The sequence below is a fragment of the Oreochromis aureus genome, linkage group 5 (assembly GCF_013358895.1).
Source record: "Oreochromis aureus strain Israel breed Guangdong linkage group 5, ZZ_aureus, whole genome shotgun sequence".
In the NCBI taxonomy this organism is placed as follows: Eukaryota; Metazoa; Chordata; class Actinopteri; order Cichliformes; family Cichlidae; genus Oreochromis; species Oreochromis aureus.
Genome location: NC_052946.1, coordinates 23144087 through 23432444, shown reverse-complemented (window position 1 = coordinate 23432444; position 288358 = coordinate 23144087). Strand labels below are relative to the sequence as shown.

The following is a 288358-nucleotide window of genomic DNA, read 5'->3' as shown; positions in this document are numbered from 1 at the left end:
AACGTGACTGTGGAAGGCGAACTAGAGGAAGTCTCTGAAGTTGTCTCAAAACAGTTGTTGTGGAATGGTCCATGTTGGTAGTTAGAGTAATTTCATTGGTGGTGACTGGTGGGACCGACTCTGTAGATTGTGTTGTTCCTGTTTGTGCCATTGTTGTAATAGAAGTAGTTGGTGATTCAGGGTGTGCGGATGTCATTGTCTCAGAAGTCTCAGGAGTTGTTGCTTTGTTCTCTGTTGTACTAGTGCCTGTTACAGCTGTTTCAGTACTTTGTTCTGGGGATGTTGGAGTAAAACTAGAGCCTTCTGAAGTGACTGTGGAAGGCGAACTGGAGGAAGTCTCTGAAGTTGTTGTGGAATGGTCAATGGTGGTAGTTAGAGTAATTTCATTGGTGGTGACTGGTGGGACAGACTCTGTAGATTGTGTTGTTCCTGTTTGTGCCATTGTTGTAATAGAAGTAGTTGGTGATTCAGGGTGTGCGGATGTCATTGTCTCAGAAGTCTCAGGAGTTGTTGCTTTCTTCTCTGTTGTACCAGTGCCTGTTACAGCTGTTTCAGTACTTTGTTCTGGAGATGATGGAGCAAAACTAGTGCTTTCTAAAGTGAGTGTGGAAGGCGAACTGGAGGAAGTCTCTGAAGTTGTCTCAAAAACAGTTGTTGTGGAATGGTCCATGTTGGTAGTTAGAGTAATTTCATTGGTGGTGACTGGTGGGACAGACTCTGTAGATTGTGTTGTTCCTGTTTGTGCCATTGTTGTAATAGAGGTAGTTGGTGATTCTGGACGTGCAGATGTCATTGTCTCAGAAGTCTCAGGAGTTGTTGCTTTGTTCTCTGTTGTACCAGTGACTGTTACAGCTGTTTCAGTACTTTGTTCTGGGGATGTTGGAGTAAAACTAGAGCCTTCTGAAGTGACTGAGGAAGGCGAACTGGAGGAAGTCTCTGAAGTTGTTGTGGAATGGTCAATGGTGGTAGTTAGAGTAATTTCATTGGTGGTGACTGGTGGGACAGACTCTGTAGATTGTGTTGTTCCTGTTTGTGCCATTGTTGTAATAGAAGTAGTTGGTGATTCAGGGTGTGCGGATGTCATTGTCTCAGAAGTCTCAGGAGTTGTTGCTTTGTTCTCTGTTGTACCAGTGCCTGTTACAGCTGTTTCAGTACTTTGTTCTGGGGATGATGGAGCAAAACTAGTGCTTTCTAAAATGACTGTGGAAGGCGAACTGGAGGAAGTCTCTGAAGTTGTCTCAAAAACAGTTGTTGTGGAATGGTCCATGTTGGTACTTACAGTAATTTCATTGGTGGTGACTGGTGGGACAGACTCTGTAGATTGTGTTGTTCCTGTTTGTGCCATTGTTGTAATATAAGTAGTTGGTGATTCAGGGTGTGCGGATGTCATTGTCTCAGAAGTCTCAAGAGTTGTTGCTTTCTTCTCTGTTGTACCAGTGCCTGTTACAGCTGTTTCAGTACTTTGTTCTGGGGATGTTGGAGTAAAACTAGAGCCTTCTGAAGTGACTGTGGAAGGTGAACTGGAGGAAGTCTCTGAAGTTGTTGTGGAATGGTCAATGGTGGTAGTTAGAGTAATTTCATTGGTGGTGACTGGTGGGACAGACTCTGTAGATTGTGTTGTTCCTGTTTGTGCCATTGTTGTAATAGAAGTAGTTGGTGATTCAGGGTGTGCGGATGTCATTGTCTCAGAAGTCTCAGGAGTTGTTGCTTTCTTCTCTGTTGTACCAGTGCCTGTTACAGCTGTTTCAGTACTTTGTTCTGGGGATGTTGGAGTAAAACTAGAGCCTTCTGAAGTGACTGAGGAAGGCGAACTGGAGGAAGTGTCTGAAGATGTTGTGGAATGGTCAATGGTGGTAGTTACAGTAATTTCATTGGTGGTGACTGGTGGGACAGACTCTGTAGATTGTGTTGTTCCTGTTTGTGCCATTGTTGTAATATAAGTAGTTGGTGATTCAGGGTGTGCGGATGTCATTGTCTCAGAAGTCTCAAGAGTTGTTGCTTTCTTCTCTGTTGTACCAGTGCCTGTTACAGCTGTTTCAGTACTTTGTTCTGGGGATGATGGAGCAAAACTAGTGCTTTCTAAAGTGACTGTGGAAGGCGAACTGGAGGAAGTCTCTGAAGTTGTCTCAAAAACAGTTGTTGTGGAATGGTCCATGTTGGTAGTTAGAGTAATTTCATTGGTGGTGACTGGTGGGACCGACTCTGTAGATTGTGTTGTTCCTGTTTGTGCCATTGTTGTAATAGAAGTAGTTGGTGATTCAGGGTGTGCGGATGTCATTGTCTCAGAAGTCTCAGGAGTTGTTGCTTTCTTCTCTGTTGTACCAGTGCCTGTTACAGCTGTTTCAGTACTTTGTTCTGGGGATGATGGAGCAAAACTAGTGCTTTCTAAAGTGACTGTGGAAGGCGAACTGGAGGAAGTCTCTGAAGTTGTTGTGGAGTGGTCAATGTTGGTAGTTAGAGTAATTTCATTGGTGGTGACTGGTGGGACAGACTCTCTAGATTGTGTTGTTCCTGTTTGTGCCATTGTTGTAATAGAGGTAGTTGGTGATTCTGGACGTGCAGATGTCATTGTCTCAGAAGTCTCAGGAGTTGTTGCTTTCTTCTCTGTTGTACCAGTGCCTGTTACAGCTGTTTCAGTACTTTGTTCTGGGGATGTTGAAGTAAAACTAGAGCCTTCTGAAGTGACTGAGGAAGGCGAACTGGAGGAAGTCTCTGAAGTTGTTGTGGAATGGTCAATGGTGGTAGTTAGAGTAATTTCATTGGTGGTGACTGGTGGGACAGACTCTGTAGATTGTGTTGTTCCTGTTTGTGCCATTGTTATAATAGAAGTAGTTGGTGATTCAGGGTGTGCGGATGTCATTGTCTCAGAAGTCTCAGGAGTTGTTGCTTTGTTCTCTGTTGTACCAGTGCCTGTTAGAGCTGTTTCAGTACTTTGTTCTGGGGATGATGGAGCAAAACTAGTGCTTTCTAAAGTGACTGTGGAAGGCGAACTGGAGGAAGTCTCTGAAGTTGTCTCAAAAACAGTTGTTGTGGAATGGTCAATGTTGGTAGTTAGAGTAATTTCATTGGTGGTGACTGGTGGGACAGACTCTGTAGATTGTGTTGTTCCTGTTTGTGCCATTGTTGTAATAGAAGTAGTTGGTGATTCAGGGTGTGCGGATGTCATTGTCTCAGAAGTCTCAAGAGTTGTTGCTTTCTTCTCTGTTGTACCAGTGCCTGTTACAGCTGTTTCAGTACTTTGTTCTGGGGATGTTGGAGTAAAACTAGAGCCTTCTGAAGTGACTGTGGAAGGTGAACTGGAGGAAGTCTCTGAAGTTGTTGTGGAATGGTCAATGGTGGTAGTTAGAGTAATTTCATTGGTGGTGACTGGTGGGACAGACTCTGTAGATTGTGTTGTTCCTGTTTGTGCCATTGTTGTAATAGAAGTAGTTGGTGATTCAGGGTGTGCGGATGTCATTGTCTCAGAAGTCTCAGGAGTTGTTGCTTTCTTCTCTGTTGTACCAGTGCCTGTTACAGCTGTTTCAGTACTTTGTTCTGGGGATGTTGGAGCAAAACTAGTGCTTTCTAACGTGACTGTGGAAGGCGAACTGTAGGAAGTCTCTGAAGTTGTCTCAAAAACAGTTGTTGTGGAATGGTCCATGTTGGTAGTTAGAGTAATTTCATTGGTGGTGACTGGTGGGACAGACTCTGTAGATTGTGTTGTTCCTGTTTGTGCCATTGTTATAATAGAAGTAGTTGGTGATTCAGGGTGTGCGGATGTCATTGTCTCAGAAGTCTCAGGAGTTGTTGCTTTCTTCTCTGTTGTACCAGTGCCTGTTACAGCTGTTTCAGTACTTTGTTCTGGGGATGATGGAGCAAAACTAGTGCTTTCTAAAGTGACTGTGGAAGGCGAACTGGAGGAAGTCTCTGAAGTTGTCTCAAAAACAGTTGTTGTGGAATGGTCAATGTTGGTAGTTAGAGTAATTTCATTGGTGGTGACTGGTGGGACCGACTCTGTAGATTGTGTTGTTCCTGTTTGTGCCATTGTTGTAATAGAGGTAGTTGGTGATTCTGGACGTGCAGATGTCATTGTCTCAGAAGTCTCAGGAGTTGTTGCTTTGTTCTCTGTTGTACCAGTGCCTGTTACAGCTGTTTCAGTACTTTGTTCTGGGGATGTTGGAGCAAAACTAGAGCCTTCTGAAGTGACTGTGGAAGGCGAACTGGAGGAAGTCTCTGAAGTTGTTGTGGAATGGTCAATGTTGGTAGTTAGAGTAATTTCATTGGTGGTGACTGGTGGGACAGACTCTGTAGATTGTGTTGTTCCTGTTTGTGCCATTGTTGTAATAGAAGTAGTTGGTGGTTCAGGGTGTGCGGATGTCATTGTCTCAGAAGTCTCAGGAGTTGTTGCTTTCTTCTCTGTTGTACCAGTGCCTGTTACAGCTGTTTCAGTACTTTGTTCTGGGGATGATGGAGCAAAACTAGTGCTTTCTAACGTGACTGTGGAAGGCGAACTAGAGGAAGTCTCTGAAGTTGTCTCAAAAACAGTTGTTGTGGAATGGTCCATGTTGGTAGTTAGAGTAATTTCATTGGTGGTGACTGGTGGGACCGACTCTGTAGATTGTGTTGTTCCTGTTTGTGCCATTGTTGTAATAGAAGTAGTTGGTGATTCAGGGTGTGCGGATGTCATTGTCTCAGAAGTCTCAGGAGTTGTTGCTTTGTTCTCTGTTGTACTAGTGTCTGTTACAGCTGTTTCAGTACTTTGTTCTGGGGATGTTGGAGTAAAACTAGAGCCTTCTGAAGTGACTGTGGAAGGCGAACTGGAGGAAGTCTCTGAAGTTGTTGTGGAATGGTCCATGTTGGTAGTTAGAGTAATTTCATTGGTGGTGACTGGTGGGACAGACTCTGTAGATTGTGTTGTTCCTGTTTGTGCCATTGTTATAATAGAAGTAGTTGGTGATTCAGGGTGTGCGGATGTCATTGTCTCAGAAGTCTCAGGAGTTGTTGCTTTCTTCTCTGTTGTACCAGTGCCTGTTACAGCTGTTTCAGTACTTTGTTCTGGGGATGATGGAGCAAAACTAGTGCTTTCTAAAGTGACTGTGGAAGGCGAACTGGAGGAAGTCTCTGAAGTTGTCTCAAAACAGTTGTTGTGGAATGGTCAATGTTGGTAGTTAGAGTAATTTCATTGGTGGTGACTGGTGGGACCGACTCTGTAGATTGTGTTGTTCCTGTTTGTGCCATTGTTGTAATAGAGGTAGTTGGTGATTCTGGACGTGCAGATGTCATTGTCTCAGAAGTCTCAGGAGTTGTTGCTTTGTTCTCTGTTGTACCAGTGCCTGTTACAGCTGTTTCAGTACTTTGTTCTGGGGATGTTGGAGCAAAACTAGAGCCTTCTGAAGTGACTGTGGAAGGCGAACTGGAGGAAGTCTCTGAAGTTGTTGTGGAATGGTCAATGTTGGTAGTTAGAGTAATTTCATTGGTGGTGACTGGTGGGACAGACTCTGTAGATTGTGTTGTTCCTGTTTGTGCCATTGTTGTAATAGAAGTAGTTGGTGGTTCAGGGTGTGCGGATGTCATTGTCTCAGAAGTCTCAGGAGTTGTTGCTTTGTTCTCTGTTGTACCAGTGCCTGTTACAGCTGTTTCAGTACTTTGTTCTGGGGATGATGGAGCAAAACTAGTGCTTTCTAACGTGACTGTGGAAGGCGAACTAGAGGAAGTCTCTGAAGTTGTCTCAAAAACAGTTGTTGTGGAATGGTCCATGTTGGTAGTTAGAGTAATTTCATTGGTGGTGACTGGTGGGACCGACTCTGTAGATTGTGTTGTTCCTGTTTGTGCCATTGTTGTAATAGAAGTAGTTGGTGATTCAGGGTGTGCGGATGTCATTGTCTCAGAAGTCTCAGGAGTTGTTGCTTTGTTCTCTGTTGTACTAGTGTCTGTTACAGCTGTTTCAGTACTTTGTTCTGGGGATGTTGGAGCAAAACTAGTGCTTTCTAACGTGACTGTGGAAGGCGAACTGTAGGAAGTCTCTGAAGTTGTCTCAAAAACAGTTGTTGTGGAATGGTCCATGTTGGTAGTTAGAGTAATTTCATTGGTGGTGACTGGTGGGACAGACTCTGTAGATTGTGTTGTTCCTGTTTGTGCCATTGTTATAATAGAAGTAGTTGGTGATTCAGGGTGTGCGGATGTCATTGTCTCAGAAGTCTCAGGAGTTGTTGCTTTCTTCTCTGTTGTACCAGTGCCTGTTACAGCTGTTTCAGTACTTTGTTCTGGGGATGATGGAGCAAAACTAGTGCTTTCTAAAGTGACTGTGGAAGGCGAACTGGAGGAAGTCTCTGAAGTTGTCTCAAAAACAGTTGTTGTGGAATGGTCAATGTTGGTAGTTAGAGTAATTTCATTGGTGGTGACTGGTGGGACCGACTCTGTAGATTGTGTTGTTCCTGTTTGTGCCATTGTTGTAATAGAGGTAGTTGGTGATTCTGGACGTGCAGATGTCATTGTCTCAGAAGTCTCAGGAGTTGTTGCTTTGTTCTCTGTTGTACCAGTGCCTGTTACAGCTGTTTCAGTACTTTGTTCTGGGGATGTTGGAGCAAAACTAGAGCCTTCTGAAGTGACTGTGGAAGGCGAACTGGAGGAAGTCTCTGAAGTTGTTGTGGAATGGTCAATGTTGGTAGTTAGAGTAATTTCATTGGTGGTGACTGGTGGGACAGACTCTGTAGATTGTGTTGTTCCTGTTTGTGCCATTGTTGTAATAGAAGTAGTTGGTGGTTCAGGGTGTGCGGATGTCATTGTCTCAGAAGTCTCAGGAGTTGTTGCTTTGTTCTCTGTTGTACCAGTGCCTGTTACAGCTGTTTCAGTACTTTGTTCTGGGGATGATGGAGCAAAACTAGTGCTTTCTAACGTGACTGTGGAAGGCGAACTAGAGGAAGTCTCTGAAGTTGTCTCAAAAAAACAGTTGTTGTGGAATGGTCCATGTTGGTAGTTAGAGTAATTTCATTGGTGGTGACTGGTGGGACCGACTCTGTAGATTGTGTTGTTCCTGTTTGTGCCATTGTTGTAATAGAAGTAGTTGGTGATTCAGGGTGTGCGGATGTCATTGTCTCAGAAGTCTCAGGAGTTGTTGCTTTGTTCTCTGTTGTACTAGTGTCTGTTACAGCTGTTTCAGTACTTTGTTCTGGGGATGTTGGAGTAAAACTAGAGCCTTCTGAAGTGACTGTGGAAGGCGAACTGGAGGAAGTCTCTGAAGTTGTTGTGGAATGGTCAATGGTGGTAGTTAGAGTAATTTCATTGGTGGTGACTGGTGGGACAGACTCTGTAGATTGTGTTGTTCCTGTTTGTGCCATTGTTGTAATAGAAGTAGTTGGTGATTCAGGGTGTGCGGATGTCATTGTCTCAGAAGTCTCAGGAGTTGTTGCTTTCTTCTCTGTTGTACCAGTGCCTGTTACAGCTGTTTCAGTACTTTGTTCTGGGGATGATGGAGCAAAACTAGTGCTTTCTAAAGTGACTGTGGAAGGCGAACTAGAGGAAGTCTCTGAAGTTGTCTCAAAAACAGTTGTTGTGGAATGGTCCATGTTGGTAGTTAGAGTAATTTCATTGGTGGTGACTGGTGGGACCGACTCTGTAGATTGTGTTGTTCCTGTTTGTGCCATTGTTGTAATAGAAGTAGTTGGTGATTCAGGGTGTGCGGATGTCATTGTCTCAGAAGTCTCAGGAGTTGTTGCTTTCTTCTCTGTTGTACCAGTGCCTGTTACAGCTGTTTCAGTACTTTGTTCTGGGGATGATGGAGCAAAACTAGTGCTTTCTAAAGTGACTGTGGAAGGCGAACTGGAGGAAGTCTCTGAAGTTGTCTCAAAAACAGTTGTTGTGGAATGGTCAATGTTGGTAGTTAGAGTAATTTCATTGGTGGTGACTGGTGGGACCGACTCTGTAGATTGTGTTGTTCCTGTTTGTGCCATTGTTGTAATAGAGGTAGTTGGTGATTCTGGACGTGCAGATGTCATTGTCTCAGAAGTCTCAGGAGTTGTTGCTTTGTTCTCTGTTGTACCAGTGCCTGTTACAGCTGTTTCAGTACTTTGTTCTGGGGATGTTGGAGCAAAACTAGAGCCTTCTGAAGTGACTGTGGAAGGCGAACTGGAGGAAGTCTCTGAAGTTGTTGTGGAATGGTCAATGTTGGTAGTTAGAGTAATTTCATTGGTGGTGACTGGTGGGACAGACTCTGTAGATTGTGTTGTTCCTGTTTGTGCCATTGTTGTAATAGAAGTAGTTGGTGGTTCAGGGTGTGCGGATGTCATTGTCTCAGAAGTCTCAGGAGTTGTTGCTTTGTTCTCTGTTGTACCAGTGCCTGTTACAGCTGTTTCAGTACTTTGTTCTGGGGATGATGGAGCAAAACTAGTGCTTTCTAAAGTGACTGTGGAAGGCGAACTAGAGGAAGTCTCTGAAGTTGTCTCAAAAACAGTTGTTGTGGAATGGTCCATGTTGGTAGTTAGAGTAATTTCATTGGTGGTGACTGGTGGGACCGACTCTGTAGATTGTGTTGTTCCTGTTTGTGCCATTGTTGTAATAGAAGTAGTTGGTGATTCAGGGTATGCGGATGTCATTGTCTCAGAAGTCTCAAGAGTTGTTGCTTTGTTCTCTGTTGTACCAGTGCCTGTTACAGCTGTTTCAGTACTTTGTTCTGGGGATGATGGAGCAAAACTAGTGCTTTCTAAAGTGACTGTGGAAGGCGAACTGGAGGAAGTCTCTGAAGTTGTCTCAAAAACAGTTGTTGTGGAATGGTCCATGTTGGTAGTTAGAGTAATTTCATTGGTGGTGACTGGTGGGACAGACTCTGTAGATTGTGTTGTTCCTGTTTGTGCCATTGTTGTAATAGAGGTAGTTGGTGATTCTGGACGTGCAGATGTCATTGTCTCAGAAGTCTCAGGTGTTGTTGCTTTGTTCTCTGTTGTAGCAGTGACTGTTACAGCTGTTTCAGTACTTTGTTCTGGGGATGTTGGAGTAAAACTAGAGCCTTCTGAAGTGACTGAGGAAGGCGAACTGGAGGAAGTCTCTGAAGTTGTTGTGGAATGGTCAATGGTGGTAGTTACAGTAATTTCATTGGTGGTGACTGGTGGGACAGACTCTGTAGATTGTGTTGTTCCTGTTTGTGCCATTGTTGTAATATAAGTAGTTGGTGATTCAGGGTGTGCGGATGTCATTGTGTCAGAAGTCTCAAGAGTTGTTGCTTTGTTCTCTGTTGTACCAGTGCCTGTTACAGCTGTTTCAGTACTTTGTTCTGGGGATGTTGGAGTAAAACTAGAGCCTTCTGAAGTGACTGTGGAAGGTGAACTGGAGGAAGTCTCTGAAGTTGTTGTGGAATGGTCAATGGTGGTAGTTAGAGTAATTTCATTGGTGGTGACTGGTGGGACAGACTCTGTAGATTGTGTTGTTCCTGTTTGTGCCATTGTTGTAATAGAAGTAGTTGGTGATTCAGGGTGTGCGGATGTCATTGTCTCAGAAGTCTCAGGAGTTGTTGCTTTCTTCTCTGTTGTACCAGTGCCTGTTACAGCTGTTTCAGTACTTTGTTCTGGGGATGATGGAGCAAAACTAGTGCTTTCTAAAGTGACTGTGGAAGGCGAACTGGAGGAAGTCTCTGAAGTTCTCTCAAAAACAGTTGTTGTGGAATGGTCAATGTTGGTAGTTAGAGTAATTTGATTGCTGGTGACTGGTGGGACAGACTCTGTAGATTGTGTTGTTCCTGTTTGTGCCATTGTTGTAATAGAAGTAGTTGGTGATTCAGGGTGTGCGGATGTCATTGTGTCAGAAGTCTCAAGAGTTGTTGCTTTGTTCTCTGTTGTACCAGTGCCTGTTACAGCTGTTTCAGTACTTTGTTCTGGGGATGTTGGAGTAAAACTAGAGCCTTCTGAAGTGACTGTGGAAGGTGAACTGGAGGAAGTCTCTGAAGTTGTTGTGGAATGGTCAATGGTGGTAGTTAGAGTAATTTCATTGGTGGTGACTGGTGGGACAGACTCTGTAGATTGTGTTGTTCCTGTTTGTGCCATTGTTGTAATAGAAGTAGTTGGTGATTCAGGGTGTGCGGATGTCATTGTCTCAGAAGTCTCAGGAGTTGTTGCTTTGTTCTCTGTTGTACCAGTGCCTGTTACAGCTGTTTCAGTACTTTGTTCTGGGGATGTTGGAGTAAAACTAGAGCCTTCTGAAGTGACTGAGGAAGGCGAACTGGAGGAAGTCTCTGAAGTTGTTGTGGAATGGTCAATGGTGGTAGTTAGAGTAATTTCATTGGTGGTGACTGGTGGGACAGACTCTGTAGATTGTGTTGTTCCTGTTTGTGCCATTGTTGTAATAGAAGCAGTTGGTGATTCAGGGTGTGCGGATGTCATTGTCTCAGAAGTCTCAGGAGTTGTTGCTTTGTTCTCTGTTGTACTAGTGCCTGTTACAGCTGTTTCAGTACTTTGTTCTGGAGATGATGGAGCAAAACTAGTGCTTTCTAAAGTGACTGTGGAAGGCGAACTGGAGGAAGTCTCTGAAGTTGTCTCAAAAACAGTTGTTGTGGAATGGTCCATGTTGGTAGTTAGAGTAATTTCATTGGTGGTGACTGGTGGGACCGACTCTGTAGATTGTGTTGTTCCTGTTTGTGCCATTGTTGTAATAGAAGTAGTTGGTGATTCAGGGTGTGCGGATGTCATTGTCTCAGAAGTCTCAGGAGTTGTTGCTTTGTTCTCTGTTGTACCAGTGCCTGTTACAGCTGTTTCAGTACTTTGTTCTGGGGATGATGGAGCAAAACTAGTGCTTTCTAAAGTGACTGTGGAAGGCGAACTGGAGGAAGTCTCTGAAGTTGTCTCAAAACAGTTGTTGTGGAATGGTCCATGTTGGTAGTTACAGTAATTTCATTGGTGGTGACTGGTGGGACAGACTCTGTAGATTGTGTTGTTCCTGTTTGTGCCATTGTTGTAATATAACTAGTTGGTGATTCAGGGTGTGCGGATGTCATTGTGTCAGAAGTCTCAAGAGTTGTTGCTTTGTTCTCTGTTGTACCAGTGCCTGTTACAGCTGTTTCAGTACTTTGTTCTGGGGATGTTGGAGTAAAACTAGAGCCTTCTGAAGTGACTGTGGAAGGTGAACTGGAGGAAGTCTCTGAAGTTGTTGTGGAATGGTCAATGGTGGTAGTTAGAGTAATTTCATTGGTGGTGACTGGTGGGACAGACTCTGTAGATTGTGTTGTTCCTGTTTGTGCCATTGTTGTAATAGAAGTAGTTGGTGATTCAGGGTGTGCGGATGTCATTGTCTCAGAAGTCTCAGGAGTTGTTGCTTTCTTCTCTGTTGTACCAGTGCCTGTTACAGCTGTTTCAGTACTTTGTTCTGGGGATGATGGAGCAAAACTAGTGCTTTCTAAAGTGACTGTGGAAGGCGAACTGGAGGAAGTCTCTGAAGTTCTCTCAAAAACAGTTGTTGTGGAATGGTCCATGTTGGTAGTTAGAGTAATTTCATTGGTGGTGACTGGTGGGACAGACTCTGTAGATTGTGTTGTTCCTGTTTGTGCCATTGTTGTAATAGAAGTAGTTGGTGATTCAGGGTGTGCGGATGTCATTGTCTCAGAAGTCTCAAGAGTTGTTGCTTTGTTCTCTGTTGTACCAGTGCCTGTTACAGCTGTTTCAGTACTTTGTTCTGGGGATGTTGGAGTAAAACTAGAGCCTTCTGAAGTGACTGTGGAAGGTGAACTGGAGGAAGTCTCTGAAGTTGTTGTGGAATGGTCAATGGTGGTAGTTAGAGTAATTTCATTGGTGGTGACTGGTGGGACAGACTCTGTAGATTGTGTTGTTCCTGTTTGTGCCATTGTTGTAATAGAAGTAGTTGGTGATTCAGGGTGTGCGGATGTCATTGTCTCAGAAGTCTCAGGAGTTGTTGCTTTCTTCTCTGTTGTACCAGTGCCTGTTACAGCTGTTTCAGTACTTTGTTCTGGGGATGTTGGAGTAAAACTAGAGCCTTCTGAAGTGACTGAGGAAGGCGAACTGGAGGAAGTCTCTGAAGTTGTTGTGGAATGGTCAATGGTGGTAGTTAGAGTAATTTCATTGGTGGTGACTGGTGGGACAGACTCTGTAGATTGTGTTGTTCCTGTTTGTGCCATTGTTGTAATAGAAGTAGTTGGTGATTCAGGGTGTGCGGATGTCATTGTCTCAGAAGTCTCAGGAGTTGTTGCTTTCTTCTCTGTTGTACCAGTGCCTGTTACAGCTGTTTCAGTACTTTGTTCTGGGGATGATGGAGCAAAACTAGTGCTTTCTAAAGTGACTGTGGAAGGCGAACTGGAGGAAGTCTCTGAAGTTGTCTCAAAAACAGTTGTTGTGGAATGGTCCATGTTGGTAGTTAGAGTAATTTCATTGGTGGTGACTGGTGGGACCGACTCTGTAGATTGTGTTGTTCCTGTTTGTGCCATTGTTGTAATAGAGGTAGCTGGTGATTCTGGACGTGCAGATGTCATTGTCTCAGAAGTCTCAGGAGTTGTTGCTTTGTTCTCTGTTGTACCAGTGCCTGTTACAGCTGTTTCAGTACTTTGTTCTGGGGATGATGGAGTAAAACTAGAGCCTTCTGAAGTGACTGAGGAAGGCGAACTGGAGGAAGTCTCTGAAGTTGTTGTGGAATGGTCAATGGTGGTAGTTAGAGTAATTTCATTGGTGGTGACTGGTGGGACAGACTCTGTAGATTGTGTTGTTCCTGTTTGTGCCATTGTTGTAATAGAAGTAGTTGGTGATTCAGGGTGTGTGGATGTCATTGTCTCAGAAGTCTCAGGAGTTGTTGCTTTCTTCTCTGTTGTACCAGTGCCTGTTACAGCTGTTTCAGTACTTTGTTCTGGGGATGTTGGAGCAAAACTAGTGCTTTCTAACGTGACTGTGGAAGGCGAACTGGAGGAAGTCTCTGAAGTTGTCTCAAAAACAGTTGTTGTGGAATGGTCCATGTTGGTAGTTAGAGTAATTTCATTGGTGGTGACTGGTGGGACCGACTCTGTAGATTGTGTTGTTCCTGTTTGTGCCATTGTTGTAATAGAAGTAGTTGGTGATTCTTGACGTGCAGATGTCATTGTCTCAGAAGTCTCAGGAGTTGTTGCTTTCTTCTCTGTTGTACCAGTGCCTGTTACAGCTGTTTCAGTACTTTGTTCTGGGGATGATGGAGCAAAACTAGTGCTTTCTAAAGTGACTGTGGAAGGCGAACTGGAGGAAGTCTCTGAAGTTGTCTCAAAAACAGTTGTTGTGGAATGGTCCATGTTGGTAGTTAGAGTAATTTCATTGGTGGTGACTGGTGGGACCGACTCTGTAGATTGTGTTGTTCCTGTTTGTGCCATTGTTGTAATAGAGGTAGTTGGTGATTCTGGACGTGCAGATGTCATTGTCTCAGAAGTGTCAGGAGTTGTTGCTTTGTTCTCTGTTGTACCAGTGCCTGTTACAGCTGTTTCAGTACTTTGTTCTGGGGATGTTGGAGTAAAACTAGAGCCTTCTGAAGTGACTGAGGAAGGCGAACTGGAGGAAGTCTCTGAAGTTGTTGTGGAATGGTCAATGGTGGTAGTTAGAGTAATTTCATTGGTGGTGACTGGTGGGACAGACTCTCTAGATTGTGTTGTTCCTGTTTGTGCCATTGTTGTAATAGAAGTAGTTGGTGATTCAGGGTGTGCGGATGTCATTGTCTCAGAAGTCTCAGGAGTTGTTGCTTTGTTCTCTGTTGTACCAGTGCCTGTTACAACTGTTTCAGTACTTTGTTCTGGGGATGTTGGAGTAAAACTAGCGCCTTCTGAAGTGACTGTGGAAGGCGAACTGGAGGAAGTCTCTGAAGTTGTCTCAAAAACAGTTGTTGTGGAATGGTCCATGTTGGTAGTTAGAGTAATTTCATTGGTGGTGACTGGTGGGACAGACTCTGTAGATTGTGTTGTTCCTGTTTGTGCCATTGTTGTAATAGAAGTAGTTGGTGATTCTGGACGTGCAGATGTCATTGTCTCAGAAGTCTCAGGAGTTGTTGCTTTGTTCTCTGTTGTACCAGTGCCTGTTACAGCTGTTTCAGTACTTTGTTCTGGGGATGATGCAGCAAAACTAGAGCTTTCTAAAGTGACTGTGGAAGGCGAACTGGAGGAAGTCTCTGAAGTTGTTGTGGAATGGTCAATGGTGGTAGTTAGAGTAATTTCATTGGTGGTGACTGGTGGGACAGACTCTGTAGATTGTGTTGTTCCTGTTTGTGCCATTGTTGTAATAGAAGTAGTTGGTGATTCAGGGTGTGCGGATGTCATTGTCTCAGAAGTCTCAGGAGTTGTTGCTTTCTTCTCTGTTGTACCAGTGCCTGTTACAGCTGTTTCAGTACTTTGTTCTGGGGATGATGGAGCAAAATTAGTGCTTTCTAAAGTGACTGTGGAAGGCGAACTAGAGGAAGTCTCTGAAGTTGTCTCAAAAACAGTTGTTGTGGAATGGTCCATGTTGGTAGTTAGAGTAATTTCATTGGTGGTGACTGGTGGGACAGACTCTGTAGATTGTGTTGTTCCTGTTTGTGCCATTGTTGTAATAGAAGTAGTTGGTGATTCAGGGTGTGCGGATGTCATTGTCTCAGAAGTCTCAGGAGTTGTTGCTTTCTTCTCTGTTGTACCAGTGCCTGTTACAGCTGTTTCAGTACTTTGTTCTGGGGATGATGGAGCAAAACTAGTGCTTTCTAAAGTGACTGTGGAAGGCGAACTGGAGGAAGTCTCTGAAGTTGTTGTGGAATGGTCATTGTTGGTAATTAGAGTAATTTCATTGGTGGTGACTGGTGGGACAGACTCTGTAGATTGTGTTGTTCCTGTTTGTGCCATTGTTGTAATAGAAGTAGTTGGTGATTCAGGGTGTGCGGATGTCATTGTGTCAGAAGTCTCAGGAGTTGTTGCTTTGTTCTCTGTTGTACCAGTGCCTGTTACAGCTGTTTCAGTACTTTGTTCTGGGGATGATGGAGCAAAACTAGTGCTTTCTAAAGTGACTGTGGAAGGCGAACTAGAGGAAGTCTCTGAAGTTGTCTCAAAAACAGTTGTTGTGGAATGGTCCATGTTGGTAGTTAGAGTAATTTCATTGGTGGTGACTGGTGGGACAGACTCTGTAGATTGTGTTGTTCCTGTTTGTGCCATTGTTGTAATAGAAGTAGTTGGTGATTCAGGGTGTGCGGATGTCATTGTCTCAGAAGTCTCAGGAGTTGTTGCTTTCTTCTCTGTTGTACCAGTGCCTGTTACAGCTGTTTCAGTACTTTGTTCTGGGGATGATGGAGCAAAACTAGTGCTTTCTAAAGTGACTGTGGAAGGCGAACTGGAGGAAGTCTCTGAAGTTGTTGTGGAATGGTCAATGTTGGTAATTAGAGTAATTTCATTGGTGGTGACTGGTGGGACAGACTCTGTAGATTGTGTTGTTCCTGTTTGTGCCATTGTTGTAATAGAAGTAGTTGGTGATTCAGGGTGTGCGGATGTCATTGTCTCAGAAGTCTCAGGAGTTGTTGCTTTCTTCTCTGTTGTACCAGTGCCTGTTACAGCTGTTTCAGTACTTTGTTCTGGGGATGATGGAGCAAAACTAGTGCTTTCTAAAGTGACTGTGGAAGGCGAACTGGAGGAAGTCTCTGAAGTTGTCTCAAAACAGTTGTTGTGGAATGGTCCATGTTGGTAGTTAGAGTAATTTCATTGGTGGTGACTGGTGGGACCGACTCTGTAGATTGTGTTGTTCCTGTTTGTGCCATTGTTGTAATAGAAGTAGTTGGTGATTCTTGATGTGCAGATGTCATTTTCTCAGAAGTGTCAGGAGTTGTTGCTTTGTTCTCTGTTGTACCAGTGCCTGTTACAGCTGTTTCAGTACTTTGTTCTGGGGATGTTGAGTAAAACTAGAGCCTTCTGAAGTGACTGTGGAAGGCGAACTGGAGGAAGTCTCTGAAGTTGTTGTGGAATGGTCCATGTTGGTAGTTAGAGTAATTTCATTGGTGGTGACTGGTGGGACAGACTCTGTAGATTGTGTTGTTCCTGTTTGTGCCATTGTTGTAATAGAAGTAGTTGGTGATTCAGGGTGTGCGGATGTCATTGTCTCAGAAGTCTCAGGAGTTGTTGCTTTCTTTCTCTCTGTTGTACCAGTGCCTGTTACAGCTGTTTCAGTACTTTGTTCTGGGGATGTTGGAGCAAAACTAGTGCTTTCTAAAGTGACTGTGGAAGGCGAACTGGAGGAAGTCTCTGAAGTTGTCTCAAAAACAGTTGTTGTGGAATGGTCCATGTTGGTAGTTACAGTAATTTCATTGGTGGTGACTGGTGGGACCGACTCTGTAGATTGTGTTGTTCCTGTTTGTGCCATTGTTGTAATAGAAGTAGTTGGTGATTCTGGACGTGCAGATGTCATTGTCTCAGAAGTCTCAGGAGTTGTTGCTTTGTTCTCTGTTGTACCAGTGCCTGTTACAGCTGTTTCAGTACTTTGTTCTGGGGATGATGGAGTAAAACTAGTTCTTTCTAACGTGACTGTGGAAGGCGAACTGGAGGAAGTCTCTGAAGTTGTCTCAAAAACAGTTGTTGTGGAATGGTCCATGTTGGTACTTACAGTAATTTCATTGGTGGTGACTGGTGGGACAGACTCTGTAGATTGTTTTGTTCCTGTTTGTGCCATTGTTGTAATAGAAGTAGTTGGTGATTCAGGGTGTGCGGATGTCATTGTCTGAGAAGTCTCAGGAGTTGTTGCTTTGTTCTCTGTTCTACCAGTGCCTGTTACAGCTGTTTCAGTACTTTGTTCTGGGGATGTTGGAGTAAAACTAGAGCCTTCTGAAGTGACTGTGGAATGTGAACTGGAGGAAGTCTCTGAAGTTGTTGTGGAATGGTCCATGTTGGTAGTTAGAGTAATTTCATTGGTGGTGACTGGTGGGACAGACTCTGTAGATTGTGTTGTTCCTGTTTGTGCCATTGTTGTAATAGAAGTAGTTGGTGATTCAGGGTGTGCGGATGTCATTGTCTCAGAAGTCTCAGGAGTTGTTGCTTTCTTCTCTGTTGTACCAGTGCCTGTTACAGCTGTTTCAGTACTTTGTTCTGGGGATGTTGGAGCAAAACTAGTGCTTTCTAAAGTGACTGTGGAAGGCGAACTGGAGGAAGTCTCTGAAGTTGTCTCAAAAACAGTTGTTGTGGAATGGTCCATGTTGGTAGTTAGAGTAATTTCATTGGTGGTGACTGGTGGGACAGACTCTGTAGATTGTGTTGTTCCTGTTTGTGCCATTGTTGTAATAGAAGTAGTTGGTGATTCAGGGTGTGCGGATGTCATTGTCTCAGAAGTCTCAGGAGTTGTTGCTTTCTTCTCTGTTGTACCAGTGCCTGTTACAGCTGTTTCAGTACTTTGTTCTGGGGATGATGGAGCAAAACTAGTGCTTTCTAAAGTGACTGTGGAAGGCGAACTGGAGGAAGTCTCTGAAGTTGTTGTGGAATGGTCATTGTTGGTAATTAGAGTAATTTCATTGGTGGTGACTGGTGGGACAGACTCTGTAGATTGTGTTGTTCCTGTTTGTGCCATTGTTGTAATAGAAGTAGTTGGTGATTCAGGGTGTGCGGATGTCATTGTCTCAGAAGTCTCAGGAGTTGTTGCTTTGTTCTCTGTTGTACCAGTGCCTGTTACAGCTGTTTCAGTACTTTGTTCTGGGGATGATGGAGCAAAACTAGTGCTTTCTAAAGTGACTGTGGAAGGTGAACTAGAGGAAGTCTCTGAAGTTGTCTCAAAAACAGTTGTTGTGGAATGGTCCATGTTGGTAGTTAGAGTAATTTCATTGGTGGTGACTGGTGGGACAGACTCTGTAGATTGTGTTGTTCCTGTTTGTGCCATTGTTGTAATAGAAGTAGTTGGTGATTCAGGGTGTGCGGATGTCATTGTCTCAGAAGTCTCAGGAGTTGTTGCTTTCTTCTCTGTTGTACCAGTGCCTGTTACAGCTGTTTCAGTACTTTGTTCTGGGGATGATGGAGCAAAACTAGTGCTTTCTAAAGTGACTGTGGAAGGCGAACTGGAGGAAGTCTCTGAAGTTGTTGTGGAATGGTCAATGTTGGTAATTAGAGTAATTTCATTGGTGGTGACTGGTGGGACAGACTCTGTAGATTGTGTTGTTCCTGTTTGTGCCATTGTTGTAATAGAAGTAGTTGGTGATTCAGGGTGTGCGGATGTCATTGTCTCAGAAGTCTCAGGAGTTGTTGCTTTCTTCTCTGTTGTACCAGTGCCTGTTACAGCTGTTTCAGTACTTTGTTCTGGGGATGATGGAGCAAAACTAGTGCTTTCTAAAGTGACTGTGGAAGGCGAACTGGAGGAAGTCTCTGAAGTTGTCTCAAAAACAGTTGTTGTGGAATGGTCCATGTTGGTAGTTAGAGTAATTTCATTGGTGGTGACTGGTGGGACCGACTCTGTAGATTGTGTTGTTCCTGTTTGTGCCATTGTTGTAATAGAAGTAGTTGGTGATTCTTGATGTGCAGATGTCATTTTCTCAGAAGTGTCAGGAGTTGTTGCTTTGTTCTCTGTTGTACCAGTGCCTGTTACAGCTGTTTCAGTACTTTGTTCTGGGGATGTTGGAGTAAAACTAGAGCCTTCTGAAGTGACTGTGGAAGGCGAACTGGAGGAAGTCTCTGAAGTTGTTGTGGAATGGTCCATGTTGGTAGTTAGAGTAATTTCATTGGTGGTGACTGGTGGGACAGACTCTGTAGATTGTGTTGTTCCTGTTTGTGCCATTGTTGTAATAGAAGTAGTTGGTGATTCAGGGTGTGCGGATGTCATTGTCTCAGAAGTCTCAGGAGTTGTTGCTTTCTTCTCTGTTGTACCAGTGCCTGTTACAGCTGTTTCAGTACTTTGTTCTGGGGATGTTGGAGCAAAACTAGTGCTTTCTAAAGTGACTGTGGAAGGCGAACTGGAGGAAGTCTCTGAAGTTGTCTCAAAAACAGTTGTTGTGGAATGGTCCATGTTGGTAGTTAGAGTAATTTCATTGGTGGTGACTGGTGGGACCGACTCTGTAGATTGTGTTGTTCCTGTTTGTGCCATTGTTGTAATAGAAGTAGTTGGTGATTCTGGACGTGCAGATGTCATTGTCTCAGAAGTCTCAGGAGTTGTTGCTTTGTTCTCTGTTGTACCAGTGCCTGTTACAGCTGTTTCAGTACTTTGTTCTGGGGATGATGGAGTAAAACTAGTTCTTTCTAACGTGACTGTGGAAGGCGAACTGGAGGAAGTCTCTGAAGTTGTCTCAAAAACAGTTGTTGTGGAATGGTCCATGTTGGTACTTACAGTAATTTCATTGGTGGTGACTGGTGGGACAGACTCTGTAGATTGTTTTGTTCCTGTTTGTGCCATTGTTGTAATAGAAGTAGTTGGTGATTCAGGGTGTGCGGATGTCATTGTCTGAGAAGTCTCAGGAGTTGTTGCTTTCTTCTCTGTTGTACCAGTGCCTGTTACAGCTGTTTCAGTACTTTGTTCTGGGGATGTTGGAGTAAAACTAGAGCCTTCTGAAGTGACTGTGGAAGGCGAACTGGAGGAAGTCTCTGAAGTTGTTGTGGAATGGTCAATGGTGGTAGTTAGAGTAATTTCATTGGTGGTGACTGGTGGGACAGACTCTGTAGATTGTGTTGTTCCTGTTTGTGCCATTGTTATAACAGAAGTAGTTGGTGATTCAGGGTGTGCGGATGTCATTGTCTCAGAAGTCTCAGGAGTTGTTGCTTTGTTCTCTGTTGTACCAGTGCCTGTTACAGCTGTTTCAGTACTTTGTTCTGGGGATGTTGGAGCAAAACTAGTGCTTTCTAAAGTGACTGTGGAAGGCGAACTGGAGGAAGTCTCTGAAGTTGTCTCAACAACAGTTGTTGTGGAATGGTCCATATTGGTAGTTAGAGTAATTTCATTGGTGGTGACTGGTGGGACAGACTCTGTAGATTGTGTTGTTCCTGTTTGTGCCATTGTTGTAATAGAAGTAGTTGGTGATTCTGGACGTGCAGATGTCATTGTCTCAGAAGTCTCAGGAGTTGTTGCTGTGTTCTCTGTTGTACCAGTGCCTGTTACAGCTGTTTCAGTACTTTGTTCTGGGGATGTTGGAGTAAAACTAGAGCTTTGTGAAGGGACTGTGGAAGGCGAACTGGAGGAAGTCTCTGAAGTTGTTGTGGAATGGTCCATGTTGGTAGTTAGAGTAATTTCATTGGTGGTGACTGGTGGGACAGACTCTGTAGATTGTGTTGTTCCTGTTTGTGCCATTGTTATAATAGAAGTAGTTGGTGATTCAGGGTTTGTGGATGTCATTGTCTCAGAAGTCTCAGGAGTTGTTGCTTTGTTCTCTGTTGTACTAGTGCCTGTTACAGCTGTTTCAGTACTTTGTTCTGGGGATGTTGGAGTAAAACTAGAGCTTTCTGAATTGACTGTGGAAGGCGAACTGGAGGAAGTCTCTGAAGTTATTGTGGAATGGTCCATGTTGGTAGTTAGAGTAATTTCATTGGTGGTGACTGGTGGGACAGACTCTGTAGATTGTGTTGTTCCTGTTTGTGCCATTGTTGTAATAGAAGTAGTTGGTGATTCAGGGTGTGCAGATGTCATTGTCTCAGAAGTCTCAGGAGTTGTTGCTGTGTTCTCTGTTGTACCAGTGCCTGTTACAGCTGTTTCAGTACTTTGTTCTGGGGATGTTGGAGTAAAACTAGAGCTTTGTGAAGGGACTGTGGAAGGCGAACTGGAGGAAGTCTCTGAAGTTGTTGTGGAATGGTCCATGTTGGTAGTTAGAGTAATTTCATTGGTGGTGACTGGTGGGACAGACTCTGTAGATTGTGTTGTTCCTGTTTGTGCCATTGTTATAATAGAAGTAGTTGGTGATTCAGGGTTTGCGGATGTCATTGTCTCAGAAGTCTCAGGAGTTGTTGCTTTGTCCTCTGTTGTACTAGTGCCTGGTACAGCTGTTTCAGTACTTTGTTCTGGGGATGTTGGAGTAAAACTAGAGCTTTCTGAAGTGACTGTGGAAGGCGAACTGGAGGAAGTCTCTGAAGTTATTGTGGAATGGTCCATGTTGGTAGTTAGAGTAATTTCATTGGTGGTGACTGGTGGGACAGACTCTGTAGATTGTGTTGTTCCTGTTTGTGCCATTGTTGTAATAGAAGTAGTTGGGGATTCAGGGCGTGCGGATGTCATTGTCTCAGAAGTCTCAAGAGTTGTTGCTTTGTTCTCTGTTGTACCAGTGCCTGGTACAGCTGTTTCAGTACTTTGTTCTGGGGATGATGGAGCAAAACTAGTGCTTTCTAAAGTGACTGTGGAAGGCGAACTGGAGGAAGTCTCTGAAGTTGTCTCAAAAACAGTTGTTGTGGAATGGTCCATGTTGGTAGTTAGAGTAATTTCATTGGTAGTGACCGTCCGGACAGACTCTGTAGATTGTGTCGTTCCTGTTTGTGCCATTGTTGTAATAGATGTAGTTGGGGATTCAGCCAATCTGAATGGCACTGAAGACACTGAGCTTGAATTTTGTTGACTCACATTCATGCTATTAAGTTGAATATCTGGAACAATGCTTTTATTCCTTGCAAACGTAATGTTTAAGAGACTCTTCCTCTCATAGTTGTCCAGAATTTGTGGATGTGGCATTGTTTTATTTTCTTGATCTTTTTTATTTTGATATCCTGTTGAAGGAGATAGTGTTTAAAAAATATTTGTCAATGCACTTTAAAACAAATCCCACCACATTTGGAAATTCATGTCAACATTTATGACAACTGAGACAGCCATTGCTCAAATTGTGAGAAAGTTGTCCTATGATTGTATACTTGACAATTTAATCTTCTGGCCCACAATGTAGCTATAAAGTTTAAATTCCAGTTAGTTTTGATGGTAGAGTGGCATCCAACATATCAACTCTGTTTTCTTTATCATTGGTGTCTGAATGTGTGAAGTTGAAACAACTTCTGAAGCACTTTTCAGATTCTAGCTGAGGTTAAAAACGTGATTCTTGAAGACAGACCATTTAGAATTCTAAAGAATATAGATATTGTTTTGTCATACATGTGAACCTTGCAATAGACTATAACCTATCCTGCTTCTTGTCCTATGACCACTGAAATTGGTTCCCCCATTGCAACCTTTCATTTGGTTAAGTGGATGGATAAGGTCATTCCACCATTAGACAAATTTTAAATAGGGGCAAATTCATGGCTACACCCAATTATATGAAACCTCACGGTAGTTGCCCATCAACTGATCATCAGCTAGCAATGCAGCAACACAAAAAATAAAGTAAACCTACTACAGAAGAGACGCAGACAGTGGAATTCTGCTGTTTACAGTGGCTGAGTCAGCCGTCATGTGGAACGACACATAATTCTTTAAAAAGAATTATGTGTACAGAATTATGTGTACACACTCCAACGTTCTGCAGGTCTATTAAAAAGTAGCTTATATAACAAGGAAACATCGCTTATTTTTAGACATAGGGCTGCTAATGGCTAAGAGAGTGATTGCCATTACTTGGAAAGAGGTAAATAGACCGAGAAGAAGTAAATGGATTTCAGAGTTAACATCTACCCTGCCCTTGGAAAAGATCACCTACGCAATCAGGGGTAAGCGGCGATGCTTTGATAGCATCTGGGGCCCCTTCAAAAACTTCCTTGCTAATAAAGACTTGCCCCACTTGGTGGAAATTTTTAGGGAGGATTCATAGGTGGCCTTCTGCAGTCCATTTGGGAATATGTTTATTGCTTGACATTAAACAACTACTTTGTAATTTATATTTAACATATACCTGTGAGGGTGCATAATTTATGGGAGATGCACACAGTTATTCCCCCCTTTTCCTTTTTTATTTTTATTTTTTTCCTTGTTTGTTTGTTTTGCTTTTGTGTGTTGTTTTTGTTGTTTTGTCGTTGCTGGGGGGTTTTTTTCATCCTCTCCTACATGGTGTTATGTGTATAAAGGCAGTATGTGTAGCTTGTAGTTTCTGTAAGTTTAGCTACTTGTTTTGTTACGCTTCATAGATGTGTACACTGCTATGTTCAAAATAAATAAAGACACTGTTGGAAAAATAAAAAAGTAGCTTGAAATTTTCTTGAAGGAAGTTCAACCAATTGGTGAATTCCATGATTTAATTTGTTTTTTCCATCATGATTACAACTGTTTATTGTGGTACAAATGAATAACTATTCTTCCAACACTGATTTGCGCAGAAATTACTTATCTCTGGTACATAATGTCCATACAATGCTTATATTCTCATCAGACATTTTCTTCAGTATTTAACTGAATATGCCAATCACTCTCTGGTCTGTTTCACTTGCTACCTTTTCTTTATTATATGAAATTTAAGTTTAACCCATGAAACCATACATTCCAGTCTGATTGATTTACAGTTATGCATCTGTAAATCTGTAAGTGTGGCATGGATTTTTTTTAAATAATAGCTTCATCAAATGTATTTAATAAAATATTCATTCAAATGACTTGAAATTTAAAGAAAAACACAAAAAACACAGAAATTATATTTTGGCTGTATTTCTTTCTTTAAAAATAAGAAATCAATTTATCTCATATTAGCTTTAACCACCATGAAAGGAGTAAAATATATGCTCACACCAAGAAGCAGTCATTCTATTTGCAGCTGTTTTAAATTATATTTACAGTTATTCCCGAGGAACTACCAATACTAAGATTAATTGTCACAAAATTTCAGTGGCAAATATGTATTTCCCATAAGCATGCCTAACAAGTAGTAAGTAATAGTAGTAAAGAACCAGGATTTGCAGTAATATAAATATATCTTTTTTAAAAAAAGTCACACTTACCTTTGTTTTGTGCAAAAAACACACATAATGCAATGAGCACTATGACCACCAAAATAAATACTATAAGAAAGGTGGAATCCCTCCTCCGGTCATAGAATTGCAGCTGAGTCCACCTTGTCATTTTCCTGTGCATTCAGATGATAATTCCAAAAACGAAAATATGAGATATTTCAAGCTCTATAATGTCTTTTACTCCATAAATGCATGTAGGCAGACTGTTTTTACGTGCTGTGTAATTTTCAGATTGGCAGTATACTTCTTACAATATCCTGTCTAAATTGTCTATTATTTTATAGCTATGTTCCTGTCTGCACTTGCAAGCCCCATAAACACTTACCTGTTAGTACCGGATCCACTGTATGTCTCATCAGTGATCAACTGGTCAGCTTAGGCTGTTACTGATTGTCCCCTCCCTAAGCAAACTTTTTTATGTACTGTGGTATGGCATTACAATCATTTATGAAGTTCCTTGGAACTCACACCCTGTATATGATACTTACAAAAGTCCAGAAAAGTGACTCAAGTGAGGTCAACAAGGTGTAGGTGGGTGAGGCTGGGTTTGGATAGATGTGATTTTCTTTTCTTTTTTTTAAACCAGCATTGGGTATGTAGCCAATGCTACACTGCTAACCACTGTTTAGTGTCATTGAATATACATTTATTGTTTTCAAATGAATGTTCCTATGTACTGTCAAAGGACAGAAAAATATTTAACAAGATAAATTCTTTTAAATTTGCTTTAAAAACCCACTTGTTTCGAGTTATGTGTTATGTACATAACACTATATCAGTGCATATACTGTATGTGTTCACATTTATTTAGCACCTTTATAGACTCACTGATCACTAAAAGCTTTAGACTTCTGTATGTTTAGTGTCTTCTAGAATAGCAAGTTTATATTCCCGCTGTTTATCCATCATGATTAAGGATTTTACAGAAAATCAACTGGTGGTAGTTACATCATGTAAATTTAAGTTATGAAGTGATTATTAAGAGAAATGGACTGTTGTATTAGAACAGCTATTAAAATTAGCTGTTTTTTTTACTGCATTTGGCAACTAGTCTTATATAGTCCTTGTTTTTAAGATTTACTTTAACTCTCTTTTGACACTCAGCACATGATGGTGAGCATGACTAACTCTTTACTCTTTAGAAATGTGATAAATGAGACTTATAGATAGGATGTTTAAATGAAGGAATAAAGCCTTTTTAAAAATAGAAAGGTAAACATGATACCTCGATTAAAAATGGATCTCAATAGCAGCAAGAATAAAAGAACTGCGATGAGATTGAACACAATAGTTTCTGAGTTTAACGCCATAAGACATTTAGTCCACACCTCTGTTTGCTTTTAGAAAATCATTTCTGAAACACTACTCAATAACAAATATTTTTGTTTGATATGTCATGGAAGACTGCACTTTTTGTTTCAACTGTTTTAATTAAGAACAATAATTCATCGTTACACAGGTTGCCCTGTGGCTCAACCAGGTCACTTTTATTCCGCAGTCCCGAAGGAAGTCAAGCAATATCAAAAACCGCAATACTTTAAGTTGTGGAATTGTTTATGCTGTATTTTCAAATGGTCACCTGGGCGTTGTCAAGTGGGTATTAACTCGCATCAGTATTCTTATCACTGCCTGACTGACGCATGCCATAGTGGTGGTGCGGTATTGACCTATCCCAGATAAGAAAAACATTAAAGTCTTAGCATGCGACACGCAGAATAAGCAGCTGTTTAAACATCCTGGTAAAAAAGTCACTGGCTTATTATGAACTGTATTTAAATTTGGTCCGGTTACATCATTAATGGCGGTCCTTTGATTTTTTTTTAAAACAAAGAATAGCGACTATATCTACAAATTGTAGTGTTTATGTCACAAAAGATGATGAGCGTGGGCTTTGCTGTGCTCTGTAAGTAATAATACAAGTCAGTGTTGCACGTATAAATCCAATGATATCTGAATTTGATCTGTAAATATTGAGTAAGAAACTGTTGCTATGCTGTTTAATTTAAAACAGAAAAAGGACTGCTGCAAAGTGGTTCCAAAAACAGAGCGTGGTTTTACGTGACATGTGTTCCAAACCATAAAGTGTCATGACACAGTCGGCAAACACAGGGGTGGGAACTCTGGCAGCAATCATGCTAACAAACGCACCCAATTTTTTATTACTTTCTATTTGACACAACTGATTGTGTGCATATTCAAATACACAAAGGATGAGAAAAGAAGAATGAACACTGACCAAAGAAGGAAGGAATGATTTCAATATTTATGAATCCATTTCAAAGTAAACAAAACAAACTGATTTTCATTAAAAATGCTTTGTTAGCGTGAATAAGCTATAAAGGTCTTTGTTAAGACACAGGATAATAAATACAATCTGTAACTAAACCCCAAACAGATGCAGTTATATTGAAATACTTTAATTAGTTCTCATAAAACACCATATGCAAACTGCTGCTGTCTAAAATAATATGACTGTATTAAAGAAAAAGATGCAATTTTATGAAGCATCTGATCAAAAATTAATCACATGAAGAAGCTACTGACAGAGTCAAAGCTACAATATGACATATTTTGAGTTTCCATGAACAGTTCACACAGCAAGTCAAATCAGTGAGTTATTTTTCTAAATAATTGTGGCAACAATTGGAACTGGATGGTCACGCAAAGTCCACAGCTTTAACTCTCAGCTTCAGCCTGCTTCTGTCCCTCTTTCGGAGATTCCTCTGTTTCTGTCTCCATTTGGGCTCTTTGACGCTCTGCCTCTGTTATTGTCATGGGGTGAAGAGGGAAAAATCCAGCCAACCCTACAGAAGATAGGTGAAGACGTCAACATTCACAATAAGCATTTCAAACAATACAGAGCAGACAGGTAAATGTCCTAACATCTTTTTTAACTTAAGGATAATGATTTTAAAAAAAGGATAATAAAAAAGGGATAGTATTATCTAAATACTGACAATTTTCACTTGGTGTTTTCAGTAGGAATTTACTTTAGTCGAGTCGACATTTGATGTTTCTTCTAACCACAATATACCCTTGATGTGTGCAATCTGTGTTTCTACAATCTATTGATGCCAATGTCATCTGAGGGCACAGCAAACACATCACAGTGCAAAAGTCGTAATTTACAGTGTGTGCAAAGCAATTAAAGATTACAAATCCCTGTGAAGAAAAAGAAATAAAATGCTAAATAAATATTGCCGAATAGGTGTAGATGCCTTCAAAAAAAAAAAATCAGGAGTAAACCAGTTCTCAGGAACAGAATGACAATAAAAATTTCCCAGTGATTTTCAAAGACCTCAAAAGAACACGTTTATGCAGCAAATACACACCCAGGAGTTTGGCAACCGGCTTTGTAGGGTGTGCTCCACATCCAATCCAATACTTGATTCGGTCGAAATTGAAACTGACAAGTTTCTCGTTGTAGATGTTCGGAAGCGGGTCGTAGGAACCCAGCTGCTCGATATATTTACCATCTCTTGCCCTTTTGTTGTAAGCTGCCACAATGCGATAGAAGGGTCTGTTAGCCTGTTTGTGGCCCGCAAGAGCCAATCGAATCACAACGTGACCTCCATGGTACTTCTTTAGTAGGAGTGATGCTAAAGAAGAAAATAAGCATCAAAAGCATTGTCAAAGACAGGAAAATATGACTTTCTTTATTGTTACATAGCCACATATGTAAGTATATGTTATACTATTACAGGCGTTCACCCACCAAATGCAGAAACAAATTTAAATCTTACTTAGCACCCACTGTTGTCAACGCCTTTGCTGCCTTAAACAAAATTACTTTATTAAACAATCTGAAGCAATGGGAAGACTAAATTTGAAAAGTTCTCTTGCACTTTATTTTTGCTATGTATTCAGGTTTTGTTGAATCCATTGCTTTTCCCCTTTTTCGTGAAACAATCTCTGCTCCTGCCCTGCACATAAACTCTACTTATACTAAATGTTCTAACTAAGATTAACCTGTTTTAGAGGCAAATATAGCCCAGTACTGCTTCTTATGTGAAAGGATTTAGTTCTTTATGCATTTTACGTTCATTTTAATTGGATAATTTCTGATTGTTCGAAGGAAAAAGAAGAAGAATTGAACAGTAAACCACGATTTCTTTTCTTAGTATTATTCATATTAATAAGCTTTGCATGACTTTGCTTGCATTTAATCAACCCCACTAAGTGCATGTCTTTGGACTGTGGGAGGAAGTCGGCGTACCCACTCAAACATGTGGAGAACATAGAAAGGCTCTGGTCAAACTTAGGACATTCTTGCTGTGAGACAACAGTGCTAACCACCACGACAGCATGCTGCCAACTAAAAAGTGTAATGTTCTCATATACTCTGACAATAAGAGTGATATTTAAAAAACAAACAAAAAAAGATACATACTGGTATGCTGTCAAAATAATTTTGAACATAAGCAATTGTGTTACACTAATTGCACTACTCAGTTTTGCAGTTGTAGTTTGTATAGTTTTTTAAGACTTTGTGTAACTTTTTCTTTCGTTACTTTTTATCTTTATTGCAGCTGATAAAACTGCAATCTATGACGCAAATCGCAAATTGCGCAAATTTGACTACAGTGAACTCATTGTCATGCTCAAGAAACTAGTTTGAGAGGATCTGAGCTTTGCCCCAAAGTGAGTCTGAGCAATCAGAAGATGGGTACACTGTGGTCTTAAAGGGATGGGCACGATCAACAACAATATTCAGGTACACTGGCATTTAAATGATGCTCACTTGGTACAAAGGGGCCTGAAAGTGAGCTGAGAAAATGTCTCCCACACAATTCCACCATCACCAAAAGCCATTGATACAAGGCAGGATGGATCAGTGTTTTCATGTTGTTTACAACAAATTCTAAACCCAAATCTTATATTTTCCAATTTTGGTGAGTCCGTGTGAAGTGTAGCTTCAGATTCCTGTTTTTAGCTAAGAGTAAATGGGAATCAGTGTGATCTGCTGCTGCTCTGGCCCATCTGCTTCAAGGTTCAATGTGTTTTACATTACACACATTCTTCTACACATTTTGGTTGTCGTGAGTGGTTGTTTGAGTTACTGTTGCCTTCCTACCAGCTCAAAGAAGTGTGGCCATTCTCCTCTGAATGCCATTCACTGGATATTTTCTCTTTCTCTGTAAACCCTGTGGATGGCTGTGTAGGAAAATCCCCCCCAAAATACTCAGAACAGCCCGTCTGGCACCAACACCCATGCCACATTCTTCCACATTCTGATGCTTGGTTTGAACAGGTCTATATGCCCACATGGATACAGTTTCTGCCACGTGACTGGCATATTAGAGATTTGCATTAATAAGCTGTATACCTAAAAAAAAAAAAAGGTATGAGGGTGAGAATTATAGGGTCGATTTCCTACTGACCACAACAATGGGGGGAAAAAGCCTGTTAAGACTTGGATACTCACATAAATGTACCATGGTGTCTGCGGAAATATCCTGCAATAGACAAAGAGTCACATTTAAAACAAAGTGTAAATAGCTATATTTTATAAATAACACATGAGCTGTTATTAATCCTGAAAAAATCATTAAACGTACATCCGAAGATAACCTGACTTTGCACAGGCTCTCCCGTTTTAAGAGCGATGGGTTTGAAAAATAAAAATAAGCAAAACTTACCTCAGAGGATGCTGTAGGATGTAAAGACAAATCTTTTCAGATCCCGCCGCTTTTTAACTCCTTGCACAGATGATGTATTAAACGATAAGAAGCGTATGTTTTTCCCCGGAGAAACAGTGTGACTTTCCTTTAGGGCGCCGCCATGTTTTAACAGGAAGTTACGTACGGCGGCGTAATTTCATCCCCGGGACGCTAGATGGCGGAGTTGCATTGCTGTCTGCTGAACCACCGTCTACAGAAGGCCCGCACAAGCTGTGCAAGAAAACTAAAGATAGTAGGTGAGTTCATGTATCAGACTGCAGTTTTTCCTGAGTCTTCTGGGGAAACGACAGCCTGTAAAGTGCCTCTAGAACGGCAATGTAAGTAATTATACATCCATGAATGTTTTTAATGCAAGTCATTTACGACCGGTCACTTAAGGGAGAGGCAGAAGTCGTAATAATCTTTATGACAGTAAAAGTCGACATCAGACATAAAACATCATACATACATGCATCACATTGCTTATTCAAGCTAATATATATTTATTTTTTAACAATTACTTTCTAAACATTGTCCATTTTGCATCTTACAACTTTCAAACAGTATGCAATATTACTCTCACAGGATATTAAATACCACCTTGCTCGTTAATTGCAGTAGATGGTATTGTGTTAATTATTTTATGTATATTTTTTACCTTTTTTCTCTTCCTTATAGTCATATTCATTTTTTGTCTATTTTTTTTTTGTTTGTTTGTTCTTTTCAATGCCGCAGGACTGGCACATAATTTCTACAATAAAGATATTATGATTCTGATTCTAAATTATAGGCACTACAAATGTAAAGTGTAATTCAATGGAACCAAAAAATGACCACAAAATTGTACTCAGGGAAAGTACTCAAATTCTCAATGCTTTTGCTGCTTTTATCAATAAATAAAACACAGATTTTAGAGCTTCGTGCTCTGTATTAATTATATTCATTCTATTCAGGGGATGAATAGGCCTACATCAACTGTGAATACACCTAAATGAATAGCCAATTGAACCTGAATGAATATTGACAATACCAGCCATTTCATTTATGATTATGAGTTGGTAAATATTACCATCTATCACTCAAAGTAACGCTCTCTGGGTGCAACGTCATTGCGAGTCATGTAATTCTTCTCATCCTGCCTGTAATTTCCACTTAACACGTCTTGCATGAGCAGCACTTTGAGTTTCAAATGAGTTTTGTACTGCTGACCTCATGGCAGAGTTCCTGAGAGTGATCATGAATTTGGGGGGGTCATTGCTTTGCCTGACGTGTCCCAAGTTTTCTGGCTACCCGTCGCCCAACTGCTCCCCCGCCACTGCTGGTCTCGGAACATGGTGATTTCACACTCCTGTTGTGTAAGGCTTGTTTTTCTGCGAGTGTGTGTGACACACATGTGAGGAGAGGTCACCGAAGACACACAAAAAGAGATGGGCCCTTGTTTGTAATTCTGCAAATGTCCAACTATCGCTGCAACACTCAGAGCCCGCAATCGGTTAAAAGAGACGTTACTCAAGAATATGTTTTTCGTTTGCTTGTTTTTTAAATTTTTTATATGCCACATTTTGCTCTCAAAAATCCTACGTACAAGAATGAATCAAACTAGGTATCATTCATGCATGAAGCATTACATCTGTGTATGCTGCAAAATATTTTACAAGTAAATGAAGACAATGCTCTCCAGAGTTCCAAAAATGAAAACCATTTAATGGTATACTGTGTTGAAAACGTATATAACTATCTAACTGACTTAATTTATCATCATCATCATAACCCCTAATTCTTTAATTTGACAGAATAACAATATTACAAGCATATTAGTTTAAAAAGATTTGAAAGTTTTGTGATTTTGGTTTGTCACAGAAATAATTTCAACACTTAAAACCCTTTCTCGTCAACACCCATCATTGGAATTTGTATCATTACTGAATGACCATGTTTTTTTCCTTCTGTGTAAAAATCTGAAAATGAATAGAGGCTTTACACAGTTAGGCAGCAAACAAAATGCATCTTACATGGTGAATCGGCAATGCATGATTATCTGAACGGTGACATTGATTCTAGTTGTGGCTCACTCTCTCGTGAGGACCCCATGCTCTTTGGGATACCAAGACGAGTTGTTCGTCCTCTAATCATCTGTGACAGTTCAGTTAGAGACGCTCAGATGACCAGATATTTTACTAGGAAGAAAGCAAGAGGAGTCTGCTTTAAATGAAAGAGGCTGCTCCAGTTGTTTAAGCCATACATGTCTGGATTTAATTTGATTATAAAGAAGACCCTACTAGTGTACTCAAAACTTAGCTTTCACGTTGAGCCCTTACAAAAGCGCCTGCCTTTATGTACAATGTATAGGCAATATTTACATTAGAATTGCAAAAAGAAAAAAAACATGCTTTTTCTATGCAATATAACCATAAGTTGAGTTAAAATTCATATTATTTGCATCAAGAACAGGATACATCTTTTGGCATAATTGTTTACATGAGTAGAAAAATTAGAAAAATCGATCTTAATTCATAACCTCAGACTAGAATGTTTTTGACTATTTGAAACACTACAGTACTAGATGATTTTTACATTTCAACTTTATTCACTAAATGTCTCACACTCAAAGACAAATTTCCAGTATTGGACTGGATAGACACTCACCCACCACTGAAATAGACACACTTGTTCAATTGCTTGTTAATGCAAATAGCCAGTCCCATGGCAGAAAACCCTGCTGAAATTCAAATTGAGTTGGAAGAAAGGTGATTTAAGTGACTTTGAACATGATGGCATTTGTCAATGCCAGATGGGCTGGTCTGAGTATTCCATAAATTACTGATCTGCTGGGATTTTCCCACACAAACAATCTTTAGGGTTTACAGAGAACTGTCCTTAAAAAGAGAAATTATCCAGTGATGGCTGGTGAGTTTTCTTGAACATGACATTGAGTTCACTGCACTCAAATGGCCTCCACAGTCACCAGATCTCAGTCTAATAGAGCACCTTTGGGATGTGGTAGAATGGGAGATTCACATGATGGAGCAACTGTGTGATGTTATCATTTCAATATTAAGGTTGTTTGATATAGCGATATAAAAATGTCATATCATGACATCATTGCTATATCTGATATATACCATCCCTAACTTAAACAAATATTGCATGTTAATAGAAAGAAAAATATTTTTTAGAACAAAATATAGCTGGATAGACATGTTTTAATCAATAAGCATGACTTAATCCTACCGTCTAGGATACCTCATAGGTCCTTTATTTTCCTGACTTTGTGTCAGGTTTCTTTTTAAGACTACTAATGTGCTGGAGGGACATTCAAAGACACTTAGTTCCCTCTTTGTTCCCTAGTTGGTGTTTGACATAGTTCGTAATTTAAAGTAGGGAGTATTATCTTGAGGTGGAGGTATTTTGAAGGAGACAGATGGAGATGCAGCAGTTTCTCGTGTTAAAGCAAATTAATAGTGTGCATGTTATGCTGTCCCTACTGAGCATTAAAGAAAATGTGCATGTAACTTAAGATTAAGAATGATATTTTAAACTTGGCAGCTTTACGTTCATATTCATAAGATTGATCAGTGTGGTTAGTCAGAATAATGGACCTTTTGAATCACATGCACCGTGTGACTTCTAGACTGTCAGCTCTTTGTGATTTCCTCTGCTTTTTTAAGCATCTGTGTCCTTCTTGAGCGGAGATAGATGTTATGGTTGCAGAGAGCACCTAATGGAAAGACATGATTTTGTCACAGATGGGGGGTCAAGTGATCTCCTTTTTCCAGAAGGATCTTTCAGATGGTTGTACTGAGACTAATTGTGATTGCATGCAAAAAGGACGCATTGCTTATATCTTCACTAACAAAGAGACCTTTTCATTTTCTGTTTCTTTTTTCTAATATTTGTCAACTCTCACAGCCACAGATTAAAGAAAAGATGTTCTGTGTTCTTTGAAATCGGGGGGAATGTGTTTGTCTGCCTAAGTCAATAAAATATTGAATGCTCTAACTTGTTTCTTGTGAAAAATAGGGTGTTACCCTAATTCTTGCATTTATCGTTCATTTTTGTTCTCACTAAATGTTTTCTATTACAATTACATTCGCTCCAAAATAATGCCCTGGTCTTTTTCAAGCAAAGCAAAGAAGAGTGTAAAACATATTTTGACTTGGACTTTATTGCAGTCATTTTGATTTGGCCCAACACAAGCGCAGCACTTTAAAACTATTATGTAGATTAAGTTATGTAAATGTTAAAAATTGTACTAGCCAGAACGTTTTGAGATTCTGGCTCTTTCCTGTTTTGGATGATTTTTTTTTTTTATTGTTATTTTAACATACGTTGTCACTGCATAAATTTCTTATGCTTTATGATTGGTTTCCATCTGATATCCATACTATAAAATGAAATAGACTGCTGGCTTATTTGTGGTTTATAGGGTTTCTAAAGTAAAATGGGAGGCAGAGCTTTCAACTATAAGGCCTCTCTTCTATGGAACCAGTTCCCATTTTGAATTTGGGAGACAGAGACTCTCTTTACTTTTAAGATTAGGCTTAAATCTTTCCTTTTTGATAAAGCTTATACTTTGGGCTGGATCAGGTGACCCTGAATCATCCCTTAGTTACACTGCAATAGCCTAGGCTGCTGGGAGCTTCCCATGATGTACTCTTTCTTCTGCACTCATCTCTTTTTGCTCTCTGTGTTTAAACACCACTACTGTATTTAATCATTAGCAGTTATTAAACTCCAACTCTCTCTGCTGCAATTTGTTTTTTGTCTTGTTTCTCTCTGCACTCTTCTGTTTCCTCTCACCCCCGGCCAGTCACAACAGATGGCTGCTTCTCCCTAAGTCAGGTTCTGCTGGAGGTTTCTTCCTGAAAAAAGGGAGTTTTTCCTTCCGAATGAGAAGCTTTTTCAGTTTTAATGCTAAAGATGCTTCTCGGGTGAGAGGTGAAACATTTCCAAGAAACTTAAAGAAGTCCAATCGCTTTCTTTTCAAGATCCTGAAATTAAAGAGTTTATATGAGGAGAGTCAAGCACCTGATGGTGTAGTACTTGTCTGTAGGTGCTACGTAGAGCGTTGTAGACCCACCTGTGCATGTTGGATGTGTGTGTTGTCAAACACGGGCTATTCTGTTTGGTTTGGTGTTGCAGGCATTTTTGGTGCTTCTTGTCTGTCACTTTTATCTTAGTTTTTATTGCTACCTACTCTTTGTGGGGACCAACCAATCAGCATTCCATCTACGTGTAGCATCAGCAGTGTCAGCGCTTTGTGCTGGGTCACACAAGTGCATCTCTGTCATTGGTTGTTGTTCATTGCTCATTTAGAATGAATTTACGCAATCCCCTTCTCTGAATAGGCAAATAGCTAAGCAAACCGACACTAAGATTCGACCATAAATCCCCAATCAGGCTCAGGAGACAGTTACAAGTTGGTCATAGAAAATCCGAGGATGGGGATGATAGCCAACAACTGATTGTTTGCTATTTTGTTCAGTTGTCTGTTACTATTGCAACAAGCTTGGTGGACGTATCCGTGAGATTTGAAGTTTCTGGGAGAAAACTATATGAACATTAGCTGAAATATGATGTGTATTTCCTCAGACTGAGAGTTCTTGGTGCAGTTGTTCAGTTTGTGTTTCATTTACGTTTATGTAAATCTGCAACAAACCTGTGACAAGCCTGTGACACTATGAGTGCAGTGGGTTGCGTGTAGTCTATGTTCACATAGGCATACAGATGGAGAGAAAACTTTGGTTGGAAATTCAAGCTAATAACATTAATTTATTCACTATAGAGGTTTAGCACAAGGTAAAAGACAAAGTTTTTTTTTAAATCAGTAATTGTACTACTGAATTTGTGAAGGTAACTAGTTGCTTGTTACAACCTAAAATGGCAGCGTGACACTATACTTATAAATGTAATTTTAAAAAATAAATAATGTGCAATAAGAAGACACTAACGCTGATTCGGAGTTCAGTTAACATATTGCATGTTTATGTAATTTTCTTTAGAAGTGAATTAATGTTTAACTGATACAGCGTGAGTAGAATTATTACCACTTTAATACCACCTTAACTGAAATCAAAAGGGACATGTAGCATTATTTCTCATATTTAAAGTCTAAAAACCTCTAAAGAAATCTGACATTTTGTTACATGAACTAATAAAAATGGGGCAGCAATGGGGCGTCTGTCTTTGTTGAGTTTTCATGTTTTCCCTGTGTTTCTCACTGGGTTCTCTCTCACTTCCTCCCAAAGTCCAAAAACATGCAGTCAGGGTAACTGGTGATTCTAAAAGATTTTGTCTCCCTAACAGACTGACTGGCGACCTGTCCAGCATGTATCCCGCCTCTTACCCTATAGTAGCTATAGACTCCATCCCCTCTGTGACCCTTAATTGGATAATGTGGAAAGAAAGTGGGTAGATGGACTAAAAAAAATCATGTAAAATAAGGTGATATGTTAACTCATTTGGGCACTGATAACACCAGTTTCGATCAATAAGCTACAGATTGAGACTTCGAGATTTAACACATTTTTATTTCCTATTTATTCTTTTAAAAAAACAGAATTGAAGACATTTTACAAACAGAAAAATCGCAGGATAATCATATACCATCCAGTGTATGCCTGCATGATCAGCTCATTGTAAACATCCGCTTTCACCAAGACAATTTCTCAAAGATTATTTCTCATAGGCAGTCTTGTGCAAAATAAAAATAAACTTTGGCCTTGTGGCCATGTAGAAGAAATATGAATAGACAAAAACATTTTCAGTTTCCAGTAAGAAAATTGCTTTTTGATGGCCTTAACAACATATTTAGACCAAGTGGCTCTGTCAGAGTAAACACTGATTGTAGAAAAGTAGCGCATAAGATATTGTTTGTTTTACCCTATAACAAATATAGTTGCAGTAGAGAATCGGATTATGTATATATACTGCATATGAGGGATTGTTACAGACTAAACATTCGGTATGCATTATATATTTTATAATTAGATTCATCTTAAATTGCTATAATACTAAAACATTTTATTTATGAAAGTGTGATGACTACAAACTAATTCGATATCACATAATATATTTTCCTAACAGTTTTACTGTTAAGAATTTTTACATTTACATTATATGGTTTTATTTCAGTAAAGAAAGTGAATAATCCTGCAGCACAGACCTGATCCAGCAATCACATCTGGAGCATACATCCCCAAATCTCTGAGAGTTGTTTAATTAACATTTTTGCTTCCTTTTTTTAAACTTTCTGTGGTCATATCTTGGAAAGACACACATATTTTTGGCTACTTGTCTTTTGTAGAGTTCTATTGTGCATGCACCTTGGCATCAGGGTAAAAACTGTGAACATTTACTTTAATAGATATGCTTTAGCTTATTAAGAAACAAAAAGACGACTTAATCAACTGTTATAGTTACATTATAAAAAAGCCACTAGAAATGGATACGGCTGATTGAAGATAATATTACATATTCAGTCAGCGCATCACATTGTGATTTCTGCTATAACAGGTCATGACCTGCTTCCTGTGCTGCTGCTCTCCCCGGACCTCTGTTGGCAGAGCTGAAACGGCAGAGCCACACTGGTAGGTTGTGTGAGAGGACAAGTGGATTTGGCATGCACATCAGAGCGTGATACCCAAGCTTTTTGGTCCTATCACATGCCACACACACACACACTCACACACACACACACACACAGAAGTACAACACACACAGAGCATTTCTGGTCGTGTAAAATGGATTGTAACACTGGCCACTGTAATGAAATGATGCCAGCAACCCACAGTATTCCTTTACAGCAAACTCACTGAAGGTTTAAGACTACTTTTCCTGTCCAGTGTTGTTATTACAACATGAAAAGAGAGCTGTAGCACCTTTTTAGTGTCTGCATTTCTTGTTTTTACATTTTTAACCATCTGTCTGTTGAGATCGGTCGAACAGTAGTTCTTATGAGATTTCCCTTACATTTAATGTGCTGGACAGATCACAAATTAATTTAGTTTCAGCTCAAAAAAGTGAATTTTAGTTTAATTAGATCAATAAACAACTTTCTAATCAATAGAAAAGCCCCTCTGGATGTGTTCTAGTCAAACCTTTGAAGGGATTTTGAGGCAAGTGACGAATATCATCAAGGACAAATTCTTCCAAAATGCCAGTTGACTGATTTAGTAGCAGACATGTTCACGCATGCTTCAGGGAAATCTGTTCGTCTGTGATCTTCCACATTTAGGTGTTTGTGTAACCTGTTTATTGAACACCCAGTAGCAACGCAGAGATTTCTCAGTGTGCAACTGTAAAAATGCCCTTCTCCGAGGATACTGACACTAAACCAAGAGCAGCCTTATCTTAGGGACATCGTAGGCGGCCATGACAAGTTATACACCATTTAAAATGTTGCATTATCTCAATGCGTTTGTGCAGGTCTGAGGCAAATGATCAAAGACATGAGATCAGCGGTTGGCTATGACATGGTACCTTGTTTATGCAAAACTCAGAGTAGCAGGCATCGCATTAAACTCTCACAACATCCTTACATAAACAGATGTTAAAGAAACGGGTGTATTCGAAATGGAAGTGTGATTTCGTTTGACAGTAAAACAGAGAGGACTCCTTTATTGGTTGTCTGTTGCGTTAAACAGAAGAGGGCAGGTGGGCTCTGCTGTGGGGCGATAAGAGCCTCGGGATATGAAGACAACAGGTCTCCTAACATATTGTTTAAGGGGGATAAAGGAGCACTGTTGAACTTTCTGAGGGTTTGAGGAGACAACAGTCATCATCAGCGCTTCATCATGTGCCTTGTATTTTATGCTTATTTGTCTCCAGTTGCTTCCTGGTTGTGAGATTCCTCTTATTTCATCACTTTGTATTGTGTGTCTTTGTGCACCATCTCCACCCATCAGACTAGTTTTGGACTCATTTCTCTCTATTCCAGACCTCTATCTACTGTGTCACATCACTAGATTTGCTGTTGGTGCCAAGTGAAGGTGTTACTGAAGATAAACAGAATTCACACTATAATGAGCAGTGACAGGATGTCACCCACTCTGCCACAGATCAAACCCCAGCCCGCTGCTTCTACCCTTGCACCCACCTGCACCCATCCAGCTGAGACCGCCCGTTTGTGTGATGTCACCTGCAAACCTCACTAATTTCCGCAGAACCAATCAGCCGGCTGATTCTGCTGCAACAAGACGGCAACACGCACTTTCAGTTCTTCAAAACTTGGTCAAATCTGATTGCGTTGCCTCATTTTTACCAAGGGTGGACCGTCTTTTGTTTCTCACTTGCCAAGTCCTCTGATCTCTGTAAATCCACAGAGTTGCCCCCTCTAAGTGGCCTTTAGCCGTGTTTGATCATCAGTTGAGTTATAGATTTCTCCATGACTCATAATTCAGGCGCCAGACTTAGATGTCAACGTAACACATGTTGTTTTTCCTCTGGCCCTGCCACACATTGTGTGTGAGCGCTGAGTGAGTGCATGGGGAGGAACAAGGAAGGGAAAGGATGTTGTTTGATATCTTTTTGCTCTAAAGCAGCACATAGCAACTTCTTTTGGCTTGCCCCAAAAGGAGGCTGGTTATTGGAACAGATAAGAGACAGATCAACTAAAGACTGATTTTGTAGAGAAGCGAAGCAAAATTTTTCAGCTTTAACAGATTTTTTTCCCTTGTTCTCATCACTAAAATCTTCTTAACCTCCAAAGATGGGAGTCAGTTTTTCTTTAAAAGACTATTTCCAAAAGACAAAAGGCTTCTGCACACTATAGCTATTTCATGATTGTACATTTATTTCTGTTTTTCTTTTGCAAGTTTGTTTTTCCAAACTCACTGGATTACTTTTTACCTTTCACTATTTCACCATGTCTCTGTATTTTTTATACACACTATGTACTGTTTGCATCGAGCCAGGATGAGACCGAGTTCACATGTTAGCTAATTTGTTCTGAATGAGTTTAAAGAATCGCTGCCTCCTTGCTCTCCTTATTAACCAAATGTCACCTTGTCAGACCCTACATGCCTTTTCACAGCTCCTCCCTGTGCCACACATAATGAGATGCATATCTCACATCAGCTGTCTTTAATTACAGTTACAACACATCGTAAGCTTTTCACCAGTCTCCTCCTTAGAAGGCATTTTATACTCTCTCTATCCTGATAAAATAATTCCCATAAGGAAGTGATTACACATTTGGATAACTCTGCTGTGAAAATGTTTCAAGTTAACAAGGCAGTAGTGGAAGTGTAGCTCTCTCAAAGCAGCACGCTGTTTCATTAGGAACCCCCCCCCACCCCCAGAGCCTTGAGCCTCACAGTGGAAGTGAACCATGAATTGAAGACATGGTGGTAGTAAAAATATTCAATATTAATGCAATGAACAACTTCCTTTTTGTATGTTATGGGTTGCAGTTTATTTAATATTCAGGAAGATTTTGCATGAAATACATTAAAGTGGAATGCAAGTGAGACAAGTGAGTTCATGTACTGACTATTTGTACAGATGTAAGGTTATTAAAAAAAAAAAAAAGAACAAAATATAAGGAAGCTTGTTCACGCCACTAAAAACATTTTTTTGTTAGGCATCAAAGGTTTGGGTTATTATCTCAAAATTTTGACTTTCAATTTACCAGATGTCTGAGAACAATCATTCAATATTGAGAAAATATTGTGAAAATGTATATTACTAAGTAAAAATTATGAGATAATGACCCAAATTTTATATTTATGAATGGCAACAAATGTTTTTTTTTTAAATAAGTGGATATTTGATTTATCTTACTATATATATATTTTATTAAAAATTCAGATTACTTTTCTAAAACTTTATGTTTTGTGTGTGAAATGTAAATCTATGAATCGTTACTTATTTAGTTTCCAAATTTTGAGTCTTAAGTTTCTTTTGTTCCTTATAAACAGGGACATAATTTTAAAAAAACAAAAGAATGAGCAGCAGATATTGAAAAAAACATCTAAATCTAAATATATTCAGCACACCGTTTGCTGTGTTCAGCACACTCCACACTCACCTAATGGAAGATAAAAGAACTGTTAAAATCTAAATAACAATAATGTTTATATCGACTTTGTTCAGCTCAGGAACAGATAAAGCCTAAATTGGCGATGCCTCTCATCAAAGGTGTTTTCTCTTTTGTGTGCCTCAATGTGAAACCTAAATGCCGTGTGTTGAGAGAATACATGTAGATAGGAGAGGGGGAGGGGGGGGGAGTCTTCACCTACAAGCAAAAAAGAAACTTTGGTAATTGCCATAACACAAATAATGAGAGGCTATGTAGGAAAGTGTTTGAAGAGTGGTCCTGATCAAGATAAGATTGGAGACGATATCATGAGAGAGAGGAAGTGTTTTTCTGTCTGCTGCCGCTGAAAGGAAACTTAAGTGACAGAGTTACTTATATGAGCTGTGCTAAACCCTGCAGAAACAACCAGGCTAAATGAAGTTTAGGGTGTGACAAGGACAAGCATGAGTCAGACTCCACTTGTGCTCAGACACATAATGCATGCATGCATTAGGGCTACAAAATTGTTGTTTGGAGCAACGTGATGCTCTCAGGAAATTGCTTTTGTCCCTTTTTTGATCATAAATCATTTGTTAGAAATAGTGAAGCGGCAGTCGCCCACTAGTGGACATGCTACCGCCATATTTATGGCAGCTGATAATAATTTTAAACTAATATGAAAATCAGTATTAAAAATACTCAAAAGAGTGTGACAGAGTTTCTGTATCACCAGAGGTCAAATTAAATCAAAGCTGCCATAAACATATATATGTATATATGTGTATATATAATAAATAAATATAAATCAGTATCTTTCTTCAACACCTCTGATTCTGTTCATATGATTCACAGCTCTTCTTGTGCAATACAGAATTAAACCTGCTTCTTTCACTTTTTTATTCACCTCTAAAGTTGTGTGTTATTTTTCAAGCTTGTCGTGTTCCTTTTGCACAAATAAACCTGGCAAGCTATCAATGCATAAGGCAGTGTAACTTTTAACTGGGTGGAAATTGTAACTGTGAGCCTGCAAATTGTGACATTAAAAAAAATGTGAGGATATAACCCAGAGGGGGAAAAAAACACCTGTATAGTTAAAAATAAATAAACAAATAAAACCTGAACATCATCTCACATAAATGCATGATAATGTAAATTTTTCTGCACACTGCTACAGCTTTTCTTTTGGGTGTAATTATAAACAGTTGCATAGCAAATTATTATCAGGCTTGTAATAATTATCATAACAGAGGCAAGACTTGGTGGTGGTGAACCAATGATATTTGGAATGCGGGATTATTAGCTTTATTCGCGTGTCTGTGTGATTTCAGAAACACAGTGAAGCCTACCTGTTGTGGCTTCGGAGAGAGAAACGGAGAGGTGGAAATGTTTGTGAAAGAGCACGCTTTCCGTAGCAGAAATGTGCTGTTGTTTGGATTTCACATGATTGATGCTTGACTTAATCCAGTGCTCTTTGCGACTTCCCAGGAGGGTGAGGCGGTCTCTTTGTGCTTTTCTGTCCCATGTGAAGCAAACCAAAGCGGGAGAGTGAGGGTCATAGCTATTCGGCATGATACCAGATCCCTTCCCACCGGCACATCTGCATGTGAAATCGCCATTTCACCCCTCCACACTCCCTAATTGTTGCTAAAATTATTTGTGAAATTGCCTTCCACCAGGAGTGTTTTCCACGGCAATTGTCACACAATTTTATATGCACGGTGGGCCCACAGAGTTGACACATGCACCTCTTCTTTCCTGCCATATGTGCTCTTTCTATTCCACTTTAATAGTCATAGCCCATTATTTTTTAAACAATTACCTTTTGAGCAATTACGCTTGTGCGTACTCCAGCGGGTCAAGTCAACCTGTTGTCGTCAATAGCGGGTCGATCCAAATGTTGTAATTACCACAAAGGCTATATAGGAGCGTTTTAGATGTTCATGTTGCGCACATTTACTTAATTGAAAGGTTAACAAGCCAAAAGCATCTCACACTCAAACCCTCGCTAAGCTGTAGCGCACTTTGTCCATTCAGAAAACACACCTTCAGTCCTTAACTCCGTTATTTTGGGCCCGACTTTTTTTCCTGTCTTTTTTTTTTTTTTAATTCAAACCAGCGCATTAATAGAAGACTAACTTTTGCATATGGATACCTCTATCGAACACATGGTTTTACTAAATTCATTTAGATATTTTTAATGATGATTTGATGTGATTTTCCATATTTTTTATTTGTAATATGTAATAATAGCCGATTGTTTACAGGTAAATATTATGATAACATGGTAAATATTTCAAAGGCTTCAATTTATTTTATTCACGTAACAATCGTAATTTTTCTATGTGGGAAATTCTATCTTTGCCTTCCGTGTGTTTTAAAATGTATATATATTTTATATATGGAAAGAAAGAAAGAAGGAAAGAAAGAAAGAAGGAAGGAAAGTTGTAATTTAAAAAAAAATAATATTCCACAGGGTTAGACAGCTGGGTGTGATGGAGGCAGCCCCACACTTTGAAAAGATGGCTTTACAATAACATTTAGATATATTAACATTTTGAACTGGTTTGGGTGTACGGGCTCTTATGAGAGAGGCAGCAGTGGATTAAAAGTGGAATGTGTTGTTCTGATTGGTCGGCCGGCTCCTGGCTAAACCCACTCTCTTTCATCCATAAAAGAAAGGACAGTGAGCCTATGGGAGCGCTCGGCTGTCTCCTCCTACGACATGCACGAAAGTTGGCCACTTAAACTACTTCCAACCAGCCAGCAGACATTACACTGAATCCAAACTACACCAAGGGAAAAAGAATAACACTGCATTTTATCTACTGCAGATACTTTGGGTGCAAATCATCCATTTTTGCAAACTTTCTTTTGTAGAGATTTTTTAAATTTTATTTGATGCTGTCTTTATTCTCTCTCTCTCTCTCTTTGGCATATCTATCGCAGCAGAGGAAAGCATCACTTTTATTTTTTCCCCCGGTGGAAGAAGGGCTAGTCCAGTTTCTCCGCCTGGGATTGGGATTTGACAGCAGCAGAGCATCTTGTTTTCAGCATTTTGATTACATTCCGGGTTTTTATTTTATTTTATTTTATTTTTTATTTTTTTGGCTTGGACTTTCTAAGAGTAGCAGTTTCGAGCAGACCCAGGTTTTGTGTTTGTCTGTGTAGCTACAGGATGGCTACTTTACCAGGAACAGTGCCTCGGATGGTGCGCCCTGCGCCAGGCCAGAACTACCCCCGAACCGGCTTCCCCCTGGAAGGTAAGAAAAATGACCAAACCTGTAAAACATCTGAACTCGAGCTGATAAAGATCGTCGGCTCTTCGCTCTGTCAGCTTTCACCGTGGTAGTGACACAGAGCACAGTTTGTTATCGGCGGCATGCTGGGAATAAAAAGATGGGTGGACAAATACGAGCTTCCAGTCCGTGCTGATGAAAGTTAACCCGAAGTCATGGTCAACGGTACTCCAACCTCATGTTCCTGCGTCGAGTCACACTGAATTGTGTGTTTTGTATGACACTATATTTATTCTATATTGAATGTATTTTCAAACGTATTATATTTCTTGCTAATATTGTTTATGGTGGATGTTATAATGACAAATGCATCCGTTTTTCTTTTGTTTTATTTTTTTCACTTACATTAAAATAAAAAATATTCTAAATTTACTATTAAATGTAGAGTTTCTTTTTAATTAAAGCTACTTTATGGGGTTTTTTTTGGGGGGGGGGTAGCATTTATAGTGCTCTAACTTTTATGGCTGCACACACACGTACACACACACACACACACACACACACACACACACACACACACACACACAAAAGCAATCTAATTGGTAATTTATTTATTTTTTTTAACTTCGATGCCCAGCACACTCAAGTCGTCTGAACATACGGCGGGGGAAAGGGAGGGAAGAAACAAAAAAGGAGATCATTTTGTATTTGCATGCATTTATGGAAACAGTTTTCCCCTTACAACCAGTTCGTGCTCAAGTGCTCTGGACTGAAATGTACAAAAACCACGTAGCTCGCAAGTTACTCGAGCTCCGGGATTTGTTCAAGTGTCTGGCTGCTGGAAATGGCAATAATACACACAGCAAAGAGATGGCTCAAAGGATCACATCAATATTTGTACAGCATGACTAGGAATAATCAAGGTGAGAAGTGTCACCCTCTTTAGTGTCTCTTGAATGTGAAATTGGATCCTGAAGTGGCCTTGCAAACATCCTGTCAGCCAGACTGAGGCTGGACGAATCTGGCACGATGCTCTCTTGAAAATGTATAATATGATAATGTGTGTAAACTGCGTCCCATTAAAAGTCAGGAACATGACAAATATGCAGCTTTTTGACTATAGTAAAATTTTAGCCTGGTCTACTCTGAAGACAGCAAAAGCTCCACAGGAAACGTGATGTGTTGTTTGTGCTGTTTGTTGAGACTTTTATTGTTTATTGTTGTGGCGCAGTATCCACGCCTCTGGGCCAGGGTAGGGTGAACCAGCTTGGCGGAGTGTTCATCAACGGGAGGCCCCTGCCAAATCACATCCGACACAAGATAGTGGAGATGGCCCACCACGGCATCCGACCTTGCGTAATCTCGCGACAACTGCGAGTTTCTCACGGTTGTGTCTCCAAGATCCTCTGCCGGTACCAAGAGACCGGCTCGATCCGTCCCGGGGCCATAGGAGGCAGCAAGCCCAGGGTGAGTGGGGGTTCACGGTCCAGGAAATGGGTCACAGTAGCACGAGGATAGGAGAAGGGTGGGGAGGGGTGGTGAGGTAGAGTGGCAAAAGGCGCGTGACACCTGAGTGAACTCAAATCTGATGTTTGTGTTGTTATTGCAGATGAAGTGCAATATTATAATAATAATTTTCTTCAAGGTGGGTAACACACCTGTAACATGTTTCTGGGGTTCATGAAGATCTAAAATAAATACAAATATTAATTTTAAAAAGACACAAAATAAAAGCTAAAAAAATTTACTTTTTTATAATGATATAATTATATTATATTGATTAACCACAATATATTTGTGGTATATTTTATACCTTTTTCTTTTCTTATATTTGGTTATTAGCTTTATAAAATTGTGAATAGGGTGACGTAAAAATGTCTCACTGATTAGCCAGTTTTCTGTTTCTTAGCCTACATGAGCCTATATCCCGACTAAAAAAATAATAATACATTTTAAAACGCATAATTTAGAGTTTCGTTTGCCATATTTCGTTCGTATTATCTTTTCGTTGATCTTTCGGGGACTAAAACAAAAATACCATCACATCTCGGTTAAAACTGAAATTCCTTCTTTTTCCCTCTTTTGTCTTCCCCCTCTCCTTTTTACACCTTTTCAAACCTAAAGCAGGTGGCAACGCCTGACGTGGAGAAGCGGATCGAAGAGTACAAGAGAGAAAACCCGGGCATGTTCAGCTGGGAGATCCGGGATAAGCTGCTGAAGGACGGGGTGTGCGACAGAAGCACAGTTCCTTCAGGTGAGGCTTCATCTGGTAAGCTGCACTTTTTTTTCCCTACTACCAGCGAACACTGCAGCATCACTTCTGAATGAACATCACTTTGAATCCCACATGTTTTAAGCCTCAGTTACTGATAATAAAGGGCATACCTTCAGCTGTTTGACCCAGAAAAAAAACTCATCCCGCTGAAATGTGGCTTCAGTGCTCCATAGTGAATTCCCATCATTGTATTACAGTGTAATTTTACTTACCTTTAATACAGAAAAACACATTTAAAATATTTTCCTAGCGCTTCTGCTGCTTCATGTAAAACTTTTTTTTCTTTTTTTTTTTGCTGTGCTATTTTTGTGTGGTATAGCCTTCTAAAAATGTATGATAGGATTACTATGGTTCTTTTATGGGTTTTAGGGCTAATCACCCGTTTACCTTTTTGTTGCCATTAGTGAGCTCCATCAGCCGCGTTTTGAGGGCCCGATTTGGCAAAAAAGATGACGAGGATGACTGTGATAAGAAGGATGAAGATGGAGAAAAGAAAACAAAGCATAGCATCGATGGCATCCTCGGTGATAAATGTAAGTTAACAGCAGAAAATATATGGCCCTTTTGTATATGTCTGAAATAAGAAATCATTATTATTATTATTATTATTATTATTATTATTATTATTATTATTATTTAGAGTAGATTTCAACCTTGTAATCAGGAAGCAAGTGTTTTAAATAGACTTCCTACTTCACGTCCTCTTGGGAAATTGTCCCACACCCGAGCTGCAGCTAAACGGAGTGAATTTATTCCTGCTTTTAACTCCGAGCCAGCAGTTGTTCATTCACTCAATTATTTATGAGAGCCTTGGCAGAAGGTATTTAACTGCAGAAAATTAATTTGTGTAGCAAATTCCTCCTCATTCATTCACTCATTTAACGACCTCTAAACGACAGCTGACAGTTGACCCATTTCACAATCGATGTCAGTTCACCGACATTTCACCACTTGTCAGTTAAAGTGGAAATCAGTGTTCATATTATTATTTGCTCTGATGCTGCTAGGAGGGGAAATAAAGCGATGCAGGTATTTGCTGTCAGCGTCTTCCGTATTTATGAGGCACTTTGAAGGGTTTTTGGTATATCCTGTTATATAGGATACATTCGTTTTTGTAGCTTGCTTTATGTATATCATTTATGAAATTGTTAGACCGTGGAATCATGGGGAAATTTATTTTAATTTCAGGTATTTTTTAACACGATCTTCTGATTTTATCACCATATTTGATTTTTTTTTTCTATTATTTCTTTGCGCTTGGCTATGATAGGGGGAGAAATGCGGTCTCCAAACCTTATTTAGATGATCAAACGTCTGAATGGGTTTAAATAGATTTTTTTTTATCACAAAAGAAAAAGAAAAAAAGGCACGGCCAAGAAGAATTTTTCAAACTTGAAGATGAACTTTACGAGCAAAAAAACCCCTCCCCTCTATTGATGCGGTTTATAAAGTGAAGGGTCCGATGTACAAAAGCAAATCCTGGAAAGCAGGGCAGCGAAAAGGAGAGTATGGGTCCGTCCATTCTTATTCAAAAACCTGGTTTAAAAAAAAGAGAGAGAGAGAGAAAACTTTGGACAAAGGGCAAGAAGAGACATAAAAGGAGATGAATTATTCAGTACGCCCCGCTGGTAGATAGTTTTGTAATTTTATATAATGGTCCGTTGGAGAAGAATCAAGTGATAGCGTGAAAACGGTCTCTTTTTCTTTCACACCACGCGCTAATGTTAGAAAAAAAAAAAAACGACCGTTTTCTTGCAAAAATGTCCAATGTCCATATAGATGAGCCGCAAACCGTGCAGTCTCAAAATGACCATAATAATAATTTTTATTATCAATATAACGATAATAAAAATTTGCGCACAACTGATGCACACGTTTGCATTTTGAAGTTCTTACCTGCAGAATCCTCGCGTGATTATTGGCTGGTTTTTTTTTTTTGTTTTGTTTTGTTTTTTTGATGGTGCAGAATATAGACATAATTCTCCTGCTTCTATTTTTTTCTCCTTACCGCTGCTCGTGTTTTAAATTGGGGTTGATTTACGTTGCTATAAAAAGAGACGCACCCTCTGCGTAATGCAGTTTAGACTACCAGCAACCGGATGGCATTTAATAATGTTAATACTTATTAGAGTAAGCACTGGAAACGATGGTTGCTGAATAGGTGGCTGTGTTCGTGCCGGGTGTAATAGCTCGCAGGCATGGTAAGAAATGTATTTATCCCCAATCAGCCCCTCACTCTCCGAGTTTGAAGCACAGCCCTTATGTGGAGAGGGGTTTTAAAGCAGATTAAATAGAGCCTTTTATTTCTTTTCACTTTCATCTCAGAGCGGAGCTCACAGTGGCTCGCCCTGGGCACAAAATTCATGAGATTTTTTTTTATTCGTTTACTTATCCAGATTTTAAGACTTTATTTATTTATCTATTTGTTTATTAGGTCTGCGCATTTGATTTTCTCAGAGGTTACATCACGGATTTATCCCAGCTTTAATCTAGCTTTATTAAACGTGTATTTAAAGTCCTAACCATATTACAATAATGTAGATTTTATTTGCTGCATGAAGACAGCTGTTTGTTTGTTTTCACAAGGTTGTAGTGGAAAATAAACCAAACAAAACTCAGCGTATAACCACCGGAACAGTCTCACTTTTAGGGCCTTTCTTCGTTGATAGCTGTTTGGAGTGGTGATCCTGCTCCATCCCACAATTTGTGCAGAAACAAGTTTCCAATCCAAGATGCGCACTTCAGTTGTCACGCACGGCTATTAAAATCAGTCCCATGGTTTTAATTGCGCGCAAGAAGGTGCTTAAAGACCGCTGTGCGCAAACGTGGGCATCGTTATGTTTTGCGCCACCCTGGTCAGAAGCAGAAGGCGAATCAGCTGCCTGGCGTCAATCTGCCACACTGATGCATCCAAACTGACCGTTAGATGCGCTGCAGACACGCGATGGACATTTCAGCAAATCGCAGGATTACCTGAGGTCCTCGGTGTAATTAAACAGATGTCAGGAGGGATTATTTCAAGGCAGTGGGGAGGGAAAGTGACAGAGCAGAGGAGAGGTGTGAGGAAGCCAGACCAGCCCAAACAGCCAGGTGGGACTGGGAAAAAGGAGGCTCTATATAACTGTTACTGTAGATCCATATTCAGTGAAATACAATTTGGAATCCAGTGAATGTGAGCCGCATACTGCATTACTTCAAAAGTATCTGGATTTTATTGTCTCTTTTCCATTTCAGTTCCACTTCAGTTATCAGTCGGCATGTTTCATTAATTACGACGGAAACATGTTTTCTTCCGGTTTACCCCTCAGTGCCAGGTACCCTGCATGTGATCTGCTACAGAAACAAACAAACAACAAGGGAAAAAAAGAATAGTTTCTGCCTGCATGGTGATGAAAATGTGAAAAGCTGCCCTCTCTGCGCTTTCCACATCACAAACGCACGTGTGTGCGCGCGGACACGGAAGCGCGCCCTCGTGCACGCACACCCAGTCTCTAAGTGTATGGTAATATAATGTAGCTATATTTCGGGTCTAAAGCCGTGCTGAATGAGAAGGACAGGGGAATGAAGCGAGAGACCACTTCAAACAAATCCATCTGGAACAGTGTGTGAGAGAGATTCAGTGAAAGTATGGGGAAGTTATTTAGCTATTAATAACGTTTTTTCCTCAGGCATTGAGAGTGACTCCATCTGCACTTTCTCGCAGCTATTTGGCTGGGTGGAAATTGAGGGAGACCCAAATGTTGGGCAGAGATAACATACCCATCATAGCCCAGACCCTGCGCTGTGCTTCACTGCATTAAACTCGGATTAACCTCCCCTGTCCCCGCAGCCACTCAAGCCACATTTCACTGGAATTTACATCGGTAGGCCTACATCTCTTATAAAGGGGGCAGGAGCTGAAAGACATGACATCGTCGATATTATTATTATTATTATTATTATTATTATTATTATTATTATTATTTCCAGTACAAAAATAAAAGCAATGATATATTAAAATGTCAATTTCATTTTTCCCTTTTTTTTAGCTTGATAAAAGAAAAGGGAAGAAAACAAATATCATAAAGAGTAATTATTTTGATAATAAGTAACACACGCTGTATCAGTTTTATTGGGTAATTTTAACATTTCTTTAGAAAATATACATTGTGAATTGTTTTTAAGATGTCCGGACACCCGAACATCTCTGATTTTTTGTTTTGTTTTGTTTTGGGGGGGGGGGGTTTGCAAAAAAAAGAAAATTCAAAAATACACATAAGTACCTTTTTAACCTTTCTTTCGAGACTGCAGTAGTCCAAATAGTGGTAGGTTAACAAGTCTCGTTGACTGTTTATAAACTGTAATAATAATAATAATGATAATAATAATAATAATAATGATATCGACACCTTAGATAGATGAACGATGAGCACATTTAGCCCATAGCTTGGTCATGAGGTAAATCCATTATTGTTAACGATGTCTCGCCGTCATTTTGTCATTAGTGTGACAAATTTCCATTTCGGTATCAGCAATGTGCTAAAATTGTAGATTTAGAAATTAAAATTAACAGCGTACAAAAAAGAGAAACATTTCCGCATTTCCGCCACTATTTCAGTGCACTCCCCACCCCTCCCTTCTTTTTTTTTAAATTCAGCCTTTTTTCATTCAAAGATTATGGTGTAATTTGTTATTTAATGACATATCGCGAGACTTGATGACAGGCGCTACAAACACTGTTACAAATTGGTCTATTGGTTCCAGCGAGGTAACGTGAGCAAACCGTGCAACATAATAACAGCAAACTGCGCTGCGTATGAGCGGATATTTGAGCGCTGCATCATTTTTTTTTTATTTTTTTTTTTAGGGGAGTTCAGTTTAAGCTTGTAGGCCTACCAAACCAGCGAGACATTTCGGTGTCAGGAGCTTTAAGTGTCCAAAGCATTAGGCTGCAAATAAGAAAAAAAAATCGAGTAGGCTTAAATTCATTCTCTGCTGACATTTGACTTTGATCACATGAGAAATATTCATGGAAGCACAAACACTAGCTCTGTCACCATTATCCAAGCTGACAGTGATACCTCTCAAGGCTGTCTATTAATTAAAGTGGCGCTTACCATGTGGGACGACTTCCTATCTGGGTACAAAAATGGTTTTTCCATCTCTTGTGGGGCTCTTGAAAAGGGGCAATCTTTCCTCTCCAGCTTCTTGTGGGAAATTTAAAAGTGTACAGAGGAAGACATGGGGATTTCTAGCTCATTTATAAAGACGAGTTTATAATCCTTTCCTGCTTAATAACTTAAAAGGATTCAATTTCTCCCCTCATTTATGGGGTTATGATCACACATTGTTAGGCGCAGATAGCAGCATTTCAAGGTTAACATTTCCTGCTCGAAAATATCAGAATATAAGCTGTAAGCCCATAGGTGCCCTTTGTTTAGCCCGCAATTTCCCCCGCAAATGCTGATAGGCCCATTTTAGATGTTGTTACTATTAATGTGATAACAACGAGGAAGCCGAGGAAGACCAATTCGATAAGATGCCTCTATGCCACAGAGCATTTTTTTTTTAAATGATATGATATTTAATTATAGCATATAATTTCACCATCGAGAATTAAATTCAGTAGGCTTACGCTGACTCTGAGGATTGAATGTCTGGTTGGGGGTCTCGAGCCATACGAGACAAATTAAAGAGGAAGCGTTGCCCTCCAGGTATCCTGTCACAACAGTAGGGTGCTTCAGCGTGTCTCTCATTTCTGTCTGTGTTTTATTCCGCCAATTTTCACTATGGGGCTCCGAGAACCTGCGCAGTGCCCGCGGGGCTGTGGTCCAAAATAAATAGAGTCTCAATTTTTCATCATCTCCTTTTGCTCAAGTTTGCCTCCTTTCTCTTCCTCTCTCTTGTCCTCATTTCCTTTCCTCTCCCCCCCACCCCCCTTCTCTCTGTCGCTCTCACACACGTATGCACGTGCATCACACGGTCACGTCAACAGGTGGAGGTGTTTAAAAACTCCGAGGAAGAATTTTCATTCATTCATTCCTTCATTCCTACAGCTTCGGGGTTTCTTTTTGATGCACTTGACTTCATCTTTTGATTGTGGTTTAATAATTTTTCTTAGCTCGAACTGATGTAGGTTTAGAGCAGATTTTAAACAACTGTCGTCGTTTTAAAATGTCAATTTGCCCGAAATTTATATAATAATAATGCAGGAGTGATGAATTTCATGACATTTGAGGCGCTTTAGGGTTATGTTGTGGTATTTTCACGGAAACAACTGCAAAAAAGCGCACTTTTTAGAATGTGACAAATTTCACCGACTAGTTATTATTATTATTATTATTATTATTATTATTATTATTATTATTATTATGACATTGAAAGTATCGTTGCTGTCAGCAGCAGCCCGCCTGACATCGCCTCAAAAACATTTACATTTCCACTTTAGGGGCTTGACGTATTCTCCAAATTGCCAGCGCTTTGTTAGCATTAATGTTTAATTGGCTGGAAGAAGATGAATGAGGCTGACAGGAATCAGCTGTCCGCAGAGTCCCCTGTGAGTCTGACTCGGAAATCATAACCTGACCAGCTTTTCCTTCTCTGAAACCAGCTCGTTGAACTTGTCACATCTAATTAGGGTGTTAAAACGCACCGAGATCATCGGTGGGAAACAGTAGGTGGTTGGTCCGGGGCAGCCAATAAGGCCTTTTTGGGTCAGATGGTGGGAGGGGGAGGAGGGGTGGGCAGCGTGGTTGGATGGTGATGTTGCTGAATTGGACCGCTGCGGGCTTTTATTTCTAAGCAGCACCCCCTTTTTTCCGCTATTACTTCAATTATGGCCATCCAGCGGGCTAAACAGGCCAGCGTGCATGGACTCTAGCCTTGTTTTAATTAGGTATGAAATTAATTAGAGCAGACATCTATTAAAGACTTTTAAGTTTGGCTAATTTTTTTTCGACAGAGTTTAAAGGTATAACAGTGGATTAATGGCTTACACCCAAAATTACATTTTATTGCATCCCATAATTTCTGTGCTGGCTGTCTAACAGGTGTCAGGCAAATTTAGAGATACTGAAAGTTAATTAATATTTTTTTGATGGAGTTAAATGCGCTGTTTGTAGAAATACGGACGTGCATTTAAAGCTTAAATCGGAGTTTCTCATTTCTTTAAAAAAAAATGTAGCACAATGTTTGCCCTTTCAAGAGCGCACACACATAAACTCTTTACATATAACATTTTATCTTATTGTGTTGTTGGAGCTGACTGGCCTCTAGCTCTGTGCAAATGTAAAAATGCAATTGTCTTCCATCTCCATAAGAGACTGCATTTTCTTTCTTTTTTTTAAAAAAAAAAATCTTTTTTTTCTTGTATTGGTTAAAAAAAGCTCTGTGATGTCTGACAGCCTACTCTCACCATTGTTAAATGAACAGCCACTAGAAAAGGAAGAGAGAAAGAAGAGGGAGGAGAAAAGGCCCGTCTGTTATTTTCTGTCTTGAGACTTGCTGCATAGGCCATTCAGCCAAGTTGATGAACTCCTCCAAAAAGTTTATTAAGGGGGTGAAAACAATAAGAACTAAAGCCTTTGGGTGCCTGGGCAGACAGTTTATAAACTAGCTGCTATTGTGCCTCAAAGGCAGATGCATGAATACTTTTGAATAGGGGCCTTCAAACTGACACGATCAGGCTGGACAGCAGCAGTTTTAAAGGGAGACAGGGTGCTTCTGCTGCAGCTCAGATCTCTGCCTTTTTTTGCATTAATGTACATCTGCAAAGGAAGGGGGGAGGAGGAGGAGCTGGGCACTGTCTGTCATAGCCAATGGTTTTCTCTGTGTCTTTGTATAATATGTGTGTGTGTGGGGTTTTTAAGAACACACACACACACACACACACATATATATATATATATATATATATATATATATATATATATATATATATATATATATATATATATATATATATATATATATATATATATATATATATATATATATATATATATATATATATATATATATATATATATATATATATATATGTGTGTATATATATATATATATATATATATATATATATATATATATATATATATATATATATATATATATATATATATATATATATATATGTGTGTGTATATATATATATATATATATGGAAATACCTATTAACATATTCTTAGATTCCCTGAATCCAATTGCAATAGGAACAAAAGTATATTACAAAGCATACCATGTGTATTTATGTTCAAAGAATACATTTTTTCTGTTACTACTAATGCTGTATTTTTTGTGCAGAAAATGCATGAACTGAGACAATTTCAGACAAAAAGCTTCTGACCAACAATGCACTGCAAAAAAAAGGGCACAAAAACGCAAGGCAGAAATCTGTTCAGTGTCTTAGCAGGCTGACGTGGATTCACCGTTGATATATATTTTTTTTGAATGGGGCACAGTGGTTACGCACACTCAAGAAGATACATTATTCCCTTCCTTTTCAGTAAACAATAGACTGTCACTCTTTATCCTTCTTCCCTCCTCTGTCCCTCCCTCCCCAGCTTTCTCTTTTAGCCCTCTTAGTCTCTGGCTCTGTGCCTCACAACATCAGAGGGAGTCCAGTGATTTGTGACCCCAGCAACCCACACTTAATCTCGCTAAAGAGGGGGAGCATCCAGTTTACAGCTTGGCGGGCCCCAAATAGACCAAGCCTGCTCTGGCAGGTGTCAACATTAGCAAACAATTGGTCCCCAGTCCCATGCCCCATACCCCAGTGCAACACTGAACCTAAACTATTTGGGGCTCTCTGAAAGGAGCCACATAATAGCGAATGTGGAGGGGAGGAGAGGAGGGGGAGGACAAGGGAGAGATTACACTCTCAGACAGCTATTAGCAGGGATGAGGCTTTTCTAAACAAACAAACAAAAAAAGAAGACGATCAATACTGTGTTAGTTTACCAAGTGGAGTCATCTTTGTGGCTTTGGAGTATTTATTTTCTGCTCCATTGTTTTTCTCGACTTCTCAAACGTCTGTGGGCCATATTGGCAATCCAATTAAGTTTGGCAGGGGGTCCCTAGGAGGACTATTTCTTCTCGCGGGCAGTTGTGTGTTTGCAGTGGGCAGCTCATTCAGAGATTTGGTGTTGTAATGAATCCTGAATGGTGAGTATTGCCTTCCATAGTGGACAATGACTGGGCTGTCCAGAGGGAAAACAACACTCAGGGATGACAGAGCTGTGTTTAGCCCTGTGGGATTGCAGTCCCTCTACTTCATTAGACAGGAGTGTCTTTGCGAGGAGAGCAGAGGAAATGGGAAGGGAATGAGTTGACATGTGGACTGCTGCTAGTGTCGAGTGGGTATGTGTCCTGACAAGAGGGCCAATGTTTTTTTTATAAAGGCTATTTATTTATCTTTCAGTGCTGATTCGTAGCCATGCCACAAGGAGAGACAAGTGTTCTCAGCAGGGGAGATTAGTTTCAAAGGTTTTAATGGGAAAACCTATGGTATTTGTTATGGGAGAGAAATCTCATTTAATTGCTTTGAGATGTCCTGTTGGTGTCTTTCCACCTTGCTTCCAGAAAAAAAAAAAAAGAAGGAAAAAGAATAAAAACACTGGTTGATGCAGTTGTTTTTTCTACACATCGCTGGAGAAGCTGGTGTCATTTCAGTACCATAAACAAGGGTAGTGAACAGTAAAGTCACCGTGAGCGTTAATGGCATCTGGACATCACGCCACTTACAGGACAAAAAAAAGCTCCGAACGTCACAAACAAACACCGATGTGACTGTAAATTTCTCCTGCAGGTAAAAAAATGTGTTTTTGTTTTGTCTCGGCAGGGTGACTGCCAAAGGGGACAGATAGTTTATTGTCATTCCAGCTCTAGGCACTATATAATTAACCATGTAATTTCATAAATTGTAGTCAGTTTGCTTAATAAGTTATCTACCAGACAACATAAATGTTGTCGCTGGCTCACAGATAATGTCGCAAAATGACAAAAGCCTTTGAAATGGTGGAAGTTTCACCGGTAATTGTGCATTACACTTACGCAGGAAATATCAGTCAGCAGATGGAATGCTTTGCTTAGAGTTTCCTCTTAGATTTGAGCCACTTTAAAAATGAAACTGTTGCCGTTTCTTTTGTGTTAGCTTTTCAAGCCTGAGAAAGCCATTTTCTGTAGCGTTTTTACAGGTGTTAGACACACACTACAATTATAGTGACATTTTTACATAGCTTTACCTTTATTTTGCCCATTGTGTTTTAGAAAAATTAATTATAACAACTGAATATAATTTAGAAAGCTTAAAAAAATCGTGTTTCCGCAGTATTTGAATTTTATGTTAAGCCCACTTTTCTGTGAGGAACCCAAAACAAAAAACTCTGTTGTCCGCTTGAATTTTCTGCCTGTCTGAAGTAGAAATTTTAAGATGAACGGTGCAATAATAAGCAGGACCTTTGGCAGAAATAGATCTTTGTCCGGGTGATTAAGCCATTGTCATTGTGCTAAACAATGAAGGATCGCAAACATGAGTGTTCAGTACATCAGGACATCTCTGACTTTATTATATCCATGTAAAATTGTGCACTGGATGAGCAGGTCGGAGCCACATAATTTACTGAAAGAAATGTAGTTTCCTCCAATTCACCTTGCCAGCTAAGGTTGTCAAACTCTGACAGCTGGCACGGATCGGGGACAGTGTTTCGCATTATGGCCATCCACTGGTTACCATGGAGCTGCATTAGAAAAGACAAAAAGCATTTCTGGCTAATTTTATTACAATGCAGGAATAGCCCACATAATGTGCAACAGTAATTATGTTTAGCACAGTGCACCCGCGCTCTCCCTCAGTGATGAATGAGAAGCATTGACCATGGTCTGCTAGTTTAAAAATCGCCATTAGCCTATGCTACTTAGGGCCAGAACATTTCACATTTTATGCTCTTGATGTGCTTCGCCACTGAAATATTCATTTGTTTTAATTGTGCATGTTTTTTTTTCTCATAACCACACAGACAATAAACATGTTCCCTAAGTGTTGCAAATCAGAAATGTGTTTTTTTCCCCTACTAAGTTAAACTGTGAAAGCAGTTGTCCAAACAGTGGGGTGGAGCTCCTGTCCTAGCCGTCAAAATAACAACTTCAAATGTTGTCCCCTATTTTCAACTAATGGGCTTATTTCTGCATCGTCAGTCATTCTCTCCTTGGGGAATATGTAGTCTCAGTATAAAAAGCTTTTCTACTGTGCACATTACAACCCCTCAATATGGCGGGCTCTCGGAAATTAATGCCAAGCACTGTAATGCTTTACTGTGGCCAGAGAATAAGCTCTCTACAGGAAATATTCATTTAGTTCTTGTATATAACGGAGCTCTTTGGTAATGGTTCGTTTATTTGCAGCCCGCTAAATGTTAGTGGACTATAAAAACAGAACAGCACGACTGCCTTTTTAATAATATATTCTCCAAGGTTTTTGGATCAAACAGCTTTTTATTAGTTTTCACTCTAAAATAATATTTAAATTCTACATCAGCAGCCAGACAGGCATCATAAAGCACAACACAGACATTTGAAATGTAGATGTTCCTGTGGCAATATAACAACTTTTATTTTCTTTTTGAAATATTCTTTGAGCTTTTGTTAAAGTTTCCATCCTCCTCTCTTTCACCAACTCTTCTTTCCTTCCTCATGTCCTCTGTGCCACACAAACTTTTCCGCAATATTTGCTGCCCATCCTTGTCCAGAAAATTAGGAAACTTCCCTTGGGCGCATAAAAATGTCCGCTGTGCATTCCTATACTGTGCCCAGTAATCTCTCTTTGGCTTTGTTGAGAAAATGATTTGTTCCTCCAGGAGACCTCGGCTCATAGCCCTGAGACGTAACTGTTTGATTTCGTGCGTAGGTTTTTTTTCGAGCTTTTTGCTGGGGGAACGGGGCTCTGGCTCTAGTGCCATTTGGCCGAGACCCCCATGGGCTCCTCTTTTTTTACTTTCTTGTGCTCTCGTTTAATTTCATTACTTTCGCTGTGACCTCAATTAGTAAAGACTTGAGATCAGGCGGTGACATTCTGCTCGACAGAAAAGAAAATCTGGTGCAAAGCTCAGTTTTAGTGGGCTAGGGAGAGGTGACAGGAGCCCGGGTTCACATTTTGTCTGCTTAAAGTCTTTAAGGGTCCACGTGGCTCTGTAATCTGACTTTGTTACTTAAAAGTGACACAGGAGGAAAAATAATGAAAATTTTGAAAATAAGCAAATGCATTTGGATGTGTGAATAAGGAAAACTTACTGTTCGCAGTGTTTAAAGCACAATTTCCCCAAAAACTACACATTAAAAGGGTTACTAAAGAAGAATTTATCTGTTATAAGACATATAGTACTTTTCTGTTGAGGAAACAGAATGTCTTAAAGTCATAAGCAAACATTTATATTGTAGCTAATATCCAAGTTTTAGTCAGCAGTATATTAAAGAAAAAGAATCCCACCCTTCAAGCCCTTCACGCTTTCACACTCAGGCAGCGCAGAGGCATGGGGAGTCAATATGTCAGCGTTTATGGATGCCCTGCAGAGCTGCACAAGGCTGTCAGGCCCCTATTCATGCTCTAATGGCCCCCTGAGGAGCTCGTCTCTCCGGGCTGAAAAGGCCGGGAGGCCCAGTGGACGCCCTGTTGTTGAAGGTGAGCATGCGCTCTCATGGACGCGCTGCGCCTTCATCCATATGACAACAGCCATAAAAGAGCATCGCTCTCGCTGCTTCTCCCTCTCTGTCTCCTCTGCTTTCTCTTTTGCCCCCTCCCCCCCCCTCTCTGCCCACCTCTAAAAGAGAGAAGGGGGCTAATTGTTTGTTGTGGGAGCCAAAGATTATAGAGCCTCCATCTTTCTTCCTCCTTTGCCTTTTTCTCCTCTTCTTTTTTTCAAGCGCCTCCTAAAGAGCGTGATTCTGTCAGAGAGACAAGAGGAGAAAGTTTGGGAATTTTCCTGAGGAATGCTGACGTAAGAGAGCCTAAATCTCCTGACAGTGACAGGAGGAGATTTTGCGTTTGGCAGCAACAACGGGACAGTCTTCGGGTTCACTTGAAGTTTTTATAAAGTAATAGATAACTTTATGGAACGTTATAGATCTTAGAGCTCTGTTTCCGGTCTCACTTTGCTATCTTACCACTTGAAAATAGATTTTGGGGCAAGTGCCAATGGGCCTCAGCCACTTGCTGAAAATTGATATGCATGAGACAAAACAGAAACCGCTGATATCTGTCCATAAAGGTGATCTGAGAATGATTTTCTTTTAGATATCTGGTGGATTTTCATGTCCTTATGTATACTTACACATCTTATCCAGATTCAGTTTTACCTAAATGTCAAAATACTGCCCAGAGATGGTCCTTGCCAACAAGGAGGAAAGTGATAAAGCTTTCTGGCCTATTACCAGACCAAGTGAGCAGTTAACTTAATTTTGCCACACATGCAGCCTTTTGATAAATTATTTGGTGTGTTGATCTGACTATTTTATCCCCTTACAAACGAGTAAACTCGAGCTGTTCCGAGGTTATGCGTTGCTTTCAGAGTTTTGAATTTGTTTTTCACATGCAAGGAGATAACTACAGGGGAAAAAAAAGATTATTCATAGAGCGTCTGTCTATAAACCATTCTGGTTATCGCTGTCGTCTATCTTGTATTCACACGAGGTTCCTATCTCAGATACATCCTGGGGTAAATGCCTTGAATCATATGCCTCCTTTAACTTGGCAACCCCTTTAGGATGAACAGGCAAGTGCATTAAGCAGAGATGCCGCACCATTCTCCAAAAAATGCAAATTGGGAAGTTGTTAGTTATTTGATGTTGCTGCACGATCCACCCCCCGCCCCCGAAACATCCCTCCACTCCAGTGTTGGTGGTTGAATCGCATGCAGTCCTGAGGACAGGCAGGGCTGTTTATATGCAGGCCTGGAGCAGCAAAGACAGCACAGAGACAGATGCATGTCAGAGATAGCAGATCCCATCTCAGGCAGATGCCTCTTATCACAGGCCTGTTTGCATAATTAGGCCTTTTGATATTCACCCCCTCTGACTGACAAAAAGTATAATTGCAGTATCAAGTACGACAAAAGGTAGGCACAAAATAAACAAGTCAACATAAATAGGGAGAAAAGATGCGGTGTTATTTTTGTCCTGTGGGAAAAAAGAGGGAGGAAAAAACACCATTTTTAACTAAATCTGCTGTCAGTCACAGTCAACTGGTGTGACTCGGTGCTCACAGGCTGGTCCTGTGAATGCCTGCAAAACAGAGAGCGTGAGGCCTGATTGTAATTATGCTGGAACTAATATGCTTTTCAAAATGAGCCATTATGAGCTAATGCTGCACTGCCAAAGCCCTGTCTGTTTTTGTCCCTCTGTCTTGGATAGTTTGCAAAGGTATGGCTGATATTGAGGCCATGGGTTATGATATCAGAGACAGCCTGACTAGGATGAGTGCCACTTTACTTGATGCTAATACTGCTGACAGGTGAGATAGGGGATAAAGCACCTGCACTGCTGCAAAACCATGATTTTTATTTTCCTTTTTTTATGATTCTGAAAGTAAAGTTTTAATCTTCTGGTAAAATGGTCTTTTGTGTTTGCATTGTAATTCCTTCCCCAAAGTATTATTTTATTTATATATTTTACTTCTAAATAAAAGCTCTAAAATAGTTTTATTTATTAGTATCGAGTTATCTTTTTCTTGTGCTTTTTAGCACCAACTAAACGTATCAGATGCACAAATTTGGCCAGGATTTTCAAATGCCGGGCGGGCGTGAAGTTTATTGGTAAGATGATGTATCGTAAACCTGTAACCCTGCAGATCATGTGGTTAATTGTGCGGATTGATTGGACAGCTGTCCGTTTAATCAGGATTACTTCAGTGTCTCGGGGGTAAAGGTGGAGGACCGGAGGAGTCCGAGGGTTTGGAGGGAAAATGCGAGGAGCCCTGGAGGAGTAGGTGGGGAGGGGGTCGACATGAGGACGAGTTTTGAGGAAACGGGGTGATGAGGATCCCATCTGCCTGCGTTCTGTCTGCAAGGTCATCAGAGGAGCATCAAGCAAGAGAGCAGGCTTTAAACCTCACAGTAACCTTAAAACTATTAACTAGCAGCTCAAGTCCTTCAAGACCAAGAGGAATGTGCTATCTAAAAGGTCTGCTCAGAATTAAAGCATCGCTGACGCAAAGTCACGCTGAGGTGAAAGGATGTGGTTCTTCACATCTGTGAGGTTCACGTGTACTATAGACCCCACCCCCACCCGTCACCAACCTTATTTCACTATACCAACAATAGTTCATATAATAACAGCAAAACTCTACAAAGCAACAAACCCACATTAAAGAGAGAGAAATTAAAGAAAAATTGCTAAATACTAAATATAATAAATATATAATAAATAAGAAAAAAATACATGATAAAATATGTGTTTTTTGATGGATTTTCAAAATAATATCTTAAATAAAATCTGATTAATTTCCTCAGTTGGTAAAATACTAACTGCTAAACAGAATAGTAGGAATAGGTGTAAATAAAATGTATGCAGCAGATCTGCAGAGTAGTACGGATGTGTATACTTGTATCATTAACTTTTGCCTTCTTAAACTGATCAGATCCGTCATATTTTGGGACCTTAACTTGTAATATTGTAGATCAGTGTTGTATTATCTTCAAGTCGGTCCTTAAACCCGTCTGTGCAATAAGCATCTCGTTTAACCAGTGCTAATTTGAATCTTTATCAGGTATTTACTTTGACAAAGCAGAGTGCAAACCTGATTAATTCCTGTTTATAATGGGGCACAATTTTAAATCAATATTGAGGCAAAACCTCAGAGGGCCCCTGGAGGAGAGTACACGACACTAATCGTGCCCACTGGATGCCACATAATTAGATTCTAATTGCACAATAAGCAATGAGACAAGGCATGAGTGGTTTATCAATATCCCACGAACATTTGAATGGAAATTACAGCAGTCGTATTATATAAAGGTCTAATCAGAATGTACCTTTTTTGTGCCGAACAGACCATTAAGGAATTGACCTTGACAGCCCTGCAGGGATTTTGTTCAGTCATATTTTGTCTTTGTCTGTTCACCTTGGCAAATAAGTGAGGAGAAAAAGGAGACATGAAATTTTGATTTTAAAGTGTTTTGTACCGAAAACAGCCGGAGACGTGGCTGTTTTCTCTGTATGTACTTGTGTGTGCGTGCATGCGTGCTTGTGTTTAACTGGCATATATTCAGACCACGTTTTAATTCCTCCTCTCTTTGGATAGACTTGTCCTTTATTGTAACTCCGCTGCAATCACTGTCAGGCTCTCTCTCACCCAAATATAGTCAGCATATAGATGAGTTTTACATCCAACCCCATTCCCAGTTGGCTCCATACAGCGTGTGCCGTGTTCCATTTTCCCTTACTCATTACAGGCAGGGCCGCTGACCTCGTGCTTCTGGTTCATGTACGAGAGCAGATGTGTTGGCTCTGCGGGGCTTAACGACGAGCAGAAGTACAAGCTATTGTCTGCCGAGGTGCTTAGGAGTCATTTGCCTGCTAATGGGTGCTAAATGCAACAAAGATTGCCACATTGGTTTAGTGACAAAATAAAGTCAGTGAAAAAAAAAACCCACTTCGAACAAAGGGGAGGACAAGAAAATCGGTTGAGGAGGAGAAGACTTTGGTGTCTTTTTCCGAACCCCTTGAGAATGTGTCGGCTCTGGCCCTGGCGTCTCCCTGTAGGACACAGAGGTGACTTTGGAAAGTGATCCGCAGACCGCTGGGCCGGTCTCAAGTGTCGTCATGGCAAGTTATTGCCCAAATGGATGTACGCATCCTCATGAAAACCAACAAAGGGATATGTGGTGTATGTACATATTCAACTTTGTATGTTCAAGGGTGTTCTGCAGCGGAGTGAGCTTGTGCTTCAAGAATCAATCTTTATTAAAAAGGATAAGACTGAAGAATTGATTTAATGAATGCGGCCTCATGTCCTGCGGACACATGTAATCCGCAGAGAATCATTGAGCATGAGCTCAGGGGGACAAAAAATGTTCGTAGAAGACTCATAGAGTGGCCTGTAATGATAGTCTCCATATAATCCCATAATTCCTTGTTTAATTAAACTCTGGAGCTGGCCTTGAGACTCTGCCAGCTCTGTTGCTCTTTTGTTCTCACAGTTGTTATTTGGAGGCCAGGTCTGAGTATTCTTTTGTCCACTTATGTTGAAAGATTTGACTAGAGTGAGCTACGAGCGGAGATTGGAGTTGTAAAACAACAAATCAGTCGCAGGCGAGACACTCAGGTGAGCAGCATAGTTTTTCATTCGAGCTGAATGGCAAAGGGCCTCTGTCAGAGGCGGAAATCTCTTCATGCACCCTCTTCTTCAATATCTCTCTTTATTTTCCCTCTCCCACACTTTCTGGACTGTGCGTGATGCAATCCAACTAGGCCTGGAGCAACACTGGCACATCACGCAGCCTTGTCAATGTCTCAATGAGGAAATTATGAAAATATGAATTTTATGACATGAAATGAAAAGGGCCATGTAGTTTGAATAGACATGCAGAGGAGGTGAAAATGATGCAATTTTCTAAATTCAGTTATAATGGTAATGTGCAATGGTAATGCATATTTGCTGTCAAAAATTTCCCTGTCGGCCTGGATTGTACAGCTTTGTGCTGTATCTATATTCCTCGAGCAAAAATTCAGCTTAGTTGAATGCCTAAAAAGTAATGTAAAATGTGTTCTAATTCATTTAATGACAGCAGATGGAAACACACGGGACTGAATGGTTTTGGTGTGATATTGTGTTCTATTTTATACATTTTGGCTGCGCTGTGTATGAGCAGTGTGCCCTGGGCCAATGACAGAGAAAAGCAGGGTGAGGAGCAGCAAGGTGGCCTGTGCAGATTAACCCCTCTACCCACCAACACCCCACTCCCCCTCAGCTCTCTGCATTCACAGCCTCTGGGGCCCCTCTCAGAGGCAGGATTGTATATCAGGGGCTCTTCTATATTAAATAAATATCCACAGATTAAGATAATATTCTCCCAGTTGTATACTGAGAGAAAAGTAGCTGTCATTTGAATCCACTGTGTTGCCAGTCCCCCACTCTTGAGACTACAAAAGAGGCTCTTTTAGAATCCATTTAATGCTGAGTTTATGATAAGTTTCAACCCATATTTGCGGCTATTTTCCCCCCTCACCACTCAGTTTATTCACATAAAAGGCTTCTTAGCTTGTTTTCATTTAGTGATGATACATCTGGTTCTCTGTCCTTTCCTTTTCCCCTCAGGTAACCGGACAGATGATGCTTCAGATGTCGATTCGGAGCCCGACTTGCCTCTTAAAAGGAAGCAGAGGCGCAGCCGTACCACCTTCACCGCCGAGCAGCTGGAAGAGCTGGAGAAGGCTTTCGAAAGGACGCATTATCCTGACATCTACACCAGAGAGGAGCTGGCTCAGAGGACGAAACTTACAGAGGCCAGAGTACAGGTTAGACAAGCAGTATCAGTACTCGGACTGATAAACATGTCCACTGTGATGTCTGATTTGTCTGAGACATCAATACAAAGCAAACATTGCTTTCCAGTTAACTCTGAGAACATGCAGCAAACCTTCTTACACTGTGTTTGGTAAAAAAAAAATGAAAGAGTTCCAGTGATTTTTGATACTGCAAACATCCACCTAAGATGAAATCTTAAAGGTTAATTTACATGAAAAATTAGCAGCAAAGTGTTCAGTAGTTTATTTGTAATTTAGGTGCATTACTCCTTTAGGAAGCACATGTGTAATTGAGGTTTAGCTATGCTTTGTGCAAAAAACCCATCAGTGTTGAAAATCACTGAGGCCTAGCCCAATACAGAAGACTTAAGGGATTCTGTGTTGCACAAATGCTAACATCTAACTAAAGCAACAACTAAAGATACTGCAAAGAGCAATATCTTTTCCCCAAAACCTAACATTTGCCTTCTTTTACCCATGGTACTGGTGTACACATCCATCAGGGCCATATTGCCCCTTTTTGTCATACTTCACTGTGCATGTAAGGAAGCTTGCTGTCTACCATTATCTTTCATGTTCAAGTACTTTGACAGAGATACTCCCCTCCTTCGCACCTCAGATCCGGGAACCTGTCTTACAGCCTGAGTGCCCTGCAGTTGTGTGTAAGCTTGAAGAAAGATATGTACAGTAGAGTTATAGCAGCAGCTGTTCTACCAAAGATTGAGGGAGAGAGAAAAAAAGGGAGAGGAGAGAAAGGGAATGCATTCCTGATGGATTTCTCATTTCGGCCTTTGGCCAGGATCTCATCCCATCACTTTCAAGCTCGCCGCTGCTTGTAAAACCCTCCACATATCACACAGGGCTCTTCATCCTCTCTGGGGACCCTATGCTCCGACAACAACATTAATCAATCAACTGCTAGTAAAAAAAAAAAAGGGAGAAAAAAAAAAGTCTGGGGCACCCCTCTCCTCTTACCACAGTCATTCACACTACCCTAACCCCTCCAACTCCTCACTGCATGCTAACTGTGCATCACACTCCAAACATGCAATTGGGTAACTGATTCCACACATGTCTTTGTCCATCTTGAAACCCCCCAACAAGGATGTCCAATATGTCTGAGTGTGTAATGCCTCACTCAGGGAAGGAGAAATGTATCTCACCACTGTTACAAGGCAATATATTTGAGGGGGGTTTCTTTTAAAAGTGTAAGAAGTGAGTCCAGACAAGATAGTTATTTTATTGATTTAAAAATAGCATTCGATTTGGCATTTTGATCGGACAAATATAGCCACACAAACTAAGCAAACCTTTTGACAGAGGTGATATAAATATAAGCATCAAGCGGTCCCTCTTTGGGTTTAAAAGAAAAATTCAAGCGTGAATTAATGTCTATCTCATGTAAACATGAGAGCAGGAGAAAAAAAGAACATGGAGCGACTGCTGCCTCTCTGCTGTTAGATAATAGACTTAAATGATGTCATGTGAAAACCTGAGGAATTTGAGACATGGCTATAATTTGTTAATGCTGTTTTGCTCATAATCTAATTCTTTAAGGCTTTGAAAGTCTCAAAAGGTCAACTTAAACTTAATTTTCTGAGAAGGTTACAAAGAAAGGGACTCTGGTAGCCAAAATATATAAATGCTCAAAGTTTCCCTACAGTGTGACGAGCATGTTTCAAGGATTGTGGTTTTAAGAATTTTCTGATAGTTTTATCTCTGTGTTTCCCCAAATATATCTCGGGGTTTGTTCTTAATGACTACTGGAGATGCCACATAAACATTTCAGCATTTAAACAGTGAGAGAGAGAATAGAAGCTAAACATGAAAGGATGTTGTTTAAATGTAAATTTCCCAGCTTGTGCATGTGAGTGCTATTTGTATCACTTTGTTCGGGAAATTTCCACCAGCTGGGCTTCCATATAGGTGCCCAAATGGCCCATCACAGGGCAGAAGAGAGGAGACCCTTTGGCCTGAGAGAAAAGCCTCTCCAGCACAGCTGCAATGACGTATCTTCCAGATGTCGTTCAGAGACTTAACCGGTGTTTGGGGCTGAGAAACTGTCCGTAGGAAGGGGGGTGTTGGAGGAGGCTCATAGACTCATATTTTAACTCGTATGTGTGTCAGCTGTCACGGCTCGCTGTTATCCATTTGTCATTAAACACAGCGATAATGTGAAAAGCAGTTTTTAGGTTCGGTGCAGAGGTAAAAGCACTCGTGCGGCAAGCACCTCTGCAAACATGGCCGTGCTGGTGCTCGGCAGCCAGAGCTCAAAGCTGTGTTGTAAATTAAACCGCTTGATTCTCGTTGAAGTGATGAGTGTTTGGCTTAGCGCTGACTCACAACCCAAACTCGTAAACAGAGCTAACTCCCTTGTGTCTGCCATCGCCTGCCATTTTAAGACCCCTTCACCATCTATCTTTATCAACCTCGCTGCCCCTTTCAGCAGAGCTACCAGCACTCCTTTACCACCCCGAGCCCTGCAGTGGTTTTATCACCCCAACTGACAAATTGTGGGATATGATCCATATCTCTCAGCAATTAGTTCCAGGTTGTCTCAGTAGGAGGGGACACTGTCAAGTCTACCTTCACTATATCCTCCACTGATGCAGTGTGCTCTGCCACTTTCCATCTGATAACCCCTCAGTTTTAACAGGAGCAGGCAGCAAAGCCATTCTAGGAGAGCAGCGCTTGTGTTTGTTCCCTGTGTTGAGGAGTGGACCGGGATGGGGAGAGCTGCGCAGGCCTCCGTAAATCAGCTCTAGCAAATGAAGCAAATTACATTCCCCTCTATTTAGACTGAAGTTTCCAAAGAGACTGACTCCAGAGTGTCGGCTGAGGCTCATCATCTCAGCTTGCTGCTGCTGCTGGCTAGCTTTCCCGAATCTGTCACATAGGTCCCCTTTCATTACCAATAAACATTCTGCATGTAGCTATTATAGTTAGTGGAATCTAATAAGGTATAAGCATTGCTTTTACGAAGCGTGCAAATCAATTTGGTAAAAAGTTTCTCTCTTTATCTGTGGCTCGCGCTGACCTGTTGGTGCATGCAGCGAGCAACAGGGAAACGGGCCTCGGTGGAGTCTGTGTGCCGGGCCGGCCTCTGTATCTGTACGTCACAGAGCAGTGTAGCTGAAGTCAGACTAATGCTGATTCAAGCGTTCCAAATAGCTGGTGAAAATATAATCTTAATGTCAAAAGGTGATACACAGTTCCCTGACTGTTAGGTAGTCATTGAGTTTCAGCAGAAAAGGCACGATGGATCTGGTTATTGTTGCCACAAAATCCAACGGGCAACTGCATTCCCGCCAGTACGGGTTTATTTTTCATAAAGGAATAAATAGGATTTGTGTAGATTGTAAAGGAGAAATTGTTGCAATGCATCAGTGTGAATGTTCTAACAGTTTCTTATTATTAGAATTTAAATGACTTTGGTACAGTGCTTCTGTACTCCTGATACTTATCAAGCTAATCCCACTCTCCTCACAAATTCACACTCCTAGCTACTTTAATTAGCATAGTGCCAGTCTGGAAGGCAGGCAGGGAGGGAATCAGAGAGAGGGGAGTGGGGACGGGGGGTGAAGAAGAAGAAGAAGAGGGGAAGGCGAGAGGAGGGGAGGTGTGAGGGAGGAGGTGAGGGGGGTATTGCGTGGTATGAGACAGAAGAGGATTTGTGTGTTGAAGCTGGTTGCATCACCCCTCTGTGTTTTCTGTGGATATGAAGTCAGCAGCACATTTTGTTTTGTCATTATCTCGGCTCTTGGTATTCATCTACCGAATGGTGCAAATTGGCTCCTGAAAGGCGTCACACATTCAGTACTTGTCTTTGACAAAATAATTCATGGAGGATTGTATAAACGGAGAATCCTGAAATATGAGTGATCCTATTTAAGAGAAACAACACTGACAGGTTTTTACTGCACTGCAGTGTCACGCCTTTACAGTGTTAGTGTGAGTGTGTGCGCGCGCGTGTCATCACTGATCGGCGATAAGAAAAAGCCAAATGCCGTTTGATCGCTGGGAGTCGATTCTGCTGGCTGAGGGTGAATGGAAGATTACATGCAGCGAACAGATGCATGCAGCTAAACACAGACACGAGACTTAAACTGTGCTGCTCCCTGTCGTAGTTGCAGTTTTTTTTTGTTTTTTGTTTGAGGTGTTTGAGGTTTGCATCTACAGCCTCTACTCTGGTTGCACTCTAAGACAATCTTCACTCCCAACTGTTCCTCTTTCTTTGTTTCCCAATGTTGAGTTTTAGATCTCCTCTTTTCGCCCTTCCTCCCAAAACTTCCTCCATAAAGATCCAGAGCTGCTGTGCAGGCCTGTCCAAGTGCACTAGATGCAAAAAACAGTTTAGTACATGAAAAACGAAGCACAAGTGAGCCATTGAAATTTAACTGCACACTTGTAGGTAGATAGGGAGTCATGGAGAAGCGCTGCAGCTCTCTGTACTGCAGAGAATTAAACCGGATTGGGGATAGCAGAGGAGAATCTGTGGTCCAAGGTGACTTTGTGATCAGGTTCCAGAGCGCAGCCTCAAATCCTCAGCTTCAGGCTGTGTGTTACTCAGTGTGAGAGTGGATGTGTGCATGTATAAGACTGTGCAAGTAATGTATGCATGTGTGTGATAGTGTACAGGCTCTTGAATACATGTTTATCCCAGTCTGTGCTAAGAGCCCAGTGATTGCTGGAGAAAGCCATTCAGTCTGTGATACATGCTCATCTTCCGTCCAATATGTTAAACATTGCATCCACTGTTTGTGCATGTTGACAGAGCTGCAGCTTGTATGGTAGTCTGCAAAACTTTCACTGACGAAATTCTCAGAGTACTCCAGATTTCAATAAATCATGGTGATATTCCAGAGTTTTCTCTGTGTGAGACTTTCCAGCAGCTGGAACAAGATGAGAAATGATTGAGATCAGACCCCTGTGCAGCAGAAATAGCTTTTCCATAGTAGTATGATAGATGAAATATATATGCTGAAGTATTTAACTGAACATTTACACTAAACTAAATTTGCACAAACTTTGTATGTCAGGTGTTTTCAACAAATGTTAGGACAACAATTAGGACAAAATAGGTTTAATAAAAAAAACAGTAATTTGAAGTAAAGTATATAAATATATAGGCAAAGTTAACAAGAGGAGGCTGTGAGTATGAAGGAAAATGGTGAAAGCAAAAAGTGACTTCAGTGTTTTAAGTGTTTTTGTGGCTACCATGATGGAACAGCTCCTTCCTAAGCTCAGATGACAAAGGGAGAAGGAAGTTAAAGTGAACATAAAAGACGAGTGGGGTGAGTCGATGAGGTCGGAGGTGAAGTGGCACTGCGGGGTGGGGTGAACGGGAGTGTGTGGAAGGAAGGGGTGTACCCCCCCGTGTCCTCCTCCCCTGAGCCTAGGCAGCTGTTTGTCTGGCCCAGTTGGAGCTTAGTTCAGACTTTGGACCACGCTCCACTACATCCCAATAGCAGAAATTTCCCGAAAGCCACACACACCACATTTGTTTTGGAATAGCTGATTGAGGGATTCAGACGTAGTCTTCAGGAGCAATCGGGCTTGAGATAAAGATTTCCTGTTGGTTTTCCACCTGCATAATTGAGGTTTACCCTTTTCTCAAGTGCCGACACAGTCATCGCCTGTTGCATCTTATTTTCTTTCTCCTAAGCACTCGCTACTAAACTGAGTAATAGTCAAAATAAAAGAAAGGAAAAGAAAAGAAAAACACCAGAGGCAGTGAATGTGTTTGAAAAGAAGCACATTCAAATTAAGATCTCCGATGGGCTGAGATCCCTTGTAGCCTCTACGAGTTTATATGTTTGTGTGTACAAAAAGAGGCAGCCCCCAAAAAGCAGTGAGTATGTCGCTGTGTAAGTCCCCTTGAAAGTGTCCCTCTTTAAGACCTGTTTAAAAGGGACGCCCCCTCTTTGTGTCCACTGTTCTCTGTGGCGTATGGAGAGGCTTTTGTCCCCTTCTTTCATGTGCTCTCACAATAGCCCTGGCCGTTTGAAACACAACAGTAGATGAACTGCGCTGACAGTGTATTAAACTCTGATGAATTGCCTGTGCGAGGCATAGATCAATGTCCTTCAACCCTTAGCACACAGTGAAACCCGGGCCTTGTCTTGGTTAAATGGAACAGGTTGCAGGATCTTTTCAAAAGGGCTTGATTATATTCATGTTTTGTTGAAGCAGAAGCCTTTTTAAAGTGTGTAAATCTTTGCTGTTCCAGAGGGTCCAATTTTTCCCCCCCTTTCATTCAGGGAAGTGACATTGTGTGTCTGCGCTTCAGTAGCGCTGCTCATTTTGCGAGCATTTTTGCTGTTTGTAGCCTTAGAACTTCGCGTCTCGACTCTGAAGTTAAAACATGTTTTTTCCCCTTTAAAAACAACCACACAGTTAAACTGAGACAGAACAATAGCTATAAACAAGTTAACTGTGCTTCCAGAAATGGGAAAAATGGGCCTCCCTCAAAGCATGCAGCAGCTTCGCAAACATACTCGAGGTGTGTGATGCGGAGCCTAGTGACCTACCTCTGACCTTTAAACGACTCCTTCCTTCTGAAGTGGGCTTAGGGCAGCCTGTTTACATAGATCACAGCCTCAACCACTTAAGAAACACAGGGACCACACTACTGAGCTCCCACAGCACCAGCAACAACACTCACGCCAACCAGCAGATTAATTGCAGGTGGCAGGAGCCGGCGGACTCCACTGAGAGTCTGTCGTGGTTAAAAACAGACGACGCTGAAAACAACAGCTGAAAATGAATCAAATCAAATCCTGTGAGCCATTTGGATTCATGCCTTTTACAAGATCCGATTTATTCCCGCAGGTCTGGTTCAGCAACAGGCGGGCTCGGTGGCGCAAACAGGCCGGGGCCAATCAGCTAGCCGCCTTCAACCACCTTCTTCCTGGAGGATTCCCACCCACGGGGATGCCAACTTTACCCACATACCAGCTACCAGAGTCCAGCTACCCCAGCACCACACTATCGCAGGGTGAGGTTGACACAGCATCCAGCCAAAATATACTCTATGTTCTGTTCTTGGAGTTTAATCAAATTTAGCTAAAGATTGCATTAGTCCTGCTTATTTGTGGTATGCCATCCATATTTTTTGTGGTAATAGTGTCATAAATTATGTCTGAATCATGTGCAGCACATAAGAACGATACAGCGAGCAGTTATCTTTACAATCACATCTTTGTCACAGTGGGACAAAAATAAGAGTTGTATTATGAGCAAAGGTCATTTCTGTCCTTTACACTTTTCCTGTGTAAAGCTGCATTTCTACGTGCCAAAGAATACACAGGAAGGACACTTAATGTGTGACTTATGACTGACTGAGCTCAAACTGTGAGGCCTCTATGAGGATTCCCGGTGGGCCTCAGAACAGATTTTAAGAAAATTTTAAGAAATTTCCCTGATTTGTTCTCACCTGTGCTCATGTGTTGTTGTTTTTTATGTCAGAGGGCAGCAGTACATTGCACAGGCCCCAACCCTTGCCTCCATCCTCCATGCATCAGGGAGGTCTGAGTGCTGACAGCAGCTCTGCTTACGGTCTGTCGTCCAATCGCCACAGCTTCTCCAGCTACTCTGACACATTCATGAGCCCCTCAGCATCCAGCAACCACATGAACCCCGTTGGCAACGGGCTCTCCCCGCAGGTCAGTCCAGCGAACTTTCATCACTTGTCTGCATATTCCCTCATAGGTGGCGTTCGCACTCTTTAGTCTACCAAAGTCTCTCCTCCCCCTCCTCTTCTCACACTTCAGAATGTGTAATTGTATTTGACTGAAAATTAAAATTCAGAAACAGCATGTTCAGCAAAATAACTGCCAGTGTGGGCTTTTATGTTCATGTTCCAAAGCCCTGGATTTATTTTAGCTACTCTAAATTGCTACATTTGTAAAACAATTGGATTAACATCAACAAATTAAAATTCATCTTGATAGCACCGCAAGTACTCAAGCTGCTCCAAACAGCGGTTTCGACTTTCCTGGGACATCTAAATCCTGCACAGCACAGAGAGAGAACACATGCAGATGAAATAATTAGCTAAAGCTTATAAATGTATACCCATAATCTTCTTCACGTAATTGTCTGCAGCTGGAGGACTCCAGTGCTATGTGTGATTTTGTTCATGTCTTTACGACGCGATTTACAAGCATCTCTGAGAAGGGTGGCACAGGCTTTCCTGTAAGTTCACCTTGCTGCTCACTTTATCTCCTTTTTTAATATTACGGGGACCACCCTGGGTTTCCCTTTGAAATAAAAGAGGATCTGAAAATATCATCCCCACCCATTCTCCTTTTGCCATCTTAACGCATGCGGCTATATGTGCACATTTGTTTGCCTTCTTCTCTCTAAATTGCTGGATTTCAGATGTTTAACCTCTTTGGACTCCTCCATTAATGAGCGTTTAAATAGGACTCTGTGGTAAGGGTTGAGCTTTAAGTAGCAGAGAATGAAAAATGATTTGTATTGATGCAAATCGTGTGTACGGAGTGAATTATACACAATTACCCATCAATACTGGCCAGTCTTGCCCACCCTCACCAACAAGATGTGGTTAACAGGCAGAAAATAAGATTGAAATGGTGTGTAAAGAGTTGAAAATGAATTTCAATGCTGCATTTGTCCACAATTACCCCGTCGTTCACACGTGTTTTATTGGGAGTTTTTTTTTTTTTTTCTTTTTTTTTTCTTCAAATATTTCTCAAAGCAGATTGGAAACATTCTTGGTATTACCCTCTTTCTTCAGAGAAGAAAGAATTAAGGATTTTGTGACAAAAAAGAGATTTTCTCTCCTTCTGGAGCGACGGAGGATAACATGGAGGCTCACAGCGTGTTTGATTGTTAATCGTGGCACAGGGGCTTTAACTGCTAATGCTCTCACTGCAAACCTGCAGAAAAACACCAGGAACATGGAGTCTTTTTTTTTCATTAATGGCTCTCTAATACTGGCGTGGGGTACACTGCCGCTTTCTCTCCTTCTCTTCGTAGACATTCAAGAATGTGTTGGGATATTAAACATTTCCTGTCATAGTGAGGATTAGGACAGGAGCCTTTGGGCAACTCTGCAGCTTGGATTTTCAGTATTCAATTACTCTATCGACAGGGTTTGACAAAAGTCTTTGTATAAAACAGCCTAAAATAAACTTTATTTGTTTATTGTCCTTTTTTTTAGATTTATTTAATTATTTTTGAAGTTAAACTGTGGATTGTGCGTCATGTGGGGGGGAGTTTCCATATGTATTTAGTGTGGATGTTTTGGTTGCGCAGTAGTTTGCACCGCACTGAAGTGAACGCATGCAGAATGATGTGTGGCATTCCTATCAGTCTCTCAGCGTGGACATGAATGCTCCCACTGACAGCAGAATCAGAGTTCACTCCCTGGTGCAGCATCCCGCTGTGCTGGGCAGCTCCTATCTGTCCCCCCTCTCACTTCACAAGCTCGTCACAGAAAACTCGCGACACAGAAAATTCACAGAACAAACAATCACTTTAACATCTCAGAGTCGGAGAGGGCTTTGTCTTCTCCTTGCATTTAACCGAATTTCAATCAAATGACGGCTGGGTTTCATCTTTGGAAATTATCGGCACACGTTCCACACCTCGCTGTTTATTTTTCGTGTTATTTTTTTATTCCCCTGTTTTTTTCCCCTCCTTTCCTGTAATCGAAAAAAAAAAAAGGCAACACAAAGAGACTCTCTATCGAGATGGAAATGAGAATATGATATTGTAAGTTACACACGGCATCTGTTTGCTCGAGATATGCTTGTGCATTGGAATGTGCAAGCTATTTCTTCAAGTGCCTGGCATTGATGGCCTCGCGGTTGCTGTAAAGATTGACAAAAATTCTCTGATTCGCAGTAAATGGGCTGCGGTGGCGAGGTGCCAAGTCTGTAATGGAATCCTGCAGCGTTCAGCAGTCCCGACAGGAGCTCGCGTCCATCCCAATCCCATAACCTATCCCGACAGCACACATTTTCCCATTACAGGCAGTGGAAAAGCCATCCACACTCAAACTGGTTGCTGTCATTGTGGGATATACAGCGTGTTTGGCTGGTTGAGGGAGGCAGTATATTTAGGGGTCATGGGAGTGAAGCTGTGCATGGCTGGGCAATAGGTATGAAACCAGAAGTGTGTTTTGTTGTTGGTCTTGTTTCATTTAGCGGCACAGCAGGTGTTGGAAAAAGGTACAGGCAAGGGCATGGAGGTTAGGCATTCCAGCCATCCTTACCTGAAGATTTAAGCTTGACGCCTGCTTTTTCTCTCCAGTCTTTTTTCATTTTTAATATTCCATTTGAAATAGACCCCTTGACCTTTCATCGCCACAATACTTTGTATATTAATTTTGCACATGTAAAAAAGAAACAAACAAGCAAATTGGCTTTCTTTCAGCTGAAGAGGTGCGCTTTAACAGGCAATCATCTCTCAAGCACGCAGCACATTTTCAACAAATCCCAGTAATATGAGGCTGCGAGATACTTTTCAAATGATTCTTTGAAGCAGCGTTCATGGCCATTGCATTTGCGTGAAACCGTTTGGGCTGAATTCCTCATTATTGCATGACAGGGACACCTGCTGGGAGAGGAAAGAAAACAACGGCACTTGCTGAAGCCCAGCGAAAGGAGCTCAGTGGCAGAATTTCTAGAAATATAGAGGAGGAGGGGAAAAAAAGGGAACAGGAAGCATTTCTCTTGTTGAATCAAAGTGGGAAATGCATGCAGGGCCTGTTGTAGGGTGTCCTTATGATAAGGAGACGTGATAGGGAAAGTGGGAAGTCTGTGAGCTGGATAGGTATGGTGGATAGAGATTTTATTGCTGTTTTGATGAAGGAAGTTCACAAAGTTTTTTGAGGAACTTTTTTTTCTGTTTTGCAGTTTTATGAAAGTGTTGTGTGTTTTGGAATGACAAGGATGTGTGTCTGTGTGAATCTGAGGAGGGCCTTTGGGCTGTGTGAGTGGGCCGGGCCTCCACACACACGCACACACACACATATACACACACACACATACACGTACACGGGATCAGAGGCAGAGCGGCTCTCACCCCTGCCTCCCTTTGATCTGTGTCCCCAGGCCTGCCTGCCCGCGCGGCGCTGCACCGTACCACGCACGCTGACACCATGCTCACCAGCGACTCCCCACAACTGTCTGAGAGAGATAAGCCAGGGGAGACTCCAAACTGTGCTGCTGCTCTTCCATTAGCTAGCGCAGACGCTTCTTTTAAAAATGGGATGAATTATTTTTAAGAAGCAAGCTCTGCCGTTGCCAAAAAAAAAAAAAAATGGAGAGGGGAAAATGTACGGAACAATCTGGAGCTCTGGCTTCATTCCGCCTCCCTCCCTGACTTCTAACAAGACATTCTGCACCTGAATACCAATGAGAGGGGGAGATTCATGTAGTCCCCCACATTATTAAAACTTGGGCATTAAGCCTCTCACCGGGCACTGTGTCAGCTGGCAGGCTCCACTGACAACAAATCAAAGGGGATGAGCACATAGCCTGCATTCATAGCTCAGCCACTCGCAGAGCAAGTGGGGGAATACATACTGGTTAATTAGAACTCCCATTAAAACAAATACTGTTTCAATTTGGCAAGTATAAAAAAAGATGTAAGAGGCTTTCAGAAAAAAGAGACCTGCTGTCGGCAGTTGCCAAGAAAATCCAGGGACTGTAAATCATATCCACTGGCTATACTGTTTCTGCACAGATTATTAGTGTTTGCTGTTGTTTTGCAACACTTTTGAACTCTGAGGAAAGATTTTCTGTCTGCGACACCGGAGACGTACCTCTGCGTGCGCTGGCCTTCTGCTTTGTGATAATACATCTTGTTTTTGTTTTCGCTGCTTGCAGACGAGTGTGACGTGACTAATAATTTTCTTGCTCAGCTTAAACTTGATGCATTGTGACAAAAAAAATTGCTGTATAAGGAGCCACCTTTGCAGCATCCATGCAAACCTCATTTTTCCCCCCTTTGCAGCAGAGACAGTGCTTTAGCTCTCTAGCCCCTGTTTACCTGAGCCATTTGTTGCTCTCTCCATCTTTCAAAGTCTCTTGAGCAGCCATGTGCTGCCATTTTCTCTTACGTTCCAAAATATCTTTGGTTGGAGCTTGGTGTATTCATAATCTATTTTTCACCTACCAACCTTCCTTCCCTCCGCTTGGCTTTTTGTCATCCAGCGATGCCTTGCCAATAGTGCTTTGCTCTCTCCCTCTCCCTCTCTCTTTCTCTCTCCCCACCTTCCGCTCTTGCTCCAACTCTCTCCCCTGGAGAGGCAGCTCTTCTCCCTACGCCCAGATGAAAGGCTATGGCGGACAATAAAAATGCTATTTAAATGCAAGGGTGTTTGTGTGCGGGTGAGAGATATTTCCTGCTGAAAGTGAGCTGCTGCATCCTGATAAATAGTAAATATAAGGGAATGTGATTTACATTTATCTTGCAGAGGCAGCCAATATGAATTTCAGTAAATCCTAGAAGATGGGGATTTAAGGAGGAAAAATGACTGAGACTGATTCACATGCTGTGTGTCCCACGCAGTTGAAATGCCTATAAGGTGGAGAGCGGCACTGCCTTTATGAAAGTATAGGCACAAATATCGATCCTATCTAAAATACCTATTACACATGGGCGTACGCAGTGTCACATGCTCATCTGGCGGGGATTTCCTTCCTCATATGCAGACAATTTGAAGGTTACTTGTATCATCATAATGATAATAATAGTTATAATGACATAATGTAATAATGTCTGCAGTAACAGCCTGCTTCACAGGTGAAGTGTCTGTGAGGCATATGCTGGGTGACCTGTCTCTTCAGGGTGAAGGGTCAGGGTTCAGGGGGTCATGGGATGGCTCGAGAAGAAGGAAGGCTACTTTGCTGTGAACCTGCCCCGCTAGCCAGAGGTTTGGGATGTTGTCTAGCTGCATGTGGTTCCTTTTAGTTCCAGATGCCACTCTGACAGGTGCATGGCTGTGATTAATACTAGCTGACTTTTTTTTTCCTCTCACCCATTCTGTCCCTCCTTCTTTCTGTTTCTTTCTCCCTGTCCCTCATTGGTTTATTGGCTCTCCCTCTCTCTCACTCTCTCTCTCTGTCCTCTAACCTCCATCGTCGTGGGCTCATTCTTGTGACCCCTTTGCAGAGTTTATACCGTGCTTCCAGCTTTCACAAGGGGGGATCGCAAAGAAAAGGAAAAACTTACTAAAAATAAGCTTCATTGCATGCACATCTCTGTCTCTCACTCCCTTCTACATCCAGACAATAAGATGAGAATATGGGAGGTTGTTGGGTCCTCAGCTGGTTGTCTCATGCAGCAGCTCGCCCCTTTCAGTCTCCAGCTGAGAGCTATTTCACTATTTATTTACATGTAATTATGGCTATGAGGTGCAGATATTAACACTGTCAAGAACAATTTGACCTGACATTTTTCACTAGACCTGGCCCCTGCTGTTTTCAGCAAACAACCCCCACTCCTCCCCCCTCCTCTTCTTCTTCCTCCCTCTTCGTTTTTCTCCTTACTCCCTCGATCAGCCTTGCTTCTTGCTTCTCTCTCGCTCGCTGTCTCTCACGCACACACACACCAGGCCCTGCCTTGCTGAAACCACTCTCCTGGAATCAGAAAATCTGCCGTTTAATTTAGAAGAGGCGTTGGTGCAAGGTGCGGCGAGCTGAAGTCTGTGTGCATGTGTGTGCCCGCTTAGAAGGGGCCTCTCTTGTTCCCAGTGGCTGAATCCATCCCATAGTTACTCAAGCATATCACTAGCAGAGAATAGAGGATTGCTCCCCACACGTTCTCCAATTGCAGCCCAATAGACGGTATATTAACCTCTGGTTAGTGCGGGGCCAAGTTTATAGCTTATGCTGTGGGATGTTTAGGAGGGGAGTGGGGTGGAGTGGGGGTCCTTTTTCCAACTTGAGCAGCTGTGCTTTCTGGAACGCTAAGGCCGCCATGAGCATTTAGCTTAATGGAAATTTGCAGAAACACAGAGGGAGCGTGTCTAGCCTTTAAAATAAATATGAATTTTATTCCACTTCCGCTTATTTAAGCTTCCTTTGGTACGTGTGAACAGCTTCATGGAGCGCAGAGGGGACAGGCACAGGCGCAGAATGGCTAACATGTTGTGAGGAGTGACAGCTTGTTCCAGTGCCCGCTAATCGTCCTCATCTGTGCCTGACATGTCAATGCCCACATTCTGTCAGTGCCAATCAGCCACTTAATTGAACACAATTAGCACCCCACCACAACCCCCCATTTGCATTACATTCTTCAAAGGCCCATTTCTGTCCCTCCAGCACCAACTCCCCCACCACCACCACCATTCTACCTCTCACTCTGCTTCTGTCTCTTCATCCTGTGGCACTAGTGGAAGACACTTTTCAGTTTTTATTAATGTGCCGCGGCCAATTAACGCAGTGGCATGCAGGCCTGAGCCCGTCATCTGCTGCCTGCCACCATCCTGGCTTTCTGCTGCGGCCCCACACCACCCCTCGCGCCACCTCCACCGTGACCAAAACGCTTTAATTCAATTTATGCAATCACTGTTATTTTTAAATAGTCATTTTGTCTGCTCAGATGAGGGGCCTTACTGCCCGCTGGGCCGGCCTTCTCATGTGAGGGATGGGGGGAAGGGCGGGACGCTGTGTGAGCAGGAGTCGACTGACTTGGAGGGGGGAGTCACTGATATTTTCATTTGTTATTTATTTCCTTCATTTTTTTTGTTTGGTTTCAGGTTATTAAGTGTTTGATTAGGATTTTAAAAGATTTAAATCAAGTTTAAATCTAATGACCTAACATAAGGAGTCTGTCTGTTCTTTGCATCTTTCTATGTATTAAATACACACATTTCTATATAGTTAAGGTTTTATTTCATATTTTGACTGTTTCCAAAGTCAGACACTTTCCAGACTTCTGGGCTACAGAATTAAACACTGTTCTCTTCCTGTAATCACACCCCGAGGACTGGCCTTCAAATATTGATCTGAAATTCAGTGTCATCACTGTGGATCTTTAATCGTTCTCTGCTGGAGCGAGTATCAGCCAGGCAGATCTGCTAAGGTGCACAATGCTATTCTGCACTACTCAGATAACTTACAGACATTTGGAGTGCTCATTTTTCCCTGTCTGCCCCAGTGACCTCTGCCTAACTTAAAGGTACATCTTGGGGGCATTTTGATTTGGGCAGAACGGGGAGGTATCGGTGACAGAGGAACTAATCCAGTATTGCGCAGATTAAGAGTATTTGTGGAGCGGGGTGTGTTGGCGCTGGCGCTGGGAATGGAACAGAAGGGGCTCCTATCAGCTCTCCAGGCAGGCTAGCCCTCAGGCCAGTGCAGTCCTACAGGAGTCTTTGTACTTCCCAAAGCCTCCACTCTCCTCTCACTCACGCTATATCACTCTCTCTGCTGCCCCCCTCGCCTTCTTTCTATAGGCTATCATATTCTCAGCACTCCATTTCCTCACTTTACACTTGTGAATTGGTGTTGTTTTAATCCAGTGCAAGGGTGCATTCTTATTATTATCAGGTGCAGCAGGGACGACTGCTCCTATAAGGAGACACGAATGAGCCGCATTTCACTGCCTTACACAACGTAAAAAAGTAAATAGTCGGAGTGGAATAATGTTGACTTTTATGATCTCGTAATGATTATAATGGCTGAAAGAAAACTCAGCTCTTCCGGCACATTCCCATTCTCTTTCTTTACTGTGTTTCTTTTCTCTCATTGTGTTTTTTTTCTTGTATCACTTGCAGTGTTTCAGCTCCGTCTCTGTCACGTTGTTTTATTCCAGAGTGAAATCCAACAAAGAACAACTCGTCAAACATTCGCGCAAACAAAAAAATGTTACAAAAAAATGTAATTTGGCTGTTGAAGAAATTAGGGGAGGGGAGGGGGGTTTGAAAGGGCCTCTTTTTGTCTCAAGTGTGCTATTTATTTATCTGAAAGGATGCACATTGTATCCATTTACACTTCCCGCACTCACTTTGCCACAGGCTGGAGGGCTCAGAAGTTGAGAGAATTAATTACTTTTTTATTATTATTTATAAAGTAATCTATCTGTAGAGAGAGAGTGGAAAAGGAGGGGGGCGGGTGCGAGGGGAGGGGTGTTGTGCGCAAGAGGCAGGGAACGCCCTGGAGCATTGTCCTTTAAACTGGGTCCTGGCTCACATTATCTCCCAAACCAGCACTCACACAACGTTAAACAACAAACGAACTCTGGGCTGCTGAGGACGCCGTATACGAGGCGAAACAGGGAGGTGGGGGGGAGGCGGGTGCAGAGAAACAGGGAGAAACTCTGCTCTGCAAGAGCATGCCGTATGTATGGATGATAAATATAATGGCCTTTCCTCAACTCTAAAATTTGACAGGAATCCAAACTCCTTTTCAACTCTTTATTAATACACCCATGTGTTTAGTGACAGCCATCAGCTTCCTGCCTTTCTTTTGTTTTTTTTTTAATTCAAGAAAAAAAGCAGATCCCCCGCTTTCTTAGAGTTCATTCATTGGCTAGAACTTAATATCTGCAGAGGCTGTTTCACGAGCCACGCAGAAACAGAAATATATCAATGTATCCAGCCACAAATGGCATTTACGAGTTTATGTGACAAAGTATCGTTTAACACTTGAACACTTAGGGGGGAAAAAACTTTATGGGAACATCAAAGTAGCAAAACCCACCAATTAAAACTGAACCGTGTATCACATAAAATGCTGTAGGTGTGGGTGGAAGAATCCACTCTGAACATACCTTTCCCCACTAAGAACACTTAAATTATAACTGAAAACTGTGCTTGAGATCCTCACAGATGCCAACACTTGTCAGCCTCTAAAGTGGCTGACCCATCTAAAATATCCTGCTAAAATAGCAATGGCGCAACATGTCGACGATAAGAAGTCATTTCCTTTTGAAGACCTTTTATGAGCGTGAATAATAATCGAGCCAGTTGTTGGCTGTCCTATTTCATAAGGAAGCAATGTAATCAAGCTTCAATTAACCAATAACTAAAATGGGCTCATGCCCTCCAGCTGTCTCTCTCAGGACATTTTACTAGCTCCCCCTTTTTTTTTTTACTTTAAGAAACCCATCCAGACATAACCCTTCATCTTCCTCACATTGTGCAGTTCATCTCCATATGGGAGGGAGCATCACATGTGTCCAGCATGAAGAGGGCTATGAATCTCCTTCTTATGGATACATGTCACATGCTTTGTTCGCAGATGTGGAGGGGACGGTGGGGGTTTCCTTACTGATAGAATTAACATGTGGAAATGACTAACCAGCCTTTATGTTTCTAATGTGCTTCGAGTGTTTCGTATTTCTGGGGAGGCCCCTTTCTAAAGATATGATTAATTTGCAGAATATAGTTAATTTTCCCTCTGAGGGATAATCCTGGCGTGCAGCATCATTTGTGGACTGTTTTGGCTAGCTCCTGCGTTGGGTGTGTGGTTGTGTGTATGCATGCGTCCGTTTGTGCATGCATGCAAACATATGTCTGCCTGCGTATCACCCCTGTGTAACCACCTCTATGATGGGCTAATTGGTTTAGCAGCCAAGGGGCCAAAGGCCAGTGCAGCATAGCAAAACTCAACATGAACCTGATGTTGAAAGGAAGGCTTCGCTGCTATAGGAGGGAAGCATGTGTGGGACAATTGCCTTTTTTTACCACACACACACACACACACACTCTCTACACTTAGGCTTTTTCACTTAACGAAACTCACAGCATGAGAAAACAAAATTTTTCACAGCATTCTGGGCCACTGTGCTTCAGACTAGAGGAGCACCAGAAGTAATCTCTTACATTTTAACATATTGTGAGGCCTTCTTCTGACGAATGTCACATGCTATTACATTAATCTAGAATATTGAATTGGAAGCCTTTATGCACTGTGAATAATATACACACTGTAATATTCAGGCAAGCCTCAACCTGCAGTATCAGCGGCCCGCTCAGTATGGTTTGTGGAGCCTACTTTGTGTGGGGATCTGAGGGGATCATTTACCAGTTCCAACTCCATTACTATTCATGAGATGGGTAGGCTAGGGGCGAGGGATTAGGGACTCCCTTGGTGCTTGTTGTGCTGTAGGCTCGGGCTCAGGCCTCAGGCTCTGGGACAGGGGCTGTCTGGCAAGGATGGTGGGTCTATTATCACCCTGGGACCCGTCTGTCCCACAGCAGAACACTTACTGGCAGCGCCAGCTAATGGAAACTGTGTCTCTTGTTCCCTTTCTCCTTTTTTTAACCTCATCGCCCTCCTGGTATCCTCCCTCCCCTCTGCTCTTTAAAAAAAGATGGGGAAGTTTCTCCCCTTTCCTATTTCAAAGTTGAAATGGTGTATTTCTATTGGCATCTTTACCGTGAAGTGCTGGGATGGCACTATACTTGCAAAAAAAAAGTACTTTCCCTCAACTCTGTCAATGCTTTGATCCTCAATTTTCCAAGTTTCTAACATCCTCTTTCCCCCCCTCCCCTCCAGGTGATGAGTATCCTGAGTAACCCCAGTGCTGTACCCTCCCAGCCCCAGCACGACTTTTCCATTTCCCCCCTGCACAGCAGCCTGGAGAGCTCCAACCCCATCTCAGCCAGCTGCAGCCAGCGCTCTGACACCATCAAGAGTGTGGACAGCCTGGCTTCCTCGCAGTCATACTGCCCCCCTACATACAGCGCCACCAGCTACAGCGTGGACCCCGTCACTGCAGGGTACCAGTACAGCCAGTATGGCCAGAGTAAGTAGACCCTGTATGTGTATACTGTTGTTGTTGCATAAGCAAATACTTTCATGTTTTTGTGACAAAAGCTGGTCGTTCTTCTCCGTACCCCTCTTAAGCTGACTAAATTTAAAAAGCCTATGAAGTGATGCCCAGTTCCCAGGCAGGAGAGCCTCCTGACCTTTGCACCCTGGTTGGTGGAGGCAGACACGTGCTCTTGATAAAGACCCCACCACCACCACCACACCACAACCATCCATTTACAGAGCTGCCTTAGTCACACCCCACTCCACTTGGATGGGAAAGAGAAGAGGGCCACTTCAAAGAACGGCACACCCTCAGGGGCCACAGTGTCCTCTTGCCCACCTCTCTTTCCCTCTTTCTCCTATTTTGATCACACACACACACATGCACACACCCTCAGGGCAGGAAAGAGTTTGCTTTATTAGATTAGCATAATTGACTGATGCTGTCACAGCCATTCATAAGAGGTAAAATGAAGCCCACTTCCTGAACAAACCCAGCCAGCATCAGCTAGCTGACATTTGTTTGTATTTATTTTCAGGTTCTGGTGGTGATCTGATGCTTTTGTGCATCTGGTGATTTTCTTTTCCGAAATGTGTTTGTGTTATGCGTGAGTGCGGGCGAGCGCGTGCCAATCTGTCACGTTTTTGTGTGTGCGCACCAGTGTTTTTGTCAGCAGCAAGAAACTGATGGCTGTGCGGATGTGAGCTGATGTGAGGTTAATTAAGATGGTGATTGAGCACAGTGGATGGGTAATGAATGGAAGAGAGAGGAGAGGAGCTGCTGTCTGAGGATGAAAATGATCGGCCATGTGGAGTGTGGAGGGCATGAAATCAGAGATGCCAAGTGTAATGAAGACTGGCACACAGAACACACACGGGGAACTGTCTGAGTGACAGCATGGAGACTTTACCAGGATGCACATGCTCTGTGCCAGCAGCATGCCAACCTCAGACAAGGGACAGGGGAGGGGTTTTTATCTTTCACTCTCTCTGTGTGAATTGTTTTTTATTTGACTCATTCTCTACTGCCACAACTTGTTTCAGCCTTAATCAGAGGAATGAAATGAGAGTGAATAGGACATATGTCCCAGGAATCTACCACCTGTCTAACGTTTGGTTGTTTTTCCTTTCTGTCTTTTTTTGTTTGTTTGTTTGTCTGTCTATAGCTGCTGTAGACTACCTGGCTAAAAATGTGAGCTTGTCCACCCAGAGGAGGATGAAGCTTGGAGACCACTCGGCAGTGCTGGGGCTGCTGCAGGTGGAGACGGGACAGGCTTACTGAAGCCACTCGGGACAAACCCTGCACCTCTCTCTATTTCGCCCTCTGCCACCCTCCTCCATGCTCCATCAAGTCTGGACTGCAACTCCAGCTCGTCTATCTGCAGCTCGGCCATGACATCAATGAACAGACGCGCGCCTCACTCTGTACCAGAGAAAGTGACGCTTGTGAGAGAGTGAAAAGTCCCTTTTCGGGAATGGAGCTAAACTTTTCACACCACCAGGCGGCTCTGCACCCTTTCTCCCCACCCTTTTGGCATAATTGCCCGCTCCTTGTACTCATGTCCCAGCCTCAGACCTGTTTATTTTGCTCAGTGGGCCAAAAAGGACCCCCAGATGACCAAAGGATGGTCAACTGCATTGACCCAGATTCCTCTTTGTCATGGCTACAGTCCAGCACACATTTAGAGCCATCAACAACATGTACTTTTGACCTTGCTGTTCATAGTAGTTAACAAAGCCAATATCATTTGAACGACTCTTCTTCTTGTTCTTTTTTGATATTGTTAAGACTATTGTTGCTGTTATATGATTATGGTTAATGTGATTTCTGTTGTTCTTTGATTCCATTCGTATCTCTTTTCTCCGTTAGATGTCGGTGCGTAAAACACAGAGAATGACTGAGATGATCTGGGAGCGATTGTCTGTTGCATATGCATGTTTGCGTGTCGGCACACAGTCACACAAAAGAGGATGATTGTTTTCCAAGCTGCTGTTCCTCTGCCTGTTCCCTGAGCTCAAATGTTCGTGAGCGATTTGACCTTCCCACTTTCATATTCGTCTTGACATTCCTAAAGAACTTGGCCACACTGTGGGAAGTCTGGCTGGATGGATTCTGCAGGGAATTAAAGCAGCGTTTTGGCGGCCAATAGCTTTCCCCTTGTAACCTCCATCCCATCCTTAGTGGTGGTCCATAGGGAGGAGGGCATTGTTTGCAAAAACAGGATTGGGGAAATTAACGTATTTTGAAATATGGACCTTGCCAAGGAGGGCTAACTCAACCACCCCCTCATGCGAACACACACACACACACACACACACACACACACACACCTCCCCATTCCTCCCAAATCCCATCTGCCAGGGAATCCTGTGTGACTTAAACAGTGTGAAGCAGATTAAATCACACGAATATAATGTCAAAGCTAATTCACAGTGACCCTTCTCATCACTAGCCAGTATTTCATTTTTTTTATAGCATAATTAGCACATGTTGTAAATGCACACTGTGTTGGCTTTCCACTTTTCGACTAAATTCCTTCAGAACATTCCTCAGCCTCCATCTCCAATATACTATAGGCATTCCAGCATTCTCTGTTATGAGATTAAAAAGTAGACAAGCTGTGCCATTCACATGCACTCTGGAAAATCATATAATCCAGTCAGTTGTGAAAGGGCACAGGTAACTCCACTGATTGGCCCCCTTCTCTGGTTTGGACCGGAGCCACGTCTAATCCTCCGCTTTCACATACTCACCCAAATGTACAAAAAAGACGAAAAAAAAGTTTAAATAATAGTGGATATGAGACATTTGTGTAGCACGCATTGTTGACTTGATCCAGGACCAGCTGTTCCCTTGAGATGTATGTGATATTTTTCATTGACATCAGTGTGATTATGATGACGGTTAATGCTCAAGAAAGGATCTGGTCCTTCGTCGCCTTTAAAATCTGAAAAAATGTACAGTAGCTGGAGCAGATTGTGTATTGTTTCTTTATAAAGAGTATGTTTTATACTAAAACAACACTATGTTGAGTGGTAGGTAAGCAAGGGATCTGTGGAAGTAAATGTTTTGATTTTCCTTTTGTTTTGTTTTTTAATGTATTTAATTGGTTTACTTGTTTCAACCAAAAGTTTTGAGTCTGTTTTTTTTCTGACCCAGGTAAGAATGGATTTGTATAAATTAGTAAAATATAAATTCCACTGAAAATGTTCCAATTAAAATGACATTTAAGAGGGTAAAACTGAGCTTGAAGGAAAATGAAAGCTTGGTGTCACAGACAGACTCCCCCTGAACCACAGGACCGCTGTATATTTAGAAGGTGGCTGAATTAAACATCTTCAGGGTGTTTTTGACCGCCTGTTTTACAGACTGAGTATAAAAGCAGACCAGCTATCACTGGACCAAGGACCTAACACACCTGAGGCTTCGGTGTGTGACTCTGCCAATGGACCAGCGTGATGATAATGATGATGATAATAATGCCAGAGACAACAGGCTTTCTGCTCTGGGAATTTGTTGGATTTGTGGACCAATAAGACTTCAGGAGAAAACGTCAAAGTAATGCTGACTCCGCACTGAACCGCAGCAGTTGCTGCTCCAACTGCTTCACTTAGACGCCTCACTCATGTGTATATTTTAAAAAGGAAGAGTTTTAGAATTGTCTTTAGTGTATCAAACCCATTTCTAACACTCGCGTCAATAAACATTTGGGTATTTAAGGCATACAACTCCTTCCCTCCCAGCCCTCCCCCCTCCCTCCTCCCGTCTGTTTGACCCTTAACCTGTTTAGTTGCTTTTTGACATCTGTGCTTTGCTTTACTCCTTTTTCTGTTCCGCATGTGTGTATATTATCATGGTATAATTTATTCTGCTGTATGAAGTATTAGAGTAGTGGGAAACTTGTATTGGTATTTACTACCTTCAGCCTGTTGGTGTGTTTACTGTAACACTGGCGTAACTGTTATCAATTAAAGATCCAAAACAGAGTCGAGCCTTTTGTCTCTTATTTCTGTCGTGTGCAGGTTTTTTTAACGTTTATTATGAGACGAGTCAGTAATGAACATTTTTATTTATCCAGTGCTTCTGTCAGTTTTTACATGTACTACATACGTACGTACATAGTGTAGACAATAACCAGTTTATCCAGCCAATCAAATATCTGGTTTTTCCAGCCTTTCTCCCATCTGTATATTTTTGGACTGACTGACTGACTTTGATTAGGTATAACAAGCCATTAAAATGTCACCTTGGGCTCTGGGAAATTGTGGCAAGCCTTTTTAGCATTTTCTAAGATTTAAAAAGGCTAATAAAATAAAAATAAATTGATGGAAAATATATTTCAGACAGATTAATTACAGGCCTGGTGTAAATCTGTGTGCATCTGCAAAATCTTAAATCAGCCACACTTGATCTATCTTTTCCCTAACCGCATGCTTGTAGTCTGAGCATGTAAGTTCAAGCACATTTGCGGGGGTCACCAGTGACTGTTCCAGCGCTGGCGATATGATTAGAGAGTGATGAGAGCTCAAATGTCCCAGACGAGGAGACGCAGACTGAAAGTGTGTCTAGCTGCAGCTGTAGGAAGTAATTCATTCTACCCGCTGACCAGCAGCGCTCGCCTCTCCCTCCGCTTGCCGGGGAATGCAGTCTGCAAATCTCTGCGGTATGGTGTGAATGTAGGGGAACTAACCGGTGTAGTGTGGAAGCATCCGCTGTGCTTTATATTACAGGTCAAAACAGTGGAGCTCATTCACTTGTAGCCATCAGGCACTGCTGGAGGTATGTCAAACCCGCCTTAGGTACGTTCATTCATTCATTTAACAAATCTCAAACATGCTGGATATGTGTGCAGTCGCCGCAGCAAGAAAATCTTCCTACATAGTCTTGTCTAAACTAGTAAATCATGCCAAGCTGCACTGTGAGAGATGTATATTTACTTTCTGTACGCCACAAAATGACAACAAATACTTTGCCGTTTATTTGCAATTAAATGTGAACTAATTAAAGGCATCACTAATCAAAATTATTAACATCATCACCATCAAATTGTATTAGCAGATAAATCTGAGGCTAAATGAAGTCAGTACTGCTTGTGTTATCAAAGGGTACCTATCATTCCTATTTCATATTTTCATACTCAGTGAGTATAAACTGATACATAACGTTTAGGACTCCCTTCACAGATTCAAATCAGCACTGAAATGCAGCGTTATCGCCACGTTATATCATCAAGGCTCAGTTAAATTTGATGCAAATGTTAATTCTCTTGAATGTCTAATTACAAAACATATATTGCGTAAAAAAAACAAAAAACAGTGTTCTTGGGTGCTGGATTAGCATGCCAATGAGGCAGGTCAATTAGTTAATCAATTTCAAAGCAAGTTTTTGATATGAGTTCATTCTGAGGAGACTGGGGGGCTTTCAATGGATCCTCTGAACATATCAAATATGCATTGTGGCTCTTTGCCTGCTGCGTGTCATCCTTCATATATTCCTCTAAAAGTTTGTGTTCTGGTTGTCCAGATTAGACCTTGGCATGTGCTACGGTTGTCCCCTTTGCTCCAGCTTGTCTCCTGAGGTGCCGGCCTAGGAGTTTTGTCTCCCTCGGGTCTGCTGTCACTCAGACTGGACGAGGTGGCAGCTCAGGCAGTGGTGTGTGGGAGAGCTTTATGACACTTCCCTCATCTCCTGCTTTGATCCCCTAATTGATTGACTACAGGAGCAGAGGATAAACAGAGCCCACAAGAGCCGATTCCACTCGCCTCTCTGGAGTGGTTTAGATAAAGTGTAGAGGCCCGAGCGCTCCATTCCTCCTCTCCCCTCCTCTATATGGACATACGGCCATTGAAGGTGGCTCTATGCCATGGTAGCTTAGCTGTGGGCTGTGTCCTCAGGCCCAGTGCTTGCCTACTGCCCCTGTGCATAAATGGCTGCCGGTAATGGGGTTGTTTAGATCACAGGGATGGAAATGAAACTCCTGAGCCTTGCTGTAGAGACCAGGAGGCCCTATCACTCACGCAGCAGCGATAGAGAATTCACAGCGTCAGCCTGGTCATACTTTCAGAATGAGCCATGGAATAGAGGCTCTGATTCAGATCTTATTTAGGACCCAGCTCCTGAACCTGGCCATGCTGTGATAAATAACCTTCTGCTGAAGACTCAGGAAAGCCGTGAAGAGGAAGAAGAGGAAGAACGCAAACAGCCAGTTAAGAAAAAAAAAACAACAAGCCAAAAAGTCTCAATTTTAAAGAAAATGTGTGTTTGAAAACATGACTTTAGAATGATTTAAACCAGATATGATAATTATATTCTAATTTTTCAAATTTGTCTTCAGAAAGAGTTCAGAACCGTGTGCAGGTATGCTAAGAAATGATTAAGAGATGCTCTGGGGTCTTGGTTTTATTCTTTGAGATTATGTGTCATAGGGAGTAAAAAAGCTCCCAGCTGTCGCCATGAAAGCACTTACAGTATAATAATCCCCCAAATCCTGTAATTATGCCAGCATACGCTGTGTACCTGAGCCTCAGCTTTGTGCTCGTCACCTCAAGGATCCCACTGACACAGACACAGACGCACAGCTTGCCATGCACATATCTCCTTCCCAACCATGCATTTTGCATAGGGAGAAAATCTTATTTTCAGAACATTTTAGGTATTTTGAATTTCATGGTTACCCCTCTCAGGTATTATAGATAGATAATCTGTCATGTATAAGTTAAAAAAAAAAAAAAAAAGCAGGAGCTCAAATAGGGGATTGTCTGATTTACCAGAAACCAAAATTATAGAATCTTTCACCAGCTATATTACATTTAATCAGCTAAGTAAGATCAATCTTCAATTCATTACATTTTATTTATATAGAACCAATTCAGATTGCAATACTTCAAATGCACATATATGCATATCCATGCACACCTCCCTTAATTCATTTTTTTAAACAAAGACAAAAAAAAGTCCAAGTAAAGTTGTAAATCTAAGAAATTGGAGCTAGATAAAAATCACTGTGAAGCCAAGCTTGATTTACATTTAAAATCTGAGCTGTGTTCTCAAACTAATTAATATTAATAACAAAAATGGAAATGAGTGCAGTGGCAGCCCATAAGTGAAGAACAAACTGGGTGCATTCAGTCAGGAGATTCATATACAAGCCCTTTCTCAGGAGAAGTGGGCTCTAAACAGGCGTGACGGCAGGGCATAGACCGCCATACACAGAGACAATTTTTCTAGATAATAGCCTATCACGCAGGATACAATTTAAATTAAAAAATGCAATTTTCACCTTGAAATGAACAAATGATTACAATTTCTATACAAATTAAGGCATCCAGGCTGTGCCTCAGTACTGTGCCAAGGCCATGAAACCTGACATAATTACCATGAAATACATTTTCAAATATTTGTATTTTGTCCATCGCTTTAAAACATGCCACTCTGCCTTCTGTGGGTTTGTGATCTCACCTTCTGGGGGAAATACATAAAAAAGAGAGAAAATCATCAGAGATGAAAAGCTCTTCAACAGGAGAGATAAAAATGTGGGGGGAAAAAAAAAAAAAAACAACCTCCCATACACACAGTAAATCAGCGCAACTCGGCACAGCGGCCCCTGGAGCTATCTCTAAAAGCCAAATTACTGCTACTTATCTAAGGAATCATATCTACTAGTTATCTGCTCCTGAGATAGGCTCCTCTCTCTCTCTTGTGCCTTGTGCTCATCGCCAGAAAAGCTATTTATTTGTGATTACAGACACCCTTTGAATAAAAGATGTTTGTGTTTGAGATCCAAAGTTTTCGCAGATTCTGAACTCCTCAGATTCTTCAGAGAGGAGAGTATTGAAGGCAGAACACCTTATTTGGGCAGGGTTGCTGGGGGTGGTCTGCTGCAGAGAGAGGGATGAAAGTGTAGCCGATGGGAAATATGAGACAAGACCTCAAACTTCTCTTACTCTTCATATCACATATGCTTTCAGAGGGGATTCATACTGAGATGAGGTGTCGAATTGACTTTAAATGCAGAACCTTATGCTGGAAACACATGGAGACAGGAAGTTCTGGCAGGTATTTTGTAGAAAGCTGCCAAAAGCTGCTAAGTTTGGAGTTTGGGGGAGTTTCTCTTCTTGCAGATATTAATGCCCTTAACAAGGAAGAATCACAGGAAAGCAAATTTTTAATGCAGTGGTACGGAAATGCAGTTAAAAAGTGTCTAATACTAGCAGTGGCTCATGTGAGGTGTTTTCTCTTTTGTCCGCTACAATCTAAAATAGTCTAATGGCAATCTTGTTGGAGGGCTTCTAAACATGTTCACCTCCCCTTAGAAAAACTTAACATGTGCAGTAGGGAGCAAACATTTTAAACTACTACACCAATATATAGGCTCATTCCCTAAGCAAAGCAATGTAAGTACAAGACTCAGAGCTATTATACAGTTTACTAATCTTAAGTGCCTCTTTTTTCCTTCCATTTCTTCCATTCCCTCTTTTACCCTCCATCTGTTGAAGTCCCTCAGCCAGAGAGGCGCACATCAGATTTCAATAGTTGACCTCTTAATGCTGAGGTCAGTGCTGCACCGGCAGCGATTTCACACTCAAGATGAAAGGGAAATGAACACTGAGGATGCTGGGGTGGGGTGGGGGGTGACATGGGGCCCTGACCACTTTGGCCATTGCCACTCTAACCGCTTCACTGCACCGGGCTGGAATCTGAGGTGAGTCCAAGAAGAGGTGCTGAGATTGAGGTTTGCCACCTGTATAACAATAGGCGAAGCCACCGACCTAGACTAGATATGCACCGATTGTTTTTCTTTTTTGTCAGCAGTGATAAAACTTAGTTGCACTGTTGATTTCTGGTGCAACAAAGGAACTAGAGCAGACGACAGAAGAAGACACACATGAAGTAACTCCACTAGCATCTCCAGGACTGGACAGATGAGCTCCTATGCATCTGAAACTCCTACGAGAACTCTCTGCTGTCACAGTCGTACGAGCTGCTGAACCCTAACATATTGTTCTTTTCCACCAATGAGCCCGGGCCCCGATGCTTGCCCTGATGTTTCCCGTCAGACTCCCGGCCTGCCCGCCCAGTTACAAGCGCTCATTACCGGTAGATTTCTCAGAAGCCATTATTGAATGAACACTGAGACAAGGCTAGCAGTGAATGGACAGTTTGGTTACACCGCCATGAGGCTTGAGCTCCTCAGAGTAATGTACCGCTTAAGTACCTGTCAGCTTTATAAAGGAGGGAGTAGACTGTGTAAATGTGTGTGTAAATAGAGTGTCAGATCAGGACCCCAGGGAGTGGAGGTGGGGAGCGTGCATGTGTGTCTGTGCATGTGTATGCTCTTTTGTTCGTCGGTGCATGTGTGTGTTAGCGAGTGTGCATGTGAGTGTCACAATAATGATCATTTAACCCTCCTCAGCATTCCCCAGGGCTCCACGTTCCCCTTTCGACTTCATAGTGCTCCAGGCTCTCTCTCTCTCTCGCTCTCCCTCTCTCTCTCCCTTTGCCTCTTCTGTCTGCTTCTCACGGCTAGGCACAGTTGGGGAGCAGCTCCTTATTCATTCATGAGAGAAGCACCGGATAAATAAAAAGGTTCATTACTGTGCTAAAGTGTTACTAATGACATGTACCTGCCACTGAGCACCTCCGAAAATCTAATGTGACACACTAGAATGGAAAATCTATTCTGCTGCACCAAGGCCTCCAATGGCGCTAGCACATACTCTATGGAAATTTCTCTCCGCTTGCCCTCCAATTGTGTCTCTCTAAAACCAATATTTACAATCCCATAGCCATTATGTCCTACTACGCCCTCTGCGCCTGCTGTTGCGACCTTCATATTAGCTGAAAATTGGACTTTGCAAACTTAGCAGGGGAGAAGAGACTCTTCACATAGATGAGAGGGGGCAGCACCGGGAGACTCAGCATGAGGTGCGGGGTCCTTCTCGACTCCCCTGCTGCCCCAAACCCTAAACTGACAACGGCCAACCAAATGCCAAACAAAAATACAGTGAAATCTCTCCATGATGCATGCCATCATTAAGTCTCCTCCATGTAAATGCTGTAATAATAAAAATGCTAATAAAAGACACCCCGAGTGTCTTTAATTCACCTTAAGGTTACACTGTGTTTCACTTGAGACGTGACTTCTCTTTTGACACTCATAATGTGTCACTGGATCACCAGCCCTAGGTTCATAGACTATGCAAATAAGCCTGATGGCAGCATTTAACCAGTAACTAGACAGAATGCTTTTGTATTCATCTGATTAATGTCGGCAAATGCAGACATAAAGCTTGACTGACAGGAGGAGGTCTGGATGAAGAAGCTAAAGCTCCCACAGTAACAAACTGTCTTTGATGACACCTCAGCTCTACTCCTGCAAAAGCAACACCCATTCATTTCCCTGAAATCTTGAGCTTGCCATATTATTTAAAAACAGAATTTTTTAAAAACCATTTTCACCTTTATTATGTTTAAAATATTATGACACTTGTGATAGTTTAAAGAATCAAAATCAAACAGCAGCTGTTTCTGTGATGTAGTACATTTGGCTCTGCAGGATTGTGCATGCATTCATTAGGAAGACTGTTTTGCACATTTGGAGATAACATTTGGGAAAATAAATAGATTAATTGATGAACGGAGTTCTAAGAAGTTGCAAATACTAAATGCATATAAAAACAAATGTCAGAGTCAATGCTGCTGAGATGCTTGAAAATAAACTGACTCTTCAATTATGGCTCTCATATTTAGAGAGTTAAGAATTCTGTCGTTATTTTTATGATTAAGGACACGTAATCAAAAAAATTATCCTTTCTGCAGGACGAGACAACAGCTGCCCTGGTCCAAACAGATTACATCGTAGCTGGATAGATGTTAACTATGTTGTATGAAAATTTGATGTTACAGATAATTAAAGAGATAAGGTTTTCTTTGTACAGATTTAATGCAGCTCTTTGATGCAGTGCAAATGAGCTACGACTTAATCTTTAGAGATACAAAATGTGAACTGTAAAGGGGGGTTGGGGGGTGTCCACATGCTTTTAATGCACACAGACCAGGCTGACTGACTTTGATGTGTGTCTGATGTCTACTTCACCTGGATTTGCTATATGATAAACCGATCAGTACAAACAATTTCATTATTTCCCAAAGTATTTATTGTTGTACAGAATAACTTAGGACCAGAATACTAATCTCTAACCCATCTTGTTTAAATTTTCAAACTTTTATCATTTCTCATCAATCAAATGCTTTAACCAGCTCTTGGGAGCTTTGCAGAAACACCAGCATCAGTCAGCTGTGGCTCTGTCGTTTCTCCCAAGCTGAAATACTTGTTGCATCTTCAAGAGCTCAGGGTCTAATTGAATCATGACTTCCATCAGTGTCTCAGCAGAGTCTTAAATGACTGTTTGCTCAACATGTCTGCCCATTTCCACTGATTAATTCATACGAAGCCAAACAAAATGTTCTGCCTTGTTTATCATGTTAAATCCAAGCCCTGCAGTGTTCCTGCAGTCAGTCCCTTATCAGAATGAATGTATTTAGGGGAGAGCAAAAGCAATGGAAAGTCATGTATATATATATATATATATATATATATATATATATATATATATATATATATATATATATATATATATATATATATATATATATATATATATATATATATATATATATATATATATATATATATATATATAAAGAGTGATACTTAGATTGCAAGATGTTATGCAGTTTTTCCCCACAAAAATATTTAATTTTTTAATTATTTGTTCTATTATTAACAATTAAACAATCTAGTATAGTGTCAGGACAATGTATAACAAATATCCCTACATATCCCTACATAATATTTCATGAGGTTTACAGCAGTAGCATCTACATGCTCCACTGTTATATGTGAGGATGCATACCATCAAATTCATTATTTCACACACCCCCGGCTGTAAAATTGTACGGCAAATGAAAAGATGTCAAGAAATGATTTACTAAACAAGACTCGTTACTACTTGCGATGAAAAAGGAAAGAGTAGTGAAACATCAGTGGTGATATCACAAAGCATATTATACACACTTGGGCAGTAAGTAAAGCTATTCTTTTTTGTATTTACATGCAGGACAGGTGCGTCTCGGCTTCAGCCTAGTTTAGATACATAGATAACATACAGATAATGTGCATCAAACTGTTAAACTATTAAATATTAGCATAGATAATTTAAAGCGTCTAGTGGTCAAAGTGGTAAGACAATGTAGACTAACCACACGATTCACCTGCATTTCTGCTACAAGGGAGATGAATCAAGCTCCTAGTGTTAAGTTTGATCAGAGAAACTCAGTCGGAGGATGGATCGGGCATGAACATTTGTGCCGAATGTTCTCTGGATTGGACACAGCTATAACTGTGGCTTCCTGTGAAAACTGACTTATACAACGACAGGCCGGTACAACAGAAACTTCCACTTGAAAGCCAAAGAGATGAAGTGGCAATTTGGTTAATCGTGTTTCTCTTTAAGACTGGACAAACTGTGTCCTTGCACAGCTAAAATATGCCAAGTGCTCTGAGCTGTACTTGCGCTTGACAGAAACATGGCTTGTAATCTGAACATGGGCTCTAATCAGCCTGTAAAGCACGCTCCTAAAAACACCTATCACTGGCTACACGTGTGCCATTGTGGTGTGTGTTTGTGTTGCAAACACAATAGAAACACAGAGATCAATTAGCCTCATGGTAAATCATTGTACGGGTTAAACACTCAGTGGTGTTGTTATATCACAGACCCTGTGACAGCCACCACAATTATCTCCCCTCCCAATGCTTCCCAAGGGTCCTATAAACCACATTAGCCACTCTAGGCTGGCAGATCGTTCAACGAGGACCTCCTCCTCTGAACATCACTACAGCAATCCGCCAAAGTAGCTACATCCAGGATTTGACACAGCTGTAAATATTAAAATATGATGATTTCATTACGATGTGCCCTCGCTGCATGAAATCTGTGGATTACTGGAGTTGGTTGTTTGTCTTTATTTTAAATGTCAGCCACAATCACAAGGCAGAGCTGTCATTTATTTGCTCACGTTCTAGAAATCTAAAATCAGGCCTTAATTGAGCATACATCTGTTATAGTGTTACTTTGAATAGCCAGCTCAGTTCCTCATTCAGCGGGCCTGTTCTCTCAATGATTGACTTTTCCCTCAGCAACCCCGCAGCAGATAAAGGAAGAGAGCTTAAACCTGTTACTGTCAGCTTCTCACCTGGATCATAAGAACTCCTGCTCGGAGCATGCAAACCAATATCCTCCTATTCTTTGCACAGCCGCCCAGGATTCGCAGCAGTAGCTCTTCACAAAGACCAGGGCTGAGCGCCACTCCGTGTTATCTTATTGAGTTACCTGTAGCTAAGCTCTGAGCGAGCACACACAATGGCAGGCAGTTAATGACAGCACAAGGCCTAACCCCTTGTCCCCGGCCTTTCCCTGAGCCTCATTTCCGCGCGGCGGCTGCCATTTCACAGCTGTTAGCCACAGACTCTCTTTGTCATGATTAAGGACAAATTAATAGATGCCTCCTGGTAATCAGCTTTCATTAGGGCTGTCAAACCGTCAGTGGCATTCGCTCAGTGCACTGGACACGGGATGATCACCTCCCAGTTGGGAGACACTACAGCTGACTGTGTGCAGCTGTAGTGCTGCCTCTCAGCTGCTGTATTTGTGTGCTTGGTGTGGCTAAAGTGTGGGTAACCAGTGCATTAGCACGCTCCTTCGTGGCACAAGTGCTTGTAGTTGGTGCATTAACAGTGCTCCGTGTGGAGCTGCAAGATGGAGGTCATCGTGGGAATGACATAAAGAGTAGTCTTTCTGCTGGGTGTAATTGGCCCCAGCATGCTGAAAATGGACTGTGAAATGTAAGGGGGGGTCAAATAATTGATTTTCCCCCGAATGCAGAATCCAGGGCAGGGCTGTTTAGTGAGTAATTTACAAGAGCAGTTCAGCCCGGGCTGACTGGCATATCTGTTGAAAGTTCCCAGGGGCATGGGAATAGATAACACACACCTGAGACCCTGGAGCAGATGGACAGCAGTCACTGTGCTACTCAGAGGGCAGAGAGGATTCACATCAAACTTACTTCCACACATATATGTATGCAGAGGGGTATGAGAGCGCATGCACACACATACTCTGAGGATGATGGACACAGGCTATTGTATATAGAAATAGACTCTCTCCCCTCACTCTGTGCATTTCTCCTTCTCTCTCTCTCTCTCTCTCTCTGCAGCATTTCTGAAATTGATGAAATAAACTCATCAGACTTCCAGCAAGTTTGGCATTGTGAGAGGGAGCTGAAGTCATTTCAGTATGTAGATTTCAGACTTAAACCCATAACTGTGTTGCGTGGTGCATGACCACCCCCACCTGCTGGAGAGAGAAGGCTGGGGTGTGCATGATGGGATAGGGACGTCTGTAAGACAGGATATAGCCTGGCCCTCTATATGTTTAGTGATTTCTCAACACCACAGCCTAAGGGAATTAAGACAATAGCCTTATGTCAGATAGTATAATCTCATGACAAAATGGCATTTTATTTCCTGTGGGCTCGAATACATGTGTAAGCTAATTGAGGAGAAACAGCGACTTAGCCATCTGCATGGCTAAAATTGGTTTCATCTTCCATTTGGAGAATTTCTCGTTAACTGAAAAAGATGAGTGACGATTGTCAAGATCCATCATCTCAGTAATGTGAATTTATGGGAAAAAACACAATGATTAGCTATTGTTGCATTGTACCGGAGTCATTGCTGTCAAAAATGTAGATGAGCGACGCAGAGCTGGTATATTGAGCTCATCGCAAAATGACATTTGTATGGCACGCAGTCAGTGCTCTGCAATTTTCTTAAGCATCTCGGTAAATTGCACCAAACAATTTTCAAGATCAATTCCAGCGTCAAAAACAATGCACATAAATCCCATTTCTTCAACCCATATTGTGTTGGAGAGGGCCCCTGTGTTTGCATGAAGGTAATTACAGTGGGATTTGATGTTGTGGTGTGCCCAGAATTCTCCAGCTTTAGATCAGGCTCAGGGTGCTCCACCCCATTAATACTCCATATGGGGAACCCAGCTGTGATCAGAATTGGAAGAGCGGGAGGGGAAATCGATTTCATTTGCAGGATTATTGATGTAACCGAGATGCAGTTTGTATGAAACATAAAGTCTCATTTCAGAGGTTATGGATAAAACTGGATTGTGGGGCTGGCTGTTTGTTTTATTCAATGAAACATTACAAAAACAGAGAAGTCAGTATACACAAAGCTGTACAGGCTGCACCCGCATTGCACCACATTAATGCTATAGAACAAGTTTTCTTCTATTCTTCTCTTCTCACATTTACCTGCCTTAACTGAAACAAACTACTAAATATAGGGCACTGATAAAATGTCAGGAAATTATTTTCAAAAGATTGCATTTTAATGGGAGACTGTGGGAAAATTAAGCAGATAAATGTGATTTACTGCATTGCAGGAGGAAAAATAGGGTTCAGCGCAGCACATAATGTTGGCACAAGTGACCTAGCATTCTTTTTCACTCTTTGCCAACTTCCCGCTCCACCTGTTCCCTACATTTTTTAGGGAGGCTTTGTAAGTCAGACTGATGTGAGGTGATCACACATACATTAAAAACAATATCAGACTTTCCCAGGCTTCAGATGGCCCAGCAGCTGGATCTTTCAACTGAATCCGTCCCTCTATCCAATTATTCCTCCTCCTTTCTTCATTCTCTGTGTCCAGTGGAGACCACTGTAAGTTCCCACTCGTATAACAGCAGCAGTTGGAGTGATGGCAAACCAGATGGGAAAGTTTTTTTTTTCTTTCTGTGTTCACAGCACTCAAGCAATACCAGCAGCAGGGTCAAGATAAGGTAAAGTTCTCTATCATACTGTCATCAAATCACAAAGCTTTCCACACACTACTTAATAGATAGATATATGCAGATAGAGAAATAAATTCAAATATGGTTAATTGATGTAACAGGTTTCCACAAGAAAAAGTATAGTAGAAAAAAGTTCCAAAAAAGTTGTGAAAGTGTGAGAAAGAGTTTCAGGTCCGGACCTCAGACAGGCCAGGTTTGCACTTATACTCTCATATTACTGGGTCATGCTGTTTGAATACATGCAGACTGTTGTTTGGCAGTATCTTGGTGAAGTAAGCAAGAGCTTCTTCAAAAGGAATGTGTAAATGTATGTATATTTAGTAGAAATGGTACCCTCACAGATGTGAAAGAATGAGCCCAGGCCCCAAGACTTCTCCAGAGTCTCTGGATCTTGTTTATGTGTTTTGGGTTATTTTGTTTGTTTGTTTGTTTGTTTTTGTTTTTTATATCTGTACTGGTTGAGTTTGAAGTTTCATTTGTGGACGCAGCGAGAAACTGTTTCCTGAAGTACTCCTGAGCCCATTCATTGATTTAAACTATAGAATTGAGTCTGTTTTCAATGAAGTGCTGCCCGAAGGCCCAGAGAGCTCAGCCAAGCATTGGTTCAGTATGGCCTTTTCATTTGCCTACTGAGGTTTTTCTAAATTCTCTAAATCTTTCTACCAAAACATCCATAAAACCAAACACAATAAATCCTTTGGATTTTTACATTGAGGCACATTGTTTTTAAAGAATTTAACAATACATCTATACATTCACTATTGCCAATGAATTATGTTGCTAATCATTTATTTCACAAAGGACTATGTTTTGTTGCTCCCATCATTTTTTATGTTTTATCTAAATCAAATCAAAGTAAGCAAGTATTTTTCACAATAATCAGATTTTTTACAAACTTTTGCTATTTTCAGTTAAATACAGTATGTATGATTAAAATGTTTTTCAATGCATTGTTTTCTGTTTTTATTTACATTTTACAAAGTTTTGCAAAATTTCTTGGAAAAGTGGTGGTAAACTACCGTCCAATCACATCTGCAGCCTGTAACTTTAGCGTACAAAGTTGGACAAAGTTCTTCCATTGAGAGACTTCACCCCAAAACTTGTCCTTGTTCAGAGCAGATGTTCAGGGCGTTCTTGTGCCAGTGACGGGCAGTGTAAAAGCAGGCTTACACATGTTCATGTCACCATATTGTTACAACTGGAGGAGGAAGTTATGTCATTGAGCCAGCTGGCTCTAATATGCACTGCCGCATTGTGTGAAAAATATAGAGCAGAGGTGGAGCCAAACTCAAACTTGGCTGAGCAGCTTACAATATTTCTTACTTTGGGTTTAGGGTGCTGACAGACATCTACAATGCAGTTGTTGTTTTCTTTTACATAGTTTTTACAACTTTTCATAAATATGTTGCTAATTTAAAAACATATATACATACAGGGACATCGTCAATACTCGTTGTAGTTTTTTCTTTTTCAACAATAATTGTGGGTTTAATTACCAGGAAATGGGCTTGTTGCAGATGATAAAGGAAATTGCTGAATTCCATCACAGACCATTTGTATTTTGACAGGGAGAAAGCTGAGCCAAGTGAAAAAAGAGAACATGCCATATTTGTGGGGCATGTCTGTGAGGGGCCAGTGTTTTGATATGGGCTTGTTTGGAGTGAGAAGGGAAAGTGGGCCCCTGTCTGGGAGAAAGGGCTGGAGCTTTGTTATGGAGTTTAGGTCTCCATCTACCCTAATAAAAAACACTTAAGCCAAACAACCCCCTCTCGCTCTCCCTGTGTCTGATCCTGGGAGCTACCTGCAGGCCCTCCACATTTAATAATGCCCTCCCCCTTCTTCCATACGATGCAGGTTTAGAGTGGCAGCACAGAACTCTGGGAAGGCAGCATTGTGTCCATATGGCACGAAGGGTGTGGCTGGACTCCCTGCAGCGCCTGTTTCTCAACAATCTATCAGCGCGAAAACTGTTTTCAATAACGACATTTTCTGGGCATTTTCCAAACTTTCTAGAATTTAAACACACTTTAACTGACACATTTTATGTTTATTTCCCCCCCGCTTCGCTCTGTTTTGCCCAGGCTTTCTAAGGAGCTGCTCTTTGATGGTGTTTATGGAAGCAGTTTGAAGTGGGTTTTTTTCCCTTCGCCAGTGTAATCCCTGGTTTCTGTTGCACACAGACCCTGATTGAATGAACAGGAACGTAATAAAAGACTTGTGCTTTTGATGGCGTTAAACCAGAATAAAAAGTGGCATTTTTTATTTGTTTTGCCTCGTGCTTGATTCTTGGTAATGCAGACAATCAACAGGGTAGAGGAGTTAAGTGCATTATAAATTACTGAGAGGGAGCCACCTCGCTCTTGGAGCTCATCCTGATGCTGCTGCTGCCACTTTGGGTTATGTGAGGAGTAAAGTACTTTAGCAAAGACCGTGGAGCTGCTCCACAGCACTCCTTTGCATATCAAATAAACAGCAGGGCATGATGGCACTGCCAACCCAGACAGCTATGTTATATGTGCACACTGCACATGTATATGACTATAAAGCTGCCATTGAAATCTATTGAATTCCTCCTATGATGCAGGTCATGGTGACACAGTGTCTGAGGATGAAGTGGTTTGTATGTGGAGTATATACAGTTCTCGTCAGATGTCTCGAAAGGTGATCTTTACCTACAGGATGTGACACTTTTCATTTAAATAATCACAGGTGAATATGGTAATTAAAACCAACCCGTTCACGGGGAATATAATCGGAAATTTTACACAAAGGCACAAAAGAGATTTCGTATTAACCAAAGTGTGCGCCCAATCTCTGCCTTCATGTTTTAAAATTTCATTGTGTTTATAAATAGATGCATTTGAATAGTGCATGCCTTCACTTACAGTAAAAAAAAAAAAAACACTGGGGGGGGGGTTCAAGATTTTCATGCTGAAATCCCATGTTTATAGTCCCCTTTTTTGTGTCCTCAATCCACAAGGTAAAGATCCATGACTCTTATTTTCATAACAAAGGTTTCCAGGGTCCAGCAAACAAACTGTTGTATGGATGTACTATTGATTTCACATTCACACGTCCAGACTTAAAGGGACTATGGGATTGCCCATGAATCCCAAATCTGTGTGCTACTCACAGTCTGTCAAGTTGACATCCACTCTCCTCTGTAAACTGGCAAGATTATTCACTCAACAGGATCTCTCTGCCTTTCATCCTGCAAACTACAGGCCAATCCAGCCGCTGACAGCCAAGTGATAGCATACAGATGGAAATGAAGGCGAGCGGGGGAATGGTGCTGTTTGTCAAACACTGGAGAAAGCTTCTGGGTTCAGGGAGTAGATGTCTGTGCCAGACTGGGACCTCAGACTCTGATTTCACTTAGTGTGAGGTTTTAGCTCACAAAGTCTTATACTTAACACAGTTATCACACCCACTCCGGGTCGGGGATGAGTTCCTGCCCCAAGTGGAGGAGTTTAAGTATCTCGGGGTCTTGTTCGCGAGTGATGGGAGAAGGGAGCCGGAGATCGGCAGACGGATTGGTGCTGCGGCTGCAGTGATGCGGACGCTGCACCGGTCCGTCGTGGTGAAGAGGGAGCTGAGTGTAAAAGCGAAGCTCTCAATTTACCGGTCGATCTACGTCCCGACCCTCACCTATGGCCACGAGCTGTGGGTAGTGACCGAAAGAACGAGATCGCGGATACAAGCGGCAGAAATGAGCTTCCTCCGAAGGGTGGCTGGCCTCTCCCTTAGAGATAGGGTGAGAAGTTCGGCCATCCGGGAGGGGCTCAGAGTAGAGCCGCTGCTCCTCCACATCGAAAGGAGCCAGTTGAGGTGGTTCGGGCATCTGACAAGGATGCCCCTGGGCGCCTCCTGGGTGAGGTGTTCGGGCATGTCCCACCGGGAGAGGCCCAGGGCAGACCCAGGACGCGCTGGAGAGATTATATCTCTCGGCTGGCCTGGGAACGCCTTGGTGTTCCCCCGGATGAGCTGGAGGAGGTGGCTGGGGAGAGGGAGGTCTGGGCTTCTCTGCTTAGGCTGCTGCCCCCGCGACCCGACTTCGGATAAAGCGGATGAGGATGGATGGATGGATCACACATGTCGTATGTAGGCTGCATCTGTAATATGATATACGACCTGATTAGATCAAGATATACTGTATGATGCCGAGCCAAGTGCCATAACATATGTCGGTGTTTTTGCAAAGAGCATTTTGAACATTTTTATATTTAACACTTAACGTTACCATGGCAGAAATTTTTGGTCAAACAGTTTTCTGATGCACGAGAATCAGTCTCTCTCTCTCATGTCTCCAACTCCTGCTGTATCCTAAATAGCCTGTTGCGAGCAGAAGAAGGCCACAAGCCGGTGAAGAAAATAAATCACAGTCCGCTGAGGACATGTCATTCATGTCAGTTATTTGTGGAAGTAAATTATGTACAGCCACTGCGTTGATAACAATCATATAACAACTAAACTGGTCTCAAACCTGATACGAGCAATATGCGCTGTGAAATGTATTTCCCTCTCCTTGGGCAACAGATATTATGCATTCTTCCCTGTAGTCCACCAAGCACTACAAAGAATGTATTCTGCCCGTTCAATCATAACGTTGGCTTCTGCTTGGAGATGCTCATTGTACTCTCTGGATCACAATTCACAGTCACTGGAATGAAACCAATCTGAGCTCCTTTCAAGATAATGCAAATAAATATCAGTCCTGATTTGCCTGTTTTTTTCATGACTTTCCTCTCTTCACTCTCTTATCAACACTCAGAGCATTTCTGCCTTTCTTAAGGGTCGAATGAAAGGTCTCTCTTTTCTTGAGAATCAAGGCGGAGGAGAAGCCTGGTCCAGGACTGATTCATGTCGCACACACTGGTGGGATGTTATGCATGGATAATTGATTGTCGAAGCAGCATGGCCACTGTTGGATCTTGATGGTGCTGCCGAAATGTCACCTTACTGATGTTACAGAGGCGCCGATATTAAAAAGCCTGGTCTCAAAGACTTCCATCTGAGCGCACTCCTCTCCCACTGTGTCTGGGAGAGACAGCACTGTTTGTCAGGCTTCTATTTCAGAGAAACAGATCTTGCATTCGCAACCTTATCTGCACAGGACAGTGCACCCACTTCCAGAAGTGCATTGAACATTTCCAATCATAGGGATATATCATTCTCCTTTTAAAGTGGAAATCAAAAGTGTGGGAATGGTGAGGAAAAAAAACAGACATAATTGAGATCTCATAGGATTTATAGTTTGTCTCCTCCAAAACCCAGAAAAATTACACTGCTTGCTGCAAATATCCCCTTCAATAACAATAAAGAATCCATCATTTTCGTGGGAATGTTTTTATACCAATTCGAAGAACTTTTATAGGAAAATTGTTTGGAAACGTCTCAGACATTAAGTCAAATAATGTGGTATGCATTTATATAAAAGTAGGGGATTAAGTGAGCGGAATCCGGTTAATTTCAGAGTTAGGGTGGTGTACCGAAAGCCGAGCAGGGACTGGTAAACTGTGTTAATCTATAAAGGCTTATGCAGGTAAAAATAGACTACACCTGCATGCTTTTTTAACAGAATAATACTTTGCAGAGGGAGACCATTGAGTATCCAGTTCCATTACCAAGTAATGGAAAAGGGATATTTTACCATCAGTTTTGGCGTCCACACAACATTCAAAGAATGAAGCTTACCGCGGCCATCAATTCAGGGGCCTGAAGAGGAAAAAACTGGACAGAATATGAATTTTTTGGTAAATTTGTTGCACTATGAATTATGCTCAGCTCTAAGTACACCACATATGTATATGAGTAATTCCACATTCGGATATGAGCACAGTAATTGAGCTGTGATAGCGTCCACTGAATTGTGAAAAGTTATAAAATATTCTGAAAATCATATATTTATTTTATAATCTGTTTTGTTCAATTTCTCCCTGTAAAATCAGTTCTGAGCATTTTTTTTATATACATATGTTCTTAAATATTAAACACGTTGTGTTATTTAGGGTTTAAAGGGACAGCCTTTTCCTTATTGTGCCTTTCTGACATACTGGAACAATTCTTAACTCGGGGCTTCCCCCATAATCAAGTGTGAATGAACATGTAAACTTAGCCAAGTATTAACAGAACATGGCCTTTCTTTCATACGCAGCAGTACATACTGCTGTGTGAATCCTGGCTGGCGTGACAGAGGTAAAAGGCAAACAGCTTGAGAAGTGAAGAGGACCCAAAACAGACAGGCGGGAACAGACCATAGTGCTGGGCAGAGGGCTGCAGCTGAAAAGGGAGAGAGGAGCATTAATAGACACCATATGTCTGCATATTCGGGGGTCTCCAGCGTAAATTTCATTACCCAACGCACAAAATGGACCATCTAAAAGACGTGTGTAACGTGGCCTGAGACAGCTACCGTGTGAAAAGTGGGCCGTTATGTGTGAGAGCCATGGCCTGATCTGTCACGCTGGGGTTTTTAAGGGAAAAACGGGGGTAGCAGCTGTTTGGTTCACCTGTCCTGTCCTGTACACGGCTCTCCATCAAACCAGAGGCTACCGTCTTTGCCGGCCTGCACCCACAGACATGCATCTTCACAGTAATGTCAGATGTAACACTCCTATCTAATGTGACAACATTTACAAGACCACAGCCCCTCTGTTTGTCAGACTTGTACAATTATATGGTGTTCCATTTGTATAAGCGCTGGTTATAGTGAAAGAGATATCCATAAACAGAAAGTAGGGCCTTAAGCCTGCATGATCTGTATTAAACCTGGTTTTTCACTGGATGGTGAGCAGTGGACATTTAGGATAAAGTACACGATCATGTGTTGGGTTTTTAACGCCTACTAGTGAGTTGGAACTTTCACTCAATATGGGAAAGAGTTTAGTTAAAAAGATGCTCACCGTGAATATGTGATTGAATTATATTTAACTGTTTGCACATATGTTCCCTTGTATAAGAGGGAAAAGTTACTACAGCACTGCTTAAGCCGTGGATTATCTTGCTGCGTCCTCTGCTTCTTTAGCATCAACACGAATTCACCCACTCAGAGTCTATCACACATCCACAGAGCTCCCTGAGAGAGCGCGGACCTTAGGGAAGCACAAGCGGGGGGGGGACCTCGACAGCCCAGAGTGGATCTGAGCAGGGTTGTGGTTGCGCCCATGGGCATGGCCCTCTCACTCTCTGGCAACCACTTTGTTAGGCACACAACACTAATCCTCCTTGTGTCTTTATTGCCCTCTGTGCAGAGGAGCAGGCCGGGGCTGAGGCTGGGGGAAGCACCGCTGCAGGGCCAGTATCATCAGCATTCCTGTTTGAAGATAGGCCACACTGTACAGCATTAAGACATCTAATAGAGGCAAGCTGAGAGCAAAACAGACTGGTACTCTCTGAGACAGAGAGTGGAGAATAAAGGGAAAAGGAGAGTCCTCAAATACACCCCCCATCTTTCTCCTCCTCCTTGGATAGGGGCATAATTTGAGGATAGGCAGATTACTGCAACCAGAAATGACTGTGAGGCAATTCTGGTCCATGTTCTTACACACACCCAATAATCTAAACAACACATTAATGTGCTGCCTTAATTTATAATACTGCCTCTGTGGTTCAAAACAATTTGTCATGCATTGGATTTGGAGGAATCTCATTTTGAATAATTCTAAAGCATTTAACACAAATTGTTTAATGAATGTTGCGACGTATATCCGAACGTATATTTGCTCAGTTTACAACTTTTAATAATTTGACTGCCTTTGTTGCATCCTTACAAACCGAACTTTTTTTTTTCATTATATGCTCAGATTGTCAGTATTCACACACCAATGTCCGTGCTATTGCATGACCCCACACAAAGTTGAACTCACTCAACTGGCGCCATCTTGTGTCCGTGCTTGGCGGACGACTGCAGACACAGGTGCAAAAAATTCAATGTCACCTTTTCCCCTGGATCTACCCACTGTCCCCCAGCTGTCACCTGAGCGCTCGGGAGCGTAAGGTAATAGCATCAAGATGCAATCAAGATTATATGCTTGTCAATCACTCTGTGCACTCAGTGGCTAAAAATGTGCGAAAGAGATATAAGCCTGTTCACAGATGGGAAGATAAAGTGCTTCTAATATTCATGTGTTTACTGGCAGGGCAGCAATGCAAGCTCTAAGTGTTACCAGTAGATCAGTATGAAGAATAACCAGTTAGCAAAGGTTTGGACCAAAAGAAGCTGAAATGTAATAATTCAAAGAAAAAATAAAGAAAAAAAAACATCTGAAAATGTAAATCTCTTCCCTGTAGAAGCAAATTTTCTGTAACCACTTTGAATTTTGTGGCACTCTCCCTTACTGGTGATCTGAAACAGGGTCTGCTGCTGTATATCTCAACTCAACAGAGCCCCTGCTTGTAAGCTACATCCATATTAGCAGTTTATTTCCATGTTTACACCGTTTCATATTCTTTGCAATAGTAACAGGATTACTTTGCGACAAACGGTAATTTGTGGAATTCCCTCATTTCAGTTTGAGGATTTTCTTTTTTCTCTGTACCCGTCTTATGAAAAAAAAAATGTTTCTGTATTCTCGTCTCCCCGGAGGTTTGATTCCAGAAGCCCTTCAGGTTTTCGAGCAGACCTCTGTGAAGGGCCAGATAAAGCAGAGCAGAGCAGGGCCTGGTGATGCAGGCACAAGGGAGCACCAGAGACATAATAACATGCCAAAGAATCCATTGATGAGTCTTGCTTTTAAACCACGGGCCAATTTGATATTTCACAAAAGGCAGAACATAGAAATATACCATACATTGGGAATTATATGCCAAATGTGTGACTCTGTGCATATTTTTTTTATTAATTTCCAGCAAACTATATATGCTTTAACTTACCGCCTCAATTTTTCAGTAGCATCCAAGTATGCATGTTAGTTATGTTAGTTAGTCAAAAAAAGTCCAGTGAAAACACCAATTTATTCATTTAGTTTATCTAATAGTTCCCAACTTCCCATAGAAACCTATTAGAGATGATAAAATCAGCTAAAAAGCTGGCTGCTCTAACTTTATTAAAAGTTGGCCATGTTCCCCTTGTTTCTTGTATTGGTATTGGTAGGACAGTGTATAAGCATATGAAAAAAATAAGCTTATACTATTGAACGTGTCAGCATCACAGTTCAGCTCGTTTTTTAGTTTCTGGTAGTTTTGGATAACAATGCAGGTCAAACAAGCATGACAATAATCTTTATCAGACTACCCAGGCGATCAATAGTTTTGGTATGAATTAATGATTTTAGTAGTTTAAAGTTAAAGTTTAAAGTTTGACACCAAGGGAAAGTGGTCAACCTCGCACTATAATCTCATTTTACTCTTTCCTGTGCATTGTTTTCAGTCTTTGGCAGAGACTTAAACCTTGAGTTCCGAAGATTAAAAAAAACGTACAAACAGTTGTATAATTATATGCATCTGTTGTTAGTCAGACCCTTTGTTTTCAGCGTCATACTCACAACTGCGTCACAAGTCACTCTGAAACATTTCCTTGGTGTCATCATGCACTTTATGATTACATGCTGATGGGAATTAGTAAATGTACATAAGTGAATTAATGTATGGAAATTAGCTCGAGTGCCACCGTGGGCCTGGTTCAGTTGATCCCCAGCTGCATATGTTGGTAATCACCGCTGCTTCTTGAATTCACTCACAGGCACGCAATAAACAACCTGCTGCCAGCACCCCCTACGCTTTTGTCTAATCCGCCGTTTCACTGGGCTCTAGTTTGTCTCACAAAAATACGAAAGTGAATCTCAGCAGCAGAATGCACAGAGGCACATTAACTAGGATGTGTGCCTGCACACTAAAGCCCCAGACATTAGGTCTAGGATTTACACTGGAATATGAGTCCATAACTGTCTTAAGAGTTTAGTGCAGAAGTAAGTTCTCAGGCAGATCTTGAAGAACTTTGTGACTTTGGAGACCTAATGCCTGGAGATGTTTTTTAAAACTACATTCATTACTTTAGTTAATTGACCTGTTGAGCTGCTCATTTTAATCTGCAATGAGCCTGACATTAACTGAACTAATGAGACATTTTCTTTAAAAAAAATATATGTTTAGTGTTGCATTGATTCTTTCTCATGCATTCTTCTAAATCCTTCTTGAATCTTTGGTTAATGCCTCCACCTACTGGAAGAAAGAGTGCATCGCCTGTTATTAAACACCATTAGATACAGCTGCAGTAGAAGACAATGCTGTTTTTGTTAAACAGCCTTGAGATATAAATACTCGTGTTTCAAATCTGGCTTAAATCAGCGTAGTAGAGACCATCAGACCCTGCCAGGGCATAGAAATAGTATAACAAGCAGCTGGAATGATGATTTGTTGGATAAGCTGTGTGATCTTGGCTTACTGTGATCGGATGTTATGAGCCACCGGAAGACATGCTGTAAGCACTGTGAAAGGAAGCATTACTGCACTAAGATAGTAGGGGCAAAGAACAAACACTCGCCAGTGATCTGTTCTCCTGGTCATCATGCTTTCCAAGAGCTCCATCCATCATTGATTTTAAGGTTTCACTGACTTGCCCTGCAAAAGGATGCAACAATAAATAGGGATGAGAATTGAGATCTATCTTGCTACGGCTACATCTATCACTACAGATGTCTCCCCTCTGCTTGTCCACCACGACTATGTCCGATTGGTTAGCCATCACCAGTTTGTCCATCTGTATCTAGAATTCCCACAGGATCTTAACTTGCTCATTCTCAACCACTCGAGGAGGCGCACACCATTTCGACCTCAGGACTTGCAAGCCATACTGAGCACAGATGTTCCTGTACACTATGCCAGCCACTCTGTTATGTATGCCCTGTCTGTTAGCGTCTTGCACCCTGATGTTATGTGCTGGAGTGGTACAGTGACATGCTTTGCAGGTCCTGTCCTTCCTGTTCTTGCGCACAATATATTTGTTTGCAAAATCCTACTAACTATAAACAATAAAAGAATCTAACTACTTTACTTTTTTAATTCACATACTTGCAGGTGCGAGTAGAATAGGCACGGACCGCAGTCTAGAAAGGGGGATAGTGTCGCGCAGTCTGGCAACCCTCCTGTCAAACTCGCAGCGCGTGCAGGTTGCTTCTAGAAGTTGGAAACAGAAGTTAGCGTCTTTGCACCTAGCAGTACAGAGCTGCAAGCTAACATGGCAGGGAAGAGGGCGTTAGTAATCCTGTCTAAAGGCGCAGAGGAGATGGAAACTGTTATTCCCGTGGACATTATGCGCAGAGCTGGGGTTTGTAACATGCTATATGTTAGCATTTAGCAAATTAGCCTGTTAGCGTCTATAAAAATTAGACCCCGCTTCAGTCGACTCACATCAGTATTGGTGGCAGCATTGTTAAGATATCAGCCTGTCAAGACTGTTATAACAGCCTGATATCTTGATAAGTGTAACATACGTACTTACCATGTGCTAATGTTAACGCTTGCTAACACTGTCGATCTAACTTAGCAATTTTCCCCTTTGCATATTTTAGGTTATTTTAGCGCATAAGCTAAGTTTTCAGTCAGCTATTTTGGGGTTGTGTCTGCTAATGGTTGACGGACTCATAACCTTACTAGTGAGTGCAGACAGAGGTCAAGTTAAATGTCAAAGTCCGTCGTCGTTAAACATCTCCGCCATTTGATATCTTTCAAAATAAAAGTCTACGTCAGCCATACAGAGTGCAGACAAAATGCCACTTTGAACCATCAGGATAATGATGCACTGTTGTTGTTTTTTTCTTTTACTGCCCAAACATGTAGATAGCAGTGACGGTAGCTGGTCTTACCGGCAAAGAGCCAGTCCAGTGTAGCAGAAACGTTGTAATTTGTCCTGATGCCAGTTTGGAGGAGGCGAGCAAACAGGTGAGGCTCAGCAACTACCTGCTAACATTACATGCAAGAAGAAAAAAAAGCGTTATTTACAATGCTTATATTATATGCTTGTATATTTTTGTTATTGGAAAAATGTTAATGTTGATGGTCCCCCCCCCCCCTCTCTCTCTCTCTAGGGCCCTTATGATGTGGTCCTTCTGCCAGGAGGAATGCCAGGAGCCCAGAATCTAGCAGAGGTGAGATGGGGAGGGGGCCAGTTTTTACAGTAACATTTTTTTTGGAAATGGCTTAAAAAGAAAAACAAGTTAAAATGCTTGAATTTGCCTAAACATTAGGACTAAATAACTGACAGTGAAACCAAAGTGTGAAAAAATTTCTAAAGTTTCTCAAGGTTCATCAGTCTTATGTTTGATTAATATGTCTGAACTGAATCTTCTGTATAGTCTATGGTGTAACCTACACAAATGATTCTGCTTGTGTGTGGTGCATCATGTGTTTTATTATCTCGTGATTGTGTCCTGGTGTTTTATATGTGGTGCCAGTGACAAAAGAAACAAGTAAAATCTTGTTTTGTTTTGTTGTTGTTATTGTTTTTTTCATAGTCAAACATATTTTCCCATCGGGTTTTTCGAGTTCTTTGTACATTCTTTCAGGTCACTGCGTACTTATGGGATAGATTTAATGCAGAAGTATAAATCCACTGTTAAACGCATACACCCTTTCCGTCACACACTTGGGTCCTCAGTTAATACCACCTTGTCAGATTCAGTTTCAGATTGATATCACCACCTTCGGGGATTTAAGTTCTCTGCTGCTGTGCCAAAATTCCAGTATTGGGACCATTCTCAATTTGTAAATTGATAATTATATCCAAAGAAATGCAGTTGCTTCTTTTTAGCTATATGCGTGTGCAAGTAATGTTATCTTCTTTGCATAGTATCACAATAACATTTTTTACTAAAATTGCAAATATTTGGCAGCGGTAGGACGATTATTTCTGCTGGTTAAACGCCAATTGGGGAACAGGGGAACTAACACACACAGTGTTTAGAATGACCATACAGCAACCCTAGTACTGACTCACAGTTTGAAGGATATTTAGGATATTATTTAAAAGGTCTACCTGATGTTCACAAGAGGTGGCAACAAAGATGTGTGCAAACAAAACAAGGAAGTGACTCACATGTAGAAAAGTGGCCAGGAATTGTCCTGCCAACTTCTTCTCTCATTCAACACAGAGTAGTGTTCTGTTATACTGCAAATTTTGGTATTGATCTGATACCAAGTAAATGCAGGGCCCGCCACTGCACCACAGTAAATGCAGTGCATCATGTTGTCAGCTTTACTGTATCTTAGCCAGGGAAACTGGTCAAGCTATTCTCTTCGAAATGTATACACTTTCCCCCTTTGACTTTCAGTGGGCTCTGGCTTAGAGTCGCTCATATGTGGCTCATTATCTGATGCCGTCTCCGGACCAGTGTTAGACACAACCTGGGAGGTTGATGGCTCTGTGTCAGAGCACTGGCTATAAATTTCGGATGGATCAGGCCTTAACGAAAAAGTAATCAATCATTCTTTTCATCTTTTCCCATTACTCACAGCTACATCTATTACTTCTGTCAGACCTAGGCTACTCACCTCTCTCTATACGCCTGCACTTTGAAACGTACGCACGTAGGCCTACAGGAATATCTTTACCATGGCCAATCAGAGAGGTCCCGCCCTTGACTATCTCTGATTGGTTTAGACCACCATATGGGCATGATGTGTATCTGTTGTTGACCACATAGAGACTTTCAGAGTTGCAGAGACGTTTCTTTTTTACTTGAATGGCTGGTTGCACTATTGCGACCTAGGATTTTTTTAGTCGCAGCATTGAGAAATTGGTCGCACTCTAGAGCCCTGCTGTTCCATGCATCTCCATACCAGCATCGAAAATGTCTCCAGAACATGGTAGGGCTGTGCCATATCATATCATCTGCAATAACACTAGTGTAAATTTTATGTGAGTTATGTCAGTGTCAAAGCATGACATCAGTGCTATTAGCCATGCCATGCCTTTATGTTCCATAGCATACACGACAGACAGGCTAGGCATTTTCTGAGAGCAGGAGCCCCATGTCAGCCGCTTATGAAGATCTAATTCCTAAAAAGGGAGCTTTTTCAAAAAAAAAAACTCACTTCAAAAACTAACCTTCAAAAAAGCTCAATACTTAAATAAATATGCATTTTTGTTCCCACAAAGGTGGAAACAATAACCTTGTTTCACCGCTTAACCACTCCAACGTGGTAGATACCAGGTGATGTTGTGACTCAAAAGTAAATAAATGACTCAACCAAGCATCACTAACTGCGCCTCATATGACAGGAAGAGAAAACGTTGATTGGAATTTACTGATGTGGTTATGTGGTGGAAAAGCAGGGGTTTAAGCAGCTGGTGAAAAAGCCCAGGCAGAAGTATTCTTCAGTTTGATTATGTTACAGTATTGTAGAGCTCTTGAAGAGTTTCATGGCTAAGGTAGTTGTTGTTAAACTGAAGTGTGAAGCAGGCATATTACACTTTATTTAAAATTTCCAGAGAAAACAGTACCGAGGCTACGTTTGTGCTTATAATTGACTCATGGTGTGTTACTGCTGTTGCACTGTAATGTTGCTGCTGCTGGCACCTTGTTTCAGTAGAATCACACTTCAAATTAGGTCACCGGAAAAGGAGGATGGGAAATGCCCTTCAGTTACTTATACTTATAAATGCTGCTGCCTTTGAGCTGTAGGCATCAATAAAATGTTTTTTTTTCTATATCATCAGAAATGTCATTAGTGTCCTTTTTAGTATGTCACTAATGACAAGTAATGTAACTCACAGAGAGTTATATTACTTATGTTTCCTGAACTCTGTTAGAGATTGTTGTCATTCTGTGATGACATCTTATTGGTGATGAAATGGCAATTTTTTCCTTCTGAATACGCATCCGTGTAATACGCTGGCCTTTGTCGATCTTGTATAGTATGAACTGAACCATGTGTGTTTCAGATGTGTTCAGGTTTCATGTCATCCCATCCAGCTGGATGTGGAGAGCATCAGTTAGTGTTTGCATTTATATTGTTATATCAGAAGAATTTGGGTTTTTTGTATCAACTGCTTGTCCAATGTGCCAATGAAATAGATTAAAGAGATCCGTATTTTGACTGTTCTTGTAAATACTCAGTGAAGCATATATTACAAGATTTTGTATTTGTATTGTATAAACAATATGGTAAATAACCGCATTAGTTGACACTAAATCAAGGATTTTTAATGGACGAGTCTGCTGAATTTATGCTCTGCTTCAGATTTTAGATATCTGTCCAGTGTGTGGTGGGATCAGCTACAGCCTCTCTGTAATCATGAAAAGCAAAAATAGCTATATAGATTGGATAAATGGAAGATGAATAAGCCTTGAGTCAAGATAGGAATTTTTCACGATCATGTTTTTCTTCTTTTAAGTGATGTTATATTTAAAAAAACACACACAAACATTTTAGGCTTTAGAAGTGTCAAGTGTTTTTTAAATATTATCAGCTTATCTCAGTGATCATAATAAAGTCAGCATATACTCTGTGGAACCACATAGACGGCAAATGACTCACTGTGCATCTGGTTTTCTCTCTCTCTTGCAGTCTCCTGCTGTGAAGGAGGTGCTGAAAGATCAAGATGGCAGAAAAGGCCTGATTGCGGCCATCTGTGCAGGTACAGTTTGTGGAAACAACAAAGTCATAATTACATAATTACACAGGACCAACCTCGAGTTGAGGTGACTCTCTGTGGGTTAAAGCTTCAGCAGGAAATAAGCAAATGTTTTACTTTAGATAATCAATAAAAATTAAATGTTGATCACACAGACTGGTGCTGCCTTTAGCTTGATTGGTTTAAAGCTTAATCTTAACATGTAAAAGCCGTTTGCCATAAGGAAAACGCCTCAGTCAAAAAAGGACAAAGACAGAATTCTTCTTAAATTGCGGATTATGCAATTCGTGCACATATTTTGTACGTTAAAAATATTTTTCAGACTCATGTATTCTTAATACAGCTATTTATATGGACCGTGTATTTTGGTTACATTTGCAGCATTTATTTTTCAGCTTGAAAGATTTCTTCCAATTTTCATGTGTGAATAAACTGATCTGATCAATCAGAACACTGCATTTGTAAACAAATTCAAACATAGCTCAAAATGTCCACTGGTATTGAATACACAATGATATGGAAATAGTGAAATAATACGATTTTACCTCAGACATGCAGCTAAACGCTGCTCTGGGTCAAACCATGAAATTCTCCCTGCTGCTGCCTTGTCTTGAGAAGTGGATGAAACCAGTATCAGTTTCTTCCTTTTCTTATTTAGAAACATCGGGACCAGCTTATCATCACTTGACGCTGACCTCAGTTTTTTCACAGTGTGTTTTTTGAGGATGAAGTATTTGCAAAAATGCAACGCTTTGGTGTGTATTTAAGTTACATGGCAAATTTGCTTCTGAAAAATGTTGAATTTTGTTGTTTTTTTGGCATTGCGCTCATTTTGTAATGGCCTTAACTTTGGCATTTCTACATGGCAAAAAGAAAGTGTTGTTGTTGGAGGAGCCAAAGAAGGTGCAAGAGTGATGGAAACTGATACATACAGACACATAGTGATCGCAGGGTTTGCATTCTTAAAGTAAGATGTTGTGGCCATAAATGTGATCATTGTGCTATGGTGTAGTTGAACAAAAAAATAATAATGCGCACACTTTTCCAAAATATATCAAAACAGTTGACGACAAAAATTAATAAAAAAAAATTCTCATCTACAAAGATACTCTGGTTTTAGGTTCATCAAGTTATTTTTGTACTGGCAAATGGGATTAGGAAATGATGGAGGTTCGGTAGGTTCACACATGTCATTTTCTGAACATTTTAGTAAGTGGATTTAGCCTAAAAAGAGCATGCATCTCATCCAGATCTTGAAAAATATACACCAATTATAAATATCATCCTCCATTAATTTATGGAAATTTGCAAACTGCATTCAGAAAGGGTGAGGGTTTGATTAAGAAGTGTCCCCCAAGTGCACCCAGAAGAGGTGACATTTTATTTGACAGATGAAAGGACGCAGGAAGGACAATTCGAACGGGAACAGGGGACCAATGCGGCAAAGTGGATTGAAGGGTGTCCTAGAAATGACTGAAATCCTCACAGGAATACACAGTTTAATGAAACTGCCAGTTATTATCCTGACATATGAAAAAAGTTAGTTAATTAATAAAAAATAATAATAAAAAAGACTTGATTGAAAATTGGAGTAATAATGAGCCCCAAACAAGAAAACAGGACAAATTTATCTTATATATACTTCTATTTTGAGCTAATAAGTGACACATGCAAGTAAGAGATGTCCCCAAATATAAATACACAATTTATAAAACAGCCATCATAATCCTCACACTTTTCTCTGCCTTGCAGTTCCTGACTCTGGGAGAGACAGACCTTCTGAGACACAGACTGCTGTCCTCTGGGTGGGGACTGTGTGTAACAGGAGTAGCTTGGCTCTAACTGGCAGACTGCTGTTGTGCCAGGGAAAAGTGTAATCTTTAGACTGCATGGGAAGGCAGCCAAGGAGCATAATCAATAACTTTCTATTTATTAACAGTTTTTGGATGAGCTCACTGCAGTGGTAGGGCATTACCAAAGTTAATGCAGCAGCAGTCAATGTCTTCAGCCTCTCCTTTCTTTCTCCCACCTCTCCTCTCAATGTGGCTCAAAGTCTTTGGCGAGAGGCTGAAACCATATACCATATGTAGATATACTTAGAAACAATGGTACAGTTAAGGATACCTTTAGGACACAGTGTTATAATCGGATACTTTGCAAGTCTGTCATTGATTTAGCAACTGAAATCCATAAGGTAAAATGCATCATGTTGTGTATTTGCATTTTCTTGTTGCTGTAAACATTTTCCGTTGAGTTTGAAAGGAGCGGTTTGAGTATGCAGCCTTTTGCTTAGTTTACTCTTGACTCAGTCTGAATTCTTTGAACTGCATAAAGATGAAAACGAGGACCGACACAAGCAGCCGAACACGCTCTTTAGTGTCACTTTCTAACAGGAAGCTGTTAAATGAACCTTACACAGCTTTGCCCTTCTGCAGGTCCCACTGCTCTTCTGGCACATGGCATTGGCTTCGGCAGCACAGTGACTACACATCCTGCCATGAAGGAGAAGATGATGGCTGGAGGTAAAAAAACAAAACAAAAACCCAAAACAACAAAAACAGAAGCCTGTGAATTCATGTACTGCTAGTGGCTTTTGATATTTAGTGCTGAAACTCAGAAGAGAACAGGAGGTGTGTGTATTTGTAAAGGGCAGCAGATGGCGCTATACTAGCTCTTTCTTGCCTATAGAGAATCGTGTCACTCTGCAGTAGGAGAGCACACCACTCAGAGGTGAAAAGCAATGCAGGAATTTGACAGAACATACTAGAAATGGCTGAAATTGTGACCATGTCTACATTCTCATAGTTCACTGCAACATCATGACACGTGTGACTTTCGGTTTGTAGCTCAAAGCTGTCATATTGTCATAATCCTTATGGTGTTGCTCTTTCTTTTTTTAGACCACTATAAATATTCAGAGGCTCGAGTACAGAAGGATGGACATTACATCACCAGCCGTGGGCCAGGAACGAGTTTTGAGTTTGCCCTGACGATTGTAGAGGAACTTATGGGGGCTGAGGTTGCAGCTCAAGTCAAGGCTCCTCTTATTATGAAAGACTGACTGTAGCTATGTTTGCTTGCAACACTGCAAACAACACAGCCCCCCCTATAAAAGTCTGACAGTGCTGAGACTGCTAATCCATTATAGCTGGCATCAAGATTCAGGACTTGCTATTGAGAAAACATTCTGTTGCGAAAGGTTATCGTTCTCCTCTGCCTTTCATAAGTTGCCAATGACACTGAAACAATATGGATAATCATCACTGTTATATTGTAGCTAATTTCCACTAACTGCTTCCCTATTATTTTGACTGCTGTATGGCAATGTCTGTCATTAAAGGACAAGTGTGATGAATCTCTGCTCTTGTTATTCCATTGTTTATTAATACTGGAGGTCACTCTGTAGATTTCACATGCCTGCAGTGCATGTTGACACCTAAATATAGGCTGCATAATGTAATGTATTGTGAGCACTGGTTAGAACGCGGGAAACGGAATCCGAATTGATTGACAGACACTCTGGTCAATGAGAAGGCTGGACCTAAATGCAGTTGTGTTTTAAACGGCGAATGGTTTCTCGCCCGCAGCCGATAGGGCGGGGTTTTGATGTAGCGCGTGGTAGCTGTGTCAGAGCAACAAAATCCGGAGGGTCTTCACACAGTCAAAAAGGAAGAGGAGGATTTCGCCTAAGGTAGGAGCGTTTGGGTTTTCTTCCAAGTGTTTTACGGGTTATTGCGACTCCTGTTAACCATAACGTTCTCCGGGAATATGCTTTGTAACTGTAATATTTTATTTAAGAATATAAACGCAGTTTACACCACGTTAATCACGTTAACTAGCCACCGCGGGTGTCAAAATTAAGATTTTTCCGGCACGTTAATTACACAGCAGCATACCGGACAAAGGTTACATCATTTAAAGAGTGGGTGTTTGCGACTAGGACTCACTTTGTTAGCCGTGATTAGCCTGCTGAGTGTGGTGAGTGGTGAGCCTCAAGTTCGCGGCGATCTATAAAGCCATAATGGATTGACATCACCGTCTCAAATTGGCCGGGCAGAGTAACGTTTGCCCAAGGTAACTCGTCCACTGCATGCTCACTGTGCAGGGATGCGTTATGAGTTGAATTGAAACCAGAAGAACGACGTATCTTTACACTGTGAGATCGTTCTGCAGATGTGACCTGACATGGAGACGTCAGCTCCAGAAGCCCTCCATCCTCAGCAGCAGCCGCAGTCAAGACTGCTGCATACGCTCACTGTAGCTAATGCAATGCGGCACAGGCCAGGTTGTGCATGACTTGTGATCCAACTAAATATGACTGCAGGAAATTTAATGAGCTCTAAATCAAAGTTCCATCGATACTAATGTTGCCACTTATTGGAATGACTATGCAAACTACAGCATTTTGCAGCATGAGTTGGCTTCACCAGAGATCCTTACTGACAGAGAGGCCCTGTCAGGATTACACATTCATGGTATTTCTTTAAAAAAGTGCGATCCAGAGGTGTCATCTTCATCTTATTCATTTTACATAACCAGGAAATACACAGCAAGTTATAGTCTCATAGACTGCATGCTCAGTTGTAGGGAAACTCCCTTTTACACCACTTTGAAGCAGCAGTAATTCTTAGCGAATCATGCATATCCGCAGCAGAGCAGTCAGAGGTCATCAACATTTAAAAGCAGATCCAATGGCTTTTTATTATACAACCAAACAAAAGTTAGGGTGGCACTGAGGCTTCCTTCTCGGTATTGTGCATCAAGAGAGACAACTGTTAAAATCAAATGAAATAAAATCAACATCATCAAAAAGAGGAGCGTTTGTGTGAGGCTCCCCATGAGAAATGATTTCACTCGCTGACTACTAATGGCATGTTTATCGTAATGATTACTTTAAAATGTTTTTCGGTGACATTAGTTTGAGGCAAAAGAGACAGTGTTAACATTTTTCTGCATTTTTCAGTTATTTTCTGTTAGTGAGCTGTGTTGCTAAGTGGTTAATGTTAGGTTTCTTACATATTTGAGGTCATAAGCTATGTTTGAGGTCTGCAGACCACAGGCTAAAGTTTGGTTTTAGAGCTTATATATCATCTTCTTGGAGCTATTTACCCTACCGAAAAAAGCCCACAATTTGGATTTCCTGCCCGACTGTTGAATAACAACAGGGGCCAACCATGTAAACAATGTCTGTCCATGATTGACTGACCATTGCAACTTCCTGTGGAGTTTGAGGATTTTTTACTTTCTTTCTTTTTTTCACTGACTAACATTTATTTAGAGATAATCTCTTGCTGGTTACGGTTTCTAAAAGTCTTTATCATTTTAGATGACTATTCTCATTGTGTTTAGACGTCATCATTCTATTGTCTGCCTGATTGAATTTGTTTTATTTCAGTGTTTCATAATAAACCAATTAATGTCAATTAATCCTTACCACTCCCTGAATGATGAAAGTTGCTGCTTAAATGACATCTTCTTCATAAACTGTATAGCACATTCTCGTTAATTTTCTGTGTTTTTCAGTGGGGTATTTATGGAACGTTAACATTTTGCGCTCTTGCACAAAACATGTTAGAATTATTCTGCTTGAGCAGTGGTACAGTAAAGAGCTTCAGGCTTGACTCCCTATTTCTGGATGGGGCAGAGGAGGGCAGGATGGGGGTAGGGTGAGGCTGAAGTCTCTGTGACTGAGTCATTGGTTTAGCTAATGATGCAATTAGAGTGCTACACTTTGCATCTCCTGATTAGCTCCGCTGTTCACACAGACTGAATTTGCTTGCCTGAGTTGTTTTTACAGATGTTTCAAAAGGTAATAGGCAATTTTCAAGCAATCATGGTTTCATCAGACAACCACAATTTTTAAGGTCATAAGCAATAAATCGATAGGTCTGGCTCTGACACTTAACCTAATGGGGAATCTAAACAATAGTTGTTTGTAATTGTACAATTTGGGACCAGAACAGGTCAAAGTTTTGAATAAAATGTGCATTTTATATTAAGTTACGGCTACCTAAATGTGCACAAGTCTGCATAAAATTCTATTGCAAAGAAATTTAAAAAAAAAAAGCTATATAGTATTCTGCTATTTTGACTTTTTTTTTTTCATTATAGTCAAAAGAATATAAGATTGTTTATAGCAACATTTTTGTCCCAGCTGTTTACTCAGCGGGGATTTGTTTGCAACTGTCATGATTTAGAAAATTTACTTAGTTGGTATCTATAAATGTGAAGTACAGGTATGATGTTTGAAGAGGTAGTTTCGTTGATAATCCGGACTCTCGAGCTTTTTTTTTTTTCTTAATAATCAAAGGTTAATAGAAGACTGAACTCAGAGGTTTAAAATTCAGCTTACGACTCTTATGTAATTAGTCTTTCCTTAAACAAAAGTTTCAGTTCTGAGTAGGGACCAGCATATAAGCTTTAAATCTTAATAAATATACATGTAAGCTTTTCCAGAATGGCATCAATCCTTGGTGCCTTGTTTTTCTGTTTATCGTTATGTCAGATACAGTTAGCAGAAATAAATGGGCCTGACCCAATGTACAAAAGCGGATTTTGAACTATAACAGGAACATTATTAGTTCACACAGTGTGTATGGTCAATTAAATATTCCTTTTGTGTGCTGTATCTATGGTGAGCAAACATACGGAAAAGGTCTGATGGTGCAGTCCCATGTTGTCCTGGTAGTTATGCATCAGTTGTGTGTTGTTGCACAGATCCCTCTGTTAACATCACATTATCCATTTGCTGAAAATGCATCCACTTAGGCCCAAACGGAACAGCTGATTTATGTATCTCTGCAGCCCTCACTACATCTTCTGTGCACATGAAGTGTTGCTGATGAGAGCGATAAACCAGGCAGTTTATTCCCCTTTACCAGCAAGAAGACAAGGTAACTGATCCCAGTTGCAGAGGACTGAATGTTTTTTAAACAGCAATCAAAAACCTGATTTAAATTAGGTTAATCTCTATTCAGGGTCATCTACTTATGTGCCTCTGCATCACTTTCAGCTGTGGTGCTATTTTTTAAAATTTCGTCTTGGAAGCCCCACTCAGAACCATTTGTACTTGAACGTCTGCATTTTCTCCACAATTATTAAAGTTGTGTAGCTGCAGTTCATTAAATTCTGTTTCAGACTCTACTTTTGGAGAGGTCCATTTTTTTGCTGCTTGGTGTCCAGCACCTTCAGGTTAGGGGCTCAGTGAGGAGCTTTTTTTAAAAAAAAATTATTTTTGTTTATTTGCTCTTTAATTGTCACAGGGGCTGACACCTTACTAGTAAAACAATAACCACTATCTTGAAATTGAAAAAAAAGTTTCACAGTAAAATAAAAACAACAAACTTATTTAGACAGCACTAGAACACCTCTGATTGGAGTATCCATCCTTCAGTGTCCAAGATGGTCGAAGAAGCAAAATGGTATTGAGCTCCATCACTACAAAAACTTCTCAGTCAGCCAGGCACAGCATGAAAGTAGCTACTATGATATCACCTACTGGTTTCTCAAGTCCCATTTTGAAGCTGAGCATTTCTGTTGTCACTACCTTGATCTTTTGAAAGATAATCTGATAAGAGTAGGGTGTAGTTTGAGTTTCTCTCTGTGAAACTTCACACTGATGGGTTAAAGACTTGTCAGTCATATGTTGTTGGTCAGTGACCGTAACCCACATAATCCTCTTTTCTGAAACTGTTGGCCAGTATTTACAAAATGGACGTAATGTTTTATAAACTGTGAACCAATTTCCCATTGACAGCTGTAGACCAGAAGCTGTATTTTGCAACCAATTTTTGACATCTGGTTGCTTTTAAAAAGAATGCAGGTTTAAGCTTTACATATTGGCCTTACTTACACACAGGAGCTACGGGTGTCTTTTATACTGTCTATGGAGCTAGCCAGTAGAAATAAAACATTAGTGAAGAAGGGCTAGTCCCCAGTAACGGAACTTTCAAAATAAAAACAACGTGGTTGTCAACTGCAGATGGATGTTTAAAAAAAAAAAAAAAAAAAAAAGGGGCGGGGGAAGCAGTTGCCAGGTGTTTTTGGATAGATCCCTGAAGTAAACTCTATATATGGTAGTAGTTAATTGACACCCCACCAGACTTTAAAGTCATTTCAACATGTAAATGCACTCGGCATGGTTCAGCTAGAAATGCTAGCAAAAATAGAGGCAAATTATCATTATTTTAAGATAAGATTCATTATTAGCTTGTTTGTCTGACCCCATGCTAAATGTGTGAATAACAACAATTGAACTACAGGCTTCTCTTAAAACAGCTCTTGTCCCAGGTGTTAAATTTCCTAGTATCTGAAATGGACCGTGCTTTCTTCACCTTACAGAGTTATTCATTAAAAGAATACCACGATGCCCTTTTAAATTTGCCAGTTAAATGGTTGTTTTTCCATACACCAAGAAACTGTGACACATTCCAGCAGAAAAACAAGATAGAGATTAATGATGCAGTTTATTTTTGTGAAATGAAAATTTGTTGTGCTGTTTTCATTTTTTTTTTTTTTTTCTTCTGTTGTAGCTGAACTATGTGAGTTAACATTTCTTAAACTGCCCAGCTGGTAGTAAGGAGGGCACCTGGCATGATCACAAGAGCATCACCCTTTCCTTATGCAGCTGTCTGGCAAAGCTGCAGAGTTTCTCACAGAGACTTCATGCCGACAGCATTAGGCATATACCCAGCAAAAAGCCAGCCCCTGCAGCACTGAGTATGAACATGAATCTGTATGTACATAATTTTCTACGGTCATGATTAGAGGTGCCTTTGTTGTCTGTGAAACTGTGTAGAATGGTGGTTCAAGGTCATGTGTGTCTCCTCTGTGCTGCCTCCCTTTTTGCAAAATGTTTAATCTAACATGATTTTGATCAATTTCCCAAAGGGTAATTAATGCTTGAGGGATATTATTATTTGAGAGTTACTGAGAGCAGATGAAAATTTATTTAGCTGGCAGATATCCCACCATGCTTGGTGTCATGATTGGAGAGGAGCGAGCCATGAAGCCGTGGTCTGGCTGGAAGCAGAAGCTGGAGATGCCGTGACTAGGCCTGGGCTCAGCGAGAAAGGCCAGGAACAGTGGTGCGCAACAATGAAGCTGTAGCTGTCCCCTCAGGCTCTGGAGAACACAAACACATACACAGGGCAGAAAAGCTATTAACACATATCTAAGGAAGTTGGTCTGAACATCACACTGGTGCCAAACACAAACTAAAGAAGTAGAACACATATAAGAATATGGAATCATTTTAGCAATCACGTGTCCTTGGAATTCAGGTGACACAAACTAAGGTATAGAGTATAAATGTAATTGTAAGTCTTATTATGCACGACATTGTGCAATTGTAATTTCTTTTTGAACTGTCCACTCTACTATACCTATATTTATTTCTTGTCTTTATTGTTTCTTGTCTAAGCACTAAATCATCTATGTGCTGATACCATACCACTGTATATTTCCCTGTCCTAGGAGTCACAAACACATGATGGGACTTGGGATGTGTTCAACTCAAATGCCGTCATCTCTTAGCCCAACTACCTGCTTAGCCACCTGTTCACTTAACCAGTGCAAACCCTACAGAAAAAAACCTGAACAATCAGGACTCCACGTATCCTGATTACCCTAGACATTATAATAAATATACACTATTAGCAGCTTAGTCTGCTAACATCTTCCTTTAACCTCACTTCCTGACCCCCACCTACTGTGTCTGGCTCCAGAACTCACTCTTTCTCTCTCTCTTTTTTAGTCAGGTAGATGGCCTCATAATGTTGTTTAAACATCAATAATATTAAGTTAAACTTCCATCCCTGCTTTTTGAAAGCAGTGGTTTTATAGCATTGATTTTTATAGCATTGATTTTTTGCTAGCATTACTTGCAAATACTATCAGTAAGGTGGGGTCAGTTTCTCAGAAACTGCACTTGTGTACATTACCTTTTAAAATTCTCACTGTGATAAAGGAGAGTAGAATAAGGAGCTTGATGCATGCTAAAGTGCACTGGATTTGATTAACAGCAGTATGTGTTATAACACATTGTTGATTCTTAAATGGAAGTGGTGCTCAGAAGTTACCAGGCTGCTCATAAGGGTTAGAGTGCACAGCTGTGAATAAATGGTTTCAAAGCATGCATATTGGGTGGGTGATTGATGCTTGGTTCCAAGGTATAGGCATCTTTACATTCTGTTACTGTAAGACATGATTTACAAGTGGTTTTCTCATAGAACTAGTCAGCTAGTCTTAGCAGTGTTTGTTGTGTGGTTAACTGGAGTTGAGCAGTTCTTACAATTGGAAACCATAGGTCCCTTAGTGCAAGACACTACTGTCTTGTCACTGAATTTAAAATGAACACAAATTTGATTTCTGCTTTCTCTGACCCACCCATCTTGCATCATTTACAGCTCACTGTTTCACTGAATGCACGCTTAGTCAAATGCTGACAGTGCAAAGGGATTTAGAGTGTGTGTGTGTGTGTGTGTGTGTGGAGGGAGGGGCATTTCCTTTAATGCATCTGCTCTGCTCAGTGACTCCAAGCTCTCACATTTATTCTGTCACTTCTCTGTCTCTTTCTTTTTTCTTTAGTCTCTCTTCTCTGTCCCTGTTCTGTCTGTCCTTTGTCACTTTTTTCTGTCTCATGTTCTCATGTCAGACATACGTGCTCATATCACTCAGGCGCATAATCGTGGTCACACATTCACCAGTCTTCTATCATTCCTCCTCCCTCTCCTCTCTCAGCTTTTCTGCTCAGTCTCTTGGATTTTTTTGGCTGCTGCTCCTCCATCATTGCTACTGTGCTCTGCATTTACTCCCTGGTTCTGCTCACTGCGTCAGGAATCAGCAACAGACTGAGGTGGGTGTTTTAAGAGCATCGTCGCTAGGTCTGAGGCTATACATCTCTGGTATCTCTTTCTCCCTCTCTCTCTCTTCCTTTCCTCTCACTTTGTTCTGCTAGTGAGAGTCGGGATGATTGCGCTTGTCTGTTCCTACAGGGGAGCAAGTGCTATACTATCTGTATGCAGCAGCATTTAACACTGACACACAATATGCTAGCGAGGTAGCGTATCTACCTTTCCAGATCTTTGTCTGTTTCTGCTTTGTCAATATGGTTGATAATGCTGCTGCTGCATTGAAAACCATCTTTGCATACCTTATTATACTGGCATGCATCCCCCCCCCGGACTCTGTCTCGCGTCTGTTTCTACTCCATTACTTTCCTTTGTCTGAATGTCATGCTTTATGCATGCTCTATCCTTTTGAATTTCAGCCAAATACTTGGCCGTGTTCTAAGATTTATAAAGAACTACCTTAAAATAGTCAGCGTGAAGGACATGGGTGCAGGCTTGCACTAAAACACACATACACACATGCGCATTCACAAAGGAGGTTCAATTCCTCTTCACCTTACCTGCCCTGCTGCTGCTGCTGTTCCATCTGTTGCCGTCGCCACAGCGAGCAACACCCTGAAGTGAGGCTTTAACTGTTCTTGCAGTGTTGTGATGTGCGTTGCTGAGAGGTTGTGACAGTCATCTGTGCCTGGCCGAATGTGTTACCATGTTATTTAAATGTGTGTTTGTGCGTGGGTGTTCATGCTGTGGCTGATTGTTGTGGGCCAGCATCTCTGCATGCCCGTGTGTGTGAGTTTGCGCTCACATACAGTATGTGTGTTTGCCTGGCCGTGGGCTCCGGTCCAACAAGAAAGCACAGGAGAGGCAGGCTGCAGGGTTTCAGTTTGGTGCAGTAAGCTGTTGAATGCTCTGTAACAAGCAGAAAACGGCAGATTCTTGTGGTGTGTTCTTTCACTCGGCAGGTACAGCTGTATTGCAGGAAAACGTTTTTTGTTTTTTTTAACTGAAATATCTGCAGTGCATATGACTGCAATGTGTCTTTGAATTGGTTCTGACAGAGGCAACAAACAGTACCACTAACAATTCTTCAGACAACATCCTTTCAAATAAAACCTGTGTGACATCCAGTGATAAAAGAGTGGACTGATTAATCCGTGTTTTGCAGAATTTCTTTGATTAGATGTCATTCGTAATAGTTGTTAATGTTCGAATAAAAAGGTATCACTGCTTCTCTTATAGTGTTCTGCTGCACCTGCAACCTGCTGATTTCAAAGGCAGATGTTTGGAGTTGTTCTATAAAGAAACAAATTAAAACAGAACAGCATAGATCAATAAACTCCCTTGAGGTTTAAATGTTTTTTAGGCAAACACCTTTCCCTATTATCTACATTAAGTTGTAACTACGTGCCTGTGCAGATTATAGCATCAGAGGTGTTCAGAGAGATTCAGATGTGTAAGATCTTCAGTCACGGGCTTAAGGGCTGACAGTGGTCATTGGCAGAACTCTGACATTTCACTCAGCCTTATCACCAGTGTAGGTCCTGACTCTACAGTTTTCACATCTTGGTCTGCTGGACGCTCCAGTTGGAGTGTTTTGTAAACTGAGCTCAGTAATCATTGTGCAGTTAAGATTTAGCGGCCTGTCTAGCGTCATTAACCCTGTTTTGGAACTCCTGTGGGGCGTCACACTCATGCAGACACAGGAGCTTGGGAAATTTATCATATGTCTTTTTTTTTTTTCTTACCAGGTGTTTTCCTCCTGCCTAGCTCCCATATTTTTTAATCCAATTGTGTAGGAAAAGATGTCTCTATTATGTGAACCTTGCTGAGGACTGAACTAGGGATATAAATAATAAAACATTTTCTCAGTTAATAGAACAGCTTTGGGTGTTTCACGTGACTCTGCTGTTTTTGTCATAGTCCTGTTGATGGCGTGATGCGGTGGATTTTGTTTGAAACTGGGTGATATTGATGATATCACACACAAATACTGATTGAGCATTTTATCAAGTGTGTATGTCATTTTTTTTGTTTGTTTGTTTGTTTTTTGGTGTGCTTATCTTCAACAACCACTATGGGGCGAAAAAAAAAAAAAAGATTTTGGTACACTCACAATCATATCTAAGAATTAAAAAAAAAATAAAATAAAATAAAGTCAGTAATCCCTGCTTGGTGATGAACATTTAATGGAGGCAATTGGAGGCAAAAATCTAGTTTTCAGAGACAATAATCAATATCTTCACTGTTTTCCCCTTAAAGATGGCATTTGATGAGCTCCCTGTACTCTTAATGATGAGTTTTGACACCTAAGTATATGTCAATAAAGTTGTGACTTGATGGCCATTAGAATAGTTTCTGTTTTTTTCTGAGGGTAGAGCTTAAAGGGTTATGCCTAACAGGCTTTCAAGGGGTTAATGTGGAAAAATTGTGTATGGAGACAACCCAGTCTCCAATCTCCTTTGCTGCAATAAATAAAACAGTACAAAAAAAATAAATATTAATACATATTAACACAACATAGTATATGTTGTTTTAAAATGGACAAAATATGGAAACCAGGCCAGCATACCAACATTATACTACGTGATGGTATTGATGATAAGGTAGCTTGGGCTCTGGTTAATTGAGGAATTTGTCCTAGATTGATCTGCAGAAGTTAACATAGACCATACAGCATCAGCTCTCCTTTCTGCATTCACTACATTCGTTAGCCACTCAGAGGAATTCTCATCATATGTAACTCGAAATGCTATCACGACTCAACACTCTGCGACATCATTTAGCAACTGTTCTTGAGTTCACATGAAGGCAGTCTACAAAACTGGCATATTTAAAAATCCCCTTAAAAAACCCACTGATGATAGAACCTTAATGACTGTTGTATATGTGCCTAGCTTAATATAGATTAATTTTTATGGTAGTTTAATTTTAATGGAGACTGATTTGCATGTCACTGAGTAAAATAAGTATTGGATCACCTACAGTTTTAAGATATGTTGGCTATGATTTGTTTAAATAAAGCATTTCTACCACAGCTAAACTGGGGAGGTCTTAAAACTCAAGTGCTAGGCCATTTACTGTTGACCACTTTGCCTACAGCATTAACTGCCTTGTCTATACAAGCCCTGCTCATGGCATCTCAGATAAGACTGATGTGGCTTAGTTCCAGTTGTAGCAGATCACACTAATGCAATTACTGAAGATGATGTAGTCATTGGCTTGTTGGTTTTCAGTTCTTGTAAATGTAACACTTCAGTCTTGCAGTGGAAGTACTTGCCTTTCAAGAAGCAATTTTCCTGGCATTGTGATACATGATCAAATTGCTGTTGATTTGGTTTAGTTTTTTCCCCTCCAGTTTGTCCCAAGATATTTTTAATGGATAGTGACATTAAATCTTGATCCATTAGTGGCCAGTCCTCTTTACTATAGTATGTCCTTGCTCTGTGGCATGCATTGTGTGTCCTTGAAACTTAATAAATCACTATAATGGGAGAAAATTACCCTAGAAACATTTTCCACACAGTGCTCAATAGTGTGTCGACTGGCTAATAAAGAGCTTAATTTAGAGCCACAAGTGTGATTAAAATGGGTATTTGTTGTGAAAGTGCTGCTGCTTAGTGTTGTCAGCATAAGGACAAAAATGGTTTCACAAAAGGAAGTTGGTCACCTGATGGGTTTCCAATTGATAACCTGAGTTTGACTGGGCACTAATTTAATCGTTATTCATCATTTATTTAGTCGCAGTCTGGTAATGGGGTTCACTCTTGTTATGTTTTACTTGTTTTTATTTTTTAAAACCTTTTTTCAAAGCTGTTATTGTTGCTGCTGTACTTTGCTATTTTTCTGCATGATGGAAGTGAATTTGACAAAAAGCTGTGCAACTTTTGTTGATTGAGTGACAGTTATTTATTTCTATATTCAACATTTACACTCAGTGTAAGATGGTCATTGTTTAGTTTAACATTTTGAAGCATGTGGTTTCTATTCTTAGTCTCATAAACTAAATTTGTCTTCTGAGACCATCTTACTCCACTGCTCTTCACCCACAAGGAAAGTTAAGTAATTTGTGTGACGTTGTCATTGTTTATGCTTTTATTGGACACATGTGGAATTGCTTTGTTTGACTACATCAGACCAAAACCTGCGGTGTATTGCAGTCGCTATCATTCATTTCATCAGTTGTGATCAATTTAGCCACTTGTTAACACTCTAAAAATAGTACAAGCCCACTGGATGAACTCAGTAAGTGAAGCTTATTTCCTGTGTAGCTTTTATTTCATAAAAAAGCATCTTCTGGTTTTGAATGAGGTCTACCTCTGCAACGAAGCAAGAAACTCTTTGAAGTGCAAGCTAGAAAGAGCGATCTACTGCCGGCATGTTGATTTCACAGCACAGACCAAAATACATCTGCACACATTTGTACACGTACAATCTACTTGTGGGTCATGCGTTTCAGTTTCTCTTCTTGATGTTTCTCTGTTGATTCGTGATCTTAGGTCAAGTGCACGCACCGTGAATTATGCTGCCTTGTTTCTTTTTGCAGAAGTTTAGGTAATGTTCATTAGAGATGATTTGTGAGTGTAGATGCATTTGACAAAAACTTGACCGCATTATTCATGATGCTTTGCAACATTGTGTAGACAGTACATGTGAATTATAAAAACGCCACTGCAGGTGTGAAGAATGACTTGGCACTGACTGTTGTGGTTGACGTGTGTGGTGACTTATGAGGCACTCTGCTGTTTGTGATAGTTGAGTTATTGAGGTCATGTCTATATTCGCTGCAAATGCGAGAAAATCTCAAACTGAAGGCTGGTATATATTTATTTATTTTGTCCTGATTTTGCTGCATTCATAGACGTCTAGCTTTGTAACATGTGACAGTCTTTCGTGGACGTGTTAAGTGAGCATTTGCCTTCAGTGGTGTCCTTTGTCTTTAATTTTTCCGTATGAATCCCCCTCACAGGCCTTCTGCTCTAGGGCCTTCCGGTATCTGTGAATTGGTTCAGCTGACTGAAAAAAAAGACAGTGACCTATCTTCATCAGTAAGCATTAAAAAAATGTAAATGATTCAGAAAAATGAGCTTAGAGGAATATTAGGTGTATTAATGATGCTCACACATGACAATGGGTTGGTATAGTAATAAAACAAATGATTCACATGAATAAATTAATTCTCAACCCTCAGTTGCAAGCTTGTTGGTTTTGGTGTTTCTGCACTTTACTAAAAGACAAACGGGGAGGGATGATAAATTGATGAAAATCCAGGCCTGATAAACTGCATTGTTGCTTATTTGTTACTTCTTATTAAATGATCTATTGGACGGTAGCCTGCAGGACATCAAGTGGAGCTGATTATACTTTTGGAAAGTCCTTTCAACTTTGACACTTATTCTGTGACTCATGATATGAGTAGTCTGAAAGAGGGGCAGAGTTTATTTCCGAGTGACTAGTGAGCTGCTAGTTAAGGAAACTCTGTCTTTACATGCTAAGAATGCTGCCTGCCTTTCCAGGGCTCGCAAAATTTCAAAATCCCTGGTAGCCCTTCGGGCAGGGACTCTTCAGTTTTTGGTAGCCCCAAATAAATTTAAGTAGCCCGAATAAAAAAATAGAGCAATTTTTTGATTGATGTTTTGTTTCCTGTTTTGTTTCCGTTACAATATTATACATTAAAGTATAATATTGTAACGGAAACAAAACATTAATCAAAAAATTGTTGAAACACAAATTACAACATTGTATAAAAATTACAATCATCAACTCAAATACTTGGTTCTAATTGAACAGAAATTTCTATGAACTTGTAAGAACTGTGTAGAACATGAATCAGTCTGTGTCAGATCCTGAATCTGAAATTTCCACTGAAGTCAAGGGTAAGAGGCAAGTGGAACCAAGATCTAGGCCATTTGCTTTTTGAAGTTTGCAAAGACTGCTAAATTTTGCCAGTGGTAGTTCACTCTGTGCAACATAGTACGCTGTTCTAAACAGATTTTTCAGGTTTATTTTCAGTATGTTATTTGCAATTGGTGTTTGTTCTGGGAAAGATATTGCAGACTGAGCAATAATGCATTTCTTGCATTTCTCATGGGTTCTAATGGGGGTCTTTCTTAAAATTACTGGTCCCAGTAACAAAGGCGCTTGTCGACTCAGAAATCGAGGGAAAAGCAACAACACACCCGGCAGAACATTATGTTATTTACAGGGGTGCACATAAGTGGTCTGCATGTGCACATTCGCTGTCAAAATAAAAGACGCGCACCAGATAAGAAGTTGCAACGCGTGTTTGCGTACATATAAAAGGCTCTGTTTTTGTCCGCCAGAGTGGGATTTTCACGGCACATTCTGCACCACATCTCTGTGCGTTCATCATTTGTTTGAAGCCAGCTCACCTCCTGCAACCACTTTTCAGAGAATACGCGCTTCTTTTGCGGTTCGGACATCTGACATTTCTTTGGAGGTGGAGGAACACCAAAGTAATTGCTTAAAGGAGTTTGCTTCTTCGACATCTTTAAGAGTTCTAAACAAATGTCTGTCCTCCTCCAGAAAATCTTATGTACTCAAACGCGCGTTGCAACTTCTTATCTTGTGCGCGTTTTTTATTTTGACAGCGAATGCGCACCTGTGGACCACTTATGTGCACCCCTGGTTATTTAGCTTGTCATATTGCAGCCACAGAAATTCTTTTGTCCCTGAAACTATAAAGCTGCACTTTCTTTTTGCCTTATAGTCTGATTTGTCATAACTTTTCCGTTTTGTGGTAGGCTTTTCTTTGGCTGTCACTTCTTCACCCTGACTTGTCTTATTTGGCTCAGCAGAACTAAAATATATATCCTGCTGCTTTTACACACGCACTCACATAGCGCTCAGCGATTCTCTGCGCGATCAACCTCTCACATGTTTAAGCTTGCTGCGGGAGATTTCACTTGTCATGTTTGCACAGTAAGCTAACGACTGATAAGACGATGTCAGAGGAATTGGTGCGCAAATGATCGTCACTCACCAATTAGTCCTGCCGCTCTCTACACACCGTTCGCGCGATCGCAAAGTGAAAGCAAAAAACAAGCGCAAATTCAAACGCGATTTCAGTATGTCACATATTGGCAGTGGCTCATCGATGCCAATGACATAATTACTCAGCTACATTTCCGAAAGAATGCAAAAGCATTGACATATATTTTTCCTTCCTATGATAGCCCGACGGGCAGGGCGGAGATAGATTTTGGTAGCCCGACTGGAAAAATCGGTAGCCCCGGGACGTCGGGCTAGCGATTTTGCGAGCCCTGCTTTCTAAATAACTGACTTTTGAACCCCTATCAGTGCTTTCAACACACAAGCTTTAAATGGCTGGGTTTTCATAGGATTACTTTTTTATTATCACTGTTTTTAATTTGTTTTACTGGTTAACAAACCTACTTGGTCTTGCTTTAAAAGTTTAGGTGCTACTAAACACCTGGCTTTGGCACATCCCATCCTTATTTTCTTCTTTGCTTTAGAGATTTACTATGTGCTGGAGGGCCATTTTAGCTCAATGAGGCTGCACAGAACAATGGCTACTGTCGACAGCAGCAGGATGAGAGACTCAGCAGTGAACAGCTGATTTTATGGTTGAGTTTTGTTGTCACAATGTAAGTAAAGATGAGCTTTATTGTCTTTGTAAGCACAACCATACAACAAAATCGGAGCCATCTGAACTTGGTGTTTAAAGACAAACATTAACAGTCATGCCAATTAAATAAAAGAATAATAAATGTATTTTCTATAAATAACTAGGTAATAATCCTAATGATTGCAGCTTTAGCAAATTGCTGTGCAAATAAAATAATGGTAAAGGAGAAATTTGGGGCACACGCGCGTTACTCCCTGCCACAGAAACAACCTAGATCTGTGGTAAACACTGCCCATGCTATGGGGTTAGTCAGCAGTTGCCATTCCAACAACCCCACTGCAGGGTTAAATTTGCAAGCATAATTATCCCTTATACCTCTGATTTTACCATCTTGCTTTCGTCTGCAGTAAAATCATCGATATACCAGTAAGCTCCATTCACATTTAAACATACCCATTTGTTTTACTTTGCATTTGCAAAATGCAACTTGCTCTTCTGTTTTTGCTGCTTACTGAGGTTTGCATCATGTGGTGAATTCTCTGAGCTTGTGATCAAAAAAGCTTTTTGATGGATAGGAAGGAAACATCCTGAAGAGCATTCGTGACCGTGCTGTTCAGTCATAAACTCATTATAAATCCTACGTCTTATGAATTCTACTTAAAAATTTGGACAGCATAAAAAGAATTATTTACTTTAAATATCTGAAGAAGCATTAGAATTATTAATATTATTTGCTGACAAGTACTGCAAACAGCATGGCAGGACAGATACCACTTTCACTGGGCTGTAGCTTCGTATCAGTCACAGGGTCAGCTGCAGAAGCCATAGCTACACCCTGGATTTTTAGGTCAGGGTGCTTTCAAACTGAAATTTTCCTGAATTTGGTAATATGGTGACATTTGTGCTAACACAGATCTGCTGAGCAGTAGTTTCACAGTGACCACAAATGTTTTACTTCCTTTTTGTTATACTTGATGTTTATATAGTTACTGTAGTAATATTTTATTTGAAAATCAAGGGTAAATTCACTTTGGCCTCTTGTTTGACTGTAGCATGTTAGCATTGCTAAAGCTTTAATGTTGTCACATTGACATAGCAGTCAGCTTCATCCCAGATTTGCTACTTGGGACATGTGGGTAGCTGACCTGTAAAATGTCATTTAGCAATTGGTATAAAAACAGCATATTGGAGAGGATGATTTCTTTTTAGAAGTAAAGATGAACATAAGTCCACTAATCTGCAGAAAACAAATTGAGAAATATAATTTTGAACTTGTTCCACAATGTAAAATTGAAAGAAAGATTATGAGATAATCTACAGTATATCATATAATCAAGTAATTTTGAAAATTTGGAGAAATCCCTGTATGCAAGAGTCAAGGCCACAAATGAAAAGTGAATGCCCATGAGCTTCAGATGCTCAGACAGCACTTGTTTAAAAGCAGTTATTATTCTGTCATGGAAATCACTGCAGAGATCAGTTTACACAAACGGAAGTTAAAGCTCTGTGATAGAAGGAAGAAGCCATATGTGAGCATGATCCAGAAATACAGCTAAAGTTCATTTAAAGTATGAAAATGTTCTGTAGTCAGCCACATCCTCCAGGTTAAAGAGGAGAAGGACCATCCGGCTTGTTATCACCACTCAGTTGAAAAGCCTGCATGTCCTAATGGTATGGGTGCATTAGTGCCTATGAAATCGGCAGCTTGCACATTTGGAAATGCACCATGAATGCTGAAAGGTATATACAAGTTTTAGAGCAGCATATGCTCCCATCAAGATATCTTTTTCAGGGGGAAGACCTTGGATATTTCAGCAAGAAAATGTTACTGCCTTCTTTGGAGAAGAGTCTGGTTGCTGTCCTTCTAGAAAGTTGTGTTGTTTTCAACAGCTGAAAATATTTGGCACATCATATTGAGCAGCTAGAATCCGATATCTGACAAGAATGGGAAGCATTTTTTCCTCGAGGTCCAGAAGCTGGTCTCCTTGGTTTCCAGATGTTTACAGACTGCTGTTAAAAGAAGAGAGAATGCCACACAGCTATAAACATGACCCTATCCCTTCTTTCAGATGTGTTGCCAACTAATTAACATTTTTGGATGGTTTGAATTTCTTGTTTTAAACTTTTGATAGGTTTTCTATGTTATGTTGTGAATTTAAAAAGTGTTTATGTGATTCATTCTGTTAATGCATTCTGTTATTATTTATATTTTACAGTTAATGTTTTTGAGAATTTGATCTGTCTCAGTGGAATACAGCCAGTATCCATTTAATACTGTCTTACATTTGCCACTTTTAGCAGCCAGAATAATGTGTTCATTGCCAAATTCTTTCTTTGTCATCAACAAGCCACCGCACCACCAGGAAACGGTTGGACAGGTGGAAATTTTTAACACTCCAACCTTGGGTGAAGATTTTGGCTGTCAACATACAGGAACAGGACCCACATGATATTCAGCTGTTGACCTCCAATCTAGTTGTGTTGTATGGTATCTGACATGGAGTGTGATGTGAAATTTCTTTCTTTATTGGCCACCTTGCCAAGAAGCTCTTAAGATTCTTGGTAAGATTTTGTGGATGCGAAATTTGTACAGACAGTTTTTATCTCTTCACTTAGAGTAGTTAGAAATTTAAATATTCACATCCACATAAGAAAAGCACAACTGTGAATATTTCTTTAACCCCTATATTCCTGCTAGACTTTAGGAATGTTTTCACAAACTACTAGTGTTTGGGCATTTTGTCACACCTTTGATTTAGTACGTTCTCTAGACAGTGATGTCAGATGTTATATTTTAGGAGGAAAAAAGGATGTATTTATTTTCATTGAACTCTCATGAAGTTAAGCATACTTCATCTATTCAGTCACGCATAAACTGCATAAAACAAGGTACATTTTACATAGGAAATGTTTCAGATGTACAAGAAAGGTATGTTTGCATTGAGTAGTGAGGACAACATTGTAGGAGGCAGAGAGACAGTTTGCTAGAGAGCAAGGGTGACAAAAGCATGAGACTGGATTTCTGTTCCTTGTCATCTCTTTCTGCATAACCTCATCTAAAAGCCATCAAACTACTACCAGGGAAAAACTTGTAGTGTCATGCCAATACAAACCATTATTAGAAATAATGGCTTAATATCTAACACAAGCCATGTCTGCAAATTGCTTTTCAAATCTGTTAAATAGTGCAATAACTGAGTCAGTGATGGGAAACAAAGTAAAATGGAGGTTCAGTAAGTTTTCCCGTTGTTATTATTATTCACAGCAGGAAAAGGTGGCCATCAAATGCCTGTCAGGCCACATAGACTCGCGTGGAACAGATGTAATAAATAGCAGTGGGTGTACTGATATTAGTCAAATCCCTTAATGAAACCAGTCACACTTGGGATTCCTGCAAACATTTAACAACGGAGAATAATAACAGCTGACCCCAGGCAGACACGCACAATCATTGTTACAGCAATGCTGTTTGCAGCTTTTCACATCTTCTTGGTAGCTGTTAGCCTCACGTTTTGCCAAGGTTAATGTAAAAGTACAGATGGCACGTTGAGTCACCGTAACACCTGGACACATTGCACTGACACACGCGATCAAAACAAGCGCTGTTACAATAATACACACAGAAGCCCTCTCTTCTTAGAGCGAAGCTGCTGCTGCCTCGGGGACTCTGTTAGTAAACAAACATTTGAACTTCTACGATTATTGTCTCTGACACAGACTATGGGCAGGCCAACGGCATTTATATGGACCTGAATAAACAGCATGACGTTAACCCTTTATGCCTGAGGAAACCTGGCAATAGTCTTATGGTTGACCGGGCAAACACTAAGGATTTGTGTAGGTAGTCTGATGTAATGTGAGTGTGTTTGTATTTATACAGAAAGAACAAGAAAAACATGGATAATTGGTAACCGCTGTTCTTCCATCTTCCTATAGAAATGTTTGTTTCAACGCAGTAAGATGAATCCATACACTACTATATAGTCATTATGTGGGTACTTGCTTGTAGCCATTAAGGTTGTCCTATTTTTTTTTTTTTTTTTTTTTTTTCCAGTGGAAGGCACCATGTATTTTATGTGCTTGCTGCACTGCTTCTCATTTGTTGGTACTTGAGTCGGTGTGAAAGCAATTTTCTGCTTTAATAAGAGAAAAACAAATCAGCAGCTAGCTGCTTTAGTTGCATGATTTTTGTGTTTGCAGCATGTCTATTCGGTTTTTCTGCATTTTGACTAACTTTGTTAAGCAATTAGTTTCAGTGCCCTATGGAGTACAAATGCTAGAGTCACAAAGTGAGTGATGCTTCCACTCTGAAGCCACTGTAAGGAGCAGTATGCTGTTATAAAATAGCAGCTGCCCAAGTGTCCTAAGGTGGTGTGTGTGCAGAAAGTGACCCTGCCAAGTCATCCATGATTGTGTCAGATCTGTACACGTGTATGTGATCACAGGGATGGAAGCCTGTGCACTTCATGCTTATATGCGGGAAGAGTGTATCATTGCATCTGATTCTAGGGTTACAGTGATGGCTGAGGGAGGATGTAATGCTGCAAACTGTCACTGTCTCCCAGCTGATAACCTCTGAAACCTCCCTCAGCTGGCATTTAAAGTCTGTTTGAATCACACATATTATGTCAGACAGGCAGATTGTCTGTGTTGCACAGATCTTCTGGGCTTTACTGCTATGTCAAAGACACAAAATGGAACCCAGCTGGACTTTAATAGTGCTAATTGTCCAGATCTGCTAACTTTTTTTTTTTCCATCTTGACATGAAATGTTATTTTTCCTGATATCATGCAAATCTCATTTTAGTTTAATCACTGTGCTACAATCACACTCATTAGGCTTTTCTGTTTTGTTTTTTTCTTTAAAGCAAAGTATCAAAAATCTTGGCTTTTGGGGGCATCTGAGCTCCCACAAGATTTAATGTGCCTCAAATCAATTTTTAGTTTTGTGATGTAGGGAAAACATTCTTTCATGCCATGCTAAAAGATCACTTTTTAAAAGTGTGCATTTGGCACTGGTTCTTTTCAATTGGTATATATACATTTAATAGTTTTATTATTTTAAAAATAAAATAGCCCAGTGTTTGAGATCACAGTAATTATTATAGTTATGTATTTTCTAATAAGGTTTTATTTTTATTTTGTCTTCAGTGTAGTATCCAGAGTGGGTTTGCTTATTTCCCGGTAGTGTTTATCCCTGTGGTGTCATCCCTGGCTGTTGTCTTCACCCAGCCAGGCAGGCATGGACACCCAAGTTTGTGAATGTGATAACTCAAGAATGAGGCAACATAGGAGTCAATAGATGCCACAGGTGTATCTACTAAAAATCTCAGATGAGATCGAATCTTAGTGACAACCTCAAGGTCAAGAACAAAGATCTCAAGTTTCTGCAATAACTCAAGAAGGAAGCCATCTAGGATTTTCTAATTGATACCAAAGGTCTCTGACAAGTTACAATCCCAGTCACCTTGATCTCAAGGTCACAGGTCAAGTTTTCTGAAAATAAGGTGATAGGATTTTGAAACTGATACAACAAGTGTGTATATCAGGAGGGTTTTAATTATTATACCATTGAGGGTAAAAAAAACAACACAAACAACACAGCCACTGTCAGTCATCGTTCCTCCTCCTGCTGCTGTGGATTCACCACCCTCGGGTATGTTTTCACTACAGACAGAGAGAGGGAGAGAGACCTGTAGCTACATTGAGAAGAATCTGACAAATTTAAAGATGGATATAAACAGCTCTAACAGTTCAAATTAGCCTAACCCATTTACCTGTTTATGTCAAACATGAACAAGATATGAACATTTTGCTCTGATGGACACACATTGTTTTATATACATTTTTTTTTTTTATCTTGTGTCCTCCCATGCCAAAGTAGTAGTAAGGGAAACACTGTGTGCTCTCTTCCTTTGTTTAGAAATACATAAAACTAAACAGGAAATACTGACATTACAGTTTACTGCATGGAATGCGACAATTCGAATACGGGTGTAACGGTGCATTTTTGTCTTAATTTGTTCAGCAGTGTTCAATACAATATAACACTCTTGGGGGTCAGTATGCCATCTGACCCCAAAAGTTGCTGACTGAATAATGTAAGCACGTGGAGTGGAAATTCTGTATCTTGTATGATATCTCACTGCCCATTTGGTCTTTTTTTGGTTGATTTCAGGGCAGAGATGAAAATAATCACAGAAATGTGTTTACACAGATATTATTAACACATTTACATGTACATATTAGCCGCCTAGCTTAATCAGTTCTGATGATTAAGGATCCTGGAATGTCCTAATACGTTTTTTGCTCACTGCCGACTTTGTGGCTTTAAATATACTGTCTTCCCCTGCTGGTAATGCAGTTTCTGTATACAAAATGCAAAGTGTGAAATGGACATGGTGGGCCGGCATGTCTTTTATACGCCTTGTCGTGATACTGGGTTGGTACGGGGCAGTTGACTGACCACCATGCGCAGTTCACACTGAAGTGTTTCCACTGTAGTATCAAAAACATCAAACCACAATGACAAAACTGTTCTAACTTCTAAATTAAAGGTTGTTAATTTGTTTGAACACAGAGCTCATCAGTGTACAGGGAAGAGACAGGAAACCATGCTTGCGACAGTGCATGTACTTGGTCACATTACATGTACAGTAGGATCTGTGTGTGTGTCTGAGTGTATTGGTCATCCTTGTCAGTTTTACCACACTGAGTGGGCAAAGTAGCATGGTCTGTGTGAATGAGGAGTGTTGGTGAGTGGGCGGTCATACTGTACGTGTAACTTGCCAGTTTGTCTCAATGCCTCAGGACGATACTGTGATGCACAGTGGACAGAACAGGTGATTTTTGGAATGAGAATAAAACATATTACCAGTATATGATACATTAAAATGAAAGCCTTAAAGTAAAATATATCAGTATCTGGATATGTAAAAGCATCTGTTTTATTTTCAGCAACAAATCATCAGTTTTTTACTGGAAAAAATATGCGCATAAATTTAAATCATTTAACCAAAATGGTGTGAAATACAGGAAAAGATGTGACTGCCGTGACCTTTTGCAGGCACAGTGACAAACAGTGTTGTGTTACCAGCTCTTCATTCCAGCTTGTGTGTAATGTCGGACCTTTGTTCTGGGAAGTGAGTAACGCTTTTTCATGAGTGTGTGAGAAGTAATGTTAATAGCTCATAGCTGCAGCCACTGTCAAGTGCTTACCAATGGAGGCGATTGAGTTCTAAAATAAACAAGTATGTGCCTAGATGGATGCAAATTTTAAGAATAAGAGTTGTGATTTGGTGTTATGATGATGATGATGTCTTTCTGCCTCTACCTCCTCTCTGAGTCAAGGTGGTGTGGACATGAGGAGGGCTAGAACACCTGTGACCCATGTTTCCATCCATGGGGTCTGTGTGGAGACAGTGAATGACTGCATATACTTTGGTGCTCACGTTGATAAAAAAATTGGACATACTAAAAACACAGAAGCCCTCTGCAAATAGGCCTATCATCCTTTCTATTTTCTGAAGCTGCTGAAGTCCTTCAAAATATGCCAGACAATGTCTGTGCCATCCTCTATGCTTCAATGTCCTGGAACAGGAGTTTCGTGGTCGCCAATAGACTCGCAGACTGGCATGGAAAGCAAATATGCTACCGCTGCTGCATCACAAATCTAGCTTAAGTCGTCACACCTGGAAATGGGTTTCCCAGACGTTTCAACCCCCAATGTATTTCAGAGGTTTCACACTGTGGCTCCAATGACAGTAATGACCCACATGTTTTATCACACCTTGGCTCACATGACGGAAAACATTTTCACGAACCTAATACGGACCAGTTAACTTCTTTTTAATCACTTCAGATGAGAGTTTATAGACTGAAGAATGAATATTTACCTAAATGTCATCTCTAAATGCAGAGACATGTCAAAAAACTTTGTTTTAAGAGTATTATATTCTGTTTTTGAATGCACAAGATATTTTCATATACTCAGTGTATTTTTTTTTAATGTTTGTCTGTTTCTTTTTACTGATTCTTGACAGTTTCCCAATCAGACTTTAAACATATTTGTTACGCTCACAGTTTTATTGTATTAAACTCAAAAGCCAACAGAAAACCATATTATAAACTTATTTTGTTTCAAACTTTAAAACTTAACACATGCATGCTGTCAGTGCTCTGTACTTGACAATAGCGAACAGAAGCTAGGCTGTATCACAGTTAAGGGGGAGGCGTGTGGAGGCTCTGCTTCCTGTGCAATGCTCAACCATAACCAGCACAACCTAACACCATGACAGGACTTGACATGAAATGTGTGAAAAATGTATTTAGAGTTGTTTGAAATGTTAAAGTTAATGCAAGATAATATCACAGAACCGTGACCTTCCTCTTACACTTTTTCACTTCTTCTGTGACCTTGCACTGCTTAGAGTGATGTAGGGAAGAAAAAGAAAGGCATCTTGTTCCACTAAAGTAGCAGTAACATACTGAACATTTATTGGACAATGGCAGGATGGTGTGCTACCAGTTCAAAATTCGCAGAAATTGGGAGATTAAACACAGCAATGACCCTAAGCATAGAAGAATTACTTCAGTATATCTCCCAACCATAAACTCTGAATAAAAAAATGAATGCAGCCTCCAGATATGAACAGTTAAAATAACTCAAAGTTCTTTTAATGACACATCTGGTTGTGGAAAGGAATAGAAGTCTATGAGAAAATCTTTTCTTTTTCTATAACCTCCATATAACAATTTCCTCATTAGTCTCATTTGCCAGTTTCCGGTCTTGTTTGTGACATGGTCACAATACTGGTCAGTTAAGTTGAGACTTCATAACCAGACTTCACAAATCGATACGTGAAGTCATGGTGGCTACATATATCTTTGTATACAGTCTATGCTACCAACAAAGAAGAGTCTCCATTTGGAGTAGCCCAGTCAGGACCTTAGGCTAGGGTTTCATTTCAGGTTCGTAGTGGCATTGAACATAGGTGCTTCACTTTTACTATATTCAGTTGAACTGGCTGTCTCAGTCTCGAGAGCAGCATGTGATCTATGAAATAAATCATAATAACAAATATTTGTTTTTGTTTTGCTTTGTTTTGTTTTTTTAAACCACGTAATGAAGGAATTGTGTGTTCTGGTAATGTATTTTGGGGAAACCTTGGGTAACTGTGCTTGACAGTAGTCACGTTAGTGTAAATCATTACCAAGGGAGTCAAATATCTGAGTGGGAAGAGTGATCCATAGCGTTGATGTTTTACAGCAAAGAGTCTCCTTGGAGCGGTCTTTTCTCCGTTGCTCCTCAGCTTTCCCTACAATCTCTACTCAACTGCAGTTTTTGCTTCCTCCTCTCTAATTCCTTATTGTCAGGCAGCGTTTTTCCCTATTCTCTCCTGTTCCCCAGAGTGTGTGTGTGTGTGTGTGTGTGTGTGTGTGTGTGTGTGTGTGTGTGTGTGTGTGTGTGTGTGTGTGTGTGTGTGTGTGTGTGTGTGTGTGTGTGTGTGTGTGTGTGTGTGTGTGTGTGTGTGTGTGTGTGTGTGTGTGTGTGTGTGTGTGTGTGTGTGTGTGTGTGTGTGTGTGTGTGTGTGTGGCTTTCTAATCACTGCAGGCCTGCTTCTCCTGGGGCCATTCAGTCTGTTCATAGAGCCGGCAGCCACTTGCTGCATTTGCGCCAGATTTCATTTGGAACTCTGGACCACGCTCACTTTGTTTTCCCTGTCAGTTAGAAAAAGCATCCGTCAGAGTGGTGTGGAAGCTCCCAGAGGGAGACAATTTATTCCTCTGTGGCTGGAAAATACAAAACTAGAGGTATCAGGGGCTTTTATATGTGATGACTAGGGACGAACCTGTATATTGTGTTGGTGTAGATGCTGTTCGCTATGAGAACTTTTTTTTTTTTTTTTTCTCTCTCTATAGTTAAGCTAGAAGAAGATTGGTTGGACACTAGGGAAGACATTGAGAAAATGCATAAAAGATTGCCTGAATTATTTAGCAGTTTATTTCAGTTACCATCATAATTGTATAAATGGAAAATTAATAAGCCGAAGATTGATATTGACCAGCTCCTATCAGCTACTCAGTTATCTGCGAAGGCACCAAGCAGATAACTTATATACAACCATTGTTACTATGTCTGCGTTTATACCATAGATGATGTTACCTTGTAACTTCTGAAGATTTCTGATTAGTCGTTTCTCTGGGTTTATATTTGAGGGAATACTATTGGAGTAAGCCAGTGAATGTCTCTTTTTAGTTTCTAAGACAGAGCTGTGGCTTCAGGCTCTATCTATCATTTATCCATACACCCTAAGACCTGCTCTCTGTTTGGACAGAGCCGATGCGGTATTTATTAATAGAAATGTTAAGGTGGCTTTCTTTGGCTGCATCAGCAAAAAGCAAGGCCGTTAGGAGTGCCATTGAGTGTGTGCACAGAATATTGTAGTAGTGTGCCTGTGCAGGTATATTCTGTTAAGTTGCATGTATTGTGAAGACTTAATCTTCTGGTGTCATTATGTTATACTTTTAACTGCTGCGTGGTCTTTCCAAATAGCTGCCCAGGTTTAGTATTGATCACCTCCTCCCATTCTGTCCCTCTACCCAGCTATGTTTTTGTGACGACTTAATGTTTTCTGCTCACCTATGCAGAACTAAATATTGAACTGTTCTGTACAGCCTGCCTGTGCCCATGTGTCATTACACGTGCAGTGATGCAGAAGCACTGATACCGACTTAGTACTTGAGCAAGGATACAAACCCCCCCCCCAAACAGGGCAGGCTGTCAGGTTGTACATAGTGAATAGATGTTAAGATCATATTGGAGTCACTTGTCTTCAAAGGCAAGTCAGAAGCATTTGAACCTTCCAGAAAAGCAAGGACACAAGTCATTTCAATGTGTTTGTGCTTTGAAAAGGGTGTGGGTTAGCAGTTTTCCAGCCTGTAGTTCTCCTGCTTGGTCAGGTCTCTTTGGACATTTACGCATCAAATACCAAGTGGTACAAAATAGAGGTATTTCCTCACATCACACTGAGCTCTCCAGGCCTGAATTTGATTTGATTTATTTGTCTTTGGTTTCTAGAGGGAGAGCCGGGATGGACTGAGAACAATAAAAATCTAGTTTCATATTTCTACTGCAGTGTTCTTCACTGTGCTCCTGGTTCACTGCAGCATGTTCTCTCCCTGCAGTGCTAACAAATGCTTCATTACAGGTTCACAGGCCCAAGTTAGCTGCGCAGTCCCTTCGCCAACTAGCCTCGCAGTATTGCACTCATTCTTCTCATACTCACAGATGGTCTGTAAACCTGACTTGTGTTTGTAGTGAATAGTATCTCTGTGGGAGCTTATGTAGCACTATGCTTTAATATTGGGGATAGACTACAAGTCAGCACAAAGGAACGGAAATGTTGAGCTGGGACATACAAAGTGCTGATTCATCTTCATGCTGTAAGTGATAAAAGCAGCCTGGCACTATATGTCTCATGCTGTACAATAGCAGGTAGTGGCAGGTACATAATTGACTTCATGGAGATAATCCACAGCTAATTCATGTTCAGTTACAGCAATGAAAGCATAATGATCAATCTTATTTTTGCTTTTTGTTGTTTTATTGTTACCTGAGTTTGAGCAGAGTGTTTGCGTTGGCTAATGCCAGAGACATAAAATCTTGTATCTACAAGTTACATAGTATATAAACTACATATAATAATACTAGTGACCAGTGAAAAACAGTAATTGACTTTTGCTGGAAATAAAAACCAAACACCATATGTAGTATCAAAAATGAGGTTTGATAGAATTCAAGTTTTAAAGATTATAACTTGAGTGTATAACGCCCTATATTAGACATTTGCCTCTGAACTGTAATCTATTTAGGCCCAGTCACAGCAGCTGATGATGAGCATGGCTTAAAATTTGACCATAATATGTGGGAAATGTCTGCGTTGACAACAGCTGCAGCTGTCCTAGAATTTAATGACTCCTGACAGCAGGGCTCTCAGTTGCTCTTTTAACTTCTTTTAACTGGGGGGGAGGAGGATTTGTATCAGAAGTTTGCTGTATAAATAGGCTATTTATGCAAATTGCCTTAGCTATTTTTTCCCCCCTCCCAGTTGGCAGGCAGTGACCTGCACTGTTTCTGTAATCAAGGGCCCTCCACAGCTTAACAGAGAGGAGGCCATTTATTAAATCATAAACTGTCTTTCTGATGATGAGAGTAAAGATGATGCCCTAGCATGGATTCACATCTTTAATATGGGTTTGACTTTCATCCTTTGATGAATGTCGTTGAAGAAGAAGAAGAGGAAATTCCATCTGAATCCTCTTTGTAGCCTGCCGGAGAACAAGGTTAGGTTAGTTTTTCTCTCTCTCTGCCTGACTGATCTCCCATGTAGGATATCCCCGGCAGTTCTCGTCTGTTAGCCTGTCTCCCTCTTCCGCAGCCATCTGCTCGGTTCTGTGTATGTGTGTGTGTTTTCTGCAGCTGTCAACATACTAGACAGGACTATACTGTGCTTTCCAGGCCAGCAATGCCTGCCTGCTTGCCTTGCTCACGTAAGCCCCGTCTCAAGAGGGAATTCACTTAGGCTGGGTGTAGGTGGATTTATGGATGGAAAGCATGAAGAGCTGCCTTTTGTGACTCAATTTTGCATTTTGTTTGGAAAAGACCGGTGTATGAGGCCAGCTTAAGAGAGGCTATGTAGATAGATGTCTGTCACAAGAGGCACCATCTCTCATTTCAGTCTCAAGTCTCTAACCACAACCTCTCTCCATATTTTAGCATTAGCAGATTTTTGTAACCAGTGCTAAAATAAATATTTACCAGTTAAAAAACATTTAACTCTTAATTATTCTAAGCAGAAGAGGATGGATGATTGGACTACTTCATTTCTGTGGAAGTCATTTTGTTAGCCTCTTTTACATCATGTTTGGGCTGAACATAACATAGAAGCTTTACGTCAAGTCTGAGCACTTTTACAAGCAATAATAAAATTATTATCAAATCTATCAATCCGTCAGTTTTCTGCAAAACATAGATTGTGGCGGTAGTTCTGGTTCTACCCAGGGTGGTAGGAGGAACTCAAACGAGTCAAAATAAAATAATTTTTAAACTGCATTGTTGTGTTATCTTAGTAACACATAAATAAATACACATAAAAATGTGTAATTTCTTTGTATTTTGTGTGTCTGAAAGCAGAAAAAATATTGGCTAATATCATCAAATATTGGTATCAGTGATAAAAATCCTGGTTTGGTCAGCCAGTATTTGAAACTAGCTGTGGGACTCACTGAGCAACTCAGAGTAAGATACTATGATGATACTTTGCAACAGCAGTGGTATCACGAGACAGTTATTGTGTGATAGTCAGTACAGGCCCAACAATTATTGTACTACATCACAGTATTTGTTTAAAAAATAAATCAAAAAAGGCAAAAAGTACTAATTGTGTATTTATTTGCTGCAGTGTCTGTGTTTGTGTGCGTTACCATTATCTTTCAGCTCTAATATATGAATTCAGTTAATTACCTCTGTGATTAGCTTCCCATGCTGTTTGCTATTTGCCACTGAGAGTTTCTTCTTCACCATGGGTTGCTTAATTTAATTTGATCACCATCAGGGGTTATGAAATATTTCTTCATAATTTTTTTTGTGTTTTCTCAAAATGACAAGGAAATGTGCCTTGAGTCCTTGTTTGTTTAAAAAGAAACATCCATACTGTCACGGCAATGTATTAAATAAATATTGCACAAGGAAACCATGAGACATATTCATGTATCAATGTATCAATAGTCTGTCCCGCCACTGTTGTAAACACATAACTATTGATGCTTCAGGCAGTGTTGAGATCACCTGAAACACTGCATCAGAAAAGCAAGGGGCTGCGTTGGTGTGGGTGTGTTGCTGCTTGCTACAGGGCACCACTGAAAAGATAAAATACAAACTAGGAAGTCTGTTTTGTTTGTTCATAATGCACATTGATTCCTATGTTTCAAATGTACTTGACATAAGCAGGAATTTTATCTGGAGCGTATTTGAGTTTGAAGGTTGTAGAGAGGACTTGACAGCAATCATAGTAAATACTTCCAGACTTCATCATACCCAGTTTCTTTCCTTTTCTAATCTCGCATGTTACAACAAGAGCCATCTGGGAAATGGGACAGTTTTTCTGCAATATCACCTCCTTTTTTTCTCCTTTAACACTCTTTCCCTGTCTGTAGTTTTAATCTGCAAAGTGCACCTTGGCCCATTAGTGCAGTAAATCTGAGCCCTCTAACTTGAGCCTGGATGAGTCTGTAGTGTACCGCATTGCTGCAGTCAGCAGCAGCATCCTCTCCAACTGCAGCTCTCTACAGGCATCTCTGAGAGACTGGTGCATTGCTCTACAATCTGCTACAGTCGCACAGTAAAAGTATTTTCTTAATGGGTTCAATATATAATAACCAACTACATAAAACTACAAGTAGAACCTCTGTTCCTTATTTCTGCTCCCATATGTTAATTGGACAAAGCAAAGCATAGTAATTTCTGTTCCACTCTTCTATCACATCACTTCACAGATGTTTGTTTTGTGACGTAACGGAGCTTGCAATTGGTTTACATTAAAATTTGGAGGCTTAACCAGACAGTGTTATCCTGATCTAAACTACAATAGCTACCAACTGTCTGAACAACTGTTACACAGCAGGTATGCATGAGTTCTGTGCTATTGTTATGATTGTTACTTTAATTGTGTCTGAGTGGATCAGATCACTGATGTCTTCAGCATGCATTATATCCTGTCCTTCGTGTTAAAGATTTGATTACTGCTGTAATTTCCTGTCTTCTCAGATTGTAATTGACAATGATAACTGTGTTGTGATGTAGCACTTGTCATAGATTTAAAAAATCTGAAATGCTGCATTTATTGTGATGCTTGCTTTAAAGGTTAACTGAGTTACGAATGTTTTGCTCTTGTCTTAATGGGCGTTTGCTATTTGCGCTTGTATACACGTCAGACTCCTAGAATGGAGCATTACTTTCATTAATTTTTGATTGGGTTTGACTGGATTCATTGTTACAGTAAGAGTTATGGCCAGTAAGATATGAATCCTTTGATGATGATGATGATGATGTGCCTACATGGAGCTATTGTTCTTTCCCTTTCTAACCATTAAAACAATATGATTTCTCTTTATTATTTCATATATAACTCCAAACTACCCTTAAAGAATTCTGAGAATCACATAAGCTGTTTGCTGTAAAGGTTAGAGTGGAAAAACTGAAAAACTCTTACTTCTCTGCATAGTGCAACATATAATGTACAATAATATATTCTTAAATAATGTTTTTGTCCTAAGCTTGTCAAATATTGCACAATATAAGACTGCAATAGCATCTGAGTGGCTTTTTACAAATGCTCTTTATCTTCAACCTTGCTGGAAAACTTAAATGTTGATGATCATCTTACATGCAACATGTATTTATTGGCTGTCAATCCGAGTCAATCAAAATACACCAAATCGTATTTGGAGCAAAATATTTGACTTAGTGGGTTGTGTGCAAAACAATGTGTCCTCTGATCCACATCAGTGAAAGATGATGATCCACAAGGACTTTGCTGTGCAGTTTAGTAAATCTACTGCCATGTGTTTTGCCCATCAGGGTCATGCCATCATCATCATCATCCGATAGCTGGAATGACCTATGATCCATTGTGTCATGATTGAAATGAATGGGCAGGGAGCGTTTAACGCCTCCTTGTGAACATGGGACATGTATTCGCTGCCTGGGAAATTGATGGGAGGAGAAAGTCACCTTCACGTTATCATTATGATGTCCGTTACGAGCCATGAGTCACGTGAGTGCAGCCACTGGTGAAATAGGGTAACGTGAGGTTCTCCGCTCACAGCTCTGTCAGGGTGACATAGATGCTTCCTCCTCTATGCCCCTCTTATCCCCCACAGAAAACTGGGTTAAGACATCAGAGTGCTGCTCCTCTTCATCACAGACTATGATGTCAATGTGAAATACTTTCTTGTTTTTAACTTATGGTAATGGCTGTTAATTTCAATATGTGTATACATAACAACCCACCCAGCCTTTGCCCAGCTCGCTTGTTACGGACCTCTTTACAGCAGTAGCCTGCTTTTCCGACAGACATCTGAATTATTCATAGAATCAAGTTGCTCTAAGCAGTGAATCAGCTGTGGTTTGCTGTAGAGAACACTCAAATGTACAGTACGCAGCAGGTTGATGAACTAAGGAGTTAGTGTGTGCATCTCGTTTTCTCTGCCTTAGTTTTCACTGTATATTATCGAAGGACTAGAAACATTTAATCATCTTGCTGTATGAACTGGTCATTTCCTGATTACTCAAGATCTCTGTTACGATATTCACTTTGTATCACTGAGCTGGAGGAAACTAAAGAGGTTAAATTGGTCTGGTGGTTTATTCATTCAGCTCATGTCTACAGAATAAGGACATGACTCCATCTAGTGGTGTAGTTGAGAAGAAACCCTGTGAAAATTGGAGAAGGTGTCAGGCTTACCCAGCTACTCTTGTTAAGATTCATGTTTTACTTAATACAGGATGTTTTCTGGGTTTGGTTTCAAAGTGTAAGCAAAAGTGGCACATTTACTTGGCATGGGATAGTTGGGGCAAATCAGATCTGGAGAGGTGTTTATTCCTACGTTTTACCTCCGATACACCAACCAGCTTCAGCGTTCAACTGAGGTACTAATTGGATCATTCAAGGTCATTATCCAGTTGTACGTGCTGCTGCTGTTCTGGGAGGGCTTGTGTGCCTTTGTTTAATTAACATTTTTCCTCCTGATTCTGTCAGGGTTGTGTGGTTTCAGATAAAATCAATTTGACCTCATACAGTCTTTTAATGTGGTTGGTCAAACGAGTGTAATAGGCTCCTCTAGCTGGAAATGTGGCAGTGAATGTGACATGTTGTGGATTATGTGTTTTATTTAGTCTACACAACCCAAGCATGCGATTCTTATATTCAGTTATTCAGGGGAAAAATAAAATAAACTGCAGTGTTGCAGTCAGGGATGGTATTCAAGAACCAGTCACAGTTAAAAACTAGCACCAAACTGTATAGTCCATCAGAGTTGTATGCCACAGCGCACATCAGTTCCTTTTATCAATGTTGGCATGTTTCTCTGACAGTGACAGGCAAAACAATAACATCAAAATCACGGCAGTGGAGCTATTGCACATTTGAGTCACATGCAACTCTTTTCTCTTCTGTTTCTTTACTGTGTTCAGACACAGATAACAAAAGACTTGTATTGAGGCTGAAAAACTGTCTAGGCCATCTTTTTTTGTTCCATATAGATAGTTGGTCTATAAGGGAGCCAGTTACTGGCATTTGTATCTCTAAAAGAGTGCCAGTATTGTAGTTCATTTTCTGATTAGAAAAATTAAGTTTTCTGAATTGTGTGCTTCAAATTAAGCATGTAACGGATATCCGAAACATTTGAATTGCTGAGAATGAAGCCTCAGTCTCAGTCTGATGTAATGGCTTTACAGTTAAATGAGGGTGGGATTTTATTTATTTGTGTTCATTTCTTCTTCTTTTTTCTTTTTTTTAATTACTAGTCTAATGTTGACCAAAAGTATATCAATAACTGATGCACATGCTCGCTCTCTTTCAGAGGCACTGAAAAGTGATAGACCCTGTGGTCCCTGTGAAAGAACTCCACCCCCGGCAGGTTGGCCACATCCCCCCTCCCTCCTGCCTCCATGTATCCTGAATCTACCACAGACTCCCCCGCTCGCCTCTCCCTTCGACAGACTGGCTCACCGGGCATGATCTACAGGTAAGCTGATGGATGCGTACACAGACAGACAGATGCAAACAAATTTTGTCACATGTTCAATTTCATGTATGTCAGTCGAATTAGGTGTGTGAATTAGTATAGATATTTGAAATGAAAGATTTACCCGTGGGCATTTAATCATGTTCCCTCAGACAGTATAAAAGATAAACTGTGAAGTCACGTATTAGTTTGTGAGGCCTCAGTATGAGTGGTTTCACTCTTGCATTCTGGCTATTTTAAAATCAGGTGTGATGGAGGTAGGTGAGCTGAGAGTCAAAGTACATGTTCATTCGCAAGTTAACTAAAGCTTGGGTAATTCTTCTTTCTGACACTAAGACTGATCAGTTTTACCAAAATGGACAGTGTTTTGGTTGGTATGACCCAAAATGAGTCACTTCTATAGGACTGGAAATCTTTTTGCAAACACAGACATCGCCTACGGTGGTTATTACAAAAAGTGCAAGTGCCTTAAACCTGCCTTTCTTTAAAATCTGTAACCTGTGTTGTTGTAACCGAGAAAGTAAGTACACAAACTGTCTCCCATTTCACATCCATGTACACAGTTACCAGTATTTCCAGTTGTGGTCAGACGATTACATACACTCATCATGGGCATGAATGAGTTTTAATGATTTCTTTGAACTGTTCTCTTCCGAAGGTGGAATGAGTGTACAGCATACATTTTAAATTGACTTTAAAAGGCAAGAGTTAGGTGCAAGTTTGATTTTGATTTTAATTTAATCCACACAGGGTCAAAAGTATAACTACACCTGCACTAATGTTGGGTTATATGTCCCGTAGCAGCCAAACACCTTTGGTAGCCTTCAACAAGCTTCTAGCATATTTCTGGCTCGCTACACTCATCAAGCTAACATTAACCACCTGGAGTGACCTTCACAAAGCCCAGAGCTCAGTCCTATTGAAAATTTGTGGACTACAAATACTACTACTGAGGTGGCTATAGTTCAGGTGGTAGAGCAACTAATCAGAAGATTGGTGTTTCGATCCCTGTCTGCTGCAGTCTGCGTGCCAAAACATCCTTGGGCAAGATAATAAGTTATTAAGTTGCTCTCCGATGCATTCATAGATACCAAAAATTATCCAGTTGAAGAGCAACTTGCTAAACAGATATTAGTGGGGATGTATTCATGACCCTGTATGTGTATTTTTGACCCCATGTGGATTAAAGAAAATCCAAAATATTTTCAGACTTGTGAACCCACTTCTTTTTTTCTTTTTTTAAGTCATTAAAAATGTATGCTGAACAGTCTTTAAACCATGGAAAGAGAACAATTCAAAGAAATCATCAAAACCCCAAATTACCAAACATTCATGCCCAGCATGAGTGTATGTAAACTTTTTATGACAACTGTATAATATGTGTCCATATACATCTTACCTTTTACTGTTCTCTAAAAATGGTTTGTATACCTCAGAGAACAAATGGATTCAGTGTTCGCTATCACTCTCTGCTAAAGTAAAATGGACCCCTAATTTGTGCTATAGGGCAGACACATTTATGACACACATACACACACACACACACACACACTCATACACACAGAACTTATATATATCTGTGTATCTTTTATTTTATCTTTTTATTTTAAAGTAATTTTAATCTAAAAATCTACAAACTGGCAAACTGTCTTTCTTTGGTCTTGTAACAATGTAACAATAAAGATCTATTGTATACTATTCTATTCTATTTACTCTATTCTATTCTACTCTAATGGACTACCTTGTGCGTTATCATGTACTATGAAACTTCTCCAGCAAGTGGCGCCAAATACTCAACTACTTCATTTGTTCATTTACCTTAATCAGTTCTCTGTGTGAATTTAACATTGCATTCATTATGAACTGATAGGATGCAGGAGCTGCAATATTTTGCGATCTGCACAGAATAGAAATTAAAAAGCACTTTTTGAATTCATGTAATGGAACAGTGGAAGTGGATGACAGGAAATCTTTACCTCCCATGTTTGTCTTTACAGAGTTTAACTGTGGTCTCTAACTAGCGCAGCTGTGCCTTTGAGCGTTTCACCTGTACTGGCTCACGTCCACAGTTTCACAATCATCAATAAGAGTCACTGCATAAGTATTGCATTTGACTAAACTAATGGCTTAAAATGGAGCAACAACTTCAGCTGCATTATTAGTGTTGCTTTATTTCTAATGATAGATGTAAAGTAATGCCATGGTTACACTGATGAAATATTGATAGCACATCATCTAACTATATATTTTTTACTAAACAGTGTTTATTTTTTATCAGTCTTTAGTACTTGTTTAATATGAACTTGCACAACAAAACAAAATGTACGTGGTCTTTCAGCGTTACTTTTCAAGTCATGTAGATGAAGCAAACAAAGCAGGAATGCATAATGAATGCTTCCATATAGCTCCCAACAAACAATGATTTTAAAACTGGTGAAGGGTTACTGTGTAATTACTACTTTGCCTAAATAACTAAATTGTAATATATACTAAGGAAAAATGCTTCTAGTTCAGTCTTTTCATAAAACTATAGTGTGTGTTAGGGTTTTTTTGGTTTGTTTTTTTTCCCCTCGTACTTGTTGGGAACAGTTTATTTCAAGGCATAAGTCATGTTGCCTGGACTCAAAAGAAAATAAAGCATTAAATATTGTATGTGTACATTGCTACAGTATGAATTTGTTATGATTGTTTTATGTTTTGTCCTTGAACTCGCATAAATAACGTCATCTCAATTTGAGTGTTATACATTATCTGCATACATATTCTCATTGAGCCAACATATAGAACAAACAAGGTATTGGGAAAGCTCCTTATAATGCAGTATTTTATTTTTCTCCCTCATAACTTTTGCGTATTTTGTTCCCTCTCTGGCTAACACTCAACACCATCTTAGTGTCTTCAACACCATCTTAGTGTCTGCGTCTAACTCTTCGCCACTGCTAACACTACTTTCCTTTCCTGCTTTTATTAACTAAAGCTTTCCTTTTTCCTCCTTTCCCTTGATATCTTCAGCGCTCGTTATGGGAGTCCCAAACGACAGCTGCAGTTCTACAGGTACCTTTCTGTCTCTGACATTATTTTATTCTCTTATGTTTGTAGTGTAAATGGCTTTTTTTTTTTTCTTAGTTTACTATAATATTAACCTTGCTGCAGAGACTTGCTGTTCTGATATTTAAAACCATACATCCATCCTCTGAGCATAGATAACACTTATCATCTACTATTTAGCTGGCAGTGCACTATCCAGCTTAAACCTGATAGGGGTGGTGATGGATTTCTTTGCAAGGTTGCACATAAAACCTTTGAATCGACAATACTGGTCTGAGTTTTAATCTTTTTTTTTCTTTTCTTTTTGTTTTTTTTCTCTCAGCAATGACACCCACAGTCACACTTCTCAAGCTTCAACATACAATTATGAAGCTTGTTTTACTGCCTTTTTTTTTTTTTTTTTCAAGACTTTGTGCACAACATAAATAATTTTGCCATCCATACTCTTCGAACTCTTTTGGACCCTTGAGAGCTGAACATGATGCGTCTTAGTCTAAAAAAACACATTTCTATTGATGCTATAGATGCAGAGATGATGGTATTTGGTACTCACTCCGTCAGTATTGAGGTTTTAGATGGTCAGTCTTTAGGCTGCTTTAGTGTAGGATCATATTTTATGGTCTCATATCAGGCCATATTCTGCTGATCCAGTTATAAAAACCCCTGACTATGTGGATGTGCTTGTAATGAGCTCACTATCGGATTTTTATCTTGGCGCCTTCTACATTTCTGTCCTTTTAAAGTGCAAATGGTCCCTCTAGCTGCTCCCCTGGCCTATGTGAAGGTATTGATTAAGCCCCCCCCCCCCCCCAAATCTTCATTTGTCGATCACTCTGACAGCCAAACGGCCTTATGCTGGGAAGGAAAGTTTCATTCCTGTCACTAATCTCAACGTTGTAGCACACAAACTGCAAGACTGGGACCATGATGACTAGTACATCTTCTACAGTGGTACAGATGTGCTCTGCAACTTTTATTGATGGAACCCAGAATACCCATATTCATAAGGTCACTGAATGGTTTAATGGAAATAATGTGACTTTCATAGTCATAGTTAAGATCTCAACCCAGTTGAATACCTATTTGAGATTTTGGACCAATATCTAAGTCTTCACCGCTGTCATCAAAACCTCAAATTAGGTCATATCTTTTGGCACTCCATCCTTTCTGCAGAGCTCCAGAGACTTGAAGAAGCAATGCCAAGGTACATTAAAACTGTTGTGGCGGCATTTGGGACGCCTCACTGAGAAATTTATGCTGGGGGTTCCTTTAATTGTCACGTTTCTGTAGTCATATAGTAACAATTCTGCTACACACAATTGATGCTGTTGATTAATATAGCTGTTAAAAACTTCCTTATATCCACTGGTGCATGACTGCTCTGTTTTAATGTGTCAACAATTTTTTCATTTCAAGCACAAGCTCTACTTTGTGCCTACTGTTTGCATCTACTATATGACTTAGCCAGTCCAGAGCTGGACTATGATTATATACTGAACATGCCTTTTCGTTAACGCAGCAAAACTGAAAAAGATCTGTTTTGTTTTAAACCATTTGACAATGTTTAGGGGACTGAGGATTTCCTGGTAAAGCTAAAGATGGTTAACTGCTGTTGTCTCTTAAGTGTAGAGCATGGGAAAAGAAAGAAAAATTGCAAATGTATAGCAAATGTTTAATTTGTTTACTTCACGTTTAAAGAAACCAAACACAGTTATACATTAATGCTTGTGTAGTGTTCAGGAGTCCATGCTGTAGTAATCGGTGATCGGTTCCTCATTTGTAGTACTTACTTATACTACAGTAGTGAATGTATGAAAACTTTTATATACAGATATGAGCCCCCCCCTCAAGGTAAAACTGCTGCCTAGTTTCCAAAGTCATCATCTTCAGTGGTGTCACTCATCTTATCTTTCCAGTCGTTATACCAAAGTAGCTCAGCAGATAGATGGGTTCATAGTAGATTTTTCAGTAAAATGATGTGTGAATACACAGTATAGAAAGAATGCATTCAGAGGCATTTGCATATTTTTCCAGCATATTGATGTGGATTACTTGTTTTTGCCACAAATGTGTGCGTTAAAATTGAATTTAACCTAAAATTTCATGCAGGTAAACAAGATTTTTGTTCCTTTGTTCTTTGTAAGGCATACACAGATACCCTTGTTTAGTTCTGTGTGCAGGTGGTCATTATAGTCTAGCACCCTCTAATTTTGCCTTTGGACTCAGCACAAGGCTACTGAGATGTAGAGAGATGCTGCAAGGGTCCTTAACTGGTGTGGTTTTCATAAAGCCTTTGTTAGAGAGTACTTGAACATGCCCGGTGGTTTGTTCTTTTCTGTGCATACACATGTAGTCTGTGTTTGCTTGACTGTGTGTGTGTGTGTGTGTGTGTGTGTGTGTGTGTGTGTGTGTGTGTGTGTGTGTGTGTGTGTGTGTGTGTGTGTGTGTGTGTGTGTGTGTGTGTGTGTGTGTGTGTGTGTGTGTGTGTGTGTGTGTGTGTGTGTGTGTGTGTGTGTGTGTGTGTGTGTGTGTGTGTGTGTGTGTGTGTAACACTCAGCCACTCATTACTGTCCAGCTCTTAGTATTCTTTCCTGTGGAACAACAATCAGAGGCTTTTAGTGCAAAAGCTTTGGTGAATAATTCAGGGCTGATATTATTTGCTGCGGTGAGCAGAAACAAGACGGGCCACTAAACGGCATAAATGGATTTCTTCTATGAGATCTCACAGGGAGGGGAAGAGGAGAGGTGTTGGTTGCAGTGATAGACGATGGTCCAAATGGTGAGGGGAGGGATGCACTTGCTTATTCACTAATTGGTTTAGACGTTTCCTAGTAAGACACTCCCAGTTTGGGTGGACCTGCTCCATCGCTGTCTGCAGTGTGTGTTTATAAGAGCAGACTGGCACTCCATTATCTCGCTCATGAGCCGACCTTCAAGAAATCGGGTGAGTTTGAGGAAAGATTTGCACTCATGATCACATGAGTGTGCTTGTTTGCGTGTGTGTTCTGTGTGCGTGAGGGGTTCGTGGACTGAAGAGTGTGTGGGTGTGTGGATGCATGCTGCCTAGCCTGAATTGTCTTCCTATATTTATGTCTTCTGTCCTTGTGTGAGGAAACCAGTAGTTTAGGGGAAGAGCCTGAGATATCATAATGGTGTCAACAATTTGACATAAAAAAACTATATCAAAATCTCACTTATCGTTGATTTTGAGTTTGTCGATGATTAGTTGATTTTATTGAGTTTGTTGTATATGGTGTGAGATTATTGCTTAAAAATGTTTAATTTTAGAATGAGGTTTTGTTCTTTGCGGCAAAGTGTGTGCAGATGCAAGGAAGCTACTCTTCAAGTGTATTTGTCAGTAAAATGTGATTTTGTGGGGGTAACAAAGAAAGTACAATGACTTAGACAGAATGTAGTTAAGGATACAGAAAAGATCGGTTTGTGGTGTTGTAGGTTTTATTTAGTGTTTATTTATTTGTCCTATTAAATGTCAGTAAATTACTTTTTTTTTTTTTTTTTTTTTTTAGCCTTTTTTAAAAAAAAATAAATCTGTTTTTCAGCACCCATTTATTTACCATGTCGCTGTTTTGTGTATATTTAGTGTTGTTTCCTCCTTTCAGACCTATGTAGCAATAATGTTCATATAAAATTTCAGTCTGACAATGTGATACGTGGCTTTTACTGAGAAAAACGGCTTTGTGGTCATTGCTGACTGGTGCATTTGGCATTAAGTTACATTCTTGTAGTGATAGTGGACTTGATGCAGTGCTGCCCCCTGTTGATTAATTTCAGCATAATATTTTTCTTTAAGATCTGAATGATGCAGCAGTTGAATGAAGGATGAGGAAGGAGGACTGTGTGTTTCCAAGAGGAGCAGAGTTGCCTTAAACTAATCTCAAGCACCTTCAATGAATCCCAGCCTTATATTAAGCATCTGTGGCATGTGTATATTCTGCAGTTGTTTCAAGTTATTTTTTACATTTTATTCCAGTCCTGATCTGCTGCTTACACCTATTTGAGGGATGTGCTCAACTTTATTGTGGGCTACTCAGAAAGCCTGGCTCTCCTTAATAGTCCTACAAGAAGTTGGAGAAGGAATGCGCCCCCTCCTGTTGCTTGGTGCATGTTTAAATGCTTCCTCTTTTGCAGAGAGCATGTGCCCTCTTGCGTCCTGCTCCTTAATCACCAGCAAGTCACCTGAATGCTCCCTGTGTAACCCTGCCATTGTAAACCTGTCAGGGGAGGGTGGTGCTGGCTATGTTGTGCGACTCTGATTACAGGATGCATGGCCGTGTGCTGCCCCAGGCAGGAGTTCTGTTTTTTTTATGGGAGCAGGTGCTATTTAAGGAGGTGGCTGTCCCCTGTCGGCCCTTGCCAGCTTCGTCCGTGTCACTACTTTATTCTTCTCTGCACGAGTTGCCTCAGCATCAGAAGGAGGAGGCGAAGGAGGGAGGGGTGGCATGTTTGCGGGAGGGTACGCCGGTGGCCCCCGGGGGGCTCCCGGCAAACGCAAGTCCAGTTACTGTCCTCCTGAAAACCTGCAGATCACCAAACCGCCAGCGCCAGGCAGCGGTGTTCGGAAGAGCAGCAGCAGCGGCAGTGGCAAGATGCTGTCTATGTCATACAGCGAGAGCATCCGGAGCGGGATCAACCGCTACCACTCGGACCAGGGGCTGAATCAGCCACCAGCCAGGCCCACTGACCAGGCCGAGCTGCAGAGACTCCGGGAACAGAGGGTCGCCGCTCAGATTAAGAACATGGAAGACTTCCTGAAGATGAATGGCCTTGCCCTGGAGGAGTGTGTGTCATATCAGACAGGCATGAAGTACAGGTAAGAGAGAAGCAGAGCTTGAGAGGGACTGAGATACTCACCAGACTGGGACAGTGGTGGGTGCTGACAAGCTGCAGGTAAGGGCAGCTTTGCAGCTGGAGTAGACAGATCAAGTGTGTGTGTGTGTGTGTGTGTGTGTGTGTGTGTGTGTGTGTGTGTGTGTGTGTGTGTGTGTGTGTGTGTGTGTGTGTGTGTGTGTGTGTGTGTGTGTGTGTGTGTGTGTGTGTGTGTGTGTGTGTGTGTGTGTGTGTGTGTGTGTGTGTGTGTGTGTGTGAACTTATAGCTGCTTGTGCTTCTGTCACAGTTTTTTTTTTTTTTTTTTTTAACTAGACAAATGAAATTCTGTCACGACAAACGTATATGCCTTTAGAAAGTGTTTATCAGCACAGTGTTGCTGTGTCCTCTGATCAGGCTGCATTCATGCAAAGGTACTGGGGCTCAGGTTTTATTTTAATCATCTAGGTCGGTGGCATATTTGCCCAACTACATGGGAAGGACAGACTGCTCCGTAAGGAGTTACCTGCCCCCTTAAAATCTCGCTCAGACTTCCTTTTCCTTTCCCCTTGATCACATATATTTTCCCTTCTTCTGCTAATCCTTCCTGGTGACTGTAAAGAACTCTGCCTCACAAGCCAAACATAAATAAGTAACTACATCAAGTGTGTTCAAAGTTACCTGAAGTTGCCAATTCTGCCCTTTTTAATATTTGATTTGACATTGTCTATTTTTTTTTGGCTTGGGTAAAATGTATTAAATTGCAAGTTTAAATGTTTATAGAGTAATAATATTTCCTTAGTCTGTTTCAGTGTGACGTGACAAATGCCTTCTTGGCATGAGGACAACAATATGTGCCTAAATTTGATGATTTCAAATTCAATTTATAATTTCTATGATGTCCCTAATCTAAACAATTTAAACCTTCTGTGGTATATGAAAAATCCATCCTACATCACAAAAGCTTTAAATATTAATATATATGGTACCATGCAAAATATTATCAGATTATCAACAACACTGTATGCAGGCCTCGTAAAACAAATATTGATATTTGTCACTGACAAAAGTAGAAGGCCATGAATTAAATTTTAGAAATATTTTTATTTTGTATTTCTAAAGTGTAAGCTTACTTATTTAAGCACTTCTAAAAGCTGTAACAGGAAGACAGAAAAAGAAAGAGTTTGAACCATTCGCTCCTTTTGTTCGTGCCGTCTGCAGAGTGACAGAAAATTATTTTCTGGACTGTTGGGCTGACAGCAGCCGGTTTAGCGGCTGTTGTGTTGGCTAATATGGCCTGTTAAGCTGATGGTGTTATTGTCGCGGACACGGATAGGTTTCATCACACTCAGGCATGGCTGCTGTTGTTTTTGACTCTCACCAGTGACTATGGCTGGCTGCTGTTACCGTGCCTGGGGTGAGCAGGTTTTACTGTCGTCTTCAGGTAGTGTTGTATGTCACCATATCTGGCATGTTACCTTGCCTGTAGTTACCTCCGTGTTGTGTAAAACTCAGTCACTGATCCATGACAGGCTTAGCCGCAGCTTTGCGAGGGTGCATGTAGACGGGGAGTTTAGTCATGCAGACGGCGCGTGCAAGTCTTTGAGTATCGGGATTAAAGAACATCGGTTGATTGTAAGTTGTAGCATTACTACATGAGTTGTTGTTTTTATTATTTATATTTTTCTTGTGTGCAGTCCAGTAGTCTTGAAATAAATCTGTGTGATTTATTTATTTGTGCTGTTGTATTGAATCAATATGAATGGTTAAACAGGATCTCAGTAGACAGAGGAAATCCTGCCAGAATACTGTGTTTCTTGTACTGTGATCTCCTGCAATTCCTGTAATTAGGAGTGTAATTGGGTCAGCAAGTACACACAACCTCTGACTCAAACTCATCATTATTTCAGGTGTGTGGTCAATAAGGCGGGCCAGCATTGCTACTGCATCGGAGTTAAACTGTTCTTACTCTTATCTTTCTGACATCTGTTCACACGAACCTCCTTCATGCAGTTGAATGCTAATGAAGGATGGATTGTTTTTCATCACAAGACAAGTGTGGGGTTGTTTTTTCCCAGCTCTAAATTAATTTAACAAATATCTATGGTCTTAATGAATAGTCTATTAATGTTCAAATATCCTTACTGACAGTAATGAACTACTGTTCATCTTGATTATGGGGATTTCCTCAAAGTTGTCAATATCGTGCATTTCAACCTAAGGAAGAGGGTTACTCCATTTCCATTATGTTGCCCTTGAAACAAAATACTACCACTCAGCAGGCCCATTTGGACACCGGAAAACTTTCCCTAGTGTTCATGTCCTCGGACTGAGAGCCAGCCAGTGGGTAAAGGAGCCCGCTTGAGTTCAGTGAGGCGAGACAGGAAGCCTGTGTATACTGAGCTTTATGGAGGTTCACTGGATGAGTATAGATTTCTGGAGTGACTTAATACTAATGGACATGGTAATGACATCCACTGGGGGTTCCTACCTGAGAGTAACTGTTTCTTGATGTACAGTAAACCTTTCTGATTTGATATGGAGGATATTTTTTTTCACCTTTTTTGTTGTGAATCACAACAGTTTGATTGAATTGGTTGGATAAAAATGCTGCACTACATGTTATTTTATTAATGCCGCATTGAACAATTTTTGGCCACCAGAGGGCAGACTGACATCAAAGCTGATAAAAGTGTATTGCTGACACAGTAAGGTCAAGACCGTATTAAAAAGTAGGCATAGGAAATGCAGGTAATGCCGTATCAGTCACTTCCCTCTGTATAGATTTGGCAGATTTAAAATTTCTTAGCTGAATGTTTGTCTGTAGTTTCTTAGGAAAACTGCTTATAAATGCCAAACTTCAGTCTCCCACTTATCTACTACTGTGACCAGTTAGACTAGAGCCACACTAAGTCAACCACTTCAGCAGTAATGCAATGCAATTCTAAAATGAAGGGGGAAAAAATGCAGCTTCACTAATGAAGTGTTTGGTTTAAAGATGATTTCTATGCAACTCTTTTAATTTGAGCATTGCAGAAGTTTTTTGAAAGGAAAAAAATGAACAATTTCATTTTTGTGTGTATCAAATTTCTCCCATCATTGGAAAAAAATTGAAAAGTAGATCTCTGTGTAGTCACTGCTGTCCACCTCAGTCATGTAAAAACAGTCTTTTAGATGTTTTGTTAATAACAACAGATACCCACTAGGTGGTGGAGATGTTCCACTTTCATAGTGAAGTTGAACAGTAGCACAGATGCCTCCCATTGCACTTGATGTTATAATGCAGTCACTGAGCACAGTGAGAGCGTCACTCTTTGCACTCCTACACTGCTGAACATTATGTCCAGCTAATGTCTGTTTAAAAATGTTTAAGCATAGCCTGGTATTAAAACCAGAACAACCGATAACTAAAGCAATTTACAAAGCCAGCCTGTGATGAGGTATAATGCTGGCAGTGTAGAGAACTGTTTATTTTAATTTCTTTCCTTTTGCCTCACAGCATTATAAACCATTTATTTTTGATATCCAAACATTTGTGTCTCCTTCTTAACCCACACACAATCCACCAGTCTTTTCCTCACTCATTTTCCTCTCATGCGCATGCACAAACCTTTTTGGTGATGAAAAGGCAAATCTGCACAGAGGCTTATTTTTGTTCTCAATTTCAGGGCATTGCGGCATGTGTATCAGCCTGGGCATCTGTGACGTTTTTCTTCAGGCAATCCCCTACTCAAGTTCTAAATTTAGCAACAGGCTCGTATCCACAGCTGCAGCTGGAGGGAGATGAACAGGCTGAAGATTAACCTGTTCATCAACTGTTTTACCTCAAGCACGCTACCTCACAGACTCGATTCTTTGATGAGGGTCGTGCTACAGTCACAGGGATAGATGTTGTTTCAGTACTTGGAGTGATATGGATTTGGTTTCCAGTAGTGACCTCTCCAGTTCCTCTTTGAGCTATCCCCAGCTTGCCTAGTCTGACAGCTTGTCAAAATGTTCTAGTCAGAGATATAGCGTGGGCACAAGAGGTGAGAATGCCGGGGATTACACAATTCTCTTTTGCTTTGATTCGTGTTATATTTTCATTTAATAGTCATTTGTAGCAGCATAACTCAGCTAAAGACCATGACTTGTGACATGTTAGTACATGATGTTTTTTGAATATCTGATATTGAAAGTTCTTCATTTAACAATACCATATTGCAACACAGTAAAGGTCATATGGATTTACAGCATTGCAGCTATCTAGTATGTAGGCTGTCGTAGATAATTATTCTTCTGTCTGCTAATAACTGATTATCAGCTTTATCAGTATAGATCTAACACAGCTAACTAGCTGGTATTCAGAGAGTTTATGTTGTGGCATAAATCACTCAATGAGCCACTTTTATAGAATTACAAGCAGAATAAAAAGTTACCTCTATCAATAAAGGGAACAGCTGTGACCCAGGATATGGACTGTGACCACTGATTGAAAGGTCAGTGGGTCAATCCCCACATGTTCAGTCTGAATGCCAATGCGTCCTCAAAATATTGAAGCCCCTGTTGTCATTTGTTTACGAGTGTGTGGTGTGAGAATAGAAGATAGTCCTGTGTGAATGTGGCTCGCTGTGTAAAGCACTGTAGAATAGCTCTGTATAAAAGCTGTCAGTTTGAACTTTGATGTTTGTCAAGAGCAGCCTTAAATTAAGTAAGTGCAAGCCTTATCATTACCCAGTTGGACAATATTACTTTTATATAGCCTCTCTAGAACATGTTTTTGAATTGTTATTACGAGCAGGATTATTTTGACTGATTGTTTTCTAGTTGAGTACTCTTTCATTCCTAATAACACCGCCCCTGTTACTGTTACTGTTCTGCAATTTAAATGGCAGGAACCACCTGATATCTGTGGCCCATCATACTTAGCTGGAAACCTTGCAAATGTGTTGTTTTTAATATTTAGTGATTATGCTTCTCTGTTCACTTTGTTCTTTCTCTGCTATTTTGTGTCCTAACTATCTTAGCAAAAGTGTTTTTGCATTTGTGTTAAAGCTGCCAGGGATTAGTAAAAACCCAGTAGTGACAAGAGATAGTCCTCATAGTTTTAGACACTTTAGGAACATGATGTAGTCAATTTGCATCCTTTTAAAAATTAAGAACAATATTTAGCACACATATCCTAAACTATTGGATTTTATATCTAAATAAAATGTTCTCATAGGACCATGATGGTTTCTTCTTGGTAAATCTCTCATTGCACTTCATAATAGGCTGAATCAGAGTTAAATTTCCTTCCGTGATTTGTGGTTCTGTCCTCTTTTGTTTCATAAATGATTACTCCAGGTCCATAGGCAGCTGGAATAATGATGGATTAAAGACTTAACATTTAGTAAGTGTTACACTCATATTTTTGTGTGCCTCTGTGGTTTGGAAATACTTAACCAAAAATGTTTTTCATTCAGTCAAAGGGTACCCTATCCTAGTAAAGATTGAAAGTTCACTGAAGCTTTTAATACATTTCTGTGGTTTTGCGGCTGCTGCAACTTTAATGCACGGGGACATTTTCTGTTTCACGCCTGACTGACTTTTCAGAAACGCAGCAAAACTGGATCCTCGTTTGCAGGTGTTGCTGTATTATAAAATGTAAATCTCAGCTTTGACAAAATTGTCAGCTTACTTTGTGTTTAATTAAACCTCCAGAGCACATTTCTTTGTGTTGCTTTATGCTAGGACCCTTCCAGGCCTTTTCCACATATTTGTCATGGTTATAGTAGCTAAAGGTATGTGACTATGCTTTGCTCTGTTGGTTTGTCTTTTGCTTTTTAGAACAGTTATTTAGTTTCTATATCCACTCTGCCACTCTTATTCAAGCCTATGGATTTGTAGTTTACCTCAAAATCTTGTAATTGTTCTTGTTTTCTGCTGATAATATTTATTGTGTATATTGCGAGCTATCATGCACTATATTTGTAGTTTATTTTTATAGACTGAGCTCTCAGGCAGAGAAAGGTTTGGCCTCTCAGGATGTCGAGATTGGGGATTTACTAACAACTGTCTGAAAATATTATACTGCTTTATTCCTATATGTTCTAGGGATACAGGCCATTCAGGGCCAGCGAATCAGCAGCCAAGAATAAAATACAAACCATCTGTTTCATAAGCTCGGTTTAACTCCTCAGCACTTGTGTGACAGGACCATCAAAAGCTTAACTTTGAGTGGCATTTGCTCGAAAGCAATGGTCTTTGTTGGTCTTAAGATCTGTGGATTTTCAGAGATGTCACAGTGCTTGTAGATAACTTAAAATGGGTCTCCAGTTGCAGTCTGTTTTGAATTTTATATGTCAGTGGATTTTGTGATAGAATTTCAATGCACGTGTTAGATACATAAAATTTGCCAGGCAATTTCATCAGTATAGCTGCCGTTTGGAAGCAGAATGCTAGGATCGAGTAGTGCATCCTTCCTTTGAAATGTGTGCAGTAGTGAATATTTCTGCCTAGCAACACTTGGCTATGTGAAGATTTCCTTAGGTATGACAAATGCACACAGGCAGGCGGGAAGATTTCCCATTGAACAGACCAGATTATTCTGCTTCCTCATCTCATCCCCTCTCTCGCTTTCTCTTTCCTACCAGATAGTGTGTAAATCAGCTCTGTTTGGTTTAAGCGCACCTCGTTACTCAAATTATGGTTTTGAAAGCCTCACATGGCTGTGAAATCGGTACTTGGTTTGTTTATTCCACAGTATGCTCCATCAGAAACGTGTTATTTTGTTTTCTAGACAAGTATACAACCCAGTATACACATGTGAGCATTGTACGTGAAATGTTAAAGTTACCATGTGCCATATTTAAAATATAATAACGTGTTTTCCTACAGAGAATTTTTTTTATTTGAGCCATTATGACTATATTACATAAGAACAGGGATTTCCTGTCCTCTATTTTTTGATCGTCTTCTGCTCCGTTAGACGTGTCAGCGGGGACAGCTGAAATGACAACTCCTCCTGAGCCCAGCTGTCTGCGGGGAATCTGCCATGTTCACTGGAGAATTAAAAACTGCAGCACTCGTTGCTCGCAGATGTGACCATCACTCTGCTGTTTCCCCAGGAAATCCCAGAATCGCTGAAGAGCTAGACCTAATTTTCTACATTTATTTGTATTTTTGTGATGGCTATTCCAAATCTCCAGTACATCTTTATCACAGTTGAGTTCATTCAGACCATGAAACGGTAGAGAAAGAAAGCAGTCTTGATGCTAATATAACACATAAACAGCAGTATTCCAATTTCTTTAATTACATTCAATTAGAAATGTTCAGACACAGCCTCGGGATGCATTAAGCTGTTAGAAAAGCATCTGTCGATCAACACTGCCAATCTGTCTGACTTCACCTCTTTCCATTAACTCTCTTAAGCCCTTTTATACACACACACACACACACACACACACACACACACACACACACACACACACACACACACACACACACACACACACACACACACACACACACACACACACACACACACATCATCTTGGGGATGCTATACTTTTCACATGGTTACTCAAATCCTCACAAATGTGTGGAGTTAAACTCCCGGTAAGTGGCACTTAAGCCACCGTTGGATGACTGGCTGACAGTTACATATGATACAGGTGTGGTAATTCTGTGTGGCTGAGATCCCTGAGTAAGCTTTTGTTAATTAGCAGTAAGATACTGAATGTGCATAGAAGAAGTCTGAGAAAGCATGAGATGAAACGCTTAAACTACTTTTGACTTGATATTCTTAAGCTATATTCTGATTACCCGTCTTGAAGAACTGGGTAATCAGAATATAGCTGGATAACAACCCTGTTTAATTGTATGCTTAAAGGGAATCGTTATCTGTGTTGTAGTCCTTATAGATGACTACAAAAAGCCTTTGCTTGCTAAACTAGCTTGGACGGATTAGGTCTACAGACTTGCTAGTTCACGTACCGATCGCGGCTCGACGCAGACGGTCTGCCCCTGAAAGCGAATTAGTGAAAGACTCCGTGTGACACTCACGCCAGTGACAAATGTCAATTTTGGAGGTCCTTTTCCCCTTTCAGCCGCCAAGGGCATTCTTTGTGTTTTGTGCTCAGTGTGTGGAATTGATTCGGAGAGCCAGTGCCTATTTTTAGAGATAAGACTGCGGTTGTGCCGAAGAATCAGTGCTCACAACAGTACCCAAGAGTACTTCTGTGGTCAGAGAAATTTCTGATGCTCCGTTCATTATAGAAGTTGTCTTAGCTGCAGTATATGCGCTATAGTTTGGAAGAGAGCAGTTGTCTGAGCTCCTGTACGGCCAGAACAGACTCCTGAGGCTTCATTATGGCATAGCAACATCGATGGGCTTAAGCCTCTTTCTGACCAAGGCTGTTGAGTTGAGCAGAACATAGTCAATAATTTTGATTGTGTGTGTGTGTGTGTGTGTGTGTGAGTTCTGCAGTAGTCTTTTTCCAAGTTTTGCTAATAAAGGATATAAGACTGGAAGAAGCGGAATACATTTTTATAGCCGTTTGTGTGTATTTACAGCTGTTACATGGCGAATTTGAAACTTAATGTTGTTCTTCAGTCTTTTGTTTTCTTTGTCTTCTCTCGCCTGAAAAAGGGCGCTGTTATTGGTTTGGGCGAATTTTAGTCGACTGCAGTCGTGATCAGGGAAGCACACATGTTCTGCTCTGAACATTCAGCTTATCTCTCCTCTTCCTCCCCCACACACTGAATGAGGTACAGGGCCCTAGCAGTCCTCTGCATTCACTCACTGTGATATTTTAGAAGCTCAGTAGATTTTTTTGGGATATCCTCAAATCAGTCACTTAATCAAAGCGAGGAGATTAAGGCCCCCACACAAGAAAGGGCACTGTAATAAGATTTGCTCAGTACTGCTAACTAACAACCAACTACTGAGTCCAGATCTAACAGTAGGAACTTAAAAGGTTTTCAGGTGTTGTTTGGTTGTTTCCTTTAAGCATTAATCCAAAAATAGCTCTTTATTGCTGCAGAACAGTTTAACACGGTCGGAGCCACCCTACTGTGTTCCTCCTAAACATATTGTCACTAATTAGCAATTTAACAGCTACACTCTAAGGCATTATGTGAAGATTAGAGTTACTTATTTTTAGTACATCATCGTTACGACTGATTTATCTTGCAACAAACAATGAGTAGAAGTTAATTCATTACAGATGTTCTCTATGATGAATGAATACAAAGCAGCTTAATGCTCAGGCCAGTTTTTGCTCGATTGTGGTCTGATTTCATCAGAAATCCTGGTGAAAGTGTGCATGAAAGACTGCAGGAGATCCTGAATGTGCACACATTTGTTCAAAATGACTTTGACTCCGAGTTCATTACCAAGCCAGTAGGCAGTGTGACCACTGCAGTGCAATTTGATGCGTCATCCAAGTGAAAACTTGAGTAATGAATTAAACGCTGAGGTGGTTTATTAAGTTATGAGTAACTGATGAAGTCTTCCCCTTTGGCATTGTCTTGACTCTGCTGCAAAAGTGTTGCATGTTGAAAAAGTGAAACTTGGAAGTCTTTTCTTTATTTTTCCTGAAGAAAGGAGGGAATAAAAGGTTTTACTTATCAGCTTTTCACTTGACAGCAGTAGGTGTATACTCCTAAAATATCTGTCAGGCATGCTCACAGCAATGCCTGCTAACATTTCTTAAAGAGAACAGTCATGTCATCATGCAGCGATTAGGTGTCAGTCATAGTTAATGATTTCTTTTTCTCTTCTCCTTCTCTCTGGGCTTTTGGTCCTTTTTTTGTTTTCCAGATATAGTCAGAAGGAATAAAATACGTACTGCCAGTCTAAAGAAAGTTGGCAGATGTGCCTGTGGCGAATTATTAAATCATAGTAAATGTGACAAGCATGATTTATTGGATTGAACATATTTTTTGTTGGTGTATTTTTGATACGGTTTATAGATCCTGTTGTATTTGTTAATTAGAAAGCGTTGGTGTGTGTGGTGTCATTTTTAGTTTAGACATTTTACAGGTCTCTTAAAATGAACATTGACTGTTGCAGTTTAGTGTTGGTGGTGGGAGTTGGACAGTCTGCAGAAAATGGCAGGAGGTGCAGTAAGTTAAATATGATTATAGAGGATTATATTGATTCCTTTACCTTTAAAGAACATGTAGATTTCTAAAATTGAATAAGTAAAGTGTTCCCACTAACTTCCTGTGACTCTGGGAGTTTAGTCAAGGTTCAGTGTAGATGTAAAGGTTGACACTGTATCTGACAGCATGAGCTCGTGTTCCCGGCCTTTCCCAATTCTCAGTACCTTCCACATGTCACGACTCTTGGGGGTCCTGGAGTAGAGCAGCGTGGATTGTGGCATCATGTTTCTACCGCAGCGGTGGCAAATGCATAAACCATACCCTGTGCTAAAGCGGTGTCTTGGTGTATTCAGCTGCTCTGTTAAAAATGAGCTGACACTGATGGTGAAGGGAATGTACCCAAATCTCTTCCCTGTCACCCTGACATTGAGTATGATTAGTATTTTGTCATTATATTTCTCACGGTCTTTGTGGCAGGAAGGAGCATTCAGAAGGTCATTTGTAGCTTGTTTTCTCTGCTTTCTGTCCACAGTGTGAAACTTAAATCAGATTTCAGTTCAATTAGACCACCTTTTCCCCCTCAGGGCTCTATTTAAGTCTAGGAGACCAAAAGGTCGCAAATCTAAGAATAGGGCTGTCAGTTAGCAGCAGCCTGTTTGCTGGATTCCTTTGATGGAGGGTTTCTTCTTTGACTGCTTTACTATACGTGTCTGCTACTGATGGCATCTCTTTTAATTATCTCCTTGGCACACTCGCTGATCCACTCAGATAAGCTTCAGTATTATATTACTGAGAGTGTGCTTCTCATCTACTGTCTCATCAAGCTGCAGTCAATGTGGTGTTTACTTTTCAACCTCCAACCATTATCGTGTTTCTACTGTTCACTCTTGCATGTTCCTCCTCCGTTCACCTGAGCGTGCCTGTTACTGTTAATCAGATCCGTTTCTAATACGTGGTGAATATAGATGAAATGATGACGTTTTGTTGTACTTGTTCTTGATCAAGCTTATTTTGCTCGGTTGAAATTGAAAAGATACAGTAGTACACATCTACGCGCATCACATGCCTGTCTTTAATATATATTGTCATAGATAAAGTTGCATAATAAATGTTTCATGGGCAGTTGAACAGACCCACGTGAGAAACCCCTTTTCTGGGGCCATAGGCAATGCAGAGTCCTGAGCATTCATCCTTCCTTTTTTTTCTCCTGACAGAATAACTAAATGAAATCACACTGCAGGGCAACAGACGACAGATAAAGATGAGCACAAAAATGCACCACCCTGTCTTTGTAGAGCTGCTATAAACACACAAGATTTCAGTGCATTGCTCTCTCACGCTGCTCTCTGAATATTCCTCCTCATAGCTTCTCTTCATATCCCTCCCACCACAACCCCCCCCCCTCGCTCTCTCGTTCTCTCTCTCTCTCTCTCCCCCTCCCCTCTTCCATCCACTCTCTCTCTCCCCTTCCATCTCTCTCCTGTGTGCTCCGTGCTGCTTTATGCTCAGCACAGGGCATACAGATGTAAGTTTAATCCAGGCAACAGTGAGAGGTGAATATGAGGTTGCCCTTTTACTAACATGCAGTAGTATTGAGTCGAATATGCATCAGCCAGCGTAATTGCCGAGGCGGACCTAGAAGGAGAGATGAAAACCTCCTGGATCTGTGTGTCGTGTTTTATTCTTTCAATCTCTCTGTGTGGATCTACGCGTTGCCACTCTTAAAGCTTGGCACCAAGAGGTGCAATCTCTAACACTAAGCTCAGTTTTAAAGAGGAAATTCCAAGACTCTGAATCTGCCTGCAAGCTTTTGATTAATAGAAAAAGCAAGAAGAAGACACCCGAGAGAATCGAGGAAAAACTTAGTGGGGAATAGGCGCTTTTCTTTTTTTCTTTTTTTTTGCTTTTCCCCCCTAATTTTCTTATTACTTTAAAAGAAATTGTTGCTTTATCCACTGCATTGTGTCAGACTTGAGTTTCATGTCTAAAGTCTGCAGTGACTGTAGGTTTCTATAATGTTTTGCTTGAATTTGGACTGCGTTTGCCAGGACTTTGTTTTCACCTGATCAGCAATCCATCACCATTTTCACACATTTCCTCTGCCCTCCCACCCCTTATACCTTTTGTTTTGTTTTTTCTGCAACATTTTGTGCTGGACAGTCACTCTATAGACTGGGCAGTGATTTCTTGCAGAGGCTTAGTGTGAAGCTTGATTCTTGTGAGTGAACAGTCTCGCATTCCCGAGAGGATCCTTGGGCTCTGCACCTCTTGGTGTTTTCCTCTCCTTATTCATAAAGAAGAGAGTTTAATTAGGGAATCTGCAGTTGGGACAGTCGGCCAGGAGCCAGAATGCAGGTGTCATTAGTGTGCACGGATCATCGTGGTGGGGTAAGCCGCAACACGGAGGACCGGCTAAATCGACAGAATGCCAACAGCCCCAGCACAGGCACCCGCAGCAAGTTCAGAGCAGTGGCGATGGTGGCTCGGAGTCTTGGACAACTCTCTGTGCAGAGCGTGCCTTCCTCCAGCGAGCAAAGTGTGAAGACTGGCATGAAGTATAGGTAGGGCATGTCTTAACAGATTTGAATCTGGCTAAATACCAAAACTTCAAGACATTCAGCATTTAAATTGCCACATCCAATCAAAGCAGATTTTGAATGATGGTGGCTGTCAAATTCTGTGACTCCACCACGACTACTTCACCAAAAATGGATGTATTGTTTTCCCCTTTGATGTGCTAATTTGATTTTTTTATTCCTTTCCGATTGATGACACCTGCCACGAGTTAGTTATCAAAATCAGTTATTTAAATTTACCTAAAACTTTAACTATTGAGCAATGAAGAAAAACTGTAATTTTAACTGATTTTATTTCTATTTAAGATGCACTGGAATACTCCCTCTGTAGTTAGTTACTAGTAGTTAGTTACTAGTACTTTCTCGTATTATTATCTGTAGTGCACTACTTAATACTTAAAACTACTTAAAACAATAATGTGGTAGTACCACAAGTATCACTGCAGATTGCTTTTAACTTGGTGTAACTAAGTTGATTGTATTTCAATTCCCAAACTAAATAAACTGATGGCAGCTGTCAATCATTATGGAAAGAGCATGCTAATGGAAATTGCCATTGAAATCACTGAAAAACATTAATACGTTGCACTTTGGCTTCTGCCTGCAACATTATAAATGTTAATAAAATACTGCATTGAATTGTATTCCACCTCCCCAGACAGCTGGTTACTGATCATGTGCTGGTAAAATAGTTTCTTCTATCACTTAAGGCAAATTATTTAACCCGTGTGGTGGACATGAAGAGTGATGACTGTTTGTTATCTAACACAGGACATACTTACCATTTAAGCAAAGGTTTTCCTTTGGAAATGCCTTTAAATTAAAATGCAAATGTGTTCTACATGTGCAGTGAAACGTTCAGATTAGTCCAGCTTTGACACAAGGGCTGAAAAAGCAGCAGAATAATAGTAAATGTGGAATTGCTTTAAATGCATATTGAAGCACTGAGGGTAAAAGAGTGAATGGCAAATTGAGCCGTAGTACAGAACAAAGAACTCTGCATGCATCAGTGAGAAAAAGCAGTTCACCTTTCTTTTCAGCACCATGAGGTGCAGCACATCATGAACTGCAGCAATCTGGTCATTAATGCAGTGGATCTGCTTTGCATAGGAGAGTTGATTCAGTGTTGTCAGGACTTATTTTTAAATAATGACTCTCTCTGTATATTTTCCCACATGTGACTCAAAGATGATCAAAGGTCGATAAGCTTATTTAAAAGCAAGAAAATTTAAGAGCGGTATGAATATTTAAAGGAACGTTTTATCCATTTAACTAGCAAGTTGCTGTTGTCTGCTATATATAAGCACTGACTAATGTACTTTCTTCATGTAAGATATACTTTCTCTTTTTCAATGTTCTTGTTTTAGGTACAGTGATTAAAAAATTTAGTCAAATACTTTTCTTGACTCAAGCCACGCTTGATACGATACATGGACGTTTGATTTTTGCAGGACAATATAGGAAAGTAAAAAATACCCTATCAAGAACATTTTTTTTTCAATTTTGATCATTTTATTAGTATGATAGCATCTTAAAGCTCAAACCTAAAGGCAAGAAAAACTGAAGGTAATGTCGTGTCAGTCAGTGTACATTTTCATTAAGAAATGTGAAGTGTGATTGTTGACTGACAACATGGAGAGCTGTTTGGAGGCAACACATCCATCCTCAGTACTGTTTTCAGAAGCCACATCACAATCCTTTGCATCTAATTTGCTAGCGGCAGCCTCGTCGTCTTGGCGCACTATCATTATTGAGGCTAATGACAGTGAATGAGTAAAATCATTTCCAGCTCAGGGGGCCAGTGGCTGTTTGTGTTCTTCTCTTCCTCATTGTAGTCCAAACTACATAACTGGCTCAGTGTTTGTGAACCAGACCTGTATCTGATGTAAACTGAAGGTAATGCAGGCCTAAATGTAGCATGAGGCTCAAAGAATCATGGACTGAGGCTACGACATAGTGTTTGTGGTTTTGTTTTGAAGAGATGTGACTGAAAGGGAAGGAAGGAAGGAGGAGAGTGAAAGCAAGAAAGGGAGATTGCTAAGGTTAATGCTGGTGTAGGCACTTTGCCCATGAGGAAGTACAGTTGGCTGGAGTGATCTGTGCTCATGTCACTTTGAAACATGCCTCTTGGAGGTGAAGCTTGCAAGCCCTTTAAAATGCAAGGCCATGTTAGTTTTTTTCCTTAAGCATTTTCTCCTCTCTGTTAAAGATTGAATTTTTCATTATGCCGGTTTGACAGCTGAAGAGGTTGGTGGTTTTATAACTGTGGCCCAAAAAGAATACAGTTAAAGCTGCCTTATCCACCCAACAAAACTTCCCCGAGTATCCTCACTGCAGAATAGCAGTGTGAAATTCACATTAGCTTCATTTGCATGCTGTCCTCCTGTTTCCTTGAATGGCAACCTTGGACCAAGACTGTATTCGTTTGTGGGCAGGGATGCAGGTTGAGGAGTGACCTCTCCCCACAAGGCCAAGAAAATCATCAAAGTGAACGTCTCCTTCCTCCGGGATGGAGGGATTGCAGCAGTTTTATTGTGCTGCCTGTAGTTCTGAAATGAGACACTTTGTCTGGTTAAAATCATCAGGCGGGACTGTGAGAGCCTGCACCTCTTCTAAGGAATGATTAAATGCCTTCAGTCAGGACTGAATTAATGACGCACACAAAATGGCTTGTGATTATGTAAAGTAGTTCTTCTTGAGGAATGGAAGAATATCTGTGAGACTGGGCAGGCAGTGCAGGTGGAGAGTCAATCCCATAAGACCCCTGCCATTCACAGTCCACTATCAGCTCCTCACTCGGCTGACTTGCCTTCAAAAGAGATAGTTTTACATCCCACTATGTTGCAAATAAACTGCTGCAAAGTAATGCTGAGGTAAATAGGTTTCTGAACGTATCGCTTTTCCGCTGGGTTGCCATTTTTGTGCTTTGTGCAGTCAAACTGTAAGAATTCATCTTAAACCGTTGTGCTCTAGAGGGGTATATTTCTAAGCACGCTCTTTGTTCTTTGCCACAGTCCACATCAGCTACAAAACACTTATGCTGTGTTGCACTCGGTGTCGTTTACTGCAGAGGCCATGTAAATCGGAGCTGACTCATCTCCTCTCCTGGTGTAAATCTACAAGTAATTCGCCTTAGCCCAAACTGTCAGTAGGATTCCTCGCACGTCTGGAGGTCCACTTTTGGTTGTAAAGTTGACAGTGAATCGCAGCCAAAGTGAATAGCTGCTGGCACTGTTGTGTAAGCGAATGGCATTTAAATCCCACCATTGCGTTGTGTGAAATTGTCATTATCGATGATGGAAATAAGAAAAAGCTTGGAGCCTGGAAGCCTGGAGTTGTCTTTGTTTAGTGCACCTTGAAGTTACTTAATGTAGCAGATGGCAGAGATACTGTTAGAAAAAGCGTAATGTGTGTCGAGTGTCAATTTTCCGAGTTCTGAAAATGAAACATTTACACATTTACACACTAATAATCACCGTACAGCTTTAATGTTATTAGCCGTGACTGTAAGATTGAAGATGCATCTGCGGTGCTCGTTTCTGGCAACATTTTAGTCTGTGTAAGGATTTTTTTTTTTTTTAAAGAATAATGAGTATGAGTGTTTCTTTTTTCCACTATTTCACTACACAAATACCACATCATGCATCGCTACGGCTCGGGTGACAAAAGCTGTGGGTGTGAGATTTGGGGCGTCGTGAGTGTGGGAGCCTGCTGGGACGTTTTCCTGCCTTCTGAGGGCTCTCGTCATCAGGGAACCAGCTTTCCACAGCCTGCACTCCCCCTTAAAATATGAATCATAAATAAGCCGTGGTGGTTGAACAGAACAAACATGCAGCAGTACAGTTTGGCCACTCTGAAGTAAATACTAAGCATCATCCAGAGTACAGATTCGAGGCCACAGTAGCCACTTAGGTACCGTCTTAAATGTGTAGAGAACATTCGCCATCTGTTTGCTCTGGGCATGTGGGGAGAAACTGCCAAAGAGGGGCATGGTTCATTTATTGATGTAGTCTCATGTTTCAGTGTATGTACCAAGGTTTTGACTGTATTGGTGCACAGGAGAGTGAGTAAGCTTGGGTGGTGGGGGGTTTGTTGCAAGATATTTAGCCTATGTATCTATAAGCGTGTGTTCATGTAAGGAACACGCAGCTGCTCTTTATTTGCCTCACTGATAGAGTTTAATTAGAGCCTCTGTGTGCCTGTCCTAGCTCCACTCATTTTTCTCTGCATGTTATTTTCATAAATGCACTAGAAATAGCTTAGATTTATTAATTCTGGTGTACACTGCCAAGAAGAGGTAGTGTGCAACAGAATAGATTAGCATTAAAGTGTGGATGTCTTCTACTGTTTCCTGAAGTATGTTTGCAGTGATTTTTATAACTTCTTTCATTGTATTTTTTTTTTTTTTTTTTTTTTAGCCTGAAAGGTTAAGCATAACTGTAGGGCATAGTATTATACAGATTTAGTAAAAAGTGTGATATATTCAGTATGTACACAGTGTTTTTAAGATTATAGATTAGCTTCCACAGCTGGCTGTTAGTGTGGATACAGTAATTTACATTTCCAAATTAAAAATCAACGGACTTGCCGTGGCAGTGAAACTGCATTTAATCTTGTTTTCTGGATTAGAAACATTTGAACTGCATCTTATGTAATATGGAAAAAAATGGGGGGAAAAAAACCAAAAAAGAAACAAAAGTAGTCCAAATATGAGGATTCAGTACAGCACAAGGCTAGAGCTGTAGCTTATCCAGCATGATGCTTAGTCATGTGTATTATGAATATTTAACCTCAACATTTTTTTTTTAATTAGCCAGATGGTATGTGCTTGCTCCTAATTGACACAGCACCCAGTGTTATCTCCTTCTTATCAGCAACGTCTTTTACCAGCCTGTTTTTAAAACCTCTGATTAGAGTTTGACAGTCATTTGTTTACATTAATGATTCATCTCTTTTGCTTCTGTAAAATGTCAAATTTGTGAAAAATATGTCAGTTTTCCACATTTAAAACCCAAAGGTATTCAGTTTACAGTCATAGACGTCTAAGCTATACAAGTGGAATTTTAAAAATGAGCCATTGTTACAAAGAAAACCATCATATTTATCTTTATATGCTCACTTGAGTCAGATGTCAGTGGCACACTTTAGAAGATTTGTGGCACAGTTTGACTTCCTCTTGTGTGGAAACTGATTAGAACTGCTTGCTAATTTTTGGAATACAGATGTTTATTCTGCTTGTTCAAAAACTTGTTTAAAACTACAAATTATATAATTATTTATGAATTAAATGGCAAACTTATTTCATGTTTTTACACCCAATTTTGAGTTGACTCACTGGATTTCTCTGAGAAGTCAGAAATTAATCAAGCATAATGTTCAACCTCTAAAATTAATGTTTCTGTTCAGGAATGCAAGGAAATTAAAGGCAATTAAAACATAATATTGTTTTTCCTTTTTTTTTTTTTTTTTTTTTTTTTTTCTTGCTCTTATGGAAAATAGTAAATGTGAAAATTCTTGGATAACAGCAATAATTATATTTTAGCATTAAAGGTGTAATTTAAAGTTAAAGACCTTGTGCATACTGGTAGATTAACCATTACAGAAACATAAAAAATGATTTTGGTCATTACATTACTGTTAATTGTGTGTTAAATGGGTGGTGGTCTAATAAACTTGTTAAGCACCGTATGTTATAATGTTTGAAAGATTTGCTGTGGGTTACAGGCCAGTCAGCAGGCTGTGTTGTTGAAACACTTATGGCTCCAAAATGTATGTCATTCAGCATTGTTGGTGCCTTCACAGATGTTCAAGTTAACTATGCCAAATGCATTAATGAACCCCTGTTCATTAATGGTTGCTGTATTTGAACTATGCATTTTAGTTAGAATACATCATTCAAAGCAAAAAATAATAATATTTTGTTCAAATGCTTTCCACCTGTTGAGTTTTAAATTGCATTTGATGACACATTGACAAACTTTGTTCACGGATAATGGTAGTGGTTTCCAATGCAGATTGTCAGTTTTAATGCAGTGCCAGCTGAAGGCCTGGAAATTTGAATTTGCATTTACACATTTCAACTCCTCGAGAAACGGTGTTGTAGCTGCAACAACAGAATTTAGGCTTTTAATTCTCAAAACGGGACTGATTGTCTGTGAGACATCTTTTAATCATCAATTTATCAGATAATTGTTGTAGGTGTGTTTGTGATTTAATCTTATGTTAAGTTGAGAAGTTATTACTTTTAACAAATGTTAAAATGTTAAATTCGGGAATCGCTCAAAGGCTGATACTGCTACACTTGAGTATCTGGTGATACCTAATACCATTGTTTCCCCTCTCTTAAACAACGAATCTGTTAATAATGCATTTGTCAATGACTGAGCTCACATATCAGCTGTGAAACCAATCACGGCAACTTTTTCCAAGGATCCGCTGTGATTAAAGAGATTTTTGTTACTCGTCTACACTATGTTGTAATTTAGGATAATGGGTTGTTTTGGATTATGCTTTTTCTTCACTGATATCTAATCCCAGAATCGCAGCTGGTATCAGGCCAAGATTGGTACTGAGTACAGCTTAGTATGATATTAAAAACACAGTATACAGTATGAACCATTGCTTGGATTTGGAATACCCCGCAGGTTCTGCTGAGCTCCCATTTGCTACTATCCAGCACAAAGCAGAAGAGTTTCCATTCCTGTAGGCACGGGCAGATTTATCCCCAGACAAGAACCTCTGAAAATGCCTGAGTTGGATGAAAACAAATTCAGCCTTGGGAAAACCCTCTGAGCCAACAATCTGTTTAGGACCAAGAAGAAAATAAACTGCCATTGACAGCTGTCTTAAAGTGCTTCACTGCCACTGGCTCTGTGTTTTTGGCTGTTGTGTGTAGATGTTTTCTATGCACAATATTAAATCAAATTTGACATCTTCTCAGGCTGCTGACAAGCACGGCACTACAAGCAAACAGAATACAGTGTTAAACAGAATACATTCAACAAAGGAAGTTAACTCCGTAAAAATGGCATAATATAATAAAATTGCAGCTTCAACCTAAAAACACATTGCATTTTTGACAGTTGGAGGAAACCCTGTGTTGGTTTCAGTTAATGTCATAAATCTCCTTTTATTTACTTGAGAACACACTAATTTTGCCTTGGCTCCAATGCATGGATAGTAAATACTCAAGTATTGCAACACTCATTGTACTGTTGATTGAAGACTTAAATTTATATTTAGCTGGGACATCGATCCTGACCTGTTGTATATGTGTTTTGCATGTAGATGGAAGGATATGCTTATGGTAAGGTGGTTATTAAAAGGTTACGTGATAGAGTGATAGGTCAAGGACTGAGATTCATAACGTAGAACTCTACTGTTGTCTGCTTCATCGTGCCTATATTAAAAAAATGTGCAAGCTTTTAGAAAGTGTGGAGAAATTATTGAGTGCTGTGCTAAGCTTTTTAGCTCCATTATAAGAGACACCTATGAGAAATGTGATGTTGATTTTCTCATTTTCTCACTCACCTGCAGTCAAAACCCTCACAAATCCATCTTTGGCTTTTATCTGGAGCAACAATATGCTTTTTTGTTTTGTTCCAAGAAAGGTCATCCTGCTAGCAGCAATGAACAAATCCTCAGGGTGTAGGAAGTGCACAACAAAGGGCTCAACATTTTCATGTTTCATACCAGTAAGGTGAATCCTGAGGTAATTTGATAATTAGGCTTAATATGCTGTATACATGTTAAGCTTCAGCTCATACAAAGCGGATAATGGTAGTGTTAATTTTTTGGCAAACCAAAGTCCTCCATCCTGTTCCTCTCTTTGTTTATTACCTGCACGAGCTAGCGAAACCACTGTGGTGCGGTGGTTCACAGTGCTGCATAACAGGTTATGGGTTCTCTCCAGGTACTCTAGCTTCCTCCCAAAGATATGGGTTGACTGATGATTCTAAATTGGCCGTATGTATGAGGGTGAATGCTTCTCTCTATCTGTTGGGCCTGCAATGGACTGGCAACCTGTCCAGGGTGTATTCTGACTCTGACCCTGTGACATCTAGGAACCCTGAATTAGATAAGGTTGCTCAGGTTTGCGATAGTTTGCTGTATGTTAGCATCTCTGCATATAACTGACAGTTATGACTTAGATGTTTCTCTTGCACACAAATGTTTCGCTACCTTGCACCACTCCAACTGTATTTGCAGACGACAAGGTTATCGCCACATGTCTCGCCTGGCGGTGAAGTAGATGAGGGAGAGCCATTTTACATGTATAGAAAGGGAAATGAATGAGTTACGGTAAGAATTGTTTTTTTTGTTTGTTTGTTTGTTTTTTTTAAAAAGGTCCACTTATGGCCAATAATCATGGTAGGTTAAAGCATTTGTTATTCTTTGTTGTTTTTACTGTTACAGTTCATTGGTGTGTCTCTCAGCAGCAGCAGCAGTAATAGTTGGGCACAGACAGTGCATATTATTGAAGGTGGATAGCGCTACCTTAATGAATAGTTGCGAGTGTGAGTCATGCAAATTTACACTAGTAGACTAGTGGAATTCATGAATAAAAATATGCAGTTGCAAATGAGCGTAATGAGTGCCCTTTAAGCCCCCACCCCTCCCTCCCTCCAATTGTCACATAGACTTGAATGGAGGAGAAAACCACCTGCAGCCAGTGCGAGCTGGTGGCATTCAGTGTGTGCTTTCTTTTGAAGTTGAAGCCACAGATGAGGTTGTATTATTAGTTCTGCTCAGTTGGCATAGCTCTCAACACATTCATCTTTGCAGCTCTGTGACCTTGTTTCCTCATTCATCACTCTGTCCTGTCCACTGACTTTAGCGCTCTCAGCTCCACACAGTTTACTCTTTATCATGCAATAAATTGATGAAGATCTAATTTTTCTCTCTCAGTGACTGGATACATGCATTAAATAAGAATTATGTGTGTTGTACCACATTATCATATTAGTATATTAATAGCTCGTTAACAACTCAAATCTTGAGAATTGTGTTTTTGATCAGTTTCTTTAAAGGCAGTGGAGTTCTCTGCCTTGCTGATTTAATTGGTAAATGGTCTCCTGGCTAACTGGGTTTAGCAGAACTAATCTGGGATCAAGTGTTTCACATAGTTTGACTGCTTTGTGGAGGGCAGATGGGATGCATACGCATACACACATGAAAACAGTGGAGAGGGCCAAAAATAGCACAGCTTTTTTTCTTTCTTGTTGGTAGGGGGCTGTTTAGCCAACGTAAACAAGAAAAATACTGCAAAGACTCTTAATAAGGCAGAAAAAAACTAGCTAGCATCATAGCTGTGTGAGAAATCGTTGTGTGTTGAATCTGGAGATTCTGCTGAGATATCTGATATTGGATGCCACCAGCTCTACTTTTTACTCACCCAAGTTTTCCCTTTGATTTCGTTATGTAATTTTCCCACCTTAGATCAGCTCTAACAGTGGTGAGCAGTGTGAGCAAATCTATTATTGGGTAAGAGTACAGCTTGTTTTTATAGTATGTTTTGTAATATTCTGTATCTCATGAAGGCGAAACAGTACAGGACTTGGATAAAGACCAAGTCATTAAGGGGCAGAAAACTGACTCGGACCATCTTTTAAACTTCAAGGCTTTTGAGGTGCTTGTGAGTACTGACTATAGTCTGAGCAGGATAACCCATAAACTGGCACCACAGTGTTGCAGGATGTGCTGGAACAAATCAAATCTGTGGCATTTACAAAGCACAACTTACAGGACTTGGGTCTGCATCTGCATCTTGGTTGCCAGATTACACAGAGCACCTTTAGAGGTTTCTGCAGAGCTAGGAGATGTTTTACTACATACAAAGGACGAATAGGCAGGGGGTGGACTTAATGTTTTGTTTCATCAGTGTGTATGGCTGATATGATGTTATCAGATCTGATTTTAAAAGGCCTAAGGGTTGCATGCCCTGCTCAGTATTGCAGGACATCTCTGCCTGTAGTGTCAGCTTAACTCTTAAGCTGATAGATGCCACTGCATAACATGTTAAATAATATTGATGTGTAAAATTGTATTAATTGCTCCAGTGAGACCTCTAGAAAACTTGTGTTCAGGGAAATTAGTAGATGGGACTGTGTTATTTATGGGAAGTTACCCATTTAAGCCTCGGTAGATAGAAAATGTGTGACTCCTTTTGACAAGCAAAGCTACAGTAACGTGACAGATAATTATTTATTTATTTAATTCATGCAATGAACACAAAAAATAGGATGGTGCTATTGGAAGCCATAGTGTCTGCTGCTTTTTATTGTGATTGAAGATGTTTTTTCCAGCTATATGTTTGTTGTGTTGCTGCGTAGTGAGTCAGTAATCTACTAATCACTATTTAAATAATTAATAACGACAAAAAGAGTCAGGGGTGGGCCAAGAGATTTCTCTGACTTAAAATTGACCTATAAATTGAAAGGAAAAATATCCGCAGTGATTAACATTCATCCATATTTGGTATCACGCTAAAGTGTTGTGTAACACGGGTGTAAACAAACCCTCAACAGACTCCAGGCCCGGTTTAATCACACAAAGTGTGACACAGGGAAAAACCTTCCCCTTTCCACTTGGGCTTTGTGCATACTTCACATCTGTCCGATTCAGTGGGTCCTTTCTGGCTTTGTCCGTGTGGCTACAGTGTTGTTACTGTCCTGTACTGTACCTGTCTCCCTCATTATTGAGGAGGCTGTGAGATGGATGACTTTACTGCTGCGGTTCATGTATGCTGAGGCTCAGCAGGAACTTGACTCCTGCGTACCTGCAGGCCCTGGTGGAGGATTGTTGCCGAAATGCACAATGCAGTATTCAAGGCCACTCCAGTAAAATATTGAAGAGAACAGTGTGCTGACAGAGGTACATCCTAACAATGACAATGGTGGAACAGCTATTCTTTTACTCCTCTCTTTTTGTACATTCACATCCACTGTGCAGTATTCATGTTTTAGCGTGCTCATGTGACAATTAAGACAGAAAACTTTGCTTTGTAATACGCTTTAATGCACCTGATGAAAATGTTTACTTTGCATCTCATTTTCTTAATATAGTTGTGAATTCTAAAATCATTAAATACTCTGGAGCAAACATGCTCCACTGACAGTTTCAGTCAGGAAACTGTTCTTGGTGTTGGTTATCTCTGTGATGCTGCACAACAGCGTCCCGAGGGGCAGTTTTACTCATGCAATTAAGAGGCAGTTAATTGTTGATCGGCTCCAGTGGTTTGCCACAGTAGACTTGTACTGCGATGCAGCGTTAGGACACATGGTCTCATTAGATCACGCTCTCTTCTCCCTCATGACAAACTTTGTTTATAAAGCAGGAGGCTCCTATATGTGATGTCATCTTGCTCTCTGACTTAAACTGTAACACGATTGCCAGACTTCACTGACCCAAGCGGATCAGTTTAATGAGGCTCTTTGTAGAAACAAGTGGAACACAAACAGCAAAATACACAAACTGAATTTTCAGTGTTGTTTGATCTCACCGAAACATTTGATGGGTTAGAAAATTGAGCTTTTCTCAGAAACCAAAGAATAGAATTAAATAGACTCCATAAGCATCTATGTTGGTTTACTGACCCAGAAGTCGAGCCAATAATATTGGATGGTAGTGAGCATGAAAAGTAAATCCTTAAGTTCAGTTGTTTTGTTTTTGTTTTTTTGCTACACAAGTGTACAGTAACTGACTTAGATAATATACGATAACGATGAGGTTTCAGCGGCTTTAGTCTCTGTTTCTGAATTTGGTGTTAAGAACACATTGAGGAAAGTGTGTTGTTAGTTACTGCAGCAATTTTATCAGGGCTTCACAAAACACCCACTCACATGCATGCACAGTCCCACTTGTTACAAGCAGTCATATAAAACGCACATCTACACGCATGCACACCTTTGTCTCCCTCTCTACCCCTTTTTCATTTCAGCTCTTCTATACAGCCAGTCTTGTAAAAATATATTAGATAGCCTCCCACATACTCACGTTGACTCCTGCACATGTTACATCATCTCTGCCACATTTCTTTTATCTTTTTTACACTGCCAGATTATCTCGTGAAGGTGGTTGACCAGAAGCAGCACGTTTGGTTTCGTATTTTTAATAATGTCTTAGATCAGAAAACTCTGAAGTAATAAAAATATTGTTGTCGTCAGGTTTTTGCAGACCGGAAGAGACTGTTTGATTTCCTTGTGAAATGATTATATAACGGTGCTCATAACATGTCTGGTATGATACTGAGGAACCACAGGCATATTAGAAAACTTTAAAAGCTTGCACAAGCCGAAGACCTAACCAAAGCTGTGATTGTCAAGCAGAGGGGTCTGTCTGGACTGTGATTGGCTCAGAGACGCCAGCTTTAGGAGCAAGTTGTTGTGTATAGTCAAGCTTCCGCATTGCTGCAGGGGATTTTAGTCAGATGGCGGCTGAGGGATCCTGGTGTGCTGTGAGAAATTTCAGTGGATGTCATGGTGGGACTGCTTAATACTCACTTCCTGTCTGTGATTTATTTTTTTTCCCTGACATTTTGGTGAACACAAACACCTTCTCATTGTCAGCTCATACGTTGATGTGCTTTGTTAGCCATCCCCTCAACATGTGTCAGTGCTGCACTATGTGCAGGCTAGTTACAGATCCATACAAAGTCTTGTTCTTTCCAGCTTCTGTCACTCCACTGCAGCAACAACCTAAAGATGAGAGAACTCTAGTGAAGCTTGATAGGGTTATTTTTTTATTTTGTTTTTCAAACAGTCATTCCTGAAAGGCTGTGCTGGTCACAGCCACCGCCTGAGGACAAAAGATCATAAATCACTGCCACCTCAGTGCGGCATTAGTTTTAATTTATTTTCCTCTGTTTTGACAGAAACCTCGGGAAGTCAGGCTTGCGGGTATCCTGCCTTGGATTAGGTAAGATCACGAGACAAACTGTTTGTGCATGCTGTAGACTCGGTATGACAGACCAGGGAGGCGAATATAAAACCTGTTCTCTATACAGAGAGAAAGTGTTATTAAACAGAGTGTGGAAAAAAAATGAGTTTAAGTATGTCAGAAGGAACAAAAAGGTTCTTATTCTACTTGCATGTTTGTGTACTATTTCTCTGACCCCACCTCTCTGTCGTTCCCTTTAGGAACATGGGTGACGTTTGGCGGACAGATAACAGATGAGGTGAGAGCAGATGCATTTTGTCAGCTTATATCCATCAAAGCTTTGGAATGGAAACCCTCCATATGATCTGAGATATCCTAGGTTGCTCAAGAAGCCTATTTTTACTTTTCTGACAGAGTCAACAGGCAGTCTCTAGTCTTGTGAAGCCAGCTTCATAATTAAAATTTACTAACACCTCACATCAGTGGTCTCACCCCATCATTTCCCCTCTCTGTTCCTTCCCCCCTGTTCTCTCAACAGATGGCAGAGCAGCTGATGACTCTGGCCTATGAAAATGGCATCAATCTGTTTGACACAGCGGAGGTCTACGCTGCTGGCAAGTGAGTATATCCTGTGTGGCGAGTCACTTAGGAGTGAGTGGTAGCAGAAAACATTACCAAGCTGCTAATGTGTGATTGATTATGAAGGCAAGCAGAGGTTATGTACTAGCAGACTCCAGTCAAGTGTTTGAGCTATAGTGGTGCACAAATATTCCACATTTAGAAGTGATGTAATACAGAGTCAAGGTGCCAGTGTGTTGTCTTTACTTATGGTAACATACCAGTATCCCAAATATCCATCTCACATTTCCTGAGAGCACTGAATTGTTTGTCTCCTGGAATACATAACTGTAAAGCAGAATTTCATGAAATGTGATGTAGAGATGAACAAAAGAAGCCTTAAATGTTTGGTTGGGATCTGAATCACCATCTTTAAAACTTAAAATCTGGACACTCGCCTGAGGATGGGTTCTCTGAGTGACCTTCTTTTTATAGAAGTTCATTTAAATAAAAGACATGACAATGTCAACATTACAATTTAACATCGACATCATTTGCAGAGGCTTGGAGAAGTTCTGCAACAGTCCCAGGGTGGATGAATTTTCTTTTTGGCTTTACAGGAAAAAGTGTTTTCTTATTCATCTGTCTTTACGTATATTTTCCACTTGTATCTTAATTGTTTTTTTTTAATTCATTTATTTTTAACAGCGGACATGCTAGAGCTGTTTTGTGACAAAGTGCATTCTAAACAAACTGACCTTTATCAAATTAATATATGACGATGGAAATGCATAAATGTTTTATTTCCATCATGTTTTCACATGGTTTTACGTTTATTGAGGTTTAACCGATGCTAATAATTATGTCGTCTCATTTTACCCTCAAACAATAGTTTAATGGCATTCAGCCTCCGAGTAAGCTCCGCGGTATGTTTATCTCGATGAATCAACTCCTCATTTTCTTGTCTATTATTAAAGGAGGAGAAGAAATTAATGTCTGTCTGCTTTTCACAACGAAAAGTGCCATTTGTCAGGGTTTGGGTATTCGTGGCATAAATTTAGAGGACGGGCAGCGATGATACATTAACCTCAGAGAATGTGTTGCTTTCTTGCTGGATGTAGTGGATGTTTAAATTCCAGTATGGATTAGTCTGGCTTTGTAGTAACCTGGGTGCTGTGATAATCTAAGGGATTATCCTTTGCAAATAGTGTCTCTTATTAACGGGAGCAAGTCTCCTGTTTTAAATCCTCCTGAGATTATTCTATTTTTTCCATTATGTTTGGGGAGATGCATCAGAGTCCCCGTGTCTCAGAAAGGGAAATCAAAAGATAACAAAAGAGGAGAAACAAGCTGTAGGTCTCGGTGGTTGTCCTCATTTCACATCTAATGCCTCAGCAGCTGTGGTCTGATGCACGTCATCACACCACGGTGTTAATGTTTTGGGGAGTTTTCAGCAGTCTTGTTGATTTATTCATGAGAGAGGTTGATCTTTGACACAGAAGTAAAACCAACTGTGTCTTTGATCATCGTGCTGCCATAAACCAGAACCACACTTGAACAGAAAGGACAAGCCTGGCACGTGCAAGTGTTTGTGACAGCACGTCACACAGCTCGAAATGTGTTGCACAGGTGTTAATCCTGACAGCTTCCACTGCAAAGCAGCACCAAGGAGCTTATATTACACACAAACACACGAGAAGGAGTCGAACAAATCACACAGTTTGCGCGTCATAATGGAAAAAGCTTTCATGTGAAGTCCTCGGTTGTGGTTTAGTGGTGGTGTTGGTGGCTGCACTGTCAGCTGCTGTGATGTCGATTCTGTGTGGTGAGCGTGGACAGTTAAATAAATGAGATTTGTAAGCTGTTTGTTGTAGCTTAGCCCTCAAAAAAAAAATCACAAAACAAAACACTGAACGCACAAGAATATTCAAATATTGATTGTGATGCTTGATTAGCATATCCATCTGAATACATGAGCTACTGTTTCTGAGAAGTATAAACAAATATGTCTCTTTGCTTAAACAAATGTGTTGTGCTTAACTCGTGTAGCTGCTCTTATCAGCAGGCACACATGGCACCAAAGCTTTTCAAAGTATGGCAGTAATTGGCAGAACAGAATTTCAGTCTTTGTTGTCTCTCAGGCTCAGAGGCATTTTGCTGGAGATCAATACTAAATGTGTGATATGGTGAAAAACAGGTGGCATAAGCCCTGAAGAATGTGAAAGTAATAAAATATAAAGAATCCATGAGTAGTGCCGCATTACATCATTGCTTCTGCCCTAAGTCAGAAAGCAACTCAGCATTGAAATAAAGCAAAGCTTTAATTAATGGGTGGATGAAGAAAGGCAACCTGCTCGAGGCTCAGTGAACCTTATGTTTGGTCACTCAAATTACTCACATTTCAAAGGGGCAATACTAAGAGCCAGAAACACACACACACACACACATATCATTGCTCTCAGGGGATTGTTCATTGCTCGTTGTTTAAAAAAGATGCGAGTCCAGCTGGCGGAGGCTGAAATCACTTGGAGTAATAATGCAGTGTCTACTGTACTTGGGCAGCTGCTGTTTGGATCAGCAGAATGTACAGAGGCACAAACACACGCGTGGGGAGGTTGAATATTTAATTTAATTTATCTTTTAATAAATGGCAAACAAAAGGTGGTGATAAATGGGACAAAAATGTTATGCAGGATTTAATATTCAATTGAAACAGAGACAAAAGCAAAGCAAACAAACAAATGGCCCCTGAATATTAAAGTTAAAATCATTCATACATCCATGCTTTGCATACATATAGTAGCAAGTCGTACACATAAGCAGGACTGGTCATAGCTGTCGAATATTAGGATACAGGGGAAAGGAAAAAGAGTACAGCACTACAAAGTTAATTATGTGCTTATAATCTAAATTTTTTTGAGTTATGATACATAATAACCCATGGTTATCAGTCATTGGTGTATCAAGATAGTTCTGATTTACAGAACTATAGAAATATAATACATGAATATACATGATTTATTTGTAACTGAAGTGCAGATTTTTAGCTGTAATTTAAGAGATTTAAGAAAAAGTAGTACATTAATTGGAATTGCTGACAATTTTATACATTGTTTCCTTTTTTCAGAGGCCTAAAGATAATGGGCTAACCTGAAAATTGATCCTGCCAACTTAATTGTTGTTGCTATTATTCTTGAGAGTTCAAACAAATTTAAAAGTAATTCCAGATTTACAAAAGCGTTCTTCCTGTCAAAAATATAGGTAGTTTTCCCATTTGTTTCATACAGAAATACCAGGATATTCAAGTAATGTCTATACATGTGTGATGGCCTCTCTGTTTAGTATAAGCATTTTGTACTTACTGTATTGCTGCCTGTGGAAAAGGTTTCAAAATTATTCTTTAAAAAAAAACAACTTGCACATTATTCGACTTTATACAAACATCGTCGTACCATTCTCTTTGGTATCAGCTTCCACATAGTTGTTTCAAGTTTTTGGCAGGTACATTGGTCCGGTCATCATGAAAGATTTGTCTGTGAATTTGAGCTAGCTTATTATTTTCTGCCAAGTAATCTTGTATTGAAATATTTATGTTAAGAGGCTAGAAATGGTAAATTCTTGTTTTGTTTTGTTTTTTGTGGGTATGCCATTGTGACTCTCACTGCGATTAAAATGCGTGGATGATCAATCTGCTGTGTGATCTATGCAAATCTAAAACTTCTAAACTTCTTGATATTGTTGATATTTATAATTGAGCTATTTGTAGATATTAGTTCTATTTCTTACATTTGTAATATCTGTAACATATTGCACTGTTTAAATAGTTTAGTCTGTTACTGTCTTGGAGCAACTGTAACCCACACAGTTTCCTCAGGGATTAATAAAGTATTCTGATACCTTAAACTTTTGCACATTACTTAAACTGTTCAGACTGTCACACTGACAGGAGCTGTAATGTGCTGTGCTGTGGGTAAATTGTGGTCCTTGAATTTGTGCACAAATCGGATACTTGCCATAATATTTGAAAACTGCGTCAATTAGAGCTGCTAGCTGCACTCATCGGCAAACGTAAACAAATCTTAGCTGGCACTGCGCTTTTTCTACCTCTACAGCCAATTGGATTTTATGTGAAACTGTGTCACAAGGAGGTGTCTCATTATTTGTCAGAGTGAGGGAGCTGGAGAGACATCCTGCTGACAGGTTTCTGCCCAGCCCTAATGAGCCCCGTGTTGAACGTAATGTCACTCATTAGCACCCCTGTGGCTGCTAATGAGTGACTTGGTGGTGGCTCGACAGCACAGCTGGGACCGGGCTCTGACCTGGCAGCTAGTTCACACCCACCAGTCCTAAACAGGTGCTTCCGCTTATATAAACTCACTTTCGTGGTGTATATACTCAGAATTGGACTGCGTTCTTTAATTAACAATTAAATCCTGAGATAGTCGGATATAAATGCTCATATCATTTCAAGACTATCTAATTTTTTTTTTAATGTTTTGGGTTTTTTAATCATGCTCTCTTTCTATCTGTTTCATAGGGCAGAGGTGGTGCTCGGAAACATCATAAAGAAGAAAGGATGGAGGTATGATATGAGGCACACTTTAATTGCATTTTGTAGTTTATTTTTTATTTTTTATTTCCTTCCCAGCCATCCAGCCTAATCTTGTATCATCTCATTCCTCTGCACATATTGGGAGGCTTGTGTGTTGTGAACCGGAACAGTAAGGTGGGGAGATGAAAGATTAATGTGGGCAGCCATGCCATGCCCACACTCCAGTGTCTCCTCCTCAAAGATGATGAATAATGGATGAACTTCTAGTGGCTTGTCTTCTACTTTGTCGGTCCTGGATGGGTATTTGTATAGCTCAGGTTATATCAGATCAGGTTTATGTGCTCGCAGCACTCATTCACTGGCATTGTTTGCGTTCTGGCACAGTCACACTTATTGTAGGATGTGTGCGAGAGTGATGCTGATAGAATAAGGTAGAAACGCATGAATGACCTAAAGATTACAGTTTGTGCATGTGCATAAGCAACTCCAGTGCTTTTTTTTGATGTAATTCAGCATGTTTGCTTGGCAGATGTTGTAACAGATGTGTGCTTACTTTTTTTTTTCTTTCCCCAGACGTTCGAGTTTGGTGATAACAACAAAGATCTTCTGGGGTGGAAAGTAAGTTTCATCCTTAACTCTGCTGTTTGCCCAAATGAAAAACTACCCTCGCGTGTAATTTTTCTCGACTTGTTTGATCCTGATGCTCCTGGTAATGGGATCATGTGTCATCCAAACTGATCTGTTGTCAGGTGCTTTCAATAAAGCTGGAAACATCGCTCATATTTCATAAAGGATAAAATGATATTATGTTACCGTCCAGGAGCCGTACCAGTCACATTATAAATAATGGTTTCAAACACACTCTCATTTCTTTTGTATTTGTTTTTATATAGAGCAGAAACTGAAAGAGGTTTATCCCGAAAACACATTATAGAAGGTAAGTAGCAGTGCTGCGTATTATTGGATTAAATGTTGACACTTCAACAACAAAATACTTCCTAATTAATAGCTTTGGGTCAAGGGAATCGAAGCTTCATTTTAATAACTGACACCTCCCCTGGAGTTATTGGAAAAGTTTTGGCTACAGTCAGTAAGCCATTTAAAGTATGCAGTTTGATAATCCTCTGCACTAATTTTCTATACACTTTGATATTTGCAGTCACAGCACTATTGCTGCTCAACTGTGGTTCCTATTTTGCAGGTTTAAAAGCCTCTTTAGAAAGACTGCAGTTAGACTACGTGGATGTGGTTTTCGCGAACAGACCGGACCCTAATACACCAATGGAAGGTAGCAATTCTGTTTTCTCTACCCTTTTCTGCCTATTTATTACCTTTTTATCACTTGTTGTCATACTGTGCTTAAAGAAAAGGCATTCTTTCTGTCTCTATGACGACTGCTACGTGAAGACTCGGATTTACAAATCTCTTGTAACTGAAACATCTATTTTTAAATGCTGCCTGTTGTCCTGGTGCTTCCACCTCCACACTCAGAATGAGGATGGATGCGGATGCTGAAGACCTTTAAATGGCAGAGTGCTAACTGTGCGGGGGCTCAGCTGGTCACACATTATCCATCTGCTCCCGTGTCATAGTTCCTCTTCGGGTTGTAGTCCGGTCAGGGGCCATCTCTCTGCCTTTAGTTTGATAGTTCGCTCAGGCTCTTCCAGAATACTTCAGGATCTTGATGTTGGATGTTGAGTAGAAGTAGCTGGTGTTGTTCAATGTAAAAGTCAAGGCAATTCTTATGCCCATCTGCCCTTTAGAGATTGCACACAGTTCGAATGGGCAGTTTTGAATATGCGCCTTCCAATCTGTAGTGGTAAAGCCATCTGGTGTATTCTATGCTGGCAGTAGCTGAAGGGGTAAACAGGGTGAAGAGGAAGTGAACAGCTACTCTGTCAGAGTAAACACAGTAAACCCCTTAAGACAAGCACACACTCCCAATATGGGAGGCTTGGTCTGTTCGACTCTTTTATGAGAAACAGCGCATCAGCGTGATGGATTATTGATGGGTGATAGGGCCCGTCTTATTACACACGTGTTCCTTCTCTTGTCTGGGACGCCGCGATCGCTATCTGACATTTTTTATATTTGGTCTGCAGTCGAACAAAACAAGTTATCACTTCGATCAATAAAAAGACGGAAATTACAGTCAGATAACGCAAGATATTGCTCAACAGCACACACACAGGCTGAGCTGGAGCTCTGTGATTTAATTTCTCACACATGTGTTACACACACTGCACATGAAACACTACAGATGATTATCTTCATGCCACCTGGCTTAGCTCACCATTCAGGATAAGCATCTTTCATCAGAACTGCTACTGAAACATGACCAACCCATACAGGCCACCTTGAATGCTTACTAGGAAATCTTGAAGCTTTTTTTCTGAACTGAGTGGTTTCTGTCAGATTTTAGGCCTGCTTATAGAACCAAATAACAACCAAATGATGCACACCACCACTGGGTGTGCATCAGAGGTTAATCTGAAGTCATCTCTGTCTATGCAGCTACCCTTGGAAGAACCCTGAAACTACTGTAATAGTTGTCAAACCACACTGGTCATTATGGGTCTCTTGGAGGTCGTCAAATGTCATCTTTAAGGGGAAGCGTTAAAACTGGATGAAGCCTCACCTCACTGGATAACGATTTGTCAATCACAAGTCATTAACATTTGAGCATGTGCTGGATAATGTACCTTTCTGAAACACAGAAAGATGGAAACCATAGACTTCTACAGGGCCCAAAGTCTTTTAGTATCCACAGCTTTCGCCCCCTGATGCCCATTAGAGTGAATTTAGGCTTAGGCTACTCAAGGATCAAGCTTTGCTTTTTAGACCTGGAAGCTACATCTTTTATGCTGTCTGTGGTGAGGAGAGAGAGCCATATCTTTAATTTCAATGCTTAATGTTGCATAAAAACAGCTTATATAAAAGCAACCAAGTCAAACCAAAAACTGCTTTAAAGCTTTGCTGACTTTGCCTAGAACGAGGGTTAAAGGTCTTTTCATCCCTCAACTTAAACTTTGATGCTCACAAAAAATACTCATTATTTCTTCCTTCATGGCTCAAGGGCATGAATCATGGATGGCATGATGGTCAAGTGGTTAGCACTGTAGCCTCACAGCAAGTTTATAACTGGCTCAATCCCCACCTATGCCTGTGTGCGTTCTCTCATGCCTTCTCCCACCGTACAAAGACATCCATTAGGTTAACTGGTGATTCTTAATATGCCGTGGGTATTAGGTAATTAAAGTGCTGTATAACTGTATGTTGCTTAATGGGGGTTAAAATGGGACTTGTAGTCATTAAGATTAGAAAAGAACTGTATAAATGGGAGTACATTTCAATATTCATACAACCCAACAAACTACTGAACAAATCTAATCGTAAAGCTTATTTGCATGAATGTAATTTGACTTATCTACATCTTTGTGAAGGTTGCAGATGTACAGTAGAAGCCTGTGATAGACTTCTACTGCGCCAATGCAACATTGCCCATTGATTGGGTGATATATATGCTAGTTTCAGCTGTTGACTGGCTCTTTTATGGCAGGAGCTAAACTGCGGATGTGTAATCAGGATTCTTTGAGTGCCATGGCTCTCTTATCATGCCTCTGCTAATGTATATTTTGATGTTATAATTACCATTCTTTAGCATAATTATCAGAATCATTTGTTTATTGAAATCTCTCTTATCATACACATAAACATGCATGCTTTAAAAACACATTCCCACCTGACGGCTTTAAATCAAATGCAGTGCTGTGTTGACACAGTAACATGAGATTAATCTCTCTGCAACATCCAGTCATCACATTAAAGGGAAAAATAAATCACCCCTGACATATTTTCTACCCATCTGTGCTTAAAATAAATAAGCTGTAGTCCACTTTGTCAAACCACTGACGAGGCTTTTTGCACAATTAAAGATCTGAAGTGGTGCAAATACGGCCGTCGTCTCGTATTTATTTCACTGGATTTCCTTTCTGCAGCCCGCTGCAGATCGAAATTGACAGATTCTTAGGATTTTTTTTAACATTAATGTCATTCAAGTGCCTTGTTATGAATAGATGTCATCTTCATCAGGGTGAATTATGCTCCATTCTGATTAACATAATCAGCTTTTCCACTTCTGTCCTGAATGGCCGAGGCCATTTGGATTGCAAATGATAACGAGTGCTTCTTTTAGAAGAAGAAAGAACAAGCAGATGCACATAAATTAGAGTACTAGGACACTGTTTGAGGTATTGTATGCTGCAGAAAACACTACAGGGTGAAACCAGTAATAATGTTTTTTTTCTTTTATAAGGGCGGCTTATTATTTTTCTTTTTAAGCTACATATTTTTATTTTTGGACTCCACTCGAGCAGCTTTGAAGGTTCACAATTTGAGACAAGCTTTGTTTATCTTAAACTACACCTTGATCCAGCATTGAAAGAAGCCATTTAACACCTCTCTAAGACCCACCTCCCTTTGATCTACCATTATTTTGATTGGCTGCCCTTGCCTAAACAGGTGGGTCGGGCTTTTGTGTTCAGATCCACAGGTTTGACGTTTTGCAGATCTAAAAGTAGCAAAAACCGGATCCACCAGTGGAACAGTGTGTTTATGTATAGATGTTTGTATGTGTAACCAAAAAAGTGGGAAAGTTCTTGGGGGAGTTTTCCTCATCTTTGTTGTGTGTAACTTGCAGAAACGGTTCGAGCAATGACCCATGTGATAAACCAAGGCATGGCCATGTACTGGGGGACATCCCGCTGGAGCCCGATGGAAATAATGGTGAGACTCAGTCCAAAATACATTCCTTCTATCTTCACAAGTTGCAGTTATTTCCAGGTTCACATTATCTATTATTTCTGTTCTTCATGTTCAGTATTGTTCCCAATACAAAATGTTTACATACTCTGCTGTATTATGTAACTCTTTGCATGTTTTTCTTTAGGAAGCGTACTCTGTTGCGAGACAGTTCAACCAGATTCCCCCCATCTGCGAGCAGGCAGAGTACCACATGTTCCAGAGAGAGAAAGTGGAGGTGCAGCTACCTGAGCTGTTCCATAAGATAGGTGAGCAGTGGTGCGTTTGTGCCTCCAGGTGGAGAATTGATCCATGAAAGCGTTACAAAACTTATTTTTTACACAAACCCATAGAGCTAGAGGGATTTTTGACACGTGGACACACAAGGTTAAATTGAAGCCAAGTGTGGGATCTCAGGTCTGTGGAAAGAAAGGAAGCATTCCAGAAATGTAACACGAGAACTTCTCTCTTACTTGCTGGAGCACTGGAGATCAGTGCAATTCTGATTATAGCTGGTTAAAGTCTTGTTTGTGTTGCCATATAACTTTATTAGCTTCAATTCAATGCAATTTTAATATACAGAGCCAAATCACAACAACAGTCGCCTTAAGGAGCTTTATATTGTAAGGTAGACCCTACAATAATACATACAGAGAGAAACCCAACAATCATATGACCCCACTTGCACTTTGGCGACAGTGGGAAGGAAAAACTCCCTTTTAACAGGAAGAAACTGCCAGCAGAACCAGACTCAGGGAGGGGCGGCCATCTGCCGCGACCAGTTTGGGTGAGGGGATGAAGACAGGATAAAAGACATGCTGTGGAAGTGTGTGAACAGTCAGTGTGATTTAAGAGAAGTAGAGAAATGGTCATCATCAACTCAGCAAAGTTCAGCCCTTTTTTAAAATTTATTGATGGCTGATAAAAATTGTTCAGTGGTGATCACATGTTTCTCTTGTCAGGTGTGGGGGCCATGACGTGGTCTCCGCTGGCCTGTGGGATCATCTCAGGGAAATACGATGGCAGGGTCCCTCCCTACTCGCGGGCCTCCCTTAAGGTAGACAAGCCTCGCTCGCTGTGCTCCTTCTTTATCCCACTCTGATCATCTGTGCCGCTGTCACTGTGCTGTGTTTCACTGCTGGTTGCTTATTGTGTATGTTTGTGTCTTTCAGGTTCTGTTATTCACCACATACTGTAACCTTGTGTGTTTTCAGTGCCATGCCGACGCCATGCACTGCGTACCGCTTCACAAGCAGTGCTGTTACACACTGTTTGTCAGTTGGTGTCAGCTTAATATATTTTAGTCCACGCAAATGACCACAAAACACCTACGCTCACAACAATAATAGTGCGGCACGTGTGCGTGCTGACTTGTGAATTTTTATTTGACACTACAGATACCAACACTTTAAAAATAAAAATGTTTCACTTTATAAATTGGCAGATGAATCGGGAATCAATTCAGTGTGATGTGTCAGGCAGCTCATGAGAAGAAGAAAACAAAACGTCCATTTTAACTAAAAATGATCAAAGAGGAGACGAAGCTTTAGGGATTCAATCCAGTATGTGTGACAGATGAACTCAGCAGCCCTCACTTTCCATCATGTCATGTTGTGATGCTGAAATATATTTTAGCATTCAGCATGCAGACTTTTAAAAATAAGAGATCCAAGACAGCTCAACACATAAGCTTACACCTGACTTGGTGTTCTGTCCCTCTGTGCTGGAGTGGCATGTTGTGTTTCTGTGGATCGTGTGTCACTGATTGTTGGTTTGAGCTCTGCCGGTTCATGAAGCAAGCTCTCATCTTGGTGTTGTGCAGTACTTTTGGTGATTTATGTTGAATGTGCTGCTTCCCGTTCGGCTCAGTGTTGTCTGTGGATGTTTGTGGTGTTATGGATCGTTGAGTCAGTGAATCCTTGTGGTACTAATCACATCCTCTGTATTGTTAGATCTACCAGCTAGATATCAAAGCTACTGTATAACTCAGCTGGGAAAAAACTAACACTTTTTTAACATATTTAATTTTTGTAATGTTTATAAATCTGCTATAAATGAACTGACTATTATTATTTTTTACAAAAGCATAGAGTGAGCTGTGTTTCCCTGGCTGAGGTGTAGACAGCAGGAGACAGAGTCACGTGTTTAAAAACAGGCCCTGGTGACACAGGAGCTGCGGCGCAGCGGTGTGAGCAGGGCTGTGTTTTTGAGCAGGTGTGCTGTGTTTTCGACAGGGCTACCAGTGGTTGAAGGACAAGATCTTGAGCGAGGAGGGCCGGCGTCAGCAGGCGAAGTTGAAAGAGCTGCAGGCAATCGCGGAGCGGCTGGGCTGCACTCTGCCCCAACTCGCCATCGGTACGCAGATACACTCTGCCGCTCTCTCTCTTTCTGTCTGTCTGTCCGTCCCTCTGCCTCGGACAGGCCGAGGTCAGCACCGCTCTCGCAGCTGTCTGGTTTGACACTTGGTGTGTTGTGTTGTCACGTATGTGTCTGTGTTGTAACTGCTGCAGTTTAAAAAAAGAAAAGAAAAGAAAAAAGTATATTTATGAGAAAAAAACCAAGAAAACAGGGACTATTTAAGAAATAAAACAATCAAAAAGGTAAATAGTGCGTCTTAAAGGGACAGGAACACACAGTATCAGAAATACATCCAGGGGATGACTCATATCGATTCACTTGCCGGGCAGTAAATGTGCAAAGCCCAAAGACGCAGAGTCCTGCAAGGGTCGTTAAAGTGGCAGTCGAGAGGGACGCAGCGAATAAATCTCGCAGTCGGTCTCCTATCGCAGCACAGATCACAGCAGATTTTTCACCCACACAGTAATACACTGTCATAGATTTGGTTTCACGGGCCATTAGTGGACACCCTCGGTTCTCCCTCAATTACCATAAATCCTTCCAGCACTCCTGTAGGCAGCACGGGACATTTATATGCAGTCTTCTAGATCGCTGTGTCACTCCAGCATTAAATAAAAACTATAAAACAATGACAGACTGCTTCTCGCCTTGGGCTTTATCCCGAGACTCCTTGAGCAGGTGGTAAATTCAGGAATCAGTCTGCAAGTGTGAGAACAGAGTAAACAGATGTAGCCTGAGGGAAGGTCTGCACCTGCATCACTCCAGATGAAGATCTTCTTTTTTTGGTCGTATTCTCATGTTTATTGAAGATTTGTGTAGAATCATAATCCCACTATTTTTACAGCAGCATTCTTCATTCCTTTATGCTGTAATCTGCTTAACAGTGTATTTTCCTGAATTTCAAGAGCATGCTGTTGTATTGCATAATACAGTTCCCAATTACAATGGCAGACCAAGCAAGGATGGGGGGTTTTGTGTGTGTGTGTGTGTGTGTGTGTGTGTGTGTGTGTGTGTGTGTGTGTGTGTGTGTGTGTGTGTGTGTGTGTGTGTGTGTGTGTGTGTGTGTGTGTATTTGTATTTGTTTGCAATGATCACAAAAAGGCAAGTTTTCTGAACATTATTAGCCGAGAGCTGTTCTGAGATTTATTTAGTTCTTTTACTCATGCTTTGCACCTGAAAATGGTTCTGAAGTATTTGTACATGAGTTTTTTGCAAGTTCCTGCTTCACTACCTGTGCTTTACAAAGGGATGGGAACTTAGTCTTATGAAAAAAAAATTATATATCAGGAAAAACAAATTAAAGATTAGATGAACATCACACAATAAATTACACAGTCAATATTCAACAAACCTAAATCAAGAAGCAGTGTTTGAAAAATTAAGTACACCCTTACTGGTTCTATAGAATTAAGATGGTAAGTCACAGACAGAGGTCGCTTATGAAAGGCACTTGATTAATTGGTCATTAGCAAATGTGACTGGCTCTATAAAAGCAGAAGTTCTGGCAGTTTCATAACAGTTTGTAATCATCACAGGAGTGAATGTCCCAACAAGTTTACCCCATAGCAGACCATGCAATGCTCAGAAACACTGCAAAAAAACCCCAAGAGCTACATCTTAGACTCCATGGGCCTCGGTTAGCATGTTAGATGTTGAAGTTCATGACAGTACAATCAGAAAAAGACTGAACAAGTATGTCTTGTTTGGAAGTGGTGACAGGAAAAAGACTCTTCTTGCTAAAAAGAAAATGACTGCATGGCGTAGGGCTCCAAAGCCACATCTGAGCAAATCACAAGACTTTTGGAACAATGTTCTTTGGACAGATGAGACCAAAAATGGAGATGTCTGTTCATAATACAGAGCGCTACCTTTAGAAAAAAAAACAGCACAAATATTTCATACCAGATGTCAGGAATGATGTGGAGGGATGATGATTTGAGCTTGTTTTACAGCCACAGGACCACAGCAAGTTGCAGCCATTGAGTTAGCTATGAGCTCCTCTGTATACTAAAGCATTGTGGTGTTAAAGGTGAGGACGTCTTTCTAACGGGTAATGGTTTTGCTGAAATTGGGTCATGCAACAGGAGAATAGATCCAAGCACAGCAGTAAATCTACAACAGAATGGCTGAAAAAAGAGTGAGCATGTTGCAATCCATCAGCGTCCAGACCTGAACATGATTGAAATGCTGTGGGACAACCTTAAGAGAGCTGTGGATAAACAAATGCCTGCAAATGTCAGTGGACTGAAGCAACAATCCAATTAAATTCAATTCAGTTTTATTTATACAGCACCAAATCACAACAACAGTCACCTCAAGGCACTTCATATTGGAAGGCAGACCCTACAATAATGCATACAAAGAAAAACCCAACAATCATATGACCCCCTATGAGCAAGCACTTTAGCGACAGTGGGAAGAAAAAACTCCCTTTTAACAGGAAGAAACCTCCAGCAGAACCAGGCTCATGGAGGGGCGGGGCCATCTGCTGCGACCGGTTTGGGTGAGAGAAGGAAGACAGGATAAAGACATGCTGTGGAAGAGTCAACATTGTAAAGAAGAGTGGGTCAAAATTCCTCCACACCGATGTGAGAGACTAATGCTCATACAGGTGTTTCTACAATCTGCTGAATCATGGTGTGTACTCAGTTTTTTCACACACTGCTTCTGCATTTGGTTTATTTCATTTCAGCTAAATAATGAAACGGTTCTGATCTGAGATTGTATTTAAACAATTTTAGAACCCAGTAAGCACCAGATGGTTTTTCCATTCAAATCATTTAGTCATGGTGCAACAACGGGACTCAATTTGCCTGCAGTAAGCTATGCAAAGTTACATTTTCAACACGGCATGAGCTAAGGTATAGTACTGAAATTTGATGTAATGTAGGCCGGCATTCAGCAGCATCTGATCAGGAGTCATTTTTATATTGTGGTGTGTGCATGAGTGGGTCGGTTCTTCCATCGCTGATCCAGTGTTAGTGTAACGAGTGTCGAGTTCCTGATGAGTAATGTTGCCGTAGTATAGCAGTTGGTTTATTTTATCAGGGAGCGGCTGTCATTTCATGTGCAAATAGTAATCAGCGTGTGTTTGCGTCTCGGGTATTGCGTGTGTGTATGTGTGTGTGTGTTTAATCACGGTAGGGGTGTCATCCCTATTTACTGGTCTCCTGCAGCGTGGTGCCTACGGAACGAGGGGGTGAGCTCTGTCCTTTTAGGGGCGTCCAACACCGACCAGCTGATGGAGAACATAGGAGCGATCCAGGTGAGTGTGTTTGTGTGTGTACGCTTTGCTTGTGTTACCGCGAAGCAAATCAGAAGCTTAATTTGTGAAAATGCGACCTGACCCGCTTTGTCGGGCTCGTATTCATGCCTTACAGTCCGTAACAGCAGCCTCCTCTCCTGGGCACGGCTTGGCCTCCTGGGCAGTTTGCTGCTGCACGCCTGGGTGCTTTACTGTACTGAGTTAATAAGGTCAGAGGAGTATCAGTTGCCAGTGGGATTGGAGATGAGCTCACAGCCGCTTCCTCCTCTCCTGATAAGATGCACTCTTTAATGGGGGTTTCAGACCAGTGAGGGTTTACGTCCTCTCCTCACATTATGTCTGGCCCGAAGTAAAAAGCATCCTGACTCTCCTCTACTCCGATGCTTTGTGTCTGCTCCCGTGTGTGTGTGTGTGTGTGTGTGTGTGTGTGTGTGTGTGTGTGCACTAAACGTCTCCTCTCCCAGAATGCGTTTGATATTTCGGGTTTGAAATGCTATGCTCACATTTCCCAAGGGCTCTGCAGTTTCCCTTTTGCCAGAATTTTATATCAGAGACGCTGAAATAGAAACGGCCCCTGGTGTGAAAGACTTTTTCTCAGGAAGTTTCAAAAAAAATATTATATTTTTCTTTTTATTTAATGTCTGCATTGTCGGAAGAGCAAATACTTTTTTTTTTTTTTTTTTTTTCCCCAGTTATTCTCTGCACACAAAAAGTTCCTGTTTAATTTTTACTCCCATCTAATCTTTTTTTTATTTTGCTTGTTTTCCAGTTAAATAGACTGAAGATTTTTACTCCTCACTTTGAAATTCAGAGTAAAACAATCTGTATTTTTATAAAATAGTGCAAAATATCTTAATAAATATTTCTTTTTAGTGATGTATTTTCATAAATCTTTGTTTATACAGTCTTTTTGTTGAAAATAATTATTCTTTGAGTCAAGTTTCCTCAGTTATCAAGTTTAAAAGGAACAATATATTTCTGCTCTGCTTAGTGATGCACTACTTTACTATAAATACTTTATGTAGTGTCTGTTTACAAAGTTCCACCCCAGTTCCAAAAATAGTTGAGATGCTGTGTAAAATATAAATAAAAATACAATGCAATGATTTGCAAATCTCAAATATAAAACATTTTATTCACAATAGAACATAAAGAACATTTCATAATGTGTCAAATGTTTTCAGTTGGTGGAAAGTTGGGCCTGTCTGCAGACAGGTCGAGCTTTGCACCAGAAAAGACGCCAGTATTCCTGTTTCATGTTCACATATGGCTTCTTCTTTGCACGATAGAGCTTTAAGCTGCATTTGTGGATGGCACGGTGAACTCTGTTCACAGACAGGGATTTCTGGAAGTCCATCCAATGATTTCCATGACAGAATTGTGCCTGATTTTAGTGCAGTGCTGCCCGAGGACCTGAAGATCATGAGCAGTCAGTACTGATTTTTAGCCTAGTCTCCTGCGCACAGAGATTTCTCCATATTCTTATTCAAAGGTTTCACAATTTTACATTAAAATAACTTTATTTTGAAGTTGTTCCACAGTTTTGTTCAGACTGCTGAAACTCTGCCTCTCTAAGACGCTCTGTTTATACAGAGTCACGTTAGACCTGACCTGTTGCCAAAATTATTCTTCTTCAAAATGAGTTAATATTTTTCATGAAATACTAAAATCTCTGTTTTACCAGCATCCCAACTTTTTTGGAATTTATTAGAACTGAAGCCTTTTTACATATCGCTGTTTCTATAAAGGTACAAACTTGTGCGTAAAGCTAATATATAAAACAACAAAGAAATAAAGTAAAAAATAAACACATGCTACTTCCATTTTTGGATTTTGAGCTGGACTGAAGATTGTAACGTTGGTAGCGATGTGAAACTGCAACACTACATGGCGACTGCAGTGTGTTCACCTCTTGTCTCTCTGTCGTGTCGTAGGTTCTTCCAAAGTTGTCATCATCCATCACACACGAGGTGGACAGCATCCTGGGGAACAAGCCGTACAGTAAAAAGGACTACCGCTCCTAACGCGTGGCACGGCCCCGCCCGGCAGGGCTGCTCCCGGCCTGCAGCCGCAGTGCCCCACCTTTGCCTGATCCTCTGTTTGCTTGAGCTTTTACTGAGTGAGACCCTGGCGCATGAGTCTGGCCACACCACGGCCACGCAGGGCACCTCATTTAGAGTTACAGGGATAAGATAAGAAAAGGGGGAAAAAATACAGTCACCTCCACTGGAAATGACAGGATTGACAAAGAAAGACACAAACATGGAAAAAGAGAGGTTAGGGATATGCGCTCATATTTAAATTAGTTATACATTCAATTCAGCTGAACGTATTTTAAAACTATAGAGAAAAATACATTTATTAAAAAAAAAAATAAGCACACGCTTGCTTGGCAGCCAGATTTTTTTTCCTTTCTTTTTTTTTTTTTTCTCTTTTTCTAAAACCGAATACAACTAAAAGGAAGATGAAATTCATGCTGTATGAATACACGAGAACTACTGTTGCACATGTACCATAGCCATGCATTCGTTGTTTGGACGTTCTGTTTACAAACACCTGTGTACTGTACAAATCCGTCAAGATTTCTCTGAAAGTGTTGTCGACATTACCAGAGCCTCCTCACGGGCTTCAATCAGCACTTTAGTACTGTCAGTAAAGGTGTTGGAAGGTAGTTTCAAAGAGGAGAGAGGATGGGTATTACAACAGTCTTATCTCACATCCATTGCACTATAGAATCACATCGCCTCTTCATAATTCCCTCTCTTCATCCTCTGTATCTTCACTGGCAGTGCGTTTGTCCAGCCTAATCCTCCGATGCTCCTCCTGTGTAAGCGTGGCTCTGAAGTTCTGGAGTCATCAGGACTTCCATCCTTACCAGTGAACCACCCGCCTTGATGGAGCTTAGGAGCCTAGGCTGATGTGTCTGGGCAACTTGCGTGCCACTGAAGAGATGAGCAGTTTATTCATCCCTAACAGCAGGAACTGCAGTCGTGTTACATCAAACGCAGCTGCCTGCTTCACTGTGCTTCCCAGCCGCTGTTCTCGCTTTTTTCAGGCTGAGGATTTTGGTTTACAGGGAAAGTTCATATCAGTGTTGGCTCCACATCTCATGGAAACTTCTCCTCAATCAAATTCAGTTCAAGTATTTTGCCTTATTTAGAGTTGCATCAAACTGTGCTTTGGGCTTGTAGACAAGCAGCTCGACAGCTGCCTCTCTGCGCTGGTCATGTGTCCCCGGTATAAAGTGGACCGCTGAGTGGTGGAAGTGGTGTTTGTTGCTCCCTGACTGGGGGGAGGAGTCGTGTGTCCGGTTAATCAGTGAGTGGCAGCAGCTCAGGGAACAGAGCAGGCAGTTTCAGTCGTGTGTTGGCGTACACAAAGTCAGGAGGTTGTATTTAGTCATCTGTTTTTCTTTCATGTGTGGACACTTTAGCGTGGCTTGAGCCAAAGATCTTCTTCTTCTTCATTTCTTTTAGAAAACAACCCAACGTTTCACTATTACAAGATTATAGAAATCATCTTGACGCATGTGCTGTCCAGCTTGTAATCTATCTATGGTATGGACTTTACTCCATAATATATCTTTACTTGACCGAGCTGTTACACTAGTTAACAAGTATGTCCTTCATATACAGAATGCATAGTACAACTAAGTGCTTTAGGATCGGTAAGGTTTGTTTCAGGCGGCAGACGCCCCGAGACACGTCAGAAGTATTATTGCAGACATTTTGACAACGCCCTGTATCATTTATTGTCCTTTGGGTGCTCTCTTACTGTGATTAAAGCACAAGTAGAAAGCATGTTACATCCTCTAAGCATGGACCCTCTTCACCCAGCCTACAGTACCTATGGGACAAACAAGGTGATGCTTTTCAAGCTTACTAACACGTGTAGATAACAAGTCTTTACTAACAGCTGATAAACTGTTGATTCTTAGAAGAAAAGGAAAAAACAAGTGCAAATTAACATAACTTATAAAAGTGTGAATGATATGAATGAGGTGAAGCTGCTCAGCTAGAGTGGAGGGGATAAACATCACTGTGTGGGGTTTGTGTGGATGAGGTTTTACAGTCTGCTTGAGTATTACTCCTAAACAACAGCAAAGTTGATCTGACTCATTTCTGTATGTGTGTGTGAGTTCAGGTGTGAGGGATCGGGGGTCAACTGAACTAATCCCATGCTGTTGTATTAGGTGATCCCTGAATACGGCTGATTTGCCGTGTCTCTTGTAAGTCTGAGTAAATAATAACAGGCACAAGCCGATGCTGTTTTCTCAGAATTAAAAAAAAAAAAAAAAAAAAGATAAGCAAAGAACATTTTGTTCGTTTGTCTGTGGAGTTTCTGTGTCTTAATATTTCCATCTGCAGGGAACGGAGAAGAAGTCTGAGATTTAAAGGTTGAGTCTGACATTTAGCTTTTTCTCGCCCAAAATTACAAAAGGTCTGATACTGAACTCATATTAGCTTAACACACAGACTGGAAACCAGAAGAAACTCATTTTCTCTTCTGTACAGAACATATTAGCCATTCATTATTAAGCTTTACAGATAAGGGTAGTCAGAGGGTTTTAGCCTTGTTCATACTGTGTTCACCAAGGACTGTCTGATTGAGATATTGTAAGGATAACTTGTCAGACTCTCAGTTGGGAACCTGGTTTATTTAACACATAATCGCGTCTTGTGCTGTGTGTGCACTTTCATCCTGTGCCCTCCGTTTCACCATCTGTGTGGGTGCATCTCTGCTCTGCTGGATAAACGGACACATGGAGCAGAGGAAAGGGAGACTGGTGAAGTGATGTATCGTTACCTGAGTCGAGGACGGCTCAGTGTTTGTCGCTCCCGTGGCAGCGAGGACCGTGCCGTTTCTCCATCCACGTAACAAATAATTTAAGGCTGCAGTGGCAAGGCGTGACACGCTCATTTTCAGGAATCATTTCTTTTTCTAAATGTGTTATTGTTGATGAGAAAAGCAGTTTGGCTGGTTCCAGTCTCTGTGCTCTAAGGCGACGTCATATTTAGCAGCAAATATGCCGACCTGGCATATTTCCCCCCCTACAGATGTCAGACTTTCCCTTTGAACTTTATCGCTGTGCATTTAGTTTGACCATCAGAGTTGTGTCCCAGCGTGCCGACCCGCTCGACACAGATGCCGTGTCGTAACGAGCTTCACGCGCACAACGTAGAAATAACTGAAACTTTTGAAGCTTGTGTGTATTTGTCTGGTGCCCTCACCCATGTAGGAGAAAATAATGCTTTAAGAGGTCCTAGTTTCATCATATTTGCTGTTCTAACATGTTAATGACTAGTTCACAAATGAAACAGACCCACAGATGAATAGAGCTTATTTTACAGAAGGTTCTAGGTTATACAGAGAATATATTTTTATGTTCTAGCCTTTAATGCAGTAGAGAGAATTAAGAGAACTGTTTTTATTTTTGTCATCATGCTGCATTTTTCCTATCGGTATTGTATTGATTTGAAGACTGACAAAAAGAAGCAATCTTTGTGTTGTGTGTGCATTATGATGCTCAAATGCAACAGTGTATGGAATTCACTCTGAAGACGACGTATTGAGAGCCTGGTATCTCCTGTACATACTCTGACCTTTGTATATATTTCCGGTTGTGATCGCCTTTGCCTTTTTTCATTTTGATTTCATTTTGCAGGCGTTGCTATCTGCACTGTGCTTGAATCTGAGATTTAGACAGGATGTACAGCTTATGATCTTCAATGAAAATGAATTAATGATAAAAATAAGAATGGTTAAAAACCAACTTGTGTCTGTTTTTATTTTGCCATCTTTATTCATAATGTTTGGATTTGTTAGAGCGTCCAAGCCTCTTCTATCCAGTGGAAAACAAAAGATGTATTTATGACTTATTTATGAAATATAAATATGAGGCAATTTATACAAAAAATAAAAATCCTGAAGGAGGTGCAAATGATCTGAAGTGGTTTACATTGAACTTTAAAAACTGTCATTACAGCATATGTAGTCATCAGGAGCATGCTTTACTGTGATATAGCATAAAGCTTGTGAGGATCAATATAATCTCTGTTGCACCGTACAGTAAAGCATCATAGCACCATTTACCCAAGGGTCATACTTCATGTTGTATAGACTGAAAACGACTTCATAGAAATGACATAACTGCATCATATTCAGTAATATCACCAACATCTTTACAAAAGTAGAGTATTTTTCTTATACAGTACCTTCCGCTGTATTTTGAGGGCAAACATATAAAACACAATGTACTGGAAGTGCAGCAAACCTGACCACGGCTTCCTGGCGCTGCACTCTGGAAGAAGAAATGCTTATCCTGAAGGTGAGACGGGTTATGTTTGGAAATCACAAGCTGCAAGTGACAGTGTAACCCCAACAGTTCAAAGGAGACTTTGGCACACAAAAAAAAATCATCCAGACGGGTGCAAACATGGAACTGCAGTTCTCATCAGAGCGTCCGTTTCCATGAATCTCCCAGCTGCTACAGTCATGAGCTTTCACTCACTGGAGTCACTTCAGTTTAAAACTCCTGTCCCAGTTGAGATTTCCTGCTGGATGGAGCTGCTATAATGAGTTGTTGTGCTGTGATTGTCTTGAGCTGCTCCCATAGGTGAGGCGCGGAGGTCCACCTGAGGCGACGGACACAGAGAGCTGAGAGTCCAGCTCAGCAAATGCACAGCATTCACATTTGATCAGAATAACAACTAAAAAAAAAAAAAAAGTGTAAAGTGCAGCCTCTGCAGCTCTGCCCCTCACAGACAATAACTAAACATTGTCAGCACTTACACTTAGTTACTTACTCCCATTTCACGAGGTCAGCAGACATGTCACTTCTGTTCTCACTCGAGGGCGAGCGGAGGCCTTCACCTGCCCTCCGTGTGGATATTTTCATGACGTAAGTGTTAACACAGCAGGGGGTGTGTGTGTGTGTTAGTCACTGCTGTACCTTCCTGACAGGACGGTCCAATCCAGCTGTGCAGGCAGTTGCAGCGGCCGTTGCGACGGTCGCACTGCGCCCTGTTCTCGCACTCGCAGGTCTCTGAGCAGTCAGGCCCGTAATGATTCTCTCTGCAGTCTGACAGCAAACGGTGAAAAGCGAAATGCAAGCAGTTTAATAAAGCTACAAAATGGCGAGGGCACAATTAAAGCGGCAGGCCGACCACAAACACCTCCACCTGTCCAGTGTGCTTTATTGAGATTACTAAAGATTAACCCTTGTGTTGTCCACGGGTCATTTTTGTCCTCTACAGAAATCTTTTGCTATCAAAAATATGTTTTTTATTCATCAAATGGTCTGAAAATAACAGAAGTTATTCATTACTATACTATGCATGATTGGAATAAGTTTTAAGTAATTTGATTTATTTATGGGGTTTTTATTCGATTTTATAACACCTGTTGTCCTCGTGGACAAAAATGACCCCAAAGTACAAAGTGTTGCAAAAGGCCGTATTTTCACAACATACTGCTATCAAACATCTTTGATCTTGGATCACTGATGTTTGGGGTCAAGCACTGGTCATAACAACCACAACAACAACAACAACAGGCAGCACAATGAGGAGGCAGGTGCTCTATATTCAATAAAATGTTATTTATACTGCGCCAAATCAAAACAACAGTCGCATCAAAGTGCTTCGTATTGTAAGGTCGACCCTACAATAATACATACACAGAAAGTATGCTCACAAGCCTCCATTGCACTAGAGATTTGCATACTTTGATGAGCATACTTTTTTACCATGTTGTGCAAAGCAATGACCAGTAGGACAAAGCACATATTGTCCTCTAGTATAATGAGGAGGAAGAATCAATGTTCAGGAAGATCCAGGGTTAGAAGATATAGAAAATATTGTCAATATTTAGAGCACATGCTACCCTTTCTCTGAAAAAGCACATCACCCACCTGCAGAAGTGGAAGAAGACTATGAAGTGAAGAAAAGTGATGAAGAATCTGAACTATGTTCAAGTAGGTTCTTGGGCATCCAGGGCATTGTAGTCTGAGGAACTTGGAAAGAAAGTGACTGGGCTTCTTGAAGTTTCTTGAGTTTTCAGAATGTGAAACTGGAATAGAAGATGTGTCAGAGGACTGCACATCATCCATTTCAATTATGATGAAGACAAAGAATCAAGCAGGAAAGAGGAGTCAGCTGAGACGGAGGAATATTTGCAGTAATGTGAGGACATTGATCTGGTCTTCTAACATCCCAATGACAGACGATGCATGACTCTCTCATGTGCCACAGAGAAAGATAATCTATCACAGTCCAAGCACATATGGCACGTCCCATACTCCTTCATTGGCTTTTCTACTCGAGCACTGAACGCATTATACACAGTGTGTTCTGCTTGTATTCTGCTTTTTAACGTTCACATGCCAATGGATGCATCAGAGACCAAGTTGGGGTTCAGTAACTTGCCCAAGGACACCTTGGTAAGAACTCCAGACTAGAGCACACAGAGACTGAACCAACAACCATCCAATTAGCAGATGAGCTGCTCTACAGCTAACTCTATGACGAACAAGGAGGGACAAAAGAGGGAAAAAAATGGATCGAATGCAGCTGTAGTCTTATGTGGGTATGTTGATTCTACATCCGGTGGAGTCGCTACGGACAGTTTATGACATCCTGAGTCTGGTAGAGCAGTTTTAAAGGTGACACAAGATTAATCATAGAAGCGCAAAAGGATATAATTTCTTGATAAAGACACAATAGATGATCATCTTGCAGGGCCCCGCCCGTCGGGCTATATGATCGCCCGACTGGAGATATCACTAGCTCCGCGACGTTGGGCTAGCGATTTTGCGAGCCCTGTCGTTCATGACACAAACGCGCTCCCATTTGAGGTGTATGGAACAAGTGGGTGTTTCTCCTGCTGTGATGTAAGATCCTGATACTGATGTGACTGTATGAGCACAAAGTCCCGTTCAGAGGACTGTCCATTCCAACAGAACATCCCAAGTAAACCTATGAGATAAAAACATGGCAGTATGTCATGCCAGGTCCAGCTGTACATGGAACATGCTAGTGTACCGATGGCAAACGTCTGGCCTGCAGTCAGGACACGCGAGTTGTCCCTAACATTGCAGGTTTCAAAAGAAAACAATCATCTGTAACAACTTGTTTACTGTATATGACCCTTGCCTGCAACTGCAGAAAAGAAAGCTGTCCATGATGGGACCAGTACAGAGGAATAAACCTGAGCTTCCTCCTGCACTTGTGTCAAATATGGACATGAAAGTTTGCCTTCACTCAGACCCATGCCCTGGTGTCCTACCATGCCAAAATATAGAAAACTGTCAGGTAATGAGTTGGAATAAAGTTGAATAAAACCTTGAAACACAGAGATGGATGATATTTTATACTTATGGCTTTATAAACAGTCAAAGCAAACAGGGTCATTTTTGAGCGCAGAGGACAACAGATGTGATTATTTGCTGCCAGTAAAAACTTGAAGTAGTTTAAAACAGCTTTCTAAATTAACTTTGACATATACCGTCTGTGATCATCTGCTAAAGCAACTGACTCTGGTTGTGAAACGATAATCACAATAACTGATGATTTGATTTATTTTTACCCGAAAACAAAGAAAAAATTCATTTTATGAGGTTTTTAACAGACTTAAATTTGAAATGGAATAAAAAAAATGTGTCAGAATGTTTGAATTAAGTTTTAATTAAAAGTGGGGAAAAATCCACTTCATAGTAATTAAGTATCAATCAAACCAGATGGGGACATTTTGACCCCTGAGGACCACAGGTGTGATTATGTGCTGCCATTTAAAAATTATAAATGGTTCAAAAAAAACTTTTCACTAAAGTTCAACATAGAGCACTCTGTAGTTAGTCAGATAGTCAAAATTATCTGAACTTTTAAATATTTTATTTTCTTGTTTTGTTTCCACTTTCGAAAACACAGTGTATTTTATGTAAACAAGGTCTGGTGGCCCTAAAATGTAAAATGTTGGGTAAATTTTGTGTTAATGTGTTGGTCTTAAGTAAAACTAAGACGTAACATTGAATTGATTGACAAAGTATACTTTATATTTTAAAAACAGTCAAATGAAGTGGGGACATTTTTTGACCCCTGAGGACCACAGGTGTGATTATGTGCTGCCATTAAAAAAATGTAAATGGTTCAAAAAAATTTTTTTCACTAAAGTTCAACATGCAGCATTCTTTAGTTAGTCAGATAGTCAAAATTATCTAAACAATTAAATATTACATTGTCTCATTTTATTTTCGCTCAAAAACACAGTGTACTTTATGTAAACAAGGTCTGGTGGCCCTTAAATGTGTAATGTTGGGTAAATTTTGTGTTAATGTGTTGGTCTTAAGTAAAACTAAGGTGTAACACTGAATTGATTGACAATTTATAATTTATACTTTAAAAACACTCAAATGAAGTGGGGACATTTTTGACCCCTGAGGACAACAGGTGTGATTATGTGCTGCCATTTAAAAATTATAAACACTTCAAAAAAAACTTTCTCACTAAAGTTCAACATACAGCACTCTGTAGTTAGTCAGATAGTCAAAATTATCTAAACAATTAAATATTTCATTGTCTGATTTTATTTTCGCTCAAAAACACAGTGTACTTTATGTAAACAAGGTCTGGTGGCCCTTAAATGTGTAATGTTGGGTAAATTTTGTGTTAATGTGTTGGTCTTAAGTAAAACTAAGGTGTAACACTGAATTGATTGACAATTTATAATTTATACTTTAAAAACACTCAAATGAAGTGGGGACATTTTTGACCCCTGAGGACAACAGGTGTGATTATGTGCTGCCATTTAAAAATTATAAACACTTCAAAAAAAACTTTCTCACTAAAGTTCAACATACAGCACTCTGTAGTTAGTCAGATAGTCAAAATTATCTAAAAAATTAAATATTACATTGTCTCATTTTATTTTTGCTCAAAAACACAGTGTACTTTATGTAAACAAGGTCTGGTGGCCCTAAAATGTAAAATGTTGGGTAAATTTTGTGTTAATGTGTTGGTCTTAAGTAAAACTAAGGTGTAACACTGAATTGATTGACAATTTATAATTTATATTTTAAAAACAGTCAAATGAAGTGGGGACATTTTTGACCCCTGAGGACCACAGGTGTGATTATGTGCTGCCATTTAAAAATGTTAAATGGTTCAAAACAAATTTTTCACTAAAGTTCAACATACAGCACTCTGTAGTTAGTCAGATAGTCAAAATTATCTAAACAATTAAATATTTTATTTTCTTGTTTTATTTCCGCTTAAAAAACAGGGTGTATTTTTTGTAAACAAGGTCTGGTGGCCCTAAAATGTGTAATGTTGGGTAAATTTTGTGTTAATGTGTTGGTCTTAAGTAAAACTAAGATGTAACACTGAATTGATTGACAATTTATACTTTATACTTTAAAAAACACTCAAATGAAGTGGGGACATTTTTGACCCCTGAGGACAACAGCTGTATGGAAATCGGGAGGACATTATGAGGGTTAAACACTCGGCTGAGTACATTTACTTAAATATCGAGCACAAGTATTGTTTACGGGGCAACTGTGGCTCAGGAGGTAAACTGGGATGCCTACTGATTGAAGGGTCAGGGGTTTGATCCCCAGTTTGCATGTAGACGAGTCCTTGGTCTAGTTTTCCCGGTTGCATCCAGGAAGCATGAGTGTGTGAATGTTAGCCAAAGCTCTTAAGCATAGAAAACTGGATTCAAATTTTAGTAGAAAAGTACTTCAAACAGAAATAAAGTACTGCTGACTTCACGTCATCCTTTTTGTATTGGTTACAGATTAAGGATTCAAAATTTAATAGGCTTGTACACCGACCCAGTATAATGTTATGGCCCGTTGCTGGTTCACTCCTCCCTGGACTATGTTAGATAGATACTGACCAGCGCAGACCATGAACACCTCACAGGAGTTGCAGTTTTAAGAGATGCTCTGAGTCACTCATCAAGCCCTCACAATGTGGCTCCTGTCAAACTCACATCAATCCTTATGCTTCCATCTTTCCTGCTTCTAAAACATAAACTTTGACAACAAAATGTTCACTGGCTCCTAACACATCCCAACCACTGACAGTGTTACGCCTGATCAGCATATCAGCGCTGAGAGTGGAGGGAAACATATTTTTGCTTCATATGTTTTTTTTGAGTCAAAATATAAAAATGTCAAAACTTGTTCTCAAATAGCATAAAACAAACACTTTTTTAACACTAATATCAAAAAATATTTAGTGCAACACAAGGAATGCCCAGAATACCATTAATGTATATGTTTTGCAATTTTGGTAATTTAATTTAATTCTAAATAATGTCTCTGATTTTGTCTTTTCATATTGTAATCTTGGTTTTCCTCTGTTTTTAAATGTAGCTGGGCACTATATATGACAGGAGCCATTTTTAGGCATCAAAGTATTTACTAAAAGTATATTTTACCAACTCTTTACATGCATTTATACAATAATACCTTTACTGGTAAGAAAGCATGTGAAAGCTGTGTGTGTATGTGACGCCTGCAAGCTAGTTCGGGCTAGCCGCTGCAGTGAGTCACACTCGCTCTCTTCAAGTCTTAAACCAAATCAGTTTGGGTTAGGGTCTAAGCTGGAGAATTGGCCAATGCAAGAGTTTCACTCCTTCCACCAGCCCCGCATACACGTGTAGCTTTGGGGTGTTTTTACTACATTCTCCAATTTCTATATCATAATTGCTTTTGCAGCCTTTCATCTCAACCTTAAAAAACCATCACCTAAACAAATTCTTCCACTTATTTCTCTGAAATACTCGTCTCTTCCATCCATATTAAAGGAACAAGCTGATTGTGTATGTGACTGCCATCATCACATGTATGCTGAAGTAAATACAGTGCAGTGCATTCATCATAGCAGTGTATAAATCTCACTTATGTCTCTGTTGCATAACTCATCATCGCTAATGAGTAATGAAGGCACATCAGCTGAAAGTGATGTCACTGATGAAATGCGGTACGCGTTTGATGGCTGTGTATTCTCAAAAATGCGTGAGCGATTACCAATGTCACATCTGGGTCCAGTCTTCCCCGAGGAGCAGAGGCATCTTCCTGACACAGGATCACATTGAGCGTCGTCTTCACAGTCACAGATCTGGACGCAGCCCTGACCGTAGCGACCCCGTTCGCACGCTGAGTGAATGATTGGAAACATGAAATTATTGTTTTTCTTAAGAGAATAAAATAGGCAAAAACACGCCAGTTATTCTTTGATTTCATCTGGGAGAACAGATTGGACCGACCTCTGTGACAGCGGGCTCCGTGAAATCCTGGAGAACAGATACACCGACCCGACACCGGGTGACAGGAGGCGCCATTCATACAGTCACACTGCATCCGACACAGCGGGCCGTGGAAACCAGGGGGGCAGGCTAACGAGTTTGGGGGGAGGGGGATTCATGGGAGGAGAATAAAAGTCGACCTTTGAAGTTTAAATCTTGTGCATTAATTAATAAATGACTGTAAACTTAAGGACTCAAATCTGACATCTTTAAAGTGGAGCTTTAAGGTTAGAATACAAATGCTGGGCTGATTTGATCGAATTATAAACCTTGTAAGCCTTTTGATGTTCAGTGTGTTCAAAAAATACAAGTTAAATTTCAGGATTTTATAAAGACTTCTTCTACTGTGACATCTGTGCATCGGCATGAATGATCTCATCACGACCTTAAAAACTACTGAGGTGCTTCATGTGTACTGCAATCTCTCGCACAGCTTTGACTTCATTCAAAACTTCAGCAACCGTGAACACAAGATATTTAAAAAAAATACAACATATACAAAAAGCATTAACAGAGCAGGATGATGTGCAACTACATGACTTACTGATGTGTTTTTGGACAACGATGGAGGTCATTCTTTGTGTTTGTGTGTGTGTTCAGTTCTCACCGTGTTCACATAGATGCCCATAGTAGCCTGGACCGCACTGACACGTCCCCGTCACTCTGTCACAAGTGCCATTATTTTGACAGCTACATTTCAGCTGGCAGTTGGCACCAAATCTTCCCGCCGGACATTCTGGGACAGGAAGAATAAAACAGAGGACATGACTCGCTGTGACACCTGATTATGTTTAGATTCAACATGTTACAACAGATCAAATATGTGGTAATGGACAGATGCAATAAATAAAATATTGTGATGATTTTTTTTTAAAGAGTAGGTGATCACCTATGTTGCAGTGTGCACCAGTCCAGCCCAGACCGCAGGTACAGTTGCCGGTCACAGAGTCGCATACTCCTCCATTACTGCAGTTACAGCGTTGAGCACATTCTGCCCCAAACCAGCCTGCAAGGCAGCCTGAGGCCAAACACACACTCCAATTAAACTTAAGAAAATATCCAGGCAAGTGTCATAACATGCTGTAGTTCTGAAAGCACAGTTTTCTAGTCTTGCTCATTATAAAGGATTACAGGTAAACAGTAATCTGGAGCCTCCTGCTGTATTTTCATCTCATAGTGTTTTCAATGGTGTGGACTGTCTCTTACTGTGGATTCATGCTCCTGTAATAAGTGAAGAATGGAGTTTGTCAGTGTGTTGCTGAAATAAGCAGAGCCTTCGTTGAAAGAGACATCATCCCATGCTATGTGTAGAGATGGCACGATACCACTTTTTTATGTCCGATACCGATATCATAAATTTGGATATCTGCCGATACCGATATGAATCCGATATAGTGTATTTTTTTTAATCAATAAAACAGTTTTTATAATATCTTGCTGCATTTTGTATAAGTTCATACTCAAGTTTAAATAAACAACAACACTAAAGCTATTCTGTTATACCTGTATGTAAAAAATACACTGCACCCAAAATATTTCATAGTTCAGCAACACTGATCAATCTAATGAACTTAAACCTACTCCATCCTCCCTATTCTGGTATTTTAAAGAGTACTTAGCAGAAATATTAAGCAACCTAACTAATAGGGTTGCAAACTCCCAGCAAAAACAATAGGGAACCACCCCCCACCCTCCACCTCATGATGCTTAATCGATGTAATCAACTTTAATTTGATGCAGGGTGAAAAAAATGCACAGAAATAAATTATTTTTCAAGAATAATTAAATAGATTCAACATCTTTCTTCAACAGAATTGCAGAATTCACAGATGGTACTTTCCCAAAGGAAAAAGTACTATAGCTTACTAGGGTATATTAGACTTAACAGTTACTATATACAGTAATGGACTTCTATACATTTTACATCAGATTAAAACTTTGGGTGTAAGATTCAGATAATTATTTATTAAAAGCTAGACATTTTAAATGAGAATAAGAAAGAAAAGTTTGTCTTTGTGCCCCCTTTTCCCTGTTCATGCCCTATCGGGCCCCCTGGCTAAACTTTGCTAGATCCGCCCCTGCACAGTTACCAGCAGTCAGCTACGTAGAAAAGGATCCTGGTGTAGAAAGTAATATTAAATAAATTCTAACAACAGCTTATCAAGCTTAAAGGTGCTGCTGTTGTTCAGACGCTGGTTTCCTCTTTCTGGTGCAAAGTGGACCAAAAACAAAGAAGAGAGAGGGACTCACGACAGAAAAGCCGATCAGCTGATCATTAAGCAGTTTCAGGATTGAAGTAGCAGCAGGAGAGAGGGAGAGAGAGGCAGTCGCTCCATATATCGGTTGTTAAGCTTAACGTGGGAACGCTTTACAAACATTCAGAGATGAACTTACACACTTGCTTTACTTCTCTCTGGGATAACTTCCTCGGAGATGAAATGCTGGTTTGGTAGCGAGGCTACAAATACACACAGCCGCTCTATACAAATACACATGATGCACACTGCTCCAACGTGCTACGATTATGAACCGAGTTACGTCGTGTCGCAAGTTTTGTGAGGTGTTTTTTTGATATTTAATGGATCGATTACATTTTTTATTTCTGGCCGATATCCGATCCAGTAATTTAGGTCAGTATCGGACCGATACCGATACGTAATATCGGATCGGTCCACCTCTAGCTATGTGTACTAAAGCCCCCCATATACCCCACACATTAAATGAGGTCTAGCAGAGTGAATGCCAGTGTTGTTCCTGTGCACTGTTTAAAAGCGGTGCCACCTCAGCAGGTAATCTCAGAAGATTACGCCATTCAGTATTAGTTTTCAGACTTGTCTTTTATTTACAGACTTCAAGTTTTCTATTCATTAAATTATGTACTGTAGATGATGAAATACACAAATGTTCGCCTACATAGTCTTTCAGAGTGACTCAGCCTTTCTAGGGTGCCTTTTCTATATTGACAACTTATCCACCCTCTTGTTGTACCTCTATTGTCCTAGTACTATTTACAGCTGGATATATGATATAATACTTACACAGCCCTTATTACATGAATGGAAACATAAAAGAAGAGTTTGAAATCAACAGAGGGCCTGTTTCCAGAGATCTAGCTCACAGGCCATACAACACAAATGTATCAGCAATAATGAAAGCTCACCATTTCCACAGTCCTCTCCTCTGCGTCCAGGAGCGCACACACATCGACCGGTGACTGGGTCATTCTGGGCTCCCTCTCCACACAATGCCACCTGGGCACAGTCGACACCGTAGCGCCCAGCTGGACACGCTGTGACCACAAGGATGAATCACACACTTTTCCACACTGTAACACTTATTTACTTAGTTAACGTCATCATCAAAGTTTGACTCGGACTCACTGATGTTGCAGCGCGGTCCTATAAATCCTGCTGGACATTCACAGGCTCCAGTGGATGGAATGCACTTCCCTCCATTCTCGCACTGACACTCTCTCTCACAGTTTGGACCATAACGACCCTCTCCGCAGACTAAAAATGAATAATAAAACCTTAAACTTGCTTTATCATGCTCCCTTGGTTTAGTGTTTATGCATGAATATGCTGTTTATGCATACTTTGAGCACATTTGGGGCCGTGGTAACCTGGAGCGCAGTAACATGATCCAGACACCGGGTGGCAGAGCTGATTTGTCTCAGAGCACTGACAGACCTGGTTACAGTTCTGCCCAAAGGTTCCAGGCAGACAAGCTGATAAAAAGGAAAAGTTCATTAATAAACAGTTTGCTTAAAGACATTTTTACTTTCTGAGGCACCAGAAATGTCTCTTTAATTTTGCAGTGTTTATAATTCTTAGGAAGGACTGTGGCATTGAATTTAATTTGTCAGAAAAAGTTAGTCCTGCGGAGCTCACTCTGTTCACAGCCGTTGCCAGTGAATCCGGGAGGACAGCCGCACTCTCCAGAGATGTGGTGGCAGGACGTGCCCTGTGCACAGCTGCAGCGCTGCATGCAGCCCTTTCCATATGTACCCGGCAAACATGCTGAAGGATGTGGAAGGAAAACAGAATCAGACATTTAGTTCTGCATGTCTCTTTTTTTAACTAACAATTAGGAGTAACATACAGTAGGTATGGACGATAAATGGACTGGAATAAAACATGTGTGCCTTATATTTAATAAGAAATGAATTAAAGGTATAAACATGCACAAGTACAGCTCAGAAAAAGATGAAAACTTGCATAAAAAATGCTAAATATGTCAAGGTGCTCTATCGAACTCGTTTCTTTTTTCCCTTATTCTGCCCTTGAATGCAAAAAAATTAAAATATAGAGTTAATCATTGAAACAGTGCAAGTTTTGCCCACTAGAGGTTGCAAGAGCACAAAATTTTCCTTGACTGTGGGCTTGTACCTTTGTCACAGACCTTCCCTCTCCACCCTGGTGGACACTGGCACTCTCCGGTGACATGGTGGCATGAAGCTCCGTGCAGACACTGGCATCGCTCCCGGCAGCCGATGCCAAACAATCCAACATCGCACGCTGGGCAGAAAAATGTGCAAATGAGAGGCTATAATTAACAAAACCCCACAGAACCGCAATCACAGTGGTAGAGTTTCCACAGCGCAGCACTTCCCCATGACGTCAAAGTTTCTGTAGGTGAGTTAGTTTTTCACTCGTGGTCTCACCTTTCTCACAGCGCTCTCCGATCCAGCCGGCGCTGCAGCTGCACCGTCCGGTCCGTCTGTCACACTGGCCGCCGTTCTCACATTCACACCGCTGCTGGCAGTCCGCCCCGAATCGGCCGGCCACACATTCTGTGTAAACACAGAGCAGCGTGCACAGCAAGACACACACAAGTGAGACAGAGGAAGAGAAAGAACAGAGACATCTTGATTTCAACAGCGTACAAAAGGGGAAGTTGCTCTGTCACATTTCTGCTGAGGAGTGCAAAAATGGCTTCGTTTTTTCCCCCAACAGTTTATAATTGGACTGAGTATGAAGTTGGCAATCACAGGTAGTGGCCACAGAGTTTGGAAGGGGAAGACATTCCAGCGACAGGATTAGAGGTTTCCTGAGCACAAATAGGGGGCTGGGCCTGGCACAGCCTGATGGGGAAAGGTTGTAACAGGCACAGAGGGAGGATAGTGTGTGATGTGGAGCTCAGAGGGAGCAGAAGCTGGAATGTCATCGCCAGGTCGACAGAGACTTTTGCAGAGCAGCACGGTCTGTGGTGCAGAAATGCACTCGCTGCCAGCAAATAACCAGACTTCAGGCAAAAACAAATGAGCTAAGGCAGCAAATTAAACTCAGTCTCATGCATTTCCTGAGCAAAGTAAAACAACCACAGGCCACTGTTTTAAATGTTTACTTCAAGGTTCAGGTGATTTTATTCTTCTGCATTTCTGTCGTGACTAACCAACATCACTGCGGCTTCACAAAAATCAGACGTCTCTGTGGCTTCACGGGGTGGTTTGGAACCAGATGAGGCTGAATTACCACATGATAATCTATACAGCTATGTCAAATGATCACATTACAGCTATAGAGAAGTACAGTCTCATAAGGATACTAGTTTGCGGGCTGATCTTCTGCTTTAGCTGGAATTAAAATCAGAGGTGTGAATATATACATCCAGATCTGTATGAGATCCTGATGTTGGTAAATCAGTCAATCTTTTAGGGGTTTTGTGTGTTTTGTATAGCTCTGCCCGTCATTCTTATCAGCACAAATAACTAGTATCCAAAAGGAAAATTGCTCCAATCTGGAAATATGGTAACAATGAGAAACACAAGCAAGAAAATGGCCACGCAGACTAAAACAAAGGACAGTCACACCTGTGAGCAGTTTCCGTGCACAGTGACAGATTATTTATAACATTTCAAGCGTGCTCATTTTTCAATTTCACCTTCAAATGAAATTGTTCAGATAAACAGGCTTAACCTCACTGGGTTTACAACTAGTTCATGATTTATTACATCTAGATTGGACTTGTAATTCGTTATTATCAGGCTGTCCAAAAAGCGCCTCGAAAAGGCTTCAGGCTGATCTAAAGTGCTGGAGCGAGAGCGCTGACAGCGACTAGAAAGAGAGCATATTTCTCCCATATTGGCTTCTCTTCATTAGCTCCCTGTTAAATCCAGAATCTAATTTAAAATCCTGCTCCTCACATACAAGGCCTTGAATAATCAGACTGCTGGTTTACTTGTGGTTCCTAGGGTATTTAAAAGTAGAATGGGAGGCAGAGCCTTCAGCTTCCAGCTCTGAGTTTGGCTTAAAACCTTCTTTTTGATAAAGCATGTGGTTAGAGCTGTATCAGGTGACCCTGAATCCCCTAACGCTTCAATAGGCCTAGCCTGCTGGACATCATGCAGTAAGTATTTCCTCTTCACAAACCTTTTTCACTCTCTGTGTTTATACATCACCCTGCATTTAATAGTTATTATTAATCTCTGGCTCTTCCACAGTACGTCTTTATCCCGTCTCTCGCCACTCACCCCTGGCCGGTTGCAGCAGGTGGCTGCCCCTCCCTGAGCCTGGTTCTGTTGCAGGTTTCTTCCTATTTAATTGAAGTTTTTCCTTCCCACTGTTGCCAGGTGCTCACTGATAGGGGATCATCTGATTGTCTGGGTTTTCTATGTATTCTCTGTATTATTGTTGGGTCTTTACCTTAATAATATAAAGCACCTTGAGGCGACTGTTGCTGTAATTTTGGTGCTATAAATAAAATCAAATAAATAAAATCAACTGAACTGATTGATGTCAGCATTTTTTAGATTTCAGCATAGTGTTCTTCTTTTTCTATTAGCGACAGCCAAAAGTACCAAAATAAGACTCTAGTTACAATAAATCAGTTTTTTTTCCTGATCCATGTGAGAGTGCTTTAGTGGTAACACATGGAGACTCTTACTCACACCATCCTTCAGTCTTACCCAGTTCACAGGCTGTGCCTGTCCAGCCGCTGGCGCATGCACATTTTCCACTGGTCTTATTACAAGTGGCCCCATTCTGGCACAAGCAACGCTGCTGACAGTCTGCTCCATAAAACCCAGTGGGACACTCTGAGAAAAAAAACAACAACCCAAAAACAAACATCTCGTGACCTGTTCTTTACCTGTTGTACAGGTGATCACTTTTATCTGTTGTATAAACTCACCTTTTGTGCAGTTGGGTCCGGTCCAGCCCGGCATGCATGCACACTGCCCACTGGCCGGGTGGCAGATGCCATCGTTACGGCAGCTACAGGTTCGGTTACATCCTTCCCCATAGAAACCAGCTGGGCACGCTGCCACGTGAGAGACAAACAATATCATTACCTCCTGTTGAACCCTGCTGATCAAAAGTGGAAATTCCAGTATCTGGTAAATAATACAGGCTTCTGCATGGGTAACATCAGGTTGGTACTTTCTCATGTGTGACGGGGCTGGGCTTTCCCAAATAACTCTGAAACCAAGCGTGCTTTTGTTCTACTGTGATTCAGCGTCTGAAAGGTGTCCTCACTTCATATGAAGCTCCAACAGATACAACGATACAAACAGTCTGAGTCTTTGATTTCACCTTTTTTTTTCGACAACACTGAACCGCATCTGTTAAGTTAAACGATTCTCTGTGGTGCACCTGTTACTCACTCAGGTTGCAGAACGGGCCGATCCAACCAGCGGGGCAGGAACAAACGCCGCTGACATGATCACAGCTCGCGCCGTTTTGACACAAACACTTTTCCTGGCAGTCCAAACCGTAGAAACCCCCAGGACATGCTAGAACGCACACACAGATGTAAAGACTCTCTGTTATTGGCATACATACATGCTAAGTAGGAGAATTTGGCTTCATGATCAAGCAGCTCCTCTTACGCTTTTCACAGAAGGTCCCCGTCCATCCCCTCTGGCAGGTACAAGCTCCGCTCACGTGGTCGCACAATGCGTTGTTTTCACACTGACACCGATGGCGGCACCCGAGACCAAACAGACCTGCTGGGCACTCTGAAGCAATATCACACACAGCACAGTTACAAAATATGATGTAACAGACCACACTGACATATTACACAAAATATACAAGGAGCTTTTAAAAATGTTATTTTGGTGTTTTCTGGAGGTAGCACAAAGCATGATCACTGCACATGTGAGAATAAGTTAACTTAGAGAAGAGTGGGCACCAATCTGAGGATGTACTGTAAGCATTATTTAAATAGTGAGCATAGTGAGAAAGTTACAGTATAATCCCTTAAAAAAACCTATAATAACATACTCTGATGGCAGTGAGTTCCAGTGAAACCAGCTTCGCAGTTGCACTGGCCTGTCACAGCGTCACAGCTTCCGTCTCCGTTCCTGCAGTCGCAGGTTTGTGAGCAGTCGGCCCCCCAGTGTCCCGCATCACAAGCTGCAACACAATCATATAAATGAGCTCAGTTTTCTTTTTGGTTTGGTTTTTCCACACATACATTTGGTTTTTCCACATCAGTTTAGCTCAGCAGCGATTGCTTCCGTGCTTCAGTATGATACCTTTCCTGCAGTTGTGCCCAGTCCAACCAGGAGCACAGGTGCACCGCCCACTCACAGGGTCACAGCGAGCGTTGTTCTCGCAGATGCACTTCATCTGGCATTTTTGACCAAAGCGTCCATTCGGGCACACTGCATGAAAGAAAGAAAAAAAGAACAAGACTAATCTACTGCACCAAACTACATGAGAAAAGCACCAAGTTCCCACGACATTTCTGCACTGCCATTCGCCGTGATTGAGCATTGAAGCGCCAGCAGTTAGTGGAAGTGGAGTTATATTTCTTCTTCCAGTGAAAACATGGCTTCAAGCATATGAATTCGTAGAAAATTACCCTTCCGACTTCTACCATGTTCCTTCACTTCACATCCAAACTGCATCATTTTAATATTCCACAGTGCTGCCGTCCTTCTCATCCGGCTCACTGTTTAGTGCCTGTTGCTATGGAAACTTTCCCTAAAATGCTGCTACTTACAATTTTGGCAGAGTCTTCCCATGAATCCTGGAGGACAGTTACACGATCCGTTGTGTTTATCACATATGCCGCCATTCTCGCACACCGGGCAGATTTCTCCACAGCCTAGACCCCAGAAACCCTCTGGACACACTGCAAAGATCATAATGAACATTTTTATGATTTTTATCATGTAAATTTTAAGTCAATTGTTTAGTTTTCTTATATATATAAAAAAATTTAAGCACTCACAGTTTTCACAGTGGCTTCCTGATGTGCCTGCTGGACACTGACACTCTCCCGTTACTTTGTCACATGGTGCGCCGGTGCAGTTACAAGAGTGAACGCAGCTGGGCCCAAATCTTCCCTCTGGACAGACTGACAGAGGACACACAGGAAGGATTCGTGTCAACACAGGACCATGAAAAACAAACACAAATAAGCCTAAAGCATGCAAAAATCAAGCCGTCCACCTTGATCGCAGTTCTCCCCATGAAGACCAGGAGGGCACTTTCGTTGGCACTCTCCGGTCACGTGGTGACACGACACTCCTGATGGACAGGCACACTTCCTCTCACAGCCGGCTCCATGAGTACCTGGCTTGCATTCTACAGACAATGTGAAAAAGCTGGTGAGGAATCTGGGAATTATCAATACATTACAGTCAGAATGTTAAACATCTTTTATAGTGACAACAGTTGGCTACAGAGTGAGGCCTGATCAGCAAATCACTTTATATATGGACAACGTGGCTTAATGTAAAATTAATTTGAACTATGTATGTTATATTTATCAGATATTTCAGAACTGTGCAAGTGTGGACAATTTTAGCCTGAGAGGACTTTTGCATTACAGTGTTACTGAAACAAATACTGGATTGCAGTAACAAAGACTTAGAACTATATACATTTTTTCTCTTTCTTTTGTGTCAGCTCGACACAAATAACACCAAATGTGAAAATTAGTCAAAACTTTATATCGTCCACAATTTTTTTATGTATCATCTTCAAACTTCACAACAATATACTACGCCATGGGGGACATGAGTACCTGGTTGGTATTTGACCTTGACCTTCATTGTTAGCACCCAAGGTCAAAGTGGACCTTGAAATTTTTTTTTAGGAAAACCATATCGAGTAATGTATCATATTAAAGGGCATGGAGCAAGCTGTAAAACACACTATTTATTTTTTTCAATACGACATCCTACGATGTCACAGTGACACCATACATTTTTGCAAAAATCACACACTGCATGAATATATCTTGAAATCTCAAGTTTTTACAGCTTTTAAAAGCAAAAGATTTCAGCCAATTCTGCTCCAATCGTATGGGTTAGGATGATACAATACACTATTTTAGTATGTATTGCTTTAAGGTCAAAGGTCATAGGTCAAAACACAAGGTCACAGAAATTAGGAAAAAGCTCTAGGTTCCCCTGGATCATCTTCAAACTTTCAAGCAAAATATTAGTCATTGGGGGACATAAGCACTCTCCTTGTTTACTACAAAACAGCATTATATGACTTCACAATGATACAAAAAGATTAACATATTGCACTAAATTCCCATATTAACAGAATAAAACATCAAAGTTTCGTTATAGCTCTTGCCCAACAGCAGTTGCAGTTTCTGTTGTTGTTTCTGAGTTTTGTATTTGTATAATTGTAATAAAGAACAAGAATACAGACACAAACACAACTTGTGCTTTGTGACTTTGCTCACCTTCCTTGCAGGTGTTACCACGGTAACCAGCTTTACAGACACAGGTGCCGTAGCGGCGGTGACACTCGACAGTGTTCTGCTGGTCACACTGACACTCTTCAGAACAGCCGGGTCCAAAAGTCCACTTGGGACACGCTGAAGGTGAAGATGAAGGAATCATGGATACTTGAAGTCACAGTGAAAGTAGCAGCAGGTCTGACCTTTTGTAATTTGTTGCTCGGCATGAGAAGCTGTTGACGTGTAAGCAGTGGGACTCACTGAGATGACAGAAGCGTCCGTAGAGTCCGGCATCACACAGGCACGCTCCGTAGGTACGGTGGCACCGCCCATTATTGGCACAATTACATTTCTTGTTGCACTGCTTCCCATAGAAGCCTTTAGGACAGCCTGAACCCAAAAAAATACTTCTCTGTAAATGCAAGATATCCAGTGTGCCTTTAAAATAATTAGATTTTATCTTAGCAGGAAAAACTGCTTTAAGTGAAGACATAAAGAGAAGCGTCTCACCGTCCTGGCACAAGTCTCCACTCACACCAGGAGGACAGCGGCAGCTTCCATTGACGGGGTCACAGCTGGCACCATTTTTACACTTGCAGGAGAAGGAGCAGTTTTTGCCAAAATATCCCTCGGCACACGCTGTGGGGATGAAAGATAAAAAAGGATCCATTACAGCTTAAACAGTCAAGGTTGACAGGTTTCCACGGGTGTTTTTGTTGTGATGACCCACTCTACCCTGCCTTCCAGACATTGGAGGATTGGTGTGGCTCGTTTCCCATCAGTGACACTGGCAATACCTGGGCCCAGCATGCCCGTGCTCTATAAAAGCCCTCAAAGCTCAGTTACTGTAAGATACCCTTCTTAGCTTGGTTGGTTCTCCGGTGTGCGGTTGGGGTTTTTTTTGGCTTTGCACTAAACTTTTTGCATACACCATTTCCTCACCCATGCACTCATTTACACCACTGATCGTATTAACTACACACAACAGTCTTTTAATCAGCATTTGTGTGCATTTCCCTCTTTGTCATGGCTGTGCAGCCCGGCGTGTGACAGTGTGTGTAAGGAGGGTCAGTGTTTGTTTGTGGGCTCAGTCCTCACTCTGGTTGCAGATAATGCCCGTCCACCCGTCGGGGCAATCGCAGCCGTTTTTCCACGGATTACATTTTCCTCCATTAGAACAGTCGTCGCACGTCAAACTGCAGTCGCTGCCGAAAGTGTCATCCAAGCACACTGAAAACACAGGAATCAAACTTTAAGTGTTCAATTTATGCTTACCTCATTTTAATAAAAATATGTTTTTTGTGTTTTCCATGATATTTAACCCTCAGAAACATTTCTATTGGTACACTAACGCCAAACCACAAATGTAATAAATGAAAGCATTGCACTGGGACTGCAACATCATACATTTAAATATTAGCAGGTGTTACTCTTCAGCTTTCAGTTACATTAGATTGCATGTTCAGCATGTTTTTTTTGTCACGTTTGAGCGACAAAAAGCAGAACCTCTGACTTCCTGCTTCAGACTCAGAGCAGCTGCCAGGCTATATAACCCTCAACATGCCTGGCAGAGAAATTGTGGTAGTTTATTAGGATGTACGAACACTCTGGAAGCATGAAGCAAAATAATTAGCCCCCATCGTGTGATGTGTTTCTGCCATCACTAAGTCTGTCAGACAGCTTCACAGAAGCCATATAATCAGATGCAGGTTTACGGTTAATGATAATAAATCAACAGCGGTTTGAGAGGAACCTCACCAAATTTTTCCGCCAGGTTACTCTCAGCCCTCAGCTCCCCTTCGTCATCTTCATAGTCGTCAAAGCGCTCCAGGGGTTGGCTGTAGTCCTGCAGCAAGGTGAGCTGGGGGCGAATGAGTGGCAGCTCGATAGAGCCTCCGCTGGACAGAGCCTCGACTGCATCTTCTAGTGCTACAGTGAGAAAAAAAATCAATTATACAAAATATGCCAACATCATGTGTTTTATATCATTGCATTTAAATATATTGTATGTATAAAAAAAGAGATAACTATAAGAATCTTTCATTTTTATTCATGTGGCAACTGAGTAACATTGTACATGATGACACGATTGTATGCTGTGTAAATCGAATGAAGAGGGCAATAATGATGCAGATTATTCATTGTACACTGATGGCTTTTTAAAGCTACTCTGTGCAGTTTTTATTTGAAATAAATGGTCCTATTCTTGTTTGCATTATCCATTATCCAAGCAATCATCAGAAGATGATTACACTGTCGTCACAAAGGGATGCACACGGTCAGCAACAATACTCAGGTAGGCTGTGGAGTTTAAAAGATGCTCATTTGGTACTGAGGAACCCAAAGTGTGCTTTCATGTTGTTGGAATTTTGACTCTACCAGCTGAAAGTTGCAGCAGAAATCAAGACTCATCAAACCACGTCAAGTTTATCCAGTCGTCCAAGTGAATTGTGCCTCAGTTTCCTGTTAGCTGACAAGAATGGCAGCCAGGGTGTTCTTCTGATGCTTCAAAGTTCAACATGTTGTGCATTCACAGATATTCTTCAGTGTACCTGGGTCATAGCAAGTGGTTATTTGAGTTACTGTTGCCTTCCCGACAGCTCAAAGCAGTCTGGCCATTCCCCTCTGATCTTTGGCATTCCCTACATCACCATCACAAGAAAGACAGGATATTTTCTCTTGTGTGGGAAAATCTCAGTCTGGCACTGCAACCGTGTCACATTCAAAGTCACTTAAATCACCTTTGTTACTCATTCTTATTTAAACTTATAAAATCCTCTAGAACCTGTTCAACAATCACTTTAAAAGGTGTGCCTAACAAAGTGGCCGGTGAGCATATTTGGTATTATTCAACTGATTATTCAGCATGCAGAATTGCTCGAGAGGAATAAAATCAGCTGCTGATGAACTTGGACGTACACAATGCAGATGTCAATCTTTTATGAAAGAAAAACTTTGCAAATGTTTTATGACAAAGTAAATGCAATCAGCATGTTTGTCAGGCCACAAGATTACAAAACATAGTCTCTGTTTATAGTTAACTCCACAGGGATCCATTACTGCATATGGAAATAAATCCTTTGACAATTCCAAGTGCGCTTTAGTCAATCCGAGAGTTTACTTGGAGTGAAAGTGGTGGTATGTTAAAAAAGGAAAGGAAAAGCTGGAACACATGGAAGTTGTTTTTTTAGTTTCACTGATGTCAGTATAATGCTATTAGTATAATGTTATTACTTTAAAAGGTGCTACTTATCACTGGTACAGCTACTATACCATGTGTCTGTAAAACACAATGGTGGTTCAAAGGAACGGTGTTATTTCTGCCTCTGTTCTGAGACCTCGACACACAAACAGCATGAAAAGGAAGAGCTGGGTTCGTGTGGGTTGGAAAATCACTGGTAGAAGTGCAACACTGCAGTCCATATGAGATTTGCCAGTTGGATGCATAGAAGGCTATCAGCTGAGCCATCAGCTGATGAGGGCTGGCAGTGAGATCAGCTGATCTGCCAGGATAGCATCTGAGCTTGATTTGCTTGATTTGGTTTTCTCACACTAAACACTAAATAGGACAATGCTACTGCCGCTCTAATTTTCTGGCAGTACCAGTATCCCACTGATTCTTCCAGTTTTGACATCAAATTTGAGGCTGGCTCATTAATGTTTGTTTAAATACTTCATCTATGCCAAATAAAGTTGGATTTCCTTGCATCTCATTGTAGATTACACTAGTCCTAGCTTGACATTTCCATTCTTCATATCCTCTTTTTAAACCTTTTGTCTAAATGACTTAGACTTTACAGCACAACAAGCGTCAGTTCGCCAGGATTTTCCACTGGAATGTTTCTGGTGTGATTCCCGCTCGCCCACGCTCTTACACATGATTGCTGATACTCACGGATGCAAGAATGCCGGTCCTCGTCCAAACGGAAACCCCGGCGGCAGTAACACTGGAAGGAACCGGCGCTGTTCTGGCATGTGTGATCGCAACCACCGTTAGCGCCCAGACACTCGTCTACATCTAAACAACACAGACGCACCACAGAATCAAATGCGTCAGAAGGAAAAACTGACAACGGCCACTGTTTGTGCTCAATAAAACAAAGGCAACATTGTGCGTGTCAAACCGAAACTTTCCTTTTAAATTCAGCAGGATTAAACATTGTGTCTCATGTAAATGTAAGTGCCGTGCACGCTTGGACTGAAGGTAAAACATTACCGTCGCAGCTACACCCGTCTGAGTTGAGTCTGTATCCTGCAGAGCAGTAGCATTCATAACCCCCAGGGTAGTTGGTGCAGTCCTGCTCACAACATGAGATCTCCTCTCCACACTCGTCAACATCTGCCAAGCACAACAAGCAGCAAGACAAAAATTATGATCCAACTGCAGTGATATGCTTCCCTGCTCCATGAGGGAAAATTTATGAGGTAATTTAAACTGTGTGGGTTTAACAGCCAATTAAGGTTAAAATTACAAGTGAAGGATAATAACAGTGAACTGAAATTTGCTCTTTTTCTTTGCAAACTCTGGCTTGAATGAGCAAAGACCTGTTTTCCAAAAATACTCTTCCACCTCCTGACCACAAGGACATTTTTTTTTATTAGAGGACTAAAAAAATATATTTTCGAGTTGTATAAAGTGCCTCACTTTCTCTTTTGCTTTCTAGTTTTATTGTATGTGAGCTTCTACACCGACTGCGCCGTTGTCTCCAGTAAATGTAAAAATGACTATTTACCCTTGTCTGCAATCACAGTTATCACACACCTTCTCCACATCTTCTCTGGTGCAGCAAGCTGACTGGATTAGTTTTAATTCAGTTTAATTCACAGCATTGCCATAAATCACATAAATCACAAAAAGGTCAATTCACATTGTGGTTATGTTGAATGACATGGTTTAAAAATGTGTCTCCAAAAAAAATTGAAACTAAAGCTAAATAATGGCCTTCATGCAGTTTGTATATTTTCTAGGATTATTCCATTAGACTTAAAGTTTAACATCACTGCTCAAAATACACAGGACTATTTGTTGGTTTAGGTCTCAACAGTTTAACAGATAAATGTTTAATAATAAATTAAATATATAAGTTTAATAAAACGGTTGGAATAACAAATTTAGGCCACCTGTCACAAGAACAAAAAACCCCAAACAAACATTTTAGAAATCTGTCAAAATCATGTTTAGAATTATAAATTGTATTCTTATTTATTAGAAACATAAAAAATATTGTTAACTTAAGGAAGTTAACCTACATTGGGTAGTTGTCTAATAAATTCATTAGGCATTTTAATAATTAAACTAAAACTAAAGGACTAACAAATGAGTTCAAGGATTGATGCTCAAAAAGTCCACTTTTGAAAGGTGTGGTGTAATTGATATTTGCACTTTAATTTAATAACAACACAAAAAAATGTCTGCCAAAAACAAGAAAGACTGAACCCCTAAAACAGACGGCACAGAGACACGCACACTGTGAGCAACAAACAAAAATGAGTCACTGTGAAACTGTCAAAATCACCAAAGTGGAACTCCACAGTTTTGTAGTTTCTTTGCTGCTTTGCAAATTCTGATAAGTTGGTAAAACAGGTGGTTTTTTTAAATAAACCAGTTACTAATAAAGGAATAAATTATAACTTACACTAATAATTTCATATATAGACTCAATCAGTTATTTTTTAGCTCCCTTAATTTATTAAACAGCTAAGTATTGTTAAGTATATGTGAGTGCATCACACTCTCTTACCAATGCAGGTTTTAAGGTCTTCATCTAGCGTGTAACCATGGTTACAGGTGCACACAGGTCCGCTGGTTGAATGCTGGCAGTGATGCGAACAGCCACCATTGTTGTTCTCACAGCTGTTCACAATTTCCATCTCAATTCCTTCAGTACACAATAAAATAACCGACGTGTGTTAATAACAAGACATGTTTTATAAATATAAACAGAAATTAAAGGTGGCGTAATCCACTCGTGTAACAATACGCAGGCATGAGGATTTAAACTGACTGTAACACTGCTTTCCATCAGATCCCAGCTCATAGGCAGCGTTGCAAACACAGACGTAAGAGCCCAGAGTGTTATGGCAGCCGTGAGCACAGTTGGCCTCTTCTGTCTCACACTCGTCAATATCTGGAGGAAAATGCATTGAAAAAAGAGAGCGAATTGTTGGAGGAAATACATCTGGGCTGCATCTATACTTCTTATAAATCTATTCCAACTCCGTCAGCGCTTAAAGATTATTCCAGTTATTTTTGCACACTTTAAAGTCATTGTTGCCCAACAATTCTGCTTCTTCTGCTCCTCATTTATAAATTCTTAACTGTTGTTCTTTAAAGCCAATTATTTTCTTTTTTTTTTAACTTTTAGAGCTACATGATGTATGATGCTCGACCTTGAAAACATCAGTCGATGGAGCAATTTTACCATCAGGGAACATTTTCCTTGCGAATGTATGTATATTGTTTAGCAAACTAGTTTCACTCGCCACTCAATTTACTAGTTTACTCACTACTGGTCAGTTTACCTTCACAGGTTTTCCCATCAGCAGCAAGGGTGTAGCCAACTTTACAGTCACAGTGGGCCTTGCCACCATCAGCTCGACACTCGTGCATACAGCCTCCGTTCTGATCGGCGCAGGGATCCTGCACTGTAACACAAAAAAGCTCGCGCTCACACACGTAAACTCACACGCTGACAGTAAAGTGAGGAAAGCTTCAAACACAGCAGAGGGGAAAACTGTAAAAACCGACTGTTTTGCATCTTAAAGCAGAGCAGAGCAAGTGGAGAGGGTTTAAATCCACCCAGCACCTCCAACTCTTTGCTCTTCATAGCTGTATGTGTGTGTTTAACTTGTGTAAGCCTGTCCAGCAGTTTGGATGAGAACCTTCCTGCAAAAATTAGAGGAAGCTGTTTGCAGCCAACAATTACAAAGTAAAAGCATCTAGAAGACAGCAATTTCAAATACATATATGTATAATTTTCCACCCTCTGAGAAGCGTATTTGACTTAACAGCCTCAGAGATCGGAGTGATTAAAACGAACAAGGCCATCAAAACACAATTTGAGACACAAAAACAACGAAGACTGCTGTGACTCATTCCAATTAAATATCTTATCCCATGAAAGATAGTTAATCATATTCCAGCTCAGACATCCTGTAAGATAATTATAATTGGCAGCAGATGCTGAGGCAATGTGTTTTTAATGTTACGATCAAACCTGCAGGATCACACCTTCATAATCATCCAAAGTGCTCAGTTTCATTGGCGTGCTTTCCTACATCATCCATCAAATTATTATTCCTCTAGGGCTTTTCTTTTTTTTTTGCAGTGTGTCATATGAACATGTGATTTTAGTGCTTCCTACAACAGAGTTCAGAAACATGGGCACTCACATTTACAATGCTTGCCATCCTCCGACAGCACGTAGTTCGGTTTGCAGCGGCAGAGAAAATGAGCAACAGACTGCTGCACACAGTAGTGTTCGCATCCTCCGTTGCTAACGGCACACGAAAGGACAGCTAAAAAGGCAAGAGAAAAAAAGATACGATAAAAGGACAACACTGAAAAAAAAATCCAGCATCTTTCAGAAGCTAATCAATCCACCCTGATTTGTCATGTTAGTCTTTGTGACTGATGTTTCACACCAACAGAAATCTTAAATTTCTCAGAGCAGTCACACTACTGACATTCCTACACTCAGAGAACACCTCAGAGAGCTGCTATGCTTTGAGCAATGAGAGATCTATCACAGCAGAAACGCCAAAAAACACAGAGGAACTTGAATGGCAGCGCGCCTGGGGTGGACAGCGAGCATATGGTGAAGAGGCAGAGAGCGGTGTGAGCTCAATGCTCTTCCTTGTCTGAGTCTCCCCTCTGTGTAGCAACAGATCAATCTGGATCTCTTCACAGAAAAAAACCAAAAAAACAGGTTGAAGCCCAAACAGCCCGGTGTTCTCAAAAGGCTGTTTTTCATGCTCACAGACCAGAGTCAAGATCCAACCATCCCAAGCACATGTCAAACCACAGAGTGCTTTCCAGCTCAAATATTATGCAGCTTCACGCTAAGTGTGTGGGATACGTCTAACCTCTGCTGGCTGATCGAGAGCTGGATAAGATGAGCAGAGAGAGGGAGACTGACTTGTTGATTGCTATGTGTGGTCCTTTATCCTCCAGTATGTATGTTTTCATGCTGTTTGGCACATAGTTGAAACTGACATAATTGTTTACTCGCTTGTAGTGGACAGCGAAATTTCAGCACCAAATGTATTTTTGAACATGGACACAATTTGCAGTTTTAACTGACGGATATGAAGCATCCCAGAAAAGCAGCATTTGTCTGGAGTCAGTCCACTTGTGAACTGTTGGCGTAATCAGTCATTTCTTAATGCAACAGCTGTCACATAAGAGCCTCTCAGGGACAGATGTGCTCTATAAGAAAATGAAATAACTACTTTATGAAGCCAAAAAACACATAATGATTTTTCCTCTGAATGTCATCCAGGACACTCTGTGTGCATTCCTGACGTAGAAGCCAGCGGCACGTTTATAGTTTTTTGTCTATTAGATTTTTTTTCTTCTAAGCCACAAAGCTAGCATATCTGATATTAGAGGAAAAATGCACAGGTACAGTAAACAGTGCACAGGTCATATGACAGTTGCCACACAGGCGGCAGGAATGAAGCTCAGGTGAGCGTTAGGGCAAAAGCTGTATTTACTGCAGGGGGAAAAATGACCCATAATAGCATTCTAACTTATTGTAATCCTGCATCACTCAGTGTTTTTTTAAGTACTTGAGGAATATATGGATTCAGGTCTTCTTTATTTTCTCTGACTTTGTCACATCTAAATAACTTTATTTCATTTTTGCATGCCACAAACATAAACACGAACTAGCTGCAAAGAGCAAAAAGTCCATTTAGAGGACCACTTCGATTTGATTCGTTTCCACTTCATCCTCAGCAGTCCAAGTTTGCAGGCGTTCACATTCCCTTTTCTTTCTGAGCACTGAGGCTCTGTAACACATATAAAGAAAGGCAGCCACTTTGGTTAGCTGCTATTACAGTTTAATGCTAAATACTACTGGATGTCCGGAGGAGCTGAAGTAGATCCATATGGTCAATATCAGCAATGTCGGTTACACAGTAAAATGGTAGGATGCACTTAATAGTCACCTTAAGCTATTTTATCCAGTCACGCAAGGCCAGAGCAACAAAATCATTAAAAACACTGAACTGATGCAGCAGGACAGCTGAAGCTCTGCAGGACAAATTCAAACAACTTCTATAAATAGAGCTCTTGTACACAGAAAAGCAGAGAGATGGAGCTACATCATGATACTCAGTTGTGAGAATCTGCTGCTTTTCTTTGTCCTATGTGATTATAGCCTGAATATCTTTTGATAAGTAAACCAGCACATTAGCCCTCTGCATCCCAGAGATACACAGAATTTAACTGTTTGTTGCCGTAGTTTGAGGTTGATGTTGAGTAGTTTGTGTGGTGAACAAACTCATCTCATTTTCAAACCAAAGCACGTAAAGGTTAACCTTACACTTTAATAGCTTTTACTCACTGAATATGAGAATTGATTTTAAGTGGACATGAATGAATAAAGGCCCAAGAAGTTAAACAATAATAACAATAGATGCAACCATACTACAAGCTTTCTCCAGGATGGGATGTTGGGTCTGATTCTCTCACAGGAGAGCTTAAAAAATGGCTTTTGTACAAGATATCCAGTTAAGGGAAAAACTTCATGAACTGACTGAATCTGGCTTCACTACCAAATGTTATTTGAACCGCACCACAATGGGGCTTTTTGTCAGAACCAAAGGGGTCGTCTGAAACATAACTAATGTGGTCTAGATGATTAAGTACCCATGTCAAAAAACCATATGTGGCTAAACTTCAATGAAATAATGACCAAAAGAAAAAAAAAAAAAACACTCAAAGACTCAAAGAAGCTTCCAGTAGCTCAGTTCCTCCAAACCACTGTCTCATTGTTTATGTGAGTATTGAACTACATGAGGTTAGATTACAAAGTGCCTTTGGACGTCTTCATATTCCGTCTCTAATGGGATTAAATAAAGACCTTCCCCATCATCATTATCGTCATGTTACTGTGTCTAAACTTTTATAAATGATGTTTTTAGACCTGTTTGCACTTTCATTGACATACATATTATGATTACAGCACATATATGGTGCTCTGTTATTCATCTGCAGCAAACCTGCAACAAAATCACTCACCGAGGCAGGTGCGGCCATCCACGTGAAGCCGGGAGCCCGGGTGACATTCGCAATAGTAGGAGCCCCTGGTGTTAATGCATCTGTGTTGGCAACCTCCATTGTGGACCTGGCATTCATCAATATCTGCATGGAAGGAGGAATACAAGTGAAATACTGAAGAGGGCAAAAAGAGAGAAATGAGTGCAATTTAAATAAATCTTCTCATTATGGGAGAAAAAAAATGGTTACCAGAATAAAACCAGATGAGATGCCAAGCTGAGAGGGGAACTTAATACGGGTTTTAGGGTAAAGATGTACCCCAGGAGGCAAGGAGGAGGTGATGGATGAGAAGGGAAAGTATTTTACAAGTGCGTTGCAGCTCAAAAAAACAAATCCCCCCATGTGGTAACAACTACTGCACATTTAGAACCAAACTGAAATTCCTGCGCTTCTTGTCAAAGCCCCTCAGGTGGAAAAACATATGGAAAGTTAAAGTGGAGGATGCAAAACATACACATTCCTCTCAGCCAAGCATGTGGATGGTAAGCAAACAAAAGAAGGGGGAAGCAGCGGTGAGAGAAACACGATCCCTCACAGTGTGACCAGATTTCTAATGAAACAAACCACGTTCTTAAACACTTCTTATTTTAGGGGTCACAGACAAATTAATTGTTTGGTGTGTTTCACAGCAGACCCCCCTGTGAGTCCTGAATTATGAGGTCTGTTTGGGGTTCTGCTGGACGCTAAGTCAACCCCCAGGCTGGTGACAAGTCACCCTTTTGCTTTTTTATTACCAGAATCATCACAGTGGAGTTACTGGAAATGTTGTGGACTGCAACAAGTGACGTGACACATTAAGAAGGTGAGTGTGAATGTTTTTTTGGCTGCCGGATGATGCCTGTAAAAACAGCCAACACATCATTAAATACTATTATTCAGTGCCAAGTTAAATGTCTGGTTGAGAAATGTGTTGTTCCGAACAGTCCTGACCTCAGGCGGCCATTCAGCAAGGAAGTATTTCAAGAATTCACTGGAATTCCTTTGAAAAGAGTTTTCTGAAAGTTTTCCTAAACTAGCTGATTATTTTAATTCACTGAACGTAAATATTAGTTTAATTTCATTTATTTCTCTTAATTGACTGCCTCGTTTCACAGACCACACATCTGGTCTTCAAGAGACGTTGTAAACAGTTAAATGTAAATAAAATCTAGAAATAACTCATCAACATTCATTGTGGTGCAAACTATCCGTCACATTAAAAATAGACACTTTCATTCCCTAGGTGAAAAGAAAAATGTGGACATTGATGCATAAATGCAGACGCCTCTATATGTGGGTTTGCTTTGCAGTGACTCCCACAGTTGTTAGATGTGCCAAATAGGGTAATGTGCAAAGTTTAAAATGGCCTTTGATGTCAACATAAGCAGAATATAAGCACGAACCCTTTGATGGACTGGGAAGCTGTTTAAGTTGCAACTTCTTTCATGGGAAATGTAAATGGGGCAAGAATTATGCATTGGGTGGATGGAAGAATAAAAATGAGATAATAGACTGAAAAAAATGAGATGATGGATGAAGATTAATTATTCTTCAAGTGCACTTAAACTAAAAGAAGGATCTGAATATAAACTCATGTATACAGTGACACAATTATGGTCCTGCTACATCATTAATTTTTAAGTTGAAATGCCAGACTTACGTCTGACTTGGATTAGTAGAGGATGGATGGGCGAACAGCGGATGGGCGGATAACAAATTTGGTTAGATTCAGGACACAGTAGTACTTGGTTAGAGGAAAAGATGATGGTTTTGGGTTAAAAAGAGCGTTTATTTTAGGTCATCTGGTGAATTCAAGTTCAATATTCACTCTGTGTTGTGTTTTGGTTCTCACATACTCCTAAGGGATATCTGTAAATGCTAAATGCTTCAATATGTTCCCCATTTACAACTACTGTGGGTTTATCAGAGCTTTTTCTTTCTTTCTTTGTTTCTTTTCTTCTTCTTTTACCAAAAACAGCTGGCTGTTGCATCTGAAGCTGACAGAACTACAGCTTTTAATAGACCTGAGGGGATGTGCTGAGCTGGGTTATGAATCTCTGAGATTGTGTGTGCCAGTAAACCATTTCACAATAGACAAAGTCTTTTAGTACATTATGTAAAAATATTGATCATGGCAGCTGATCTTGTGGTCTGTGAAAAGATGTATGGATATCAATGTCTAAATCAAAATTTGGTCTCCATGTGCTCATGTCACACTGTGTGGGATACAGGCAGTGTGGCACCCTCACAATCCAAATCTGAGCTTCACGCAAACACTGTATTCAAGTTTCCACAGTATAGACTCGTGACACATAAATCAGAACCCAAAGTCTGTCACCCTGACGTTATAGCACACGATGGTTGAAAACTGTGTTGTAAATTATGAAATCTCAGTGGTTATTATGATAACAAAAAAGGATAATAAAAAGAAGCACATGATTAGAATAAGGACATAAATGAAGGATATGAGCATAAAGGGACTAAGATCTACATGCTTAATGGCTCTTATGAAAACCAGCCCAAGAAGCTGAATTATAGCAATATCCTTCAGCTGAACTTATCCACTCTCCATAATATCCCGCAACATCCTCGGTTATAGTGCCCGGAGCTGAAAAATGGTTCTCAAGTTTCGTTTTCTTGCTCTCTGCTGCCCACTTTAGCTTCATTTTACTCAGAAAAGCTGGCAGAGCCCCTCCTTTCATTTTTCCGTCCGTGCTGCATGTCGTCCTCTGGTTTGGTTTTGCATAAAACGGGACCAACACTGTGGAACTGCTGTTCCTGTGCCGACTGCAGCACACAGTCAGCGGATCAACTCCAGCCTGCTTTCCACATCCAGAACATAATCCTCCTCGATCTCCAGCCAAAGCCTCAACAGCACTTGGCTTTTAAACAGGGTGTATTAATTCTCTGCCTGTAGCTACCTACAGCACAGTGCTGTCTTCACGGAAAATTACTTAGGATCCATTTAGGATAGGTGATTTTTTTTTTAATTTGGACATTAGAACAAATATTTTTGAACAATCTTGACTCACCACCAAGAATTACATAAGGGACCATAGGGATTATTCCTCACCGCAATAGTCAATAAAGCTCATTTTTTCATGTGCTGATAAAAGTGAAGCATTTATCAGAGAGAAAAATTAGCTGAACGCTGCCAGACAGAGCAGACACATTATCGGTCAGATGGATTAACTCCTCCTGCTACTGTAAACTCCCTACATGTCCATTTAGCCCTCTGTAAAAAGAAATGTGCTTAAAGTTTTAAAAGAGAAATGCAAATTGTTGAATTTTCTGTAATATGATAGAAATGTACATATTGTAAAATAACACAAAGGTGTGCAATTTAAATATCAGCGCTGCTAAATAAGTAACTTTCGCATTTCTTTAAAATTTTATTCCAAAATCAGCATTAGAGCTGCTGCCACTGCTTCATTTGCATTTTGGCTCAGAAATGATCACTTACCTGCAGCCAGGTAGCCAAAGTTGTAGCCGCGGTATCCATGGTAACAGTGTGGCCTATAGCAAATCCTTCTATAGTAACTGTATGGATAGTTTGCAGCAGAAGTCAAAGACACAATGACCACCAAAAACAAACTCCAGCATCCTGGTGACAAAGCCATCTCTGGGGTTTAATAAATCAAAAACCATTTAAAACAAAAGGAAAAAAAAGATTTTAGAAATGCCCAAAGATCTGTTGCAAAAGATCTACTGTCAACATTTTTGTTAAGGCTAATAAGTATGTTTTATTAAAATAAATGACCATGCTCCGGTAAAGACTGGTCTGAAATAACATGGTTAGTACTTCTTTTTCACTCTGTCTCCTGAATTTTCTTTCCCCCTCCCTCCCTCCATCTCCCTCTCTCTACTTCACCCTCCCAAAGCTCGATGTCCATCACATCATAGATCCTCCTCTCCCTCCTTTTTCTCTTTCCCACTTGTCCCCACATTTCCCTTTCTACCCCAACCTATATGCAGCACATCCAGTACTGCATTAACTACAAAAAAAAAATCTGTATTTCACAAGCCAGGAGTGATTGATTTCTTTCCCTCATTTTGCTCACTCAGCCACTGTGTTTTCACATTTCTTCAAAGAATATTATGTGTGTAAAAAGTGAGGATTTATGAGTGGTCATAAGTCAGGTGTTGCAGAAGGAATGTGAATCGTCTAGAGGATGTGCTGACTAATATATTTTTCTTTTGATACTGACATGTATCAAAAAAGTCTGTCACCAAAGGAACGTCCAATTTGACGAGTGCCAGAAGTCAAATTTGGTATTTTCAATCCAAACATCTGAGAAAGGAATGCATCTCACGGTCTATTCAATAGCAGATCCATTGTGCTCTCTCTCATCTGATGCCAACACATACAAACACCGCAGCACGACCCCAACAGTGCTGTAAAGAAAAAGTGCAAAATCATCTTTATAATCAGCATCCCATCACCCATTGGAAGAGAAATGATACAAAGAGGCTTCTTTTATGACTTTTATAACTCCTCTTTTTAATAATTTATCCTTACTTAAAGACTTTGTGCAAGCATCTAAGAAGTTTGCAACATTGTATATTTATGCTAAACAAATATTAGACTCATTGGGACAATGAAGCCAGCCAGAAGAAGAAAATAAGCCTGATTAAGTAAGGAATATGCGTAATAAGCCCAAAAGCCTGTGAAAACAACTCACCAGAGTAAAAAGGAAATATGGACCGAGTACCAGCAAAGAGAAACTTGGCAACACCAAGGTGTTTTCCTTTAAAAATATTCTTTACAGTAAGCGCTCTGTTCTCTGGGTTAGCGTGGGTATCTAGTACCTGCTGATTTTAGTTTGGGATTATTCTGGCGTGTGCCAAGTATTACTCCCATCTTCCAGTTTGTAATGGTCCAAGCTAAAAAGTTAATTTGACATGACGGCTAACGTGTTGACACTACGGCTCAACACTCAACATGACAACTGTTACTGTTGGCTCTCTCAGCACCATTTGTATCAGTCCTGCAGAGTCCTAACAAATAAATAAAAAGAAATTTGAGCATATTGCTAACTGTTTAAAATGAGGTTCCCCAATGCACTGGCTGGTTTACAATCCTACCCAGAGTGATTTATTCTTGAGGGCCATAGATTGTAAATAACAGATAGACATTGATACACTGATGCCATCCACTGCTTCAACTTTGCATTTTGGCAGCAACCATCTTGTTCTGTTAAAAAACAGACTTCATGAGTGGGTGTTGGATTTGCTGGAGAAACAAATAATCCTGCATGCTTATATCTGGGTTATGAATCATACCCTGGTTTATTATCTATTTTTGTCTACTATAATTTATTAAATGATATCCTAGTATATTAAATGAGACTTGAGAGTACTGACTGAAAACATAAACTCATTAGAAAAGTGCTTAATGAGGGTTTTAAATTAACTGAACAGCAGGATCATTTTCACACCTTCTTCAATCAGAGGACTCACCCCCTTTAGGCCATTAGAAAGAAAACAGCCTTAAGGCAAGTCTGTTCCTGCCAACAAGTTATGTCCCTGTTTTAAATACAGTGCATATGAAAAGCTAACTGAATTGATTTGTCTCTCATCTGGACTCCTGCGCCTCTGCAGCCCTCTGAGCTTCGGGCTGTCATCGAAATGAAAAGCAGATCACTTTCCAGAGACAGGGCGAGACAAACACAACTCTAGCTTTAACATCTAAAGCATCAAACATTGAAAGCTAGCCAGTTTCTTTTACCTCTGTTAATACTCCTGTCAGTTACAGACAATTAGCACATTAATGCTGAGGGTAGCTGTTTTTCTCCAGTACACACCAGTGGCAAAGACAGACAGCTATGAAAGCCAGCTGTGACAACGTTCACATCAGCTCTCCTAATAACCGTGACCTGGATCAGATCTCTCACTGGTTCCTCCTGCAGCCGTACCACAGAGCACTCCGGCGTCTCTCCTCTGGGCTTGGCTGGTACACACAGGATTCATTATTCTGATTAAAGCCCTTGCAGAGATTTCCTAACCAGAAACATCAAACTATGATGAAGTAAAAACAAATCTCATGGGAAAATATCAGTTTTGATGAAATACAGGGCAGAGATACTGGGCTTCATGATAGATAGCTACAGTTTTCTATTTACCAGACACCGAGTCATGATGTCAAGATAATTTTATTATCTATGATGTGCAATGTAAAAATAGCTGGTACTGTGGTTCACTCAAATTGACAATCAGATTGTTTTGGCATGAGGTGACATTTCCAAGTAGCATTAAACTAATAAATGGCAATGAATGTTGCCTTTACAAGGGATCATTTGTAGTGTCGGAGTAACTCGTGCGTTTAGGAGTTATCTACACAGACAACAGAAATATGCACAACTGCAAGTTAAAAAAAGAAAAAAACAGCTACAACAGCTGATTATTTTGAGAATATTTGTATCAGAAAACCAACCATATGACAATCAGAACCTCAATGTTTCCATCATAAATAATCTAAGTTTTTATTTTCATCTTTTTTATAATGTTTCTTTATGAGATGAAGTGTTACTGAGAGCACAGCTCTTTTCTGAACCCGATTCTGTTAGAAGTTCCTTCCTCCCCATCGTTGCCAACTTCTTGCTAATAGTGCCTTGAGGCAACTGTTGTTGTGATTTGGCGCTATATAAATAAATAACTTCCAAGGTTAAAAAGCTTGCTCAAGGGCATCCCAATGGAAGAAATTCATTACTTCTTCTATCCTCCTGCCTGGAGCTAAAACCACCAACCTTTAGGTCACAAGACCAATTGTACCCCATACAGACATTAAAGAGAAAGTCTTTGTCACCTGTCACCAGCAGTTGATTGCTAGTGGACATTCTGGGGTACAAGCTGCCTAGGTAACTTTGCAATAGTATCCTTCACTGGTATTTAGTTCAATCAGCTGCCTTGACGTTTAACTTCAAATCATCTAACTTTCCCACTTTGAGTCAGCAGCAGTCATTTCCCTTGCCTGATGTCCCTGAATGTAACTGACTTGTTGTGGCCTCTGGTCATTCCCTTACTTCTCAGATTTTAGGACTCTCTCTCCAGACCCACAGAGGACATCATACAACTGTTTTAAGAGACTGAATCTGTTAAGGGGCATCCACACATTGTTACATATCGCTTTATTGCTGACATTTGGATACTAGTGTACTTTCCAGGCTACAGTTGCCTAGGTAACCTTCTAACAAATTTACAACTCTGTCTGCAAATCATTTCCTGTGTGGATGCCCTGTAATTATGATAATTTATGTGTCATTAATGCACTTGTAAAATGTGTAAAATTCCCAGAGCGCCATTTTGAAATTAAACACCACACTGACCTTGACATGTTTTTCCATCTTCGTTCAGTTTCTGTCCAGGAGGACACCTGCAGTAGAAACTTCCAATGGTGTTACAGCAGAGAGCTTCACAGCCTCCATTGGTCTCTTCACATTCATTCACATCTGACAGGGGAAAAATACGACAAAGCACTGATGAAATGTTTATTCCTCACTTTTAATCTCCTTATTATTATTTACATGTGAACTAAAGTTAAACTTCTGAGAAGAAGAATAAAGGATAGATCATGCTAAATGAAAAGGATGTACTGAAATACTGTCTAAGATAAAACAGGGTTATGCTTCTTTGAGCATGAGAGGCTCTCACTTCCTTTTCATGTTGTTCTATTGTGTTTTAAATGTCGTGCGTGAATAAACTTGGACGTGTCAAAAGTACTGAAGGGCCTGGAACTACAAGAAAATTGCTGTGGTAAGCTCGGTGCCCTTTTTCCGTCCTTCAGTTTGTTTCTTGGTACCAACTTGAAGGAAAATAGGGGAAAAAAAGAAGAAAAAAAAGGAAAAAAAAGGTATAATATATCCAGAAGAGAATCAAACTATAAACAGTGATTAATTAAGAGGAACAAATGGAAATATGAGGCAGTAACATGTTGCCCTCATTCACTCTTACCTGCAAACCTACTCCAACATGAACCAGAGCAAGGATTTGTCTTGTTCATGCAAAACATCCTGAACACTTCCACATAAGCTCACAGCTTTCCATTTCATTCCCAATCATTAAACGTGCTGCCAAATCTGTCATCAACAACACAAGATAAAATCTTTCCCTGCAGTTCCCAAACTACCCATAATGACCAGGGTCAGATACAGGCGCTGACCGTCCAGCCTATCATAACTGAAGCGGCAGAGATTCCACATAATGAGGAGATGTTAAAATTGAGAATAAAGGGAATAATGTGTAACAGATTATTCAGTTTACACCACAGTTTAAGGACACAGATGCGGATTCACTGCATTACTATTAAATTTAGTTCATATGGAACATTGTCAGCAGAGATCATGCTTGGAGCAAAGTTTTATACCTGATGACACTGGGTGTTTTACTTGCCATGCCAGCAGAAGGAATCTTGGACTGAAAACTGAAGGCTATGGAAAAATTTAAGGAGGAACATTCACTTGGCACTCGGCACCTTGTAAACTTTCTCCACGTTCATAAAAAGAGGAGAGTTACTGTACCGACCGAAGAGTACGAACGCAGAGAAAATTGCTTTATTAGAGCTTTTTTCCCCTTTACTAGCAAAGCTTGCTCACGTTGCAGTGCCAGCGTCTAACCAGCCAATTAAACGATTTCCCTCTCAGTTTACAACATCTGGAAATGTTCGGACTGAAAACAGCGAACTCTCTTTTGGCAATGGGATGTCACCTTTAACATTAATACAATTTTATTACACAGTGAAACATAATTTATAATCAGTTTACTACACCGATCCTTTTTAGAAGCAGTACAGCTAGAGACCTTATTTGTGATCCTTACCAATTTTTATATGCGACCTACATCACAAGCTTAAATTAATGGGTCTGGGTCCTGGGGTAAGAGAGAGTGCCCACCTTTTGCTACAGTTCATTTAGCTTGTAATATATGGACCGTGGAAAATGGCAGTCTCGATGCAGAAAAACAACCAGGCAACGTGACCTGAAGTCAAGGTCAGAACTGAGCACTGACGACCCCCCTCCATCCCCAGGCCACACACCTGTGGCAGCGTGAGCAGGGGTTTGAGCAGGGTCACTGTCACGCTCATCATTCTCTAAGTCTTTCTGCCCAATAAGAGAGCAGGAATGTGGAACTGCAATGGGTCAGGAAGAGAATACACAAAACAGCAGTGGAATACTGAATGTCTCCCCTGGCTCAGTAACATACCATATAGTCCTTATTTCTCCATCAGGATGGGAGTTTTAATGAGCGAGACTTTGCACAGGCTGCACACAGAGATGGAGCTTTAATTAGATTTTAGGTATATAAATATTAAGCACTGTATATATTTTCCTTTTGCAATGGAGAGTATTTGAAAAAACAGTAGTTACAAAACTCCAAAATCTCTGTGATAGTGTTCATACTAAAATAAGCTTAATCCAAAACTGCCACGAAAACCAGCCACAAAAGTTATCTCAGATTTTTAAACCTAATGACCGCTGAGCTGAATATGGTGATTGAAACAGAGGTTACAAACCTACTTTAACCTAGAGAGGGGGGGGTTGGTGATATGTTTTTCCATTGCACTCTAACCCATCTATCCAACCGTCACCAGACTGAACCTCCAGCAGAGGTACCAGACACTGAAACAAGAGCTTTTAAGTTGGGAAGCGTTTAAAGATCAGCGCCTTCTCATGAACATCAGATCACAGAGGTTTCTTCTGCACCTCTGTGGTGGGGATGAGTGTGTCTTTTCCAATGAGATCAGATACCTGGAACATAGCGGTGTGTCTGCAGCCCAACTTCTGCCCTCAGTCAAAGGGCAGCGCTCAGGGTTCAACCCATGCCGTCTCTCATGAGACCATTTCACCATATGGTAGATACCTAGCTATGTCAGTTATGCAGCACACGCTTCTCTTAGAGATAAACCAATTATATGTCAATTTTAACATCACTGAATTTACACCAGAAATGAGAAAATATGATTAAATAAAAATCATTGAGTTGACGGTTATAAAATCTCATCTTTGGATGTATTCAAGGAGTTAGATGAGACAGTCACTTAGCTCAGTGTTGCACAGCAAAAGATAATAGCAGCCTATGTCAATCATATCCTGTTCTTGGTTTAAAAAAATATATGCCTTTAATTGTTTTAACCATAAAATGTTAAAAATGCCAATCACAATATGCTAAAGTGGTGAGTTGAATATATAAAAAAGGAAAAGGCACTGAATGAGCTGCAAAGACACATCTAATATGCTTGATTTTTATTTCCTTTTCATCAAATTTGGAAGAGTTAAATTGAGAATTTTTACCACCAAGTTCTCCCCTCTTGCTGGTAGGACATAGGCAAAGCACCTCATGCCCAAGTCACCCAGAGGACACCCTAGTCAGTTGCCCGGGTCACCTCAACTAGACCTTTCAATATGGAGAAATGACGGCTCTACTCTGAGCCCCTGACAAAAGACCAACCTCGTCATCCTGCCTCAAACGGAGAGTCCAGACACATTTCTGCCATTTTGACCAAAGTACAAATACTTGTTTTGCCAGAGGTTTTTCAAATGTCCCTCAGCATTTCACCCAATCCTCTTGCCCAAGACTTTTCTTACAGTTGTGGAGCTGTTACTGAGTAAAATTTGAGATATTCATTGGTGGAAAATTAAACAACGTACATCCTGAAAACAAAATATATAGAGGTATAATATATATATTTGGTATATAATTTACTATGGCTTACTTTCATATCAGCCCAGCAGCAGAGTCACTGTGTTCAGTTTTATTTAGCCCTCTAACAAAGACGTGCTGATACAACTGCATGCTAATTTTGGAGGCTGTAGTTAGTGGTTCGGTATTTTATTGCAGTGTACTGAGAGCTTCCTGATGTTTATAGAAGAAGAGGGGCCACATTCCCCAAAACCAAGACCATCTCCTCTAACACCATGAAATAAAAAGTTCATAAATTGTTACATTACCATTAAGGAGACGAGAGAAGAGACACTATTTTATCAAATACTTATTTTTAACTTATTTACTCCATCATGGACTAACTACACTGACACCCCGAGCATAGGAATGACCAATAACATCATTAAAATTTATTTTAAGCAAACCCTGGAAATGTTTCTTACCTTCTAACCTCTTCAAGTATAAATAAAGGTGGAGTTTCTTCTCATTGTTCTCTATGAACAATGAGAAGAAACTCCACCTTTATGAAAGACAAACTGAGCTGTTATGTCTTCTTGAATTCTAATAAAAACACATCTTTGGAAATGTATAAAAACTATGCATTTCCTCACAGTGTACACTCTGTGCTAAAGCAACCTGTGAATAGTAAGAAAATAATGAAAGCTCCCCTAAAACTTTTTTTAATGCCTCTTCAGAAGGACATGCCTCTTATATGAAAGTTCAGCTGCAGCAGATCTTCGAGTTTACATTTTTGTGCTGTATTGTGTGACTTCCTCAGATAAGGATGACCACTGCTCCCAGTAGGTTGAGGCTCATGTCTTGCTGGGCTAGCTGTGCCAAAGAAAACCACCAGGCCTATGATATTATCTCGAGGGGGTCACGGGCTGGAAAAATTGCAGCATTCACTGAAGATCGGGGGGGGGGGACACTGTGGATATCACTAAGCTTTTTCCTTTTAGGGCCCTGATCTAAAACCCTGCTGGTGTAGAAATGTGCTTTGCTAGTGTTCATTCTTCACTGTATTCCCTACAGTCCAAACAGCTGCTTTCATTTACCAGGTGCCGCAAAGATGGGATTGGCTCGAGGTTGCATGAGATGCATTTGAGTCAGAAGTATCACTGAGACTTCTCTGCTGCTGACCTGCACACGCGGCAAAAGGTGAATCACAGTTTACAACTGAGAAACTCACTGCCTATGAACTCACTGACCACTTCACACTCTTCAAACTCATCCTCTCCTTTGACCTCCAGTTTAACCAATTGATAAATTGTTTATTGTAAAAAGGCTAATTCAGAAAGGCAGGAGCACAAACCTGAACTGGTGAAATACGCTCACCAAAGCTCACAAAAATATTATCAAAGTTCGCATTTTATAAACACAGTAATTCCTTGTAATGCTTTCCTGCCAAAAAAGCAATCCTTGCACTGTGTCACATGTACAGGTAATCTACAAGTAAACAACAGCAGGGGTCAGGAAGCTGGCTCACTTTTCATGCTTTTCATGCCAAGTTTAATCTCAAGAAGCAAGCAGTGTCATTCTGATGTTTAGTCCTTCAGTTCAGGTCTAAATAAATCAGTTAATAGATTTATAAAAGTCTGATATTTCATGCATATTTATAAATATTGCTGAGAAGCTCTTCAGATGAGTCCTGCTGCCCAGATTTAATATAAAGCACGTTTAATATAAAAAATATCAGAAGTAAAAATAAAAAAACTGCAAATACTTATGTATCTTTCTTTCCTTCACCTCTGCAAGTCATCAGCTCAAGTTCAATACCGCCCCCTACTGGTAGCCTTCTGCTACATCAGTAGCATCCAGGTGTGAAGCCATTTCTTAAGCTGACACGCTGTGATCCAGCTCTGCTCCTATTCATCCTGTAACTAAAACACAGCTGCTACAATTCACAGTCCAAGAAAACCACACGCATCAAAGTGCCTGTTCTGATAAAACATCTTTCACTTTGGCGTGCCACACTGGCTTTTACCAGAAAAAAAAGTGCATGCCCTATTAAACATCTTATAATTTCCACCCTTAGTCATATTTAATGCATTCTTAGTGCCAGTTTGAGGCACGGGTTTCTTCCCAAAGCCCTGTAATTGTGGCCAACGTGCTGCTGAGTGCTTTGTTAAGTGGCACTGGCAATAGGACGTGGTGTGGCTTTCCTTAAACCAGAGAAGTTAAAAAAAAACACCCTTTAATGAAAACCACACAACGACCTCTATGATGTGTATTTACTTCTATTGACAAACCGCTAACGTTTCCATGAAGTCATTTACAATCTGAATCAGGCCTTGAGTAGAAAGTTGTATCATGGAGGAAGGTGTAGTTAAAACCTTTGAAAATACTTCTAAAATCTAAAAAGAAAAAAAAAATCCTTGTAACCAGGCAAGAACTACGTTTGCTTCAAGATGAATCATTCAACTTGCGGATTTAACAGAGACTCTGTCCACTCTCTCTGGGCCCAAGCACCAAAAACCTCTGAAAGTCGCTGTCATGAATAAATGCACCACCAACACTGACCCTCCAGAGTAATACAGCACTTGGTTCCCAGTCAGTTCGCTATGGACACTGAGGAAAGAAAAGTTGCTAACTACTGTAAAAAAGATGTATAAATGTTTATTAGTTGAAATAATTCTTGGTACCAGCTTAAAAAGAAATGCCTTTTGTTGTTTTTACGTCTTTAAACAGCTCATAAAGTCAACAGTGGTGTTTTTCTGTGATTACAGAGTTCTCGTGTGAAAACAGATGATCAGAATGTAAATTCACTGCTTATCTGTCGACTCCAACAGTTGTGTTTTGTTGTTGTTCAGTTCTTGTCCAAAGGCATGTGTTGACAAGAGGAAGAGACAAGCAGCAGATAGTTACACTGACAGAATCACTGAGAGGCTGTCTGACTCTCAGGTCAAAAAACTAATCAAATGACTGTAGTAGTCTGCAGTAGTCTGTGTGCACCTTATCATAGCATCTGACTGCTGAGACCTGTTTTCTTTTCTCTTTTTTTAAATTCTTGCACATTTGACCACAAGAGAATTATAACCGATATCAAAAGAGACTAAATCCAGTGTTTACGTTTGTTTAGTGAACATTCTGCACTACTGAGTCCTAAACTCGTCTAATCCCCCTTTTGATGATCCATTTCACTGCACTGATAGGCAAGCTTTTAAATGTTTGTGCATATAAATGTGCAAAGGTTTGAGTCAAGTGTTCCTAGTGTGTATTTATGTGACAAGGGATGACTGAACTGCTTTGTTCCCAGACATAAACAGTTGAAGTGACATTAGTAAAAATCACAAAATTATGCAATAGCCAGTCACCCCAAACTGAAGTGTTGATGTTAATTAAAGGTTTCTGGCATCTGTCACTCAGTCTTACTTTCAGTAAAAGTTACAGATAAAAGCAGAAGACTGCAGCTGCATGAACCCACGCATGTCTCTGAATAACATTTTATGATGTACACAGCTGAACAAGAGGACCCTTGAGGGATTGCCGTCTGACCCTTATGCACGTGCTCTCTCACTGCTCTACCTGTTAGGACCTGTCTTCTCAAGCTTTGACCCAGGAGTTTAGAGCGCCTGGGAAAGCACACTGAGGTCTGCAGGAATCCAAAAATTACTTGTTGTGGTTTCCAGCCTGTCTCCGTCTTGGCTGCACACACTACAAAGGTATGCACAGGGCATGAGTCCAGGGAAAGTCACCCAGAGCCAAGTGCTTTCAGGGCAAAAGATGGCAGGTACGTGACAGGCTACCATGGTCAAGAGAAGGAATAAACACTGAAAACATTGAAGTTTGGATCGATTGATACACAGTTGTGACATTCTGCATAGGACCTCTTGGTTGATTAATATGTGAGTCGACCGGCAAGCTGAGTAACGCTAATCTAAAATGAATGTATTGCATATAGAGTCTTTTTAATGAAATGACGGAATAATGTTTAAGAACAGCTCAAAACCTTTTTCATTAAGATCAGTGATTCACAGCCCTTCTTGGTTTTGTGATTATTTAAAATTGAAATTGAAAATAGAAAAAAATGATAACATAAACAGGATCCATCCTTAGAGTCTGTGGGCGGTTTTAAAGAAGGTCAGGTTCTGAGTCAGCTCGCTCCGATCAGGTCTGAGGGCGACTCAGCTGTACGACCAGTCCAAACATTAAAATGATGCCACCCATGCTAATAAATTAAACAGAGAACTGGGTAAATCGTTCTCTCTCACGTATATTTTATACATCTTTCTAGTGACTCTTCTTATTTTGTGATTCCTATCGCTTTTTTTAAGCTTCCAGTTAGATAAAGAAAATCAAACTACAGTCTGATTTTTTTAAATACAGCCTTTGTATATGAAAGGGGCTTTTCTTCACATTTAACATGTGCTTTTCACACCTCAAGTAACATCAGCATGAATGGCAGCGCACTGAACGATAACACTGTTGGGTGAATGCTCGCTGAAGCTAAATGGCTTCCATATGAACACAGCAGTGGAAATAATGTCACAGATGGAGGGAAAAAACAGAGATTTGGTTCGAAATGTTGAATAAACAAGGAGCTGATAAGGAAAACAAAAGCAAAAAAAAAGAAGCTAAATGAGAAGAAGATATGAGAGTTCCTCTGAATTAATAGGTAGCCCAGATCAGGAGAATCGGGGCACCACTGGCAGATGAAAAGATCAGTCCACACTAATTACGCCTTTAACTCTGTTTTGCAAACTCTTGTCACTTCTGATTTACACAAACTAGATGCAGTCGGCCCCTGAGAGACCAGGAGCGACCTTTTATCAGGAATGCTGTAAAGACCCTAATGAGATGGGGTGGGAGCCCAGAATCTTGGACAATTATGGGAGATTAGGGTGCCATGCAGGATGCAATGGCAGGTAGGTAGGCAAAGATGGCCCCTCCTCCTGACTGCACTCCCTCTCATTAGACGTGTCTTTCAGGACTTCACAGGAACAGCGCTGTTCTCTCTCAGGGCTGAACATAAATTTTTGTTTTTCAGTGTGGAACAGAAGACAGGACGTCCTTTTGTGTGAAAGAGAGACCAAACAACTGCTCTAACAGAAAAAAGAGCCGCCCTCTACTTTCAATATCATTGTTTTAATCTGCTTTGAGTCAGCTGCACTGTGCCTTTCTTATGTTGTTTCTTATTTTGTTGTTTTGGTTTTATTTTTTATTTTTTTATTCCTGTTTTTTCAACACACAGTCTGGTTGTCATAAGTGGTTCTTAAAATGGCAAGAATTTTCCGGTAAACGAAGTCCAGGCTAATCACAAAAATGCATCATGTGTGTCTGTGAGGACAAAAATGTTTGAGAAAGTTTTCTTCTTTAATTTGATAAATTCTGTATTGTTTACATCAGTATTTATTACTGGACTTCTTTACCCGGTACTGTTGCCAACTGTGAGAAACCACATGTGTTCATCTTTGCTATGCCTTTAAGTTATTTCTAAAAAGAAAAAGCCAAACATTTGCTGGTTTTATTTTCTTAAACGTGCCAATATCTTTTCCTCATCTATGTATAATTTAACCTTCAATAAAATTTGGTTTTGATTGTTAGGAAGACACAAAAAAAATGGATGAAGGTTAAGAAACATGGCGACCATGCAGACCAAAGACTTAGCCATTATTTAACTTTAGCTACAGCTTCTAGAATAGATGCTTCTTAGGCAGAAGATACAACTGAGTTTGAGCTTGTGAGAGAAAAAGGTTAGAGAGGGGAAACGAGATGGATGTAAAGAAATAAAAGAACAAAGAGGTGAAACATGTGAGGAAAATGCAAGCTTCTGCTGCTGTTTTCTTGAGCATGTATTGCACAGCATCCCTCATTTGAGCCCATCTAGATTTCTCGCTATGTTGGTTGCTAACAATGCTACAAGAACAGGATTAAACCTTCAAATGGAAAACATGCCAGTGACTCTTACTGGTACATTTAAACTGCACTTTAGAGAGAAAGTGTTTCGTAAAAATAAAAAAAGCAATAATAGCAAGATTATGCCACCACCTGACCTTGTTCAGTGTTTTTAAAACAGATCCGATTAACTTGTTTTAACTTTACATTTGTGTTTTTGAGAAAAGAATGAAAGACATCACAATTCTCTCCAAGCAAAGTGAAAAAACAGACTTCAGCTCGTTCGGTCTTTTCAGCTGCAGCCTGTTAAACCCATCACAGAACAAAAGGGAAACCCTGCGAATGATTTAAACTGTCAGAGATTCCCTAGACTTTTACAACGCCATTGTCAGCTGTTTGACTTTTACAGCTTTTTTTTTCATCCAACTTAACTAAAACGGTTAGATTATAAGCAGATAAAACAAATGTTATGAGTCACTATATGACAGTTATATAACTCAAGGCTTTTGACCTCGTTTTGGAGGATGGACACACCAATCATGAGTGACAAAGCGCTACAGCTGGTCATCTCGCTACTTTATCTTCTGGTGGATTTACAGTCTTTCACGGTCACACTGACCAAAATGAAGGATAATCGTGTGAGTTATGGGCCATTGTTAAAGTGTTCCAACTGATCCATTCGTTCCCAGTTGTGATGCAGTTTGAGAGCAAGGGAACAAAAAATTAAGGTGCAATATTCCAGGAATCCCTTCTGTGATGAATTCGCCAAAAGTGAAAGAGGATTTTGCACCAGTCATAACAATAGTGTACTCAAAATGTAGTATTAAAGCATAGCAAATTGTCAAAATGGCAGTACTACACCAGCCAGTCTTTAGAGCTTTACTGTGAAATCTTACATTCTTCCTAAACTACCATGAACACTCTCTTCCTTTTCCTCCTGGACAATTTACCAGCTCACTGCACATCAAAAACATCTCCTGGGCCCAATCTATATTATGGCTAGTCAAACAATGGGATTATGTACTAAGTCGGTGTTCGAGCATTTAAGCTATCTTATATCCAGACCATGGTGCACACATGACTTTCATTTTGCAGCACTTTGTCGCTTAAGCACTTAGCTAGCTCAGCATGGAGGTTTTGCAAATATTTTTCTTGATCCCAAGTAAAAACCATTCAATCATACCCACCATTCAGGGATTTATTTTTACAATGGGAAAGGTCTGAAGGCCTGCATACCGACAGCAGTGATCTCGTTACATTCCACAGTGCTCCTAAACATGAAGGGAAAAGATCAACTCTACACAGAGACTTGTAGCACAAGAAAACGACCAGTCAGCAAAAGGTGTGATAATGAACAGTGACAAACGGTTACCCAACATTTTCAGGTATGGTGAGATACCGTGCAGCACTCCTGCTGTGAGTCCAGCCATGGACGTCTAGCTCAAGTTTAAAAGGGCACAAACTGCATCCACATGCTGGCTCGACCTTGGCTCTCTCTGCTCCCTTGCAGTCTCCAGCATAGAAGGACACCATAAAAGTCAGTGGTGTCACATAACTCAGATTAGCTAAAGACACAGTTATACTAATGATACTCTTCAACTTTGCACATCAATGCCTTGCTGCATTCTAATGTAAAAACAAAACAAAACACGTGGTCAGTGACTAAAGCCCAGAAACAATTATAGACCTTCAACCAAACAGCCACTAATGTAGTTACTCACATCTGGGAGCCCTGAATAACAATCATTTAATCTCACTAAAGAGAAATACATCTTGGGTTTTTGAGAAAGAGATGCACTTTTATCAAAATTCAACAGACATGAACCAGGAATAGAATTCCCCACATGGCCTCCTTTGTAGAAAAACGACATTTTTGTGCAGCAAGGGGAGGAGAACAAAACAGGGAACTGGACTGTTGCCTATCTGGTTACAGTCTCTAAGGAAAGACCAGTAACAAAGTAGAATGGCTATGAGAAGAGGAACAAAAGTACTGCAAAAAGAGCCACATTTAAAATCTACATTTGATGATGGCACAGATATAAGTGGACGGTCATCTCAAGATAAATTGTAGCTTATACTTTACATGAAAACCAGATTCATGAATCCCTCTGAAGAGCTTCAACTTAACACAAGGATGTCAAATTCATTTTACATCGTGGACCACATGCAGCCCACTCTGATCTTAAGTGGGCCAGCCCAGTGAAACTCATTTAGTCTTAATATGAGGAAAAGAATTGCAATTTCAACAGTACATTTGATGTTTTCTATATGATAAATGTGTAAAATTACAGAAAAAGCTATGACAGCCCAACGCATAGACATATTTTCAGTAGATCTTTCTATAGTAGGTAGTACAAACAGGAACTTTTCTGTTATTTAATTGTTTATCTATTACTTTACTTTGTTTAGTATAATATGAATGGAAATTGGCAAGGTCTTTATAACTAGGAAAAGCAGTGAAACTTTCCAAACTACACTTAAATGTTAAAAATCTATGAACTCCTTCACATTTTCCAAAGGCTTTCAGTGGGCCAGACTGGAAGTTTTGCTGAGCCTGTTCTGGCCCCCGGGCCTTATGTTTTACACTCCTGACTTAACAAAAAGACAGTGAGAGATGGTCAGAAGCAGCAAGAAAGACATGATCAGATAAACTGTATGGAGACCATATAACTTGTTAAACAAAAGCCTGTATGTGATATGGTCTGAAGGTTTCTCTCCTATGATTTAAAGTTTCCACTCACGATCACATCCCTCTGAACTGCCAAGGTATCATGACTTATACAGTAAAAATGAAAAATATGACATTTTGGTTACCTTCTTATGTTTCTATTGTTCTTTCTTTTAATGCCAGAAGACACTTAAGACATTTTCTGCTTATAGCCCCTTGACCAGATGGCTTTAGTTCAAGTCTGTGTTCATCACCGGCTGTGTGGAATTCAACAAGTGACCTTTAACAAGACTATAAATTCCCACACTAGCTCCAGGGTTGCTGCTCCGACCATGAAACATGCGACCAAAAAACTTCACAAAGCCAGAACAAGATTAAAGGAACAGTAAAGGTAAGAAGACTTCTGCACTAAAATAAATGAGGATTTGACCCATTTGGTGTCCTCTCTGAAGTAAATGTCCTGCATTTAATGTAATACTGAAGGAAAGTATTATCAGAAAAATTCAACTTTTAGTACATAAAAAGTACTGAGCATCAAATACAGACACAGATATAAAACACAGCTTTATAGTAGGTAGATATTTCTAACGATTTATTTACTGCCAAAACATATAATAACAACTAAAAAAAGCTTCATGTTTTGCTATGTAGTTTGACTGTGTAAAGTATTAAAATTGTACTCAATTACAGTACAGTTGTTACTTTTCACCCCAGTTTATTATACAATCATGACCCATGTGATATGACATCACAAAATATCTCAGTGAAAGATTGAGAAAACTTATGAAAAGCATGCTCAGTGGAGAAATAATCAATTATATCAGATAAGCTGATTAGAGTGAGCTTCTCATTGTGTCCCCGTTGTATTTCAGCACCACAGCCACTAGACTGTGGAGGACGCGTCATGCACCGAAAGTCCCCACAGAAATAACTGACCTCATTATTTAGAGCTTTAATCAACTGTGTATAAGCCACAGTAAAACCTAGGCGAGCTCTTTGACTGAAACAGACTCTGTTAGCAGTATTAGGGTGTATGTACAAAATCTCCTTGTTCTAACTGATCTCTTTGCTGTTCTGTTAAAAGGAGAAAATAATTGTTATTTAACTTTACCCCGATCTGGATGAATTACTCTAAGAAACTTGGAATGATTGACTGAAGGCATTTGGATTGACTGAACGCTCAACATGGCAGTGGCTGAGAAAAGCATGCCTTAGAGCCTTAGAGAATAATGTTAACGATGATAGCTATCAGTACAGTACAGTTCTTCTTGAGTGATGTCTAGAACAAGCTGGTGCTTCTGGCATCGCCGTGACCACAAACTGAGCCAAGATATGAGCTTATGGCTCAGAAATAATAAAAAAGAACAAATGAAACTCATACTGTAACACAGAAAGAGCTATTTCAGCTCTTCTTTGGACTCAGCAAAGAAGTCTACCGCACACAGCATTATGCACATTGTGGGAATTGAGCAAACACCATCAAATCTGGAAAACCTTTTACTTTGCTTTCAACGGTTTTACTTTAATATCACAGACTCCTCATATTTGTGTCAAATAACTCTAAAACAAGTTATCACATGATCCATTGGTTCAGTGATAACTGCATCACCTTTCACCAGATGGATCTGATACGAAAAGCATCTTTAAAAGACATTTAAAGCTTCTTCAACATAGTAAAGTTTCATGTTACAGTGTTTGTCAGCCTCTCTGTCTATCTGTCTGTCTCTAGCTGAGCCAGATGTCAGCTGGTATGAAGACATCTGCCTTGCCAGGGGTCTGAAAGCCTTGGACGCCGCTGATCCCAGAGGATACCACTTGCCTACTGATGACAGGTGGGATATAAAGTACATCAGGAACCAAGTGACTAAATCCCTTTGGATACAGACAAGAAGAGTAGAAGAGCTGTTTTGTTTTTGTTTTTTTTTAAAAAGGACCTTAGCACATACAAAAAAGGCCCAAACAAGGTACGCTATGTTTCCACTTCACTGTTGAATTTATTACAAAATATCAGGTTGAAATCGCTGAAAAGCTCCAACATTTTCATACATGTTATTGACATGAAATGAAAGTGATACCATGCTTTTATAAGGTGTTATAGGTGGACACATTACATCATTTGGATCACTTTACCCTGTTGGAAGGTTGGCTGCTAGGGAACATATGATGTCCTAATATCAGATATAAATAGCAACCTTCGGAGTCCTAAGATGTACCCGTGTGCCAATTTGGTTGCTGTCTTGTGGACAAAGACAGAGATTTATATTATAGCAAGTAGTTTTTATTTGCATTATAGACCTCATTCTACTTTAATTGGGAACTGTGTTGTATTTATGAGTAAATAAACAGTCTAAGTAAACAGAAGATTTACTCATAAATTAGCTGAATGATGTGGCTGTAAGCAGTGTAAGTAAACATAAATACAGCCTTATAAATCAGCTGCTTCATCAGAACTGCTGTCAAATTTTGATTGGTTCTCAGAAATATTTAACGCAAACAAACAAACCACAAAATTACAAGACATCGATTTGCAAGGGAATATCACTGGTCTCCATCAGTCATGATTAAACATCCCACTGTATCCACTCTGTTTTGTAAGTGGAGGCTGACCCTTTCAAAAATGTGATTTACTATCTATCAAAGGACTAGAAAGGCCTCTAGGCACCAGTTCCTGCTTTACCGCATAGTTGAGGCACAAACACAAAAAAATAGTAATTATTGTCTTACACACAACCAGGGCACAATGCTGTCCTAAAAGCAAAACAGATGACGGCTACAGACAACTATTGAGAGCGGAGGACTAATTGGCCCCTTTGAAGACATAAACACAATCCAATTGCTATACACAAACATGGACAAACCACATCAGAAGTTCTCCAAGGGGGGATCACCACGTGCAGCTGCAGAGGAATGCTGTTGAGAGCTGTCTGAAACGATGAGTGAATCTTTGAGTGAAGTGTGGCTACACACATTCATCCTTGGCCACATCCTCCACTGTGGCTTCAGGTTGTTGTTTTTTTTCTTTACATGAACATCTTAACAGAGAGCAAACAGGGGCTGACAGCTGTGAGAAGCTTGATGACCGCAGCAATGAGTGCACTATAATGGCAACTTGTGTGAGCAGCACGCTCACATCTTTACAAGGGTTATTTGTCCAGAGCTCAGGAACGTGACAACATTACGACAAAAGGCTATGTGTTTGACCACCGCAGGAATGCTCAGAAAGACTGATCAATATATCAGAGCTGTCACTCAGTGAACAGACTCATTCATTAAAGCGATCCTATTAATGAGCCACCAATCTCCAATGAGCCACCTTGTACTCTAAGGTTATTGTCTTTGCCCTTTGGACTTTTTGACCTGACCTGTATTTGGCACATTTAGTACCAGAAAAAGCGCCTGTGTCCACCTCCCACCAACTTAAGCATTGCCCCTGGACAGGAGGAGTCAATTGACATCCCCACACCCTTCATCCAGCAGCCCATTCAGGGCCAATCACCAAGAAATATAGCTGCCTGAGTGCTTACAGGCTGATAATCTCTAAATAGCTACCCACCAGCAAAGGCCCCCTAGGTGTCCACTGATGACAGTTATCATTCACAATGAAAAACAACAGTGGCGTATCAGAGTGTGTGGAAATGGAAAGAAACAGGCTGGATGGAAAACAGGATGGGCCTTAAAAGTGACTTTTAGGTTATGTGGAGAATTGATTGGTCCAAACAAAACATCCAACATATTACTATGACTGTGTGTCTGTGTGTGCCTGTGTGTAAAAGCCACAACAATCATTTCTATTTAGCATTTTACGTCGTACATGAATGAGTGTGTTTGGGGAAAAATGACAGGGATAAAATATGTCTGTCTTAAAATAAGGAACTGAAGGTAATCTCTGAAGGTTTCTTCCCCTCTTTATGCACCTTGCTAGAAGGTGAAGGACTGCCAGAGCCCCCATATTGGAAACATAGGAGAATACTCGAGTGTCAGGTTAATGTTTTTTTAAATCCCATATTTATGTTTTATTTCATAACTTAAAATGAGTCGATAAATCAGTTTTAAAATGTAGCAACAGGAGGGGTGAGACTGTGAGTGTTGTATATTTTCAAAAGCCAAATAGTGCAGTGAACAGGTTTTTTTACTTGATTACATTTTTTGTTCTGATCACTTACTGATCCACTGAGCACTTATTTAGACATCAGCTGTGTTTTTCATGATTAAGTCTTGCTGATTGCCACTATCATTCCCACAACTTCATACTATTTGTTATAGTAAGGAACAAACGTGTGCATGGCACCATGCTGTGCGCACTGACCATCACTTCAACACCCCATATCTGTGATTTATCATTGTGTGTTACTAAAAAACACGCTACTGCTCTGTTCAGAATGACTGATGAGCTTCTACTATGGAGACAAAAGAGGGCGGGCATCCTATCCTCCATAAACATAACATAAAAGAAGCCAAATACATGTCATTCAGATACATTATTTCATCCACAGAGAATGCAGAGCTATAAAACAGAGTCAGCTGGTTTCTAGTTGTTTATGCTGAGACGATCATGCCTCTGAATATGTTTATATGCTCCATTTTAGGCAAACCTATACTTTTTTTTTTGCATGAACACTGATGAACATCATCCTAAGCAGATGGTTTCAATCTTCTTAAAGCCCTCCTCTTTAAGGCACCGAGTGGTCCTAAGCTTTGCTGGACAGGATCTCAGTGGGCATGTGTATTTATGGATCCCTTTGTCTTATTGGTTAATCTTTCATTCAAGTATGAAGTAATCAGAAGTAAGCCAGGTCAGCTTAGCTGCCACCGAAACCTTTGATTCCTCAATGGCTAATCATGAGCCACAGCCGAGAAGGCTGTGAAACTACACGTTCCACCAGTGAAGTCTTGAGAAAATCACGTGTTGATTAAGAAGTTGGTAAGTTTGAGATGAAGGTGAAGGATTCTGGATCCTGCCCAGAGTGTGTAAAATCAGATTAGACCTAACAAAAGCGTGATGTTTACTCGGCCTCTGCACTGAGAACTTGTGCAACAAAGTCTGTAACATTTGGGAGGGTCTGAATCGAGGGCGACACGGACAATTCTGACAAAAAGTTGACACCGAAAAGGAATTTCCTGCCGTGTGGTGTTATCCAAAAAATAACAGAATCTTCCACTGTGTTACTTCAACAGCTCAAATTTAACAATGGAGATGCTGATAAAATACTTAGGTTTCTGGTAAGTAAGCCAAGTGCTGATGTGAGGAGATTCCCTATTCACTCCACAGAAAGGCTATCACTTCAACAGAGTTCAGGGGGAGGCCTGGCAGTCTGACTGAAGTGGATCAGAACTGTAGGCTACAGAAAATAGTCAAGGGTTTGTTTTTTTTAATTAAATAGTGACCTACTGATCAATTTCAATCTGTCTGTTAAGTGTTTTCTTGATTCCTGCCATTACTGTAGTTACTTTCCAACCCCCAACCTCCATCCAATGAGAGCTGAGAATGGGTTCTTTAACTCTACATGTTGTTTTTATTACCAAACTCTGAAAAAATGTAACAAATGTAAGAAACACAACAACAAAGAATGGGCAATAAAACAAGCATAAAAGAAAGAGAAGAAAAGAGAAGATTCTGAATATGAAACACTACTAGGATGTCTCTACTCACCGTACTGGCAGCTGGGGCCGCTGAACCCTGCGGGACAATCACAGAGCTGAGTGGATCCTTCCCGACACTGGCCCCCGTTGAAGCAAACACCGTAGCTACACACCGCTGCATGTGGAAAGACAAGAGGAAAGAACAAATAGATGAGAGAAGCAGAGACACCTGGCTGTTCTCAGGACACGTCAGCATCTGCGATTTCTTAAACTGACCTCTTTCTATCAAAAACTTATCACCAGCCTATTAACTTCTGTCTAAAGAGGAACCTGAATTCTCCTCCATTCACACTAACAAATGTAAGTGGAATCTGCCCCTTGGCTTTGAGAAGACAAACAAGGTTTTTTCGCCAAGAAATTTCTAAACAGTAGTTTCCGTGACTTTTAAATATGATTGATCACAGCAGCTTGTATGACTTTCACGGGAAACTGCCCTCTTCCTCACGCAGTCAGAGAACATCACCTGGAAATTTCATCGATCGCAGAGCTGAACCTTTGTTTATTGTCGTAAACTGTGACTGTACAGATGTGCCGTGGTGAGTTACGATTGAAATTCACAGAGGCACAGGTCAGGCTCATCCATCTCTTTGACAAGCGACCCGGAGTCCTTAAATCCCCGTGAGTCAAACTGTTAAGATGAGAAATTTAAGGAATCCCAGAACTTATAAACAGTGGGAGCCACCAGGTAGCTTAGAGCACGTGAATTCACCTCAAAGGTAAACGATCACATTCCATAAACTCACACAACACTCACATTAATCATGACAGCCCTCCAGCTCGAACTGTGCCTGTACTCATGTAGTACATGGGTGCTGCAGTGTACCTGTCTACGTGTATGCTCACGTGTGTGGAGAGTAATATCTATGTGAAGTCACACACAGCTGTTTAAGCCAGACGTGCACTGTCCTGAGCAGAATACAGTACTTAGTGATGACAGGTTCAAAGGACTGATGCCTATCATTGCTGTTCCTGCAACATGTGGACACTGGGAGTCAACAAAACACAGTCGAGCCAGTTAATCATCCAAGGAATCCAAATGGCAATCCTTCATAAGATGATTGCAAATAGGTCAGCCAGTTTAACTTAGCATCTTCTGCCACATGTGCATTTTTGTCTGTTTAATCCAACCAGAAACAGCATGTCCAATCATCATCAGGCTGGTGGTTCCGATGCCCGTTACTAGCCATATACGGTCATAGTGAGGGTCTCAGCATGCCCGGTACAGCTTAAACAGAAACATCAGTATGATTTCTAAAAAAATAAAAAATTAAACTGACAACTCGCATTTGACTTGTGTTATGCACTGTACTTTCATACTGTGTTTTACATTTCAACAAAAAAATGTAACACTTAAAAAATTTCATAGTCAGAACACCAAATGATTCACTCTTTTGTTTTCTGTTTAACAGACAGCCAGGCAGAAATATCAAATGAAGACGTGAGGTCTGTACTAAAAAACAGGATTTAGGTGATGGTGAGGTAACTTTGGATTTAATCTCGGTTCTTTAGTGTCATGACATTGGTTCACTTCTTACTGTGTGGGCAACAAGCAGTAAGACGTGCTACACACTTAACCTGTTCTTGAGTAAGTTAGTGAGATAACAGACATATATCAGTACCTCCTACTCACGAATCAAATGGCATCACCAGTTGTAGAAGATCTAATGGAGTTTGGCAGCCAGAATGTGAGATGTCTCTTAGGAACGCAAGACTGTTCAGAGCCTGTCTGAATACTTTGGCTTTCTCTGAGATCTACATTCTCAGCAAAGTGCTTATCTTTGATTAAAGCAGAGACTGACCTAATAACATTTGCAAGAAAGCCAACTTACCGGTTTCAATTACCCTTTTATTTTTGTTCTTTACTTACTTGATTCTCTGAAACTGTGTTTGGCATTTTCCAGTATTTCCAAATATTATTGGACTAAATTACTCACTCATTTTTTTTTTAAAGAAAATAATCATTAAATGATTAATCAATCATTTAGAACGCCAGTAGTTGCACCCTTAATCAATAACATTCATAACATTTACTAACTTTCAACAGATGTACAATAAAAAGACAGAAGATCAGCTTAGGCAAGGGAGAGATGCCTCGGGGTGTGAAAATATAAGATGGCTTAAGTATATCTGCAATCAGGCTTTAGCTGCGCTTTGGGGAGTAACATAACTTTTCCAGACAAAGGAGATGGATGTCAAGAAGCAGTTTCTCCAATAAACACAGATGAGCCGGAACAATTTCATGTATGTCTCTCAGCAGATTCAGAAGGCTCTGTGGAGACCGGCACTCAGCCTAAACATCCGCTTGTCATCTGGCTACGTTCGCAGACACCTGCTTAAAAGTTGGATCATCCAGATCACTTGCACCACACATCCCATAGATATACACCAGAAACACATCAATGACTGTTTCTTGCTTATATCACAAAATGCACCAGCACTCTAAATGCATCTATGTTGTGGTCATCATCTTATAATTCAACAGTATCTCCTAATCCTGATAACTTCCAGGTCCTGAAGATTGTGTGACTAATGAAGCTGAAGCTGAACATACCTTCATCTGTACCTCTGTTATTATATAATGTGCAGGAACTCTGATGTGGTGAAAATAACAGGTGACAGACAAGCAGTAACATTTTTTGGACACTGATATTAGCACCAGCTGTGAGAGATCAAATTATTTTGATATCCCACATTCCTTATTACAGTAGGGGGAAAAAGTGTTAAATGTACAAAATCACCAAGCACAAATGAAAAGGTCAGGTCTCTCAGAGAGACTTCAGACTAAGCGACGACAAGGAGAATGTACATTCCCTCTTCAGAGGTTGCTGGCAGCTAACCAGGGCATTTTTGGGCAGCCCCCTTCCTGAGCCCCTTACGGTGCTTAATCTTCCCTGAAATAATTCCTTAATGTGGCATGCAGCGTGGCATAAAGCCCAATCTCATCTTTTTTGCTGTGAAAGCCTCCACTCTTTTACACAGACACCTTCCCAGAGAGAATTAGCAGCTTCCACAAAAAAAGGAGAGACAGAAAGAGCGGGAGGTCAGCAACTCGCACGGAGGAGCTGAAAACCAACAAGCAGGTGTTACCCTTACAGCTTCTGGAAGGGATGAGTGAATCAAGATGGAGGCTCAGCTATGTTTGTTTAGACTCTGTCGATCTGTTTGACCCCAAGAGCGCACCCCAGAGGGAAGCCGGAGTCAGGGCAATTCATGGACACAAAGGTCTGTGCATAAGCCTGAGTTTGGGGCCATAAATGGTACACGTATTCTGAGGCTACAAATCCCATTTTGCTATTCAGTGAGATGTGTCATTTCAAGGAGCTCTTGTTAAAAACAGGGCTATGCCAGATATTCTCTGACAGGTTTCTTTGAAAAACTTTAAATACCATTATTATTACATTGTAAGTACTGTGTTTAAACTTAGTCAAGGAGGAGAAGTCAGCAGGCAATCTGTGCAGCATCATACAATTCTGCTCTCTCTCGCTTTGTTTGGGAGCACCATCCCACTTTTTCATGTAAGACACAATAGTGAGTAAGAAAAGAATCACCTGTGATGAATCATAATGTCCATTTGAGCTGGATAACAGGTCAGTTTGACAATAAACAATAAAAATGCAGTAATCAGAATATATGGGCTGTGTGACAATAAAACACATAGACAGACATAATGTTTAGTGTCCGTAATTACTGGTAAGTAGAGGAGAAATATGTCATTCAGTCCCATTATGGGTGAAAAGATCCCATGGGAAGCACGGGAAGTATTTGGCCAATTCAAACTTACTTTCACTTTGCACTGTGCAGCACAGCAGTTGTGTGATAATAACATGCGTGTCACTAAGACTAAACAGGAAATATTGCATATACTTACAGAGCACCATAGGTCTGCATTCTTCCCCATACTAATTTGAATAGTTAGCTATACTATGAGCTTATTGCAGTTTTACTTATTGCTGATGATTTCCACTGAAAAACAATGTTATGGAACATAACTAATTTTTTACAGCCTGACTATTAAATACTGTACCAATTCTAACCTCATAGAAAGACTTAACTATATGCAACTTAACCAATAAAATGATTTTAAGGAATGATGGCTTTGGTGAAGTCAGTCTTCCAACACTGGCCACATGTTACTGATTAGATCAAAAGGAATGTTGGGGCAACCAAAGGCAGCGTTTCAATGAACCAAAGAATCTGAACTACACTGTGGTTTTGTTGTGTATTACACCAAGTAATGTCTCCCTTAATTTTGGTCTATTTCTCTGCATGTGTGCGGGTCTGTGACTGTTTGTGTTCAGATATGCAAAAAGTAGTTCCACAAAAAGACCACCCATGGGTAGACAGAAGACCATTTTGACTTTTTCTGGCCACTGAGTTTTTTTCACTTGTAGCTACTTTGGCCAGTGCAGCCACAAAAGAGGCCAGTTCCTATTCAGCAGTTAACGAGGACGACAAACTGGAGAAGCCATTGTCCCTGCTCCTCAGCCCCTTTCACAAAGCCTGCTTGTGGCCGTCAATCAACATAGCTGCTCGTTTCCACTGCTGGATAACCCTGTCCATCCTCCCTCCTGTAGCTACTTGTTAAAGTGGAGCAGTTTAATTTACTGACTGAGTGGCTCTCTAAACACGTAAGTAGAGGAAGTTACCATCACTGAGTTAAGAGGGCTTCAGATCACAGTAGAACCAAATACTCATTTGGAAAACTGGAGCCTTTTCAGAACATACAGACGTCAGCCAGGCACAATAATCTGTACCTTTGTTATTAAACAATGCAGATCAAACAGCACGTTCTGCCTCCACACGCCACCTGCCTGACTTTTGGTAGAGAACGGTCATGAAATGCATTAAGAAAAAAACAGACAGGGGGGCTCTAAGATCTCAGACAGAGGGGCATAAAGTGAAAGAGTGGCTTTAAAAAAAGGTTTAGTCTTTCAGTTTGACTCTCTCCTGTGAGCACTCTTTGTGCCATAATAGTTGAAAACACCAGAACTTGGAGAGACTTGGAAAGCAAAAACGCAAAATCTCAGGTATTTGCAAACTGCACAAGAACTATGAATCAATGCTATTATGTGAATGGAAAACACATAAACCCATCATAATTAGATGATAATAGCCTGAAACTAAAAGATATGGAAAACAAGAGGGAGGGAGTCAAACTGGAAGAACAAAACGTAAAAGCAATCAAACGTTTTCTGTGCTGTGGTATACTCGTTCTCCAAATATGTAATTATGTTAAGTGAAGAATGCTGGAGCGCAGAACAGCTGAGACCATGGGCTGCAAAACTGTGCAAGGGATGGATATAAATAATGGGACAGAATAAACACAGGTGAATTTTAATGAAAAGCCAAGAGGGGGACTCGACTTACAAATGTGTCAACTTAGAACGTAGAACCAGACCCTTAACTGTCTGACAATAAAGTGAGGTCATTAGCATAATTACCTTACAACGACTGACTGGCTGATTTTTATTGGGGAACACACACAGAGAAAAGACAGACAACAAAGGACATTTTTTTAAAAACCCTCAAAAGCAGCAGGCAGTAAATCACTATCTGAACTCAAAGCATTCCCATCTTCCACTCATTTGGGGTTTTCAGAGGATTTGCTAAAGCTGTACATTTCGCAAAGCAGATTTTCCCTTTTGGATGTCGGAGGTGCTGTTGAAAACAGACACACAGATTGCACTGTGCTGACTGAGGTACAGTACAGATAGCACATAGCAAAGTGTGCAGGAGTGGGAGGATTGTGGCCTGAGCTTCCTTTTATCCCAGTTCAATGGCTCAGAGAATAGGGTGATTAGTTTGTCCCATCTCAAAGTGCTGCCTCGTCTTTGGTTACCGAGATAAAAGCCCTCCCTCATGTTGAAGAGACCAGCCATTGTCACGCGAAACAGAGAAACAACCCCCTCCCTGTCTAACTTAAGTGAGGGGAGACACTGTGCAGTCGTGAGGAATGTCTCTTTAAGACATTTCGTTTGGAGTGTTTTAAAACAAACCAGGCTCATTTAGGAGCGACTGTGCAATGCCTCCTAATAAAATTTAATAATGTAACATTCTCCTTGGAAACAAAGAGGCTCTTTGAAAAGGACATAGAGACCATAATAAGGCACTGATGACAGGATATCTTCTCCAACTCCCAGTCCCATCCACTTCCCATCAGACAACTATCCCACAGAGTAATCTGCCTGTGCTGTGGGTGTAAGGGGCTGGGCATTAAGCACATGGTTCAGTTCCAGGCGGGGAAGGATGACAGGAAAGTGGGAACTTTCTTGTCAGTCTACCTGACCGGGACAAACTGTTTACAGGAAGGCTTTACCAAGGGTCTCTGTGTGGTATGCAGGCTATGCGATCAGGATCACTGGCTGTAAAATCCCATCAAAGGAGACTGCTTGGTCTCAGTGGTGTGAAGCTAAGCTTAACCAGGAGGAGATGAGCTGTTGGCAGTCTCAATGTGACCAGAGGAACTACTTTTCCATACATGGATTTGGTGGTGGGAACATTCATTTGTTTTCTTTGTTCTTCTTGTGCAAATCAGAAGGTGGTCTCTCTAATCTTCGGGAGGCCTTAAATGTGACAGGTATCAGGTGCTTGTCATTTTCATATTCATAATGCGGTCTTTTGACCTGCACTACCATGTCACACATCTAATTGAGAAAAGAGGTGATGTCTACAACAATAGCTCTGTGGATGTGAGCCAAGAATTAAATGTAGGGTAACAGCTAGACCAGGTGGAGCTTAACTAGGCTGTAGTAAATATCCAGCTGAGAAAGAGTGGACTGCCAGACAGGCTATCTATCATAAACTAAAGTAGCACTGTAGAGCCATGTCCTCATTGAGACTGTAAATGTCTTTTGCCGAGTGCAACCACTACAATGGAAGTCCCAGTATCCACATTTGAACCTAGCTGGAGTACTGCAGTGACACAAGTCCATGACACTGACCGATAACATCTGCTCAAAAGTGGGTGGGCAAAGAACCTCTAGACCTTTTTGACCTTTCCTTGAACCCTTTTCATTGAGAAGTCTGGGCCAGAGGTGAGGCGATGTTTAAAGCTCCCTTCCTCCTGCTGAGTCAGGAAAGAGATATTATCTTTTCTACCTGCCTGTCTGCAGACGCTGTGTTTCACACAAGAAGGTCAAAGTCAATGGAAAAAAAAAACTGATAAAGGATAGAAAAACTGATCACACTTACGATAAAGACAGCCCGCCTCTCCGTTTAGTTGGGACCATCCAGGGCAACACTTGTACACAGTCTGGTAATCCTGTTTGTACACTTGTCTGTATGCCGTGTAGTAGGCTGTCCTGTTAACACGACAAACTTCATGTTAAAAAACGTTCAATCACATTCAGTCTGAATTGCAGCCACGAGCGATACTGAAACTAACATGTCATTACACAACAGCAGAGCGTTGCTTTGTGTGTGTACAAACGAACAGGAGTATCTCGCCAAATATTTATGAGGGTAATCTTTAATTTTTTTCGCGTGGCACACTGATCAAACAGCTCGGGGCCTTTGAAGTAGCATGTCTTATAATGTTCAGCACAAATCCGCTTCAAGGCGCTGTTTTAAAGTGTGAGAATGGCAGACTGTACTTCAGAGAACAGTGCCTCTCCCTGTACTTTGGGACCCTTGTCATTGCTCCACGGTTATTATGCATTGTGAAAACGTTTTGTTTACAGCGGGTAATTGTGGGCTTAGCGGCCTTTAAAGCAGCCTTTGAATTTGTAACGCAGCAGCTAATGTGGGGAAAGCAAGCGTGAGCAACACAGCAGAAGACTCCCAGAGAAGGGCGAAAATGTTAGGATTGGGTCTCTCGCTTAAAGGAATGTTTGCTGCCAAGACGTCCGTATGTTAAATAGCTGCTGATGTGGGGCTACACCTTGCACTTAACTCTATAACAGGTTGAAAAGCTGTGATTACAGAACAGGGGTGAGAGAGATGAAGAGGGAAGTGGAGGCTGGATCTCATGTTTGGAGATGGAGTTTAAACAAAGAATCCTGGCCTCTCCGATACATTCTTTCGGTTGCATGAGTCATAGAGACTACTTCAAAACAAGTAATTGATGCTTTGCTCTAGCCAGAGCTTAATCAGCAAAGCACTACATCCCCTGCAGGTGAGGTCAGGAGTGCTCGCAGAAGAGGAGAATCAGAGGCTTTAAGTACAGAAAGGGGGGAGCAGACAGATGAGAAATAACAAGTCTTACTTACCTTCTCTCATAGCCCATGCACCACGACTGCCCCACACAGCCTTGCTTCCAAACTTTAACCATGCGTGTGAAGGCCTGCACACATGGCTGCCTTTGGGCGACCAGCGTCACCTCCTTCTCCGCACACACATTGGGCCTGGAAAAAAAAAAGATTGGTAAAAAAAATACTTAACATGTCAAAATGTTGAGCAGTGTTTTCACAGATGCACAGACGACAGCAGAGCAATTTATGAGCACTTAAAGAAATGTTGCGGGGGAAAAAAACTTGCTTGAGGCGTTTTCTAGTTGTCAACAATGCAGTTCCTGTGAGGGCATTACCTGTGCTAAGGTGTGTGATGACCAGGTTTTGGTATTTCTAAAGACTTAAGGGGAATTCCTCGTGCATCACCTTTCAGGACGATAAGCTACAAAGCAAATCTGCTCTGACTTAAACTCGATATTCAGTGGAACTGTTAAAGTGTTTACACAGCAGCATCGCTCCAAGACAGAAAGAAAGAACACAAAACAGATCTCAACACAAACTTAAGTTAAGTGTTTCAAGGCTCACCTTAATTTACCTAAGTTAACTGCACCATTCACTGCACCTCACAGGGCCTTCTTAAAATAAAGTCCAAAATGATCTTTGATGCATTTACTTTCTCCATAACTCTCCAAGGATAGAAAGAAAGCCTCAGCACATGGAGATCAGCGGGAATCCTAAGACAACATCCAGCTGCTCGTCTCATAAATAACAGTGATCACTATCACCTTCAGCTGTACACATAATTTAATGTGAAAGACCTTATTGTTAGTGGCAGGGGGCAGCACAGAAACCGCTGTCACACAATTCCAGCTCCGCATGTATTATTTTAGGGTTTAAAATAGCTGTTATACTTCACTGGCTCATCACTGTGAAACAAACAGTCATGGACAGAGTTAGGAATGCTTTGCATGCCACACAGAGCCACATGGAGTCAGTGCATTCATATAAAATACACTGGCAGCATTCCTGCAAACCACTAAAGACCGTGATGAAAGTGCACGGCAGCAAAATTAATGGGATTGATGAAGCACCGATACATGATTAGCCAAATAATCAGTAGTGGCTGACACTGTTAACTGATTGGTCTGTGTGCAAATTAGCTTATATTTACAGAACAGTGGGTGATATTTATCTATTGCTTCACACTGAGTGTGCACTAAATAAATGTCAGTGATAAATAGCTAAAAGAAATAGCCTGATATTTCTTTATAATATAGTTTTATTTCCCTGGATCACTAGTGGGAGTAAAAAATAACATAACATACAAATAACAAATAAAAACAAAAGGAAAAATATTGTGCTGCACTTTATAATAATGTTACTTATTACTTAAGTAGTAATAAGGTATTAGCAAGTTTTTAATTTATCATTCATATAGCATTGCTCCCCGTAGTATGCTATTTATAAACATAGATTTAAACATATTTTTATAACAATGATTATGACTATGATTATCACTAGCAGTGATTTAGTAGCAGTGATAGCTGTACATGGTGTTATAGTAACAGATGGATAAACATATCTGTATTTATAAATAGTATACTAAAGAGGAGTAATGACATATAAATGATGAATTAAGCATTGGTTAATACCATACTAACCTGACTAATGCTTAATAGTTTAACATTATTATAAAATGCTACCAAATATTGTTATTGTGCCAGAATTTCACAATCTCATCACTTTAAATAATAATAATAACAATAATAACTTCTTAAGCCTTTGCTTTCTACCTCTGGTTAAGTCTCGGACACAGATTTATGGATGTGCAGGTGAACCGGCAGTTATGTCGAAGTTCAAAGGAAATGTGAGTCTGTAAAAAAGTACCTGCAGCTGGATACAGTGAGCGCCACCCTAAATGGATACCTGTGATTAAATAAATATATAAGGATACAGGAAAATGACAAAACTTTACTTACATAAAAGGCTGGAGGTTGTTGGCAAAGCCGTAACGGAATGCGTGCGCCTCTATAATAAATACAATGACAAGGGAGAAAATAACACTGTCCATTTTCCTCTGTTTAGGTCACTCTACAGTTTCAAAGCTGTAAACTCATTCATGAGTGTATCCCATCACTACCCAGAACAAAAAAAAGAGAATAATCTAAAATTTAAAAAAAATCCCAACGTGTCAACTTGAAGAAACTTAACATGCGCTTAAAAGATCTTCCGCGTGAAAATGCCCAACACAGTCCAAAAATGACACAGCCATCCCACGCGTGTGGCGTCTCCGTCGCAGCCGCTATCTGACTCAGAAAATTCCTGCACACCTACAACAGGTCGCTGCAGATGTTGGACTGACGCGCGAAAAAAAAAAAAAAAAAAAAAAAAACTCGTGGAGCCAGAGCGCATTCTGCCTCCCTCCATTGACTTGGTAATGATGGCAGGGATTTGGGCTGGGTATGGGGGGGGCTCACAGGGAGCCATCTATTATTCAAAGCGTCAGCAGCCCCTGCAAGACACCCTGCAGCCACCGGCACAGTGAGCTCATAGCAAGAGCTTTTCTCTCTCATGACTGACAGCTTTCAAACTTTGTCTGGACAGTGTCACCATGTCTCCACGGGACTTGTGATGTGTGCTTTAGGTGGTTAAATGCCTTAAAGACAAAATGCTGACATGACCCAGGTGCACAGAAAATGGTTTTATTATACGTACAATATTTGCAGATTGAGCGAGCAGGAGCGCATTTGCACGACATAAGATGCGCCTTCATTATAGCCACGGACATGCCTGAAAACGAAGTCACATAGCCTACCCTCAGGAGTAGAGGATGTTGAAGGTTGGGGAGGTAAGGGAAGCAGCTAGCGGTCACACTGCAGGGCAAACAGCTGATGGGGCGGTCAAAGGGTCAGCAGCCAGGCCTGCTGCTTTCTAAACAAAGCTTTCATAGCATGCATGTGTTCATGACCCGAAAGAGTCCGGGGTCAGAGCGGTCCGTGTAGCCTCTGGGGCTACAAGCCATATAAAAACATGCTGTTTGAATTAGGCAGAGCTCATCTATGAAGTCTGTCAAAACTGGGACGGACTAAAATACTGAAAGCGGCAGCTAATGCGATCTGGAGACACTGTGCACATCCTGCATATCCTAATGTGCGTTTATCTAATTACACCACAGCAAGTGGTGTTTCAGTAATTGTAGTTTCTTTTGAGAATGGGGGAAAATAGTCTGGGTAATTTTGAGTATGTCAGAGTCCTAGGCCAAGATGTGGGTCAAGCCAGTGCTGAAGTGGCACATTTGGAAAACAAATATATATAAAGATGCACCGAAAAACCAAAAACTACACTCATTATATCTAATTTTATCTGACTGTTTATATCTGCTCATCTGAGTGACACAAGCGAATGGACGGTAATTTGCTGACACCTTGTGGTCTAAGGTAAAAATTACACAGTATGACAAGTCCTCTGCGTATTATGCAACGAATAGATCTGAACAAATATTAACCAAAAAAACAAAACAAAACAACAGGAAGTAGTTAGAAAAGGTGAACTTTGCACTGCCTGAACTACAGCCAAGAAAAGCGGCCGAATAAAAGCGGTACTAATTGATCATATAAACAGCACGCTCCGCTTTAAACGGTTTGAGGAACTTTACGACGCTCCCTTAAGATACGACCTTTGCCCTCTGTCGCCTGCTCGCAGTGCTATAGTAGCATGCTCTGGGTAATAACACGACCTCTGTGCACACTCCGACAGAGTAAGGCTATCAAAGAAGTGCTTGTACATTTGCCGAAGTGTGTGGCTCGCAGAAACATGTCGTCTCCAGCTAAAAAGCCGGTGTCCTTACTGGGAACTATGGGCTTCGGGGGGCGAGCAGACGCCGAGCAGAGCCTGGAAATGGTGAAGGCTTTCCTGGACAGAGGACACAACCAGCTGGACACAGCCTTCATGTACGTCGATGGGAAGTCAGAGACCATCATTGGAGGCATGAATCTCCCTAAAACAGGTATTTCATAAGCACACAGTAATGTTGCATGCTCCTAGCGTGCTAACAACTACCGGGTAACCAACCAACGTGCCTGTTGGTTACCCCACCTTGAATTGTGGGTAACCAACTTTGTTTATAAAGCATACAACAAACAGGGTGCTGCACAACATCAAACATATGTTAATAAAACCATTAAAACATGTTTTTTAAAAGTGGGTTTTTTTTGTTGTTGTTTTTTTAACCCACTTCTGAATGTCTCAAAACTAAAATGAAGGTTTTGGAGCTGCCTAGTCAAGGTCCAAAGCCTTGACTTGTATATCAAATTGAAATACTTTGGTGTGACCTCATTCTTGGTCTCGTTAAAGTTTTGGGTTGTTTTTGTTTTTGTAAATGAAGCCATACAGCTTTGATGTCACTGAAACAATCTAGTAATAATGAATCCAAAGTGTAAGTGCTGCTATAAAAGCCTGGCTAGCTTTCAGTGTCAGTCTGTCTCACAGACTGTGAAGGAGCTGTGCTGTTTTAACCTGACTACTTCTCGCTCATTCACAGTAAGCATAGCCACCAAGGCCAATCCCTGGGATGGAAAGACGCTGAAGCCAGAGAGCGTGCGCTCCCAGCTGGAAACCTCCCTTCAGAGGCTGCGGACAGACTGTGTGGACCTTTTCTACCTCCATGCCCCTGACCACCAAAACCCCATCGAGGATACTCTCAGGGCCTGCAATGACCTCCACAAAGAGGTTAGCAGACCAGGGAATATATAAACATATAGTTAAATAACTTGCTTTAACAGAACACACAGAAAAAAATTACTTATTTGTCCTTCTGCAGTCCTGATATGTTTTAATATTAAATGGAAAGTATCAACTCCCCAGGGAAAATTCAAGGAGCTCGGCCTTTCAAACTATGCATCCTGGGAAGTGGCTGAAATAGTATGCATCTGCAGGCACAACAACTGGATAGTTCCCACTGTTTATCAGGTAATATATCCTGTTCTAAGGATATTTAACTTTCATCTAAATTCAGTAGCCTGATCCTATAATAATTTACCTGTTTGGCATATATCTCTGTGCATAGACTCCGTATGAATCACCCTGTTATGAATATCCTGATTTTTATGTAAACGTGCTCGTAGCCTTACGAGAAATTCCTGTGTTGTCAGAATGAGAGGAAACTTTTACACCTCTTCATCTCTGAGATTTCTGTTCAGAAAATCACTGAAGATTTAAGCTTTTATTAGGTGTCATAGACCTAACATTTATATGTCTGCTATACTGTTACTTGTTTTTCACGTGTTACTAATTCAGATTCTTCCAATCTTTCACAGGGAATGTACAATGCCACAACAAGACAGGTGGAAACCGAGTTGCTGCCATGTCTGAGATACTATGGAATGAGATTCTATGCATACAATCCTCTTGCAGGTACTTTATATCAGTCTTTTATGGTTCACCTTGCAGTTCCGTTTTAAAAAGGTTTATTCAAAAGGAAGCACTCGTGATTGTGATGATCCCCAAAATGAATGCCTTGTTAACGTTACCTGTGAGCTAAAATGTGTCCTGGGTGAGTTACAGCATTAAGTACCTACTATACTGAGTTCTGACATTAGTCCTCCTCTGCCAGGTGGCCTTCTGACAGGGAAGTATCACTATGAAGATAAAGATGGCTCCCAGCCTGCAGGACGATTCTTTGGCAACAGCTGGGCTGGAGCATACAGAGACAGGTGAAGATCAGCTGACTGCTATTGAAATATTTACCAACAAATTGTTTTATGTTGTTGAATGAGATTTTTGTTAACCATAACCTTGATTGTGCTCCTGTTCTGTGGAAGATACTGGAAGAAAAGTCATTTCCAGGCCATAGAGGTGGTTCTGCAGGCTTTGGAAACAGCGTACGGGTCAGAGAAACCCTCGCTGACTTCTGCTGCTATGCGCTGGATGTATCATCACTCTCAGCTTAAGGTACCCACATGGACAGCTGCAGTGACAAAAAATGTTATGCTCATGGTAATTTATGTATTTACCAGGTAAAGATTAGCCGTACAGTTAAACTAATAAACAGAACATTTCAAATTGCTAGTATTGGAAACCTGAAAATTAACTATGAGTTACCACTGAAACACTGTGCTTTGTGGTGTACCAGTAAGCCTGAAACGAAGGATTTGATTTTTTTCGGTGCTATCCCAAGAGTCAGTAGTTACACAGCCTTTGAGGTTTTTCACTGAAAGATTTTAAGGTCTATTTTTTTTCCTTTAATTATGTTTTAGTGCAGTGGAAATGCCCCGAAACTTTCAGCATATGCAAAACCAGAGGTAGAACAAAGCACAACAATGTTTTTCATGTTGTTTACAGGTTTGTTATATATGAAAGGGATTCTTTTAGAAAAGAAGTACTCCAAAAGTGATTAAATTGACAGGTATTGTGATATATCCCCCCAAAAAGCCAAATTCTCTACTCACCCAGATTTTTTTTTCTTCTTCTTCTTCTTCTTCTTCTTCTTCTTCTTTTTTTAATGTAACAAATCCTCCACAAATACAAATCTAAAGACATTTACAGAACTCCAGCTGTGCAATTCCTGTTTTGAGTAATTTTGTCCAACTCATGTGTCCAGGGTGATCTTGGAGATGGAGTCATTATTGGCATGTCGAGCATGGAGCAGCTTCAGCAAAACATGGCCGCTGCGGAAGAGGGTCCTCTGGATCAGAGAGTGGTCGACGCCTTCAAAGAAGCCTGGAATCTCGTAGCCCACGAGTGTCCAAACTACTTCAGATGAGGACCTTCTTGATCATCACTTTATATGTAATTTAATTTAGCAGAAATTCAGAAATTTCTCCTAATTACACTTAATTAGGGTTTTTGAATTGTCCCCTGAAATGTAAATTTTTCCTTCTTTGTATTTTTTATCAAAGAACATATCATTGTTAATGTAAAATAAATAAATAAATTAATAGTGTTTCATGGAAAAATAACTTCTTCAAGAATTTGCATTAAATTTTGTCAAATCAAAAAAAACTTTTTCCCATACATGTGTATTATTCATCAGTGGTTTAGCATGAACAGTGATGTAGGTGTTTGAAAAGAAAGGGATAAAAAGACCAGAGAGACTACAGACTGCAGCACTGGCTGTTACGATAAAATGGCCAAAATTTAATGTCTGGCAAAAGTTTTTAAATGGTCCTGAATTGCAGAGGTTTCATTCTACATTGTCATCCCTGTCTATATCATCTTCCACATCCTGCACAGGTTCTTCCTTGTATTTTTCTTCTAGTTATTATTCCCACTATTGAGTCAGGGAAACAAAACTATATTTGAAAGAAATGAGTAGCCTATTTTAAAGCATTTTAGCTCTTTATCACCCAATATTTGAACATTTAGTCAGTGCAAAATCAGTGCGAAGCAACAGGTGAATATCACCCACTGCTGATAGATCAATATCAGTTAACAGTATCAGTCACTACTAATTATTTGGCTCATCAGATATTGGTGTTTTATTAGTTCACTTCATTTAGCTGCTGTGCACTCTCATCATGTTCTTTGATGGTTTGTGCTGTCAGTGTAATTTTAATGAATATATTGGTGCCATGTGGCTCTGTGTGACATGAAATGCATTCCTAACTATATCAGCGACTGTTTCTTTCACAGTGATGAGCCAGTGAAGTACAACAGCTGTTTAAAATAATACATATGTAAAGAACTGGGATTATGTGTCAGTGGTTTCTAATATCCATCCCTTGCACAGTATTGCAGCCCATTGTCTCGGCTGTTCTTTGCTCCAGTGTTCTTCACTTAACATAATTATATATTTGGAGAACAAATATACAACAGAAAGGCAAACGTTTGGTTGCCTTTACATATTGTTCCAGTTTGACTCCATCCTTCTTGTTTCCGATATCTTTTAGTTTCAGGCTACTAACATCTGTTATGATCCAATGTTGTCATTGTTTGTTTTATGTGTGACTCCTCCCACCAGAGGATGGCTGTGGGTTTTTTCCCCTTTCTCTCTTAGGAGGTGGACACCTGGGCGTGCCTGCTGAGTAGCTGGGTGGAGTCTCTTCCTGTCCTCGGATTGGATAATTGGTTAATCACCTCCAGTATTTAACTACCAGATTACAGCCACCTGGCCCCCTCTCTCCTAGCCTCCACCATCCAACAAAGAGCATGTGTTTTTGAGTCGTTGTTTCATAGTTATTTTGCCCATTGATTTGCAAGTATAACTGTGTGTGTGTGTGTGTGTGTGTGTGTGTGTGTGTGTGTGTGTGTGTGTGTGTGTGTGTGTGTGTGTGTGTGTGTGTGTGTGTGTGTGTGTGTGTGTGTGTGTGTGTGTGTGTGTGTGTGTGTGTGTGTGTGTGTGTGTGTGTGTGTGTGTGGTGTTAGTACCTTAATTTTGTAAATAGCTGTAAATAGATTTGTAAAATAGCAATTGTGTATTTTGTTCAGCTTGTATATATTCTTCACTGCAGCAGCCTAGTAGGCGTGAGAAGCCATTTTTGTTGATTAAGTTTTCTCCTATTTTTCATTTAGAAAGTTAGGTAAGTGAATTGTCTTTGTTATTTTTGGCACTGCTCACTGCTGAAGCAAATAAATGGCTGCTTAGCACTTTAAAAGATACTGCTGTTTGTGTTCTTGCTTGGGTGGTGCGGGGGGTGGGCCAATTTCTTGTTGCGTTCAATACACGCCTAGACTAAGAACGTAACACATCTAATTATGATGGGTTTATGTTTTCCATTCACAATACTCAGGCATGAGCGTAGAGGCAGAATGTGGGGTTTGATCTTCAACCTGAGTGACTTTTGTATGTTCTGAAAATGTTTTCCAGTTTTCCAAAGGAGTTTTTGGTTCCACTGCAAACTGAAGCCCTCTTACCTCAGTGATGGTGACTTCCTCTGCTTACATGTTTGGAGAGTCACTCAGTCAAGAAAAAGTCTAAATGGTCTTACGTCTATCCATGGGTGGTCTTTTGTGTTGGTCAGTGGAACTACCAACACTATCTTCTACTACTACTACTACTACTACTACTACTTATATGCACTTTGTGTGCATATCTGAACACAAACAGTCACAGACCCGCACACATACAGAGAAATAGACCAAAATTAAGGGAGACATTACTTGGTGCAATACACAACAAAACCACAGTGTAGTTCAGATTCTTTGGTTCATTGAAACGCTGCCTTTGGTTACCCCAACATTCCTTTTGATCTAATCAGTAACATGTGGCCAGTGTTGGAAGACTGACTTCACCAAAGCCATCATTCCTTAAAATCATTTTATTGGTTAAGTTGCATATAGTTAAGTCTTTCTATGAGGTTAGAATTGGTACAGTATTTAATAGTCAGGCTGTAAAAAATTAGTTATGTTCCATAACAATGTTTTTCAGTGGAAATCATCAGCAATAAGTAAAACTGCAATAAGCTCATAGTATAGCTAACTATTCAAATTAGTATGGGGAAGAATGTAGACATATGGTGCTCTGTATAGGCAATATTTCCTGTTTAGTCTTAGTGACACGCATGTTATTATCACACAACTCACATGTGCTGCAAAGTGAAAGTAAGAAACACTTTTTCCCCCCCCCCAACTGTAACAAGGAATGTGGGATATCAAAATAATTTGATCTCTCACAGCTAGTGCTAATATCAGTGTCCAAAAAATGTTAGTTTGTCTGTCACCTGTTATTTTTTACCACATCAGAGTTCCTACACATATAATAACAAATGCACAGACAAAGGTATGTTCAGCTTCAGCTTCATTAGTCACACAATCTTTGATTGTTTGAGAGTTTCTTTAAACTTTGGCATGTGTTGCTTTTTGAGGTCTCTTGGGCTACTTTACTTTGTCAGACAGGTTCTCTTTAACTGATGTCATGATTCAACAGATCTGGCAGTAATCAAGCTTGGGTGTGCTTAATCAGTTATTTCATGATTTAACAGGAGAATTACTGTTTCACTGAGAGCCAAGTATGGCTGTATAGCTTTCCCTCTGCTTAATTAAAAATAAAAATGCATTTTATATTTCATTTGTTCATCTTTATCTAACATTGAAGTTTTTTTAATGACTTAAAACATGTAAAACGTAACAAATATGCAAAAAAAAAAAAAAAAAAAGTCATTGCTTAGGTTTATGCATTTTTGCCATCCTGTTTGTGTGGGCATTTGTGTGTGTGTGTGTATGGAGTATGTTATTTTATTGCATAACACTCGTGTTTTTAATGTACAACACTTTGGTCATCCTTGTCACTTTAAATATATTTTATAAATAAAATTTGATTTGGAATCTCCATATTCCAGAAAAATCAACATACCTCATTAATAGTGTTCGACTTTAAGAACAGATTCAAGCCTGTCTGTGCAGCATTAATTACACATTCAAGTGTGATTATGTGCCTTTTTTTTTTCTTTCTTTTTTTTTAAAAGATGTCTTATAACATATGTTTGATGTTGTGCAGCACCCTGGTCAATGTTTGTTGTGTGCCATATAAACAAACAGACTTAACCTCTATATTGTATGAGCCATGGATGGTTTTTTAAAGCCGGTTACCCAAAAATCAAGGAAGGTACCATATCTGTCAACCAGCAGGTACTTTGCATGGCTAATAAGTCCGGTAGTACTGAGAGCCTGCAGCATTTCCGTGTGCTTCTGAAATACCTGTTTTAGGAAGATTCATGGCCCTAATGGTCGACTCTGATTCCCTGTATCCCATATGGAAAAGATATATGTAAATCTTATAAAGTTTGTATCTGTCTTGTGTGAAACTTATATGAAAAGCATACAAGAGTGAAAACAGATATAAGATCCCTTGAAAAATTATATAAATGAAACTTGTATGTTTTGGATACTTACTAAAACAATATATGAAAGTAATGAGAAAGTGGCCACTTTCATGAGTAAATCATATAAGCCTTATATGATTCACTATATGAAGTAGGCCACATCTTATGCAAGTCTTTTATAAGTTTTTACTATTTCTTTTCCATATAGCATATCAAGGCTGTGTCCAGCTGGTTGTGTCCTCTGTCCAGGAAAGCCTTCACCATCTTCAAACTCTGCTCAACTTGCCACCCGAAAGTCATAGTTCCCAGTAAGGACACCGGCTTTTTAGCTGGAGATGGCATGTTTCTGTGAGCCACACACCTTGGCAAATGTACAAGTACGTCTTTAATAGCCTTACTTTCTATCGAGTGTGCACAGATTGTCTAAAGGGAGCGTCGTAAAATTATGCAATCTGTTTAAAGCGGAGTGTGTGCCCCTTAAATGATCAATTAGCTTAGGCTTTATTCGGCCACTTTTCTTGGCTGTTGTTGTAGCAGTGCAAAGTTCACTTTTTTTCTGACTACTTCCTGCTGTTTAGTTTGTATCAGTTCAAGTATGCTCAAATTACCTGGATTTGTTGTGGCTCGGCCCATTCTTACGACCAAGTATCAGGGTCGCATTAAAAAAATAAAATATTATTGATTACTTGAGAAAAAAGTCAAAATGTGGTGATTACAGTTGTTGTTTCAAGACAAACTGCCATGTTTCCTATACATTCTACCAAATGCCTCGTGTAGATGACTCAAGACAGTATTTCAACTTTTTTCTCAAAAAAAATTTAAATTTTTTTTCTCAAAATGGTCAATAACATTTTTCTTTTTTTAAATGTGAGCCTAATACCCCTTCATACATTCCATCAAGCATGTATGGGTGGTGACTTGTGTGTTCTTGGTGCATCCAGGTATCCCAGAATGCATTTCGTCCAAAGCTCAAAAAGTGGCAATGGTGGATAAGAGTGGCTAAAACTGTACATAAAGTTTGAAATATTACTGTTTCTATTGCTGTTATTTTAAGTCTATTCTGAATTAAAACTAACATGAAAAATATTTTAATCCCGGAGGAAAATAATAGCCTTTTCACCGGGATAAGAAAACATCTGGACCAGCTGTTTGTGGCTACCATGACGACTGCTCCAGAAATGATCAGATTATGTTTTAATATTTATTCAACTCTTTTCTAAACACCAGCTGTCTGTTTTTAGTTACTAAAATAAAAATAAAATCATTATAACACCTGACTTGGTTGTTTTTGTTCAGTAGCGTGATCGTGGCATGCATGTATAATATTTTATTAAGAGAGATGATGCTTGTGTTCCAGTCATATAGTGACTGTTGGTACTTAAGTTTATGAAGCTTATTAGACATTATGAAACAGATCATCTAAATCAATGGATGTTAGAAGGCAGGCAGGTGTTCTTTAAATCAAAAAACAAGATTAATAGACCCTGTGCACGAGAAAATCCTAACTTCCTGTTTTAAGACCGGATGCAGGGTTGTACATTTCCGGTAGCTTTATTTTGCGGTCAATCGCTACTGCGAAGATGGACTCCAAAATCATGTCCAAAACACGAAAACGGAAAGATCGAGTTAAGTTACAAAGAGCAGAGGGTGGGAACACTCACCATTACTGTGTCATAAAAAAAATCAAATGATCACTTTTGACGTTTGAAGATCGATTGGTTGTTTACATCACTTAACACGAGCAGAACTGCATTACAAAATCAGAAGACACATCGTCCACATTCAGAAGCACATCTCTGTATAGTGACAGTTCTTATGATTTAAACAGGCAAATGTTCAGCATTCAAACTACAGGTGAACAATAGTCAAAGCCAGATGTTTCCCCCGTTATGTCGATATCAGCTAGTCAAGTACACACCTACACAGCATGTCAACAAACCGTGGAAAAAAGCCACAGAAAAAAATTAATGAATGATTGCTGGTAAGGGTCTCTATATATTAGTATTTACAACAGGTATGTTGTGACATACCATCAAAATTACAGCAGTCCCTCACTGTGACACGGTTCACTTTTGCGGCCTTGCTGTTTTGCAGATTTTTTTTGTGCAATTTTGCATGCGTTTTTTTTTTTGTTTTTTTTTTACAGCGCATTGTGTTCTGCGTCCTGATCGGCTGTAGGCTACTGTTGATCTCCTCCGTGCCCTCTCTCCTGTACAGTGCAGAATCGCTACATCGATCGCTAGCAGTTTGAGTCTGAAGTGCTGTAGAATAGAATAGAATGCCTTTATTGTCACTATACAGTTGTACAATGAGATACAGAGCATCTCCTACTCAGTGTAAACATGCTGGGGGGTACAGTTCTGCAGCGCTATATACATATGGACAGTATTAACATATGGAAGAAGATGTGTATATATATAAAATGTACAATTTACAAGCCGTAAGTAATATGTAATAAATAGTGTTATGTATGTACAGTTGAGTTATTGCACATGGAATTGGTATAAATAGTGTTATGTATATACAGTTATTGCACATAGAATTGGTATAAATAGTGGTGGTCCATAGAGGAAGTGGGAAGTGGGGGGCTGTGTTATCGGTGCATGTGTGAGTTCAGGGTGGTTATCGCTTTGGGGAAGAAACTGTTTTTGAGTCTGTGGGTTTTTGTGCTGATGCACCTGTAGCGCTTCCCTGAGGGAAGCAGGCTGAACATGTTGAAGCCAGGGTGGGAGCTGTCCTTGATGATGTTTGCTGCTCTGCTGAGGCAGCGGGAGGAATAAATGTCCATCAGGGAGGGGAGAGGGCAGCCGATGATCTTTTGTGCTGTCTTGACCACACTCTGAAGCCTCACTCTATCTGCCTTGGTGCAGCTGCCGTACCATACCGTGATGCAGTAGGTTAGCAGGCTCTCAATGGACGAGCGGTAGAAGGTCAGCAGCAGGCTGGAGTTCAGCTTGTACTTCCTGAGGACTCTCAGGAAGTGCAGCCGCTGTTGGGCCTTCTTGACGACCGCTGAGATGTTGTCTGTCCAGGAGATGTCAGCAGAGATGAGGACACCAAGGAACCGGAAGGTGTGGACCCTCTCCACACACTCCCCGTTGATGTAAAGGGGGGCTAAGTCAGTGCTGTGTCTCCTGAAGTCAACAATGAGCTCTTTGGTTTTCTTGGTGTTCAGTGCCAGGTTGTTTTCTGAACACCATGCTACCAACTTCAGGACTTCCTCTCTGTAGTCTGCCTCGTCTCCCTTTGAGATGAGTCCGACTACCGTGGTGTCATCAGCAAACTTGATGATGAGAGTGTTGTTGTGGGTCGGACTGCAGTCGTGGGTGTAGAGAGAATACAGGAGGGGGCTCAGCACACAGCCCTGTGGGGAGCCGGTGCTCAGTGTGCGAGTGGAGGAGAGATGAGGGCCGAGTCTCACAGTCTGGGGCCGGTTTGTGAGGAAATCCTTTATCCAGGCACATGTGAGAGGAGGGAGGCCAAGAGTGACCAGTTTGTTGATGAGGATGTCCGGGATGATAGTATTAAAGGCTGAGCTGTAGTCCACAAAGAGCATTCGGACGTAGCTCTGCCGCTGCTCTAGGTGACTCAGCACAGCGTGGAGGGCTGTGGCGATGGCGTCTTCTGTGGATCTGTTTGCACGGTATGCAAACTGGTGGGGGTCGATTCTGGGGAGGTAATCCTTGATGTGCTGAAGGACTAGTCTCTCAAAGCATTTCATGATTACCGTGTGAGGGCCACAGGGCGGTAATCATTCAGGCTGGAGATGGGAGACTTCTTCGGCACTGGGATGATTGTGGCTGATTTTAGACAGGATGGGATGGCTGCCTGATCCAGTGAGAGGTTGAAGAGTCTGGTGAAGATGAGGGTGAGCTGGTGTGCGCATGCTCGTAGTACCTTGCCAGGTACTCCGTCTGGACCGGCCGCCTTCCTGGCATTCACTGCTAGGAGCACACGTCTGACATCATGCTCCGTTACAGTGAGTGGGGCGGTGCAGGAACCAGGTGAGGATGAGGATGGGAGCAGGGCTGAAGCAGATGAGTGTTGCTGTTGTGGTGTTTCAAAGCGGGCGAAGAAGCTGTTTATTTCCTCTGCCAGCTGCACACTCGGATTTTCTGTTTTCGCAGTGCTGCCTCTGTGGTTGATGATGTCTTGCATTCCCTGCCACACCTCTCGTGTGTTGTTGCTGGACAGGTGGGACTCGATGTTCCTTTTGTGGTCTGACTTGGCTTTTTTAATCCCCCTTTTCAGGTCAGCTCGAGCAGCCCTGTACAGAGCTCTGTCACCTGATCTGAAGGCAGCATCACGGGCTTTGAGGAGTGAGCGGACCTCGCTGGTCATCCAGGGTTTTTGATTTGGGAAAACCCGAATGCTTTTGTCCACTGTCACATTTGCAGTACAGAACTTGATGTAGTCCAGTACTGATCCTGTGAAAGTTTCTAGGTCCTGGTGTTCAAATATGTCCCAGTCTGTCTCTGTGAAGCAGTCTTGTAGTTTGTGGAGAGCATTTTCCGGCCAGGTTGTAACAGTCCTTGTGGTGGGCCTGACTGTTCATGAATTTATTTTATCTGTCAGCCTCACCCTTCAAACTCAGGGGGCGGGGTTAACACTGCCAATGCATCTTGTCTAACATCTGATTGGTTACCTTGCAAAGTACATCAAGACAGGTCGATCCTAGATAATCGATTGCTGGTGTGGACTTGGGGCAGCCAGGTACCCCAGAATGCATTTCAAATCACAAGCCGCAATGGCGGTGGTGCTCTAAAATGTAAATTTTTAAATACCTTGTTTGTCTGTCACCAACTATACTTTTAATAATGTTGCCTGTGAAATGAATGTTCATTTCTCTGCCATAAGTCGTCTTCAAAGGCGTTTTAGAGAATTTGGTTGTACATCCAACCGGCCTCACAATCGCAGACCACGTGTAACCACACCAGCCCAGGACGTCCACATCAGCATGTTCACCTCCAGGATGGTCGACCAGGTGGAGACCAGCCACCCAGACAGCTGCAGCAACAATCGGTTTGCATAACCAAAGAATTTTTGCAAAAACTGTCAGAAACCGTGTCAGGGAGGCTCATCTGCATGCTCATCATCCTACTCGGGGTCTGAACCTGACTGCAGTTCGTCGTCGTAACCACCTTGAGTGGGCAAATGCTCACATTCGATGGTGTCTGGCACGTTGGAGAGGTGTTCTGTTGACAGATGTTTTTGCTGTTCAGGGCAGATGGCAGACAGCTTGTGTGGCGTCGTGTGGGTGAGCGGTTTGCTGACGTCAGCGTTGTGAATTGAGTGGCCCATGGGGGCGGTGGGGTTATGGACACGAGTGCATTTTATTGTTGGCATTTTGAATGCACAGAGATACCGTGTTGAGATCCTGAGGACCATTGTTGTGCCATTTATCCATGACCACAACCTCATGTTCCAGCATGATAATGCATGGCCCCATATTGCAAGGATCTGTACACCTGGAAGCTGAAAACATCCCAGTTCTTGCACGGCTAGCATACTCACCAGACACGTCACCCATTGAGCATGTTTGGGACGCTCGGCTTGCCGTATATGACAGCGTGTTCCAGTTCCTGCCAATATTCAGCAACTTTGCACAGCTATTGAAGAGGAGTGGACCAACATTCCACAGCCCACAATCAACAACCTGATCAGCTCTATGCATTGGAGATGTGTGGCACTGCATGAGGCAAATGGTGGCCACACCAGATACTGACTGGTTTTGCGACATGTGTAGCATTGTGCTGTGTGATCAAACTGCATATTTCAGAGTGGCCTTTTATTGTGGGCAGTCTAAGGCACACCTGTGCAATATTCATGCTGTCTAATCAGCACCTTGACATGCCACACCTGTGAGGTGGGATGGATTATCTCGGCAAAAGAGAAGTTCTCACTAACACAGGGACCAAGACTACAGAAGGCTATATGCATTTTAACAGATATTCTCAGCAAAAAAAATAACATAATAATGCAACACACTTCTTAGTTATAAAGGTTCCGTGTAACTCTGCTTATGTTAACTAACCCTAACTCCGCGGGATCCCAAACTGCAGTCCTTAGGGCTGGGCCATATTATACTGTTCACGGTAATACCGGTATAACGTTCGGCAACGATAAGAAAATGAAATATCGCGATAGAATATGGGTAAAATGCGCATGCGCAGTGCCTTTGTTTTCATACGCTCATACGCACAAGGCAGAAAAAGTATGGCAGCAATGGAGAATGACACGGACGAAAGCGCATCTTTGAATGAAGCAGAGAATGATCCAATGGTTGCTGGAACAAGAAAAAGCTATAACACAGGTTTTAGCTGCTGATAAAACCACAAGGCACCTCATGTTGACATGGCAAGACATTGAAGTGCTTGACTCGGTCAGAACTGCATTGAGTCCACTCCTAGAGTTTACAGATGCTTTCTCTGCTGAAGAGTATGTAACCATTTCATGTGTTAAGCCTGTTCTTCAGATGTTCACAATGACATGATAAAAGTAAAAGAAGGTGACACTGAGCTGACCAATGACATCAAAACAGCAATACTTGACTACATGAACAAAAGCTACAAAGACAGTGTCACAGAGAGGCTTGTTAACATGGCTTCTTTCCTTGATCCACGTTTTCATACAGAATATTTCAGTGAGAGTGAAAGCGAAGCCATCAAAGTTCAAGTCGTGAGTGAACTAGAGCATGTTGTGTCACACCAGGGTAGCACAGCCACAGGTTTTTCAGAAACACCTCATACATCTACTGGAGACCAAACAAGTCAGGGAGCTGTTAAAAAGCCAAAGAAGAGTCTCGGGAGTTTTTTGAAGGGACCAGTTAGTGGCAAGATAGAGGTAACTGCAGAGAGGTTATCATCTGAACTGAGCAGTTATGTGAATAGTCCACCAGCTGACAGTGAGTGTGATCCTCTTTCGTGGTGGAAAGTTCACACAGTAAACTTTCCCCACATCAGCAGATTAGCTAGGAAATACCTCTGCATTCCAGCAACTAGCTCTGCATCTGAAAGGTTGTTCAGCACAGGTGGAAATGTTGTAACTTGTCAAAGGTCCTTCCTTAAGCCCGCATGTGTGAACATGTTAGTGTTTCTGACAAAGAATTTTAAAACTTGAAATGTAGAAAACTTCCAGGAGCAGTAGCATAATTTATCTATGTTTTTGTCTGTTTTGTTTTTACTCAAGAGTTTGTGCAATATTATTATTTGACTTATTGATTTTGCACACTGCACTTTTGTTGCAAAGCACCTCTTAAGTTTTGTGGATATACATGGTTATGGATAACCATGTATATAACAGGTTAACCACTGTTAAATTTTGTGTAGCTGTAATACACATTAAAAAAACAGCTGCTTGTTTAAACAAAAAGAAACTGATGGGGTTTTTTTCCACTAATAAAGTTGTGGAGTTGTATTTTGTTTCGCGTCAATTATATCGTCAGTTATATTAGTGATGGTAAATTTGATTCTTTTTACTGAATCGAGTTTTAATGAGTCACTCACCAAAGTGAATCGGGTTTTTTGAGTCATTTGATTCACTGAGTCAGTTGACCAGACAGTGCAAAAAATGTACATTTTCACTCAAACTTAATTTGTTTCTCTTTTCATGTATATCCTACTGCTAAGATGAGTGATTCTAAAAGAAAACAACTATTTTATAGAGCAAAAAAAATTCTAAAGGGAACATTTATTTTGTTTATTTTTATTTTATTAGTATTTTCCTTAAATGTGTCAAATATATATTTTCTCATCTAAATGTCCACTGAGCTGTGAGCCAGGGGGCGGTAATGCGCCTTAACATTGGTTGCCAACCAAGAAGAAGAAGAAGCTGTGAGCCAGGAGGGAGGGGGTGAGCGAGTCCTGAGTGATTCGCTTACGCCACATGTGTCAAAGTCAAGGCCCGCGGGCCACATCCGGCCCAGCGTACATTTATATCCGGCCCGCGAGATCATTTTATACAGATGTACTATACTACTGTATTATTGTTATGCATGGCCCGGCGATATGAGGCACTAATAATATACAAACTACAGATCCCATAATGCAGCGCTACAGCCTCCTTGCTGAACGCTAGGTTACCTGGGAACATTCCCGCGTCAGTCAAGTCAAACTTCTGTTATTGCGAAGCTAGCCACTCACAATGGTGGAGAGAAAAGTTGATTCTGAAAGCAGAGCCTTTCAGCACCAGTGGGTGACTGAATATATGTTTACAGACATTACTGGTAAACCCGTGTGTCTTATTAGTGGAGCTAATGTGGCTGTAATTAAGGAATTTAATTTAAGACGGCAGTACGAGACAAAACGTCAGGATAAGCTGAAAAACCTAAATGCAGAGCAGAAACTACAGAAAGTAGAAGAGCTAAAGAAGAATCTGACATTTCAGCAGACTTTTTTCACCAGAACAAAATCACAAAGTGAAGCTGTTGTGAAAGCAAGTTTTATTGTAGCAGAGGAGATAGCCAAATCAGCCCGGCACTCTGAAGAGCTGCATGATGAAGGTGTGCGACGTCTTGTGTCCAGACAAAACGCAGATTTTGGCAAATGTGAGCCTGAGGACAAATACGATTGCTGATCGGGTTTGTGAGATGGCCACTGATTTAAGAACACAGTTGGGTGAAAGAAGCAACAACTTTATTGCCTACTCTCTCGCTGTGGATGAAAGTATAAACATGATGGACATTGCACAGCTGGCCATCTTCATCCGTGGAGAGGAAATATTGCACATTAAATCGATGCACGGGACAACGACAGGAAAAGTCATTTTTTAAAACGTATGTCAAAGTGTAACCAACATGAAACTGCCCTGGGACAAACTTGTTGGACTTATAACAGATGGAGCGCCGGTGTTGTGCGGTGAAAAAAGCGGACTAGTCAGCAGGATGCGAGTAAAGATGCAGGAGGAGAACTGTACCGGTCAGTTATCAGCATATCACTGCATCATACACCAGGAAAGGCTGTGTGGTGAAGTCCTAAAAATCGAGCATGTAATGATCACCGTAACGCAAACCCTAAATTTTATCTGAGCTAAGTTTAAATCACCGTCAATTTCAGTCTTTTATGTTGGAAATAGATTCAGAGTTTGCCGACATTCCATATCATACAGAAGTCCGTTGGCTGAGTTGGGATAAAAATTCTCAATAGAGTTTTTGAGCTCAGCAAGGAAACCTGTCAGTTCATGGACATGGCACGTATGATGCGGTGAAGGCATTTCAAGTGAAGCTGTCACAAATGCACCAGTGCAACTTGCCTCACTTTCCCTGTTGCCAAGTAATGTTGCACCAAGTCAGCGGACTTTGCTGAACTGCACCTGTGCAGATTCAGATGGAGCTGCAGTGTAATGATACACTCAAGGGAAAGTACGACACTGAATGGCCCGCACAGTTTATTAGTCCCATTTCTGAAGCAATGCCCAGTTCTGTCTACATGCGGCTCCAACCTTGTGTATGCTTTCATTTATTTTTTCTGGGGATTTTGGCAGCATGTTCATATTTCTAACTTGCATAATTTTGACAGGATATATTTTTATGAAGAGCAAAATATTTAAAGTTAAAGTTTTTTTTTTTTAAAGTTTATTTAATCTGGAGTAATATTCCTGTCTGTTTTTATTCATATTTATGTTTAAAAAACATTGTTTTAGTGTGTTCAATAAATGTTTATCTTGCTTGGCCCGCGACCTAAAGTGTGCCTTGAGTTTTGGCCCCCTGTGCAATTGAGTTTGACACCCCTGGCTTACGCTTACGATTCAGCACAGGAGGGAGGGGGTTAGTGAGTCCTGAGTGATTCGCTCGCTCTACGATTCAGCACAGGAGGGAGGGGGTGAGTGAGTGAGTGAGTGATTCGTTCCCTCTATGATTCAGCACAGGAGGGAGGGGGTGAGCGAGTCCTGAGTGATTTGCTTACCCTACGATTCAGCACAGGAAAGGAGGGGGTGAGTAGCTCAAATGTGCTGTTAGCATGTTAGCAGAGCAATGCTACTGTGAACCGAGGAGCTATTGTCTTGATGTAAGCTTCTACTCAGGGTTTTTTCTTCCAGTTCAGAGCAGAAATGTTTTTGTTAAGATACTGGATGTTGTGTTTTTCTCCACAATTTTAATTATAAGCTAGATATATTGCTGCTAACAGCAACAGGGATGAGTCAGTGAGTCAGTTGGGCTTGTGAATCATGATTCATGAGTCAGTAAAGTGATTCTCGAGTATTGAACGATTCATGATTCGCACATCACTAAGTTATATGATTATCACAAATTTTCAAATCTATATCGTGATAAATACTTTTGGCCATATCGGCCTGCCCTAGCAGCACTTAATCTGTTTCTGGCATGCATGAATCCAGAGTTAAAGATACGTGGCGCCTCCTACTGCACGGAGTGTGTAATATCAAGCAAGACGTCTTAAGAGCTTAAAAGAATGTGATTGGACTTCTTTAACTTATTGAAACCTCGCCTTCTTTCAAGTTCTTAAGACTAACACGCGTAAGATGACTGAGGGCCTACACAAACATCAAGATAATTTTAAATCACAGGTTCAAGGGAAATATATAAAACATCAGGTTTTTGTGT

General features: G+C 40.6%; 7 protein-coding genes and 1 long non-coding RNA gene across 9 annotated transcripts; 4 read left to right on the top strand and 4 right to left on the bottom strand.

Moving 5' to 3' along the window:
* Positions 1 to 6855: 6855 nt before the first annotated feature.
* Positions 6856 to 10795, bottom strand: LOC120440241 (mucin-22-like). Its single transcript, XM_039612271.1, has one exon. It carries the CDS (start codon positions 10650 to 10652, stop codon positions 6870 to 6872), a length of 3783 nt encoding a protein of 1260 aa, XP_039468205.1. The 5' UTR covers positions 10653 to 10795; the 3' UTR covers positions 6856 to 6869.
* A 15185-nt stretch (positions 10796 to 25980) lies between these two features.
* mrps16 (mitochondrial ribosomal protein S16) lies at positions 25981 to 29528 on the bottom strand. Its single transcript, XM_031732716.2, has 4 exons — positions 29377 to 29528; positions 29163 to 29193; positions 27070 to 27336; positions 25981 to 26541 (listed from the first exon to the last, which is right to left on the bottom strand). The coding sequence occupies exons 2-4, from the start codon at positions 29173 to 29175 to the stop codon at positions 26414 to 26416; spliced, it is 408 nt and encodes a 135-aa protein (XP_031588576.1). The 5' UTR covers positions 29176 to 29193; positions 29377 to 29528; the 3' UTR covers positions 25981 to 26413.
* A 98-nt stretch (positions 29529 to 29626) lies between these two features.
* On the top strand, positions 29627 to 87146 carry pax7a (paired box 7a). Its single transcript, XM_031732717.2, has 11 exons — positions 29627 to 29735; positions 36913 to 36986; positions 43583 to 43674; positions 44882 to 45117; positions 45775 to 45919; positions 46330 to 46458; positions 64206 to 64405; positions 71246 to 71411; positions 71882 to 72078; positions 82897 to 83146; positions 84321 to 87146. Exons 2-11 carry the CDS (start codon positions 36916 to 36918, stop codon positions 84434 to 84436), a joined length of 1602 nt encoding a protein of 533 aa, XP_031588577.2. The 5' UTR covers positions 29627 to 29735; positions 36913 to 36915; the 3' UTR covers positions 84437 to 87146.
* A 22993-nt stretch (positions 87147 to 110139) lies between these two features.
* On the top strand, positions 110140 to 118014 carry park7 (parkinson protein 7). Its single transcript, XM_031732708.2, has 6 exons — positions 110140 to 110347; positions 110860 to 110961; positions 111108 to 111167; positions 114589 to 114658; positions 117091 to 117177; positions 117556 to 118014. The coding sequence occupies exons 1-6, from the start codon at positions 110258 to 110260 to the stop codon at positions 117714 to 117716; spliced, it is 570 nt and encodes a 189-aa protein (XP_031588568.1). The 5' UTR covers positions 110140 to 110257; the 3' UTR covers positions 117717 to 118014.
* A 214-nt stretch (positions 118015 to 118228) lies between these two features.
* kcnab2a (potassium voltage-gated channel, shaker-related subfamily, beta member 2 a) lies at positions 118229 to 205621 on the top strand. 2 transcript variants are annotated; one of them, XM_039612192.1, is made up of 15 exons: positions 118229 to 118346; positions 150755 to 150919; positions 184311 to 184354; positions 184576 to 184613; positions 184854 to 184933; positions 189411 to 189455; positions 189999 to 190043; positions 190319 to 190362; positions 190627 to 190713; positions 194125 to 194210; positions 194374 to 194494; positions 195188 to 195282; positions 196460 to 196580; positions 199760 to 199848; positions 201783 to 205621. In XM_039612192.1, exons 2-15 carry the CDS (start codon positions 150843 to 150845, stop codon positions 201870 to 201872), a joined length of 1062 nt encoding a protein of 353 aa, XP_039468126.1. In that variant the 5' UTR covers positions 118229 to 118346; positions 150755 to 150842; the 3' UTR covers positions 201873 to 205621. The 2 variants fall into 2 exon arrangements, with proteins under 2 accessions (XP_039468126.1, XP_039468127.1); XM_039612193.1 differs by lacking the exon at positions 118229 to 118346 and adding an exon at positions 125269 to 125510.
* On the bottom strand, positions 123102 to 126177 carry LOC120440222. The gene is made up of 2 exons (XR_005613083.1): positions 126066 to 126177; positions 123102 to 123778 (listed from the first exon to the last, which is right to left on the bottom strand). It is a non-coding gene; the product is annotated as an uncharacterized LOC120440222 (long non-coding RNA).
* An 8-nt stretch (positions 205622 to 205629) lies between the features above and the next one.
* Positions 205630 to 269862, bottom strand: megf6b (multiple EGF-like-domains 6b). Its single transcript, XM_031740079.2, has 39 exons — positions 269856 to 269862; positions 269020 to 269068; positions 267080 to 267214; positions 266064 to 266173; positions 258883 to 258987; positions 241399 to 241521; positions 234056 to 234178; positions 231202 to 231327; positions 230332 to 230454; positions 229815 to 229937; positions 229551 to 229688; positions 228026 to 228148; positions 227705 to 227827; positions 225568 to 225738; positions 224908 to 225039; positions 224320 to 224448; positions 224071 to 224199; positions 223813 to 223947; positions 222561 to 222695; positions 222340 to 222465; positions 222109 to 222240; positions 221639 to 221767; positions 221385 to 221516; positions 220988 to 221116; positions 220763 to 220891; positions 220291 to 220419; positions 220067 to 220195; positions 217823 to 217951; positions 217548 to 217676; positions 217050 to 217178; positions 216755 to 216886; positions 216540 to 216668; positions 216320 to 216448; positions 214049 to 214177; positions 213767 to 213895; positions 213121 to 213249; positions 212882 to 213010; positions 206801 to 206929; positions 205630 to 206483 (listed from the first exon to the last, which is right to left on the bottom strand). Coding segments are annotated over exons 2-39 (4707 nt in total). The 5' UTR covers positions 269022 to 269068; positions 269856 to 269862; the 3' UTR covers positions 205630 to 206418.
* Positions 269863 to 270567: 705 nt separating this feature from the next.
* Positions 270568 to 274045, top strand: akr7a3 (aldo-keto reductase family 7, member A3 (aflatoxin aldehyde reductase)). The gene is made up of 7 exons (XM_031740082.2): positions 270568 to 271046; positions 271581 to 271768; positions 271904 to 272008; positions 272356 to 272452; positions 272652 to 272751; positions 272860 to 272989; positions 273639 to 274045. Exons 1-7 carry the CDS (start codon positions 270755 to 270757, stop codon positions 273798 to 273800), a joined length of 1074 nt encoding a protein of 357 aa, XP_031595942.2. The 5' UTR covers positions 270568 to 270754; the 3' UTR covers positions 273801 to 274045.
* The last annotated feature ends 14313 nt before the right edge of the window (positions 274046 to 288358 follow it).

What these genes read in the sequence shown, in the direction of transcription:
- LOC120440241 (XM_039612271.1), bottom strand. Translation starts at nt 10,652, where the DNA reads ATGACATCCGCACACCCTGAATCACCAACTACTTCTATTACAACAATG.
- mrps16 (XM_031732716.2), bottom strand. An exon ending in GCCGGTTGCCAAACTCCTGG is followed by an intron (nt 26,542 to 27,069) that starts GTGTGTATTTGC and finishes TATCTTCTGTAG; the next exon opens with GGTTGGCTGGATTTTTCCCT.
- pax7a (XM_031732717.2), top strand. Translation starts at nt 36,916, where the DNA reads ATGACCTGCTTCCTGTGCTGCTGCTCTCCCCGGACCTCTGTTGGCAGA. An exon ending in TAGGAGGCAGCAAGCCCAGG is followed by an intron (nt 45,118 to 45,774) that starts GTGAGTGGGGGT and finishes TCAAACCTAAAG; the next exon opens with CAGGTGGCAACGCCTGACGT. An exon ending in TGGCATCCTCGGTGATAAAT is followed by an intron (nt 46,459 to 64,205) that starts GTAAGTTAACAG and finishes TTTTCCCCTCAG; the next exon opens with GTAACCGGACAGATGATGCT.
- park7 (XM_031732708.2), top strand. Translation starts at nt 110,258, where the DNA reads ATGGCAGGGAAGAGGGCGTTAGTAATCCTGTCTAAAGGCGCAGAGGAG. An exon ending in ACATTATGCGCAGAGCTGGG is followed by an intron (nt 110,348 to 110,859) that starts GTTTGTAACATG and finishes CCAAACATGTAG; the next exon opens with ATAGCAGTGACGGTAGCTGG. An exon ending in GAGCCCAGAATCTAGCAGAG is followed by an intron (nt 111,168 to 114,588) that starts GTGAGATGGGGA and finishes TCTCTCTTGCAG; the next exon opens with TCTCCTGCTGTGAAGGAGGT.
- kcnab2a (XM_039612192.1), top strand. Translation starts at nt 150,843, where the DNA reads ATGTATCCTGAATCTACCACAGACTCCCCCGCTCGCCTCTCCCTTCGA. An exon ending in GGTATCCTGCCTTGGATTAG is followed by an intron (nt 184,355 to 184,575) that starts GTAAGATCACGA and finishes CGTTCCCTTTAG; the next exon opens with GAACATGGGTGACGTTTGGC. An exon ending in GCGGACAGATAACAGATGAG is followed by an intron (nt 184,614 to 184,853) that starts GTGAGAGCAGAT and finishes TTCTCTCAACAG; the next exon opens with ATGGCAGAGCAGCTGATGAC.
- megf6b (XM_031740079.2), bottom strand. An exon ending in TGCATGGGCTATGAGAGAAG is followed by an intron (nt 266,174 to 267,079) that starts GTAAGTAAGACT and finishes TCGTGTTAACAG; the next exon opens with GACAGCCTACTACACGGCAT. An exon ending in CGGACGCTTCTGTCATCTCA is followed by an intron (nt 223,948 to 224,070) that starts GTGAGTCCCACT and finishes CTTCACCTTCAG; the next exon opens with CGTGTCCCAAGTGGACTTTT.
- akr7a3 (XM_031740082.2), top strand. Translation starts at nt 270,755, where the DNA reads ATGCTCTGGGTAATAACACGACCTCTGTGCACACTCCGACAGAGTAAG. An exon ending in TGCATACAATCCTCTTGCAG is followed by an intron (nt 272,453 to 272,651) that starts GTACTTTATATC and finishes CTCCTCTGCCAG; the next exon opens with GTGGCCTTCTGACAGGGAAG. An exon ending in ATCATCACTCTCAGCTTAAG is followed by an intron (nt 272,990 to 273,638) that starts GTACCCACATGG and finishes TCATGTGTCCAG; the next exon opens with GGTGATCTTGGAGATGGAGT.